This window comes from Camelus dromedarius, chromosome 16 (genome assembly GCF_036321535.1).
Source record: "Camelus dromedarius isolate mCamDro1 chromosome 16, mCamDro1.pat, whole genome shotgun sequence".
NCBI classification, from domain to species: Eukaryota; Metazoa; Chordata; class Mammalia; order Artiodactyla; family Camelidae; genus Camelus; species Camelus dromedarius.
This window is the reverse complement of record NC_087451.1, coordinates 54,566,967-54,850,315: the sequence shown is the minus strand read 5'-3', so window position 1 is coordinate 54,850,315 and position 283,349 is coordinate 54,566,967. Positions and strand designations below refer to the sequence as shown.

The window sequence follows — 283,349 nt, the reverse complement described above, 5'->3', positions numbered from 1 at the left end:
GGTACATTCACATACTTGTTAAGGTAGTGCTGATGGTTGGCAGGAAGCATATATTCCTTGCCATGTGGACATCACAGAGCTGCTTGAGTGTCCTCATAACATGGTAGCTGGCTTACCTAGAATGAATGACCTAAGAGAGAGCAGAGAGCAAGCTGCAATGCCTTTTCTGATCTTGTCTTGAAAGTCCCACACTGTTACTTCTGCCATGTTCTATTCATTAGAAATGAGTCACTAAGTCCAGTCTGCGTTCAAGGGGAGAATTAAGTTCCATCTCTTGATGGGAGGCATAGCAAAGAATTAGCGGGCATGTTTTTAAAACCACTACCTTAATATATCTTGATTTATCTCTTTCCCTTCAGCCCTATTGCCAACATCCCAGTCCCAGTCACCCTCATCGTGCACCTCTGCTATGGCAGTGGCCTCCTTATCGACTTTCTTGCTTCTATGCGCGTCCCTTTGCAATCCATTCTCCACAAAGCAGCCAAGATGGTCGTGAGACAATATCAATCATATGTGGAGGCTTTTAGTTAATGATGATGAACTACATCTCCTTTCCCTTTTAAGATCCCACTAAAATGTTACTAAAGAAAGAAGGAAGGCATAAATCTACAAGGACAGAGAAAATGATATCTCAGCAGATAAAGGATTTGAGCAATATTTTGGATGACTTGATGTGGATTGAGGAAGACTCACAGACTTAGTGACCAGGGCAGAGGAAGACAGATGATAGTAAGGGGGAAAGGGATTTGAAAGCATCAGACTGGGCAGAGGTTCGGGGGTGAGTCATGGGGTGGATGAACAGTTGACCTTTTCCACCACTGCCCTGCACAGAAAGGCAGAAAATCACAAGCTTCTTATTGAAGAAACTGAAACTCTCTGAAGAAAAATTCCATATACTAATAATTGGAGGGTTTACAGTGAAATAGCTGGCTCTTTGCCCAATCACTAAAAACAAAAATACACCAGTAAAAAAGCCTCACTTGTGCCTATGGAACTTACAGTCTGCTTTTTTAAAAAAAAAAATTATTATTATTTTTTAAAACTTTTTTTTACATAGAGGTACTGGAGATTGAACTCAGGAATTCATGCATGCTGAGCCTGCACCCTGCCACTGAGCTATACCCTCCCTGCTTCCAGTCTGCTTTTTAATGCCTTTCTTTAAATACAAATGGCTGTGCAAGGATCACCTGGCAAATGAAGAAAACTCCCTTGTCAGTTCAGGTCCTGGGAAACAGACATCAAATGGAGTTAGAAGCGCAAGAGCTTGATTGTGGGTAATGCTTGTGGAGAGTAAAGGGGAAAGGGAACAGGAGGAGGCGGGGAAAGTCTTCAGACTGCGGGGCTGCGCATGATGCAGGACTGACGTGTGAGAAAGAAGAGGGGGAAGGAAGGAGGACTGGGGAGGAGGAGTTTCAGACTGTGGTGCGGCTCAGAGTCTCAGAGTCTTCAGAGCCAAGATTGCCCACTAGAAAGGAGACCCTGCTGGGCTGAAATGTCCAGGTGGTAAGACCCCCGACTGTGCTCAGTAATTGGCTGGAGTTGCCTGGGTAAAGTGTGTCCTCAGTTCAAACGCTGCAATTGATTCGGAAAGTGTGGAAGCTGAAGTTTGTCAGCTGACAACACTCCTCATGGCAAATGCTCTCTTGAAGTGAGATCTGGGTGGTGCATTACCATGGCTGCTATAATCCTAGCATGAAACAGAAAGACAAAATTAAAAAGGAAGAAGAAGAAGAAGAAAAAACGTAAACACACCCTTCCCTCATAGTTATTTTAAGAAGAATAGAATGCAGTGAAAAATGAGCTCTAAAGAGTAAGAAAGAGTTCTTTATTAAATATACAATAGAATGGTTGCAAGAGTAAAACATCCCCCTAAAATCACTTGGAGGGTAGCAGCACAAAATGGTAAAGATATAAAATTTGTTGATCACTCGTTATATGCTAGGTGTTGTTCCAGCCTCTGATGGTAAACTGCAGACAAAATTCACAAAGCCCTTGCTGTTGAGAGGCTCCCAGGAAGAGAAAAATGCAGTGATGGGAGTGGTAAGGATAGAATACTTAGTCCAGTAGGTACAATATTTGACTAATAGGAGTTTCAGAAAAAGAAGATGGAAATGAAGAGGGCAGGACATTGACAAAAAGTTAATACAAGAAAATTTCACAGAATTGAGGGACACGAATGTTTAAAATGAATGATCTGAACCTCTGCTTTAGTCCAGGATGGAGTAATAGGGAATGGGTTTACTTTCTCATCTGAAACAACTAAAAGCCAGACAAAATATATGAAGCAATGGGGTTCAGACATTAGAAATCAGGCAGCACAGGACAAGGATCCCTAAGAAAAGAGAAACAAAGCTTTAAGCTCTACAGCTGTCCCAGCCTACTGCTTGGAGTGAGTGTCCAGAACACAGCACAGGGAGGGGTAACTCGGGCAGAGCCTGGTGGTCTGCCTGACTTTTAGTAAATGTACACAGTTGTGCAACCAAGATGGTAGATTTAAACTCAACCATATCAATAATCGCAATCAATAAATGGTCTAGACAACTTAATTAAAAGGCAGATTAAAAAAAGAAAGACCCAACTATATGCTGTCTACAGGAAGCCCACAAGTCGGGGCATGGTATGGCTCAGTGGTAGAGCACATGCTTAGCATGCATGAGGTTCTGGGTTCAATCCCCAGTACCTCCAATAAAATAAATAAATTAATGAATAAACCTAACTATCTCCCCCCACCACCAACAAAATAAAGACATAAGTAGTAAAAAGTAAAAAGATATACCTTGCTAACACTAATCAAAAGAATGCTGGTGTGGCTATACTGCTATAGGATATGTTATACTAACACTAAAGGGCTATATTAATATCAGACAAAATAGATTTCAGAGCAAAGATTATTACACGGATAAAGAGGGCCATTTCATAATAATAATAGGGCCATTTCAACAAAAGGACATGATTGATTCTAAAGGTTTTTTTCCCTAATAACAAAGCTTCTAAATACATAAAACAAATCCTGATAGAACTGCAAAGAGAAATAGACATATTCACTAATACAGAGATTCCAATGTTCATCTTTCAATAAGTGATAAAATAAGTAAACAGAAAATCAGTAAGATTATAGCAGGTTTGACCAATATTAACTAATTATGTATATACATAATACATATTTACACTATATATTTTCTATGTACACTATTATATTATCTATGAATAATGATGGTTATTCTTCCTTTTTAATCTGTGTACCTTTGTATAATTTTCTTGCTTTATTACAGTGACTAGAATTTCTAGTACAATGTTAAGTAATGGTGATAGGGACATCCTTGTCTTGTTTTCTATCTCAGAGGAAGGCTTTCAGTAGTTTGTCATTTATCAGATTACGGAAATTTTCTTCTCTTCCTACTTTGCTAAGAGTTTTTTTTTTTTTTTAAATCATGAATGGGTGTCAAACTTTTTCAAATTCTTCTGCACCTTTTGAGATAATCATATGGGTTTTGTACTTTATTCTGGTAAAGAGATAAGTAACTTTGATTTTCTAAGATTAAATAAATCTTGCATTCCTGGAATAAACCCAGTTTGAAGTTATGTATTATTCTTTTTATGTATTATTTTATTGGACATGCTAATATTTGGTTTAGATTTTTTTTCCATTTCTGTTCAAGAGAGAAATTTACTTATAATTTTTTTCTTCATAATATCCTTAACATGTTTCAATTTCAAGGTTATAATGGCCCCATACAATAAATTGGGAAGTGCTTCTTTTCTTTCTTATTTTGGAAGAGTTTGTTGTATAAGTTTTATCTCCCCCTTAAATATTTGGAAGAATTTACTGGTGAAGCCATCTGGGTCCTGAGTTTTCTTTGTGACTAGGCTTTCAATTACTGATTCAGTTTCCTTAATGGATATGCAACTAGTGAGATTTTAAAATTTATTCTTGTATCGGTTTAGGTAAACTGCGCTTTGTTTTTTTCAATGGAGATTGAACCCAGGACCTCGTGTGCATGCTAAGCATGAACTCCCCACTAGTTAAGTTATGCCTTTTAAAGAATTTTCCCACTTCTAAATTTTCAAATTTATTAGCATATAGCAATCATGCTAATAGTAGGTGATTAATATTAACAACATCATTATCTTTTAAAAACTTTTTAACAGAGGTATAACATGCATACAGTAAAGTGCACACATCTTACAGCTTGATGGATTTTTCTGTAGGTATATGGTATATACCTATATATATATATCTCTTCCAGATCAAGATATAGAACAATTTCCAGTCCCCAGAAGCTCCCCCCACCCCAGACACCTCTATCCCTCCCCACAGGTAACCATGTTTCTGACTTCTATCGTCATGGACTTGTTTTGTCTGTTCTTTTTTCCCCTATTATTGGACTTTATGTTAATAGAATTACGTGATCCATATTCTTTTGAACCTAATTTCTTTTACTCAACATGCCGTCTGAGAGACTCATCAATAATATTGTATGCAGCAGTTTCATTTTCATTATGAAAATTCTTGTATGACTGTCACACAATTTATCCGTTCTACTGTTGATGGACATTTTTTTCCCCAGTTTTTGGCTGTACATTTTTTTTTTACTGGAAATATGCATTCATATTTCTTGTGTATCTAGGAGTGGAGTTGCTAGATCATAGGACAGGCTATGTTTATCTTTCATAGAAGCTGTCAAGCAGTTTTCCAGAGTGATTATATCAATTTACATTCCCATCACAGATTTTCAGTTTAAAAAAGTTTAGTCATACTTGTAGATGTGCATTGGTATTTCATGGAGGTTGTAATTTGCATTTTCCTGATGCCTAGTGCTTTGAGCACTTCTTCATATGTATTTGTTGGATATTTGGACATCCTTTTTTGTGAAGTGTATTCAAGTGGTTTGCCTATTTTTAGAAAATTGAATTGCTGTTTTTTTTATTAACTAGTAGGAGTTGTTTATAGACTCTGTGGTTGCTTTTTAAACTTTATGATGTCTTTTGATGAACAGAGGTTTTTAATTTTAATAAAGTCAAACATATCAATCTTTTACTTTATCTTTAATGATTATTATGTCTTGATTAAGAAATATTTTCCTTCCCCAAAGCCGTAAAAATATCCTTCTATGATTTTTTTCAGGAGCTTTATTGTTTTTTATCTTCCACACTTTTACCTATGATCCATCTCAAATGAGTTTTGGGGTATGTTTGAGATAGAAGCCAACTTTCAATTTTTTTTCTACCTGGATATTCTATTACTGTAGCCTCATTTATTGAAAAAGCACCATCATTTCCCCACTGAATTGCAGTTGCAACTTTGTTGTATATTAGGTGATGATATATGTGCAGGTCTGTTCCTGGACTATAGTCTGTACCAATGGTCTATTTGCCTATCTATCTATTTATCCATCTATATCTTTAATAATAAGTCTTGCTATCTGGTAAGGCTTTCAACTTTGCACTTCAAGATTGCCTTGGCAAGGGAAGGGTATAGCTCAGTGGTAGAGTGTGTGCTTAGCATACAGGAGGTCCTGGTTTCAATCCCCAGTACCTTCATAAAAAATAAATAAAATAAAATAAATAAGCCTAATTACCTCCCCCCCACCAAAAAAAAAGATTGCCTTGGCTAATCTAGTTCCTTTGCATTTCTAGATAAATTTTAGAATCAGCTTGTCAATTTCTACAAAAAAAAAAAAACCCTTGCAGGATTTTGACTGATATTTCATTCAATTATTAAAAATTAATAAACTAATTGTTATCCTAGCAATATTTAGTCTCCCAAGTCGTTAACGTGGTATTGCTCTCTGTTTAGATCTTTCATTTCTCTCAGACTGGTTTCTAGTTTTCAGTATAACAGTTTTGTACATCTTTTGTTATATTTATTCCTAGGTATTTGATTTTTTTAATGTTCTTGTATATTGTGCTTTCTGTTAAACTTTAGTTTCTAATTGTTTATTGCTAGTATATAGAAAAATAATTGATTTGGAATATCTTGTATCTAGGAACCTTGCTAATTTTACTTATTAACTCTAATAGTTTATCTGCCGATTCTATTAGATTTTCTGCATACAAAATTGTCATCTTCAAATAATTATAGTCTTGCGTTCCAATCTTCATAGTCTTTTTCTGCCTAATTACACTGGCTAAAACCAGACTTTCTTGTCTTATTCTCAAACTAAGAGACGAACATTCAATATTTTATCATTAAGTATAATGCTAACTGTAATTTTTTAACCAAACAATTATTTTAAATTCCTTGAAACATCCAGTTTATACATAATTGATAGGCTACTCATATCTGATTAAAGTTTTTATTGAGGTCCAATTTACAATAAAATGTACAGATTTTCAGGTATTCAGTTTTGACAAAAGTATGTTCCCATATAACCACTATCCCCAATTAAAATATAGAACACTTCCATCACCCCAGTAAGTGCCCTCATGCCCCTTTCCAGTTAATCTCCAGAGGCAACCACTGTTCTTATTTCTCTCCCCGTAGATTAAAATTTGTTCTAGAACTTCATATAAATGGAATCATTCAGTATGTACTCTTGTGTCTGGCTATTATACTAATCATAATATTTTGAGATTTATCATACTCTTGCATGCATCAATAATTAGTTCCTTTTCATTGGTGAATAGTTTTCCATCATATTCCGTATTTCCATCTATTTGATCACAATTTCTTTATTCACTTATCTGTCAGTGAACCTTTGGGTTGTTTCCAGTTTGGGGCTATGAATACAGGCGCTATGGACATTCTTGTGTAAGTCTTTGTATGGACATGTTTTCTTTCCTCTTAGATAAGACCTAGGAGTGCTGGAATATAGAGCAGATGTATGTTTATTTGCCAAACCGTTTTCCAAAATGGTTGTACTATTTTACATGATTGTATCTTCTCAATATGTAGTATTTTGAGACTTTAATTTTAGCTACTTTGATGTACATCCTATTGTGCTTTTAGTTTGAATTTCACTGGTGACTAAGGATGTTGAACATCTTTTCAACTTATTAGCCATTCCAATGTCTTTTGTGAAGTGTCTCTTCAAGTCTTTTGATTATTTAAAGCTTTGGATTGCTTGGGTTTCTATTACTGAGTTATGGAACTTATTTACTTATTCTATATATAAATCCTATATCATATATATATATATATATATATATAAAATGATTATTTTCTCTTACTCAGTGGCTTACTTTTTCATTTTATAAGGATATAATTTGATGAGCAGAATTTTAAAATTTTAATGAAGTCCATTTTATCATTTTTTTTCTTTTATGGTTAGAACCTTTTTGTCTTCAGAAAATTTTGCCTACCCGAAGGCTGCAGAGATGTTCTCCCATGTTTTCTTCTGGAAGCTTTATTGTTTTAGCTTTTTACATGTAGGTCTATGACATATTATTTTCAAGTTTTGACTATTTTAGGCCCTTTGCATTTCCATATAAATGATAGAATTATCTTGTCAATTTCTACTTTTTAAAAACCTGCCAGGATTTTGATTGAGATGGCATTGAATCTGTAGATCAATGTAAGAATCATGACATCTTAACAATGTTGCATTTTCCAACCTATGAACATGAGGTGTCTTTCTATTTAAGTTGTTTTTTATTTCTTTAAGCAATGTTTTGTATTTTTGATGTAGAGTTCTCCCACAGTTTCCATGAAATTTATTCATTGATATTTTATGTTTTTTGATATTGTCAATAGTATTTTTAAATTTTAATTTTCCATTTGTTTGTGGTCAATCATGTAGAAAGACAGTTGATCTTTGTATGTTGACAGTGTTGTTAAGTTCATTCATCAGCTCTAATAGTTTTTGTAGATTCCTTATGATTTTATACGTACACAACCAGGTTGTATACAAGTCCAGATTTTCTTCTTCCTTTCTAATCATTATTCCTTCAAGCTGTTTTCTTTCTTTATTGAGGTAGCTAGGATAATGTTGAAATAGAAGAAATGAGAGTAGATAACCTTATTTGTTCCCAACAGTAGAAAAAAGTATTCAAAACTGCACCATTAAATATGATGCCAACTGTAGAGTTTTTTTCTGAAACAGCAGTTATCAAATTGAGGAAATTTCCCCTTTTTTAAAAAATTGAAGTATAATCTGTTATGTTGTGTCAATTTCTGGTGTATGGAAATTCCCTTTTGTTTTAGTTATATGAGAGTCTTAAAAATTGTGAATGGGTATTAAATTTTGTCAAATGCTTTTTCTGCATCTATTAAAATGGTCAGGTAGTTTTTCTACTTTATTTTGTTATATGATTAGTTGTATAGGTTGATTTTGGAATATTAAACCAAACTTCATTGCTGGACAAAATTGCATTTGGTCATTATTGTAAATTACCTTAAAAATATATATGAATTTGATTTGGGGTTTTTTTTGTGTAGGATTTTTCTGTCTCTGTTTATGAGAGATATTGACCATAAGTTGCTTGTCTTATAATATCCTTGTCAGGTTTTGGTGTCAAAGTTATTTAAATGTCATAAAATAAGATGGAAAATGTTCCTTTTTTCTCTATTTTCTGAGTTTGTGTAACATGGTATTATTTCTTCCTTAAATGTTTGGAAGAATTCTCCAGGGAAGCCATCTGGGCCTGAAGTTTTCTCTGTGGGAAGATTTTAAATTAAGAATTCAGTTTCTTTAACAAATATAAGCCTATTGTGACCTCAAAATTCAGAATATCTTGTGCTATTTTTGGAGATTCCTGTGATATTTTTGGTAAGTTGTGGTTTTTTAGAGGAATTTTCCCATGTTACCAAAATTTTCAAATGCTGACAGGAAGTTGTTTGTAGTATTCTTATTTTTTTTTAACACCTGTAGGGTCTGTAGTAATGTTTTCATTTCTACTCCTAATATTAGTTATTTGTGCCCCCCATTATTTTTCTTGCTATGTTTTTATCAATTTTATTGGTCTTTCCAAATAACGAATTTTTGACTTTGTTGACTTTATTTATTGCATTTTTTTCTACGTTGTTGATTTCTATTCTTGTCTTTAATGTTTTTTCCTTCTACTTTTTTTGGTAGGGTTAATGTTGTTCTTTTTAAAGATTCTTTAAATGGGTACTTAAGTAACTGATTTTTGTCTTTTTTTTCTAATATATAAATTTGTACATTTCTTTTTAAAAGTTGTTTTATTTTTTATTTAATTTTATTTTTTGGTGGGGGAGGTAATTAGGTTTATTAATTTTTGGAAAAGGTACTGGGGATTGAACCTAGGACCTTTTGTATGCTAAGCATGTGTTCTACCACTTGAGCTATACCCTCCCCCCTGTATATTTCTCTTTAAGTATGGTTTTATTTGTATCTCATTATCATTCAGTTCAAAATATTTTGTAATTTCCACTGTGGTTTCTTCTTTGGCTCCACTGGTTATTTAGAGGCTTATTAGTTTCTGAACTTTGGAGGAGGGGGATTTCTAGCTATCTTTTAGTTACTGATTTCAATTTCACTGAGTCCAAATAATACACTATGCATGATTTTAATAACGAAATTTGTTAAGACTTGCTTTATGGCCCAGCATATGGTCACTTTTGTTAAGTGTGAAAATTGATATTTGAGAATAATGTGCCTTCTGTAGTTGTTAGTTTCCCCCTGGTTTTTTATAGTATTCTGTAAATGTCATTTAGGGAAATTTGTTAATTATGTTGTTCAAATCATCCATTTCTCTACTGATATTCAAAGTCCACTTATTCTGTCAGTTACTGAGAGAGATATGTTAAAAATGTAAATTATGATTGAAGGTTTGTCTATTTCTCCTTTAATTCTGTCAGTTTTTGCTTTATATATTTTAACGTTACATTGTTAGGTGCATATAAATTTAGGACTATTATGTCTTACTGTTGGATTGACCATTTTATCTTCATGAAGTGCTCTTCTTTGTTTTACATAGTACTTCTTTCCATAAAGTTTACTTTGTCTGATAGTAATTTAGCTACACCAACTTTGTTTTGGCTAGTGCTTGCATTGTATCTTTTTTCCTCCTTTAATTTTAACCTTTCTGTTTCCTTATATTTAAGATATGTCTCTTGTAAATAGCATATAATTGGATTATTTATTATAGTTTGACATCTATCTCTTTTAATTGGAGCATTTGGCCCACTTAACATTTTACATAAATAGTAATGTAATTGGGTTTAAGTCTACCATATTCTATTTATTTCTTATTTGTTCCTATATTCCCACTGGCAAAAGTCTCTGATTACAGTGTGAGGATTTGATTGGAGGAACACTTGAACAAAAATAGCGACATCAGTTAAGAAATTGTAGCAGTTGTCTAGGTGAATAAAAAAGGCAGCTTGGATTAAGTTCATGGTAATGAGGGTAAAGAAACATGGACAAATTATTTTTTGGTGGTAGGAAAACCGCACTTCATGATTGGATCTAGAGTGTGGGGTGAAAGAGAATAAAGAATCAAAGAAGATTCAGATTTCTGGTATAAACAACTTGGTGGATGAAACTACCATTTACTTTAAAAATTCAGGAGGAGAAACAGGATTAAGGGAAAAGACAATGAGATCAGTTTTGGAACAGTTGACAGCCTAGTGGAGAGAGGCCTGCATGTGCCACTGAATATATAGGACAGGAGCTTATATCTGAGCTGGAGATATTAAATTGGGAATTGCTAGAATATGAGTGGTAATTAAAGCCATAGGAATGTTGGAGAGTGAGGATAGAAGCAGGCCTAGAACGAAAACCTGAGGAACATTTAATAGTTGGGTTGAGGGCAGGGAGGGATAAATTAGGAGTTTAGGATTAATGCATACATACTACTGTATATAAAATAGATAAACAACAAGACCCTACTATATAGCACAGGGACCTATATTCAATATCTTGTAATAACCTATAAAGGAAAAGAATCTGGAAAAGTACACCTGAAACTAACACAACATTGTAAATTAACTATATGTCAGTATTTTTAAATGGTTAAAAAAAAATAGTTTGGTTGAGCCAAGGAGACTGAAAAACGTGGTCAAAGAGATAAGAGGAAAATTGAGAAGGTACAGTGTTCCAGAGGCTGGGAGGAGAGTATGTTTTAAGAAGCGGGAAATGGGTAAGTGCTGTATGCTGCTGAGAGGTCAAATCAGATAAGAACTAAAACAGGTAAGCCACCACTCTTAAAAGAGCAATTTGATTAGAGTTGAGGGGGATGGGAATTGTAGAACTAGTTCAGAGTAGGTTGTAAAGTGGGAGGTGAGGATAGAATATACCTTTAGATCAATATACAGTCAGATGAGGCTAGGTTTTGCTATGGCAATAAACCATCCTCAGACTGAAGTGGGTTAAAGCAGGAATTGGTAAATTTTTCCTGCAAAGGGTCAGCTAATAAATACTTTAGGATTTGCAAGCTGAATCTACTATTACAGGCTGCAAAGACTACAGTTTCTGTCACAACTACTCAACTCAGCCATTGTCGTACAAAAGTAGCCATAGATAACATGTAAAAAAAAAAAAAAGGTGTGGCTATGTTCCAACAAACCTATATTTATAAAAATAGGTAGCAAGTTGGAACCAGTCTTTGGGCTGTAGTTGCTGACCCCTGGGTTAAAGAGCTCTGGGGGTCATTGAAATGTGCTGCTCAGATTTCCTTCAAGGAAAACTGCCACGTGGAGCATAGTTGACAGACAGCCCCAGCTGCTGCCCTTACGAATCCTTCACTGCATTTGTTTTAAGGACATGTTTCCCCTCTGCTACTCAGCCATTGGGGTGCTAGTGCTGGCCCATTGCTGTGGGACTTGGGACTCTTCAAATGGGTAAATTTAGCTCGGGACTAGTTCCATCAGCACTTCTGAAAGCTTCTTAGAACTGCTCTACAGTCTGTGAATTTCCCTGCCCAGTCTTTGTCATTCCTTCTCTCTTCTCAAGGTGTCAGACTGCATTGTGCTCTGATGGCCCTCCATGCCTACTCTGGCCCCTTTATCCTTCGCAGGCATTTGCTCCAATAAATCTCTTGCACATCTAACCCTATCTAGAACTGCTTTTTAGAGAAACCGAACTACCACAGTATTGTGGCTTGTGTCTAGCTTGGGCTACATGGCCATGATGGGTTGACATGAGGCTCTGTTTCACATCATCCTCACATCAACCCAGGTTGGATGGAGCCTACACCAGCTAGCTTATTGATGGTTGCTCTGGCAGGGGGGCTGGAACATGGCAAATTGTCCACCAATTCTTAAAAGCATTCACCTAGAAGTAACACACATGACTTCCATCCACCTTTCATTGGCCAAAGCAAGTCACATGGCCATGTCTAACATCAAAGGGCAGGAAAGTAGAATCTTACCATGTGCCAGGAAGGAAGAGACACAGAATACTGATGAACTGTCCTAATCACAACTGCAATCACTCTTTTAAGAGTTTAAGGAAGAGGAATGGGAGATTTTGAACTTTTTTTAGAGATCAGGAGAGGCAGTTAACCACCAAAAAGTAGGAAGATTTTAAGCTGTGTTCAGGCTCCATATAACATCGAGAGCCACCATTTTCTTTGGCCCTTGTCTTTTCAGCTGTGTGTTTTTCTCTAGTGATACTCATCTGCTCGCATACAGGCATAGTGAAAGCAGAGAATTGGATTCATTCATTTAATAGACTTTCTTTAAAAAAAAAAATGATGCCTCCATCATTAAAGCATTAAAGCAGGGACTTCGTTTGTTTTGTTTAATGCTATGCCCCCAGCCTAGAACAATGATTGGTCAGAATACGTGCTTAAGGGTTAAAAATGGATTCCCTCTGCTCTCATTGCCACTTTCTTGGGAATTACAAATCATGTGCATGTGTGTGTGTGTCCTTCCAGACTTTTTTATATGCACAAACATATTTTAAAATTAAAAATATTGTAACATTTATGCATAGTTTTCTGAAACTTTTCCTTCTTCAATAACAGTTGAGTATCTTTCTCTTCCGGTCCCAGGTGATTCAGGATCTCCCAGCTCCACCAGGGTGGCAGCGGTAGGCCCAGCACGGCGAGCCCCCAGCCCTGATCTATGGTCTTGTCCTCCAGGTGCAGGTATGGCCAAGTTGAAGAACCACACCACACACAACCAGTCCCGAAAATGGCACAGAAACGCCGTCAAAAAACTGATCACAACAGTATGAATCTCTTAAGGGGGTGGACCCCAAGTTCCTGAGGAACATGCGCTTTGCCAAGAAGCACAACAAAAAGGGCCTGAAGGAGATGCAGGCCAACAACGCCAAGGCCATGAGTGCACGTGCTGAGGCTATCAAGGCTCTCGTAAAGCCCAAGGAGGTCAAGCCCAAGATTCCAAAGGGCAGCAGCCGCAAGTCTCAGTCAACTTGCCTATATTGCTCACCCCAAGCTCGGGAAACGTGCTCGTGCCTGCATTGCCAAGGGTCTCAGGCTCTGTCGGCCAAAGGCCAAGGACAAGGCTCAGACCAAGGCCGCAGCTTCAGCTGCAGCTGCAGCTCCAGCTCAGGCTCACGCTCAGGCTCAGGCTCCCAAAGGCGCCCAGGCCCCTACAAAGGCTCCAGAGAAGAGGCTTTCATCTATTGATGTGAGGATATAAGGACTAGTGTGACCCCTGGGCTGCTGTCTGCATGGGGCTCATGTCTACGTGTGCTGTTTGTACAAATAAACCTGAGGCAGGAAAAAAAAAATAACAGTTGAGTAAATATTTTTAAGAGTAGATTCAATATTAGAATTGTTTTGGTTTGCAAGAGACAGAAATGTAATTCAAATTGGCTTCAGTGAAAAAAGATGGGTGGGAGGGCTTACTGACTCACATAACTAAATTCCTAGGGACAGCTGACTTCAGGCACAATTGGGTCCAGGTGCCTAAACTTTGTCTTCGTGAATCTTTCACCAGTACATGGCTTTGATTTCCTCTGTTTGGCTTCTCAGGTCAGCTCTTCCATGTGAAGTCAAGATGGCCATAGATATTCCAGACACACTCCACCACCTCTTCTTTCTGTGAGACTGGGAAAAAAAATCACAGGGTGATCTCCAATTTGACCTTCATTCAGATCACATATTCTGCCTTAAACCAATCAGCTTGCCTGAGGGAGGGTTACTACACTGATCGGTCAAGCCAAAGTCATGTGCATCACCCTGGAACTGGGAGGTGGGGCCAGCCCCACCAAATCACGTGCCAGAGAGTAGGAGAGGAGTGGTTCTCCAGAAAGTATGAGATGTGGGGAGGGCTGTGGCTAGAAGAAAGGGTAATGGATGCGGGTAAGCTGAAACAACAGATTTCCATTAAAAGTGGAGTCGTTTTCTCAAAGAGTTTATTTAACATTTTGTTGATTACTAATAAATTGCATCCAAAACTGTTGTACCAGTTTGTCTTACCAACATTGTATAAGTGTTTTTTATCTTTACTTATGAACACTGAACATTATCAATTGTATTTTTTTTTGCCAATTTAGTGGACAAAAATGACATCTCATTATTGTTTTAATTTGCATTTCCCTGACCCTAGTGAGTGTGAGCAACTTTTCATATGTTTATTAGCCTTTTGCATTTATTCTATAAATTATCTCATTACTTTGCCCTTTTTTGATTGGATTTTGTAACTTTCTTACTGATTTATAGGAGCTTCTTGTATATTAAGGGTAGTAATTAACCTTATCTATGTCGTAAATGTTGCAAATATTCCCAAATTAGCATTCAATTTTTAACTTTGTGGTGCCTCACACTGTAATCAAATCTGTTGCTATTTTTCTTTATGGTTTATGAATTTCATGTCTCATAGAAGTCCTTTCCATCCCCAAATTATAAAAAACATCCTTCTATATTCTTTCTTTTATAGTTTAACTCTTTATACTTAGATATTTAATCCATCTGGAATTCATGTTTATATATGGATTTCACTGAAGTATTTCTTTCCCATAGATAGATAGCCACTTGTTCCAGCATGGTCTCCTTTCCTTTGAAATGCTGTTTTTATCATGTGCTAAATTCCCATGCAGTGGGAGGTGGAGACTGAGACATATCTCAGAAAGTAAAACTGAATGAGAGAGTGAGGGGGAGAAAGGTACCCAGGGTGACCACTTTTCCTGTCTGGGTAATTGCCTGGAACTGTGAAGTCAGAAGAGGAGTATGAATAGGGAAGGGGAAATTGGAGCAGGGAGTAAGGTGCTTAGGCCAGTTTGGGGCATGTTACTTTGAGGTGCTCATGGACATGGACATCAGGATATATTTAATGGAAATACATGATAAACCTTTATATTACAATATTCACTGTACACAGACTGCTTCTGGTCTATTCTGTTGATCTGTTTGCCTATTTATTTACTTGATCACTCTACAGATATTTGTCAAGTACCTACTTTGTGTGAAGTCAAATCCTATTCAGACTGTAATATCAACTGTTTATGGTACATTTGGATTAGTGGTGATGCGAGCAGTTTGCACCCAACCCATTATCCTCATATTTTTTAAACGGTTTTTTTTACTCTTGGTACTCCTGTACTCTTCCAGATGAATTTTAGAGTTATCTTTTCTAGTTTTAGTCGAAGGATTCCACTAGAATTTTAAACTGAAGTTGCACTGGATTTATAGAGTGCTTTGGAGAGAATTGACAGCTTCGCTAAAGTCTTCATTGTGAGAAAGCGGCTTCCGTCTCTCCACTTATTCGGGTCTTCTTGTATGTTGTCGATAAAATTTATTCCTCTGTATTTCACAGCTTTAATTGTTGTTATGAATAAAATCATTTTTTCTAACATTTGAAAATTGGTTTTTGTTGGTAAAAATGAAAGCTATTGATTTTTCTACATTTTTCTTTTAACCGGTCATTTTACTGAACTTGCTGATAAGATCTATAAGGCTTCAGTTGAGTCATTGACTTTTCTACGTAGATAATAATATAATCTGCTTGTACTGTTGATTTTACTCTTTTCCAATATCTATATCTCCTTGCTCTTTTTTTCAGATTAACTCTTTTGTTTTATTTGATTATTGCTTCTTTTAATTGACCTTTTAATAGTTTATTGATGAATAATTGATAATACAATAAACTACACATATTTAAGCTGTACTATTTGGTAAGTTTTCACATGAGTACACCTGTGAAATTATCACTATGTCAAGATAACGAACATCTCCACTGCTCCTAAAAGATTCCTCGTGTCCTTTTTAAATTTCTTGCTCCCACTCTTTCTCCACCTTCTCCCCTCATCTCTAGGCAACCATTGCTGTGTCATCTGTCACTATAGATTAGTTTGCATTTTTTAGATATCACATATACATATATAGGGAATCATATCATGTATATTCTTTGCGGTCTACCTTCTTTCACTTAGTATAATCATTTTGAGATTCATCTGTGTTGTTGTGTGAATCAATAGTTCATTGCTTTTTATTGCTTAGTTGTATTCCATTGTATGGGTGTTATAATTTGTTTATTCATTCATTTGTTAATGGACATTTGGGTTTCCAGTTCTTGGCTATTACAAATAAGGCAGCTATGAATGTTTACATACAAGCTTTTGTTTGGCTATATGCTTTCATTTCTCTTGGGTAAGTAACTTGTGAGTTAAATTGCTGGTCATAAGGTAGGTGTCTGTTTAACATTTTAAAACACTGGCAAACTGATTTCCAAAGTGGTTGTACCATTTTACATTTCCATGTATGAAAGTTCCATTTGCTCAACACTCTCACCAACACCTAGTATAGTCATAAAAATATTTCAAGCTGTTCTCATATTGATATCTCACTGTGGTTTTATTTGCATATCCTTAATGATGGATAATGAGCATCCTGCCACATACTTATTTGCCATCTGTATATCTTCTTTGTTGAAGTGTCTGTTCAAATCTTTTGCCCTTTAAAAAACCTGAGCTGTTTATTTTCTTATTAAGTTTTGAGCATTCTTTATATATTCTGGATAAAAGTCCTTTATCATATATATGCTTCGCAAATACTCTCTCCCAGTCTGGGGCTTATTTTGTTTTTATTCCTTTAAAAATATCTTTTAAATAGCAGAAATCCTTAACTTTGATAAAGTCCAATTTTTCACTTTTTAATTTTATGACGTTTTATCTAAGAAATCTTTGCCTAACCCGAGGTCGCAAAGATTTTCTCATATGTTTTCTTCAAGAAATTTTATACTTTTAGGCTTATGTTTAGGTCTAGGATCCACTTTGAGTTAATTTTTATGTATGATGTAGGGTCTATCATTTTGTATATGGATATCAATTTGTTTCAGGACCATTGTTGAAAAGACTGTATTTTTCTCCCCTAGATTGTCTTTGCATCTTTGTTAAAAATCAATTGACCATATATGTATGGGTCTAATTATAGACTTTCTTTTCTCTTCCTTTGGTCTATTTGTCTATCTTGATGCCTACATGCACTCTCTTGATTGTTGTAGCTTTCTAATAATCTTGAAGTTAGGTAGTGTATGTCCTCCAAATTGTTTTTTTTTTTTCTAAAGAGTGAAGCAATTTATTAACCCAGCTTTTGTTCTAACGTTTCTTGGTGGCAGCTGCCACCTGTCTGGAGCTTCTGTCCAGCTCTCTCTGTCCCTGAAATATCAGCTTGTGACCCCGATCTTGGTTCTCGTCCACCATTTTCAGCCCTTCCAGGGCTTGGAGAACATGGCAGGCTATGTTCTTGGGTCCCTGCTGAAGTGGCTGGGCATGATGTGGTTTCTGGGATGTCCCCATAGACTTTGGTCATGGAGGCAACCTAGCACAGCCGCAGAGATAGAGGTGCAGCAATGTGGAAGCCGCTCTGTGTAAGAACCAGCTCTCATTGTAGTGAGCAAGCACTTTATGCTTGGCCAGCTTGATGGTGTCCACACATTCAGGGAGTTTTAGTTTCCTGGACTCTCTTAGGGAGGCTGCCAGACCTCTGAGGATCTCCTGCTTGTTCACATCTTTTATAGTAACTCCAGGCGTGTGTGGTCTCCTTACTGCCAGTCAGGTAAGGGCTCACAAACGTTCCCCCCCCCCCCCAATTCCTTTTCGAAGTTGTTTTGGCTATTCTAAGTCCCTTGCATTTCTATAAGAATTTTAGAATCAGCTTTTCAATTTCTACAAAAAAGTCTGATGGGAATTTGGGCTTGTGTTGAATTTATAGATCAATTGGGGGAGAATTGATATCCTAACAGTATCGAGTTTTCTGATCCATGAGCATGGTATGTCTCAGCATTACTGAGTCTTCCTTAATTTCTCTAAGCAGTGTTTTGTAGTTTTCAGTTTACAGGTCTTGTATATTTTCAGTGTACAGGTCTTTGCCAGACTTATCCCTATGTAGTTCACTTTTTTTGATCCTATTGTACATGATATTATTCTTTAAAATTTCAATTTCCAGTTGTTCATTGCTAGTCTATAGAAATAGAATTGACTTTGTATATTAATCTTATAACTTACAGTCTTGATAAACTCATCTTTTAGATCTAACAACTATGTTTTAGAGCCCATCAGATTTTCTACATGGAAATTCACACCATCTTCACATAAAGACAGTTGTACTTCTTCCTTTCAATTCTAGATGCCTTTTCCCCCTTGCCTTAGCACACTGACTAGACTCTCCAGTACGATATTAAATTGTGATGACGAGAGTGACATCCTTGCTTTGTTCTTGATGTTAGCAGGAAATCTAGGGTTCTTTCAGGAAAATTTACACTTTGAGTGGCTCCCTGTAGGGTCTTGGATTCCTTTCTCTGTTGGGTTTTACTGTTAGTACAATCTAATCTGCTTTAAAATTCTAGTACATTTTTCTTTGTCATTTCAAAGGAATTTTTGAGGATGGAGTGGTAAACATATACAGCCTTCTTGAATCAGAAACCCAGTGTTAGGGTTTCGCCAGGCAAATGTAACCACAAAAGACTGAGGGTAAAGAGTTAAGATGATCTGATAAAGCAGAGACTTTAGGCTGTAAAGGGAAGAGACTGAAGGAAGGGAGCTGATGGATGTGGGAAAACATCTCCAGGTCAAATGACACAGGAGTGAAGAACAGTTGTCTGAGGAGCAATTGAACAAAAGGAGCAGAAGATGAGGTCAGAGAGGGAAATGTGAGCACTTACCGGTGACGACAATGTACAGGATTTGAACAAGCTTGTGGGCAGAGGAGAAAGTGATTAGTCATGTGAAGGGTATAGAATGGAGAGGCTGGGACTTTAGTTACCCAGGGGGCACTAATGGGTGGGATGCCAAAAGTTTTCAACAAATGAGAGGCAGTGCTGGGAGGTCAGTGGACAACACCAGGGAGGGGGTTAGAGGGTGGCACAGGTGGATAGAGCAGGGCTTTGGCAAGAAAGTGACAGAGTGATGGAAGCAGCAATGGGGAGCTCGGAAGGATCTGACCCCACCTCCCAAATCTGGCCCCACTTCCTGATCCTGAGGTTGGGGATGAAGCTGAGTGAGTGGCCAGAGAAGGAGTGACAGGACCAATGATGACCCAGGGGAGGTGCAAGACTTTCTTCCCACTTCTCGGGTTCCAACTCCTCTACCTCTGGTTACATCTGGGGATTAGGGTCCAGCCCTGGCCCAGAGCCCAGGGACAACAAGGCTGAGCGTGGCCAGCAGCCCAGAGGTAGAGAAGAGCAAGGGCTTTGGATTCCTTGGATGACTCACTTCACTTTTCTGAGCCTCAGTTTTATCAGCTCTAAAATGCGATTTTAAACACATAGTGGGTAAATTAAATAAATTAATATCCTAAGTCTTTAAGAATTGCCTCAACTATGATTATCTTATATTCCTTGGGTTAGATTCCGATTTTCCTGTTTCCCTATGAGGAGCTCCCTGATTTTGACCAGAAGCCCACCCACCCCCGACCCAAGCTGAATCTGCCCCACCCCTTAGACATGAAGAGCTGGGGACCCACTCCTCAGGGCTGCCTCAGAGCTTTGAAGGTGGTCCCGAACCACAGGCTCTTACAACCTCTGGGATACTTGCCTCAGATTTAGGGCTGGTCCTAGACAGGAGGCTGGGCAGCCATTAGTCTGCAACAGGACAAGGAGCAGAGGCCGCGCAGTTCCTGGAAAGAGAGGGAGCCAGAAACAACCAGTTTCTGGGCCAGGCATGGTAGGGGAGGAAGGGGATTTGCTGGTCTCCCGGAGCTGGAGCAGGGCTGCTCACCTAGGAGGCTGGTAGTGATGGAATACACAGCTGGCTACTCAGAGCGAAGCATCTGCCCTCTGCACTCTTCCCGTTTTCTAGACCCAGAAGCAGAGAACCCCAGAGTGACTTGCTCAAGCTCCCACAGCTTGAGGTGGGAATTAGTGTGAGCAATTATGGGGTGCTGTCTCTACTTGTGGCTCAGTCCTTGTCTTAGTATCCACCCAGAGACAGCAGGGGCTGGTTTCTGTTTCCTCTTGCCTCCCAAAGTCTAGAAGATAGTCCTACTCCCCAAGTCAGTAAGTATTTGTTGACCATTGAAGGACTGTTGGGCACTGTGTTAAGTGGCTTATATCTGCACATGCTCCCTCTAATCCTCCTAGGCCCATTTTACAGATGAGGAAACTGGAGAACAAAGAAGTTATGTGCTTAGGAAGGAAGATGGCAGAGTTATCAGGTGTCAGAAGGGATCTGAGTCTGAATCTTGCCTCTGCCACTAATTAGCTTTGTGTCCTTGGGCAGTCACTTAACTTCCCTGAACCTCGGTTTGCTTATCTGAGAGTGGCTTATCTCATGGGATCCGTGTGGGGCCCTAGAGGCCTGGTCCAGGGTGGAGACAGTGAGAGAGGGCTGAAGACTGAGGCCTGAGTCATTTCTTGGGTAGAAGGAGCCTTGCCTCTTTCCTGGGAGGTGATGAGAGGTGAAGGGGATGGGGCTTTGGGGACCAACAGATGTGACTTCTTAGCCCACTTACTCACTGTGTGACCTCCGGGAAGGGACTTACATTTCCCTTTACTTCTTTACTACTGAAATTTAAGCTTCAGTTTGTACATCAGTGAAGAAGGGGAAAGCCTATCTACCTCTTGGGCTTGTTGTCAGGAAGAAATGAAGCCCTGGTGCAAAGTGCCCCTAGTAGGTGCTTAATAAACACAGTGTCCGGGTGCCCCCTCTACCATCCTTTCCAGGAGACTCTCTCGAAATGCAACCCCCACCCCAATTTTGGCCCCTTTAAACTAGTTAGTCTCTAACATCTGTGCAAAGAGTTCACTTTGATCTTCCCTCCCCAATCAGGAGAGGTGTCCCTTTGAACAGACTGGAGGACGTGGTCAGGGTGGCTGGCAGCTTGAAGAGAATGCTCACTCAGCCCCTGTACCCCTGCCCCTCTCCAGGTGACTCCTCCCTTCCCATAGCTACATGTTCTTTCCAAATCATGGCACTTAAAATCCTTGCAGGCATCTGCAGGACGTACCCCGAGCTTCTTAGCTGGGCATTCACCATTAATCGGCCTTCTTCAGTGTTAGCCCACCTGTGCCCACTCTCTCTTGCTGCCATTCCTGGTCAGCCTTCTATGCCCTCGCCCCCCACCCCAGCACACCCCAAGCTCACCCCTCGGCCAGGAACACCCTCCCCCATCTTCTCCAACCAGCAAAGTCCTGCTCTCTTTTCAAGGCCCACTTCAAATATTAATCACCTCTCCAAGAATCACATTTCCCAGACCCACTCCCCTGCAGGAAACTGCTCAACCCCCAGGCTAGCTGGGCACACTGCTCATGGGGGGGGGGCAGTGGGATGGTGTCTGCAGGTGACAGCTCTTGGCTGAACACTTGCCCAGTGGCCTCCAGGGTCTCCTGTGCTTGTTCCCAGCCCCCATCTGGGCTCTGAGCCCCAGAGGTAGCAAGTGTACCCCTCATCCAGCAGGAAGGCTCTGACTCCACCCCACTTGGCGATGTGCAAGGCTGTATAGTACAGATGGGGATGTTGAAAATATCCGTGACATATTCCAAACTGGCCTACTTTCCTATCACGAGAGAGTCTGAGACTGAGACGGGCGAGGACAAGTGAGATGGGAGTTTGGGACCCGTTCCCACCTTTTTCTTCCTCAGCTCGGTTGTTAGACAGGACAGGGATTTGCAGCTTCTCCCTACAGTCTCCGCCCTGTTCTGGGGTTGTGTGGCTGTTGGTGGAGGAGTAGGGGTGAAGAGGGCCTGGGTCCTATCTTGGGAATCTCCCAGTAGTGGAGACCATCTCATTGGACTTGAGGGCTGAAGGCTTGGGTTCAAGTCCTGGTTCACCTGTGAAGCCTCGGGCAAATTTCTTAACTTCTCTGGGCTTTGGTTTTCTCATCAGCAGAATGGGCTACTCATGGGCTAGTCATAATCCTTGCTAGCCCTCCTCGGAGGCTTGATTATGGGATTGCTTTGAAGACTGTAAAGGGCCCTGCCAGTCCCCAGCCTTTTCACCTTGCCTAGGCTGTGCCCTCACACGGTGGCTTAAGCGGTCACCTGCTCCCGCCTTCTGCATCCCAGCAGGCCTGGTGAGGCCTCCACCCTTAATCCTGGCTTAAGGATCCCTAAGTAGGGAGTCACCCACTGTCCTTGCGTGGTGCCAGGCCATTATCATCCCTGCTGCATTGGCTGGAAGTTCACACTGGGAGCTAACTTCAGCCTCTCTCGCGCTCTCATTTTTTTTTTTGGTTGGGGGAAGGTAATTAGGTTTATTTATTTATTTTTAGAGGAGGTACTGGGCATTGAACTCAGGACCTCATGCATGCTAAGCATGGGCTCTACCACTTGAGCTATACCTTCCCCCCTAACTTCAGTCTCTCCTGCTGACATGGAACCCCCAGGCATCCTCTGGTTTGTCTCTTCCTTTACACACGAGGTGATCATTATTTTAGTTTTTCCATTTTCAGGCTAGATGTTCCTCCACTCCCTCTGTTTCTTGAGATGGGCAGGATCCTTGGGGCATTTTTCTGACTCTGATGAAGCTGGGCTTCTTCCTGCTGTCAGGTCCCTCCCTCAATTTTGGATTCTTCCTAATGGAGGGATGAGATGGAGGTGGGCAGTCTCTGCTTCAGTTTCCCTAGCTGGCACACCATGAGAGAAACAAGTGGCCGAATTGGGAAAAAAATTGGTTGCTATGGTGCCATTAATCAGGGCAAAACCAGAAATAATGATTCATACGCAAAAATCTTATTATGCCTGTACCCCTTATCCAGCCATGCTAATTTTTGGAATCTATTGCACAGATAAATTTATATTGTGTAAAACAAAGTAACTACCAGGAAAGCTCTTGCACCACAGCCTAAATATCCATCAACAGGGCACCTTTATATGTGTTGACGCAGAACAATCTCTAGTTTATGTTGTTGAGTGTGTGGAGTATGCTGCCACTTGGGTAATAGGACACAAAGGAAGTGCTTGTGAACACACGGACAAGCCCTGGAAGACCAAAGAAACTGGGAGTGGTCTTTGCTTGCAAGGCTGGGCCTGGGCGATCAGGAATAGAGGCAGTGGTGGGGAAATCGACTTCTCTCTTTGGCACTTCTTGAATTTTACATCACATGCAAAGGGAATTTCCTATTTAAAAAAAGTCAAATAAATTTTTTTTCCAGTCCTTAAAAATCTTGTCTGTACTCATTTTTGGCCCCAGTCATATCCCAGTGGTCATGACTGAGAAGGTCTGACCCTGGGTGAGGAAGGTGAAGCCAGGAATGGATGAGTCAGGGAGTGTTATAGAGGCCTGGGTCCTGTCTTGGGAAGATGCTCCAAGTTCCCCTAGCATGGAAGAGATGCACATGGAGGAGCAGCCATCGGAGGGCCTGGGGGAACTGGGACAGCAGAATGCCCAGAACAGATGCCCCGAGGGTGGAGGAGACAGAGGGGACCAAGGGGACGAAAACTCTGCCCGTGTGGAGCAGACAGATGGTCACAAATAAAACTAAGTTGGTGTTAAAAAAAGCCCAGGGGAGAGGGAATTTCAGCAAGAATGTGTTTGTGTTTGTATTTCTGTTTGAGGAGGGCTGGGGTGGAGTTGGGTAAGGCTTGGTTGAGGAAGTGGAATTTGATCTGAGCCTGGAAGTGGATGTCATGTGTCGACAGGTGCAGAGGAAGGAAAGGACAATCCCGAGGTGGGGAATAGTATGGGCGATGGTGTGGAGTGTGAAGGGAAGACAGGGCATGCATGTGTGTGTGCGTGTGTGTGTATTTTGTTGGAGGTGACCAGAGATAAGGACGGAAAGATTGGGGAGAGAACAATGAAGAGCATGGAATGCCAGCTTAAGAAATTTACTGAGTGGGTCAGGCATCCTCCTCTGACGTGAACAGGTCCTTAAGGCAATGCTTCTCCAACTCTCTGTGGTGAAGGATCTTTATTTTTTTTTTCATTTCCAGTTGATTGTGAACCCACGTTATTTTTATAAAACAGAGCACAAATGACCATGCACTTGGCTGTGTGGCAATGTCAAATTGCTCTGAAGGTTTCTCAAATACTACTCTTCATTTCTGTACTCATCTTGTGGACCACACTTTGAGTAGCCTTGCCTGAGGGGTCCTTGGAGGGGCTACAGAGGTCAGAGAGGCCCACAGATTTTCTGTGGCTGGGCATGAATGTTCATTTGTCTAAGGAGAGGGTGCAAAGTGGCTGTCAGGACTCCAAAAGGTTCAGGGTCCCCATAGGCCACAATCCTCTGCTCTAGGGAGTGGTCACTGAAGGTCTTTGAGAGGAAGGATCTAGAGAGGCTTTAGAGCCAGGGGTGGGGGAGCAGCAGATGTGTCTGATTCATCCTGAGACCCTTCCCTTCCCCACCTGCACCCAGAGGAGCCAGCCCAGGGCTTAGCACAGGGAGAAAGGATTGAGGGGAGTGAGAGATTCAGAGAGCCGGGGCCCCACTTAGGGGGTGATTAAAATAATCTGTGGGAAAGAAGAGGCCTTTTGAAAGCTATGCTTGAAGTAAGAATGATCGGGGTGGGGGGCCTGCCATTGGGGCAGATGGCACGATGTGAGCTGGAGATGGGAAGCTTGATCAGGCGTCTGCTGCCTGCTCGGGAAGCAGGAATCTGAAAGGGAGGCTCCCTTGGGATATGAGCCAGGCAGAGCAGGAGGCTGCTGGGATGCAGTCTGAGTTCAGAAAACAGCATCCTGGGATTCAGTAAGCATCTTCCAAATCTTCAGAATGGATGCCTGTTGCCCCAGAGCATCGGGAAATGCTGTGACTTACTTGGGTTCAAGCTCCTGTTTCCAAGAAAGGCAGACTCCAAATCTGCAGATGTGTCTACTTAATGAACTCCCTGAAAAACTCCTACTTCATTATTCCTTTTTTTTTTTTTTTGAGGTGAAATTCACATAACATGAAATTAACCATTATAAATTGAACAACTCAGTGGCATTTAGTGCATTCACCATGTTGTGGAACCACCTCCTCTATCTACTTCCAAAACATTTTCATCATCCCAAGAGGAAACCCCATGTCCATTAAGTGATTGCTCCCCATTTCTGCCCCCAACCCCTCCCATCCAGGCAAATCTCAACAAATTCACCTATTCTGAATATTTCATATAAATGGAATCATACAATATATGACCTGTATTTGCTGGTTTCTTTCACTGAACATGATGTGGAGTTTCATCCATGTTGAAGTGTGTATTAGGACTTCATTCCTTTTCATGAATAAATAGTATTCCATTGTATGGATAGATCACAAATGAGTTCATTTATTCATCCACTGAAGGACATTTAGGCTACTGGGTCATACAGTAACTCTATGTTTAACTTTTGAAGGAATTGACAAACTGTTTCTCATAGCTACTGATCCATTTTAACTCCCTACCAGCAGTGTATGAGGGTTCCATCCACTTTCACTATTAAACAGGTGATTGCTGTGAAACTGGAAGGCAAAGAGATGGTTACCGGGTGCTAGCATGGGTGAAATAGGTGAGGATGATACTTGCTCCATTCCCCTACTGCCCAACCATAGGCTTGTAAGGCTGGTTGGCTGGCCTGGGAAGGATGCTGGCTGGAGTCCGGAGAGGGAGTGTCTTTGCTTTTCTTTTCCAAAGCAAATGGATGGTGAAATCTCGAGCCTCAAAGCTAAGCAGGGTGTGGTCCTACAGGAGCTGGGCTTGTGGTCTAGGCATCCAGGAACTTCACTGCTTTGCACAAAGCCTTATTTAAGTTGTCATTAATCAAACAATAATATAGAGAACAACAATAACAACAAAAAACCCCAGTGGCTCACAATCTGTCCTCTTAATGATGGATACAGACTGCCTGCCTTCTTCTCCCTGCTCTAGTCCCTTCTCATCTTTCTCCTCTCTTTCTTTTCTTTCTATGTCTGGATGACTGAATAGAAAGGAAGTGAGGAGCTGTATGCATGTTCGTGGACTATATCCACAAGCCCTTTTCCCCACCCACTTAGGCTCCAGGAGGTCATCCCAAAGTGAAGCGGGATGCTGGGAATCCTCTCCCATGCCTTTATTCCCTCCTCCTCCCAGGAGAGGAAACCCATTGGCATCTGCAGCACCGAGCATGGTGGCATGCAGCTGAGGGGCAGGAGATCCAGTTCTGGTCATCTCCATCCATCAGTATCAAAGGTCAAGGTTGGGAGAGGGAGGAGTCACCAGAGGCACTTACGGTGGCAGGAATTGGCTTTGGTAGTGATTTAAGGAAAGGAGAGGAGAGGTACATTCATCTGTGTCACAAAGTTCTCCTCCACACTCCCTATGTGACTTGCCGGTTGAGCCATACTAGCAGGCAAAGCCCTAAGCTGGGAAAGCAAGAAGGTAGTCTCTACCCTACTGGTTCTCAAAGTGTGGTTCCTACCCCCACAGCGCTTGGCAACTTGGTAGAAATGCAAATTCTCAGGCTCCTCCTCAAACTGACAGACTCAGAAGCTTTGGGGGTGGGATCCAGCAACCCATGGTTTAGCAAGGCCTCCAGGTGATTCTAATTCTTGCTTTAGTTTACAAACCACTATCCTAAGAAAGTAAAAATTTAAATTAAAAAAAAAAAGTGAAGCCCAGAGAAGGAGGGTAACAGCTTAGCAGTAGAGTGCATGCTTAGCATATTTGAGGTCCTGGGTTCAATCCCCAGTACCTCCATTAAAATAAAAAATAAAAATAAAAAACTTAAAAAAAAAAAAAAGGAACCACCGTCCTGCCCTGAGGGGGAGCCCCAGTTAATGAAGGGCACTCAGTGCTCCCAGTCTGATGGGGGAGACAGGACCCTTGCTTGCCATCTGACAGGGAAGACAGAGCCTTGTGGTCAGAAAATTCTCAGTCAGAGGGGGACAGCTAAGTTTCTCCATGCAAGTCCCTCTCGTAGGGTCCCTCCCTACTGCAGCACCAGAGTTTCTTTGGAGGGGGCTGGCTACAGTTAGGACCCCAGAGAATCTCCCCCTTCCACTTTTTCTCTCCATTCTTCAGAAAGCAGGTTTGAAGTGCTAATGAGGACATCAATTATTGAGCTTCATTAGCATTCATTACAATAACAAGAAAGGGAGGGGGGACCAAAAGGAATGGAGGAGGAGCTTCTGAAATTTACTGCTACTTACTCCTCTCCTATAGGGTGAGGGGCGGAATGGGAGAGTGAGGAATGCAACAGGAGAGGTTTAAGGGTTCTAGAAGGCTAGGCTGTGGTCCAAAGTCTGCCAGTCTAGGGTGGAGGGAAGCAGCCTCCACTTCCTCAACTCCCCAACCCAAACCAGCCCCAGGAGTCAGATCGCTTGTCACTTTCTTTCCAGAACGGGGCTCTCCACAGCCCCCTCAATGCCTTTGGGCCACCCTTGGTGGAGTTTCGATGGTCCAAATGGGACTCAAGAAATGCCCTAGCCAGACAGTAACCCTGCTGGCAGAGTGCTTTCTCGAGGATCTGGGGTGGTGGACTCCAAGGTGGCAGAGTGAGCGATTTGGGGTGTCCCAGCCATCATTTTCATATCACCCTTTTCCCTGTGCCTTTCCCTAGAGGCCCATGTGCCCCTCTCTGCCCACCTCCCTCTTCCTGCCCAGACATTTGTCCAGGTGCAACCCCTGTTCAGAACGCACCTTGGGAAAGAAGTGAGGCTGAGAATTCTCACCTCTAGGGTGCTCCCTCACCATCCAGCTCCCACTCCCACAGGCTCCCAGGAACAGGCGAGTAAGCTGGGCAGAGTGAGAAGGGCAAGGTGGGTGGTTCCAGTCCCTCAAACAAGCTAGCAGCCCTCTCCCAACCAAGCACAATAAAAGGAGGCAGGAGAGAAAGGCGAGAGGGAAGTTACCTGTTGAGGAATGAGAGTGGGGGTGGGGTGGCACCTGAGGCATCTCAGGTGGAGGCAGCTGGCACATTGCTTGTGCCTGGGCACCATGCCAGCTTCCAGAAGCAATTCTGGTCTCTTGGCTGGAGAAATAATACCTGGATTGCTCTCGCCCTGATCAGAGGAGTTAGCTTCCTCAGCCTTCTCCCTTCACCAGGAGCCTTGGCTTTAGAGATCTGATAGGAGGGCAAGGAGACACCTATCTTCCTGGGGTTGGAGGGGATTGGGTGGGATCAGCAAGGGTCACCGGTGTCAGGCTATCCATTCTCTGGCTCACTTTGGGCGCAGGGGTCTTTGTTCCTGTTCAGGAGCTGTATCCCTTCTCACCCTTCCATGGGCCCATGGAGTCCCCTATCCTGGATTGGGCAGCTATGGATGAAGTCATTGAGGGGAGGAGGGAGTCAAATGAGCTCACAGCTATGATGATAATCAGAAATGTTAAGGACCCGTCTTTATTTTTTATTTATTTTTAAAGTGAAAGCAAGTTTATTTAGAGAGATACACACTCCATAGACAAAGTGCAGTCTGTCTCACTCAGAGGGAAAACAGCTTAGGAGATGCATACTCCATAGGCAGAATGTGGGCCATCTCAGAAAGGTGAGAGGGAGAGACCGAGAGGTGTGGAGTGTTTAGTTTAAAGTAAAAGCAGATACACACTCCATAGACAGAGTGTGGGCCGCCTCAGACAGCAAGAGAGAGAGCGACCACAAGGTGCAGAGTTGTTAGGTTTTATGGGCTCGGTAATTTCATATGCTAATGAGTAGGAGGATTATTCCAACTACTTTGGGGAAGGGGCAGGGATTTCCAGGAATCAGGCCCCCCGCCCACTTTTTGACCTTTTATGGTCAGTCCAGGAACTGTCATGGCGCCTGTGGGTGTGCCTTGAGGCTCAAGGTCTACTGGAAGTCGAATCTTTTGCTGTCTTGGTTCTAACCAGTTTGTCCTGTCTTCAGTTGCTCTGTCTTTCAAAAGCGAGCTACACAAATCAACTGATTTTAAAGTCCCAACTCTGATTTTAGCTCCTCACTATCGAAGAGGCCCTCTTGATGCCTGGGGTCGCCTTAGGGTGGAGACCGATGGATTTATTGTCTTGCTGACACCTTTAGAATTATTCCCCATCTCTTGGGGCTAGTTCACAGAGTCCTTCTCCCCAAGTCCCCAAACCAGTAGCTTCTTGGCATTTAGTGTAAAGACCAGAAAAACTTCCATGTGAGGGGACAAGCATCTTTCCAATTGTCATCCAGGGGTTAACGCCCAGTTCCTTAACCCTGAAATAAATAACTGTCTTAACTTTCAGCCACATTCCTGAGCCCAGCTCTCTTCTTGTCCTTTATGGTCATGAGACGGGTGTCAGATGGTAGTCCCTGCTTCTGGCAGCCCACAGGGTTAGATGATGATGGTGGTGATTTAAAAAAAAAAAAAAAGAGAGAGAGAGGCTGGGAGCTTTGGAGCCAGGCAAGTCTGGGTTTGAATTTCACCCTTGCTACTCTTGGACTGGGCAAGGGGCTATGCCTCTCTGAGCCTCGACTCCTATATTTCTGAAATGGGGCTGAAAATGGCCACTTCTGCAGGATGGCTGAGAGGCTTAAATTAGAGAATAAAGGTAAAGTACCTGCTGATTCCCTTCCTCTTAGGCGGGTACAATGTGGGGAAAGGAAGAGACCTCATCTCATGGGGAGAACCTGAGGGGGAGGTGAAGGGCAGGGTCCTATGTAGGTGAGTGGGGGGCCTGGATGGAGGAGCAGCAGTGTGGGCCCCAGCCTCTGGGCTCTGAGAGGCTTAGGAGGTGGTGTCCATGCAGCTGAAGGGAAGACACCTCTTCCCATGCTGACCCCTCCCCTACACAGGGCCTGCTTCCTTCTGTGCCCATCCTGGGCAGGCGGCCAGGCAGGGAGCTGGACAGGTGCCCACAGCACACTCAAAGGCCAAAAGATGGGCACCGTCCAGTTGGCAGAGGGAGAGGCAACTGGCCCAGGAGGGGAGCAGTCAGGGTGCCGACTGCGGGGGTCGTGCGCCCAGACGGTACGTCCGGACACAGCTCTTGGCTGCCCTCCTGAGCTGTCCCACTGGAGCTGGGAAGGGCCCCTCCTCTTCCTATCCTGGCCGGGCCACCTAAGTTATTGCAACTGGAGAATAATCTCTAAGGGGCATCTGGGACTTGCCCCCAGCCAGGCATGTGGCTGGCTCAGGGCAGGCCTGGCAGGGGTAAGGAAAGTGGGAGAACCTAGATTAAGGCTGCAACTGGGTAGACCAGGAAGTAGGGAAACCGGTTTGTCATTCGGGCTACTTGGGGTGGGGTCTCCTCTCCTGCCTCTGCCTGCCTGCCACTCTGCGTGGTGGCCTATAGCGCAGCCATGTGCTGTTCCCCTTTCTTGCTCATCTAAGCTGGCTTTGGTAATGTCTGGAGTAAATACAAGGGGCAGCGGACTCGGCCCACCTTCCCTTCCTAGAGAGAAGCTTGGGAGAGAAGGGACAGGACAGAGAATTTGAGAGAGAGAGGGAGCAAGCAACCAGGACAACAGGAGGGGTCAGAGTCACCTGGAGAAGTCTGTGGAGCCAACAGGTAGGCCAAGGTGGGACGGGGTTGGGGTAAGGCAGGGATGGGGCAGAGGGGCTCTCTGCAGGCTTCGGTGGAGGTGGCAACGGTGTGAGAAGGGGCAAGAGCTGAAGCGCCCTCCTTTGGGGTCCTGCTTGGGCCAACTCCCCTCACTCACAGCACCGACCGCTGCAGTTCTAGCAGACTCCTGCAGGAGGGGCCGCAACCCGAGCTGGGGGCAAGGAGATAGCCCAGCAGGGGGCGCCGGGGTCCTGGGTCCCCTCGGCTGAGGCGCGTCTAAGGAGAGGGTGAGGAGGTCCTCCCGTCAGAGGCAGAGGAGGGTCCAGATTTTCTCTGCATAGGGCGACTGTGGCTTTCGGAGGTCACCTTGGCTAAAGAGTGGTCCCCCGGTCTCTCCCTGCCCCGTCCCTCTCTAAATGCTTCTCCATCCCGAGGGCTTGGAGACTGAGAAGTTCCCCACCCTCGAGGTGCAGCCCCCTCCTCTGAGCAGCTCTGGGTCCTAGGCATTTGTCTTTACCATAGAGTGAGGATTGCTTGGGGTGGGAGAAGCAGGTGCAACGGGGAGGGGAGCGTGAGTGAGCCCAGCACCCCCCGCACGGCCGCGCTCTGCGAGATCCCGCCATGCAGCTGGGGGGCGCGAGGCGCCGGCCCGCTCCCCTACCGGCTCCCCGCCACCCCAGCGGCCCTTTGTGCGTTCTGGCCACACGCGCGTACCCGCTCCGCGCGCGTGCCCGCCCGCAGTGACACACCCGCGCCGGCGCGCGCGCGCACACACACACACACATAGACACACACACACACACACACACACACACTCTCTCTCTCGCTCTCGCACACTCGGTGACACGCCCGCGCGCGCGCGTACCCACACGCCCGGCCGCCGGCGCCCTCCCAGCTGGTCCACCCCGGCGGGGCCCGCGCCCCGGCCCGCCCGCCTGGCACCGCGCCCCGGGGCTGGGGCCCAGCGAGGAGCCCGCGAGGCAGCGAGAGGGCGAGAGCCAGGCAGGCCGGCCCGGGGCCCCCGCCCCCCGCGCCCCCGCCCGATGGGGAACGCTCCGTCCCAAGGCATGTCCCTGTCTCTCTCCTCCCTAATGTGCCTCCATGCTTAAGTGGAAGGTATTTCTGTTTTCTTTGTGTGTTTTCCCCTCGGCCGGGGGCGGGGGCGGCGGCCGGGCCGGGGAGGCGGCGGCCGGCTGGGCTAGGGATGCTCGGGACGCAGGTGTGTGGGGGGCAGGGGACCGCGGCGCGCGGGGCTTGGGAGAAAGACCCGGGCGAGAGGAGTGTTGGGACCAGAGAATGGGTCAGGCACTGGCGCGGCTGGAGAGCGGGTGGGGAGGGCCTCGTGAGGCTTGGGGGAGGGGGCCCGAGGGGCTAAAATTTCAAGGGGCTTGTGTGGAGGAGGGAGGAGCAGAGAGAAGAGGAAGGGAGATGGATAGTGAGGAGAGTGGGGGAGGGGAGTGGTCCATCCCAGGTGGACGAAGAGGACGCAAGGGGAGGCAAAGGGGATGGAGAAGTGGTGGGAACATCAAAGGCCTCTCTTAATCGCAGGTCCCAGAATGGGGTGCACGCCCTTGGATGGTGGTGGTAGGCGCTTTGCGCCAGCCCCCCGGGGAAGGAAGGGGATGAGTATATTATGGGGCTGGCTGTGTTGCCAGGATACAAGCCTGTATTTCCCCACCCCCCTCACCTCGAGGCCCTAGCCCTGGAGACCTCGGAGCCTAGGCAGCAGTTGCAGAAACTGGGGACCCGCTCCCCGCTCCGCTAGCGGATAGGGAGGGGCCACGAGGGGGAGGGGTTGGGGGAGGGCCCATTTGATCTTAAGCCCTCCCATTGTAAAGACCAGAGGGCAGGGGAGGGCGCCCCCAGCTGGGGAGAGCATTTAGGGTGACTGAGGAGGTAGGGACTGCCGGTGGCTGAGCGGCAGAGGGCGGGGCTGGGGAGGGGACGCGTGTTGGCCCACCCTCCCCTCCCACGCACCCCCTTGCTACGTCAGAAACTCCCGGGCCAGCTCCGAGTCCTGTCGGTGGGGGCAGCAGGATGCTGGTGGAAGCAGAGGGGGCCGGCCGGGTGCCTCCGCAGCTCGGCTGGCAGGGCCTGGCGGGGCGTGTGCGGCTGCTAGTGCAAGCCCCTCCGCCCCACCTCTCCCCATGCAGCCCTGGCAGTGCCTGCGGCGCTTTGCCCTGGCCTGGTGGGAGAGGACAGCGGAGGGCAGCGCCCGATCTCCCAGGGAGGAGGCTGGACCGAGGGACCCCGGGGGCCGAGGGGAGCCAGGTGAGCGGAAACAGGGATTGTGTGAGGAGGAGATCCCGGACTGTCAGCCCCTGTCCCCAAATTCTATGAAATCAGGCAGTCTTGCAGCCCCCAACTTTAAGAGAAGTGGGTTTCTCCAGCGGAGGATTCCTGGATAGAGTCTTTCAAGTGGAGATGTTGGAGCCACTGTTGTTTTGGGGAGGGGAAAACAGATGAGGGCTGGGAGTTGAGGGTAGATGACCAGACTTCCAGGCTTGTGGGTCTGAATATTCCTTGATATTGGGTTTGAGCACTTTGGTGGGGGGAGGGGTAGGATACCTTCTTTCCAACTCTGGATAGCTTGGTCTGGGTGACCTTGAGCCAACCGCTTTGCTAACTCCGTGCCTCAGTTTCTCTCATTCCCTTCCCTATCCCTCTTGCTGGTCTTAAAGAATTGACGATGCATCTGACAGAGACTGTCACTGTGAAAATGTGAGGCTCTGCCATCATTGCTGGCAGCTGTGATGGTGGTGGTTTCTGGCATGGTTGTGCGTGTGTTTGTATGTGGGGAACAGTTATGGTTTATGTGTGAGGGCTCTTGCGGGTTCTAGTTGGTATTGGGGCCACTGTGGGCAAGTGTCAGTGCCCAGCATTCGTACAGGAAGGAAGGTTCCAGGCAAGCTGAGAGTTGTTGGGGCAGAAACTTAGCTGGTGGCCTACTGCAGAAGCAAGGGTTGGGGGTAAAGGCTCTGGGCATAAGGGGAAGGGGTTCCAAGAATAAGATTCTCCCCTCCACCCAGACTGCCTGGCACCCAGGCACCATTGGCAGCAAGTGCAAAGGCTTTGCCCTGGCTTCCTGCCACCCCTCCTTGGGGACAAGAGGGTCTTTGTCCAGCGCACCACCCCCCCAGCCCTGCTCCTTCCGCCCTTACCGTGATGGCCAGTTCTCTGTGATGACCCTCAGGGCTGGGCTGAAGATGTAGGTCCCCCATGTGCTCTGGAGATCTGGAAGAAGCAACTGTGGTCCTCAGGCAGTACTGTGTGGAGAAGGGGAGCTCTTCTAGGGGAAGGGTCCCTGAGAATGAGCCATTGGGAGCCTTGCTCCCACCCCATACCTTCTGCTTGCCTAATGCTGGGGAGTCTGGGGTCTTCATGGCCCGATTCCTGCTGGCTTCCAAGTTTCTTAAATATGTGCAGGGTACCAGGTTGGTGCTGGGATGCAGAACCTCTGATGATCTCTTTCTCTCTCTCTGGCCAGGGACCCACCCTGGAAAAAAGGTTTAATTAGAGCCATTGATTCCTTCTTGGGCTGTGGGCATTGATCTCACCGGTGTGGTCAGAGCTGGGGGTGGTGGTGGCAGGGCTGCTGTCTGCCCAGTGCCAACCTTGGCTTTCTCTAACAAAATGCAAACTGAGGAAGGAGGGGCCTGGGCTCTGAAGTACCAGGTCTGTTTTAGCCTGTCTCCATCCCAGGTTAGGCCTCAGGGAAAAAAGGGAGATGGGGTGGAGGATATGAACTGAGGGAGCTGTGTTTGGGGTTTGAGGTTCATCCTGAACAGTGGGCCTGGGGCTCAGAAACGGCAGGGCAACTGTGGTTGGGAGGGAGTCAGGAGGCAACTGAAGGGGCCCCATGGATGTGGGGCAGGCAGAGAGTTCAGGGGAGGGATCTAGGGCTTGCCATAAAAGCTTCTCTTTCGAGGAATCCCAAGCACTTATCTTCTCCAAGCCCTGGCAAGGAGATCCGATTTCTTCCTTCGTTTGTGCCTTCAAGGCCCAGAGAGGGGCAGAGACTGCCTCAGAGGTCCAGCTGGCCTAAGTCTGGCCTTTGAGCTTGGCTGCCTGACTGAGTGGCCTCTGCCTAGGCACAGGGAACTGAGGGTGAGGCTCTTGGCAGCCCCCAGTCTGGTCTCTGGGTTTGGTGGGAGGTGGGGGACAGGTTGTGCCCCCCAAGCCCTGGCTGCCTGTCACGGGTAGGCCAGTGCAGGTGCAGGCTTCAATGAGCCACTCAGATGCTCTTTGAAGAATCCCTTGTTGGCTTCCTAGGGCCCATTCGAGCAAAGATAATAAAAATCTGGCCGTCAGCGGGTTTGAGGGCTGCACTCGCTTCCCCTTCTTTCATTCCCGACTCTGAAAAGCGGAGATGAAGGCTTTGGATTTGGCTGGGAAGCAGCGCTTGCCTGCCCCGAGGGAGGGAGGGGAGAAGAGCGGGAGGGAGGCAGAGGAGGGAGGACTGATTTCCTGGCAGCCGCTGGAGGATTTGCTGGGGAGGTGGGCAGAGGGGCAGGGACATGGTACCCCACTCCTGCTAGACAGCCTGGGGCCTCGATGGGGCTCCTATGCCTCACGGCCTGGGCTCCAGCCTTGTCCTTCAGTTCTGGAGACCAGACCGGGAGCCCCTCTTCTGCTCCATTGCTCCCCAAGTCCTTGTCTACCCCTCAGACTCCCCCATTCCCCCCATGTGTCCCCTCTCCCTGCCCCTCCATTTCTCCTGCTCTGCCCTTCCTGCTCTCTCTCCTCTTCGCCTCCCCTTCTCTGCTCCTTAGTCTCCCCTTTCCTCTCTGCCCCCTCCCATCTGTCTGTCTTCTTTCCCCAGCATCTGTCCTGCTTTCTAGGACTGTCTGGAAGGTTGAGAAGCCAGGTTGGGGGGTGGGGTAGAGAGCAGCCACAGCCACAGCCACAGAAGGGATGGAAGGGACGGGCCCCAGTTGACTATTATGGTCTGTCAGGTGCCATAGTTATCAGAGTCCAGGCGGAAGGGGGCTGCCGAGCACTTAGGGATGTGTGTGTAGTGAAGGCGCCATCCCCCTCCCCGCACGCAGCGGGCACCTTGCCCTGACATTGGGCTTCAGACACGAGTTCTCCTGCCGCCTTCTACTGCTTGGCAGCTGGAAACCAAAGCCTCTGGCCTCTGGCCCCTCCATGCCTCTGGTCACCCACAGCCCAGGAATCATTTGCACCCTTGTCCACTGTTCCCCTCACACCCACTACACTGTCTGCAGGCTCAGAGGGGGAAGGGAGGGGCCCAAGGGAAACCCAGACAGGCCCTGTGACCCCTTCACCATCTTGTAAGCCCCTCATATGAAAGGCAAGACTGTCGTGCAAAGCGCGTGGGACTGAGCAGAGAGACTTCCTTAAGATTTTTCCTCAGTGCCCAAATGTCCGAGTGACCTTGAGCAAGTCCCTTCCTGGCAAGGGCCTCTTTCCTCACCTGTGAAATGAGGGGGCGTGGGTTGGATCATCTCCAAGGTCTCTTCTGACATTCCACCGATGTTGTGTCTCTCTTCTGGGTGATTTGCATGTGCTTTGCATATATTAATGGTGCCTGCTTGAAGGGGAGGGTGCCACCCACAGAGACCGGAGTCCCACCCACCATTCCGACTGCCCTTGCCCATTGGCCCAGGCTGTCATTGCTGGAATCTCCCAGAGGGGTGGAAGCTGAGTTCTGAGCATTCCCTGGGGAGGTGGGTCTGGTTCCTGGGTTCCAGCTCTGCTGGAGGCAGGATGGGGTGATAGCCCTAGTGGAGGGGACCCTGCCCTCATCACTCTGCTCCAAAAGTCCAAACAGGAAAACCAAGTGGATGTGAGTTCATTAAAGGTTGCCTGTGTCTACCACAGGGTATGTGAAACCCCACTGAGCCTGGCAGAGGGGTTTAGGGGTCTGCCTCCTTCATTCTCAGAGCCTGAGCACCCTCTAGATGCCAGGAGCTTAGGTAGGTGTAAGAGTCCCTCCTCGGGCTTCAGCTGCCTCCCACAGCCCAGGGCAAGTCCTGCCCTCTTGTGCGCCTGCCCACTTTGCTCAGGCCCTGGGCTCTGGGTATGTGTGTGTTGGAACTGAGAGTTGGTCACTGAGAGAGAACCAAATCATTACATCTCTGGGCCCTGCCTGGTCACCACACCATAGGTGAGGCCTCATGCTCCCGTAAGGACCCCTGCCCTCAGTTTGGCCCCCAGCTCCATCAGCCCAACCTGATCTCACAGGGATGACCCCCAGGGCCTCCTTCCCTGCCACCTGGGCTACGCTTTGAGTCTGGCACAGGCCAGTGCCCTGGATCTCATGCCCCAACCTGCCTCGATTCCTTTCACCACCATGATGCCCATCCCACGGGGCAAGCCTTGGGTAGAGGTTGGCAGCCTGGTGAAGATAAGGTGGGGCCACTGAGTAGGGTGAGGATTTCTGAAGACAGGAACAAAAATGCCCTCTACCACCCAGGGAGACTGGGCCAGAGGAAATGCAGCAAGAGGAATTAAGGTTAGATTTAGTCTTACGGAGGAACTGACCCAGGGGACAGATTAGTTTCTGACCATGCAATTGTGAAGCTTAGATGAAATAATAGATGAAAATGTCCAGCACAGTACCTGGCACATAATAAACACTCAATAAAGGTTATCAGGGAGACAGTGGCTGTCTCTGAACTCAGAGAAGACCCTCCCCTAATCCTGAGATGTCGGATTTTGCAGGGGATGAGGAGTCAGAAGGACAGTTCCCAGAAGAGCTGTTTCTCCCACACTCAGGCTGCTGCTTCACCGCAACCCTCACACCCCACGCAGGCAATGAGCTCGGGGCCCACCCACCCTGGGACACCCTGTCCCCACCCTCTGCTGCAGGTGGGCAAACAGAAGGGTTTGGAGGCCGGGAAACCTGTTCTTCTCCCCCTTCCCCTGACTTTGCACAGGACAGCTGGAGGGGAAACAGGCCCCCACTGCAGCAGGAGGAGTGGAGGTTAGATGGGAAGGAAACCTCCCAGTCCCTAAAGGGTGGTCACGCCAAGGTGGTGTTTGTGCATGTTTTACCTCCATGATAGGTGCATATGAACGTGAGTAGGTTAGTATTGTACCCAGGAGCAGGGGACTGGTTGGCATGACCTTTGGGCCATCCTAAAGAGCTTGGTAGAGTCTAATCTCTTGTGGCTGTGGTGCTTGGCAGAGTGTAGGGGCCCGTGATGATGAGGGGTTCAGGGCTGCTGAGGAAAAGAAGAGGGCAGGGAAGTCACTCTTTGATTCCTGGGGCAGAGAGGTAAAGTGCAGTGTAAATAGCAAGCATTGGACTGTTGTCAGGTTGCCTGCCTCCCCTACTGCTGTGTGACCTTGGGCAAGTTAGGTGCCTCCTCTGGTCTTTGGTGTCCTTGGTGTGAGAAGAGAGTGGAACTAGAGAATCTCTAAGGTCCTTTCCACTGTCACAGATTCTCCACACCTCCTCTCCCCTGAGATAATACATGCCTCGCCACACAGCGAGTGGGAAGGATACTTCCTAGCTCCAGCTAAACTAGAAAAAAATGGAGATTTGGCCCGAAAGAATATTGGTGTGCGCACGCGCACGCACACACACGCGTGCGCGCCTTACAAACAGTCCCTCCTGCTCCGAAGGCACACCTTGCCTAAATCTGTCCTCTCAGCCCAGAGGATGGATAAGGAAGGGGCTATCGAATTCAGCTACTTGCAGTTTTCCTCCCACTCCAGAAAAAAAAGGCTTTGCCGCACTCCGTTCCAGCCGGGGACTAGAATCCAGTCCATATTTTCTTCTGCGGAGGCGCTACCAGCTGGTGGCTCATCTCCCCCACACCTCTTCCTGGTTCCTGGTAGCCTCGGCCACCTGGCCCAGTTGCCTGCATATCCTGGTATGGAGTAGCGTTAAGATTGGGAAGGAGTTGGGTTTTCACACGCTGGCCTTACCCTCGGCAAACCTTCCCATCCTAGCACACTGGTTTCTGTTCCACCCCAGCCACAGAGCAGGCTGGAGACCCCAGACCCAGCATCCCACAGGGGCATTCCCAGAACTAGAGACCCCTATGGATCAGACCTAGCTGGAGATGTCTGTGGACCGGATAGGAGGTGGAGGGTGTGTGTGTAGACCCCCGGGCATCTGATAATTGCAGACACAGCAGGCATCTGTGGCAACACCCCAGACACCAGCATCTGCCTCATTGGGGAAGAATTAACGATCCCAGGTCATTGGAAAGGCATTCCACAGCTCACTGAAGGCCTTGAAGACACATCCGGGCCTCTCTGCCTCCTCTCCTGGGCTGTCCTCTGCCTACTCTGCCCCCATCCAGTGGCCAGGCTGGCCTGATGAGTCCCCATTCTTGTCCCAACCTCCTTCTAAGTTGAAACTGGGATTCTGAGGAAAAGCTGGGGCCCTTAGGACTGACAATGACTCTGGATTTGGGCCCTCTGACTTTTTAGGCTCCTCCTATCCTGGGTGCTTAGAGGATTTCCAGATATTAAAACAAGAATAGGCCTTTGAGGGGCTTCCTGGAGCCTCTTCCATGATGGAGGTGGGAGAGTAGGAAAGGTGCTCCCAGAGAGCCAGAAGTCACTTGAAGATAAAGCTCAGGAGATCCTGAACTCACTTCTCCTGAACCCAATGGCTCATCCCCCTCTCCTGATCCCTGGTCCATCTGCAGCCTACGGTTAGAATGACCTGCTTCCCACTCCTAGGATGAGGCAGAAAGAGACTGAAGCGAAGCCTTCTCCTCCACTTATTGTCCTTAAAAACTAGTTAATGCTGGAGCTAGCAAGAGGTTAGACTTTAGGCAGAACTTCCCAGAGGGCACTGAATGGGAGACTGCCAAAGACTAGGGAAAATGGATGGGAAGCAGTTTTGCTCAGGGGTCGAGAGCTCATGCTCTGGAGTCAGACAGGTTTGGGCTCACATCCTAGGCCTGACACTCGCTTGCTGTGTGGTTTTGGGCAAGTCATTTCACCTCTCTGTTGCTCAGTTTCCTCATCTGTAAGTTGGGGCCGATAACAGTGGTTTCCTCATAAGGTGGGTACCAGGATTAATGAGATAATTTAGGCAGAGTTTCTGGCACATTGTGAACCTTCAGTAAATAGTAATGTCTTTGTCTTCATCCTCCTCCTCACTGTCCAATTGCATGAGTGAATGGGGTACCATTCTCTTGGATGTACATGAAAACACCTCTTGGGTCTTATCTAAAAACCAGATTCTCACCTCAGCCTATCCGAGGCTGAGCCCCTGGAGCTGCCACTTAAGGCTGGTGGTGAGAAGCAAGCTGGGTTTCCTGAGTCTTCCTATCCTCACTCTGTGCCCCTCTGGCCATCAGCCCCTTCCATGCCCCACCCCCAACCCCTACTGCCTTGTCCAGGAAGCCCTGTGGGGCTAGAGAAGTTAGTGAACATTCTTGATTGCTTCCCCCAGTCATGGTCCCAACATCTGGGCACAGCAGCTGCTTCTCCCCAGGATGCCTGGAGTCTTGGGTAATCGGTGGGAAAATTGGAACCATGAGATTGGCAGGGGGCTCTGAGAATGCATGCAGCCAGACATGATGTGGGTGTGGATGGGTCTGAGCCAGCCAAGTGAGGGCTGTGCCTGAGAGGGTGCCTGGGCCACAGCTTTCTCGGCAGGGAGGGTCTTAATGCTGCGTTCCCTGGGATGGAAGGCAGTAGATGGGCATGGCTGCACCACGGAGGAGCACAGTTAGGAGGACTTCCTGCAGAGTGGGAGGGAGGCAGCATGATGGACAGCTGAGGGGGGCCTACCCTGGCAGTCTTAGGATGGGGTGGGTGTGGGGTGGGTCTAGGTATCGGGCTGCGGGCAGTTTGGGCAGGGGCACCGTTTTCCTTCACAACCCCCGTCACAGTGAGAGTGTGTGCATGTGGGTTGGGTGTGAAGTACCTCTGTTTCCTCTGTTGCAAGCGGAGGAGGAACCCTTCCTCAGGGCTAGGGGGTGAGTGGAGCCAAAGGGGGTTTCCTAGGTTGGGAGGGATTTGTCAGCAGAGCGATGACGGCAGGGTCTGAACCCTCCAGCCTTCCAGAATGTGGTGACCTTGGCTGGGGGAGGCAGATGGGCCCCCAAGGTGCTGTCGTTGGGGATCTTGTGTGGGCCCCCAGTAAAGAGGCTGCCCCTGTTTCTGGGAGGAGAACCAGGTCTGAATTATTGGCTGTCTGTCCTGGGGACCCCACTATGGAGACCCCATGTTTTCTGTGTTGTCGTGCTGTCTGTCCTTGTGTCTGTCTCCCACCCGTGTCTCTGCCCCTTCAGCCCCTGCTGTTCCTGCAACGCCCAGTCTCTATCCTGCCTGTCACCCAGCTCTCAGTGACCCCCAAAGGGACAGCTTCTGAGGCTCTGCCTTGCTCTGTCCTTGTTCCCTCTGCCCCTTTGGCCCAAGGCCCCCGCCCAGGCCCATCCCCCTAGGGAGCCCTGCCCCGGCCCCTTCCTCTCTCCAGCTCCTCTCCTCCGGCTCTCCTCTGGGCATTCATTCACGACTTTCCTCCTTTCCTGTCCCTCACCCAGGGCTCCAGCGTGCAGCGGGAGGGAAGCCTCCAGGACTCTGTTCCCTCTGTTTAAAGTCTCCAGGTTGGTAAGCCAGGAGGGGGGCCTTTCCCCACCATCCTGCCTCCCACTGCTCCGTAGCCAGATGCCTGTCCCCAGCCTAGAAGGCCAGAAATGGGGGAGGGGGCTATCCCTGGTGGGCCCAGGCCTTTGCCAGGGGAGGGGGCAGCAGACACCTGACTCTGGGGAGGGCACCCTGCCTGGCAGAGAATGTGTCTGTGTGTGCACGTGTGTGCATGTGAGTTAGTGTGCGTGTGCATGTACATGTGTGTTCTGGCTGCAAAGCTCCGTGTATGGGGGGCTGGGGAGGAGGGAGGAGGCAGGAGCCCTCTGTTGAGGGGACTGGCGGCCTGGGCAGAGGGCAGGAGCAAGGGACCCTTCTTATGGGGGAAGCCTATCTTCCAGCATCGGCTAGAGGGTGGGGGATGGGAGAAGATGAGACCACATCAACCTCAGTACAGCTTTGTTTAGTTTACAGACACTTATAAACCTGTGATCTCATTTCATTTATTCAATCGTTTATTCATTCATCCATCCATTCATTGAATAAAGATTTAAAGGTTTATTGAACACCTTCTCAGTGCCAGGCACTGGGTTAGGCTCAGAGTCCAACAGTGATCAAGACAGATAAGGTTCTTTCGTTGCTTAAGTGGTGAGCAGATGGAAGTTAAGGAATTGGCTGAATTCACCAGCTGTGGGGCCTCGGGCTGTGGCCTGGCGAGCTGGCTGGAGAGGGCTGTGACCCTCTGTCCGCTGATGCCCTGTCCGCCCCTGCTCCCCCTGCTGGCAGCTGCTCTGCATGTCATGTCCCTGTAGAGTGTCCCTGCCCGATGGCTCTCCTCTCATAATGTGTCCCCACCAAGAAAGCAGAGACTAAGGCCCCAAGCCCCTGGGGACTGTGGGCAGCATTTTTGGGCCAGAGCTGGGACCACTTCATAGGGCCTCTGGGAGCCCACCTCCCGGTTCTGTGCCCAGCCCGGAGCACTGGACTTGAGAGTCAGCCTGACCTGGGTTCAATTGCTCACTTAAGCCATTTCCCAGCTGTGTGGCCTTGGAAAAACCATTTTCTATCTCTGAGCTTCAGTGTCCTTGTCTGTAAAACAGCGGCTTGTTGAGAAGAGTACAGGAAGAGCAGCAGCCGGACCGGAGCCTGGCCCACGGCAGGGGCTGCCCGATAGCTGGGTCCCTTACTGCAGCCCCTCCCTGGGGCTGGGCAGGCTGGGCCCTGGGTGCTGGCTGAATGCTGCTCAGACCGCCCCCTCGGGTGAGGGGCTGCGGAATCCTTATCTTGGCTGTTTGCAGGCTCCGCATCCTCCAGCTCTTCTCCAGCTCTCTTAAGGATGCTCCAGCCCCAATCCGGGTGGGCAGATGGGGGAGGCAGCCCTCCTTGCCACTGTGGCTGCCGCCGCCTTGATGGCTTTTTAATAACTTTGCTCGGAGACAATCTGCAGAGCGCTCGTTTGTCTGCCTCTTAATTAAAATTACCGTTTTCCTAAAAGAGCAACGATACTGCTCCCCTTCCTCCCCCATCCGTGGCTGCTGGCAGGAGAAGGCTGGAGCGACTTGAAGCTGCAGCCCTTCCCTGCCACCCCATCCTGGTCATGCCAGCCACCCTCCCCTTCCCCGCACAAACAGCAGAGGGGCCGAGGCTCAGGGGCAGGGAATCGAGGAGGGGGCCTGAACGCCCTCCTCCTTCACCTACCCTCTTCTGGAATATTCCGTGAGGCAGAGAGCTCAATCCCTTCCAAGATTTACTATCGACATCTGTAAAGAGCAGGAGCAACCTCTGTCCTGCTTTACCACCCAGAGTGGAATTGATGTGGGGGGTTTTGAGGGTTAGTAGAATTTCTGAGTTCAGTGGGAGAGGCATCCTCTGTCTGGGGCCAGAAGCCTCCATGGAGGTGGAGCCAGTGGGGTCAGCCCCTCCCTGTTGACTCTGGTTTCAGTTAGAAGAGACCTCCACCTCCCTCTGTGACTCTTTCAAGAGAGCGGGGGGGGGGGGGGGGCTGGCAAGGTATGGGGGGCTCATTTAGTCATTAGTGAGTTTCAGAAAAAAAATCATGCCTGGTAATAATGAAAATACTAATGACCAATATTTATTGAATGTTTACTCAAAAATATACAAGCCATAGGCTGGGTTAAGCGCCATACGTGTGTTCATTCATTTCATCCTCACAGCTGTCCTATGAGCTCAATGCTGTAGTGTCTCTTTCACCAAGGAGGTGACAGACCAGGGGGGTTAACTAACATGCCCAAGGTCACACAGACAATCCATCGTGGCAGCTGCAGCCCTACTCCCCCTCCTTCCATGTTGCCTTCCACCTGAAGCTGTTCTCAAGTCTAGCCTCAATCCCTCATGCTGTGTGTAGAGTGCTATGACTTTGCCTCACTTTCTGTGCTCCCGAAAGCAGGGCTCCTCTATGATTCATGCCTCTGAGAATCGACTCTGTGGTTTATCCTCACTTCCCTCCTCCTACCTCATTCCTGGTTCCACCCCTGGGGGAGTCTCAGAGACTCCCAGACCCTGGACTGGAGGGTTAGGAGGGGGACTGGAGGTTAGAGAGTTCCCATTTGCAGACCTCCTTTTGGTTCCAGCCAGAGTTCCTCTCCACCTCGGGGTGGGGGATAAAGACTACGGGGGCCAGGGAAGTGACTAAATGACTTGGTTGTGACAGCAGATGCTGCCTGTGAGGCAAGGGAACATGGTCTTATATCATAGGTCCACCAACAAGACCAGCCTGGGGAATGTTCTGGAGGAGTGGGAGGTGCTGCAGCCCAGGATCTGGAGATCCAACACTAGGAAGGACCCCCAAGATGTCTCTGTCTCATCAGATGATGACGATGTCATCAGCTCCCAGTAGGCCTGCCCTTTCCCTCTGTGAGCCTTTGCTTCTGCATCGCTCCTTCCAGGAACACCCTCCCTTTGTCACCTCCCACTTCTGCTCCTCCTTCAGCACCTCTAGGCTCGCCCCTCTGGACTCCCATTGTGCTGTCAAATCTCTCCTGGCTTTGGTTCTAGACATGACTGAGCCAACTAGTTCACTTTTGCTCTTGGAGCAACAAACTCAGTGCTTTCAGGGGCCAGAAATAAGTGAAGCAGTGGATGAGACAGTAGGGAACGGTGAGGTCTGTGGTATGTGTGACTCTGTTCCCTAAAGGCACTGAAATTCAAAGAAATGAAACAAAACACCACCAGCCAAACAAAATGCCCACACCCCAATGTGTCCCCAGTGTGATCTTTGCTAAACTGCAATTCGTTTATCTTTGCATCCCCTGTATTGCCCAGTGCAGAGTAAGTGTGTACTAATTGTTTGTTGAATGAATACATGATCACACATGTGTCTGGTGCTGTGCTAGATACTGTATGTATTTATTTCTTCCCCCTTCCCAAGGGAAGCACTATTTTCCTCATTTTGCCATTAGGGAAGCTGACCTCCAGAGAAGTAAAAAAGACTTGTTCAAGGTCACACTTATGGGAAAGTCACACTTGAGCCTTGGCTTGCTGTATCCTTCCTGCTGTTTGGGCATGAGCGTGCGTACATGTGACACAGGACACATGCTTTTGGGACCTGGCCTGGGTAACAGGGAGCACTTGTGTGGCTAGTGGCCACTTGGTTGCCATGCATTGCACACCTATACAGAGGTAAGGGTGAAGGAGGTGAGGGCGGCAGAGGTGGGGAGAGAGCAGAAGCCCCTCACCCCAGCACACCCCTCCTCCCTCAGCTTCCGGTCCCATCCCAGCAGCCTGGGGAGGGTGGCATGGTGACAGGTGCCGAGCTGCAGAGATGACAGCACTGCTGATTCCCCCATAATTACTGTCTGATGAGATGCCAGAATTAGCCACTGAGCAAGCATGGGATGCAGATATGGGGCAGGGTGCTGGGAAGCAGCTGGGGGTGAATGAGCCTCTCCTCTCAATCCTGGGGCCCTCTGGCAGTGGGCAGAGTCTGGGGAGGAGGAAGTAGGTTAACAAGGAGGAAGCACTGTGTGGTTAATATGCATCAGATGTTAGTGTGTGGGCTGTGGTTTTCCAGTCCTAAGTGGCTGGTCATACCCCTGAGATGGCTGGCTGCCGGACAGGGCACCAAGAGCCTCAGGCCATTAACCAGAGACTTACAGGCAGAGCAGGCGCCCCCCGCACCCCCAGGCTCCTGGGCCTACACTTTGGTGCCCAGAGCTGGGATATGCCTTGCCGGGACTGTGAGGGGCCTAGTTGCTAGCAAGGGGCTAAGAGGCAGAGCAGACTCCTCGAATCACACTAGCAAGGCCAGGCAGTAGAGGGCAGATGGAAGTGCCTAGAAGGAACAAGCGGGTTGAGCTGACCTGGCCAGGAGAGTCATTTATCCCAGGCAGGAGTCGTCAAGTTGGCCCCCAAGACCCAAGGTCAGAGGAGGCCTGAGAATTAGGAGCAAGAGGCAAGAAAGATAACGTTCTGGTCCCAGAACAAGGCTGGGTGCGCCCTGGGCTTTTGTTTCCCCCGGCATACATACTGGGGGCGGGAGGAGGGCTGGTGGGAGCAGAAGCAGAGAGAGGTCACCTGGGCTGCTCAGCCCTCATCCGGACCTCCCTGGAGCAGTTTTGAGGGCCATCAACTAAAAGGGGTGGTGATGACATGGGGCTGAGCCAACAGAGGGCAGTGCAAGATGGCCCGGGGCTGAAGCCAGGCCACAGAAAGAAGGACTTGAGGCACTGGGCTCAGGAGAGAAGATTCAGGTTCAGGAGTCTCCATCCTCCATCCTAGCCTGAAGGGAGAGGTCATGACCTGCCCCCTAGGCCGCTTTGAGGGCCATAGGCATGGACTCTGGCTCATTATAAGGAAGAAACCCACAAGATGATTGGTGTTTTAGATGTAATAAGCTCTATTTCTGGAGGTATCCAAGCCCTGGCTGGATGGCATTCCTGTAATAGGGAGGACTTGAAGTTCTGTCTCGGCACAGCCTGTGGCAGGGGCTGGGAGGGCTCTGTGCCAAGCTAAGGTGTGAGAGGAGGGCAGTGGAAAGGTGGGACCCCCTTCCTAGCCTGGGCTTCTGTGGCCCTGGGGCAGCTCTGCTCCCTGCCCCTCCTTCACCTCTCTCAGCCCTGCCCTGGGGAAGAGTCCCTACTCTTGTGGTGTCAGTTCTCCCCAAAGAAGATGGGGTTGAGGATCTCTGTGCTTCACCAGGGAGGGGGACTGTTTGAGTGTCCCCTTCTCAGGGAGTCGAACAGACTGAGGGGACGTGAGGGGTTCTGGCCCAGTGGCTTAGATGAGGACTCAGGGATGCCTTGGTGGCAGAATCAGTGTCTTCCTCAGGGACAACAGGGTGTAGAGGAGAAGAGGGGGATCTGGGCTGAGAACACCCGCTGTTGAGACCAGGCTTCTCCGCTTACCAACTGTGACCTTGGACAAGTCACCCCTTCCTGAACCTCTGCTTTCTCTCCTGTGAAATGGGAGAGAGCAACCTCACAAAATGACTCTAAGAACTGAATGAACAGTGGCTGTCAGAGCCGCCTGTAGACTGTCCTGAGTCGGGGCATTAGCAGGAGTGCTGTCATTCGTGGCTGGTCCATACTTTCCACGGCACCCAGCAAGCCTGGTGCTGAGTTTAAATCTTATCACTCCAGATGGATGGGTGGATTTAACTAAGACCAGAAGATTGGAGTCTTTGAGTCTTTTGCAGATGAAAGGGGAAACTTTATTTCTCTCCTGCCTTCCAGCCTGTGCTCCACCTTCCCAGATCCTGCTCTGGTAGGACGGTTCAGGTTAGACCACAGGGAGAACTTCCAAAAGATGCCCCTGGAGTCTGATCAGCCTTCTCAGGTCAGTCTGGACCCAGAGGTCAGGCAGGAAACTCGCTGAGTCTCCTTCTGCCTTCTTGGGACTCCACCCCCTCTTCCCTCCTCCAGAGTCTCTCCTGGTACTCATCTCGGCATCCCTAGGGAGAGAACATAATGGGATGCCGATTCGGCTGTTTGGATCTGGCTGTTTGTTCTCGGTTGGCTTGCAGGGCAGTAGAGTAATTAACCTGGGAGGTTAGGGCTGAACCTTGGAGCCCAGCAGCCCTATCCGTCAATCTCAAGCAACAGGTGGAAGTGGGTCCAAGGCCCACCGGCCCCTCACCCTGGTGTAGGAGGCTGAGCACCTGTAGAGGGAGACAAGACCTGGGGTGCCAGGTCCAGGAGGAGTATCTCAGTCCTTAGCATTGCCTGATTGGATGAACATTGGTCAGAGTGGAGTGGCCTTTATTTCAAGACAGAAGGTCAACACTTCAAGAAGGAGACTGAACTTGGCAAAGTAGGACAGGGGCTGAAGAAGTTGCCTCTCTGAGAAGGCGGTTAGCTAGACTCAAGTTGGGCAAATGGGGTCCCTACTGTCGTTCACCCCCAAGCTGGAGATGCATCGAGCTGGCATTTGAGGGAGCCCCTAAATGCATGCAATCTGTTGTGGGGTCCTAAATGTTCATGATGTGTGCGCATGGGCACAGTGCCCTGTCTGCCCACGTGGCATCTAAGATGGTAGAGTGGTGAGTGAGGGTGGCGTCTCTAAGGCAAACCAGTCCCAGCGGGGCACAGGTGTGTCCCTCTGGGTGTAGATGCCTGTAGTGGGTGCAGGGGAGGCCGGTTGTGAGTGGGCACACGTCTGTGAGCCTGTGCTGGGCATGTGGGCATGTGCCATGCTGCACAGGCATGACCATAGAGGTGTGATCAGCAGAAATGTGTGCCTGGGCTTGGAGTCTGGAGGCACCAGGACCCTGATTGTTCTGGTGGCCAAGGGAGCTGTCTGGGTGTCAGGGTTGTGGGCTGGGAAAGGCCTCCTTAAGAGAACCTGACCCCATGAAGGGTGGGCGGTGTCTTGGAGGAGGATGTGGAGGGGTCCAGCAGCGCTGAGGCTCCTGTCCAATGTTGATGAGGCCCTTGATGAATACTGGGGGTTCACAACACTTCCCTGTGGGGAGATGGGTGATGGATGGGGTTTCTACCACTCACTTCCAACAGATTGGGGTCCCTCCCCCTGGGAACAGGATGCCTCCCTCTGGGATGCTTTCAACACGAGGTAGCTTTAGGGGTGTGGTAAAGGCCCTTTTGCCCACACCCGCCACCCTGGCCATAGCACCCTGAGGCTCGAGTGCTCCCCGAGAGAGAAGGAGCTCTGGTAGCCTCCCCAGAGCAGTGGCAGAGCTTGGAGGACAGGCGTCTGCCTCCCTCCCTTCCCAGCCTCCCGGCCTGTGTTCCTCTCCACTGCCTCTCCAAGGAGATGTGGAGCTGACAGGACACCTTCCCTGGGCGCGTGATGGTGGAGATGCCATGCAGGAGCTAGCTTGTTAGCGCGGTGCCGTGTGGGCACACGCCAGGGCTGTTCCCAGCTTTTCCAGCGATGGCTTCAGACTAGGGGTGACATGCTCCCCCCCCGCATCTCCGCCCCCACCCTTCCTGGGGAAGCCAATTAGCCAGATCTTCATTAGTAGCTAAAAATCCAAACCCTACCATCCTGGGTTTCATAAAACTCTGACAATGGAGTGAAAGGAAATCAGGCAACGGGGCAGATCAGGAAGGAACTGTCCCCCCACTTGCTCCCTGGGCCAGTGCCTTCATGCAGTGCACAATCTGCACGCCTGTCTGAGTGTTAATAGCTTTTTTTTTTTTTAAACAAATGAAAGGACTGAGGCTCAGAGAGGCCACTGACCTGCTCAAGGTCTCACAGCTAGTTAGTGGCACAGCTGGGTTTGAACAGCGCTTACTTGCCCCCAAAGTGAGCGATTTTTGGTAATGCCATGGCTTTGCTTTCTGCGGGGGAGAGGTGCAGGGAGAAGAGGGAGGATTGTATCTCCGAAATTCTGGGCAAGGGACTGACTTGTTGGCCCTTTTGCAAGGAGTGGGGCTCTTAGCTGAGGCGTATGGTCCAGACGCCATGTGGGGAGCCTGATTCCTGTTGGTGAGCATCCCACTGGGCTGAGGTGGGCACCTGGGGGTGCAGCTGGGGTATGACCCACGGCTCTTCTCTCTTTGGGGTTCTGCATGGCACGTTCCACCTTGCTGCTGATTCCTCCTAAGGAGGTTGTTAGTCTACGGCCCCCTGGGGCCTGGGGCCTGGAGAAGGGCTCCCCTGGCATTGTCTTTCCAGGAAGTGGCATTGAATGGTGGATAAGTCCTTGTCCCCAGGGGGCCAAGATGCCTAGGTTCCATTTCTGGCTGTTTCCAGCTCCTGTGGGACTGGGTCAGGTTTGCTCTCTGAGCCTTGATTTCCTTCCTGGGAAAGGCATTTGGCTGGAGGGAAAGCGGATGTAGGCAGGGGTGAGCAGAATGGTCTGGAGACATCACTTCTGTCTTCCCGGGAGACATGAGCTGGGAGCAGGGGCTCACCTCGCCAGGGTCAGAGGGCAGCTGGGCTGCATGGCCTGTGGACATGGGGAGTTGGGGAGAGAGGGCAGCAGGTAGAATGTCGCAAGCTCTCCGTGGCCACGCAGACCAGGGCAGCCGGCAGAGGTGGCAGTGAGGCCAAGCCTGGCATCTTTCACTGTCCCCTGCTCCCCACCCCACTCCCAAGGTGGCTACTGGGTCTCTTCACCCCACCTAATTCAGTCCTGCAAGACCACCAGGTCTGGGGGCAGTGGTATCCCTGCCATCAAGGAGGACCCCGTCTGAGGGAGGAGACAAGGGCCTTGCCCTGAGGGAGCTTCCGATCTAATGAGGTAAACAGAGGCCCAACCCTCAGGGAGGAGGCACAGGGGAGACAAGGCTCTGTGTTAGGTGAACCCCTAGTCTGATGGGGGGGAAACAGGAGCCCTGCTGTGGGGTGTCCCCAGTCTAAGTGGGGGACAAAGGCTCCGCCCTGGAAGTATACCCAATCTGACAGAGGGGATGTTGGCCCTGCCCTGGGATGTGCCTAGTTTGAGGGAAGAGGCCCTGCCCTGGGGGTGCTCCCAGTCTGAGCAGCTCAGAGGCAGCCTGCAGACCAGTGAGAAGGCTGAGCTGGCAGGGGCAGTGCCCACCTTATCCCAGGGAGCCCAACACCCCCCCTCAGATTCCCTCTCCCTGGGGAAAGCCCGAGAAGCTCTGCTGGGAGCAGCTGAGACCCAGGCAGGCGAGCTCTCCCTCTCCAGCCCTGCTGAGGTCCTTTAATTACATTCCGACTCGTTTACCAACTAAGTGGCCTTGGGTGGGTTTTAAATCTGCGCAAATAGGTTTGTGTTTTCCTGCCGGCATGAGGCTGTGACTGGCAGTGCCCCGCACCCACCTTGCCTCCTGGCTCCCTCCTGGGCTCTGTCCTCCTCACCTGAGTCTACAGGCCCAGCTTCTCCGGGGGCTAGAGGGTAGCAGGGACCCTGGGCATGGGAGTAGAAGAGTCCAGGGGGTCCCAGGCCACAGTCCCACTCCCCCTCCCCCCCAGCCCAGGAAGGGAGTCCACATGGTGATCTGTTAATTCCTTATCCTCCCTGGGCCTTGATTTCCCTGCTGTCCTGGGAGAAGAATCGACCCAGGCCCTTCTCCACAGTGGCTCTGTAGATCCGTGCCAGGGGTTGGGTTGCGAGCATCAGTGTCACCAGCCAAGGACCATCCAGCCTCTGATACCCTCTTGCCTTGCCCACCTTCCCCGCACCACTGCACTGCCTGGGTAGGGGTCCACCCGACTCGCGATGGGCTCCACCTGGCCTCTCCCCACTTCTGGGTCCTCCCTCTCACATCTCAGGGGACAGGTGAGCTGCCTTCCCTGGAGACCCAACAATGACAGCTTGCCCGGCCTTGCCCCTGTGCTCCCAGGCACCAGGAAGTCACCTTTATTGTCTAACAGTTGCCGCATGCTTTCAAGTAGGCTCCCTTTCCCCCCAGGCCTCCCTTCTGTGGGTTCCCCTCCCTCTTCTTCTCTGCCATCCCTCTCAGTCCAGACAGGCTCTCCTGAGGAAGCCTGACCTTCAGGGGAGTGGCGCTGAGTTGGTGGACGTGGGGAAACCTGAGGGCGCAGGGGTGGGGGTTCCATGCGAGGAGCTGGACAGAAGCCCTGTCTTTAACCCTCAGGGCAGCTGCCTCCCCACTTCGATCGCCCTTCCTCCCACCACCCACCCCCACCTCTGAGGCTCTGGTTGGAGTGACAGGGAGACTTGACAGGGTGCTGGGCCTTAGCAATTTGGGGGGATATTACACAGGAATGTTTACAGAAAGGCAATTGCCCGGAAAATGACTTTGGTTGCTGTGGTATGGGGCGGAAAAGATGGTTTTAGAAAACAGACCCAGATGGGTCTCTGCTCCAAGGACCCAGAGACAGACAGCAGACTGAGGGCCACGGGCACACCGGGAGTCCAGAGCCAGGGGCGCCCAAAGACAGAGAAGTGGTTCCTTCACAGGGTGTGGGGATGGGGGTGAAGGGATCATCCCTTCACCCTCATCCCGGTTCCTGGAGCTTCTGCCAAGCTTGACCTTTGTCCTCTGGCCTCTGACCTCTGACCTCCCAGCAGAGTGTGCTTCCTGATGGCAGCAGCTGCTCAGCAGGATGGAGTTGTCAGGCACAATCGATGGTGGCAGTCGCCTCGGGGCTCCTCCTGGGTGACTTGGGCTCCTCTTGCTTTGGCTGCAGATGGAGGGGCTGGCAGATCCTTGAGCTGCTTGTGTTCCACTGTGTGTGCATGTGCGTATGTGTGAGGCACTTTGGGGTCTAAGCCAGACCCTCCACCTTTCCAGCAATCTCTAGACACCCCTCCCCTTGCCCTGCTTGAGGGCCTTACTGGGATCTAGGAACCCTGTGGGTTCCCTGAGCTGGTGCCCAGCCACCACCTCTGCTCAGGCAGTAGATGGGAACACAACTGTGAGGTTTCTCAGGTCCCCAAGGGAGGGGCCTTGTCCAGCCTCCCAATCTCTGGGGAGAGGGAGACAGGGACCTGAACTCCAGGTCCTCACCATGCGAGCCCCAGTGAGAGCCATCTCTTTTCTGTAGCTCATAGCTTTGTTCTTCTCTCTACTTCCTCCCCTTCCCCTCTCTTCTTCCCTCTCCCTCCCCCTCTCCTCTTCTCACACTCTCTTCCTCTGAAGATGATGTCATGTGTGGATGTCACCCAGTGGCAGCCAGAGGACAGAGTAGATGGTGACATCTGGGGTAAAGACGCCAGGTAGGGGGGAGCTCGATGGCTTATGAGACAGTGTCACTAAAACCTTGAGCTCTTAATTCTCATCATGAGTTACAGTGATCTAATGTGAAAGAATGCAGTGGAGGATAAAAATAAATCGGGCTCATAAATAAATGTGGAATTTGGAATTGGTGGAACAAATAACAGTGTCGCTCTCTTCCCAAGCACCTGCGCCTTCATCCGCAGCCAGCCACTGGGGGGCGCCCACTGCCCCCGGTCATCCCAGCCTCTGGCCAGTTCAATTCCCCATTGCGCAGGCTGGGAAGGCTGAGCTGAGGGTGACTGGAGCCCCCCATTCCCCACTTCCCCTTTCCCCTCATTTCACCAGTCCTGGGCATCCTGAATCTCTGACTCAAAAATTACCTTTAGCCTTGCGGATTGAGGATTCTTGGAGAACCTCAAGCCTTCCAGCCCCAACTTATCTTTCAGGTTCCCCCAACCCCCACCTCTCAGGAGCCTTCAGTCCTAACGCCCCTTCCAGCAGTGTACCCCAATTCTAGGGCCCCCTGCAGGGCCTCCCCCACTTTCCCCCTGCTTTCAGAGCTCCCTGAATCTGCCTCTCCATCTAGAGTCCTCCAATTCCATGTCCCTGCCCCAGTAGAACGTAGTCCTGCTTAACCCTCAAGCCTTCCCTATCCCATCTGCCTGTCTCTCTGTTCCCTCCCTACCCCCAAGACCCCTGCCCAGATAGATCCCTCCCTAGCCCCCTGCTGGTGAACAGCAAGCACTGATCTGCTCAGGGCCACTGGTGCCCAGAGCCCACTGCTCGCTAGCTCGGGCTTTTCACTGGGCTGCTCAGTCTAGGGAGGGTCAGGGCCACTAGAGGACTTGACGGTGGCTGGACCAGGCAGGGGTAATGGGAAGATTGCTGTCCCAACAGCCCCTGTGCCAGGAATGTCTTTAATTCAGAACAATGTACTTTCTTCTTGTCTTGCCGGCTTCTCACCCAGTGCCCAGGAGTAGGGTTTAGAGGTTCCATGACCCCATTTTACAGATTAGTGCCCTCAGGCTCTGTGAGGGAAGAGGCTTGTTGACTGAATGGATAACTAAAGGAATGGCTAACCCAGGGTCCCTCGGGGAAGGAGCTGACTCTAAACTCAGAGTGTCTCTGGCCTGGGTGCTTTTTCTCCCAATATTCTGATGTCAAGTGCCTGGGCTGCCTCAGACATAAATTCATTCCTGAGCACTCTGAGCCCCCAGTGGCCTTTTTCCCCCAAGGGTAACAGGATGGTCCCCCAATCCAGAATCCCAGGCCAGTCGCCCCAGTCTACTGGGGCCCTGCAGAGAGGGGAGAAATCTTAGAGCAGGGAGCTAGGACTGCGGGTTACGCAGGAACCTCACCTCTTTCCCTGAGCATAGTTTATTTGTTAAATAAAGCCAAGGGTCTCAAAGGTTCTTAAACAGATTCTAAAGCTTTTCTTTTTCTTTTTTTAAATTTTTTTCCTTTATTATTTATTTATTTATTTAACTTTTATTGCGTTATAGTCCTTTTACAATGCTGTGTCAAATTCCAGTGTAGAGCACAATTTTTCAGCCATACATGAACATATATATATTCATTGTCACTGTCCCCTTCGCCGTGAGCTACCACAAGATCCTATATATATTTCCCTGTGCTATACAGTATAATCTTGTTTATCTAGTCTACATATGCTTGTCAGTACCTACAAATTTTGAAATCCCATTCTGTCCCTTCCCACGCCCCACCTCCCTGGCAACCACAAGCCTGTATTCTATGTCCATGAGTCTGTTTCTGCCTTGTATTTATGTTTTTTTCTTCAAGATTTCACATATGAGCAATCTCATATAGTATTTTTCTTTCTCTTTTTGGCTTACTTGACTTAGAAGGCATTTTCCAGGAACATCTATGTTGCTGCAAATCGCATTATGTTGTCGGTTTTTATGGCTGAATAGTATTCCATTGTATAAATATACCACATCTTCTTTATCCAGTCATCTGTTGATGGACATTTAGGCTGCTTCCATGTCTTGGCTATTGTATCTAAAGCTTTTCAAAATCAAAACCCCTCTTTTCCACCTTCCCTCAGAGACAGCAGATTGTCTCTCCTACCCACTCCTCTCTCTCTGCCACCCTCCAGAATCCAGCTCCTGCCTCACCCCCTGACCCCACCCTCTGCCAGTGCCTGGGCACCTGAGGGGTGAGCCCTGCCTTGGAGGAGCCGGGGAGAAGATGGTCCTTGCTCCACTCTCTGTTCAGACCTGCTCAGCAGCCCCCTCCTCACCGCCTCCCTCCCCCGCACTGTGTGAGATTTATGGGGCTGGGGACGCACGTCCACTGTCCAGAGCCTCCTCCTCCCCACTCTAGTAGCCTGGACCCCTCCCTGCCAGCTCCACCTGGGCCCCTTTAATCGACCTGGGAGGGACTGGGTGACCCCTGACGTCCCAACAGTCTCTGCTTCTTGAAGGCTGCTGGCATACCATCTGCCTCACCCCAGATGCACTGAGACCCCCCACCCCCGACCTGAGGAACCAGGGAAGGAAGGGCTGGCGTGGAGGGTGTCAGTGGGCTCAGGGAAAGAGGTGAGGTTCCTACATAACCCATGAGCCTCTCTTCTGGGTCCAGGAGGGCAGAAGGGTAGGAGGGAAGCTGAGAACTGGAGACCTTTCCCTGTGCACCTGTGTGTGTCCAGAGCCTGAGGAGGCATGAGGAGCCTGGCTGTCTGGCACAGGGGTGGGCCCTCTGGCCCAGATAGGGCTCTGGCTGGGCTCTAGAGCCGGGCTTCCAGCGGTGAGGCCATGGGCAGAGTCCTACCCACCCTGGGCAAAGGGAAGACTATGGAATGTCCAGGGCACTTGGCCACGGAGGAGCTCCTCCTGCTCAGTTGTGCCCCATGAGTTTGCATGTCTCCAGCTGGTGGACAGGGTGAGTGGACGAGGGAGTTTAAGGGTCATGGGAGGCAGCTCCCAGACTCTGGTCCAGCTGCCAGAGCATCCCTATCCCGGCCCTCCTTCTTCTGGGTGGTAATCAGGTCACTCCCTTCCGGCCATGTTCACTGGCCACCCTAGATTGCCACCAGCTCCTCAAGGGCTAGGACTGGGTCCCCACCGAGATGGCCCAGGGGTTCCCAGCCTCAGTTAGGGGCCAGCTCCAGGAACTTCCTCCCTATCAGGGAACCTTTGTGCTGTATTAACTCAATATGTTCTTCATTAACTCACTTTGAACTTAATAAATTTACTTAAAAGGAAACCTTATCTCACTCCCATCCCAAGGAACAATATTTATGAAATCAGCGATTGTATCTTCTTGTCAGTTTTTTCAAACATCCTTATTTGACACGACATTGTAAAATGACTATAACTCAATAAAAAAAGTTAAAAAAAGGAAAAAGAAAAAAATCCTTATGAAAATAAAGGTGTAACTATTACACTATGAAACAGTTCCTCCCACAGTCATCTCTTGTGTATCTGGACCTCACTTTGGGGAGCACAGCCAAGCGTTGTGACTGTGGTAAGAGGGACAGATGCCTACAAGAGTGAGGCGGGAGGGACCCCAGCCCCAGTGCAGGGTAGGGAGATGACAGGTAAACAAGAAATGATGGTGGTGTCATTGTTCCATCAATAAACAATTGTCCTCTGGCCAGGAAGGTGTGGTGGGAATGAATGAGGTGAACCTAATAAATATTGAGGTCAAATCTGGCCTCTACCACTCACTGTGGCTTTGTGCTTGTGACTGGACTTCTCTGACCTCAGTAGCCCCATCTCTGAAATGGGGCCACAGTAATACCCCTCACCTCCACAGATGTGTTGGGAAGTTTGAAGGCCATGGTGATGGCGGTCAGTCAGCCACCTTGGAAGCTGCAGAGCTCTGTGTCCACGGGAGCCATCCTTCCCTTGGCTTTGGTGGGAGGTGCTGGGTCCTCTAGGGATCTGTCCCCGAGATCTGCATGCCTCGGCCGCAGCCCAAAGAGGTGTGTGTGTGTGTGCGTGTGCGTGTGTGTGTGCTGGGCGAGGGGTGGCTTTTCCGGGAATATGGCTGAATCGCCTCTTTCCTCCCGTGGTGGACAGGAGGGGACTGAGGCCTGGCGGGGGGCTTCCTGAACAGTGGATGTGTGGAGGGAGGGGACTGACAAGGGTTGGGCTGGATGGAATCTGGTGGAATCCCAGAATCCCCAGCTTCCTCCTCTTTTACTCCTGTCAACCCTGGGAGTCCACCCCTGCGTCAGGGTGCCTGTTTGCTATAGTGCTTGGTTCCCCAGACCTGGGCTACACTTAGGGGGTGTTGCATTGAGGCTAGTGGACTGTCAGGCTGTGGGTGCCCCAGGAAGACTGTGTTTGTCTCCCAATGAGGGTGATGTCTGGGGATGAGGGAGGGCAAACCTGTTTTAGGCCCAGGAATAAGGTTCAAGTAAGCCCAAGCAATTCCTCCCACCCCTGGCATGGGTGACACTCTGGAACCACTGTTCCCTGCTGGGCTGTGGGAGGGTCAGACAACACTGAGGCTGGATGGTGGGAGACAGCAGAGCTGGGCCTGGGGGAGGCCAGGAGCTCAGGGCTGGTGGGCATGTGGGGACGGGTTTAGAGTTCTGCATGGAGACCTCAACCCCCGGCCTTCTCTTTTTTTTCTGCTTCTGTACTGTCCTTTGTCCCCCATGCGTCCCTTATAGGTCTTGAACTTGTGTCTGTTTGTTGGGAAGGGAGCCTGAAGGGAGGGAGAGGGGAGGGGCAGGTCCCAGAGGGAAAGCTTGAGCTGTTCTGTCTGCTTTCTTTGAGTTTGTCCCCAGTCCATCTCTCACTGTCCTCTCTGTGCCCAGCCTCTCCTGTCTGTCTGTCTGTCTGTCTGTCTCTGGGGAGGGAGGGGAAAGGGGGTCCCCTGCCCCAGACTCTGGGCCGCCATCCCTTTGGGAATCCCAAATGTGATCTTTGCCCCCATTCCCCCTGTGTTTCCTAGTGCTGGGCCCTTTCCAAGCCAACCTCCAGCCTTTAGGACAAATGTGTCCTAAAGTCTAGTCTGAGGGAGGAGGCTAGACCCACCCCCATCCCATCCTGCCTCTCCTTAGAGGATGCTCTTGAAAGAAAGACGGTGCAGGCTCTTTCCCACAGTTTCCAGGAAGCATCTAAAAGGGAACTCCCCTTCCCTCCCCTGCTCACACCAGTGTCAGGAAGGAAAAAAAGGGGGTGTCCTCAGCACCTTCCTGCTTCCAACCTCTCCTTGGCCTCAAAGGGCAACACCTCATCTGCAGTCACTATCCCTCCAAACCCACTGGCAGAAGAGCAGGAAGCTGGACACTGCCCTTGCTCTCCACCCTCCTTGGAGCTCAGGGCTCACTTTCCACCCCATCCTCGCTTCTGCCTCTTCTGTTCCTGAAGGAGGTTGGGCAGCCCCTGCCTCACGCTAGGTGCCTCAAGAGGCACCTCCCACCTTAGGCCTGCCCCTCCTCGCAGTGACCCCGAAGGGTCATGGGCAGCCCCAGGCTGGGCGCACCATGACCCCGCCGTCCCCCCTCTCCCGTCTCGCAGATCCGGAGCGGAGCAGCCCCCCCATGCTGTCTGCAGACGATGCCGAGTACCCGCGGGAGTACCGGACCCTGGGGGGCGGGGGCGGCGGGGGCAGCGGGGGCCGGCGCTTCTCCAACGTGGGGCTGGTGCACACGTCGGAGCGGCGGCACACGGTGATCGCTGCCCAGAGCCTGGAGGCGCTCAGCGGGCTCCAGAAGGCCGATGCCGATCGCAAGCGCGATGCCTTCATGGACCATCTGAAGAGCAAGTACCCCCAGCACGCCCTAGCCCTGCGGGGTCAGCAAGACAGGATGCGGGAGCAGGTGAGTGGGGCCCCCCAACTGTGGGCTGGGGAGGGGGGGTCTATGCTCCCCTGCTCCCTGGCTCATCCTGATTCTGAGAGGTGTCTGGGGCAGAGAGGGGAGAGCATAAGTCCTGGAGTTGCCCTGGTTGGCCTTTTCGGGAGCCTGGGGAGGAAGGGGTGCGGGCTCAGCCCCCAGACCTCTGGCTGCAGTCCTGGAATTTGGAGCTTGGGACTGAGCAGAGAGAGCCCAGTCTCTCACTCAGGCTGTTGGACTGAGCAGAGGAAGGCTGTCTTGGAGGCCAAGGTGGGGAGGAAGAGGGGACAGCCTTGTGGACTGACTGTTCTGAGTCTGAGGGTCCATCAGGTGGTGGAGTTGAGACCTTGGGGGCAGCACCTCTGTGATATGGCCCCTAAGGAAAGATCAGGCTTTGGGAGCTTCAGAAGGCTGGGTCTGATGTGCCCCAGCCCTGCAAGAACAGAGTCCAGAATTCCTGGGGCCTTTTACCTCCTCTTCCCTCCCCTACCCCGTTTGTTTCTTCCCCCAAGACTCGCTGTGTGACTTTGAGCTAGAGGACTCCTCTCTCTGTGCCTTGTTTTTCTCCTGCCATCAGTAAGGCTTAGACAGGAGTCAGGGTTCCTGCCTCTGGTCCAGAACCTATCTCCTTCTACATGGAATGCAATGCTTTCTTTGTAAATCTCTCCCAGATACTTGGGTTCCTGGATGCATCTCTGCATCCAAGTTTGACCTTCTTGTCTGCAGGAGAGTTCTTTCTGGGACTGGCCTTCTGCTCCCAGTCCCACATTGGTGAGGGGCCTTGACCGCTGCTACACGTTGGCTGTTGAGATTCAAGCATTGTCCTACCTGAGAGAAAGGACCCAGGGGAGGGTGATATCCAATCAGCATCTTTTTAATCAAGCCTTGGGATATCAGTCCTTGCTCCCACACCTGTCTTGCTTGGTCCCTCTTTCCAAGTACTGCTGGTGTGGCTGGGAAGAGGGAAGAGTTTGCCACCCTTGTCACAATGTGTCCTTGTTCCCTAGCCTCACTGCAGGGAACAAGGGCACATTGGTGCATTTCTGGTACCTTATCTGCCCCTGATGTTACTTCCAGTTCTGTCCAGCTTTTATCAGCTCCAGAGTCCTCCCGGGAGCAGAGTTCCAACTGGGGTAAGGTTGATGATCTGGTCCTCATCTTCAGGGATCCCTTTCAGTGGATTCCCTCTGTGTGCTCTGGCTTAGGAGGAGGAGGCAGGGGCATTTGTGATTAGATGGGGTGAAAGGATGGTTATACTTAAGTATAAAGGGCATAATCAGTTGGAAGACAGTTTGGAAGAAAGGAGATCAGGTGGATGGGCCTGATCAGGGTAGGCTTCCTGGAGGAGGAGGTACATAAATTAGGCTTAGAAGGATGAAAAAGGTCTGAATAGTTATGGAGGAAGAGAATGTTGTTTTAAGAAGTGGGGGATGGGAGGTGAGCATAGGCCTGAGTTGGTTTGGGGACTGGCACCTTAAGGTCCAACTGGCTGATGCAGAAGGCTGGGGGTGGGAGGCAGTGGGAGGTGTGGGGGCCAGATGGTGGTGACTAGGAAGGCCGTGGTTGTTTTTAGATGGTGACTAGGAAGAGATGAGAGGGAGGGGCTGGAGGCAGGAGAAGGAGAGGAGGAAGAGAGTGTGTCAGGAAGGAGGAAGGGAGAGGGATGTGGTGGGAGTGGGGTTGGAGGGAAGATGAGTGAGGTTTGTTTGCAGCCTGGATCCAGGAGGCAAAGACAGAAAAACCTGGGTGACAGGGAGACGTCTGTGCCTTGGGTGGAAACCAGAGGGATAGCAGGTGGGGGACAGAACAGTGGGAGATGAGCTGGAGGAGGGGTAGGGGTTTCACAGGGATGTTTGTTAGGCACCAAATGTGCACCTCAAGACTCTGAAGGGACCACAGCTTCAGGAGGGGGACTGAGCATGACCCGGGCAGAAATGGAGGTGGGACCTGACAGTAAGCGTGGTCACCAAAGGCAGAATGGAGTCTGAGAGGGAACAGGGCCCATGACAGATGGGGAGTGGGGAACCAGGAATGTCCTGCATTCCTGAGGTAGAGGAGAAAGGCCCAGCAGGAGGGCCCCCTGCATTTCTGAAGTCAGGAGGGGTGGGGAGAGAGAAACAGTGGTTGGGACTGGCCAGGATCTCCTTTCTCCAGAGTGCCTTTCTCGTTCTGTGGTGAGGTAATGTCTAGTGTCAGGGGTGGAAGAGACTGGAGGTGGTGAGGGACCAGGAGCGCTGGGCTGCAGGCCTGTCTGGGAAGGTTTGGCCAGAAAAGAGATGAAAGCAGCCAGGATGGCGGCTTCAAGGGGCAACAGGCCTGCAAGAGAAGACGTGGGCGTGCTTGAGGGCCTCCAGTGTGTCTCACACGTTCACTGGCACAGAGTACCTGCTCAGTAAATACTTAGTAAATGAATCAAAGCATGGCCGCTCACTCACAAGTTCATTCCTTTATTCATTCATTCACTTATCCATTCCCTTCCTGAGGGTTTAAGTGGGTAGGATCTACCGCTGTTTCACTTACATTGACTGCTCAGTGCCTATGCCTGGATAGCGCTGCCTCGGTAACTGTTTGAGGTGTGACCGGATGAGATATGGAGGAATTTGAGGATGCTGAGGGGGAAAAGGGCCTGGAGAAGTCAGAAGGGGACGGGTTTCGAGCCTTAGGTGTGGCGTGGGAGAAGAAAGCCTCTTCCCTTTCGGGGCAGAGGCACATTTGGGTAAGGCCCCCGTGGAATGGTTCTCATGTTTGTGAGGTAGGAGATGACATCTTCAGTGAGGAGGGGATGAAGAGCTGGAGGAGGGAAGAGGGGAGGGACAGCTCCCTGGCAGAGTGTCCCAAGAGGCAGTCAAGAAGTGAAGATAAGGACTTCAAGAGTATCTGTTGGGGAAGGCCTTGCCCTGGGCTCAAAGAGCCCCCAGCCTGACAGGAGAGAAATACCCTGGAAATAGGCCCAGGGCTCTAGTTAGAGACCCAGCCTTGGTAGGGAACCAGCTGTGGGGACCCTCTGTGGTGTGAGCTCTGTGCCACTCTCACCCAGGAACGCCCCTCCCTGCCCCGTCACAGGCCCCCAGCGGCTCCTGCCCGCTCCCCCTAATGGGGTGTCCCCCGCTTCGCACACACAGGTTGGCGGCTGGACCGTGGACCCCGTGTGCCTCCTCAGCTCCCTCTGCTCCCACCTCCATGGCGACTCCGCCCCCTCCGGGGCTGGCCAGCCGGCCCAGGTGAGTCACCCACCTCCACCCCACCCCCCAAACCCATGGCCGACTTGGGCTTTGAGGAGGATTTTTTTGGAAGGGGGATATCCAGGATTTTCATTTTGCATCCCTTTCTCTTCTGTAAGACCCCCCTCCCATTTTCAGGGGATTCCTATGCCCTGTTTCCTCCCCCTGATTGTCTAATTCCTACCACCACCTCCCCAAACTCATGGCAAAATTTGGCTTTGGGGAAGGAATTTTTTTTTTTTGAGGGAGAATAGTCAGGTTAAAAATTTTTTTAAATCATTTTTTCCTTTAAACAGGAGTACCTCCCCCCTCCCCCCACTGGTTTTCAAGAGTCTCTGTCCCCTGTACCCAATTCCCACCCCCACTACGGGTCATCTCATTCCTCTCTCCCCACCCTACCCTCCATCTCTGAGCAGACTCAATCATCCCCCGCTGTCTTCCCAGCAGGAAGTTCATGGTGGCTCTCTCCCATCCCTCTTGCTGTATCCAAGGCTTAGTTTCAAAAGGAAGAGGACCTTGGCACCTAGCCATTTGTTCTGAACCCATTTCCTGATTCCTTATCATGCCTCAGTTTCCCTGATGGGCAGATGGACAGGAACACACTGAGACAGGATTTTAAGGGCTTGGGCCCCCAGCTCAGGCCTGGACATTACTGTGGGGAGGTGGGGGAAAACAGGCATTGAAGCCCCAGAGGGGAGGAGGGGCCAGGGAGTCAGAGTTGCAACTCTGGTCCCCTGAGGGGACCATGACTTGAGGGTAGCAGAGGAAGAGTAGAGGCAGAGAACCCAGTGAGTCGCCTGGGTGCCATCCTCTCTTACCCTCATACCCCATGCCTCCTGGGGAGGGGCAGCAAAGCTTGACTTTTTCGAGGAGAATTAGGAGAAAGAAAAATGTGACAGCTTAGGAAAGGACAAAGCTCCAGAGAACGGACTTTCAGCTGAGTGTAACTCAAGTCTAGTAACAGACTGGCAAGCTTGGCATCACTCACAGGGCACCCAGCCCATTTTCTTTCCCCAGCTCTCGGCTCCGTCTTGACTGAACTTAGGGAGCAGAGATGAGTCTGCCCCTAAGGCTGCATGGCAAGTGAGATGGACTTGTCCTGAGTGGCCAGGTGTGCAGTGGAGGTCAAAGTGGGGCCGAGACAGGGATGGTGATGAGGCAGAGGACAGGTGTGCTCCCCAGGTGGAGGAGATGGAGGGTCTTGGGTTGGGGTGATGGAGGGGAGTGAGGCTGGACTTGGTCATCTCCATTGTCCCAGGTTATGAGATTCCAGGCCTGTCCATATCTGAAATCTGCTCTGATGGAGGAAGGTGGAGAGCTTGAAGGGACCCTCACCCCAGGGCTTCATAGGTCCAGAGGAAAGTGGCTGTGCATATGATCTTGTCTTCACTTTTTACTTACTGCTCATTGCACTTCCCATTCCCATGGCTGGATCTGAGGCTCCTTTGTGTAAAGTGCAGGACCAGAGACGTTCAGCAAATGTCAGAGTCACACAGCAGAGCAGGATCAGAGGCCACCAAGGAAATTTCTAGGTCTCCCAGGCTTGGCTGGGAATTGAGTCACAGGAGAGCCAGAAGGGCAACGGTGCACAGCTGAGACCCTGGTGGTGAGAGGCTGTAAGCTCAGAGGGTGGCGAGTCGGGAGGCAGGCCACGCTCCTCCCCTCACACCCTAGGCCAGACCGTTGGGAGAGGGGTCCTGAAGAGAATCCTGGGAGGGGACCAGAGGCTAGACTCCAAGCCGCAGCCCCTCCCCCGCTTCCATTAGGCTGTCTAACCTCCCTCCCTCCTGCTGCAACCCGAGTCCCGGGCGGCGGGCCGGCGTATCGGGTGACCGCGGCGACGCAGCCACCAGCCTCCGCCGTTCCTCGGCGGGGCTGCGCCGGCGGGGCCGCGCCGGGGAGGGGGCCGGAGAGAGGATGTGCACGGCGGCGCGCCGTGCAGCGCCAGGTGGAGTCGCGGTTACCGGGGCGACCGGGGCCCGGGCCGGCTCGGCGGCGGCGGCGGCGGCTCTCGCATTGCAGCAGAGGGCACCCGCGGCGGCGGCTGCGGAGGCGGCCCGGAGAGGGAAGAGCCCGGGTGGGTGGGTGTAGGGGGCCGCCCTCCCTCCGCCACCCGACGCGGGACCTGGGGCTGGGGGCCCGGCGCATACACCTGTGGCCGCAGGTAAGGGGGAGCGGCCGCGGGGGCGCGGGCTGCAGCCTCGGGTTCCGCGGGGTCTAGGGCGCGGAGATGGGGAGCCCGCCCCATGGATTGGAGGGGCGGTCCGGGGGTGGGGGGCGCGCAGGCCGTTGCGGTTCCGGATCTCTGAGAAACGCCCCCTCCCCTCCTCCATCGCGTTGGCAGCCTTCCGCAGGAGCCCCGCCCCCACCCCGAAATGCGGCTGGCGTCCCCTCCCCCAACCTCGGAAAGTCATGACCTTTCCGGGGTGCGCCCTCGCCCCCGACTTAACGGAGGTCCCGCAGCACACACCCCCACCTCACGCACTCTGCATCGGGAAGGGATCGGTGACCGTGTGGATGGGCACGCCAGGGGAGGGGGTGGTCGTGCACGTGCGTCGAGGTGGGAGACCGGCGTCGTCGGGGGGGGAGGAGTTGAGGAGCCCGAGCCTTGGCGGGGGGTGTGGGGCGAGTGTTTACGTGGACGCATGTTCACAGGAGTTGAGAGGTGGGTGTGTGAGCTGGGGCACGCGGAGCTAGGGGACTAAAGAGCGGGGATGCGACCTATAGGTTTTCCTCCCTCTCGAGAGGATGCGTCGTCGTCGTCGTCGTCGTCGTCGTCGTCGGGGCTCGAGGTCAGGGAGGGGTCACGCACTCACCTAGCCTACAGGGCACGTCTGCCCAGGACTGAGGAGAGACCTCAGCTGGCTGCGCTAGGGCTCCCGAGGGACACGGCCCCACCCCTCCCAGGGCAGGAGAAAGGGCCAGCTGCTGGCGGAGGGAAGGACACCCCCCCCAACTGGGTGCTCAGGGTGGAGAAGGGAGGGAGTTAACTCCTTATCCCCCAGAAGGAAGAAGCTCTTTCCTCTACTCACCAGGCAGCTTGATGACCCTTGGCCCTGGGTCTCCAAGAAGCTCCTCTTTGCAAATTTCTGAAAGCCTTGTCCCTGCAGAGTAGATGGCTGGTTTCCATCTCATCCTCTTAGAACACCTCTCATTGCCCCAGTTGCTGTAAGATTCTTCTCTGCAAGTGATTACCCTGGCAGGGGTTCTCCTACTCAACCCTTTCTTGCTTTCACCCTCTCACTGCCCCCCACCCCAGCCTGTCTCTGAGTGGAGACAGCTTCACCCTAGTTACTAGAGGTTTTTGCTTGGGCTGGGGAGCCAGACCTCTCTTGGACCCTTCCTGCCCTCTGTCCTCCTTCCAGGGGTTCTCTGGTACTGGGGAATTCCCAGAGAAAAGACCTAGAAGGCTGAGCAGTGCTGGGTGCCAGGAGACAGAGAGATGCCAGACAAGCGTTTCAGAACTATCCCCCTCTGCCAGTGGCCTGTCCTGTTTTTCTGGCATTCATTCATGATCAAATATTTGTTGAAAGCCTACTATATACCAGGCACAGTGTGGGGCAGGGCAGGAAGACCAGACAACCAGGAACAGGGTGAGGAGTAAAGGGCGCTGGAGGCTGGAAGAGGAGAACCCTTCTTTAGCAAACAGGCAGAGCCCTCTGCTCTCAGTCACCCAAGGCTGTCCCACGGGCTTAACACCCTGGAAAGAGGCAGAGACAGAGGATGGACGGCATCCCTGAGGACCTCTTCCCATAATGGTTTCTCCCCTCCAAGGACACTGAGTTGCCGGGAGACTCTGTCTCACTCCTGGTGGCTCCAACAGGAGAGAGGATCATCCCTCTCACTTTCCAGAGGTGACGCAGGGGTGGGGTTCACTCAGCGTGCTTTCCAGGCCAGAACCCAAAGTCCTAGGACTCTGATCTCAGCCGCCGTCTCAGTTCGCCAAGCACAAAGACAGCAACTCTTCCATCTTTACCTTCTAGTGGGACTTTGCTGGCCTGTCCCGTGGCAATGATGTCACCCAGTCCTCTCCCCGGGCCCCAGTGAGTGATCCCTCCTTTCCAGGTCTGACTGCCCTGTGGATGTGCCCAGTCTTAGAGTGTGAGGCAGGCCCATGTTGAGGGCATAGCTAGTGTAGCTGTAGCCAGGCCCCATCCCTGTCTTCCTTCCAGAGATATGAAGTGGGCCTCAGCCATCTTCACGTACTGAGTCCCAAGTGTTGACTTCTGGGGGCTGGGGTGGGGAAGATCTCTGCTTCTTTTGAATCAGAAGTTGACCTACCCGACACGTGATACCTGGGACATCATGGACATCGCACAGTGGCTAAGGTGGCCAGAGGCACCATGACCTGGCTAGCTAGGGGGTGGCAGGATGAGACTTTCTCTTTGTATGTGTACATACAGTGAGTGTTTCGCTTTTGTGTTTCTGCAGCTGGGTGTGTGTGTGTGTGTACATATGTGTGAATGGGAATCCATGTCTCTGTGTGTTTCTGTGATTCGTAGGGGCTAGGGGTGTGTGAACGGTGCCAGCGCCTCTGTGATTCTGACTGGAGTGGTGCTTGTGGGAGTGTGTGTGAGCAAGTCAGTGTCCTGTGTGTGGGGGTGCATGTTTTATATGAGTGGGGGTGATCCTCATATGAGTATCTCTGTCTCTGAGTTTCTGTTTGTTTCTGGGGTTGTTTATAACCGTGGAGGGCTTTTCTCCAGGGGCGTGTGTCCTTCTGTAGGTGTGTCTTTGTTGCTCTGGGTGTGTTTATAGCGATGTCCTTATCGGACACTGCCTGCGAGTCTGCACGCAGCGCTGTGTGGGGCCTGGTGTTGCAGGCCATTCTGGGTGGCCTGTGCATACACGGTGTGATGGTGGTGGTAGGTGAGGGATGGCCACCTTCTCTGCAGAGCTGTCCATCGCCGCCGGGGCTGCAGACATGACTCTCATCATAAACCTTCCCATGCCCTCTGCCTGGGTCTGCCACGCCCCCCTCCACCTCCACGTGTCCACTCCCCCGGCTACCCCTCCCCTTGCCAAGGCCACAGGCAGCTGTGACTAGAGCCTGTTACTCCAGCCCCTCCCCTCCCCTCCCCTCCCCTCAGCACCTGTGGTTATCCTCTGGCACCCATGGAGGTGGCATGTATCCACAGATTGTTCCAGGCACTGGTTAGGGCACAGACTTTGCTGTCCCCTTCCTCTGCCTGGCATGTGACTGTTATTTTGCATCTCTTGGAGTCCTGCTGGGGGGAGAGGTGGGGACTGTGGCCCAAATGGGACTGTCCTGGTGAGTAAACCTCTTCATCCCAGCCCCAGCTTGGCATCCCCTCCACCCTAGAGATCTGAAGCCTCCACCTCAACAGTGCCCCTCCCCAGCTCCTTCCTGCCATTCATGAAAGTATTCAGGTGACTCAGGACATCCTGCCATGGTGTCCTCCCCCCATCAGGGACCCGCAGTGTCCCTCTGCCAGTGGCTCTGAAGCCTAGGGAATCTTGTCCGCTGGTGCCAGGCACCCCAGGGCCAGGCCATCTGCTGCCTCTGTTTTCCTGCTGAGGCTGGCACCGGTCAGCAGGGTGCCCTCAGCTTTGCCAAGAACCAACTCAGCCTCCAGGCCACTCCTCCCTTGTCCTAGGCCATCTGGAGGGGCCTTCTGGTCTCTAGGGAAGTCAGGGTGACCCTAGGTCATTGTGAGTGAGGGGGAACCTGAGGCCCCTCATTCTAGGGGAGCAGGGAGCCCTCCTCACTCATCTGTCCTGCCACAGGACACTGCCACGCTGCCTTGATGGCCACGGCTCCCCATCCATTGCCTGGTGCTGTGGGGTAATTGGCATGGTCCACTTTTCCCTGTAATCCAAGGCCATCATGTTATACAGGCCTCCTTGCCCTGGCCTTTACCCCCAGCCTCCTTCTTCCACTCCCTGCCCCATCAGCCCTCCTGGGTCCAGTTCCCATCCCACTCTGTTTCACTCAAATGCTTTCTGTTTGTCCACCCAGTCAAGTCTAAATACTTTAGCTTGACATTCAAGGGCACCCTCTGGCCCCAGCCCCCTCTTTGCAGCCGAAGCTAGGCTATTCCCTCAACACACTCTCCATGTGCCCACCCCAGGCCCTTGCCCATGCTGTCCCTCTGCTCAGCCAGCCTTTCCTCCCAATCTCCAGCTGCTCATTTTTCAAGGCCCAGCTCAAATGCCACCTCTTCCTGGAAGTTTTCCCTGGCCCGCCACAACCAGATGCCATTACTCTGACCCCGCAGCTCTGCTTCATCTCTGCCAGTATCTTGTGTGTTCCTTCCGTCACGGTCATCTGCGTCTTTTCTTGCCTGTAATTCTCCAAGGACAGTTACTGTGACTAGATTGCGTGGCTTATAAACATCTGGGACGGTTCTCCCCTGTCCCAACCAGCAGGCCTGGAGCCTGCTCAGGGCCATCCTGAATCTCAGTAGAGCATGGGATGTACCAGGCATTGCCACCTTCCTGTTCACGGGAGGGTGGAGGGCCCACGTCCCAGGGCTGAGTGCTGAGCACCAAGGGTCTCTAACCTATCCCTCGTCCTCCTCTCTCCTCCCAGCCCCTGCGTAACCATCTCTTCTCTTATTTCCATCAGCAGCCAAACTACTGGAGTTTCAAGGTCAGTGCATGGTGCTTCTGCTTCTGTGACAACTGCATGTGCTGTCCCGCCCCTGCCCCTCCCTGCCCACGCTTTGCACAAGGGTGTGCATCTGCAAGGTGTGGGCGGTGGGCCTTGGGGCTGCAGGCTGTGGCTGCTGCTTTGAGAGAGTCTGGGTTCGCCTGCCAGGGGCTTGTGGATCCAGCATGGGAGTTTGTGCCACTCCTGCTAGAGATCTGGGCTGGGGATACTCAGGCGTTTCCCTGAATAAGACAGGCATGTCCGCCCCCCAGCCTGGAGAGACTGCTGGCTCTGAGGGAGGGCCCTGTTCTTTGAACTCAGATTTCATCTTCCAGGGAGGCCCTGTGACTATGATGGGTCCCTCATCCCTTTCCTACTTTCCACTTTGGGGAGCTGGTCAGTGCCCGGCAAGAGACTCAGAGCCCTGCACTCCCAAACCTGTTGCCCAAGTGGAGGGCTGAGCTCAGGGATGGTGCCTTCCTGCCTCCTCTGGAGAGTTTGGACTATCCACAGCCTGAGAGGCATCCTACTGACCCCTGGGGGGAGCACACCCCGGCACCCAGGCTCAGAACCGAACAGAGTTAGACTGCTGCCTGTGCCCTGGAGTCTCCGGCCCCTCAAGTCCTGGGCATCATGACAGGGGTGGGAGGCAGGTGTCATCTTGCTCCAAGCATCTTGTCTGCATGCATCATCCCAGAGAGAAGTCCTTGAATCAGAGAATCACAGAATCATGGCATCGAACATATAGCCTTTTTAGAGGAAGCAGTAGAGTGTAGTGGTTCAAAGCATGGGCCCAGGCCCAGTCTGCCTGGTGGGAATTCCAGTCTACTACTAACTAGCTGGGTGACCTGGGGCAAGTTACATAATTTCCTGGCTTTGGTTTCTCCTCCATAAAATGGAGCAATATCTGCATCAGAGAGTTTTTATAAAGATAGAAGAAATGTAAGATCGAATGTCCTAAGCACAGTGCCTGGCTCATAGTGAGCCTTACCTCATTAGCTGTTAGAATCATGGATACCGACTAGACTCCCAAATCAGAACCACCTTGGGAACCTGTCAAAAACCTTGAACCTCAGACTCCAACCCCCAGAGATTCAGATTCTATGAATGTGGGGCCCTGAAAAGAGTGGTTTTAAAAGCACTCAACTGATTCTGCTCCAGTCTGTGTACAGCTTTTGGGAACCTCAGCTTCTAGTCTGACTGCCCCTACTCAAGGTTCCATCTGTCTGATCTCTGACCAAGAGTCATCGGCTTCTCCCTGGAGCATCTACAGGGACCGGTGCTCACTGTTTCCCTCTTTGGGAAGCCCCTTCCTATCTTTGGAGAGCTCTGCTTGAATTACTGTTTTGTTCTCTTGCCATCTCCCTTGTAGTGAGGAAGTCCTTCTGGATGTCTCGGTTTTTTCTGCCCTGTTGTCCCAACCTAGGGCTGGAGAGAAGCGCTAATGGGCTTTCTCTCTTCTCAAAAGGGTTTTCTACAAAAACTGAGAATGGAAAGGTGCCTAGAAGACCAGGATGGAGGCAGGAACTGGCGGGGCAGGGAATGTGGGCATCTCTTCTCCCAGGATTCCTTGGGCAGGGGGCTGCCTTCTCAGGCCCTAGGATCCCTACCCCACTTCATTCTGGCCCCTGTTCCATCTTCTTATTGGCCACTCACTTGTGTCCCCGCCAGGCACTCTGGCTACCCCTACGCTTCATCCCTGTTAGCTGCCTTATTCTGCCTGAATTCTATAGCCCCTCATCCACACCAGCCTGGCAACCACTGACCTTCCAGTTGCCTGGCAACCCCATGACCATCAGACCAGGCCTGTTTCCCCACACAGCGGTGAGACAGAGGGCCATGGCTGGCACTGGTGATCAGCCTAGAACTCAGCTGCAGGGTCCAAAGTCTGGGCACAGACATCCCCCAAGTGGGCCCAGTTCCTATGCTGCCTCCCTCCTCCCCAGACCCATGCCCACCCACTGGTCAAGGAATTGTGTTTGAGGCTGGATGCCCATTAAGGTCCTCGAATCTGACCTGCTACATCCCTAAGCCCTTGAGGCCACTTTGGGGACAGCTGGGCATATTGCCCATCAGAGGAAGATGCTCTCTCTTTCTGAGAGTACTAATCTGATTGGAACATTAAATTGAGTTAATCTGAAAATGGAGATTAATTAGGGGTTAATCAGGATTTGGGAAAGGAGGGAGCTTAGGAGGAGAAGAAATGACTCCTTTTAAGAGAGACTTTTACTGTCTTTTTAAGTTATAAATGTGATATATTCTGACTGTGCAAAAGTCATCCAGCAGAAAAATGTGTAATGTAAAAAGAGAAAGCTCTGTCTCAACCCCAAAATAACCAATGTTAATGGTTTTGAGTGATTTGTTGTTTAAAACGGGCAGTTTATCTCATAGAAAAATAAATTAGGCAACATGATTTTTTCTTGATAATATATATATATATTATACATATAACACAGGTATATAATGTTACATAACATAGAATGATGTAGATCTGATTCCTTATCTTTCTCCCTATTTAAATAAATGAGTTTCCAACAGCAACCAGGTTTGAGGGAAGGGGCTAGGGCATACTGTCAGGAGTGCCCCAGTGACAGCTCTGCTTCAGCCAAAAGTAGGCTCCTGAAGTGCAATTGAAATCCTGGTCACCCCTCCCTCCCTCAAAGAGAGTAATTGAGCTGTCCCTGGGGCAGGGAATGGTCCCTGGGTGACACCTTTCCTAGCCTCAGTTGTAGCTTCAGGGCAAGGAGCTGCCCTGCTGGGTACTGGAGGAGACCTTTCCAGGAGGCCAGCCAGGCAAGGTGGCTGTGTGGCAGCATGTGCCATGCAGGGAGGGGCTGAGGTCTGGCACTGATGCCATGTGCTTGTGTGGACCGCACTGGGCTGAGCATGCGCATTGCATGTACTAGGCAAGTAGTCTGTTTGAAACTGAGGTCCAGCTAGCTTTGGGAGGTTTAGGGTGGTTTTCTCAGTCGCCCTAGATCCAGGACATTGTGCCCACCTCTGTAATTGCTCATGCCTCCCAGAGCTGGGATCCTGTGGGCCGTAGCTCTCTATTTCCTCCCTGGGCCCTGCTTCCCGCTCCCACCCCAACCCTCTGAACTCCACGAAGTATAAATTCACCGCTCACAAAACCGCTGCTTAATTAATGTCTGGAACTAATGCCCCAATTTGCTCAACGATTCTGCTGCTCACCTCGGTGACAAATTTGTGTTGTTGTTCTTTGGGAGCTCAAAATAGCAGGTGTGCCCATGGCTCCGGCTCAGATGGTTTCTGATCTGGCTTCCCAGGGTGCCTGAGTCCTTTGCCCACTCCTTACCTGCTGAGTGTCCCAGGGAGGCTAAGGCCCCAAGAGGCTGGGGAACTCTCCTGCAGCCACACAGCGAGTCTGGAATCCAGGAGACCCCTGTGGGTGTGTGTGTGGGGGGGGGGGGGGTGGGTGTGTGTCTTGCTGGCTGGCTGGGGCTCCCCTGGTTGGGAGCAGTGGACAGAGAGAAGGGGCTCATGCCTGGTTCCCCTCACCCGGCCCTGCCCCTGCAGACCCGCAGCTCACGCCACACTCAGGGAGCCCAGCCTGGACTGGCAGACCAGGCAGCTAAGCTGTCCTACGCCTCGGCTGAGTCACTGGAGACCATGTCGGAGGCAGAGCTGCCCCTGGGCTTCAGTAGGATGAACCGCTTCCGACAGAGCCTGCCCCTCTCCCGCTCAGCCAGCCAGACCAAGCTGCGCTCACCAGGTACTGCCCAGCTGCCCTGTCCATCTTCCCTCCCAGCCACTGGCTCCTCCCTCTGCTCTGCTCCGCCTTGGAAACCTCGTGTCCTCTTCACTACCCAGCCTTTCCTTAACCATCTTTCTATGAAGCCTCTGGCTCCCTTCCTCCCAACTCATGCCCCTGGCAATCTTCTCTCAGAGCCTCTCCTTCCTCAGCTTCTCTCTTCCCAGCCTTCCTCCACCTCCCTCTTCCCTCACTTCTCCTTCCCTCAGCATCCCCTGCATCTGCTGCCCTCTCTTTCTCCAAGCTTCTCTCTCTGTCCCTCTTCAGCAGCCCCTCTTTCCTTCATCCCCTCCCTTCTCACCTCTCTCCCCATCAGCAACGACTTACTCTGTTTCTGCCCCACCTGCTCCTGCCTCCAATTCCACTTCCTTGTCCAGACTCCAATCTGCCTAGGGTCGGGGAGGTGCCTTGAGAGGCCGACAGCATGAGGAGTGCCTGGGTGCACCTGCACTCTGGGGCAGCGTCTGGCCTCAGACCCTGCCTCTGCGGGACCAGCGAGGCTCCCGAAGGCTCCCTGGGCCGGCGACGTGGTGATGGTAGTGGTGGTGGCACTGACAGAGAGCCTGGCGTCTCCTTCGTAGGGGTGCTGTTCCTGCAGTTCGGGGAGGAGACTCGGCGCGTGCACATCACGCACGAGGTCAGCAGCCTGGACACGCTGCACGCACTCATCGCGCACATGTTCCCGCAGAAGCTCACCATGGGCATGCTTAAGTCGCCCAACACAGCCATCCTCATCAAAGACGAGGCTCGGAACGTCTTCTATGAGCTGGAGGATGTCCGGTGGGCGTGGCCCCCGGGGGGATGGAGTGGGCTTCCCCCATTCTCCTCCTGGGGCAGGGGTGGGGGTCTCGACTCCGCAGGCCATTCCCCAACCCGCTCCTGACCCAAACTTAGCCCCTCCCATCTCCTCCCGGAGCCCTACTGCCCCTCCCCTTTCTTCGGTCGCTGGCCCTACCCTCCCCTTTGTATCTTCCACCCCTGCTGGTTGGCTTTGGTTTGAGCTACCTTGAAAATGGCGCGTGAGGCCGAGGAGGTGGGCGGGTGGAAGCTGCTGGGTGTGGGTGTTGGCAGGCAGCCTGAGGCACGAGAACCATTGAGCAAGTATTTAGGAAGGGGTTGGGGCTCCTGGCCCCTCTTGCCACTCTTCTTTCTTCTGCCTCGAGTAGCTGCCCCTCCTTATCGTAGGGCTGGGGGATGGTGACCTTCTGCACCCCTCCCTCCCCCAGGGACATCCAGGACCGCAGTATTATCAAGATCTATAGGAAGGAGCCACTCTACGCCGCTTTCCCTGGCTCACACCTCACCAACGGGGACCTCCGGGTATGGCTGGGGATGCCCAGGGCATTGGGGAGGCTGTACAGAGCCTAGTCACATGTCACCGGGGACCAGGGCCAGCTTTGGAGAAGGGAACGTGGAGGCTGAAGCAGAGGGTGGCCTCCATTAATTGTGGGGTCATGGAGGAGTCCCTCCCTTCATCTGCCATTTTCCCCTCTTGTCCGATCAAGATCGAACAGCCTCTAAATAGTGTTTGAGGCCTCTCTCAGGAACCACCCTTCCGTTTTTGCTTCTCCATCCCTCACCATAGGGTGGCTGGGGGTTGCTCCTCTTGTGCCTCTCCACCTGCCACTTCTTCCCCTGTGCTGGGAGCCCTGATGGGAAAGGGGCCCAAGGGGCAGCAGGAGGGAGGGAAGGCAGAGAACAGAAGGGACTTCCTAAGCGTCAGAGGGGAGCCGCTGGCTCCTCAAGCAAGGGGCAAGAGATCCCTTTTGTGACCAGTCCTGTGGGGTTCCGGGACTGTCTCCTGCACAGAGAGAGATGGTGTATGCGTCGCGGGAGTCATCACCCACGCGGCGCCTCAACAACCTGTCACCGGCGCCGCACCTGGCGTCCGGTTCGCCGCCGCCAGGGTTACCGTCCGGGCTGCCGTCGGGGCTGCCGTCGGGCTCGCCTTCGCGCTCACGCCTCTCTTACGCCGGGGGGCGCCCGCCCTCCTACGCCGGCAGCCCGGTGCACCACGCGGCGGAGCGGCTGGGAGGTGCCCCCGCCGCCCCGGGAGTCAGCCCGAGCCCCAGCGCCATCCTGGAGCGGCGCGACGTGAAGCCGGATGAGGACCTGGCGGGCAAAGCGGGCGGCATGGTGCTGGTGAAGGGTGAGGGCCTTTACGCCGACCCCTACGGGCTGCTCCACGAAGGCCGCCTGAGCTTGGCCGCGGCCGCTGGCGACCCGTTCGCCTATCCCGGCGCGGGCGGCCTGTACAAACGCGGCTCGGTGCGCTCGCTCAGCACCTACTCGGCCGCCGCGCTGCAGTCCGACCTGGAGGACTCGCTGTACAAGGCGGCGGGCGGCGGCCCGCTGTACGGCGACGCCTACGGCTTCCGCCTGCCGCCCTCGTCGCCGCAGAAGCTGTCCGACGTGGCGGCGCCCCCTGGAGGCCCCCCGCCGCCGCACAGCCCCTACTCGGGGCCGCCCAGCCGCGGCTCACCGGTGCGCCAGTCCTTCCGCAAAGACTCGGGCTCCTCGTCGGTCTTCGCCGAGAGCCCCGGAGGCAAGACCCGCAGCACCGGGGGCTCATCGACGGCCGGGGCCCCGCCTCCCGAGCTCTTCCCCGGGCCCGGAGAGCGGCCGCTCGTTGGGTTTGGGTCGCCTGTGCCAGCCAAGGATACGGAGACCAGGTGAGGGACGCTCGCGAGGCTCCGGGCTGCACGGGTGACGTGGGGAGAAGGGCACAGCCGTCTGTGGCTGATTGTGTCCTGAACTCTGAAACCCGGAGTCCTTTGTAGATCCGAAGTAGTCTTGAGGGGTCGCCAGAGTATCTTGGATGTGACAGGGAAGGCACTGGAGAGACGGACGTGCCATTTCCTGTCTGCCTGCAAGGCCTGAGAACTGGACAAGAGGGCCCCAGAGAAGGATTCTAGAGACCTGGGTTTGCATCCAGGCCATAAGACTCAGTTTCTGCAACTAAAATTGAGGCTGAAGCAGCACTCTAGTGCCTTTCCTGCTAGACACAGAATGTGAGCCATGAGAGCTGTCCAGCACAGGGCCGGCTGAAGTCCACCGGGGTGGGGGTGCTGGTAACACATTTCTTTGAGTAGCCTCTCAGCTAGGGAACTCTTGTCCATCGTTCAGCTCCCTCCTAAGGGTATAGGGCTGGAGGAGGTAACCAGGGCACTGACCTGCCCTACTCTGCCCTCACGTAGCAGTGCTGAGAGATGAGGAGAAGCCATTTATTCACACAGTTCTCTTGTGGCCTGTGTGCCAGGCACTGCACTGAGCACTATCTATGCCAAGTTGGGCAAACCAGGTTCCTGCCCTGTCTAGTGAGGGAGACACAGTAGAAAATATTTGTTCTTCCCTTGGGAGGGTGTACACAGACTCCTCAAGGCTACTGGGGACTCTGAGATGGCTTCAGAGAGGAGGCAGGGAGGAGGGCATGCCTGGCAAGGGGAAAACATGTGCAGATGCCTACAGAGGCTGCGGTGGGGCCCAAAAGGGAGCCAGTGATGAGAGATGAGGCTGGAGAGGGTCGGGGGTGACTGTCATATGGTGAAGGGCCTTACCAATGTTAGGTGAGGGGCTGTGGGCTTGATCCTTAGGCATTGGGACCCTTTGAATTGTCTGTGTGCTGGCGGCTGGGGAGGGAATGTTATTTCCTGTAATTATCAATTATCAATTCCAAGAATGGGGGGCTCAGCAAGAGGGACCCTATGTCCAGAGAAGGGGTTGCCAAAGCCACCATCTTCTCCAGGGAGCGCATGGAGGCCATGGAGAAACAGATTGCCAGCCTCACAGGCCTGGTGCAGAGTGCCCTACTGCGAGGCTCGGAGCCTGAGACCCCCAGGTGAGGCTCTTACCCCAACATCACTGCCAGGGCCTGTGGTTGGGGCAAGAGGAAGGGAAAGTGAGCAGCAGGAGCCCTGGACTAGGTCTGCTAATGTCTCGTGTTGCCCTGAGTGAATTCCTTTCCTTCCCTGGGACTCTATCCTGAGATCAGGGGAGTGGAGGAGATTATGTTAAGGTCTCACCCAGCTTCGATGGTTTGGGGCCAGCCTGGATCCCCAGATGGCAATCTTTTCCTTGTGCCACAGTGAGAAGATTGAAGGCTCCAATGGAGCAGCCACTCCCTCAGCACGTGAGTGACCCTTCCCCCATCCCCCACAGGTCCTTGCCCTTGCCTCAGATTCTTAATCTGTAAAGTGGCTACATCAATAGGCTTCAGTGGATAAATGAGTAGTCACCTTAGCCCAAGATGTCTTTGCTCTGGTGCTTTGCTCCCCACAGAAGGGCTGACCACTTCTTGCCGCAGGGAGCCAGAGCCACGTCTCTCTCTGGCTGCTGTGTGGGGCCAGGAGTGGGGAGAACCTTGCCCTGGCCCCTCCCAGGCTCACAATTTATTCCCTTTCTCCCATCTTCATGGCTCCTCTCTGCAGCCTGCGGGTCAGGCAGCCGGAGCAGTGGGGCCACCCCAGTGTCCGGCCCTCCCCCACCCTCGGCCAGCAGCACCCCTGCGGGACAGCCCACTGCCATCAACCGTTTGCAGATGCAGCTGCACCTGCGTGGCCTGCAGAACAGCACCAATGACCTGCGTAGCCAGCTTCAGCAATTGCGGAAGCTCCAGGTACCACCCACTCCGGGGCCTGGCCCCGTGCCCTGCCCCTTCAAACCCCGCCCCGCCAGAACCCACTCACTTGCGCCAAAACTCCTTCCCCAAAGTCTGTCCCAGCCCGAGTCCCTCGCCGCTCACTGTGCTGCTCTCCGAAACCTTCCTGGAACTCCCGACACCTCGCTGAATCTCTACTCCATCACCTAGCCCATCCCTCGCCCGTGTTCCTCTCACTGAGCCCCCTTTTCCCCTTCCCTGAATCCTCACCGCACTCCTGGAGTCCACGCCAGTAAGTCCCTTCCTCCTGTCAGGATCCCGCAGAGCTGTCCTGGTCCCTTTCTACCCCGCATTCCTTCCCCCTTCTCCTCCCTTGGCCTGAAGCCCTTCCCCCAGGTCCCCTCAGCTCTCCCTTCCTGAGCCCGCACAGTCTTCCGGAGCCTGCCCCGCCTGGCAGATGGTCCCACCAGTCAGGAGCCTGGCATCACTGTGCCCGCTCCTCGAGAGGGCCCCAGGGCCCATCAGGTGAGAATAATGAGCAGAGACAGGCTGGAGAATGGGCAGAGAGATGCCATCTGGGCAATGGGTAAGATCTCACCCACCCCCACCATTGCCCCAACTCGGACTTAGAAGTGGGTTCGAACGTTTAGTTTCCTGTCCCAGCCACGGAAACTCTTATCAAACCTCAATGCTTGAGTCCTTCATCGAAGCCACAGCCATGCGGCCGCAAGGTGGGCAAGGCCCTACGTAGGGCCACCCCTTGCCCCCCAGATACTTTTCTCCCGTTCTCCTGCCTCTGGCTTTACCCAGAACATAACCTTGTCCTCCGCTCTTCACCATCTTACCCCTTCGCCGCAGTTATCGGCTACAGCCATGCAGCCGCACCCTCAGCATGGCCCACCTTGGCACTCCTCCCTCCACTATCCCCAGGCTGTTCCCCTCCTGCCTCTATTCTTCCCCAGAACTTAGCTCTCGGCCTGTGCCCTCCACCAACCCACCCTTTCACTGCTGCTCAGGCCACAGCCGAGTAGCCGTATCTTCTGTGGAGCCCGCCCGGCGTCGGGCTGTCCTCTGCTCGCCTCCTCTCGGCCCGCTCCCTGCTGCGCGCCTCCTTTCCCTCCCACCCCCGTCCATCCGTCCATCTGCGTCCCGCAGCTACAGAACCTGGAGTCGTTGCGCGCGCTGCTGAAGGGCACGGAGGCGGAGCTGAGCATGCGCGTGTCGGAGGCGGCGCGGCGGCAGGAGGACCCGCTGCAGCGGCAGCGCACCCTGGTGGAGGAGGAGCGGCTGCGCTACCTCAACGACGAGGAGCTCATCACACAGCAGCTCAAGTGAGGCGGGGCCCAGCTGCGGGGGGAGGGCTTGGGGTGCAGCTTGGGTGGCCCGAAGCCTGGTTCCCGGGGAGGCGCAGCTCCCTTCCTTCTGAATCACAGGTGACGATGGTCTGTTCTGAAGCCTGATTTCCTTCTCCTCTGTGGCCTGATTTTTCTGTGACCCACAAACCTTTGACTATCTGGCACAATTCCTGTTTTCTTTTTTTCTGGCTTGATGCCTGCTTTTGCTATGGTCATGCTTCCTAATGGTCCACAGTCTGGCTCCCCTGTGGCCTGCAGCCTTACTCTCATGTGGTCAGCTACCTGGTTTCACTCTGCCCTCTGTCTGCTTTCATTCTGGCTTGCGACCCCAGAGTAGAGTATTCAGGTAGAGTGTTCAGGTGTTGCCAGCTTGTTCAGCTTGGTAGTGACTGGCCACAGTTGCCACCACTCCAGTTCTCTGATCTCTGAGACCAGAAATAGCCAAGGAAAACCCTCCTCCTATCCTAGTGCAGCTGAAACAGGGCTCTAGCTTTTTCAGAGGAATGAAAAATAGAGAACCACCCACCCCCAAATGCTTAGACACAGAAGGGTTAACAGAAGATGGTCCTCTGATCCAAATTTAGCAATTGGATGTCTGGCCAAGATTCGATTGTCTGGCACCATTAAAGGGAGGAGCTGCCTTAAGCTGTCCATCCACTGAGTGAGTGGCCCCAGCCCACTGCAGCCTTCCCTTGTCAGTCCCTGGGGTCTGAGACAGAGGCCCTGCTCCTCCCTCTGGTTTCCCTCTTGGTGGCCCAGGATACAAGAGACCTGAGGTCCCGCTCCAGCACTGTGAGGCTATACAATCAGGGCAGCGCCTGCCCTTCTCCACGCTTTAGCATCCTCTGTGCCCAGTATTAAGAATTTTTGCAGTTCTTTCCAGAGAGTGTTTGAGTTCTGCTGGTCAACAATGTGAATCCAGGAGAGGCTGCTTAGAGGAGCCCAGCTTCCTCACTAAGTCGTATTTGTCTGTACCTCTTGCAAGGGGCTCCTTGAGAAGGCCCCTGCTCCTTAGCCTTGGGCCCACAGCTTGGAGGTGCATGGGTATTTCAGTGAAGTACGGGACAAAGATTCCCATAATGAAATAAGGGGCCATTGCACTTAGAAATCAGCTGGTGGCAGCCACTACATCACTCCAGGTGTGAAAACTGAGAGACAACTCCAGTTAGATCTCCAAGTAGACTGGCAGCTACCAGACCCCCTCACCCAGGGAATTCCATTAACCCAACTTTCCTGTCCTCTCTTTGCCCCTTTTTACTCAGCACAGAGGAGCTGGGTTGGAATTTTCAAAAGGAACTTTACTGAGACATAAAAGGAAAAGGAAAGGAAATATAAAAGTACAGAGGCAGAAAAGATGAAAGGCCATATTTATGCTGCTGTCATATGAGTGTCTGGTCCTCAGCTTCCTAGGGGTATCTGTTCTCCAGGAATACACAGACTTCCCACCTGCTGCCCTGTTCTCAAACCCATTGCTCAGTTGGCTTCCTTGAGAGAGCTTGAGGGCAAATATGTTGCTTCTGGCAGGATCCTCAATCTACTTTGAAGGGGATTCCTGCCTTTTTTGGGTGGGTCCTGGGCTGCACACCAGCCCTGAAGTGGTTTTGCCTTAGCCAGGATGGGCTCCCTACCTCAGCTCCCACAGCCTCCCCCGGCATTGGGTCGACCAGCAGGCCCATCCTTACCCCTGTTCTGGCTATAGCCCCTGTATACTTGCTCTTGTTGTGCTACACTTTGCGTCTTCCTTTTGCCCTGTCATCTTGCTGGAAGTTAAAGCTGATTCTGTGCTTCATTCAGCTTGTCTCACTCACCTGTCCTTCTAGCCAAGCACTTGAGCTCTGTCCAGACATCACCCTTAGGGGCAGCCTCTGCTGACTGAGACCTTTTGACCTCTAGAGCCTAACTTGGCCTAACCAGGGCCAGCTTCATAGGCATGTGAGCTGTGTAATCACCCAGGGCTCCACATGTAAGGACCTATGCTTAGTTTAATGCTCTGCTGTTGCTGTCTTGAAATTCTCAATTTTTAAACTAGAGGCAAAATCTTCATTTTGCATTAGGCTCCCCTAAATTGTATAGCTGGTTCTGTCCTCACAACTCCTTCAGGACTAAACCTGAGTCTGGAGAGCCCACCACCTTCTGATCCCAATGTCTAGACTTGCGCTGATCTGAGCCTGCTCAGGTTAGGAGCCCCAGAGCTTTGGTAGATTGCATGATCAGAAAATTGAGGTGTTAACTGAGCCTAAGGGGGGCCTAATCCCTTCTGCCTGAGAGTTGCAGTGTTATCTTCTCCTAGAGGCTTACCTGAGTCTTCTTTTAAATGAGGGTGATGTTTGGGAGTGACCATTTTACAAAACTGGCCCACCCGGAGTCAGTCAGGTATTACCCACAGCAAAGGAGAGTTGTTCTTATTCGTGTGGCCGAGCAAGGGCTGGGCAGAGGAGTGGTGGGGGGACAGTGGATGGGTGTGAGGTGATGTTAGACCAGTGTGGGAGTGAGATGCAGCAGAAACCAATGGCTGAAGTCAGATATGAGTAGATCCTGTTTTGCCACAAAACAGTTGTATAATGTTGGACAAGTTACTTAATTTCCTTGAGCCTCCTGTTTTGTTTGTTATGTCAAAGCCTATTGTCTTTGTTAGGGTAGCTAATTAATTAGTTAGGATAGTTGTTATAACAAATTGGATAGTGGTTTAAAAGTAATTGACATACCTTTGAAACAACATTGGTGGCTTAGCAGAATGGCCTTCCTCTGTGTAGTCATTCAGGGACCCAGGCTAACAGAGGTTTTGCCATCTTCAGTATGTGCCTTCCAAGATCATCCACAGGGTCATTGCTTTTCAACCAACAAGAAGGGGAAAAGAACTTGGAGGAGCTTACACGGGAGGATTTTAGGGACCAGGATTGGAAGCAGCGTGTACTCCTTCCACTCAAATTCCATTGGCTAGATGTCAGATGTTAGAAGGACCACTTCTAACTGCAAGGGAAGCTGGGAAATGTAGTCTAGAGTCTGAACTACTGTTTGTCTGTGTGTAAACTGGAAAATAATGGTTCCCACTCACAGGATTTGTTGTGAGGATTAAATAAGGTCAAGAAAGTGAAGAGCTGACTGTGCACCTGGCATGCCGTAAGCACTTAGTCCAAGATAACTTTAACCAGTAGAGCTGACTCACAGGATTTTGTCCTTGGCTCCAATGTAGTCTATCTTTTCACCCGCCAGTTGGATGAAGATGTATAAAGCGTGCTGATAAGATTTGCTGATGACACAGAGCTTTGAGGGGGAGCAAATCTGTTGGATGGTAGAACTGAGATTCAAAAGTTGTTCCTACCTGGATGGCTGAGCTGAAATCCAACAGATGGGATTTGACAGGAATGTATGTAAAGTCCTGCATGTGGGTCAGGGATGTCACTGACACAAGTACAGAACTGAGATGACCTGCCTGGGCAGCAGTTTCTTCTTACACTTATTCATTCACTCCATAATTATTTCCCAGACATCTATTCTGCTCCAGGCACCATGCCAGGTGCTGGGAATCAGAGATGAGTCAGGAACATATGATCTCTGCCTGCCTGGAGCTACGTAGCCCAGCGAACAGGGGCTCCAGGGGTTTGGGGGGCAGGAAGCAGACCCCCAACCCCAAGTGTAGGGAATGGGAGACAGGGTCCTATTGAGAACTGAGGATGAATGGGAATTAGTCACGTGTGGAGGGGGTTGGTAAATGGAGTGTTCTAGGCAGAGGAAATGGTGTTATAAAGACCCAGGGAGAGCAGCGCATTCAAGGAAACTTCTGAGAAATTCTGGATGATTCTAAACAGAAGCAAGCTTGAGGAGGAGGACAGGGGATGTGGCTAGAGGGACAATAAGAGCAGCCCCCAGGCACTGGTCCCTTGCATTAGCTCATTTAATCCTCACAATGGCCCCAGGAAGGAGGAACTCTTACCATCCTCATTTTTTGGATGAAGAGTTTGACGTCTGGGGAGGGTTGGTAACCTGTCCAAGATCTCTGCTGGGTTGAGCAGAGCTGGGATTGAAATTTGGATCTGACTCTGGGGTCAAATTTTCAACTACAACCTTCCTGGCCTTTCTTGGCTGCATTGAAGGGTTTGGATTTTTAGCCTCAGACTGTCAGGATCCATTTTGGGTTCAACACAGCGGGTGGTGACTTGGTCTGATCTACATTTTGGAAAGATGTGGGGTTTTAAAATGATACAAGCTTAGCATAAACCATCTGAAAAATCTAAAGTAGCTTTTTCTTCAAGGAAAGAGGCTGAATGTCTGGATCATTTGAGAAAAGGTAGATGGATGTGGCAGTGCCACCTCCAAGGGGCATATGCAGCCATCTCCAGTTCTCTGAAAAGCTACCAGGTTCTCTGCTGCCTCCTTGGCGTAATGAGAATTGGAAGATGCAAGTTATAGGAAAGGAGATTTGGGCTGATATTGCTAAAGAACAGAACTTCAAAGAGGGGACCCAGGGCATGTCAGGGAGTGCTTCTGAAGTGTCATCTCTGAGGTTTGACTTTCTGGTTTCACTCAGGCATGTGGCCTGGTGGATGGCTTAATTTTGACCTGACCAGTGGCCTGATTTCTTTCTAGCTGCCCAATTTCAGGGGGCTGGGCTGGGGCCAGAGGATCTGAAAGGGTCTTTCTGTGGCTGCAGTGACCTGGAGAAGTCAGTGGAGAAGATCCAGAGGGATGTGTCCCACAACCACCGACTGGTACCTGGGCCCGAACTGGAGGAGAAGGCGCTGGTGCTCAAGCAGCTCGGGGAGACGCTGACTGAGCTCAAGGGTGAGCCTGGGGGCCAGAGAGCGTGGCTCCCCTACTCCCACCCCAGGCACTGCACCCCCTCCTGCTGCTCATCCTCCCCAGCTCACTCCTTCCCCTCCCCTCAGCTCACTTCCCAGGCCTGCAGAGCAAGATGCGGGTAGTGCTGCGTGTGGAGGTGGAGGCAGTGAAGTTCCTGAAGGAGGAGCCACAGCGCCTGGATGGGCTACTCAAGCGCTGCCGTGGGGTCACAGACACGCTGGCCCAGATCCGAAGGTCATTCTATCTCTGACCTCTTATCTCTGACCTCCCAGGGGGGTCACACACTGGGCCCAGATCCATAGATCAGCCTGACTTTTTATCCCAACTTCCCCGAAGGTCTCTAGTGTGCCGCCTGTATCTGCACCTTGCCTCTGACCTGTGACCCCTCGCATGTTGTAGGCTTGGCTCTCCCATAGGCTGGGTGCAGTCACTCCTCCCCAGGCCCTTCCATTTGTCCTGCAAGACCCCAGTGCCCTCCTCACACCCCACCTCCCTCAGGCCAGGCTCCCCTCCCGTGGGGCCACCACCCTGCTGGCCTCACAGCTGCTCCCAACTCTCCCAACCCCAGGCAAGTGGACGAGGGTGTGTGGCCACCCCCCAGCAACCTCCTGAATCAGTCCCCCAAGAAGGTGACAGCTGAGACTGACTTCAACAAGAGCTTGGATTTCGAAATGCCACCCCCCAGCCCACCATTGAACCTCCACGAGCTGAGCGGGCCAGCCGAGGGAGCCCCTCCAACCCCCAAGGCGGGCAACCCCACAAAAGGCCTGGATGCTCCTGGCAAGAGAAGCGTGGACAAGGCTGTGTCTGTTGAGGTGCTGGGCCCGGGACGGGGAGGGGCCTGAGCTAGGCTCACATGTTCTTGCTGCTGTCTTAGGTTGGGAAGTGCTGATGTGCGGGTACTTTTTCCTGGGGAACAAGAAGCATATTGAGGGTGACATTAGTCTGGCTGGACAGAAAAGCAAATTATAAACCTGTGATAACTGAGGCCATGTGGTGTTAGCAGAAGAATAGATTATGTGCTCAATGAAACAGAATAGAATGTCTGAAGGAGGTCTAAGTTTTTCCAGGGAGTAGTTTATAATGACGATGGCATTCCCAACTCCCAACTTCTCCTTGCAATACTCAAGGAGAAGCTAGAGTGTCCTCCAGGGACCAGACCAAATGGGAGGCTTCCTTTCCGTTCCTTGCATGTGTGGCTGAGGCAACAAAGGTCCAAGAGTCCTTTCAGTCCTGACTGTTACCCCCTCCTCTCAAGGCTGCCGAGCGGGACTGGGAGGAGAAGCGGGCAGCCCTGACCCAGTACAGTGCCAAGGACATCAACCGGCTCCTAGAGGAGACACAGGCGGAGCTGCTGAAGGCCATCCCTGACCTGGACTGTGCGAGCAAGGCCCACCCGGGCCCAGCCCACAGCCCTGACCACAAGCCCCCCAAGGTCCCCCACGGCCAGAAGGCGGCCCCCCGAACAGAGCCCAGTGGGAGAAGAGGCTCAGGTATGGGGGCAGGTAGGGGGCTGACGAAGAGCCCAGAGGGAGGGGACTCCCATCTGTGGGAGTTCTCTGGGTGATGGGGAAGGCACTTGGGAGTGAGCCTCTTTGTGGTCGGGTTGCCAGAGGAGGGAGGTGCTGGCCTGACCTTCAGCCATTAGGGGGAGACCCAGCAGGGTTGGATAGCAATGGATTCCATCCAGGGATTTCTCCACTGCCCTGGCTGCTGCTGAGAGGACCACCCAGGGAGGAGGGGCAAGTCCAGGCAGAAGGTCATCCACCTGCACGTTCTGACTGAGGATGTGCTGGGAGTGAGGCCGTGCCGAGATAGGCTGCAGCGCTGAGTAATACCAACGTGCTTCCAGTGCTCCTGAGCCTGAGAGCTCACAAGGGAGGCACAAATTCCGGAACCAGAAATGGCAATTGTCATTCATTCATTTATTTATTCCTGCCACGTGTATTTGTTAAGCACTTACTATGTGCTGGGTGCTGGGGATAAGGAGGTAAGACTGCTTGTTTTCAAGGAGCTTGTGGATGAATAATACTAACATTTATGCTTGTCAAGCACTTACAGTGTGGCCAGAGCTGCTCCAAATGCTTTCTATTTGTTAATCCTTATAATTTTGCAAGAAGCCCAGGAGGCAGAGACAGTGATTTTTCCCATTTTGCAGATGAGCACACTCAGGCACAACATGGTTAAGTAATCTATCCCAGGCCATACCAGGTGTGTAAGCCAGAAATAGGATGTGAGTAGTAGATGCAGCCACGGAGGTGCTGTGCTGTCCGAGAGGAGGCCCTGGGAGGGCAGGAAGGGCCTCCCTTGGGAGGAGACTTTCCATTGGAGTCTTGCATTTCCCTGGCCAGTGAGGGCATTCCAGGGTGAGGGAGCAGCATGTACGAATGCCTGGAGGTGTGTGTTTGGTGTTACCCAGTGGGTGCAGGCCAGGGAGTAGCAAGTGGAAATGAAGCTGAAAGGTTGGCAGGCACAGAGGGTGCTGGGCCAAGGCCAAGGAACTTGGACGTGGTTTGGGTTAATGGGTAACTACTGGGGATCAAAAGTGGAGGAATGTCAGGTTTGAGTGACTTTTCTACAGGTTGTCCAGGAAACAGTGCCTCCCTCCCCAGAAGAAATGGGGAGAGGGAGAGCCTGGTGGGCCGGGTCAGACTCTTACAATAGTACTAAAAGTGCTCTCTCTTGATGGAGAAAGGATGCAGATCTGAAGATCTGTGCCAGGGCAGGGCTGAGGGGTGGGCAGGCATGAGATGGATTAGAGCAGCAATTCTCAGAGTTGAATGTGCATGTGAAATCACCCAGTGATCAGCTAGAATGTGGATTCTGATTCAGCAGCTCTGGGTGGGGACTGAGCTTCTGCATTTCTAACAAGCTCCCAGGGGCTGCCAATGTTGTTGGTCCACGGACCACTCTTTGAGTAGCAAGGGATGAGAGTTCTATAAGAGGTGTGACAGGGCCTGGGGCTAGATTGCGTTGGGAAGTAGGAGAGAAGGAGGAGGGGGCCCATGTCTTTTCCCCTGAGCTTTCCTCTCCCTTTCTCCCTGGAGGAGGAAGCAAATGTATCCCCTTGAAGTCAGATGTGGTACACAGACTCCAGGGTTACAGTACCCTGACCCCCAACCCCTTGGCTGCCCGCAGATGAGCTGACAGTGCCCCGCTACCGCACGGAGAAGCCCTCCAAGTCGCCCCCGCCACCCCCTCCCCGCCGGAGCTTCCCCTCCTCCCACGGCCTGACCACCACGCGCACTGGAGAGGTTGTGGTCACCAGCAAGAAGGACTCTGCCTTCATCAAGGTACCACTCCCACCGTGGGTAGGGGATGAGGGGGTTGAGTCGGGGGGATGCCTGAGATGGCCTCTGGATACCCTCTAGTGTGGTCCCCTCTCTCAGAGGAAGTAGAAGAAAAGAAAGGAGGCTGGCCAGGGGTGACTCTACTTCTGGCTCAGGCTTCCTCCTCCTTCCATCCTCCTTCCTCCTCCTTCCATCCTCCTTCCAGGCTTCCTCCTCCTTCCATCCTCCTCCTTCCATCAGGCTTCCTCCTCCTTCCATCCTCTTGTCCCCATCCTGGCAGGGGACAGAGGAAGCAGCAGATGAGTTGCTGGGGCAGGTGGGAGATAGTCCGGAAATGGTAGGGCCTAGAAGGTGAGCTGGTGCTGGAGGAGGGCAGAGCCTGGTCCTGATGGGGGCCGGGGACTTGCAGAAGGCTGAGTCTGAGGAGCTGGAGGTACAGAAGCCCCAAGTGAAGCTGCGCCGGACCGTGTCAGAGGTCGCCCGCCCAGCCTCCACACCCCCCATCATGGCCTCTGCCATCAAGGATGAGGACGATGAAGACCGCATCATCGCAGAGCTGGAGGTGAGTCAGGGGCACACCCAGACCCCGAGTCACCAGCCAGGCCCCACCCTCTTCCCTGCCAAGCGGGCCCCAGGGCGAGGTGCCCAGACTAGGACAAGGGGACAGACTCTCGGTTCTCCGCTGAGGCGGGTTCGGAATCCCATCCTTCTTGCCTCAGTTTCTTCTCCACTGGAAAGTGGGGGAGGGGATCTAAAGTCCTTCCTTGCATGTGTGAGTTTTTTTATTGTAGTCTCTGAGACTCCCCAACTGCCCCCACACCCCCTGTGCTCTGAGACCCCCATCCCCAAGTGTTCTGAGAACCGAAGCTCTAACACCCTCATATCCGTGTGCCTTGAGCCCCTCCCAGTACTGTAAGTCACCCAGACTCCAGTGTTCTCAGCACCCCTCCCCGAGAGGCTGGGGACCTGGACCACCAGGGCTTCTGGGAGGAGACAAAATGCAGGGCAGAGTGGCCGGTGGCCATGGTGAGGGGCAAAGGAATAAGACTGGGGTCCCAGTGCCAGCCCAGGCCACCCCTTCCCATGGGTGCCTGGGCCAGAGCCCAGCACCCCCTTTCTCCCTGCGTCTCCTGCTCCAAACCTGCCCCCACCTTCTGCTCCCCAGGTGTTTGAGAGAAGCTCAATGTCTCCCCTCCCCCCCACGCCCCGCCGCCAGCCGATCCCCACCTTGCTGTCCCCCCAGGACCCAGGGCCCCCTGGGGGCTCTGCCCTGGGCCTCACATGGAAGGTAACGGGCTGCCCCCCACCTCTCACGGCGCTGTCTCTGCCTGTGCCTCCACAGCTTCCTCTCCTCACTTCTCACGCTAACCCAACCCGCTAGAAGGCCAGTCACATCCCTGAGTCCCACCCCTGCCACAGCCTCACCCACGGGGACTCGCCCCCTCCCCCGCTCCCAGGACAGGTGCTTAACCCGTCCTTCCCTCTCAGAGACTCCAGCAGCCTGGTATCTGGTGGCCCCTTGGGTCTGCATTTCCTTACCAGCTTGATTCTGAGTCTGGCCCATGGTGGCCTGGGTATTTTGTTCAGATCTGCAGCCAGAGTTTAGGTCTGGCCTGAAGCCCAGGTATTGTCTTGGTCCAAGATTGGCGTTTGGATCTTACTCACTGCATGACTTTAGGCCCAACTCAAAATCTGACTTTGTCCTGAGTCCTCGCCTGGTCCCTGCCCCCACACTCCCTTACCCTGCTGCCTGTGCCAGGTGGGGGCTGTTTTTCCCGCTAGAATCTATGCCTTCACTGGAGGCCAGGACATCCAGGAAGGAGGAAGGCTCATTTATAGCCTCCCTCGGCCCCATGGCCCCATCAAAGAGCTTGGGATGGAAGAGACCCATGCCCTTCCTTGGCTGCTGGTTCTGTCTTTCAGTATTGGGAAGTTCTTCCTTCTCTCTAACTTCAGTCCTTGCTGCTGTCTTGCTGCACTTATTTCCTTTTTATTCTTTCCTGGGAATTTGGGGGTGACCTGCTGTCTGCACCCCAGGGGACTGTGCTTGGGGAGGGGGAATTGAGGGGTGGTGGTCTGGGAATCTCTCCCTCTGCTCAGTCAGGTTAGAGCAGGAGGGCCTCTGCTCTGGGGAGGGGAGCCTCCCCTGCATGTACACGCTCACCTGCCTCGTCTGGTTCTCTTGGCCCACAGTGGGTTCCATGCTTGTCGCCATCTGATTTCTAGCCTGGCTTGAGGCTTAGTGGTGCTTTGGCTCCCTGGCGGGGGGAGCAGACAAGCACCAAATGAGTGGACAGTGCTGTCTGCTGGGCAGAGGATGGGCAAAGAGCAGTCCTAGGAGCTGTCTGGGGATGAACATATGGAAGGGCTGCCCCGGGGCTGCTGTGCCCTCAGCACTTTGGCCCGCTGCACCCATCCCCTTCCCCTTTCTGGCCCTGGGAGCCAATCCTGAAGGGGTCCAGTGAACAAAGCCCCTCCGCTGGCCCTTTGGGCTGGTTGACCCTCTGCATCCTGAGGCACCATCGGGCAGTGGAGCCGGGCAGGCATGGGTCGCCCTCTCTGCCTTCCTAGTCTGCACCTCCCACCTCCAGGTAAGCAGGTGGCAAGGCTGGGTGGGTTGCCTTGGGAGGGGGGTTCTGGGGGTCCTTGCTGCCCCCCATGCATCTCCCCATGGCTCTGTTTAGTGGAAAGAGCACTGGACTTGGAGTCAGACTGCCTGGGTTCAAATCCTGGCTCTGCCACTAGCTAGCTTTGGGTAAGTGACCTTGGGTAAATTACATGACCCCCCCCACCTCAGTTTCCTCATCTGTAAAGTGATGAGTAGTAACCATTTCTCAGGGTTCAGTAAGGGTTAAAGATGAAGACGTATATGGCAGTTCCTGGTATAAAACTCTTCTCAGAATTAGATCAGAATTCACTCAAGTTGGTGGTGGCTGATTGGGAGCCTCTCTGTGCCCCTACCCGAGCCAGCCCCAGGGACACTCACACAGACGCAGGTGCTCCAGCTTTGCCTGAGCCTGTGTGCAGCAGACGGACTTGGCCGAGCCCCTCCTGTCGTAGCTGTGAAGCCCTTGGAGAAAGCTCCTAAAGTAGGGGGTGGGGGCCAGGAGTCTCTGACCTAAGAATAGGCTGACATTCCCACCCTCAGAGGCCAACACCTGGTTTCCACCCACACAGGGCTGCCGGTCTTGGACATTCAGTTCAATTCAACAAATAGTGAATATCTGTCAAGCACTTATGATGTGTCAGGCACTGTTCCAAGCACATGCCCGCATGAGCTCACTTCAGTCTCCACCAGCCTCACGTTACTGCCCCATTGCACAGATGGGCAAACTCATGGCAGTAACCATGAGACCTGCTCCCAGAGTTTAAAGGGTGATGAGAAGTAAACATATATCTGTGCTTCCAGGTAAACTGGCGTCTTTGCCAGAAAGTGAGGTGTTGTGGAAAGAGGCCTGAGTTCTAGTCCCTGCTTTGCCTCTAACTTGCTGGGTAAACGCAGTCAGGACCCTCCCTGTCTCAGTTTCCCTATCTATGAAAGGAAAGGGCTGGGCTCACCCACGCCTAGCCCCCATCCCAGCTCGGGTGTTTTGGTTGCAGGGATCACACCTTCCCTCATCTCTCTTCTCTCCCCAGGTTCCCCCGGGCCCCCGGCCCTTCTGCATCCCCCGGATCATCTTGACAGAGTGTTCCCCCAACCCTTCCTCCCCACCAGAGGCCAGGCTTGAGGAACCTGGTCCCAGGACGACCCCCATCCCACGACCCCGGACCATGGGTGGCAGCAGGAAGGGCTGGGATAATCCACGGGCCCAGCCAGGGGTAGTGGCTGAGGCTTCCCAGCCCAGGAACAGCTTGAGGATGGAGAAGGAAGGGGTGGCTCTGAAGAGACTAGGGACAGGGGGCTGCAGCCCAGAGGAGGGAGAAGCTGTGGTCCCCTGTCCTCGGGGGCCAGCCCTGAAGAGGACCCAGGAGCCCTCCCCTGCTGAGAGCCATCCAGAGGAGACCCTCAAGGACTCTGGACACAATCAGCCCCGCAGTGGGGAGCGGAAGGGTCTGCGTGCTGTTGGCCTGGGCTGCACAGTGCATGGTGCCACCGCTCAGCGGATGGACAGCCTGGAGGAGACGCTCCAGGAGCTGGAAGCCACCCTCAGCCAGATGGGCATGGCCCCTGCCGTGGGGCCCCCTGGCAGCCCCCCAACCCCACCCCCTGGTCCTCAGGTGTTTGCCTCCTGCCCTGTCCTATCCTCTTGTCTTCATGCTCCAGTCTCTTGGTCTTCAGAGCCAGGGGGAGTGGGGGGCTGCAGGAGCACTGCGCCAGCCCCCTCCTCCTCCCACTGGCCTTCTTTCAGTTCCCACCACCCTTCCAGGAGACCGGTGCCAGGTGGGGTTTGCAGGCAGAGCCCTGGGGAGGCTGGGAAGCTGGCCTGCCCAAGGATCAGTCTAACCAGCCCTGATGGGGACCGGGGCCCCTCCCCTCTGCTCTGTATCTGTAAACCAACAAATAAAATTCTTTCCCCCATTTCTGCCCCTGCACTCCCCTCATCCTCTCCTGTCTGCCTCTGTCTCTGTTGTTTCTCTGCCTGCGCCTCTGGATCCCCAGAGCCCTCTGGGAAGGCCTGGTCCCTGGGGTGGTTCAAGGGGGCTGGACTTGTCTATCTCTAGGGAGACTTGGCCCCCATCCTCCAATTAGGAGGAAGATGCGGGCCTGGGGCTGCCATTCCTACTTTGCCATTATAAAGACCCCTCCCCCAAATCTCAGGCATGTTCTGTCCGGCCCAGGATGGTGCCCCTGGCCAGGAGTGGGAGTGGTGCCAGGGACCCTCACTTTTAAAGTGATTCCCGTAAAAGGGCACCAGCTGCCCCTAGGCTACTCCAGGAAACCACCAAAGAGTGCTCACTCAGGAGCTGTTGGGAACTTGGCTGGGGGCCCCCAGCCCCTCTCCTGCAGGGAGGCCCTAAATGTGGGCTCAGAGAATGGGCCTGAGTCCTGGGCCGGGACGTGGACCAGGGAGGGCTCTCCAGGTCTCAGAGGGCCCACTGTCCTAGGGTGCCCGTCTGATCCCACCTCCAACCCCAACCCTGTTCCTCTTCCTGCAGAGTGGCGGTGGTAGTGTGCCACCCATGAAGGTGGTGACTCCAGGGGCCTCTCGGCTGAAGGCGGCCCAGGGCCAGGCTGGCAGCCCCGACAAAGGCAAGCATGGCAAGCAGAGGGCAGAGTACATGAGGATCCAGGCCCAGCAGCAGGTAAGCCTGGGTGCCACGGGGGCGGGGCCTTAGCAGACCCACACCCCTCCCCACTGGCATTGCTGTGTGCAGGGCATCTCCTGCCAGTATGTATGCCTGTGACGACCTTCCTGCTGGCTGCCCAGAGGTCCTTCCTGCCAGGACTGCCCCACCAGTCCCTTGAACCATCTCCTCTCCCCAACTCATGTAGAACCTAGTTCTAGACCAGATCGCTCCCCTCTCCAAAGGTCCCTCACTCAGGGCCTGAGAGGACCGTCTCCCCAGCCACTCCTGGAGGAGGCGGAGTGAGCAGACTCCTGTCTCACCAGCCCCAGTGCCTGGGCCCTTCTAAGGCCACCTGCCCCCAGGGTGTGGGAAGGACCTCTATGCCTTATCTTCCTGCCACTCCCTTCCCCTCCTCTGCTTCCTGCGCTCTGCTCCCAGGTCTGCCTGCTCTTTGGGCCCCCTCTCTCATCTCAGCTCTTAGGCCATCTCCCTGCTGAGGGAGAAACTAATTTTGCATCTGCTTTTCAGTCTTGCATTTGGGTTGCAATGGGGTCCCTGCTGACATGAATGGGGAGGGGGAGAAGGGGGAGAAGTACTTTGGGCCCAGGAGTGGTGGGGGTGCTGCGCCTTCTTTCAGATTTAATGAGGGAGCTGGGCCTCACCCATGGGTGTTTGTGCCCTATGGCCCACCTGTGGCCCCGTCAGAAGATGCAGGGTGCCTGCTGTCTCATTTCAAGGAAGATTCCAGTCACCTTCCCAGGCAGGCATGAGCAGCAGTAGAAGGTGAAAGGTCTTTTTAAATTTGTCTGTGAACTGCTTCCACTGAGCCCTCCTGCAGACTCATGAATACCTTGTTCATCCCCTGGCGAAGACACAAACTTTTCATGCTTTTAATAGCACTGTAAAGGCTCTCAATCTGGGCAAACTAGGGTTGGAATTCTGCCTCCAACACTGAGTAGCTCTTGAATTTTGGTTAATTAACTTTCTTAAGCCAGTGTTTCTCAAACTGCAGCCTACGACCTGTTGGTTGTCGTAAAATCAATTTAATGTTCACAACAACATGTGAAATAGAATAGAAAATGTTGGAGTTGAACATATGTTTTAAGAATTAAACTTTTGTTTTACTTCTAAATTAAAAAAAAAAAAAAAGATACAGGGTGGTCCTTGGGCCTAGATGTTGAGAGAAAGCTTTAGTGCACTCATCTGGTTCAGTAAATATTTCCAAGCAGCACCTGTATGCCAGGCCCATTCTGAGTACTGCATGGGAGTAGGGGCCATGAAATACCCAGAATATGTGACTTGAAGAAGGTTTTAGGCTCAGAGGCAGGCAGGTGGTTAGAGATGGGCAAGTCCAGCCACCTCCTGTACAGATGAGGAGACAACTAGGAGAAGAAAAGGGACTTCCCAAGGGCCCACAGCAAGGTGGCATCAGAGCCAGGACTGGGACCCAGGAATCCCAAAGCCTCCCACCACATGGCCCTGTCACAGCCTGGGCCTTGCCTGTTGCTTCTCTGGAGAGTCCAGTGGAGGCACGCCAGCCAGGCTGCTCACCAGCTCCCCACTGGCCCACCGTCTTCCTCATGGGTCCCCAGACACTCCCTGCCTATACCACCGCCAGTTCTTTTTCCTGCCACCACTGAGGGTGAGTTTCCCTCATCCTGTCGAGGCTGATCCCTCCTTCGTGTCCAGGATGGTAGCTGACCTCCGTGGGGTGTTCACTGGTGCTAGACACACACATCATCTGATTGCATGCTCATCACTCTGAGGAAGGTTTTTATTATCCCCATTTGACAGGTGGGGAAACTGAGGCTTTACCTAGGGTCATGCGGCTGGCAGGTGGTGGAGCAGGATTCAAGTCTGGACTATCTGACATCCCTCCCCAAATTTGCTTCGGCCTCTTTGGCGGCCCCTCCCTCCTCTGTAATTGTGCTGTACCATCTCTCCCGGTGACTCTCCACTCCCCCAGAGCCCGGCTCCTCTGCCTGTTGCTCTCTCTCCTGTCCCTCCAGTCACCTTCATTACCTGCCTGCAGGCCTTCTGCATTCGTTCCTCCTCGGCTCCCTGCCGCCTCCCACTTCCCTCTGGCTCACCGCTGGGCTTGGCTATGTCTCCAGTGGCCTCCAAATGGCCTCTTCCCACAGCGCTCTGGCCACCTCTCTGCAGTGTGTTGGGCATATACCCCACCCCTCTGCACACACTGGGGAGCCTGTAACCCTCCGCTCCTTGGCATCTTCTCCTCCTTGGTCGGTCCTCACCGACCCTCCTGACTTCTTTCTGGCCGACTCTCTCCTGCCTGCCTCTTCCCTCTGTGCCCAGCTTCCCCTCTTTGCTCCTCATGCCACACGCTCCTCTCCTTGGGCACCAGGCACCATCTGTCCCTGCCCAAGTCTCTGCTCTGAGCTCAAGCCTGCTCCAGCTGCTTTCCCCTCAGGAAGGTCACCCACCAGGGGAATCCACCCACATCTCCTGAGCTCCCCTCCCTCACCGCCCCCAGGTACCTGGTGGTTCTCTCTTCCCACACGACCACTGCTGGTCTGGCTGTATCGCTCTCACTTTCATTCCTGATAACCTTTCTTTAAAAAAGCGTCCTCTCACTAATGAAGCATTACATGTTCCTTGTGGAACTGTTTTAAAGTAAAGGAACGTGATAAAGGGGCAGGGGCAGAAAAAATCATCTTCTGCCTCACTTCCCCAGTGTGTGCCCTTCTAAGGCCTCCCTGTGACTTCTGTGACCTCTAACCTATCTTCCGAGACCTGCGGGGTGGGGAGGCCTGTTTGTAAAATGCAGATTTGACTGTATCACTCCTCTAGCTTAGAACCCATGCCCTCCAGCTCCTGCCAGGTAAGAAAATCAACACTCTTCCCCAGGCTGTTAGCACTTCGTGACCAGCCTTGCCTCTCTCTGCCCAGTTCTCCCTGCCCCTTCCCCAGCCCCTCCATTTGCTCCAAATGCCCCGAATCACCTGGTCCTCAGGCCGGGACACTGCTCCATCCCAGCTCAGTCTGTGACCTTGGTCAAAGACCTCTTTCTCCTGCAGGCTCTTCCCTCATCTGTACAATGGGGCTTCTGAGCCCACATAATACCAGGTGTGGAAAAGTGCTCTCCAAAGGGAAGGAGTCACCCCTGTGCTTGGTTGCACCGCACCTTGTCAGGGCAGGGGCTGAGTGGAGGCCTCCCCCTCATCCTGAGGTTCTAACCCCGGGGGCTGGAATCTGCCTTGTCAGTGATGAGGGGGAAGGGAGTAGAAGTGCCAGGACCAAAGACACAGAAATTGGGGTGGGGAGTGGAGAAAGCTCTGAGATGGGATGCAGCAGTGCTCAATACTACGGAGAAATCAGAGGAAATGATTGAGGAAAAGCCCTTTGATGGGAGCCAGATTCCCAGGGTGCAAGGACCAAAGGGATTGATGCAGGCATGAAACTGGATACCCCCTCTTCCACTCAGACTAAGAAATCTGCGGAACACTTAGTGTATCTCCTCAGTGAAGAGACTGTAGTGAAGGGAACAAACAGGAGGGTTGAGGCACCCAGTGAAGGACCGGTGAGAGCAGGAAGCTGGGCCTCCCTGGAGGGGCGTGTGGACATAGAGTTTGGGGAGCCCCGTGAGAAGTGGACCACAGGAGCTGTAGTCATGGAGGGCACAGCCCCTGCCTGCCACATGTCACCAAGTGGGGAGAGAGTAGGGAAGAAACTTTAGCCTCTCTCTTTCCACCCTGCCATAATCTCATTGGCCAAACCCAACCAGAAGCCAGAGCATGGTGGGGGCAACCAACCAGGGTGCAGAGCAGGGCAGAAATTGAATCTGGGAGGACGCTTTTCTGTACCAGTCATGCATATCTTATTCAATCCTCATAACAACTCTATTGTTTTTTTTTTTTTTTGGACGTACTGGGGATTAAACCCAGGACCTCATGCATGCTAAGCATGCGCTCTACTGCTGAGCTATACCCGCCCCCCACAGCTTTATATGTGTAAAAAGTTGTTACGAGAATTAAATCTGATATGTGCATAATCCACTTTGTCACTTCTCCACCCCTACAGCACCTAGAACAGTGCTTGGCACACATAGGCACTCAGGAAATAGTTGTTGGGCAGGTGAGTGAATGAATGAGTTTGCCACTGATCAGGCCCAATCCAGATGGAAATAGACAATACAGACTTGAAATGTTAATACAATAATGATAATGATAATAATAGTAGTAGTAGTAGTAGCTACCATGTATTGCCTGCATCCTGAGTGCAGACACAGTGACGCATGCTCTGTGTGCATCATCTCATGTGATTCTGATGCTGCAGGGGCTGTTATCCGTGCTTTGCAGGTGAGGACATGAAGACCCAGAGAGATACCTGCCTAAGGTCACACGGTTAGGAAGTGGCAGAGCTGGGACTTAAACCCAGGTCTGCCGGATACAAATTCTGCTGTCCTAATGCTGGATTCTACTGCTTGGCCAGGAGGCATAATCCTGTGGGGGCCACCAAGCCTTGGGGAGATAGCCCGAGTGATGGGAATACTGTTAACTGGAGCATTAGGGGAGCAATGTTGGGCCTTACCTGTAGCAGTTGAATGCTTTCAGCTGCAAATAACAGAAACTCCAATTCAAAATGGCTTAACCACTGTACTTCAATTAAAAAACAAAAGCAAAAACAAAACCTATATTTCAACTAAAAAATAAAAATTTAAAAATTGTTTAAATGGCTTAAACAACAAGGAAAGTTATTATCTAACAAAACAGAAAGCAGGGAGGATCCAGGGTTGGGGAAATTCAACAGCTCAAGGACATCAGGACCTGGGTTCCTTCCAGATTGTGGTTCTGTTGGCCTATCGTCCCCCCCAGGACGGCTGCGTTCATTCCAGGGGTCCTAGGCACACAGATCTTTTTAGAAGCAGAAGAACCTTTCCCAAAAGCCCCCAACTGATCTCCCTTCTCTCCTCATTGCCTGTCCTTAAATCAGTCACTGGCAAGGAGAAGGGAACTGCTCAAATTGCCATGGATTTTATCAGGACCCATCCCCTTCCGGCTGGGGCAAGACCCACCTCTTCTGACAGCCTGGTGCCTGACTGAGGCAAATAACAAGGAGAAAGGCATGTGGGCAGGGGGAGGCGGCACTGGGAATAGCTCTGGAGGAGGCACCAGTTTCCCTTAACTGAATATCCGTGAGGTCTCCGCCTTGCCACAAAGGTGACAAAGCTCTGTTTCTCTGGATGTAATTGGGAGCAGCAGGAGAGAACTGGCTGGTGACATGAATGACAGGAACCTTCAGAGACAGCAGCTGGGCCAGCTGAGAACTCTGAGCAGCACAGGATAGGGTCAGGGGGCATAGCTGGACATGCTCCCTTGGCTTCAGGACAGTGGGTTTTGGATGTTGCCACGGCCAGTCTCCTAGGAGGGAAGACGGCCCGAGAGGACTTTACAAGACAAATGCTCACAGAACAAGCATAAGAGGTCTCCACGGAGAAGGGGTGGGGGGCGTCCATGTAAGCCAGTGAACGCTGCTGCTCACTGATGTTTAAAGGTCCTGCATGGGCTGGGAGAAGGGGGACATCACCTGGGTGAGGATACATCACCTGAGTGGATATGGGAGTCAGGTGGCAGCACAAGCCAGAGCCGGTGTTCCAATGACCAAACTCAGAATAGGCCAGGCTCGTGACAAGGCTAAAGGAAAGGAACAGAAAAAGCTTTTAACTAGAAAGGCAAACGGAGAACAAAGAGGACAGCCGGAGGGGAAGCAATGGCTGGCTTGGGACCTGAAGATGGGATGTGCTCCCTCCCACCTGGCTTTGGGGGAAAGAACTTTAAATGAGAAATGATGGGAGGGGAGGGGCGGGACTGGAGCCCAGAGTAAGTGACAAGGGCATAAGAGAGCTCTTGGTTGTCTTTAAATGAGTCTGTCTCCAGGTCCAGATACTGGGACCTGGCGAACACGGGCCATGCCTGGCACATGTCACTCGGCAAAGGGCTGAGTGGTTAGAGGGATCTGAGGCTGCGGGCCCGGAACCCCCCCGAGTAAGGAGGGTCGGCCACAATCAAGATGAGAGGAGTCAGAGGACCAAACAGGGCACTCTTGCCTGGATTTTCATAAAGGGGAAAAATGCAGACCGCAGACATCAGTGTGGCCAGCAAACCCCACATGGATCTCTGTGCACATGTGGAAGGGGGAATGTGGTCAGCAACCTCGGCGGGTTCGCTGTCAGCCAGTCAGGTGCCTGCGGTTCCTCCATTCCCTTCCAGGCTGCGGGAGGCTCCGGCTGGCTTTCCTCCTGCCAGGAGGCTGCCCAGCAGCTGGGCGAAGATGTAGGTTGGCGGGAAATGCAGTGACCCCACCCAGACCTAACCTGCGGGAGGTCTCTGGCGGTGCGCCACACCCTCTGCTTCCCATCCTCGTGCCTTCTGTCTTTTTTTTAAATCAGGGTGATTAGATTATCACACTAGTAGCTAAGCAAGGTCAGGAGGGACAGTGGATACAGCTACAGGGAGGAAACTCTGTCTGTGTTGCCCTGACCCAGTGCATGGCGAAGTTGACTCGGCAGCAGGATCACCTGCAGCGCCTGCCTAAAATGCAGATTCTGGAGCCCACACCAGAGGTGGATTCTGGGGTGGGGCCCCGGGAATCTGCATTTATGACCAGTCATCCCCTTGAAGTGATGCAGATGGCTCTGGAACCATACCACACCTCCAGGACCAGTGTAGATGAAGGGGGTCTGCTAAAGGTGGGGAGGGGCACGACTGATTACAACTGTCAGAGGTGACCACTGAGCACAGGACGCATCATGAAGGAGTGACCTCCCATTCCCCACAGGGCACAGCTCAAAGCTGGAGGAATACCTGTGGGCTGCTGAGCCCACCTCCTCCCAGCCTGGGCTGCTCCCCTTCCGCTTCCCCATTGGCCGCTAATATGGCACTTCTTCCTTCCCTCCCCTGTCCTCCCCGACATGCCATCCCCACCTGGTCCTGGTTCCCGTCCTGGTCCTGGGCTGCCCTCCCTTGTGCTTCTCTGGTCTCTCTTCTGCCTTCTGTCCTTCCTATAGTAACCATGGACCTACCCTCCCATCCTGGTTCCCAGGCCCTTTGGGCCAACCCTGTGCCTCCCTTTCCACCCCTACTGTGGCCCCTGCCTTCCCTGTCTCAGGGGACCACTCTCTCAAGATGCTCCTCTGGTTTCTACCCTTTGCAGTTAATTCTTTCTTGGATTCATAGAGGGTTTTCATTTTTAAACCTTTAACTGGGGGCCAGCACGAAGGCTCCCCTTCCTCTCTCTGACCCCTGATCCTTGTTTTTGTTCCAGGCCACTAAACCATCTAAAGAGATGAGCGGGTCGAATGAGACCTCAAGCCCAGTCTCAGAAAAGCCCTCGGCTTCCAGAACCTCCATCCCTGTATTGACTTCCTTTGGGGCGAGGAATTCTTCCATCTCCTTCTAGAAGCCCCCTTATACCTCCACACCAGCCTGCCCTTGTCCCTTATCCCCGCCATTTATCTCTCTCCTTTCTTCATTTCCACTCTACACCCACGCCACTCTCCAGACTCTCCAAAGGGTTTGCCACAGATGTGGCCCTTCCCAGCACTCTCTTCCCATCTCCTGTTGGTGTTTTTGGGTTTTTTTTAATGATTTACTTTTAATTATCTTTTTTTTTTTTTAAGCAAACCAGTAAAACTAGAAACCAAAACACACCACTTTCCTTTGACTTCCTGTTCCAAAATGGCGTACTTCCTGTCATTGTCCCTCCTTTTTCTCTTTCCCCACTCTCCCTCCCAAGTCCATCCTGAAGTTCCTGCACCCTGCCCTCCCTTCCCGCCTTTCCCTCAAACTTTCCAAGAATACTCCAAACAAACTCTGAGCCACGGAGACTTGGAGCAGCAAGACACCCCCTCTCCCCTTCCTCGGAAACCTTCCTGGAGGAAAACCTGGACATGGGACCAACCCCAATATCAGGCTGGAAAATGGGATGTAGGGAGACTTTGGTCCTGGAGACACCCCACCTGTCCAACCTCAGGATGTGACTGAACGCTGCTGTTTCTCTGCTCCCATCCACGCATCACGCATGCCCTAGTGGGCCTGGAGTCCAGATGGACGGGCTGGAGAGGGAGGTCAGGGTTGAAGGGGCCTTGGGTGGTGTGAGGCTGTGTGTCCTTAGAGAGGAGCTGGCTTCCTGGGACCTCTTTCCTGTGGTGAGGAGCTGCCTGCCCTGTGCCGATCTAAGAAAGGGGCACCTTTGGACTGCTGGCTGTGGACGGTGGGTTGAGCAGACAGCCTGACACCGGGGACACTGCCTTGGGAGAGGGCAGCCCCGAGGAGGGGTATTTGATACTTTTAGTTTCCTAATTGAGCACTTTAAATGACATTAACTTATTTAATGGGGTTGGGGTGGGCAAGGATAAAAGGCCTAGCAAATTAGATTTTGAGGCCTGGAGGGTGGGAAGGGTCTGGTTGTAAGGGATATGGGGGGAATAGAGAGGGGTTTGATGGCGGGCAATGAAGACAGCTCTGACCCTACAAGTGGGATGACTTTCAAACATCCCCCTTGAGATTTGAGGGTTTTCAGGGAAGAGATGAGATGTGGTTTTTAAATGGGGAGCTGGTGACCCCTGGTGAGATCCTTGAGGGTCCCTGAGGCCTGACCAGCCAGCCAATGACCCCAGCCCCTGGATACCCACCTTGCAGAGGCTGTGGGCAGTGACGCTTTTGGTGGGGTCCTGAGAAGGGGAGGGAAAGACAAACTTTGTCTCTCAGCACCCCCTCCCCTCACACAGTGAGGGGCCAACAGGGAGATTATGTGGGTGGAGGAGGAGGAAGAGGATGGAGTGGGGTCCCCAGGGAGCAGGAGTCCTATTTGGAGCACAAAATTGGGTAAGCACAGGGGAAGGTGGCTGGGATTAGTCTCCCCAGGTAAGCACAGAAAGAAGGAGCCATTGAAGGGGCAGAACCTCCTAGGTCCTGGGGCCTGGCGCTTGGGGAGAGCCAGCGGGAGCTGTTGAGGGTTGGGGAGGGAGGGGAAACTGGGTTGTGTTTCTTCATTTCTTTCTTTTTTTGTTGTTGTTTTTGTTGGTTCATCCTTGTTTTCTAGCTTTGGATCATTTTTGTACAAAGGCAAGCAAGCCTTTTTGAAAAATAACAAAAGAAGAGGAAAAAAAAATCCCTCCTGAAAAAAAAAACCCTGGAAAATAGAAAAAAAAAAAAAAAGGACCTCATAAATGATGCAATTACTTTTAATTGCAGGCAACTCTTTACATTTAAGTGAAGTGTCTTAACATTTTATATTGTTTTAAAAATATATTTACATATTATATATATATAATATACGTAATATAAATATATATAAATATTTAAAAAAGAAAAAAAAAAAAGAACAACGACAGCACTCTCTCCCTGGCCGCTGTTTTGGCGGGGGAGGGGGCTGGAGGGTGGGCACATCAGCCTGGCTTCTGTGGTCCAGTGAAACGGTTTGGTTTGATTCGGCTGTACAGAGACCCCCTGACTTGGGACGGGAGGTGGGAGTGGTGCCCCCTCCTCCCTCCACTCCATTACTCTTTGCTTGCTACTTTTCCTTTGCCCCTACCTCCCATCCTCAGCCCTGTGCCCTGAACATGTGCCCCACCCGTCATTGTCCTGAGTTAAATGTCCCTTTGTGGGGGAGGGGGAGGGGCGTGTCCATCCACGAGGGGGCAGAGGGAGGGAGCCCTGTGCCCCAGCCCATCCGCTCACTGGAGCCCAGTGGAATTTGCATCTTTCTTTCACTTTGGTGCCTGCACATTTACTTACGGGCTAAGAGAAGTTGTGCGCAGCCTGTGTGTGAGTGTGTGTGTGTCCATTGGCACGAGTCCACTTGCCCATGTGTGGAGGGAAGGGAGCGTGGCGTGCATAGGCATGACGTGTGTGCAGGGAGGCGTGCCCACGGCGGTGCATGTAACCGGCCTGGGCATCAGCACGTGCCCACCTGCACATCAGTGTGGAGAAGCTTGGCGTGTGAGAACACACGTGATGTGCGTGTGCAGACGTGGCAGCTGCCAGACTTGTATGTGTGTGGACAGAGGGGTGTACGTGGAGGTGCGTGTGAGCCGCGTGTGTGGGTGTGTGTGCGTGCACGTGTTTGTAGACCCCGCATGTGGAGTGCCTGTGTGTGTGTTCCATTGTCCCTGCACCGCTGGCTCCAGCTCCCCTCCCAAGCCCCCAGGCCCTGGCCCTCTCAAAGCCCACAGCACGTCAAGGCCCCCCCAGCTGCATGCGCCTCGCTGCTCTGTCCATCAGTGTGTGCTTGACCAAGAGAAAAGCAAGACGTCTGGGGGGACCCCTGTACCTGGTCCCCCCAGCTCCCACCCACTGTGCTGTGTTACTCGCATGGGGGGTTTCTCTCCTGCCCCTTCCACGATATGTTGTTTCCCTAGGAGCCTCAGGCCTGAGGCTCTGAGAGGGGTCCCAGATGGGGCCCCCCAGGGCAAGCCCCGGCTCCACACCCTGCCCTGTCCACCCCGTAGGGCCTGTGTTGGTGTAGCAGTGATGGCTTCTGTGGATATTCTGTGACCTCTGTCAGTGTAACTTGACAATTTCTAAATGGAAAAGGGTTGCTGTGTTTTCTCTGTCTCTCTTTTTTAATGTCCCTTTTCTTCTCCCACTTTCCTGCTCTCTTTCCTTTTTGGTTTTTCTAACTGAGTGTTTGGGGCTTAAATAAAACTTGTTTCTTTTTCCTCTCCTGGATCTCCTTCCTATAGGCTGCTGTCTCATTATTTCTCATCTGCACCCACGAGGGTGCTGGGGTGGGCGGGGTGGAGGATAGAGAATCCCAGGCAGCCAAGAGCATAGCCAGCAAAGCATGGGGCAGAAACGGGCCCTGGGTCTGCACTCAAGAGGCAGGGAGAACCAACATCATCCGGATGCTGGAGAGGACCACCACTAACTCTGGGGTGCCAGGCCTCTGCTGGGCCCTTCTCCACCATCAGTGAGGATGCTACTGGCATTACTGGCATCTGCGAGTGACAGTCAGAGGTGTTCGGAGTCTTGGCCAGAGTCATACAACTAGCTGGACACAGAGTCATGATTTGAGTCCAGCTCTGCCTGACCCCAAACCCAAATGCTTTCCCCCACCTAAAGCAAGTAGGGTCTGATTACCGCCATCCGTCCCCTGGGTTGGGTCTCCACCTACAATGTGAGTGGGTGACCCTTTAATGGTGTCCACCCATCCTTTCAAGAACATCAGCTTTCAGATTGTTTTTAAAGCTATAACCTGCAACTCACAGTAAGAAATACATTTTACATCTCAGTGAATTGGACATGGACACACATATTTAGTGAAAGAGCACCTGCTATGGAATATGCACTTTGCTATTTTCTGTTAAATTCTAAACATTCGGTCACAGCCCACTGAATTGATTTCATGACCCCTGAATGGGTCAAACCCCACAGTCTGAAAAATACTTGTTTGGATATTTAGCCCCAATCATGTTGCATTTCTCCTTTCTCCTCCTCAAAACCTATTGGCTCCACTTACCCCATGGTCGCCTCTGAAATTGGAAGACCCTTGAGAGGAGATTTACTCTCAGTTCTAGTTGGGTGGGAGCCCTGGAACCTGACCCTGTGGCCAGCAAGCTGCCTGAGCCCTTCCGGGCTACCACATCAGAGTTGAGCCTGCCCCACCATTAAGAGAGCTGGATGTCCTGACTGGGTTTTTCAGGTTTTCCTAGAATTCTGAAGGCCGTGTCGCTGTCCCAGCATGTTCTAAGGGCCCTTGAGGCTGCCCTTCTAGACATTTTCCTGCTTGGCTGAGACCTGGAGTATTATTGGGTCTCCTCTACCTCCCCCCTAGACACCATCCCTTCCATCCCATGAGGTCATGACAGTGTCCTGCAGCCACCCTCTTCCAGGCCTCACTGAATCCCCAGTCACACTTTCTTCTCCTAAAGGCCAACAGCTTCTCTGCAGACAGAAGGTGAGGATCTGCTCACTGTCTGCAGGGAATGCCCACCCCATGGGTCACCCACCTGCCAAGCAGCCCTTCAGACTCTCAGCCAGACCGCCTCCCTTATGTCCTCTTTTAAATGTCAGCAGATCTTGCCTTATCTCTCCCATCCTATTCCCAGAAAGCTGGATGAGCAGCCCAAACGCCTTCATCTTCCAGAACCACCCATTCACTGACAGTTCAAGATCAAGGAATAAATGGGCCCATCAACACATGGCGGGAATTATGCCAGGCACTTCTTTGATCCTTCAAATGCCAACCGGCTACTCCTTGCCGGGCACTGCTCGTTAACTCACTGGGCCTATGGCTCAGTGCCTGGGAGGGGAGCCAGTCAGAACACAAGGACACTAATACCCGAGCAAAATCATGGCAGACAGTCAGTAGTGCCCCAGGGAGGCAGGCCTGCAACTGTTTGGTCATGAGTAACGGGTGCCACCTCAGAGAGTGTAACCAGGTCCTGACGTCACACCCGAGGGGAGACTTTAAGAATGGACAGGGTGGCTGTGTGGGAGCTGGTGGCTGAGGGTCCCACAAAGAAGCCCTGGAGGTGGGAAGTCATTTCTGTGTTCCAGAAAACGCAGGAAACCCAAGTAGAGTGAGGAGGGGAAAGGAGGCCTGCCCTGACCTGGGAGTGGTGAGCAGAGCCCCGTTGTAGGTCTTGTGGGAATGGGGTGAGGAAGGTAGATTTCTTCCCGGAGCCGTTGAACCAACTGGAGGGTTATAAGTCAAAAAGTGATGGCATCTGACATTGTTTCAGAAGTCACCTCTTGCTGCGAAGGGATGAGATGGGGTGGGGCGGGGCAGGGCAGGAGTCAGCACAGAGCCATCATGTAGGGGCAGGTGCAGATGACGCCACCTGGACTCACTCAAAGCCAACAATCTGATGGCTTAGGGAGGGAAACTGTGTCTCAGAGACTTTTTAGCTACAAAGTGATGGCTCTTAGATGCAAATCCACAACTTAGCTCTCTTAGTGTTTCATAATGTTCATCACTACATTTATTAAGTGTTCCTTTAATCCTCACCGCATGGGCTATTGATATTATTACTTCCATTCTACTGATGGGGAGAGCTGACTGAGCAAAGCAAAGATTTGACAACATGAGATTGGCCTCAGAGTCGGATCCTCATTCATAGGAGAAAAGGGACCACTTTACAGATAGAAATGTGGGAAGCCCTTATTTCTCCCTCACTTTCTGCACAGCTCTGAGTCTCCTGGGCATGTACTTCCTCCTTCACAAAACGTAAGTGATCCCAGAGCTCACAAGGTGGCTGAGCACCATCCACAGGGCCAGGGCCTTGGGCCGGTGGCCACCATGCCTATCAGCTGATACAGGCTCCCTTGAAGATCCCTGATGCTGACTGAGTGACAGTACTCATAACACCTGCAAGAAACTCCATCCCATCCCCCTGGTCACTATGCCAGAAATTTCACTCAAAATCCACAGACTCTGCCTCAGCTCAGGTCCTTCTACATCCCCACTTCAGATGGCAAGCAAAAATCCCTGTTCCTCTGAGTTCAACCCAAATAGATTTGGAATTTCCCCAAAGAAATGTTTCCTATGAAATATACATCTATCCTTATGCCAGCCCCACACTTTTTTTTTTTTTAATTGAAGTACCATCAGTTACAATGTGTCGATTTCTGGTATGCAGCATAATGTCCTAGTCATGCATACACAATTCATGCATATATTCACACACTGCCTTGATTGGTAGTAAGTTTTAAAATTGGGAACTTTCAACTTTGTTTTCTTTTTCAAGATTTGTTTTGGCTGCTCTGAGTCCCTTGCATTTCCATTGGAATTTTAGGACCAGCTCATCAATTTCCGCCAAAAAGATCAGAAGATGGGATTTTAATAGGGATTGTGTTGAATCTGTAGATCAATTTAAGGAGTATTGCCATCGTAGCAACATTAAGTCTTCTGAAACATGGAATATCTTTCCATTTGTTTGGATCTTTTAAAATTTCTTTCAACAAAGTTTTATAGTTTTCTCAGGACAAGTTTTGCACTTCTTTTGTTAAATTTATTCTTAGGTTATTTGATTATTTTTTGATGCTATAATAAATAGAATTGTTTTCTTTTTTAAATTTTTTATTCCTTTTAATTTTTATGTATTTTAGGTGGGGGGAGTAATTAGTTTTATTTATTTATGTTTAGAGGAGGTACAGGGAATTGAACCCAGTACCTTGTGCATACTAAGCATGCACTCTACCACTTGAGCTATACCCTCTCCCCTAGAATTGTTTTCTTAATCTCATTTTCAGACTGTTCATTTCTTATAGAAATAAAGTGGGAGGGGTGATAAATTTTTTTTTTCAGTTGAGGTACAATTGACATACAACATTCTTAGTTTCAGGTGTACAACACAATAATTGAATATTTGTATATATTGTGAAATGATCACCACAATAAGTCTAGTTAACATCTGTCACCAGCCATAGTTACAGAAAAATTTTTCTTGTGATGGGAACTTTTAAGATTTACTCTCTTAGCAGCTGTTTTTTAATTTTTATTTTTATTGAATGAAAGATTCTTTATATTCTATAGTGCTTTACAATTTTCAAAAATTTCATATAATCCCACAACAACCCTTTTTCCCCCTCATCCCTATATTGCCTGTCCCCCTTTCCCTCTCCCTCACCCCACTGCTAGTTTGTTCTCTAGATCTGTGAGTCTACTTCTTTTTTGTTTTATTCACTAGTTTGTTGTATTTTTTTTATTCCACATAATGAGATCATACAGCATTTGTCATTCTGTCTGACTTATTTCACTTAGCATAATGCCCTCGAAGTCCATCCATCTTGCTGCAAATGGCAAAATTTCATTCTCTTTTATGGCTGAGTAGCAACTTTCAAATATGCAATACAGTGTTATTAACTCTAGTTTCCATGCTGCACATTACATCCCCAGAACTGACTTATTTTATAACTGAAAGTTTGTAGCTTTTGACTCCATCCATTTCACCCCATTCCCACTGCCTGCCTCTTTCTGACAACTACCAACCTGTTCTCTGTATCTATGAGGTTTGGTTTTTTTTTTTTTTGGTTTCCATATATAAATGTGAGCTCATACGATATTTGTCTTCTCTGTCTGACTTATTTCATGTAGCATAATGCCCTCAAAGTCTATCCATGTTGTCCAAATGGTAAGGTTTCCTTCTTTTTTATGGCTGAATAATATCTCATTGTATGTATGTACAATGATTTGTTTATCCATTTATAGGCATGTAGGCTATTTCCACCTTTTGGCTATTATGGATAATGCTGCTATAAACATTCACATACAAGTTTCTGTGAGGACATATGTTTTCATTTCTCTTGGGTATAAACCTGGGAGTAGACTTGCTGAGTCATATGGTAATTTTATGTTTAACTTTTTGAGGACACACCATACGGCTTTGCATAATGGCTGTACTATATTTTACATTCCCATCAGCAATGTATCAGTATTCCTATTTTTCCATATCCTCACCAACACTTCTATTTTCTTGATTTAAGCCATCCCAGCAGGCGTGAAGTGGTATCTCATTGTGGTTGTGATTTGTGTTTCCTTCATGGCCAATGAAAACAGGAAAAAATGAGAAAATTAATCAATAAAAATTAATAAAACTAAAAGTTCTTGGAAAAGATCAACAAAACTGACAAATACTTAGCTAGGCTAAACAAGAAAAAAAGCTAAATGTTTGTCAATTTTGTTGATCTTTTCCAAGAACCAACTTTTAGTTTTATTCATTTTCTCTGTTTTTTCTTTTTTTTTCATTTATTTCCACTCTCATCTTTATTATTTCCTTCCTTTGGCTCACTTTGGGTTCAGTTTGCTCTTCTTTTTCAGTTTCTTAAGGTAAATTGGTGAACTTCTCAAAATTTCTTTTGTTCTTAATTTCTAATTTAATTACACTGTGTTTGGAGAACAAACTTTGTATGATTTCAATCCTTTTAAATGTATTGAAGCATATTTAATGACTTAGCATTTGGTCTATCCTGGAGAATGTGCCATGTGTCCTTGAGAAAAATGTGTATCCTGCCGTTGTTGGGTGGAGCCTTCTTTAGATAATCTGCTAGGTCTAGTTTGGTTTAGAGCATTGTTCAAGTTTTCTATTTCCTTGTTGATCTTCTGCCCAATTGTTCTACCCATTATTTTTTTTAACTCCCCCCAATCCAATATTGAAAGTGGCAATTTCCAACTATTATTTTGAATTACCTACTTTCCTTTCAATTCTGTTAGTTTTTACGTCAGATTTTGTTGTCAGAAGCATATATATTTATAATCTTTTCATCTTGATAGATTGGTCCTTTTATCATTATAAGATGTCCTTCTTGTCTCTAGGAATGATTTTTCCTCTAAAGTCTATTTTCTCTCACACCTGTATAACCACTCTAGCTCTCTTTGGTAACCCTTTGCATCATATCTTTTCTCATCCTTTTACTTTAAACTTTTTGTGTCTTTTAATCTACAGTAAATTTTTTGTGAACATGTAGTTGGATCATGTTTTTTAATCTCTTCTGCCAATCTCTGCCTTTTGATTAGGATGTTTCCTCCACTTACATTCAATATAATTGCTGATAAGATAGGATTTTACGTCTGTCATTTTGCTATTTTTTTCAGATGTCTTATTTTGTTGTTCTTCTTCTAGTCCTTGATTCCTGCCTTCTTTTGTGTAAAATAGATATTTTCTAGTGTATCTTTTTAATTTCCTGCTTGTTTCATTTATATTTTCTCAGTGTGTACCTTGGGGATTACAATTAGCATCTTAACTTAAAAACAATAGTGTTCAATGAATACTAACTTAATTTTCATAAATGTACAAAAACTTTGTTTCATTATAGCTCCATTTCCTCCTTCATGCTATGATTGTCATACAAATTTCACCATTATATGTTACAAGCCTGTCAGTCCAGTTTCATAATTATTGCTTTACACAACTGTCTTTTAAAGACAAAGAGTTAAAGACAAAAAAGAAAAGAATAACAAAAATATTTACAGTCTTTCATAATGTCTTTACTGCTGTTTTTTATTTCTTTGTGTGGATTCAAGTTACCATTTAGTGTTTTCATTCCAGCTTGTAAGACTCCCTTCAGTATTTCTCATAGGGCAGATCTCCTAATGACAAATTGTCCGTTTTTCTTTACTGAAGATACCTTCATTTCCATTTGTTTTTAAAGAAGAGCACAGGGTTTTGATCCATTTTCATCCAAAGCCTACTACAACTTGAACGTGCCCAGTGGGCAGTAACCCTTATGTTCTTTCTCTGGGCTTAGATTTATCCTGGCTCCACCACTTCCTCTAGCTGTGTGACCTTGGACAAGTATGTCAACTCTCTGTGCCTTAGTTTCCGCATATATAAAATGGAGACAGCAATGGTGCGGATAGATCTCAAAAGTGTTGGAGGATTGATTAAGGACATATAAAGCCCTTGGGGCTAGTGTGAGCCCACAATAACACTAGCTTTTAGCTTATTTGCCAAAACTGTTTTTCCTACAGATGGCTACTAGGCTCCTCAGAGGCAGACTTGAAGCTGGCAGGGGCAACTACAGAGCCATGACGTGGAAGGAAGTCCATCCCAGGTGTTAGCTTACACAAGTGAATAAGACAATGGGCAAAGCCCATACCACCCTCTTGGGATATGACTGGATCTGGAGGGCTTATGATGACAGCTGGCCAGGATGGACCTGCCAGTGGCCTGGGCTTTGCCCAAGCCTCCTCTCTGCTGGCCAGCACCTATGGACAATTCTGAAGGTCCAGGCAGGCCTGAGAAGGCAGGTGCCTGTGCACCTTCCTGCCTCTGCAGGAAAAGAGAGAACGGGGACATGAAACTCCTGCAGCATCAAGGGTCAGTGCCCTTCCATCCTGTATTCTGTGCCCAAGTTATTGCTCAGACCAGTCTCCCAGGACACCAGGACACCTAGAGCTTCCAGGAAGCAGAGGTTTGCCTCCGTTCTGCCACCACCTGGTCCAGCCCCCACTGCCCCCCTTCTGTGGGCCAGGTGCCTCACTCTTCCCCACCTTATCCCAGCCCGGCTCTGGCCCTCTCCTCCCTCCAAAACAAGCGAGACAGCTGACTCGTGCCTCGAGGAAGGCCATTTATTTCCAAGATATAGACTATACTTTCCAGACAGGACTTTTCAGAAGCAGGAATTCTTAGTTGTCGCCTAGAGAGGTGTGTCAAGGACACGGTGAAACAAGACATGCGGACATGGGGCCGGAGGCTTATCCAACACTGTTACAACACTTTTTTAAATGAGCAAAACAGCTTTAAAAATCCTTATAAATTCTTTATAATATGTTACACATTTAGAGACAATATTTACAATAGAGGATGGGGCAGGGAGGAGAGAGAAATCTACTTACAGCAAATCTTTGCATAAAACAAGAGGACCGATAGACGTGGCAGTGGGCTCACCTGGGCTTCCCTGGAATGAGTGAGGGCGTGTGTGGGGGAGACCTGTGATCTGAGGACTATTTACAACGTGTGGGGAGAAGAGGGGGCTGGGTCCCGCCCTTCCTGAAGGAAAAGCCCAGCTCAGATCCCCTAAATCAGTGTGTGTGTGTGTGTGTGTGTGTGTGTGTGTATGTGTGTCTGTGAGAGAGGGGTGAGGGGGGACACCAGGGATGTCTTACTACATCCCCTCTTAAAGGGAAGAAGGTGGGGGCCTGTGTGTCTGAGCTATGGAAAGAACAGGCACAGCTTTAAGAACAAAAGAGTGGGACACGGGAGGTCTAGCAGGGGTGGACCTTGGACCCTCCCCAAACTGTCTGGGGGAATAGGAAGCACTTGGGGGCTGGTGATTTAGAGGTTGGGAAAAGGTTGGTGGGGAGAGTAACCCTCGTGAGAGTCTCAGTCCTGCCTCTGTGGAAGGGCCCCAACCTCCTCCTCTGGCTCTGACAAGGGGTGGGGGGAATCCCCGTGTGCACCAAAGGCAGGGAGCTCTGGTGGGGGCCGGGGGACGAAGGGGGCAGGAGTGGCAGAAGTTGCTACTAGAAACACCTTTGGACAGTGACTACACACACTCACACACAGCAACCCCGCCCCCCGTTGACACCACCTCCCTTCATCTCCTCCCCCGAGACATACAAACACAACCCTCCTCCCTTAGATGGCAGCTAGGAGCTAATGGGGAGGGGGGGAGCCGAGGAAAGAAGTGAAGAGCCAGCATCATCCAGTGTCTTTTCTTTAGTTTGAGACATGGAGGTTCCCTAGCCACGCCCCATGGCCAACAAAGGTCCCTAAGTGCAGACACAGAAAGACCCAGAAGGGCGCACTCTGTCACTTATCCAGGTGACAGAGACTCCCAGTAGCCCTGCACAGAGCCCCAGCAACATTAGCCCTCTCCTCACCCCTGAAGCCCCCTCCCTCCCACCGACACTCTTTGTCTAGCCCAGGCCTTCTCCTCTGCCCACCTCCTACCAATTCCTGCGCACAAACTAGACACACGGCCTCAGCGTCTCCGACCTGCACCCCGATGCTCCCAGGGGCAACCCAAGACGGGGTGCAAGCAGAGGCGACTTCTGGGAAACCAAGGGGCAGGGGGGAGGGGCAGTCAATGGCCTGGAGGCGGGGGAGGGGTGGCGATCACAGACACTGATGGAGGCGCGAGGCGGCGGAGCGGCGCGGGGGCTGGCTCTGCAGGGTCCCTGGGTCCCCGGGAGCGGGCGGCAGCGAGGCGGCGGACGACGGGGCCCGTGCCTTGGTGGACTCCAGGCTGCTGAGGCCCGAGTCCTTGTTGTCACTGTGAGCCCGCTGGCCCGCCGGCTCCGGGGGACCCCCTCCGCCCAGCTCTTTCCACTCGTTGAAGTTGAGGTCGGTCAGCGGACTCTGCACCACCACCGTGTGCCGGCGCCAGCTGCTCCGGCGCCGCCGCGTCTCGGGCGACAGCGGCCGCCGCAGCCGCACGGCCAGCATGTCGTCGGCGGTGCCGCGGAGGCGCAGCCGCAGCGCCTCGAGGCGTGACGGCCGCGAGCCCAGCGCAGCCGCCGCCGCCGCCACGGCCGCCGGAGGGCGCAGCGACTCCTGGCTGCTGGACGACGCCGAGCCCGGAAGCCCGGGGGCCGCGCCCACGCCCACGCCCTCGCCGTCCGCGCGGCTCCGGGCCAGGCGGCGCCGCGCCAGGGTGTCGCCGGGCATCAGGTGGTGCGAGGAGAACGAGGGCCGGCGCGCCGGGCGCCCCCCCGGCCCCGCGCCGCCCTCCGTGTCCGTCTCCACGTGGCTCAGCTCGCTGCGCTCGTCGTCCGCCTCGTCCCCGGCGCCCGCCCGCCGGCCTCCGGCGCCCGAGCACACGCTGCGGTCCATGGTGGACAGGGTGGAGTAGCCCGAGACGATGGAGCGCGTGTCCGCGGCCGGCCGCTCCTCCGGTGCCGCTGGGGGGCTGAGGCGTCCGGGGGCCTCGGGGGCGGCGGCGCCGGGCAGCCGCCCCTCCGGCCGGTCCTGGCCCCCTGGCGCCGGCGCCCCCGCCTCGGGCTTGTGAGCCTCCTGCTCCGAGTCGTCGTCCGTGCTGCTGCCCAGCCCCCGCGCCTCCCGCCGCTTCTTCCGCTTGCGGTTGACTGCCGAGATGAAGGAGATCGCCAGCATCTCCCGGGCGTACGGCTCCTTCTTGGGGGCCCACGAGCCCTGTGCGGGAGACAGGTCAGTGTGCCGGAGGCGCCCTTTCTCCCAGCACCCGTTCGGAGAGCCTCGGCGCCCCCAAGCTCCCACCCATATACCCCCGCACCACAGCACTCAATCTCAGCAGGTCCGAGCCAAGCCCAGCACCCCCTCCACCGTTCCTCCTGGACCGCTGTCCCAGCCCGTGTCACCATCCACTCTAGAGACTACCCCTTCCAGCTCCCTCAATCCTAAAGCCTCCTCAGCACCTCCTCTGGTCTTAATCCAGACTCTCAGCTCTTTCCTGTGAGCTGGGGGCTGGGTTCCCATCTCGCCCCAACTTCCATTCCATTCTCCACATCCAGTGCTCGATAAATCCTTTTAGACTCAGCTCTGGTAACAGCAGATTCTCAACAGCGAATGACACTTGACAGTTTGAGCCCATTTCACATATACTATCCTGGGTTATAACATCAGAGCCTACAGGGACCTTTCTCTGACCACAGCTTTTCTCTCCCACCCTCTGCACTCACTCTCTCCTGGGAAACCTGCCTTTCCACCTACTCAGTAGGTACAGGCCTCTCCAGGGAAACCTGCCCAAGTTCACTTCCCTTGCCACCACACCCCATGCATCTCTGCCATCCCATCACCTCCCTACCTGGACAATTCTCAACCCCAGATCAATCCAACCACTGGCTTTGCTGCCAAAAGTGGCTAAAAATTCTGCACAATCCAATGGTTTGGATTGAAGCCACTCTCAAATTGTGACTTGCAACCTCAACGTGGGCAACTTTCTGCCACTGTTCTCACTGCCAAGCCCTATGGGTGTTTTTTGGTCTTGGCCTTCCATGATCCCCCAGCAGAGCCCAAGCTGCCCATCACTGCCTCCTCCAATCTGGTTTTTAATCCTCCCTCTCTGGCCTCTCCTCTCTTTCGGGAGGCTCTAGTTCCCTCTCTTATCCCTTAGGAAACTGTGTTCCCAGGGCTCTGTTCTCAGCCCCTCTCCCTGAAAACATCCCTCCATCTAACACCAAACTTGCTATTTCTTGAGCTCCAGAACTCTTTTTCCAACTGAGAATCTGTCTCTACCAAGGTATCTGCAGGCACCTGAAACTCACCTATCTGGAACCACTTTATGTTCCCAACCCCTGCCCCAAACCAGCTCCATGCGTGTCCCCCACCTTAAGGTGATTCTCCACCTCCTCCCTCTCCCCTCCTCCCTCTCGATTCTCCTCAAATGACTCCCAAAGCCAGTTCATCCTCATCATCCTCTGTTCAGACAGACCGACACTCTGCCTTTCCTAGGCATTTCTGTCCTCTCCTGATAGGACTCTGCCTCCTCCCTTGCCTCCCCCTCCCCCTCACCGCCTCTTCCGGAGCAATTAGTCTTTCTAAGGCAGGGCAGGAATCTGATCGCCTCCAGTCTCTGCTGGACCCCACCCCCACCAGGATAGAGCATAGACACAGGGCCCTTCACAACTTGCCTAGTGCCCCTCCTGCCTTGACTGCAACCCCAACACAGCTTTCCCTTGGCGATGCCGACCTACTGCCCCTTCCCTGGATAGGATACGGAATGGGTTCTTACTCCCCCTCCTAGGCCCAGCTCAAACATGGCATCCTCTGTGCAGCAACTTCCCGGCCCGCCTTTGGATGAGCTCGGAAATCCATTCTCTGTTCTCATAGGCCTTTGAAAATACACATGCACCGGCTCTTCTCACATCAGAATAGCTCTGTTTCCGTATCATCTGTATCAAACCCTGAGTTCCTTGAGAGGAAGGTTGGTGGCTTGTTTGTGTTTGCATCCATGCCTCCTAGCACAGTGCCTGGCACTTAACAAGCGCTCAAGAAATGTTAAGTGAATGAACAAATGGGTGAATGGAGTCCCCTGAACATAGGAAGCCCTGTAGAAGCAGATGCTGGGACTGGTCCCCTGCTGGGCTGGAACAACCTGCCCTTCCATCCCTTCTCACAGGCTACCTCCTGTTTCTCAGCCGCAGTGTAATTAATACAGGCCTGCCACGGAGATACTGCAGGCTGGGTTCCAGACTACAGCAATAAAGCAAGTACTGCAATAAAGCAAGTCACGTGAATTTTCTGGTTTCCCGGCGCATATAAAAGTTAAGTTTACACTGTAGTCTATTTATCGTGCACTAGCATTGTGTCTTAAAAAAAATGTACATACCTTAATTTAAAAATACTTTATTGCTAAAAAATGCTAACCATCAACTTCAGCGAGTCATAATCTTTTTACAAGAGTAACATCAAAGATCGCTGATCACAGATTACCATAACAAATATAATTATAATGAAAAAGTTTGAAATATTGCATGAATTATCATGCGATATTCACAGAGACATGAGGTGCGCAAGTGCTGTTGGAAAAATGGTGCTGACAGACTTGCTCAAGATAGGGTTGCCACAAACCTTCACTTTGTTTTTTAAAAAAAACCCCACCCAATATGTAAAGGAAAGCACAAGAAAATGAGGTCTGCCTGTAAGGGATGGAGACAGATGCCTCCCTTGGCCACCGCATCCTACACAATCTCTCACATCACTTAGTTCTGAGAAAGCCAGAGTGTGTCAGGGATTCAGGATTCACAGGCATATGGGCTCCTGGGCCACAGCTGCCCACGCTGCACGACTCCAGAAGGCACCACCCAGAGCTGTGTGACACACAGCACTGCTACGATCAACCTGGCATGTGGTGGCCAGTGCTGCTTTCTTTTCTGCCCTGTGCTTTTTCTGAGAGATTTGTGAGGCCGCTGGGATCATCTGATCAAATTACTCTCTCATCCTGGCTAGTTACAGAAGCAATGAGGTCAGCAGAATGGTCACTTCCAGGGAATGCAGAGGTCAGCAGGTTCACATAAAGGTCAAGGGGTCATCCAGGAGAGTCTACCGGAAACCAGGGGACAAGCAGGAGTAATGGGTGGAGGTGACAGGGAACTAGATTCAGGTCCCCATAATGAATGTGCTCCCCGCCATAGCAGTCTTGTGTTGGAGTGAGGTCCCCATCACTAGAGTTGCAAGGCAGAGGCTCCATGGAGAGGTCACAAGGGACCCCTGCACCAGACTAGAGCAGCCTTTTTCTTTCTGTCCAGGCTTTCATCTGACACATAAGGAGCATCTACTTGATGTCAGGCACGCTGGTCTTGCTGGGACCTGGCCAGTGCCTAGAGACCCAGACAGAAAGGAGCCCAGTTGGACGAGCCAACATTCAGCTGATTTTACCCACTACTATGGACAGAACTGTTCTTCCCGCTCAAATACATATGTTGAAGCCCTAACCCCTCAATGTGATAGTATTTGGAGCCTTTGGGAGGTAATTAGGGTTAAATGGGGTCATGAGGGTGTGGCCCTTACGCTGGCACTACTGCTCTTATAACAAGAGGCACCAGAGAGCCTGCTCTTTCCCTCTCATGCACGCTCTGGCTCTGTCGGCTCTGTCTCTGTCTCTCTCTCTGGCACATGAGGACACAGTGAGAAGGCAGCCATCTATAAGTCAGGAAGAGAGCCCTCACCAGAAACTGACCATGCTAACATCTTAATCTTGGACTTCTAGCCTCCAAAACTCTGAGAAAGTTAATTTTTGTTGTTAAGCCACCCAGTCTATGATATTTTGTTATGGCAGCCATAACTAAGACAGGCCCTGGCCTTCAGGCTCTAATCTAACAGTTGGGCAGGGCGCACCTGGGAAGGCACCCTGGCCCTACGTCTTCTGTCTCAGAGGGCTGGCTCTGAAGCGGGCAACTAGCTGCGGGTGAGACCTGGTTCAAAGAGCCAGCTTGGGTTTCACTGATCCTCTCGATTGTTTTCAATTTCACTGATTTCTGTTCTTATATTTATTATTTCCTTCCTTCTGTTTGCTTTGGGCTCTGCAAAGACCTTAAAAATTACTTAGTATATCAGACATGCTTGTTGTTAACCCCATTTATGAGGATAAATACTATCCCATAAATAATACTGAGAAAGCTGAGGATCAGAAAGAGGTTAAGGGGGGAGGGTATAGCTCAACGGAAGAACACATGCTTAGCATGCACAAGGTAACGAGGTCCTGGGTTCAATCCCCAGTGCCTCCCATAAAATAAATAAATGAATAAACCCAATTAACCCCCCCCCCAAAAAAAAAACAGAAGGAAGGAAGGAAAGAAGGATGGAAGGAAGGATGGAAGGAAGGAAGGAAGGAAGGAAGGAAGGAAGGAAGGAAGGAAGGAAGAAAGAAAGAAAGAAAGAAAGAAAGAAAGAAAGAAAGAAAGAAAGAAAGAAAGAAAGAAAGAAAGAGAGAGAGAGAAAGAAAGAGAAAGAAAGAAAGAAAAGAAGGAAAGAAAGAAGGAAAGAAAGAAAAAGGAAGGAAGGAAGAAAGGAAGAAAGAAAGAAAGAGAAAGAGAAAGAAAAAGAAAGAAAGGAAAGAAAGAAAAAAAGAAAGAAAGAAAAAAAAGAAAGAAAAGAAAGAAAGAAAGAAGGAAGGAAAAGAAGGAAAGAAAGAAAAAGGAAGGAAGGAAGGAAGAAAGAGGTTAAGTAACTTGCTCAATGTCCCCAAGCCACTAAGTGGTGGAGCCAAGACTCAGGCCCAGGGCTGTCTGTGCTTCTAACCACTGGGTGACACTGTCTCCAGGCCACCTAACTCCTCTACTGCACCAGGTACCTTCTCAAGTACTGTTAAGGTGAGAGACTTCTCAGCTTACCTTGGACACTTGGTATGTCCCACCTTCCTTCCCAGTGACTACCCATCTTCCTCAGGGTCCAACCACAATCCTCTCAATTCCCTTGACCAAAAAGCAAAGTGGGCCTTCTTGTACAGGAATAAAACTCTCAGAATTGCCTCGGCACTTACCTTGGACTTGGCTGAACTACAGGTGGTGGAATCTGTTGGTGAGAAATGAAAGACAAATGAAAGTTGGACTGGCTAAGAGAAGGCTGAGTCTTGTGAACACAATTCCCTCTCCTCAGAGGCTTCAGAAACCAGGGAGTTCAGAACCCTGAGATCCCCCAGGCCCAGAGAGCGTGATGAGCCTCTGATGTCATTTCCTATGGAACAGGGATGGAGCAGAGGAGGATGTCAATCATCGCTTCCTTTGGGGTCAGGAAGTGACATCAGGCTGTCAACCCCTGGACGCTCATTTGCCCAGGGTTAAGGGCAGCGGAGGCTTTTCTTTGGTCTAGTTCCTCTCCCCTCCCCTCCTGTCCCTGTTACTCTGAAGCACTGGAGAGAAAATGTCAAATATCAGATGCATCCACGGAAACCACAACAATGAAACACAGCAAATCACAGATGCTCTGGAGAAATGGAAACCACACAGTGCAGAGAGGTGGGTGCCCTGTATCCACTCTCACCCCACACCCCCCACCTCCAGGACATGAGAAAGAAAAGGGACCCCAGGAATGGCGGAGTACAGGGGCAGACAGGAAGTGGATGGGGCGGGAGGTAGGGAGGGCTGGTGATTACAGCCGTGAGAGGTCCGACCTCCAGACCTGGGGTCAGTCCGTTCTCACACAAGGCCCCTGTTAATAACCAGAGTTATGAAGGCACTCGGGTCCCACTCCCTTAATAACACTGGGGTAGAGAAGGAACCAGAAACAAGTTCCAGCAGTGCTGTCTCCAGGACTGGGAGGGAGCTGATCCAAGGATCTCCTAAGGTATGAAGGGGCCACGGGCAGGTGCGGTTAATCCACACTCGCTGGCAAGCAAGTTAGATGCCTCCCCCCAGCCCTCCCCGCACACAGTGAGAAGAGCAGATGGGCTGATCACACAGCAACACACATGGAGCCAGAGAGCGGCAGCAGGTGATTAGAAGAGACAGGGGGCTCCTCTCTGCCATCCCCCCACCCGATGTCCTCTGGCCCCCTCCCCAGCCTGCCTCTTATAACTAGAGGTGCTCGGGGTATGCCTGTGTCAGAGACAGAAGTGGTCCAAATACCAAGGACAGGTCATCCACAGGGTAGGAGGAGTTAGTGGCTCGAGCCAAGAAGGGACTGGTCATTCCTTTGTCCCTGGGCTACTCTGATAAGGCCAGAGGCTTGGAAGCAGGACTTAGGGGCTGAGTGACCAGGGTCTCTGGATTTTGGAGCAGGAAGAGCCAGCCCTTGGAGTAGCCAAGACAGGAGCTATAGATACACAGAGGCTTCTGGGTGGCTTCACTGGTGTCTGGAGAGGCTGGGTCCTGCTACCAGCCACCCGGATAACCAGAAGTGGCCGGGCTCAGCACAGAGAGAAAGCCACAGAGTCTGGGGGACTGCAGCAGGGCAGCCATGCAGTGCCCAGACTTCCTGGCAAGGGGGACCGGACTCTGAGCCAGCAAGTGCCTCCTTCCTCCTGAGAAGGGGCTTTCAGATGGGAGAGGTGGTGGTAAGTTGTTAACAAGCATGGATAGCTGATGTGTCAAGGTGAAGTCCTCACAGCCCCAGAAGGTTCTGCCTGCCCCTCCTGCCTACCCAGCCTTCTTATAATCACCCGCCACTGTTAGTGACCGAGGCCGCGATGCCACACTGTACCCTTTAAATCTCCAACAGGTCCGCTGGAGGAGGGAAGGGGAGGAGAGGAGTAGAGGGGCAGGATCCAGGGAATGGAAGGAGAGCACAGGGAGAAGAGGGGGTGCAAGGAGAAAAGGAAGAAAAATTAAAAAGAGAAACGTGCCCAGGACGCGACCCACGAGAAATAAAAAGCTCAGGAAAGAAACCAGTGAAGGAGGGCAAACAAAGCGCCTACCCAGCCCGGGGTGGGGGCAGCTGAGCAGACGAGGCCACACACCGGCGGGCTGACCCTCCCCAGAGAGGCAGGAGGCCCCGCCACAGCCCAGTCCCTGCCACAGCCCAGTCCCTGGCAGGGGACAGGGAGGGCCCCATGGGGACAGGAGCAGGGAAGCTGGGCATCTGGCCAGGCATCTGGGGCCCTCAGAAATGCAGATCCCACCCCCCTCCACCCCTTCCCAGCCCCGACCCTCCACACTCACCTGAACCTGGGTCACCAGGGGGCACTGTCCTGCCGATGTTAGGCAGGAGGTACTCGATGTTTGGCACTGACTGAGGCTCCTTGTCATCCACAGGAGTCTGCAAACAGGAGGAGGGTCACCCAGCACACCCTTAATGGGGAACTCTGAAGACAGTGCACATGTCTCCTCCATCAGATGGGGGCTCACCGGGGCAGGGGATGTCTCCCTCATTAGTCACGCACTCTTGAAGGCAGGTCCTACGTGTCCCCCTTACACTGTTTTGTGCCTTCCCCAACATCTTGGTTGAACCCCAAAGGCCCAAGCTGCTCCCTCGGCTGAGGGCAGGAGCTGTGTCTCCCCATCAGACTGGGCCTTCCTAAGATCTCTATCCTCCACATAAGACTGGAGGGCGGGGTCTGCCTTTGCTACTGGACTCAATTTCCTTAGGGCAAGGCCTCTGTCGCCCCCTTAGACTGGGGGCTCATGAAGGCGAGAACTGTTTCCCATCAGATTGGAGGCTCCTGAGGAGAGGGATTCTGTTGCCACCATCAGACTGGGGATGCCCCAAGGGCAGGGACCTTGCTCTGCTTGAGGCTTGCCACCCACCCCGCCCACCTGGGACGAGGGCCCACATCAGACCAGACCCCACCCCACGGGCCCTCTGCATCACTCACTCTCTCTCCCTTGTCCTCGCTGTCGCTGAAGAACCAGTCTGACTGCAGAGGAGACAAAAGGAAGTGATGGAATCAGCGTGGGAAGGGGCTGAGGGAAGACAGGGAGACACGGACTCCCAACCAGCTCAGTTCAGAGGACCCACTCAGACGCCTGATGGAGCAGAGTAGGGGCGGCGGGGGGGGGGGGGAGCCAAAGGGTGAGGGTGTCCCCTCCTCAACAAACCGCAGGCTCGCCTGGTTACTAGAAAGGTCTCAGAGCGGGGTTGATGGATCCTGGAACCCGACTCCACAGACTATGAAAAACCCTTGCGGAGAGAAAAGTCTGGATCTCAGTGTGGGAAGGAAACGCAGCCCAGAGTGGGGGCAGGCCGAGTACAGACAGATGACCCACCCAGGGAGAGTTTCTCTTTGCCTGTTTTTCACTAAACAGTCCCCTGCACATCACTGGCTTGCTCCTAACTGCAAACCAGAAGCAGGGGCAGCAGCGCCATCTAGTGCCGGCCTGGTCCACTGCAGGCAGAAGGCCACCCCTGTGGCCGTGGCTGTAGCTGTGGGTACTCCCACCCCAGCCTGGGCGCCACACTGACAACAGGGGTGGCACCCCACTCCCAGAAAAGGGAAGTGCCTAGAGGGAGGTGTTGGGGGTTCCCTGAGGGACTGGCAGGCAAGGGTTTTCTCATAAATGCCAAAGAGAATAGAAAATAAAGATCCCACTCAAATGTATTTTGTGAAATTTGAGAATCTTGAAGATAAAACTCTGAAAGTGTTCTGAAAAACAAAACCAGATTGCTTAGAAGTGAACAAGGATCAGCTTTAACAGAACTTTTAGCAGCAACAGACACAAGAAGACATGGAAGTAACATTTGCGATGTGTTTCTGGACTACAAATGCAGGGATTTTGAACCTAGAATGTTATACTCTGCTAAACTCTGAGTTAAATTTGAGTGTGAAATAAAACTATTTCAAGACATCAGAAAGTCTGCTACATAAAGACTCTCTTAACTGAGTCCATGAACACGTACAGAAATGAATCCGGGGTGGGGGGAAGGGTTAGTGGTAGAGCACGTGTTTACCGTGCACAAGGTCCTGGGTTCAATCCCCAGTACCTCCATTTAAAAATAAATAAATAAAAATAAACTTAATTACTCCCAAAAAAAATCTGAAAAAGAAAATGAATCCCAGACAGAACAACAAGCCCTAAGAAGTAAGGATGGAAAAGTCCACTGTTATCAAACTAAGCAGTGATACACACACACACACACACACACACACGTATAGAAACACAAAGTATATCCATGACAATCTGGAATTCAAATTCAGAGGAAATACCAGTGACAGGTGAAAGTACATTAAGGTACATGGCTTTTAGATGTGGCAGAAGGAAGATGAGGACACTGAGAAGGTTTAGAAATTGATTGTAAAAATTAAACATAAATACAAGCTTTTATAATTGTATAATTAAACATAAGTATGAGTTTGATCAGTTTTTCAAGTTTTACACCAAGAAAATAAAATCGATCCATCCAAAGCAAGGTAGGAAAGACCAAAAAAGGGAAATAAAATGAAAATGTGGTAAACAGTCTTAATGGTACAGAAATTACATAAAAGTAAATGAGCTAAGCTCACTAATTGAAAGTTTAAAAACGCAGAATATTACACATATTTAAGGCTATCCTTATACTTAAAATTAGCCTATAAAAGGTGGATTGAAAAGACACATGTGTCATTTTGGGAAGCAGGCAGAGTGGGGTCAGGGATGAAGGGGAAAACAAGGAGATTTGCAAGGTTGATTATGACCATGTGCCATGAACCTCAGTTATTATTCATCGTAATCAGGCATACGATTAACTCAAATAAGCAGCACCGAAGAGAAACAACGAGACAGAAGAGAAAAGGGTGAGAGAGGATAAGAAAGAAACTTAAGATATGGAGTTAGTCATCTCAAGTTCAAGTTCAAGCTCAAGTTCACCTCAGGTAAATTACCTGAGTCTATTTATTTATCTTTCAAATGGGCATAATATATGAGAATCTACCTCTAGAACTGTGATGAGGATTAAACTAAAATACTGTATGGCTGTTATCTAAAAGGCAAGAAATAACAAGTGTTGATGAAGATGCGGAGAAAGGGACCCCTTGTGCACTGTTGATAGGAAGCCACTGTGGAAAACAGTATGGAGGCTCCTCAAAAAATTAAAAATAGAACTTCCATATAACCCAGCAAATCCACTTTTGGGTATTTATCTCAAGGAAACAAAAAAAAAATAACTTGAAAATATATATGCGCTCCCATGTTCACTGTAGAAATATTTATAATCACCAAGACATAGAAGCAATCTAAGTGTCCATCAATAGATGAATGGATAAAGTGTGATATATATATGTAAATATATATACACACACACAGTAGAATATTAATCAAAAATAAAAAAGCAGGGAATTTTGCCATTAGCAACAACATGGATGGACCTTACGAGCATTATGCTAAGTGAAATGTCACACAAAGAAAGACAAATACATATGGTCTCACATGTGGAATTTAAAAAAACAAATAATCCAAGTTCATAGATACAGACAATAGACTAGTGGTTGCCAGAGATAAGGGGGTGGAGGGTAGTTGAAAAGGGTGAAGGGAGTCAAACTTCCAATTATAAAAGAAGTAAGTCATGGAGATGTAATGTACAGCATGGTGACTATAGCTAGTAATACTGTATTGTATATATAAAAGTTGCTAAGAGAGTATATTTTAAAAGTTCTCATCACAAGAAAAAATTTGCAATTATGTATGGTGATAGATGTTAACTAGACTTATTGTGCTGATCACTTCACAATCCATTCAAATATTGAATCATTATGTTGTACACCTGAAACTAATGTAATGTGTCAATTACATCCCAATTTTAAAAAACAAACAAAAAAAGAAATAACCGTATGTATGTAAAACATTTAGTACAACACATTAGTGTGCAATAACTGTTAGCTATTATTATTAAAAGGTGCAGTCCCTGGAAACAGGCTGACCAGAGGGAGCCCTAGGAAGCCAGCCTCTAAGGGTATCTAAAAGTGCTCTGGGAACCCAGAAGTCTACAGGAAACTTCCAGGTGGTCATGCTAACTCATGCCACCCTGCTTTTGCACATGCTGTTGCCTCTGCCTGGAATGCTATCTCTCTTCTCTGCCTGGCTAAAATCCTTGTGTCTTTCAAGAACCCCCTGATTACGATCCCAGCCCCACACCCAGGGCTGGGCACCTGCATTTGTATCTGGCGTGGAATAATGATGCTAACTCATAACAATTACTACCCACCAGGCACCATTTTTTTTAATGGCTTATATTTAAAAAAATTTTTTTAATTTTTGAGGTGGGGAGGTAATTAGGTTTATTTATTTATTTATGTTAACGGACGTCCTGGGGATTGAACCCAGGACCTTGTTCATGCTAAGCATGCGCTCTACCACTGAGCTATACCCTCCCCCACTGGCAGGCACAATTTTCAGTGCTTTACAGATAACTCATGTAACTCTCACAATGACATTGTGCAATAAGTATTATTATTATCTTCACTTTACAGGTGAGGAAACGGAGGCACAAAGAGGGTAAGTAACTTGTCCAAGGCCACACAGCATAGAAGGAGCAGAACCAGGGTTTAACCTCAGGCAGGTGGGCTCCAGAGGCAGTACCCTCAACCTCTACACCAGTGGTTCTCAACTGGCCCTATTTTGCCCCCCAAGGGGGCATCTGGCAATGTCTGGAGACATTTTCAATTGTCACAAGTGGAGGGATGCTCCTGGCATCTGGCCAAGAGATGCCACTAACTGAACACACTACCATATGTAGGACAGCTCCCCCAACAAAGAAGAACGATCTGGCCCCAAAGTTCACTAGTGCCTGGCTGAGAAATCCCAGTGTACACATAGTAGGAATCACCACATTTGTTGAGTGAATAAATGAACAAATGTTTTGACAAGGTCTTTGTTTGATTTCCAACTGACTCAGTAAACGGGGAAATGCTGGTTGGCGGCTTGCTGCTAGGGGCTGAACACCTGGGTTTACTCATCCCCACTCTGTCATGATCTCACTGTGTGACCCTCGGCAAGTCACCATTCGTCTTCAAGCCTCAGTTCCCACCCTCTGTACGATGCAAAGTCAAGTCTGATGTCTTAAGACCCCTTCCAGCTCTGCTGTCCAAGAGTTCCACAGAAGATAGGAGCCTCAGGTAGGGAAGCCAGGTGATGGTTGCAGCTGAAACTCCCAGCAGGAGGTCATGTCACCCATGAACTCCAACCAAGGGCTCAGAGCCAGAGCCAGAGCAGCCTCTGTCGCAAGTCCCATCCTGCCTGGGCTCCTGACTTCACCAACCCCTGGCTGTAGAGCCTCTGGGCTAGACAGATGCTGGCCAACTCAGGTGGGCGGGTTCACGGGGGCCTGCAGAGGGGGCAGCTCATTCCCTCAACACTCATTCAGGGCTGATTACATTCTAATGCCAAGGAGGCAGAGGACAGGATGCAGAGTCGCCAGCTCAGCTAGTTCCCAGGAGTGAATCCCTCAGTGGGAAAGCCCAGACTGGCATAACCTCAATAGCCATCATTGACTCATTCAACAAACACTGAGTGTTTGCTCGGTGCTGAGGATACACCTCTGAAGGAGACAGATGTGCTCCACCTCCCCCACCTAGCCCAGAGAAGGGGCTGTTGCTGGCTGGGGACACCCCCAGGGCCCTAGGGGAGGGTAAGTGGACACCCTTTGGGCCTCCCTTCTCCCTGAAGGCTACTGTTCCTGACACCCCAGCTGACCACAGGCCTCGAGCTTCCTGGGGTTTCCCTAAGAGCTGGGGGAGGTCTCCATCTCTTCCCCACTGCCCACCCCAAACATACACTCATGGGGGCTCCAGGGGCTCCCTGTTTGGGGAACTGAACTTTCCCAAGGAAGATAAGCTTCCCCAGACCAGGATCCCTGACACTGCCCAGCAGCCCTGGCCTCCCTGACAGCTCTGGAGTGAGCCTCCGGGACGGTGGTCCCAATGTTAGAATGAGAACAGGCCCTGACGTACCCACCTATGGCTCACAGCCCTGACCATGCGGTGAAGGAAGGAAACAAGCCAGCAAGGCCAGTCAGAGTGACCAAAGTCTACCCATGGCCTTGCCTGGCTAACTCTGACCAACCTCCCTCACTCTGGCTCTAGGATGGACCCCGGAGCTGGCCCTCCCAGTTGGTTGGGGAGTAAAGCTTTGGTCAGACAGACCTGGCTTAAAATCCTGGGGTTGCTACTTATTAGCTGTGTGACCTTGAGCAAATCATTTTGGCTCTCTGAGCCATTTCCTGATCTGTTTAATGGGAGTAACATGACCTGGTTTCCCTTCCCTAAAGTGTCTGTGAGGTGGGGAAGGTTAAGGTTTCCCTTCCATTGACCAGCTGCCAATCTGATTTCTCCTGGCAGGAGGGTTCTGGTTTCATTCTTTGTGGGCTGGACCACTGGCCACACCAAGACTTGGAAATGGAAAATCTATGATTCATAAAAACATCCCTGAGAGCCCCAGAAGGGGGAGGTGCTTCCCCGGCTTTGGCTCTGGAAAAAAAACAAAGCCTCCTGCGCCCTCTGCTGGCTGCTCTTGGTTCTCACCACATGATGGACAATAATACGAATCCTTAGAAATACATGAGAAGGAAAGTGACCAAGACACATTGAGCATGAGTGCAGGATCCTGACCCACCCACCTCTCCCTACCCCGGGCATCATCGTTTTCTCCCTGATGTCTCAGTGGGCCTGCAGGGCAGAGCTCTGCTCCCACCTCTGCCCGTTTCTGCCAGGACACTCTCCTGGGGGCTACTTTCTGAAGGTGCCCCTGTATTCGCCACTTCTGCTGTCCAACTCAGCAGCATCTGTCCCTGACCTTCCTCCTCCCTCTGACTCTCACGCATCTTGGAAGCTCAGGGCCCTCCTGATTCTCCTGCTGGGGATACAACATCCCAGAAAGACACAGATTCAGGATCCATTCCTAGCTTACTGCTTCTGAAGGGCATCCACCATCCCAGTAGCCTCATCCTTCCCTGAGCACATCACCCAGGCAAGCAGGAGCCAGGTACCCAGGGGCACATGGCCCAGGCCAGGGTGGCTGCTTACGTGCTGGATCAGCGTCTCCACAATCTTGTAGCGGTCAGGCATGTGGGTCACCATGTCTGCCATGTTGTCCTCGGATGTCCTCACTAGCGTTGGCCCGAAGACCAGGGCCAGGTTCCGGGGCTCCATCTGGGCAGGGGAGGGAGGTGAGTCAACATTGACACTCGGTGGGCTCTGGCCTCCACTCCTCAGGCCCCCCGGGCTTCCCTCACTCTGGGCCCCTCAGGCCCCCAGCCCCACCACATCCTGAGCTGTCCCTAGCTGAGGGGCCAGATGTTTCCTTGCAGGGCATAGAGGTGCCTGGTAAGTAGAGAACAGGCCAGATTTCAACCCCACTCACCCCCAGGACCGGCAGTCATGGGCAGTTCCCAATCTGCGCACCCATCCTGTGCTAACAGTGGGAGATCCTAGATGAGGACCCATTGGAAGTTCCAAGGGTGTTTTAGGACTGGGAGAAATTCTATAGCTCCCCTCCTTCCCTCCGCTGCAGTATTAGAAGATATAAGAGGTTTGCTTAGGAAAATGCAACACAAGGGGTCCAAGTTAGATCAGAGGATGGATTTCCATCAGACACAGGCTCTCTGCCTCTGGAAGACCCTCAGAAATTCAGGAGATGGCTCTCCAGAGAAAAGCACTGGTCAGGATGTAGGGAGGTGGTAGGGACAGAATGATCTTTAAGGAGGAGGGTATGGCCAGATTATCTGACCTGGAGGAGCTTAGAATATGCTGAGAAGACCCCAGTACGCTTCCCTTCCCCATACTTCACACCGGCGCTCCCACCCACCTTGTTTTTCTCTGAGTGGTCGGCAATAGTCTTCAGATGGCCCACAAGGAACTTCAGTGTTTCATAGTAGTGTCCTGGGAGATCCCGGATCTGGTGGGAGAAAGAAGGGGCATGGGACCAGACTGTGATGGCCTCCACCTCCCCATCACACCCCAAAGGGGCCCCACTGCCATATTTTGGAGTCTGGAATCCACCTTCTGACTGCCCCTTTTGTATAGATGGAGAAATTGAGGCCCTGGGTAGAGAAGGGCTTTCCAAGGTCACAGGGGGAACTGGTGGCACCTGACCAGGGCTCCTGGGGCAATGGTGCTCGCCTGGTCCAGTCTACCTAACAGTGTCTCTGCCCTTACCAGTTTCCGCAGTGTCTTCATCCGCTCCCTCGCGTCTTCAATGCGATTGGCCTCGATGAAGTCGTTGTATTTGTCTAGAACACAGTGAGGACTCTTTAGAGAGGCAGGCAGCTTCCTGGTTGAAGGCCCTGCTGGCTGAAGAGGCCCTGCCAGGAGGTCAGTGTTTTGCACGCATGCCGCTCTGGTTTTGTGGGGCTCCCTGGCCTTGTGTTCATGTGACCAAACCCACCATAGCTGTCCTCGGGTGTACATCTGACCTGGGGTAGCCCAGGTGTGTCCATTTGGGAAGAAATAAGACCTGAGCCACATGTTGATCCTGGAAAGGGGTCCCTGCCTCAGCCTCCAGGGCAAGGGCATCCCCAGGTCAGAAGTGAAGGTCACCTAGAAAGAAGGAGGGGCCGTTCAGCCTCCAGATACCCCTCCCCACCTGTGTCTGGATTCCCCCAATTCCTTTCAGGCGAAGTCATGGAGATTTTATTTTGGGTGGGGAGGTAATTAGGTTTACTTGTTTCTTTATTTATGGAGGTAATTAGGTTTGTTTGTTTATTTATTTTGTAAATGGAAGGACTGGGGATTGAACCCAGGACCTTGTGCATGCTAGGCATTGCACTTTACCACAGAGCTATACCCTCCCCCTATGGGGATTTTTTAAAAAATGGGACGTGTGACGAGCGAATGCTCAGGGATAGCCAAGAATATTTTTTAAAGGAAGAGTGACGAGGGAGGATTTGCCCGCTTAGATACTGCAGTGTACTAAAAAGATAGTACAGCTGAGGCAGCGTGGAAGTGACAGGAAAGCTGGTGAAGGACAAGGACAGAAAGGAGGGAAACAGGCCATGTGATTGTGACTATGTGATAAAGGCAGCACTTCCGATCACAGGGAAAGAGGGAGGCGTCGATAATGTCCCTGGGACAATTAGCTATCTTGTTGGGAAACTAAATCCATTTCTAGCTCACATAATACACAAATTTAATCACATTACAGAGCCAAAAACAAAAGTTGTTAAAACATCAAGCAAAAGAAGCAAATACTTTTTAAGGCATTCCTAAACATGAGCTCCAGAATCCCTTAAAGGCGAACAGCTTGACTACATGTAAAATGATTTTCAACTTCTACCCTGAAAAGTTAAACGGCAAATGGCAGACCAAGGGCAGATATTGGCAAAAACTAATAAAGGGTTAATATCCATAATATACAAAGAGTTTGTCTCCTACAAATCAATACGAGAAAAGACCAAGAACTCAACAGCCAGATGGGCACAAAGGCTGAACGGGCAGTTACAGGGGAAACAGTAAAGGCCAATAAACTAATGAAAAGACAGTTCATCTCCCTAGTAATGACAGAAATGAAAATGAAAAAATAACGAGATGCCATTTCCCCAATCCAATCAGCAAAATTTAAAATATTAATAACATCCAGTGCAGATGGGGATGCGGGGAAGCAAAGTCTCTTACACTGCTCATGGCAGCGTGAACTAGGGCCACTTCCCCAGGGTATAATTTGACTTTAGATTTCAAAACTATTTTCCAGCAATTCCACGTCTGGGAATCTACCTTGAGGACCCTGGTCCAGGTGTGTAGGGACATACTCAAGAAGAGTCTTTGTAACATATTGCAAAAGAGCAAAAATTTGAAGACAACCTAAATATCCATCAGTACGGGAGTGATTAGACAAATGATAGTCTATTCAGACTAGGAAATACTATGCAGTTGATTTAAAAGAAGAATGAGGTAGAGCTCATTGTACTGACATGAATGAATGTCAAAATTACAAGCCTCCTTCGGTTAAGAACAACTCGGCTGGCGGTGTGCTGGAGAGGGCTCACACGGGCTCCTGACAACCGGTTGTGATCGTCTCTTCCCAACTCGTGTTGGTGACAGCAAACCAGGGGCTTGAAATAAGTCTGTGGTGGGAGCATTTATACCAGGGAAACTGGAAAATGCTACACATCACAGCCTTTTTTCCCTTGAGAGCCAGATGTGAACCATTTACCAGCACACCACTGAACTCACCCAGCTTCAAGTCCTATGAATACGTGTGTGTCTGTCATGTGTGTAAGAAAGAGGGTCTGGAAGGAAACAACACACTGTTAATAAGCAGCTCGGCAAACGGTCAAGATCTGGGCTCAGGAGCCAGATGCCTGGGGCCGAACCCTGGCTCTGACACAATCTCTGTGGCCTTGGACAAGTTATTTAATCTCTCTGTGCCTCAGTGTCCTCGTCTGTAGAGGGGAGATAACAGTACCCACCTCATGGAGTTGTAGGGAGTAGTGCTTGGCACTTAGTAAATGCTCAGAAAGCGTTAGGATAACCTCTGGGGACGGGGGATGGAAGAATGACAGGGACCTTTGTTTATGTATATCTATCTGGACCACCTAAGTTTTTTACAAGCACACATTTCTTTCATATTAAAACAAAAACTCAAAAAGAAAAACCAACACACCCAATTTAAAAAGTGGGCAGGATGCCACATGCACAGGTATTCCCTCCTCCTCCCATCCTCCACTTACACTCCCTACTCACCATCGGTGAAAAGAGGCTCAGGTAGCTTTCGGAAGAAGGACTTGAGCAGGCTGCTGATCACATTGAGGTCCTGCCAGCGCTGGGGAGGGGCAAAGACGTCAGGCCACAGGAAGGCCCTGCCCATGTGCCAAACCTACCATGCCCCAGGTTCAGAGCCAGCCAGGCCCCGCCCAGGTGCCCACGCTGCCATGCTGGTCCACACATAGAGACCAATCCAGTGCAGCCTGGCCCTCCCTGGGACCCGCTCATCCCAAGCTCTGCCCTGATCAGGGATCTCTGGACTCAGAACACACATCAGGGGACAGTAGAAGAGTCCCCAGCTAGATCCTAGCTCCTCAACCACCTGGCCCCAGCCCCTCCTTGCTCCAGCCAGCCCAGTGAGCTCCAACATTTGCCCATCTGCAGAAAGGAGCAGGTACCTCCCCTGGTGCAGGCACTGTGGGGGACAGAAGTGGGCAAAACCCACCCGACACAAGCCTGCCCACTGGCCTTCCACTGGGCCTCCCCTTTAGGGGAGTCATCTTCCAACCCCTCTCCTGATCCATGAACAGAATGAGCCCATGCCTGGTGCCTCTCTGTGTCAGGCCCTTTGCACTTGCCAGTTTCCTCCACTAAAATTCGCCTCCTCCTGACCGTCACATGACTAGCTCCTCACCCCATCTAAACATCTTCAGAGAGGCCTTCCCTGATGGTCCCAGTGAACGCAGCCACCATCACCATAGCCTGTCATTTGTATCATAGCCTTGAATCAATTTATCATTACTGTAGGCATCATTTTCCCTATTCCTACTTATTTCCTTGAAGGAATTGTAAGCCAGCCACATGAGAGGCAGGGATCCTGTCTTACTTCCCACTGTGATCCTATGACCTAGCCAGCCGTATTATTAGCCTGGCACTTAAATGGTCTAAATCAGTAGTTCTCAACCAGGGCGACTCTGCCCCTCAGGGACGTCTGGCTATGTCTGGAACCATATTGATTTTCCCAACTTGGGGGTGCCACTGGCCTCTAGTGGGTAGAGTCCAGGAATGTTGCTAAACTTCCTCCAGTGCACAGGACAACCTTCTGCAACAAAGAATTATTCTGCCCAAGGTGTCAAGGTTGAGAAACCCTCGTCTAAATAAACAGTTGTTGAAGACAAGGATGAATAAGGAACGGCTGGGTCATTGTCCCTTCTGTCCACCAGAGGGCGCTATCATCCTGCACAGAGTCAAGGATAACTCCCTTGATAGAAACTGCTCAGAATAACTCATGTCCAAAAAGCAACATGATACCCTCAACAAAGACACACAACTCAACAGTAAATACACTCATTGCAATGGGTCCACAGCTTAATGCTCAGGCTCAGCAGGAGTTAAATTCACCCAGCAAGCAATGCTTAATTTCCAGGACTCCCCATGACAAATAACACAACTGATGTCTAAGACAAAATCACACACCCAACACACACGACATGCCCCACCCTGGTCGGTCTTCTCCCTGGCTGAGGCCCAGCTAATGTGCACACCCACCCCCACCCCAGCGCAGCTCCTGCCCACCTCCCTCCATTCCCTCCTGGCCCCGATGGGTGGGCTCTTCTCTCTCAAATGCCAAACCCAAGGCCTTGCCCTGGCCTTGACCCCTGCTACCTACAAGCATCTGCCCCTCATCCCCAGTCTACTCTCAGTCTAGTGCCTGATTAAGCCATCACCCTGACATGGGTGATTTACCATCACCCCAAATCCAATGGGGCCACTACCTGATGCCTTCTCCCTCTCCTGCCCTACCCGCCAGCTTCTGCCTTGGACAGATACCACTAGCCCCCACCTCAAACGTTCGGCTCTTCCCGGCTCCTCCTTCCTCCCTCTCCTGCAGCCAACTCCTCCCATCCTCCTTATCCTGCTGGGACCACTGAGTCCTCCTGACCCCTCCCATACCCAACATATCAGAAATTTCTTCCCTAGACACACTGCTCTGGGCCTCCCTCGTTCATATCCATTAGGCATAAACTAAAGCATTATTTTCTCAAACTCCCCACTCATGTAGCTGAAGAACCATCAAAGACTCCCTACTGTCCACTGGCTCAAGGTCCAAGGCTTTAGTAAAGCCATCAAAAGCCCTCTGTCCCCTGCCCTGGGCCTCACCACCACCACCCCCTCAACTGCCAAGCCCAAAAGGTGGGTCCATTCTCTATCCTGACACTCAGACACTTCTCTGGGATTCTGGAAAATACCATCACCTCCTGCCTGGGCTGCCTTCTTGTTCACCTGACCCTTCTTATTCATCCTTCAAAGATTCAAACACCCAAGCCCACCGCCTGCTCCAGCCCCCAGCATCCTCTCCCTCAGCACACAATCTGAGCCTTGATGAGAACCAGCCTTTTCTCGTGTCCACTGTTTCACACACACTTGTCTTGTCTCCCTATTTCCTTCCTGAGGGCAGGAAGACTGTCTTACAGAATCACACACAGCTTCAGAGTATGTGACTTATGGGACTTTACTGCCCAGATTTGTAGTTCTCCAAAACCTCTTTTCCAGCAGAGCCCCTTTTGTCAAGTAAAATCATACATGAAACCCAACAGACATGAAAAAACAGAGCAAAGCAGGTTATTCCAGTTCAAGCAAGGATTAGGAGGGGGCCTGACCTGCCCCTGGCCTCCCAGAGCACCCCTGGGGAACCTTAGGATTCTGGGGAACACAGTTTGAGAACCACTGGCCCTGCTGTAAACTTTTTTTTAACTGAAATATTTATTTGGATATTTTCCCCAGCTTTTTTTTAGCTATAATTTGATATATAACCTGTTGCAAAACCCTTTTACCATCTTTTTTTTTTTTTTTTTTTTTTTGGCTTAAAGAACAAATTTGTTTTCTCACAACTCTGGAGGCCGGGAAATCTTAGATCCAGGTGCTGGCCCATTCAGTTTTGGGGGAGGGCTCTCTTCCCAGTTTGCAGGTAGTTATCTTCTGACTGTGTCCTCTTGAGGTACAGAGAGGGAGGGAGCTCTCTGGTGTCTCAAAGGTCACTAATCCTGTCATATCAGGGCCCTGACCCTCGGACTTCATTACTTCCTTAAGGACCTTATCTCCAAAAATAGTCATCTTGGGAGTTAGGGCTTCAATATATGAATTTGAGGAGGACACAATTCAGTTCACAACACAAGAGAAAGGGGAGATGACTGATGGAGCAGAATTCTAGAGGAAATACCAAAAAAAGGATTGGGAACATTGGTTAGAGACATTAACACTTATCTCTACAGCAGAAAAGGGTGTGTTGTAATGAAAGCACAGAAACATTTTTAGACAGGACAGACATTCTGGGAGTTTGCATCAGATGGCCTCGATCTTCTTGGGAACGCTGCATTCTCTACGTCTTGGGTCTGCTGTTATCCACCTTTCAGTTATTTGATGGTTATTTTATATCTTCTGTCCAGGGTTTTTAGTTGTAATCAGTAGGAAAGATTGGAGGGAGTGTGCCTGCGCTTAAATGGAACCAGAGCTCCTCTATGTGATTTATTTTCCTGCTTTAAACATTTCCTTTTTGCAGCCACCCACGTTGCTGGCCGCTCCAGCAGACACCGTACACTCTCCTTCTAATCAGGGGTCTGCAAATCGTGACCCGCAGGTCAAATCCAGCCAATGAGCTGTTTTTGTGTGACCCTTGAGCTAAGAATGGTCTTTACATTTTTTAAAGGGTTGTGAAGAAAAGAAGGGAGAGGACAAGGAGGAGGAGGGTTTGCAACAAACACGCAGTAACCAAAGCATAGAATACTTGCTACCTGGCCCTTTACGGAGAAGGCGTGGTGACTGCTGGCAAACCTTTGGGACCCAAGCCTTTATTACCCAGGCCATTCGCTCTGCCTTGAGTGCCCTTTCCTGGCTTCCACTGGCTTTTAGTGAACCCTACTCATCCGCAAGGCCCAAAACACTACTGCCCGCCAGCCTCTGCCTCTTGGCTCTCAGGCCATGACTGTATCCATCTGTTAGGCAGCTGGGGGATGCCCATTCCCAGGGCTGGCCTGCAAAGGCAGGTCCCATCTTGTCCATCCTGGTGCCCTGGCCCAGTGCCGGGCACATCACAGGGTACAATGCATACAATAGACACACACAACACACTGGCCCCCCTTCCACAGACCGAACCCCTAGCTGCACTCACCTCATCCTGCAGGTTGATGTCCCCAGGGCCACGGTTGAGCTGCTCCTGCAGGCTGGACACGACTGCATTGTTGCCTGGCACTCGATAAATGCCTGTGGACTCCAGCCCCCGAGCCTCCACAATGCGACAGCATGCAGCCACGATCAGGGGCACGCGCTGGGGACACAGGCAGGGCAGGGGTGTTATGGTAGGAGCAGCATTCTCTGGGAGAAACTATTTGCAAATGATATGACCAAAAAGGGAGTCATACCCAGCATATATAACAGCTCATACAAGTCAACATCAAAAATGCAAACAACCCCATTGAAAAATCGGCAGAAGAACTGAATAGACATTTTTCCCAACAGGAGATGCAGATGGCCAAGAGGCAGATGAAAAGATGCTCAGCATCGCTAATCATCAGGGAAATGCACATCAAAACCATAATGAGAGATCACTTCACACCTGTCAGGATGGCTATCATCAAACAGACCACAAATAACTAACGTTGGCGAGGATGTAGAGCAAAGGGAACCCTCGTACACTGTTGGTGGGAATGTAAATTGGTGCAGCCACTGTGGAAAACAGAATGAAGGTTTCTCAAAAAACTAAAAATAGATCCAGCAATTCTGCTTGTGGGTATATATCCCAAAAAAACATAAACTCTAATTCGAAAAGATACATGTACCCCAATGTTTATAACAGAATTATTTACAATTGCCAAGATATGGAAGCAACCTAAGTGTCCATCAACAGAGGAATGGGTAAAATTGTACATATATATACATATAAGCTACAAGGACATATGGTACAACATGGGGAATATGCAGAATATTTTATAATAATTATAAATGGAGTACAACTTTTAAAAATTATAAATCGTATTATATACTGTAATTTATATAATACTATACAGCAACTATACTTCAATAAAAGAAAAAAAAAAAGAACAACATTCTCCAGCAGTGGGTTGGAGGATGGAGGCAGTGCAAGGCCAGAACCACATCAGGGGAGGGTCTAAAGGCTCTAGATGCCTCCCGTCTGGTGGCCAGAAATAACACCAAAGCCTCGCCGGGTCTGAGCCGGAGTACAGGCTGGGGGTCAGGATTCTGGGCTCTGTCTTGGCTCTACTGCTCCCTCCCTGGGCTGTTTCCCCAGCTATGTCCATAAGATGAGGTGGAGAGCTAGCTCCAAAGTCCCTTGCAGCTCTGACCCTCTATGCCTCAGTCTCCCCACTTCCCTGCTGGCTCTGGAGTATGGCGGGAACCCACCTGGTTCTCTGTGGCTGGCTGGCACTCCTCCAGCCGGACCCCAAACGCCCGGGGGGCCGCCTTCTTGTTCTTCTTGATGATGTTGATGCCCCAGGGGGTTTTGGGGGTGGTGGTACTGTCATCTGGAGTTGGGGGAGGCAGAGAGAGCCAGGGTGAGCTGGAGGCCCGGGGAGGGACAGTAACCACACTTGGTCACACACACTTACACACCACATTCACACATTGGATATGTGGGGACTCCAGAGAAGCAACTGGGATGCTGAGGGAGGATGGGAAATTATATCCCAAGAGAGAAGGCCCAAGGGATGAGGGTGTTTACCTGGAGGAGAGAGGCCTCAGAGTAATGTAAAGGCTTCCGTATGGCCTCAAGGGCTAAAATAACAAGGTGGGCGCCAAAGATTCTGGTATAACCAAAGGAAGAACTTTCTAATAGCCAAAAGTGTGTGAAAATGGAAAAGGCTGCCTGCAGAGAGGATAAACCTCCTGCTTCTGAAGGGACACAAGCAGGGACTGGAGGATCACCCAGCTGGGATGTCATAGAGAGAAATTAGGGTCCAGGTCCCTTCAGCCCTGAGACCCTGAGATCCCCCAGACCCTCAAAAGCATGCACACATGAGCAGACACACAAGGATAACCCTGGCACACACCCACAGGCACACTCACTGCTCAACACACACACACACACAGAGGCCCTCTGCTCCCACACAGACCCACAGGGCTGACCACCCACCCTCCCACACGCATGCGCACACCCCACCCCTTTCGCAGCCACCTTCCTACCCTTGCTTCCTACAGGCTGGTCCTGAGGCCTGAGGCCACGTGCCGTACTCTGTTTGAGGAACTCAGACTTGAGGCCCCCCAGGCCACGAGAGCCTTTTGGGGAGGAATCAGCTTTGGGCCCAGAACTATGGCTGTGTAGGAAAAGAGGAGAGGAGAGGTCTTCATCCGGGGTGAACTGGCATGCCACCTGTCCTGGCCTCCCACCAGTTCGGACCTCCCCTCCACCTCTGGGGGCCATCTCTCCATGCCCTTCTGAGGACTGGAGGCCTCAATGCCCCTGCTGCCCTCCCTGCTCCCAGCAGAGGGCAATTCGGGGGCTGCCCTCAGGCCTGGAAGTGGGCCAGTGTCCCTCACCCCACGGCCAGGACTGCTCCATGAGGGCTGGGCCTCACCTCACTTTGCGGTAATCATTAAGCTTCTTGCTGATCAGAGCTTGGTTGGCACAGCCGGGGTCCTGGAGGAGAGGGAAGAGAAAGCAGACCCCATCAGTACCCACGGCCAGCCCACACAGGGCTTATCTCTAGCCCCTGACTCAGCCTTGCCTCCCCTCTCCTCCATCTGCCAGCTGGAGGGTACAGACCCTGGAGCGAGAAAGACCAGGGCTGGACTCCCGAGCACCCCCTCACCAGCTGGGTGACTTGGGTAATCCACTTAGCCTCTTTGAGCCTCAGTCTCCTCAGCAGTAACGTAGGGAGATAATATGGTAACCTCAGGGTTGGGGTGCAGAATTATGCACGTAGCACTCATCAGAGACCTGACAAGGCACAGGAGAGGTGCCCCATGAAAGGCAGCTACTGCAATAACAAAGGTGACTGGGGACCCCCTGACTGTGCCCTGTTGGGGGCAATCCAGCCAGTCCCATCAGAAAAGGGCCCAAATTCCAGGTATTATCCTCCCTGTAGTGAGAAAAAACAATGTCTTGGGGAGAGCAGAGCCTGGTTCGGCAAGATGGTGTCCCCAGAGGCTGTGCCCTAGCACCCCTCTCCCCGTGGCCAGAGCAGGTGCACATCTGGACCTAGCACCCCTCTCCCCGTGGCCAGAGCAGGTGCACATCTGGACCAGCCCCCATACCCAGGACCCTCGCATAACTGTGCAGGTGTGCTGAGTGCCTTGGCGCAGGCACCTGGCAGAGGGGGTGAGTGGAGGTAGAAATCCCAGCCCAGGCCCTCAGTGTGCAGCTGAATCTTCCCAGGAGGGGGCGCCATTTAAAAATTCTCCTGAAGTCCCTGCCAAAGACCTTGGCTCAGCCGTCGCTGCCTGCTGCCAAAGACCAATCCTTTTGGCCCCTTCCCAAGGTCAATGTGTTTGTGCCCCTGCAAACAGGCCAGCCCGGTCAGAAGGGCCAGCCACAGTTCTGGCCCAGGGGCACCTCGCTCTGTAATACATTCCATAAGAGACCCCCGCCTCCCAAACCTCCAGCAAGAGGCTGAGGCTGGCCTAGAGCTGACCTCTCTGTGCCAGAGCCTGCCCAAGGCAGTCATAACAACCACAATAATAATTACTATCATTCCTACAGCTGTTACTGTTACTGCCAGGCATGGGACACTAAGGACGCCAGGCCCTCTGTGAGCCATTGTCCCTGCATCTTCTTTTCGCACCAAACCCTACGTGGGCACAGCTGCAAGGTGTACACTTGTCAGCCCACTTTATGCAATCGGGGACTGAGGCTCAGAGCGGTGAAGGGAGGAGCCCGGCAGGTGAGAGGCGCCCGGGGCCTGCCCCGCCCTCCCTGGCCCGGCTGGGCCTGGGCCGGGCCCTCACCTCGCCCTCGGCCCTGCTGTTCTCTCGGATCGCTCTGATCCAGCCCAGCATGTCATCCCGGTCCTCAGCCTGAAAGAGATATTCACAGAAGTCAGCGGTGGTCAGCCGGAACACGTGCCTCCTCTTGGTCTCGCTGTAGGAGATGTCCACCAGGCAGGAGCCGATGCAGACGGGCGCCGCCTCGTCCTCACCTGCGACGGCCGCCGCCGCCCCCGCCGCCGCCGGCCCGGGCTCCCGCCGCTCCTTGCTCAGCGAGAGGGAGCGCGCCCGCAGCGCGGCGTACACCCGCTTCCACTGGCGCAGGCCGCCGCCCGCTTTCTGCAGGGAGACACGGGGAGGGGGAGAGAGGGGAGAGGGAGGGGGTGAGAGGCCAGGCCTGCCCTCCCCGCCCCACAAGGGGGCCCTCGAAGCTGCAGACAGTGGACAGCAGTGGGGACTCCACCCTGCCGCTGACCAGGAGCCCCTGCTCCGCACCCTCTGGCACGTGGGGCAGCCTCCTCCCCACAGTCCCCCAACTCTCCCAGCCTAACCGGCCTGGACACCCCTCCCCATCGTTCTCAGTGCCCCGAGAGGGTCCCCAGCCTTCTCTTTATTTTGTTTTTTTGTTTGTTTGTTTTTGTTTGGGGGAAGGTAATTAAGTTTATTTATTTATTTATTTTAATGGAGGGACTGGGAACTGAACTCAGGACCCCGTGCATGCTATGTGCTCTACCACTGAGCTATACCTGCCCCTCTTCCCAGGCTTCTCTTTAAATACTAGCATCATCACTCCTCTGGCCTTGGTAATGCCCTAGAGAATCAGTCCGGAGATGGGCACTGGGAGGCCAGTTGGGCTGCCCTCCAAGCACCACCCACCTTACAGAAATAAAATCCTCCTAAGCCATTCCTGGTCCACAGTACTGTTCCCCTTCATGGCAAAACTGGTCAAAAGCTGCCTCTCACTCAAGACTCTCCTCAGTATCCCCTTCCCCGGAAGTGGCTCACCAGGTCACCCAGCCCCCATTTTGTCAAAGCCAATGGCGGCTTCCGGACCCTCCTCCGCCCTTTGTTTAGCCTCTTGGCATCTGAGCCAGCCGGTGGTCATTCCTTCCCTCTCCAAAACTCTCTTTTAGCATCCAGGACCTTCTGGTCCTGGTTTTCCTCCTAATTCCACTGGCTCCTCCTCTGGTCCCGCCTCCCCCAACATCCTCTCCACCAGTAGTTCTCAACCAGGGCAAAGCATAGCCAGGGGACATTTGTCTGGAGACATTTTCAGTCATCACACCTGGGGAAGTGCTATGACAGCTAGTAGGTGAAAGCTGAGGATGCTGCTAAACGTGCCTGATACCCAGGACAGTCCCATAGCTGAGAATCACCTGGCCCAAAATGTCAACAGAGCTGAGGCCAAGAGTCCCTGCCCTAAAGGAGACAGAGCTCCAGAATTTTGTCCTGGGCCCCTGTCTCCCTGCATGCCTCCCCCATGACGCCATCCACACTCGTGCCTTTAAATCCTTCTGTTTGCTGATGGTGACCCAAATGTACCCCTGGCCCAGAATCTTCCCCGAGCTACACTCCAGTACCTCCCATTGTCTCCTCAGTGTCTCCACTTGTAGGTCCCATGGGCACATCAGATGCTACTTGCTCACTACGGGGCACTTGATTTTCACCATCAAACCTGTGCTCCACCCCCACCCTCATCTTTGCCAGCTCAGTAAATCCACCCAGTTGCCCAGGAACCTGGGAGTTGCCCTTAACTCCTCCCTGTTCCTCACCCTCGACATCCAACCCATCAGGAAATCACAGCTGTTCTGCTTCCAAAGTATCACTTGTCTCCATCTTTCCTGCTACCACCTTGCCCACACCATCCACACCTCTTGCATGGACAACTGCACATACCTTCCCAGTCTCCGCTCTCCCTCCCACAATCCATTCTCCACGCAGCAGCTGCAGCGACCATTTAAAAAATGTAAACGAGGTTCCGTCTCTCCCCTGCTTGGAATCTCTCATGGCTTCCCACTGCCCCTGGAGTCAAATCTACGGCCTTTTGTGATCAGGTCCCTCCCTCCTCCACCTTCTCTCCCTCTTTCTTTCTCACTACATCAAGCCACAGGGGCCTTTTCCGGCGAACAAGTCAAGCCTTTCCTTTCCCCGGGCCTTTGCACTTGCTGTTCCTTCTGCCTAGAGCCCCTTTTCCCACTGCTTCATGTGGTTGCCTCCTTCTTGCCCTTAAGGTCTGAGCTCAAGTGTCACCAACATCACTTCCTCAGCAAGGCCTTCTCTAAGCATTTTTCCCCCAGTGGCAGCTCCCCACTTTCTCCCAACTTAAAGGCAATTACATCACTCTGTTCATCTTCCCTGAGTGCTCACTGCAACCTCAAGTTCCTGGTTGTGGGTGGATTTCTCCAGTATCTAGGAAGCTCCTGGGGCAGGGAGCTTGTCTGGCCTCACCCTTCCATATTCCAGAGCCTAGGGCCCCGCTGGCACAGGTAAGTGCTCATCAATATTTACTGAATAAATGAATCAATCATCCTCAGAACACCCTGCAGGCAAGGGCTCCATCTCCCCCATCAGATCGAGGCTCCTCTCCTCTGGCTGATGGTCCCCCTACTACTCCACACCCAGCATGAGCCTCTGTCGTCAGAGCAAACCGGATGAGGAAACTTCATGACTGGCAGGTGAGCACCGCCACCACAGACCTGCTGGACCCTGGCAGGGGCGTTCAGAGCAGGAGACAGCAGAGCCCTCCAGGAGAGGTTTAGTGTCACAGTGAGGTGGTGACAAGGATACCCATTTGAGACTGAACCAGCCAGATGACCTTGGACAAGTTAGTCCCCGACCCCAGCATCAGTGTTCCCTGTTGGTAAAATGAGAGGTGAGCTAGCTGATCTCTGAGGTTGCATTCAGCTCAAATGCTGGGTCTGTGGCTGCAGGGACATGTCACACCCACACACCCCCTCCTCTGCCATACAGTCAGTGGCCTCTGAAAGAGGCCAGGCGCTTGAGGGTGGGAGGAGGCTGGCCTTGCGGGAACAGACATCTAGCTGGCGATCAGGACCCTGGATAGACTCAGGGCCTGAGGGTGACTTGAGGCTCCCCCACTAACTCCCAGGCCCCGACACCGAGGGACCAAGATGGGACAGGAAGGCCCTCTACTCCAGAACTGGTGAGTGAGCAGGAAGGGAAAGGGCCAGCTCCTCCCCCTGCCCAGGAGACACTGCGGCTGGGCTGCCCGAGGCCCCCCAATGCTGGAAGACAGGCTATGTGGCAGGCAGGAGTCAGCAGTTCTCACAGGCCCCCTGAGGGGCTCAAACCTTGGGTATAAGGGTTTGTCCTCACCTGGCCCCCCCTCCTCCACTCACACAGCTGGCCCCGCCACCCTTCCTGCCTCCTCCGTCCTGATTGGCTGCCATCTTGCCAGCTCTCCTCCTTGGGCTCCATCCCCCCACTTCCTCCCTGTCTCCTGCCGCCCACCCATGGCTGCGGGTGCTCGGGTCCACTCTGATGGACAAATACCCTTCCCAGGTGGGCCTCCCTCCCAGTGCCACACCCCTGGAGCCTCTGTCACCAGGACACCTCCACCAGGGTACGTCCCAGTGCCCTTGGACTCCACAAGGCCTCAGAGGAACCACTTGGCTTCCTCTCCCCAAACCTGCCCCTCCAGTGCTCTGTGGCTTAGGGGAGGGTCCCACCACTCACTGGCCCAACAGCCCAAGCTGGGACCCCAGGAACCAACGCTGCCTCCATCCTCCCTCACCTCCCAGCCATTGGCCGGCCCAGGCTTTGCTTCCCCCTTGAATCTCTCTAATCATCCCCTCCCCTTGGCCCCACACCACAACCCAGGACAGGCCCCACCCGCCTCGCTCACCTGGACAACGGCAATGGCATTGTCTCCTCCTGTCACAGATGCAACACTTGCCTCCTGGGCTCACACACCTCCCACCACCCACCCTCCTATAAACCCCCGCAAAGGCTGACCCTGAGTGACGAGGCCTGCATGCAGGCGCCAAGCTCCCCACCTCGGCTTCCATCTCTTGCCCTGGCTCCCAGCTGCCCAGCACCCTTTCCCACCTTTCTCCTAGACTGTCCAGGAGGGCATCTCCCCATCAGCCCACCCAGCTCCCTCCCATACATGCCTCATGTCTCAACCTTCCAAACACCCTCTCCCACCCCGCTGAGGTCAGGGTCATGTGCTGCTACGCTAGGCTGCTCCCCTGACCTCCCCGTCAGCACGGTTGAGCACGGTTGAGACTGTTACACAACATGGGCTTTCTCTGCTCAGCACAAGCCCCAGCAGGGCAGAGCTGGCCTGGCTCCCTTGTCACTAAATCCCTGGAACCTCCACCGAGAACTGGAGCCGGGCAGGCCGTTAGTCACCATCCGTGGGCTGGACCAGGGCACAGATGAGTGACAGCCTAGCCTGGGCTACACATCTCATGTCACCCTCACACTGGCACCATCTTACAGATCAAAAGAGTGAGGCTCAGAAGTTAAAGGGTTTCCCAAAGCCTTATGCTTGATAAGTGGCTGGACAGGAAGTCCAAGTCTGTGTGACTTCAAAGCTTATGTTCTGTTCATGTACAAGGCCCCTTAGAAGGCGGGGTAGAAAATTCAAATAATAGCAGTAAACAGAATAGCAGCTCCTCAGTGCCAGGCTCTGGGAAAATTCTTTTGTTTAGATTGTCTGATTTCATCCTCAGCAAAGTTGTGCGAGCTGGGGATTATTATTAGCTCCATTTACAGACAAGGAAACTGAGTCACAGGTAAGTGAGCCACCCAGGCTCCCCCAGTAATTTGTGCCACAGTCAAGAGCCACGCCCAGGTTTATGCTAACCGCTCTGCTCAGCATTGCCTGGCTGCCTCCTCCACCCTCTTCCTCGGCCCATGGTGCTGCCTGGAACCAGGGATTCATACTCCATGGACACAGGGGCCCTGCCTTCTCCCCCTGGGATCCTGCTTGTCTCCCTGCCCCAGGCCCAGCCCCCTTCATCTCTCACCTGGAGCTCTGTGGCGGCCCTTAACTTGTCTTTCTACCTCATTTTGGCCCTCTCTGATTCACTCCCCAGGAAGCCAACTGGAAAAGGCCCCAGGGGCTTTTAGTTGCCCTTAGGATAATGCCTAAAACCTCTGCTGGCCTTAAAAAGGCTGACCTTATAACTGAATCACTATGCTGTACACCAGAAACTGACACAGCATTGTAAATCAACTATACTTCAATTAGAAAAAAAGGAAAAAAGAAAAGCTGACTTCTGCTCTCCTCTGGGGCCTCAGCTCCCCTAAGAGAATCACACCAGCCTTGCTCTCTCATTTTCCAGGAGCCCCAGTGGCCTTTTTGAGGGTGATCTGCCAACCAAGGATCACTGTGGGATGGTTTTGTCAGAATGCGAAGCACAACTTGATCAGATTCATCCCACAGCAAAGGCCATCTCTCTGGTTAACCTCTTTTTCATGAATTCTTTAGGTCCCCCAGGAATTTCTTCCTAGCATCTAATCTCTGCCCAACAGGCTTCAGCCTCAGCTGGTTCTCCTTAGCTCCAGAGGCTGTGGGGTGGGTGTAGGAAAACTGGAGAATTCTGCTGGAGCCAGCTTCCATCCACCTCCACCTCATTCCTCCAGCCATCTTACCTTCCCCTTCTTGGTGAGGACCTGCTTATAATACAACCAGCCTTCTCTCCTGATATCGCTGAAGGTCGCGTCCGAGAGGTCAGAGGTTGAATGTCGCTTGGAAGGAGCGTCAGCATCTTCAGAAGTGCCCCAGCTATCCAAGGACTGCAGAGAGACAACAGAGGGAAATTTAGGGTGGCTCCCACAGTACCAGCATCTCAGAAGCCCCATGGAACACTTGCAGCCATATGGGCCTGGCGTATGCCTGCGCTACACTCTGCTGTGCTGTGTGGCCTCATGGGCCTTGCTTGCCCTCTCTGAACCACTTGTGTTGAGGTCATGAGACAGACAGATGTAATGGGAAGCCAGAAAGGAGGAAAAGCTATGACCCGCAGACCACATGCCTCACCACGCTTAACTTTATAGACTTGAAGGAATTAAGGAAACAGAGGAAGTGACTGTGTCCACATGAAGTTACATAAACAGGGGAAGTGGGACCATCAGCAAAGACTGAGTTAGTGGAGCCGGTTGTCATGTCCACAAGGAGTTAAACAGAGGAAGTGAGTGTCAGCAGGACTCCAACAATAGAGATGAAGGTCAAGGAGAGTTGAGTAAGCAGAGGAAGTGATAAGGAATAACCCAGGTGACAGTATCCAGGTGTTAAATGAACCAAAGATATCAAGAGCTTGAAATCAAGATGACTTTTCCAGCCCATCCATAATCAAAAATACTTCAGGCCATTTCAGAACTGATCCTGTGTCTCCCCAGGTCCTGAGGCTGGACACTAATGGAGAGGCCATCACTCTCAACCCTATGTTCCTCCTTTTCCAGTGTGTCCCCTGTCCCCTGATGACACAACACAAATACTGACCCAGGGCCTCCCCATTGCAGGCACTGTTTTAGGTACCCAGAGGGATCAAGCCGCGAATAAACAAATGAAGTCCCTGCTGTCATGGAGCTGACATTCTAGCTGGGGAGACAGGCAAGAAAGGAGATGGATGCATAAACAGTATAACATGAGACGTGCTAGGAGGAAAAGAAAGTAGTGAAGTGAGGCGGGAAATTTCAGGGGTGAAGTCTGAAATTATAGGGAAGGCTAAAAAAATCTGAAGAGGCAGGCAGGTGGTATAGCTCAGTGGTAGAGCACGTGCTTAGCATGTACAGGGTCCTGGCGTCAATCCCCAGTACCTCCGCTAAAATAAAAATAAACCCAATTATTAAAAACAAATCTGAAGAAAGTGAAAAAGTGAGTCATGTGGCTACTGGGGTGGGGCACAAAAATGGGTCTTCTAGACAGGAGATGGGAGAGGAAAAGACAGTGCACAGGCCTTGGGAGGGAGGGCTCATGGTGTATTTAGGTGCTGACAGAGGCCACGGAAGAGGGTGGGTCACGTGGCTGAAACGAGCTGAGTGTAGGGTGACACAACAGAGGAAGGGGACGGGAGCCGCCGTGGCCCATTTCGGGTCACGGAAGTCCCAGGCCATGTCCCTACGCCAAGGCTGGGCTCCACGGCTGAAGTCCCCATCCCTCCCCATCCCTCCCACACCCGCATCCACGCACACATGCCACTCACCCCATCAGTGAAGAAGCTTCGAAGCATCCGCAGGCTGGGTACGCGGTTCGGCAGGCGCCTGCAGAGTGAGGACAGAGGATGAGGGGTGTGGGCAGCACAGCTAGGACCTCCCACAAGCCCCCAGGCTCAATGGCCCTCCGGGGAGGGAGCGCGCTGCTGCCGGGGTCCTCACCGCAGAGCCCTGCCCTCATCTCGGAAGGTGTTGAGCCCGTCATCGCAGGACTTGGAGCGTTCCGTGGTGATGGCCAGCAGGTAGGAGGAGCGGCGGCCGGCCTTGATGCTGCCTGTAAAGCCGCCCACATCGGGCCCCACGGTCAGCGGGGAAGCAGGCGCAGGCTTTCCCAAAGCCCTCCCATCTGGGCAGGGCAAGGAGGTGACTCTCCCCGTGGGCCCCCAGGAGGAGCAGAAGCCAGTCGGAAGAGGCTAGACAGCAGGCAGCAGGCCCAACAGAGACCCCTGGGACCAGGCAGCAAGGGAGCGGGTGGGGCTGGGGTTGCGGGAAGCACTCACTGCAGTCCTGGGAGTAATGGCGGCCGAGGGCAAAGGTGAAGGTTGGGGAAGACGGGCTGGTGCCCAGGACAGGGGCTGAGTTCATGGCACTGGAGACCACAGCAGAAGCAGGGACGTGCTTGGCTTGGAGGTCAATGCTGGGGCTGGTGGGCTCGTCTGCGAGAGCAGAGGGAGGGATGGGTGAAGGTGCCAGAAGGCTGAACCTGCATTCCCCCCACCCCCAGACCACATCCCCAAGGCTCCAAAAGCCCTCCAGAGCCCTGCTGGCAACATGCTCACTGCCAAGGGAACCGACTCACCAAACTGATCACGGAGGCTCAGCCCCTGCCTCCCCCATCACACTGAGGGCACCCAGGAATAGAGCTGAACCACCCCACTGAGACCGGGCTTCTGAGGGCACGGACTGTGTCTCCCCCACCAGACTGGGAGCTTCTTGAGGATAAGGACCATCTCCCTCATCAGCTGGGGGGCTCCTTGAGGGTGGGTACCATGTTTTCCTCTCAGACTGGAAGTATCTCGCAACAAAAGATTTTGTCTCCTGCCCTCAGACAAGGTGCTTACTAAGACAGAGGCTGTGTCTGCCCTCTTAGACCGAAGGCTGACTGATGGAGTCCAGGCTGTGCCTCCTTTCCTTGGCCCTGGCCTCTCACTGCCACTCCCCTGGCTGCCCTAGGGTGAGCTCACCACTCTCAGCAGCAGTTACCATGTCCCGGTTCCTGGTTCCCAGTCCCATGATCTTGCATCCCAGTTTTTCTCCAAGTCCCTAGACCCAGCCCAGCTCATCTTGCTCCCTCATGGGTGCCTCTTATTCAGCAAACCTGAAACCTTCTCATGCCTCACTCCCTCTCTTTCCCAATACAGAGATGAGGCACCACCCTCCAGCTAAGCCAGAAACCTGGGAATCACAACCTCTCCACTCTTGTCTGTCCCTTACCCAACACCTATTCTAAAGGCAGCAGATTTTCAGTATCCCCTCTGCTCTCGGGATGAAGGCCAAATTCCCCAGCGACTGACAAGTCCCCTCCAGACCTGTTCCAATGACCTGGAAGGGCATCCTACCTCTTTCACATCAGGGCCTTTGCATATTCTACTCTCTTCCTGAGCATTCTCCCGCTGACTAACTCCTTCAAGTCTTAGCTGAAATCTCCTTTCTCTGAGATTCTCTCTCCTTGGCCACCAAGCCCCAGTCTAGGCATAGCCCTTGTCTGTCTCCTGGAGTTTCCCCTACTGCTATCCCGCCCTCCTCTGAGTGAACAGTTCTTGACTCACTGTCTCCCTATGGTGGGACCATCCACTCCAGGACAGCATGCAGCCTAGCACAGTGCCAGACATAAAAATTTGTTGGATGGATGAAGGGATGGGGGGTGGATAGAAAGAACAAAGAGTGAAAGAAACAAAGGAAGGACAGAAAAAGAAAGAATGGAAGGGTGGAAGGAAAGAATAATGGAAGAGTGGAAGGAAGGAAGGAGAAGGAGGAGGGAGGGAAGGTGAGAAGGAAGGAGAGAGGGAGGGAGAGGGAAGTGAAGGTGGATAGAAAGATGGCTGGAAGGTAAATGAATGGGAGGAAGGATGACAGGAGGATGGGAGGGAGACAGAAGGATGGATGGATGGATGGATGGACAGAGAAATGGGTTAATCTCGTCAGCAGCCAACCCAGAGTTTTGCCCATGGTGACAGGTGGGTGGCGTGCAAAAGGGCACAGAAATCCAAGTTTCCCAAGACAGCCACCTGCACCATCACTCACCAATGAAGGGAATGGAAGCCAGAGAGTCTTCGGTAGTGGCCAAAGGGGCCACTTTCCTGCCTAGGCGTTCCCCACGTCCACTGGCCTCTGGCTCTGGGGACTCGTCACCAAACCCAAGGTTCATCTGTCTTGCAGGGGGCAGCTGGACCTTGCGGCCCGTTGGAGGTTTCTGCCTCAGGACCACCTCATCACGGCGATCCTCAGTGGGAGGCTCCAGGGCCCGGGGGCCGGGTTCTGGCCGGACAACTCTTGGTGGTTCAGAGGCCTCCGGTGGGAACAGTGCAGGGGACTGGGCCAAGTTGAAAGTGGGTAGCCCCCCAAAGGGTGAGTCCCGGAAGGAGAGTGCTTGCAGGAGGCCAGTCCGGCGCTGGAATGACGGGCTATAGCTCCGATACCCGATATACCCAATGTCGTCCAGGCCCTGCAGGCCAGGCGGGGGTGGGGCCTGGGGCCCGGGCATGTCCCTGGGTGGGCAGGCAGAGGTGCGGGCAGATGGACGCTGAGAAGCCCAGCCACAGCGCTCAAAGCGGGGCGACACCAGTGCCCCTGGCCCCAGCGCCTCGGCTGAGCGGGTGGCCCGGCTCAAGTAGTCGTCCGAGCGAGCACGGTGCCAGCCCTCCTGGCCCAGCTGGCTCAAGGCACCCTGGGAGGTGGAGCAGGGCCACGGGCGGTGGGCAGTCACATCCTCCAGCCGGTCCTGGGAGGCACTGCGGGCCCGAGGGGGCATGGCGGGGCACCGTCTCTCCCCCGCCCTGCGGGGTACTTGGTTCGACAGCCAGTGTGACAAGGCCTGCTGGCACTCCAGTCTGCTGGGGGGCACCCGGCTGCCAGGCTCTGGGAAGGCACGAGGCGTCCGGGGCTCCGAGGGGAGGTGGGGGAAGGCACCAGGGCTGGGGCGGGGCTGGCTCATCCCCAAGGAAGGGTTGTCCGGATGGTTGCGGGCCGCAGACGGGATGCGGGGTCCCGGGTCACTCCAGGCAGCTGGACTCCGGGGGTCACTGGGCAGTGCTGAGAGGGGCTCAGGCACCATAGTGGCCCAGGTGGAGACCCGGGCTGGCGGGGCGTAGGTCTTTCGAGGGTAGCAGATTGGGGGTGGCTCTGGGATGCTCCGGGCCTCTCCAGAATATGGCTCGTTCCCCTTCAGGTACGCGTCCTGGGAGTAGGCCTGGCCAAGGACACAGAGGCAGGTGAGCAGGGCTGAATGGGCCCCACAGGGCAGGGCTGCAGCAGCCCTGGGAGGTCAAGGCCTCCAGAGAAGGAGACTGAAGGGAGAGGACCAAACAGGGGGGTCCTGAGTGGGTGGGAGTGAGAGGGCACGTGCCAAAGAGAGTAGGTGGGGAGGACAAAGAAATGAGGCCTTTAAGAGTCTCTCTCACTCACACACACACTCGCTGAAGAAAGAGCCAGGATTTTTCTAAGATGTATGACAAGGACTGCCTTTAGCCACAAACATTCCAACATCTGTTTTCTGGGGTCCTCCCCCTATGCTGGCTTCGGCTGCCTCCCTGCCTTCTTCCATCCAGTGGTGACTAGAGACCCTCGGGTGGAGCTGGGAAACCCCACCAGAGACCAGTCAAGGTGGCAGACGACAGGGAAGGAAGCCGCCTCAGGGGTGTGTCCAGGGTGGGGTGGGCTGGGGGTGGGTGAGGGGCTGGGAGAGCCCAGCTGTCCCTCTGTCCTCTGGACGGGAAGCTGAGGGCCTGGCTCCTGGGCCACTGGGGTGAGGAGAAACTTGCCCACCCTCTGTTCCTCTGAGCCAGGCTTGCGGGAGGGGCCAGACTGGCTGAGGGGCCTTGGGACACTTTCTGCCACCCCAGGCCTGGAATTTGGCTCCGGGAGCTGAGGCTGACGCTGCATTGCTGAGGAGTGACAGGGCCGGCACCCAGGCCAGGCCAAAAAAGGAGGCGGCCCCCAGGGACAACGGCCTTGTGGCCCTGGCCTAGCCTGGCCCTCGATGGGTTGCCCGGGGCGGGGTTTGTATTTCAGAGTGAAGTATCAAAGAGGGAGGGTAAAATCAAACACACACACATGCCACAAGGAGGCACAGGAAAATACACACCCAGACACACACACACACACACAGAGAAACACAATGAGATATACATACACACACACACAAATAACTACACCTCTAGTCCTCGGCACACACATCATGTGACAGAGATAAGCTAAACCACACCCCCATACTCAGCCCTCTTCGGACCCACATGCCCCACCAGGGACACTCACGTACCTCTCCCTCCTGCCATCCTGCCGGCTCCCCGGACTCCCTGCATCATGCTGGTGGCGGCAGCATCCCGTCCCACCTCCACCCTCCCCCCGCCCCCCGCTGGCCCCTGCTGACCACCGTGCGGGCCCTGGCCTCAGTCCCCCCAGTCTGCCCTCCCTGCCGCTGCCCTCGGCCCCCTCCGGCTCTCTCGCTGGCTGGCGGGAGGAGGAAGGAGGGGAGGCTGGGTGTGGAGGGGCCTCGCTCGACGCGTCGGCGGTGGCGTCAGCAGCTGCCTCGGCCCCATTGGCCTCCAGCCTTGGCTCCCAACCACAGGAATGCCTGGGCCCCACCCTCTGGCCAGCCAGGGATAAGGGGGCCAGCAGAGGCCCCCAGATGCTGACATCTGAGGCTGCCTGCCCACCCCTGGCCTGGGCCGCAGAGCCCAAGGCCACTGCCCCACCCTGCCCCCCTCCGGCAGGAGAGCGAGCAACGCCCTAGGTTCCACCCTGTTACCCCCTCCCACAGCGTGCCTCCCTCAGCCTCCAGGAGGTGTACAGGCAGGGCCTTTGAGACTTGGGGGGAGCTGTCCATCTCTCTGGGCCCCCATCCTTGCCTCCCCCTCCCCAGGAAGGGCAAGGGGACAATCGAGGTCATGGGGTGGATGTTCCCAGAGGGGCATGATGCCAAGCATGGCACTGTGATTACAGTGATTATGAGAGCACAGCCGGGGCAGAAGCCAGCACAGCGGCTCCCAGGGCCTCCCAGGCTTGGCCCTCAGCCCTCTCATGGGGGGCAGTGACCTTGGGGGCCAGCAAGCTGGCATCTGGCTGGCACCCATGAGACCAGGGTACTGGGCAGAGAGGGCTGCCCTGGGCTCTGGGTCAGAGATGGGGGAAAACAGAGAGAAAGGCAGCATGTGTGCGTGTGTGCGCATGTGTGCCCCTTTGTGCACGCACACAGAGTGTGCAGGGTAAACAGGGACACGTGCAAGCACAGGGAATGCTGCGTGCAACGTCTGTGGTACCTGCTCTGTGAGTGGTGGGCTGAATGCCAAGTTCTAGGTGTGGAGGAAGGGGCGTCAGCACAGAGCATTGTGACTGTGTAAGTCGGGGTTGTCGGGACATTGGTGAGCGCGGCTGTGATGTTTGTGGGCATTCGTGCTCTGACAACAGCAAGCATTTGTGAGGTCATAAGTGTTCGTGTCGTGGTGGTGAGACATCCGGGTGTAAGTGTGTGGCGTTGCGGGAATTTGAGAAGCTGAGGAGTGTGTTGTGCAGTTTTGATGTTTGTGGTGCTCTGTGATGTGTGTGGGGTAGTGTGTGTGCCTGTGTGCAGCACTGAGGGGTGCTATGGATGGTGGCATATGCCTGGTGTGGTGTGTCCGGTGTGCTGTGTGCATTATCACATCCTGCGGTGTGTTTCATGCTAGACGAAGGGTGGGGCTTCAAGTTGTGTTGTGCAGCTGTGTATCTAGTGTGCTCTGCTTGTGCATCAGGTGGTCTGTGGTATGTAGTGTGAGTGGGAGCACATGATAGTAGGGTGGGGAGTGTCGTGTGTGTGTGTGTGTGCGCGTGTGCTTGTGTATGGGGACACATCTACAGGAGACACGCTCACTCTTGGCCAGGCAGGGAGGGGAGCAGGGAACAGGCATCTCTTGGGAGCCACAGGAACGTGCCAGTCTGGCAGGGCCCACTGGGCCACCCTCCTTCCCGATACCCTGGCAGGAATCCTGCAGGCCAAGGCCAGCGCCTCCCCCTCCCTCAGGACAGCACAGCCCTGAATGAAGCAACAAGCAGCCCCAGCCCAGGAATGGGCCTGGCATTCCCTGTTGGGCAATGCTGGGCGGGTGCTGCCCCCTACACTCTCTTCTCTGCCTCCCAGAGGGGCTGACACAGGAGGGAGGCCCAAGGAGAAGGGCTGTATCCTGCCCACAGCACCCAGGGTCCTTCACCTCAGACAGCAGGGCAGGACTCACCAGCTGGAGGATGTCCTCGTCCTTGGGCATGATGGAGAGTTCCAGCGTATCATCGCTACAGAGACAGGGCAGGGGGTCAGGCCAGGCTGAGGCAACAGGGTCTGGGAGAACAGGGATCCTGGTCGCCAGGGCACCACCAGGGGCAAGGGGGTGGGGTGTGCAGGCACTCAGGAGTGGGCTGGGGGCTCCCGAGGGAGAGAGGAGGCAGGGGCGCTCACCTATTCTGGATCAGAGCTATGACCTGGGAGTAGGTCTTCCCGATGACACTCTCCCCATTCACCTTCACCAGCCGATCTCCTGGGGACAAGGGACAGGGCCACAGGTGAGCCGGCCAAATGGTGTCAATGGCCCCACCTGAGAACCCCTGCACCACATATGGATGACAATGAGGGACGGGAGCTTCCCCGACACCCGGATCCCAGAATTCCCTCCTAACCAAAGGGTACAGAGAAGAGATCCAGAGGGGTCCGAGGAGCCAGGTAACTGGCACAGCTCACCTGTGCGAAGCCCTGCCCTATGGGCAGGGCCATCATCCTTCACATTCTTGACAAAGATGGTATCCATGGGCTCCAGGCGGTGCCGAGGGGAGGGTCCTGGTGAGCATCAGCCAGGTTAGCTGGGGGTGGCTGCTGAAGGTCACACCCATGCACAGCTACACACACAGGGGACACGCGCTCAGAAAACAATCGCACTCACACGGACACAAACACAGACATGGATGCACAGGATCAGACAAAAGCACATAGCTGGGAGAATGAATATCTACAGGGACACACAGAGTCGCTCCTTCAATGGCTTCTGCATCCCGGCACTGTGCTAAAAAGTAGTCAGACGTGGCCCTTGCCCGTCCCAAGCTCACTGTCTAGTGAGACAGACAGACAGATGCACACACACAAGTCACAAGACAAGGAAGGATGTCCTAAAAGTCCTGAAGATACACAGCAGGGAGAGACAGCTGCACCACCCACCCCACTCCCTTCCCCAGGGTCAAGGGGCTCCACCTAGAGGCCTGAGGATACTGGGACAGGCACTTGTCCCTTTGTGATATCACATGCCACCCCAGCTCTGCTGCTGTCCCCATCTGAGAAATGGGCCTGTCCTAGGTCTGCTGGCTCTTCCTACACCACGGGCCTCTGCTATGGGGATTCAGGAAGACAGTGTCCCCATGGTTGTCAGCAGATGCCCCAGTGGCAGAGGAGGATGTCTGCCTGTGTAAGAAGGTCTGCCTTGAATACCCAGGGGAGCCTGGGTTCCAGGAGGGGGCCCTCTGGGAGAGTAAGAGTGACAGCCAGGGGAGTTAGACTCACATCTGAGAGTCCCCCCTTATGCCTGAGAACCCCAGTGTCTCTAACCCCAAGGACAGCCCTTGATCAGCGGTGCACGACCACCAGCCCCCAGGCTCTGCAGACCCTGCTTGTGCCTCCATCGAGGCTGGGAGGGCCTTAGAAACTAACCCATCCACTCCCAGAATGCCATCCCTAGCTCAGAATGAACAGACCCAGGGGAAAACAAATGTGAGAAAAGGACAGAGTGAGCAGATGTCCAGAGTGGACACGCAGGGAAAAGCAAAGACAAGAGCAGCCATCAAGGGTCGGGGTGCAGCAGAATCCAGGCTGATGTGGTGGACAGAGAGAGACATAGAAGCCGTAGGGCAAGTCCCAGATAGGCCCAAGCCCCTGGTGTCCAGCCACCCCACCCCACCCCCACCCCACCACTCCTTACCTCCTCCTCGGCCTCCATTCTCTTCCTCCTGCGGGAAAGAGAGGGATGTGGGCCCTCAGCAGCACAGTGGGAGGCCCAGCTCCTCCTGGGTGGGCCCCTCAATTTCCCCCACCCAGCAGCCTCCCCTCTTATCGTCCTTCGCTAGCCCTGCAGCCAGAGGGGGTGGGAGGGGTGTTGACGAGAGGGGGTCAAGTCCCAAGCAAGGTTCCCCAAGAACTGCAGCCCTCTCTCATGCCTGTCAGCATCTCAGCCACCTGAAAACCCCCAATCCAATGGGGGACTCCCGACCCCTTTTCTTGGGGAGCTCGAAGCCCAGATGGGGAGAGACCAAACACACTAGCACAGACAGAACCCAGGCAGACACAGATAAGCAGGCAAGACAAGTGCAAACAGTGGCTATCAGCCCCGAGAGAATGGGGAGGGAAGGCCTGATTAGCGTCCCTCTGGGGGAGGGGATTTTAAGGCAAGTTTGAGGATGGCTGGAAGAAGGTGTCCTGGGTGAGGCGAGTGGAGTGTGGAGGCCCTGGGTGGCAGAAATACACAAGCTCACGGAGGACTGGGTCAGCTGAGCTGAAGGAGAAAGGAGTCAACACCAACAAGGGACAAAAGTCAAACTAAAGCTTTCAGGTTTGAAAGGAGAAAAAGAAGGAGCCAGTGAAGGTTCTTGAGTGGGAGAGAGTGGACGTGAAAATACCAGTTAGCAAAGAGGATTCTGGCATCGAGGTGCAGGGCTAAGAATGGAGTCGAGGAGACCCACTAGGGAGGCCTTTGGGATCATCCTGGTGGGGAGGGGATGGGGCAGCGGGCTGCGGCATTTTAGAGCCGGATAAGACCTTTGGGGTTATCTTGTCTAATGGTCTCCAAAGATCACCCATTTAACAGATGACAGGGTGTGACTTGTCCGGGGCCACTCAGAGACAGTAGCAGAGCCAGTGCTTGGAACCCAGGACTCTTGGGCACCACAGCCAGGACCGGAAGGCTGCTGGGCTCTGCTGGAGAGCGGTCCCTCTGCGCCTGCCCTCCCATGAGGGGTGCTGCCCGCTGATGTGAGCTGACAGCACAGTGAGCGGGTGGCAGAGGCAGACAGATGCATCTAGACGGCTGAGCTCCCCGCAGGCTCCCAGCCCTGGGCAGGTTCTGGAAAGGGATGGAGCTCATCCCTGGCTTGCCCTGCCCCTGGGTCTTCCAATGCCCCATGTGAGCGATGTCTCTCTGAGCCAGGTTCCCCACCCAGCCTAGACAACTCAGGCTGCTTCTGCCCTGGTCACCCTCCCCTGAGAGAAGGTGGAAGGGTCAGGAAGGAGGGGCATTCTGGAGAAGGAGGGAAGGAAGGACTGGGAGGGTCCAGGGAACAGGGGGCTGCTGTCCTTGGGCATAAGGAGTGAGGCACTGCTCCCCAACATCTTCAGCCCCCACTTACACCCTTAGGCAAAGCTGCAGCCAAGGAGAAGAGTTTATGCAGGGGCCCCCAGATTCAGACATGGGTGGAAGAGCTGCACAGCGACATGTACACATGAAGTGTATATACTGACACCCCTATGCACATGTCTAGATAGACACGCGTGCTTGGACATGACTAGCATACCATGCACGCACGTGTGCATACAAAGAGACACGTGCAAGCACACAGACACGGGCAGAGATTCTTGATTCTCTGGCAGGTGGGACTAAGCTCCTAAGGGAGAGTCCCCCAACAGCTGTGCAGCCTGGTCCCAGCCCTGGGGGAGGGGAGAAACAGGTTCATAGACTCCAAAATAAATCTTTCTCCCTCTCCTGCTGGGAGAGAGGTGGGGGAAGGGAGCTGGGCCCTCTTGGGGAGCCCTGGTGCCTGCCCTCCTCATGTCTTCCTGCACACCTACTTCACTGTCAGGGACCCCCTCCTCCAGCCCACTCTATGGCTTGGGCTGAATAGCCCTGGTTCCTGGACTCAAAGAACTTAACATTTACATTAGGGCTGGAAGGACTCTTAAGGGTCAAATAGATAAATGCCCTCAGGTGACAGCAGGAGCAGTGGAGCCCAGGGAGAGTGAGGCCACCCCAAGACCCACAGTGAGTTAGGAGTTGTACCAGGACTAGAACCCAGGGCTCCAGCCCAGCCCAGGGCTCTTTCCAGGGCACAGAGCAAGGCCAGCCTGGGCCTGGGGTGCTCCAGGAGCGATCCCACGGGTGTGTGAGGACAGACTTCCTGAGAACTCAGGCCTCCTTCCTGACACTTCCACCTTCTCCCAGGGGAGAGTGACCAAGAAATCCAGCTCAGAAGTGGCCAGTAGACAGGTGGCCTCCAGAACTCCATCTCTCCAAGAAGTTGTTCACCTTCCAGAGTCCAGGGTGGGGGTCAGCACCCTGGCTCCCCCACCTCTAGCTCCTTGCCCCAGCCAGCCACGTGCCCCTGCTCCTGAGAAGGCTAAGCCCAGAGCAGGGAGGGGGCTTGTCCATGATCACACCATGCAAATGGCCCAGCCAGGGCTGTCCCGCCTTCCAGTGACCCTCTTCCCAGACCACAGTAGCACCCTGGAGGGGACAGTACAAAGGAATCCCCCCACCCCCAAAAGCTCGCTGAGGCCAGGCCGGCAGGGCACAGGGCGTACCTTCAGGCTGCAGTGCACAGCCGACTCGGGCGGGTACACGATGAAGTGGCGCAGGGTGAAGCCAAAGCCATCCCGGAGGCTTTTGTGTAGCAAGAGCGTCCGAGGGCCCTGCCAAGGGAGGGGCCGCCCAGGCGAGCACCCATCTCTCGGGCCCAGTGGCAGCTGTGGGAGCACAGGGAGCAAGGGTGAGAGGCTGGTCTGCACACGGTCTCCTACAGACCTGAGGGGGACTGCCAGGGTCCACAGACCCTCCTCTGCCCTGACCCCCTCCTCTCACCTTCCTTCCTCTCCCACCCTCACCAGCCCAACAGCTTCTCCCTTCTTTCTTTCCTCAGTCCCCTCATGACAGCTTGTGTCCAGGGAAATTACAGTGCAGCGAGCCAGGTTTTCATTCGGTTCAGTTCAGTCAACTTTGACGGAGCACCTCCTATGTGCCGGGCACTGGACACACAGCCTTCCTGTCCAGGAAGTGCGGGCTGCTGTCTGAGCTCATCCCTGCCGGCTGCACAATCTCACACACGCACACACAGATATGCAGACACAGACACGTGCACACACACTCACACAGACAGAACACACCACAAACACCCAGAGAAGCACACTCATGTGCCCACACACAGGTGAGCAGACATACGCACACTTATGTAGACATGAGACACGTGCACACAGACACATACATGCACAGACAGAGCGGCACACACGTGCATCCTGCAGAAGCAGCAGCAGGCACAGGTGGGGAACTAAGAGCTACAAGGGAGCCAACCAGACCTCAGACGACTGAGGGGACTCAGGTTCGAAGCCCAGCTCCGAGGCCTGGCTGGTTCACCAGAACTGAGCAGGGAACCAACTGGGTGAGGGTAGAGGGGCACTCAGCTGCCCTCTGGCCGACCCACTGGAATACTTGGGATTCCCCAAGATGACAGGGCAGAGGGTCTGAAGACAAGGGTTTAGGGGCACACAGCTCTGTTTTGGGGCAAGAGGGAGAAGAGGAAGTCAGTGCCTGAGACGGGGACGGGTGCCCTTCAGATGCCCTGCTCAGACAGAGAGGGAAAGTAGGGGACAGGAGGATCTCAGAGAGATGGGTGCACAGAGAGGCAGAGGCAGATCAGAGGAGATGAGAGTCAAGGGCAGGCTGCCTAGTGAGAAGTCAGGAGGGTGCCCTTGGGGGTTCTTTAACCCCTGACCTTGGGCAGCCTCATCTGCCTGGTGTCCCTAATCCAAACCCCTCAGAGGGCAAGAACCCCCTCCAACCCTCAACAATCCTCACCCCTCTCACTCCTCCTTGGCACCAGGCAGGAGCCTTCAGTGGTGGGAAGAAAGGCATGGCTGGGCACAGAGCGAAGAAGCCCACCAGTTCTGGGGTGAAGAGCTCTGACTTCACTACGAAGTTCCCCTTCCTTCACCATCTCGAGTCTACCACTCAGATGTCCTGCCGCATCCACCCACCCTCCCATTTACACATCTGGTGGAAGGAGCCAGCCCCATGTCCAGGCCTATGCTAGGGATTTCTGCATGGAGTAGGAGGTTTGGAAAGGGGACAAATCTCAGAAGATTTAAGAAGAATGTGACAGAGGCAACAGGCTTGCTTCGTATAGTCCCAGAGGACACAGTCAGGTGGAAGAGGCTGAGTGCATCTCTGGGCCAGGGAGACCATTCTAGTCATACATGTCTGGAACGCTACCCGGATGAGGTCATGAACTCTCTGCCCTTGCAAGGGTCCAAGCAAAAGCTGGATGACCCTCAGTCCAAGAGGCTTTAGCTGGGATTCTGGCATCAGGCCAGAGGTCCAGTGATGGCCCCTCAGCTCCTCCCACTTGTGGCTATAGTCTGGACTCACCCACTGAGCCCCACACCCCATGGGGGTCCGAGGAGGCCAGAGGAGAAAATTCTCTGGGAATTCTGCTGAGGTCTGAAATCCCCTGGCTTTCCTATCTCTGCTGACCGGGCAAGGAACTGATCAGAGAGAGAAGAGGGCCTCGGGGGACCCTCCACTGCCCCCTCCTACCAGAAGCCCTATTCCTCCCCAGTGTGGGCTGCCTCCCCAACATGCCCTCCACCCAGGCTGAGCTGAGGCTGTTTGCAGGGCCTATTGTTTGGCTGGTGTCCTGGATTAAGGTTTAAGCCACCAGCTGCCCCAGTGATGAGAAGTGGCTGGGACAGGTCCCCACACGCCCCCCACCCCTCCCCCAGTACACATCCTGCCTGGAGCTGCCAGCTGCCTGGGGGTGCCACTCCTGGGGGATGGGGGTGGGGGGGCTGTAATCCAGTGCAGTGGGCAGGCCTTTCTCTCTCAGGTCCTCTCCTCACCCAGGCACCCCTGGCGCCTCCTCCCTTATCTCTGCCTCTCCCTTTCCTCTTTGCCTTCCTTCCAGTCTCCCTTCCCCCATCCCTGCCAACGAGGCTCTTGAGAATGTCAGTGCGGTAATCCCCCTGCCACAGCTACCACACCCCTGCTTGAAGAGGAGACACCGCAGCCCCCATCAACAGCCAGATTTGGTGGCTCCACTGTGGGAATTTCTACCTTAGATTTAACCTCAGTCCTTCATGCTGTTATACATGCATGTTTCTCTTCCTCTCCTCCCCTCTGATCTGGGACCACACTGGATCTTGCTCTCATCTTGAGAGGGAGGGAAGTGCAGAAGCAGAGGGGAAGATGCAGAAATGGAGAAGGAGCCAGCAATGGAAGGTAATTAGATTGGGAAAGGGTACAAACATCCCTAACCCTGCTCTCTGAGATAGGCACAGAGACAAGAGGATGGAGAGAGGCTTGGGGGACACGGGGACATCACTGATGAATGCTCTCTGGTCCAGATCTATTTCCAAATGCTCCCACCATCATGTCAGGAAAGAAAGATATCCAGAAATACCAATGGTGGGAGAAGGGCAGATGGCCCCAGGGTCATAAATTGGACAAGAACTGGCACGTGGTGGGTTGGCAAGACCAGGAACTAGAACCCAGGAGTCCTGCTCCTCTCCCCTCCCCAGGAGTATAAAGAGGTCATTGCAGGGAGCACAGCATTCACGCTGGGCATGGTGCCCACTGTGACTCACACCCTACCAGCCTGGTCGATCCCGGACATCAGAAACATTGTCCCCACCCCCTCTCCAGCCCTGTCAGTCCTTACCCTGAGATCACTCACTACCTGCTGGGGCCCATTCTGCCACCTCAGCTTCCCTGGCGCACTTGAAAACCCTTGTGCCCCTGTGCCCAGGTTCCCTACCAGGGAGAGGGCAGAGTGATGCCCCCTACTCCATTAGTGGTACCTCTGCCTGGCTCTGACTCAGGGTCACTCTCAGCCCAAACTCTCCAGGATTCCATGCCCAGGCATCTCTTCAAACAACCCTGGTCCCTTCCAGCCTTCCACGACTTGTAAACCAAGAGGCTTGAGCCCACTGGAGGCCACCACTCAGACTAGGGATTGTCATCCAGCATCCCTGGAAAAGCTCTAGGCCACAGCCCTGTCACCCTCACCCGCAGCTTTCCGGCTCCTCAGTCACTCTGGACTCTGGAGCATCGGTCCCGGAATGCAGAGCCAACACAGCTCAAAGATCTCAGAGAGTTGGTGGCCCTGTCCCACCCACCCGGGCAAGGCCTGGCCCGGGCCCTGCCCCCGACCCCGACCCCGACCCCGACCCCGACCCCGTCAGCCCCGCAGCGCTCACCCTGGCCAGGCGCGGCCCCGGCGCGCGGCGGTCGCTGTGGCTGAGGCAGGGCAGCCAGAGGCAGCGCGGCTCTGGGGCGCTGCAGTCCACGCCGACGGCGCGCTCCCAGCGCCAGCCCCCGGCCCCCGCGCGCTCCACTCGCCACAGGGCGCTACCTACGAGCGCCGCGGCCGGCGGGGGGCCCCGGGCCCGGCCGCCACCCCGGCCCCAGCGCGACGCGGGCCCGGCTTCCGGAGCGGGGCGCGCCGCGAGGGGGCTGGCGGCCGTTCCTCGGCGCCCGGCGGGCGGCGTCCTCGGCCCCCCAGAGGGCGGCGGGCTGGCCCCGGGGGTCCTCGCCCGCCCCCCGGAGCCGCGGGCCCGGGGCCCTGGGGCTCCGAGGGGACGGACGGCCCGCGCGGACGGCGGCAGGACGGCTGGAGCGGCTCCGCGCCTCCCGCGCCTCCCGCGCCTCCCGGCCGAAGGCGCCCGAACCCGGACACATCGGCGAGTCGCGCAGGGCAGACACCTCCCCCTTCGGGGCGGCCCCTGTCCGCGGCCGCCCCATCCCACACTCACACACCCACACACGAGAGGCCCTCCCTACATAGCGCCCCCGCAGTCACACTGCACATCCCATATGGGCGCGCACACACCCCTCACCCCCTACTCAGACAAAAACTCACTGTACCCTCCCGCATGCTATACTCCTCCCAGCCAAAGCTCATCCAGCTTCCTGCGTCCCAGAGAAATACGCATTCCCACGCTACACGTGTAAACACACCTTACCCACCCTTACAGACCCACACCACACACATCTAGACACCCCCCCCACACCCTACCCACCCCACACCCATACACCAACGTACACACACACACTCTCCCTCTGTCCACATGCCACACAGAAACACACACACACTATTCCCCTCACATACATATTCATTGCAGGTGGACACTCTTCTGTGTGTGCACACACTTTGGACACTCTCCCGTGTATACAATGGCTCAAAATCCCCACAGAGACATATTTGCAAGCATACCCACTGTGCCCCTAAAAGCACACCAAGCCCCCCACATATGCACCCGTACAATACACACACACCCCACAGAGAAATCCACAAACCCCATGAAATTAGATGCAGGACGTGCACACACTGCCCATCACACCTGCTCCATGTCCGTGGCCACCATGCCCCCTCAGCTCTCATACTCACGGACGTGCACACGTGCACACGCGCACACATGCTGCCCTGCACAGAGAGCAGAGCCCTCATATCACCCCACATCAGAGTCATGCCCTACCCTTCCAACCACCCACCGTGGGAACATGTGACTGACCCTCTTCCCCAGGACCCACTGCCCATTAGCTCTACCCAGAGGGGCCATCACCAAGCTGACAATGGGCTCCAAGCTGGCCCCCGCCTCACCCTCAGCATGTGAGTCAGACAGGAAGCCCAAGTGGATGGCAGTCCTTGCCCTCCTCCCCTTCCTGGCTCTCTCTCTTCCCAGGCCCCTTCCCGGGTGGGGCCCGCAGAGGCCTTGGCTAGTAGGTGTGTCATCGCCACCAACATTTCTATCCCACTTGACTGTTCACAAACAGTGTGCTTCCCCCTACAGCTGCTCACTGGGGTCTGGAGCCACTGCTCTGACCCAATTTTCAGAGAAGGAAGCAGTGGAAGTCAAAGAGCACCCCACTTATCACAGCCACACTGGGACTCCAAGCCCAGAGCCCCTCATTCCATCTTTGGATCTTATACCTAAATTCTAACCAGCATCGGGGAAGGGAGGAGCAGATCCAGCTCAACTCTGCTCCCAAATCTAGGAGTCGGGGGAGGTAGAGTCATAGGGTTGGGCCCTTGTGGGTGCAGTTACTAGAAGGGAGAGCCAAGCAGAAGAGTGAGCGCCCCTTTCCCTCCCTTGTCCCATCACCTGCTGTCCTCAGCCAGGATGGAGGTACATGTGGGAGGTAGAGGAGAAAGATGGAGGGGCATGGAGAGGAGGGGAAACCAAGGGGCAGAAGGAGGAGAAACAGAGGACGGTGGGGGTGGGCAGGAGTGAGGGAGGGAGGAGGAAGGGTGAGGGTGAGGCCTGTGGGGACTAGGGAGCGGTTTTGTTCTCCTGTTTCCTGTTTGCCGCTTGCTGGGCCCCCTGTGCTGGAGCTGGACCCCCACCCCCACCCTGGCGGAAGCCAGACGGGAAGAGCGAGGCTGCCACCAGGGCTGAGTCAGGAGAGCTTGGGGCTGAGCGGGAAAGGACTGCAGTTAGGGGGAGCAGGACTCGGAGCATCCCCATCAGCACCTCCCTAGACCTCCAGTCACTAGAAGACCAAGGCTTCTGGGTCAGGACCACTCCTGCCCTAGCCTGCCCTGCACCTCCCTGTCATCCCCTCCAAAGGCCAGACCCTCAGACCAGCTGGAAGCACCGCCAAGATGTCCTCAGCCATGTCAGACTCTGCTGCCCCAAACAGAGGGCAATGACCACAGGGATGTCCTGCACAGAGTCTGACCTGCTCTCCCAGCAAGCAGCCAGTTAGTCCCTCCTGCTGCCTAACTTCCTTTCTTCTTGCTGCAAATCCAGTCCCTGGTTCCGAGGAAATGGACTGACCCTCCCCACTCATGGCCAACAGGTGCTTCTGTGTGTCTGGATCAAGGATCCACCTCCCTCCCTTGAAACTGCTGACAGCCCTGAGGGTCGCAGGGAGAGGCTGGGTGGAGAAGCAGCCTGGGGTTTCTGTGTCCAGGGCCGCAGAGACCTGGGAAACGATAAGCCACATATGCCGCCCATCTCCTGCCCTCTAACCTGGGAGGAGCAACAAGGCCCTAAAAAGGAGGTAACAGCCTCCTCTAACACAAATGCACACCTCCCCGCCCCACTCCACACCTCTATCCCAGCTGCCTCTACAGGATGTCAGGACCAGGGGATACACAGTAGGGCCTAGAAGCTTATACATAGTTTGAATAAATGATCTTCCAGGCCTGGGGAGCCTCTCAGCCCCCTCCCCCATTTCCTCTGGGAAAGGAATGTGGGGTGGGCCCCAGATTGCAGTGGGGGGAGGGAGCCAAGGGCTGGGAAATACCAGGCGTAGCTGAGATTCTATTCCAAGCCTTCCTGCCTGGTGTGAGTCCTCCTCCCCTACACCCTCCCCAGCTTCCTCCCCCCAAATCAGGAATTACCCCGCTGAGCAGTCCCTCCCATCATCCTCTAGTTTGACCAGCTTGCAAAATCCATTCAACCTTATCTTCCCCAAGGTCCCTGGGGGAGGGCTTGAGGGTTGCACCCCCAAAGGGAGGGCATCCAGTCTTCCTCTCTCCAAATGAGATCATCATCCTTTACTGTTTGAAAGCACTTTCACTTTATCTCATTTGATCCTTACCCTAAGAATTGGCTATTTGAGATTGTTTTATACCCATTTTTCAGATGCAGAAGTCGAGGCTTAATAAGGACAGGTGACTGGTTCAAGGCCTTCCTAACTCCAATAGATCTCTTTCCATTATCCTCTCATTCATCTAGTCAACAATCGAGTCTTGAATGTCTGCTCCAAAGGAGACCCTGCGTCAGGGGTTCGGGGCCTCTTCCCTCTGGAAGGGGACACTTTATTTGAGGATGCGGTTAGGGCCCTCCCAGGTTAGCCTTTGAACAAGAGGGTGGCCTGGGGTGGAGGAGCGGAAGACAGCAGGGGGCCAGCCTGACAACCAGGAATCCAGGAAGAAGAGAGCATCCCAGATCCCAAGGGTCACATGGTATGAGAAGGAGGGAAACTGATACCGCTGAAGGGCGTGTGGTTCAGGAAGTGAGAGACAGAGGGACTCAGGGCAATTCGCCTGCCTTTCCTTCCTCTGACTTGCTTAGTGCCTCCTCCCAGAATGTAGACTCCAAACCACAGGACGAACAATGCCCCCACCCCAAGAAAACCATCCGGCATTTCTAAAGCTCCAACTGGTTCCATACACTCGTGCAGCACCAAACTGGGACCCATAACCACCCCGCAACCTGACACACAGACAGAGCAAATCCTCTGCCAGCCTGTCCATCCCAGGCATGCAGGCAATGCGATACCCGAGGCATGCCCGCCCGCCCCGCCCACGCCCAGGCCTCTGACCCCTGCCCCAGTCTCCTCGCTCAAGGGCGGCCGCCCCCTCCGTCCTCCTCCACCCTTTTGCTCCACTCAGATGCCTGCTTCCCAGCACTACTTGTGTGCAGTCCAGACATGCCCCAACAGGCCAAGCTGACGAGCCGGCCAAGCAGGCATGAGTCTCCCCAGCACCCTCTATGTGCAAATAACCCTGTGTCACTGGGAACCTGGGGACCCCACACTCGGTCTGGCCCATGGCAGGGGCAGGGTGGTCCAGAGGGTCCCTCCAGTCCCTGTGTTCCCCCCATTTAGGGCCAGTCTTGCTCTGAGTTGGGGTGCTGTGACACTCCCCTCCCACTCTGAAACTGGACCAGAGCCAAGAAAGGCTGGAGGAGGGGAGGGTGAGAGAATACAGAGGAGGAAGCACTAGTGAGGCCAGGAATCCCACTGCCATCTCAAGGAGGGACCAACACAACCCCACGCGGCACAGAGTCCCCTAGATCCTCCAGTGGCAGTATGGCTCAGGGGTTAGCACATGGGCTCTGGGGTCCTCTAGAAGTCCAGGACTCCTGGGTCCGAGCTCTGCCTCTACCTCTTTCTGGCTGTGAGACCTCGGGTGAGCTACTTAACCTCTTTGAGCCTCGGTTCCTCACCAATAAAACGAGAAAAACACCAAGTTCCACCTCATGGGTTGTTGGGAGAGTTAAGTAAATTAAAGACAATCCTGAGCACATAGTCGGGGTTCAATCAATGCAAGCTTTTGTTTTTTCTTTCTTTTTCTTTTACAAAAATTTTTATTGCAGTAACACTGGCATACAACGTATTAGTTTCGGGTGTACAGCACAATGATTAGGTATTTATATATATTTGGAAATGATCATCACAATAAGTCTATATACCTGTCACCATACATAGTTTACGGAATTTTTTTCCTTGTGATGAGAACTTTTAAGATCTACCCTCTTAGCAACTTTCAAATATGCAATACTCTATTACTAACTGTTGTTGCCATGCTGTTCATTACATCCCCAGAACTTATTTATTTTATAACTGAAGTTTGTACCTTTTGACTCCCTTCACCCATTTCACCCACCCACACCCACTTCTGGGAACCACCAATGTGTTCTCTTGGGGTTTGGGGGTTTCTGTTTGTTTGTTTTCGATTCCACATACAAGCGAGATACGTACAGTGTTTGTCTTTCTCTGTCTGACTTATTTCACTTAGCAAAATGCCCTCAAGGTTACTGCAAAATGTTTTCCTTGTCTTTTGGATATTCATACTCTCACACACCAAACCACTTACAGTCAGATGTGCAGACAATTCAGCCATGTGTACACAGAGACACTGTGACACATGCAGACACTCACAGAGGTCTATACAGATCCAGGCGGACCTAATCTCGTGGGCAACACCACCACCTCCCATTGCTGGCCCCCCAGGGGCTCCCACATGCCCACCTCCCCCCAAGCAGGGAGGAGTCATCAGGAGCCCCCACTTACACAGCAGAACTTCCACAGGCCCAGAGCCTTGTCCGTAGGCCCTTTGGGAGTGGGGAAGGGGTGGGCAACATGAGACCCCAGGATGGAGCCTGCTCCCAGCTAACAAGGAACAAGGCAAAGGTGCCAGGCTGGCAGGGCCCTCTCCCAGCAGGAGAGCCAAGTCCCTCCTTGGGGACACCAGAGGGAGGGGAAACTACAGATGAATATCTTTCCTCATGGTGGGAAATAAGCACTTGCAGAAAAGGGTGAGTCTGGAACCAGCCACAAAGTAAACAGCGGGGCCACTGCCCAGGCAATAGCGCGCCAGTGTGGGCCAGGGCCCACCACAAGCCCTCTCCACCCCCAGATTTACTCCACTCTGCAGCCCCTCAACTGTCTCAATACCACCCTCCGTGTATCCACTCTGGGCTCTGGGTCTGTCTGTTCCCCAAAAGGAAGAAGCTATGCTTCCTCTATCAGATTGGGCTCCCTGAGAGCAGGGGTTTGCTTTTTTGGCTGTGGTTGTTGTTTGCCTGTATTAGTCCAGAGTCTCCCAGACATCCTGGCCTGTGTCTTTACCCTCAGATTGGAGATTGCTCAAGGGCCTGACCCGAGTCTCCTTGGTAGACTGAGAGCTTCCTAAGGACAACACCTACTGAATTTTCAGAAATGTATCTGTACCGCTAGAGTGCTTTGTACATAGTATGCTCTCAAAAATTACTTGCTGATGGCAAGAATGTGGAGAAATTGGAACTCTTGTGCCTTGCTGGTGGGACTGCAGAATGGTGGAAAACGATATGATGGTTACTCAAAAAATTAAACATAGAATTATAATATGGTCCAGCAATTTCCCTTCTGGCCATGTACCCAAAAGAAGTGAAAGCAGAGACTCAAATAGATATTTCTACAATGATGTTCATAGCAGCATTATTCATAATAGCCAAAAGGTGGAAACAACCCAAATGTCCATTGACAGATGAATGGATAAACAAAATGTGGTATACACATATAATGGAATTTTATTCGGTTTTAAAAAGCAAGGAAATTCTAAAAAAAAAAAAAAAAAAAAAAAAGCAAGGAAATTCTAACACACACTACAACATGGATGAAACTTGAAGACATGCTAAGTGAAATAAGCCAGACACAAAAGTACAAATATTGTATGTTTCTACTGATATGAGATACCTAGATTCGCAGAGACAAGAAACAGAATGGTGGCTGCCAAAGGCTGGGGGAAAGGGGAATGTAAGTTATTGTTTAGTGGGTATAGAGTTTCAGTTTGGGAAGATGAAAAAGTTCTGGAGGTGTGCGGTGGTGATGGTCACACAGCAATGTGAATGTACTTAATGCCACTGAACTGCACACTTAAAAATGATAAATTTTATTTTTTATTGAATATTAACCAGAGAGCATTTTTTAAAGTGTATTTATTCTTTCCCTTTTTTATTTTTTGATGGAGGTACCAGGGATTGAACAGAGGACCTTGTGCATGCTAAGTACACACTCTACCACTGAGTTATTCCTCTCTCAAAAAATGATAAATTTTAAGTTGTGTATATTTTACTACGTACTAAAAAAAATGGCAGAGTCAGAATTCAAATGAGAAAATATAAATATTGTTGAAAGAAGATGGAACAAATGTACAGGTCTTCCCTTGGGGCCCAGGAGCAGGCCCTGCCCACAGAGGTTGCCCAGGACAGCTGGGTACCTCCTGCCAGGAAGCCCTTTCCCTCCCACCCTTCTCCATTGTGCCTTCTCAGAGCCCCTGTTGTCATCTTTGGGACCCTAGTAGTCCCCACACAGGGGGAGCTCTAGGCTGCCAGGGATGTCTAAATCTCGCACACAGTAGGTCCTCGGCATGAGGACCTACCATCTATCAGTGGCTGGACTATGAATGCACGGTTTCTTGAGATGCCACATCCCAAGGTGTCAGGACCTTGGAAGAGTTTTCCTAGCCAAAGCTAGGCTACGTGGGAGGGGTTCCTGACTCCTGAGGCCCGACCCCCCTCAGCACACATCTTTTCCATGCCTATATATGCTTACACACCACCCATAACATATACACACACACACAAGGGTGTGCACATGGAGGTAAGCCCCTGTTTTTGCATGCTCTCTCGTGCACATACTCCAAGGAAATCATGCCTGCACCCTGAAGGATGCACAGTCTTGTCAGAGACGCAGGCAGCTCCCACGTGCGGCAGAGCCCCCTGCTGGCCCAGGTTTGGCACATTTATCTCCCTCACAGCCCCAGAGGGGGCAGGGTGCCCTCATTTCCTCCACCTAGCCTCCCTCACTGCATTCTCCATGCCCCCAACCAGGCCCCAGGATCACCCTTCTCATCTCCTATAGAAAAGCAGGCTCTTCTGCAGGACAGAGCAACTGTGGGACCTTAGGAAGAGTCTCGCTTTGGTTGTTCAAGGAGTTCTAGACCGAGGCCAGAGCCCTTTTTCAGACTAGATTGTGTTAGAGGCAGTCATTCTTAAAGGCAAGAGAATGCTTACAATGACTTCTCTCCAAAATCATCATATCCATCCTCTGACTCTGCACTCCTCATTTCAGAGGAGACAGGGGGAGCACTTTGGGAATGGCTCTCTGAAAGTCCTTCCTGTTGTCTGACCACCTGAGCAGAGACAACAGGTGCACTCATTTGTTTCTTTCAGGGGAGTGCACAGTCCCAGTCAAGCTGAGACCATGTCCCCTCCCAGGGCAGGTCTTGGCAGATTCCGAAAGTCTCCCCAAGGGCACATGGGGCTCCCTGCAGGGAGAGGTTCTCAGCTCCACCCCTGAAACCACCCACCCCCTCACCCCAGGCCCTGTTCAACCTACCCAGGTCATCCCTTCACCCTGCCTAAGAGATGAACCTCTCCCTAATCCAGCCCATGATGCCCCAGAGGCAGCTAGAAGGGTGGAGGGGATGGTGGCTCTGTGGGGACAAACCACCTCCCCTGGCTTCTGTCCATGGTGGAGCTGAGATGGTTTCTGGGCTGGGCTTCTGTGGTCAGAAGAGGACAGATGCCATTGCCTTTGGCCCCAGATCCTCCCCCACCATGGGTCTGGCCTTGCACTGGGGGACGTAGTAACAGTCACAGCAGTAATTAGTATTTGTTCAGCCCTTACTATAGGCCAGGCACGCTTAACATGCATTACTTCATTTAACAGCAGAGCAGCCTCTTGGGATAAGTGTGACACACACCCACACACCACCTTGGCCTCTTGGATGCCCCCTACCCAGTCCGGTGCTAGGTGGGGAAAGCTGAACTAACCCACAGGGCACTAGGGTGAGGAATAGAAGGCTTGTGAGCCAGAGACCAATGGCCCAGCATCGAGAAGGCTGATCTGGAGAAAGGGTTACACTTGCCAGTGGGTTTTCTTATTTCTTCAGCTACAAAATGAAGCTCGGGACAGCAGCCTGACAAAGTTTCTGGGAAAGCATTCTGGGAACTGATAAGCAGGAGGCATAATGGCCCCAGCCCTACATCCCACCCATCCAACAACGGACTCTGCTTCCCAAATGTCTCCTGAGTCCACCCACTTCACCATGCCCACCACTCTGCTCCAAGTCTCCATCACTCCTCTCGCCCCTGATGTCCAGACTAATTGTTTTAATATTATGACCACTAGGCATTGTGGGACGTGAGTCTGAGTTCCACGCCCACCACACCCCCTTTCTCTATGCTCTGGTTACCCTGGCTTCCTTCCAGTTCCTTTGAGGACCAGGCACCTTTCCAGCCTTAGGTTCTTTGCACGTGCTGTTTCTGGAATGCTGTTCTCTCTTCCCTAGCTCCCTCCCTGCCTCACCAACCCACACCCTAATTAACTCCTACCCACCCTGTAGTTCTCAGCAAAAGGTCACTCCCCAGAGATACCTCCTCTGGCTCCCAGACCAGGTCAGGTCCCTCTCACAGCACTCTTGAATTGGTGTCTATATACTTATGAGGTTATTTTGACCAACATCTCCCCCTTCGGGCTGTGAGTTCTGTAAAGCTGGGACCATCTCTGCTTTGTTGGCAGTCAAGTCCCCAGCTCCTGGCATGGGACCTGGCGCAGAGGTTGGGCTCAGCACGCTGCTTCTGAATGCACGAGAATGAATGAGCTTCTCAGAGAGAGCAGATGGTTGGCAGACTCCCATTCCCAGGAGAGGTCTACCTGGGGAAGAGGCTCCTTCACATCTTTGTCCATCTTTTTGTACCCCAACTCCTTCCTCAGTGGGAACCAGATCCAGAAAGTAGGGGTGCTGGAATAAGGGAGTAAGGGTGGGGAGAAAAGGGAAGCCGCTTCCATCCCCTTTGCAGTATCCTCTGTCCTTTCATCCTAGTTGGCCAAGCCCTTAGTCACTCAGGGCTGGCCCACCACATCCACAGTTTTCTCTCCCTGGAATATAACATTTGTCTCCCTCCCTCCCCTATCTTCCCTTAACTGATCCCTTATCCTCCAGGTCTCAGCTTGACTGTTTCTGAAAAGCTTCCCGTTCTGCAAGCTAAGGAACTTGTCAGGGTGCCACAGCTAGCGGCAGCTCAGATTCAAGCTCAAGTCTGTAGGCCGGCAGAGCCCAGGCTCTCAGCCACCTCATTACACGCCTCATTACCACCAGTTTCTCCCTGGAGGCCCGGCCGAAAAACACGCCCCCTCTCCAGGCCTCAGTTTCCTCCTGCGGGTTTGGCCACCTAGATATCAGGAAAATTGGCAGAGATCGAAGGTGGGGGAGGAGACAGAGGGAGGAGGGAGGAGGGAGGACGAAGGACGGAGGAAGGGAGGAGAGAGTAGAGGGAGGGAGGATTGCGGAGGGGCGGCAGCCTTGGGCCAGCCAGACTTGAGTAACGCCAAGTATGCGAACTACGCCAGCCCCTGAGCTATGAATAGGGCGGCCAGGGTAGCAGACCAGGTCGGCCCTTCACGCCCCACAGCCCCACAAGCCAGCCCTCCACGCCAGCCCTGCACAGGGTCCAGAAATGTGGCGGCGGCAAAGGAGACACGCTTGGGGATGGAGGCTGCGTGGCAAGAGCGAAGACGTGTGGTCATGCAAATAGCATGCAAATAGAGAGCAGCTGGCGAATCTGATTGGTGAGTCCCTGCCCTTCTGGGAAGGTGCACAGAATGGGCACTAGCACCTCGCAGTGCGCCTGCCCACATCCGCTTCCATCCCGCTGCCTGGTTCTCAAGCTTGCGGGTCTTCGGATCACCCCCATGGCTGAAGTCGCACTGATACTGTGCAGCCTCTGGAGGCTTCTCACCGTCTTCTGTCAAGGCCCTGGTAAGGCTCTGCTGCTGGGACACCATACCTGCCCACCCAGCCCCAGGTCAGCCTGTCCCATCCCTATCCCAGACCACTTTGCCTCATTAGTAACCCACATGGGGAGCACATGGGCTAAGGGCAGGAGACCCAGGCCCTGCCCCAGTCCTGTCCCTTGTGTGCCCCTAAACAAGTCAGTCAACCTCAGAGTCCAGCTCCTCTTTCATTCTGGCACTATTGACTAGGTGTCACTGAGTACTAGGGGTCAAAGAGACCTAAGATCAGATCCCAGCTGTGTGACCCCAGTCAAGTGTCTTCCCTCTCCAAGCCTCAGTCTCCTCAGCTGTAACTGGGGTCCTTGAGAGGACTCAGTGTGGAGTGCCTGGCACATAGGAGTTGTTCAACAAATATTAGTTCAGTCGTCCACAAAGGATTTTTTTTAATTAATCAAAGAATTCCTGATCATATGACGAGACAGACATGAGACAAGATAAAGAGGCTGCAGAGCACAGTGTTTAAATACTGCTAAACAGGATTTAAAGGAATCTAGCTTGGAATCCCAACTTGGTCCCACTTCCCAGCTATGTGTCCTTGGACTAGTTACTAACCTCTCTGGGCTTCTGTTTCTGCATTTATAAAATAGAGATAATCTATTCCCCATGAGGGTGTTGTCAAGATTAAAGAGACAGTGTGTATAATGGAAGCAACCTAAATGTCCATTGACAGATGATTGAATAAAGAAGTTGTAGTGTATATATATATACAATGGAATACTACTAAGCCATAAGAAAGAATGAAATAATGCCATTTGTAGCAACATGGATGGACCTAGAGATTATCATACTAAGTGAAGTAAGTCAGAGAAAGACAAATATCATATATCACTTACATGCAGAATATAAAAAAATGACACAAGTGAACTTATTTATAAAACAGAAACAGACTCATAGACATAGAAAACAAGCTTATGGTTACCAAAGAGGAAAGCAGGGAGGGATAAATTAGGAGTTTGGGATTAGCAGATACAAACTATTATATATAAAATAGATAAATAATAAGGTCCTACTGTATAGCACAGGGAACTATATTCACTAGCTTTTAATAACCTATAATGAAAAAGAATATATATGTGTATAATTAAATCACAATGCTGTACACCAGAAACTAACATTGTAAATCAACTATACTTCAATTAAAAAAAAAAAAAAAAGGAAGTGTGTATAAAGTGGTCAGTCTAGCAGTGCCTGGCACTGAGATGTTCAATAAATGTTAGTTGCAACCAATTCTCCTTTTGTTATTATTATATGTATTTCTCACAATGCAGTGCAAAATGCTATGGGAACTTTTGGTTCACCAGTCAACAATATTCATTCAGCTTGGCCTGGTCTAGAAGCTAGAGATAGAGAAGTGGACAAATCAAAGCCCCTACCCTCATGGGGCTTAAAGTCTAGTGCCCAGAGGAGGAAATCCCTATATTTGAGGAATTGGTGGCTGGGGGGTGTGGGGGAGAGAGGCAAAGGAGATTTACAGAGACGAATATTTGAACTGGGCATTGATGGATAAATAGGAGTTTGTGAAACGGAGAAGGCAGAGAAGGCTCTATCAAGACAAGGGGAAGAGATGGTATGGCAATTTTCCTGGAAGGGAAAGAAGGTGATCATCCCACTGCTATCCTGTCCTCTCCATCTCCAGTTCCACATTTAGCCCTCATCATCTCTCCCCTGGTCTGCTGCCTCCACTTCGTGCCACCTTTCCTTGGCTCCACAGTATCTATGGGAGCAAGTCAAGTTCCTTAATATGACATGAAGGGTCTGCCATGATGTTAGAGGAGAGGGACAGATCTGGCCCTCAGTGGTCTTGACAATTTCATCTCTCTTTACTCAATCTTGCACTCATTGATTCCGTAAGAGGCCAGGCTGTTTCACATCCCCTTGCCATTGCTCATGCTAGATCCTTCTGTCTGAAATGCCCTTCTCTCCCTTTTCTACCACCCCTCTTGTCCCAGCAAGCATCTTTCAAGCTTTGGCAAGCCTCACCTCCTTGGTGAAGCCTTCCTCTGCTCAGAGCTAGAGCATCTCTAGGGGAGGCAGGGTCTCAGCTCATATTTATTGATGGAGCCCTGGGGTCCTCCATACCACTCTTGAGCAAACCCAGACCCCAGGAAGGCACAGGGAGAACCCCCATGCACAGCAGAGTCACGGAGAAACAGAACATAATCATACTGTCGGCATCTCCCACCTTTCCCTCATTATGCCAACACCTACTTTGATGTCAAGGCCCAGCTGAGGGCAGTGGGAAGGGTCCACCTTCCCAGGGTGGGGGCTGTGCTCCCAGGCTCTTCCTTGTCAGGGAATGTAGCAGTGACGCAGGATAGCCTGGGATTCAGAAAGACCCAGATTTCAACTCAGATGCTGAGTGACCTTTGGTGGAGTAATTTACCCTCTCAGGGTCTTGGTTCTTGTATCAGTCAATGTACAGCCACTTCATGATGGTCCTTGAAAGTTGGTCAAAGAAGTTTTACTTGCAGGGGAGGGTATAGCTCAGGGGTAGTAAAGAAACCTAATTACCTCCTCCTCCAAAAAAAAAATTTAAAAAAAAAAAAGAAATTTCACTAAAGAATTCATGAATTAACAATAGATTTGGAAACAGGAGATGAGAGGAGATCAAGCATATCACCAATTGGTTTTTAACAAATCCCTATAGCAATTCCATCCAGTGACACTGTTCTAATCTCTAAACCTGTTATCACTTTTGTGACCACAGTCACACTCAAATGATGTCACAGTGGAGACACTCATTTGTATCTGCTGTGGGTCTGTCTCCCCAGTTAGATTAGGCCAATTTTTATGGAAATATTTTGGGGGGAGTGGCAATGGGTGTGCTAGACTGTCAGAGAGTATAGATGCACATCTCAGAACCCCTTATAAAATCTTAGTGGAGTTTTGGGTGGGTTGTGGGAAAAGCAGACAAGGAACCCCTTGAGGACAGGGCTGTGTCACATTCATCCAGGTCCCAAGACCCACAGAGAGAGCCTGGAACACAGAAGGCACACAGGAAACGATCACCAAATGAACAAAGTTTTATTTGCATTAAGGTCTAGCCGCTGCCTGATTTTCCCAGGCACTGAGCCTCCAGTTTCTGGAGTCAAGTCCTTCTCCTGCCCCAGCCTGAAATTAGAGAAAAGGACACTCTCATGGAAGTCAGGCGTGGGAATATGTGCACCCTGGGCCACACCCAGTCGCAGATAATGCTTTCCCTAGCACTATGGGGACTGAAGCATCTGGGAGCCACTGGAGGAGGAAAAGGTCCCAGTGGGAAAAGAAGAGGGGGCCTGTCTCATCCTACCAGTAGTCCCAGCCTTGCTGTGTGACCCCCATTTCCTGACTCCCGCTCTCCTCTCTTGCAGATATCCCACCCCCTCCTGGGCTCTGAGTCCAACCTCAGCTGCCCCCTCACCCACTCACCCCCACCAGGTGCTACAGGGCTGGTAGAGGGCAGGGGGCGGCACAGCGCCAAGGCTTCATTAGAGCTAATGAGGGCTCAGCTCTGCAGATGCCAGGGTAAGATATAGGAAAGTACCAGAAACGCCCGCAGGCCCCTATCATGGCCTGGGGTGCTCAGCTCTATCCTCCCCTTCTCTTGGGGGGGAACCAAGGGCTATACCCTTGGAGAAGGAAAGAGAGATTTAGAAGAACCTTCTCAGATACAGATAGTGCCATGATGCCAGTGAGGGATGGGGAGGCGAGGCATGAACAGAAAACAGCGTCTCACATTCTCTGAGGAAATTAAAAAGGAAGAAGCTACAGATTTAGGAGCCCAGAGTCAGACAGAAATCAAGCGAGGGACTGTTAGAAACCAGGCAAGGGGCCAAAATGAACTCTGTCCTTCCCTATATTGACCCCAACTTGGGGGCCAAGCCCCCTGGAGTGGTGGTCCTCCCACATGCCCCCCAGCCTGGCCACATTCCTCCTGCCCACAGAGCTCCTGCCCGCCCGCTCACCCGCCCAAAGGGGCTGGCCCTGGGTCTGTTTCCATCCTTGGCTTTCGGGTCTCAGTCATCTACATGCCCCGCCCCAAGTTCTCTCCTCCCAGGGATTCAGGCTGAGCTTTGAAAGGGTCACTTCAAAGAGGACCTGCCTGCAGAGGGCCCAGCCAGACCCAGGGCTGGCTGCTCGGCCAGATTCCCGGTGGCTGGGGACAAAGGCCTCACTGTTCCCCCGACCCCCGGACGCCCCCAAATGCACTGGGCATAAGAAGTCTTTCTTTCCCCAGTTCCGTTCCTTACAGGCCCAGGCTCTTTGCCACAGGGAGTGGCCCTGTCCCCCTCTTCCAGGAGAGCCTTGGGGGTGGGGTGTCAGGGAGCTACCAGCTCCCCACCCCCACCATCCACCCATCCCCTTCGGGCAGCCAGACTGTGGAGGCAGCCTTGGGCCTACTTCCAAACCATTGGTCCAGGCGCCTCACTGTCCCTCAGCCACTAAACCCATCCAGAGAGTGCAATGGCCTCCCCACTTCTCCCACCCATCAGAACCATACCCATCCTTCCAGGCCTCCTCCAGGCAGCATCTCAGGACTCCCTCTCCTCAGAAGAGCCTCACAACCCAAACCACAGCAACCAATCTCTCATTCCTCTCCCTAGGCCCCACCAGAAGGAAACAGGTCTCACCTGCTTCGATCCCAAAGCAAGGTCCTTAAGGTTTTCCCTGTCAGCCCATCACCCAATGCTTGAATTCTCTCCAGTTTGGCCTGTGCTTGCTCACCTCCACTGATGGGGGCCTCATTACCTCCAGGGGCAGCTCATTTCCTCTTCCGATTACTCCGACCATAAAAGGTTCCCTTTATTGAGCCCAGAGGGTGTTTTTCACATTTCCATCCATTGATTATTGTTTGTTTAATAATAGTTGCTGCTAACAGTGGAGATTACCAAATGTCAGCCAGTTTACCTGAATTACCTCTCATTTAATCCTCTCAACAATTTCGAGGGATTATTTCAGGGTTAAGAAAACTGACGCTAAAAACAACTAAGTGACTTGGCCAGAGTAACATAAAGCTGAAATTTCAACCTCCTCAGGCTGAAGGCAGGGCCCAGACCCCCAGCGTGCCTCCCAACATATCAGGGGCCACGCCAGGCCTGGGCCTCCCAGCTCCGGGGGTTGCCTGTCAGTATCAGAAGGTAGAACACACCCCCACACTGAGTCTTCTTTTTCCTAGTTAACTCCTACCACTCTTTGTCAGCAGATGAAATGTGCCCTGGGGGATAATGACTGACTGATGTTAATTCAAATCAGCCAGTGGGGAGCAAGGGGAGTCAGAGGAGAAGAAGTCACCCACCTAGGGACATACAGGTTTGAGGAAATTGGAGGTGACCCTGGGCCTCGTGTTTAGGGCTGGAGGAGGCTGGAAACCCAATACCCCTTCCAGTGACAGCTGGCAAATTGTAGCTATGACATGCCCTGTCTCAAAGCTGACACTCCGTCCACCCTTCAACTTGAAAGGTACAGAATCTTCCACCAAGGTGATGCATCATCTCAGGGCCAGAGATGAAAAAGGAACAGACTTCTTTGATCCAACCTGTAGTCTTTTCCCATGTGCCCATTGCTCAGCACTGTGCCCTTGGAACTCTGGGGGAGGAAGGGAAAGAGTGAGAGCAAGAGAGGAGCCAGAAAGCTGGGGGGCCCTGGTGGCCCCTGTTAAGCTTTGGAAGGCAGTTCTGTCAAGGTGTGGGTGAGCTTTCCTTTCCTCGCTAGGTTTGGCTTGGGCACTTGTGGTACAGATAACACAGCGATGTACCTCTAGGCTACCCTCCCAAGATCCCAACCCAGCTACTTCCAAAGGATTAGACTACAGGATTATGTGTTTTTTTTCATACACTGTCAGTCAGTCAGTCAACAAACATTTTCTGAGTCCTGGTCGCATGCCAGGCTCTGTGGATACCAAGATAAACACGATACCTCTGGGGCTGCTTGGAATAAGCATGGTCCACTCCTTAGCTCTGCCACTTCCTAGCTGTGTGACCTTAGGAAGCCACATAATTGTGCCAGTTTCTTCATCTGTCAAATGGGATGGTGATAATGTACCTAATGGTAAGTGCTATGGAAGTAGCTGCTATGATTATTTTTCTTGTCCTCAAATAACTCCAGTTTGGCGAGGGAGAATGACGTGTAAACCAAGCATTACAAGGCTGGGGCAGAGCTGGGCACAGGGCACCCTGGGAGGCCAGGGGAGGGGCTGCGCCCCGGCCAGCACTTAACAAACATTTATGGAGGACCACTCTGTGCCAGGCGCTGTGCTGGTCACTGGGGACACAGAGATGAACAGGACACATTGTGCACTCCTCCCTGCTCCTCCCTGCCCTCCCCTTTTGTTCCCAGGGCCCAGTCTCAGAAGGCTGCACTGGAGGGCAGCACCCAGGACAGAACTGTGTGGGGAAAGGCATGGTCTGGGAGCCTGGGAGTCATGTCCTAGGTTCATGTCCATCACTCCCAGGCTATCCAAACTTGGGCACTCTCTGGCCTCCATTTCCCCACTACTGGACAAGATGACCCTTCTGGTCCTAACCCACTCTGACAGGTGATCCACATACTCTACCCGACAGAGCTTTAACTTCTCCCCAGAATCCAGTCCCCAGGCCAGCCCTGCCTGCTGTCCCACTGAGGCAATGAGGAGGAGATGCATGCCTGGTACTGACTGGCACTGCCCTGCTGACAAGCTGGCACAATTTCACATGAAACAGGGGGGTCTGGATCTAAAGGCGGGTTGTTTGAAGAGGGTGGAGGGTGCTAGGGGAAAGGCAGAGCCAGCTCCCACAGGCCCTATTCATGGCTCTCTCTGGGGAGGGAGAGAGAGCAGGATAATTAAAACCAGGCTTTGTCCAAATCCCTGACCAAGCCAATATCTCACCTTTGAACCCCTGCAGCCAACAGAGCAGGGCTGATGCCCCTTTAGAAGGAAAAACATCAATGAACCAAGACACTGCCCAAGTGTGATGGGCTGGCACGGGGTGGGATGGGGGTTTTGGAAGAGTATGAGCTGATTCCCCACCCACCAACCACAGATGGACACCTGAAGCTTTGCCACCCTAGGTCTCTTTTCCCCATCCCTGTCTCAGCTGAAAGACAAGCAATCTGCCTCCAATCCAGCAAGAGGTTGACCTTGATCTTGGGTTGTGTTCAAAACGGACCCAGATTCAGAGTAGGAGAGACAGTAGACAAGGCAAGTCAAGGGAAGCAGCGTAGTGAGGTGAGACCATGAACTTGAGCCAGACTGCCAGGTTCCTACCCTGGGCTCTGCCACTTGTTAATGATGTGATTTTGGCCAAGCTATTAGGTCTGTGTACCTCAGGGTCCTCGATTGTAAAATGGGAATAATAATGGTACCTATGTCATGGTGATTTTGTGAGGATTAAATGTGGTAACTTACATAAATCCTAGCCCAGAGTAACTGCTATTGATATCTTAGCTATCAGCTATATTATTAAAGCAACTCCCCATCCTTAAAAACACAATTTTCCCCCCAGGCACTAATGTATATGCTCATTTGAATATATTTGCATCCCCTGTGAATCTCTCCAGATTTCTACACTGGAATCCAATATCACAGGAATCTACCTAACCCACTCTACTGGAGGATCTTCCCTGTGTGATGCTCCAGGCTAGCCTGGGATGCTGCAGCTTACAAGTCTCTCCCTAGAAGTTCTCCCAAATAGCTAACTGCAGTCTCTCATACTGTAACTCATTCCATTCTCCTTTGTAGACTCTCTTTTAACCTAATACATCATGAAGTCCTCAGTATCCCCTCAATAAAGGATGAAGCAATAAATGCCTGTGCCCACTACTGCACTGCCCTGTTCTGTAACCAGCACCCTCCCTCATTCCCTACTCCATGCCAGAAATGCTGCACCCCTCAGGGGCTAGGAGGGCCTCCTGCTTCCCTTGCCCGCAAGCTCAGGGTTGGCCTGATGCAGGGGCACAGAGGTCCCCATCCAGGCTGTCCAAACTCAAGGCCTATTCCCAGGGTCCACTCCCTCTCTGCTTGAGCTGGGATCCTCAAAAACCTGCCCCATTCCCACGGTGTCCCAACGCCACCTTCCTAATAATGCTCCCCTCCCCAAAGCTTCATCTTGTGCTGTGCCTCCCATCCAAAGACCCAGGTTTTAAGACTTGGCACTATTACTATGTCCTATCAGACCCTAATACTCACTCTGCCTGCTCCCAGGGCTTCTGAGGCCCTCAAATCCAGCATCAAAGGATTTACTGCTCTCACCATTCCCAGGGGAGGGAGGGACCTCAGATGTGAGAACTTGGAGCTCCCAGTAACCTAGGGTGGACCCACCACCTTATGAGCAAGTGGAAGAAGAGGCTGGGGCTGGGGGCCTTTGGATTATTTGGAGGTGAAGTGACTGGTTATGTAACTGGGATTCAAATTGCATGCCAATGAGCACCTCTCAGTGAGAGCCGCAGCTTTTGGAAATGGGGCTGTTGCTCTGGTAGAGGGGGAGAACTCCATGGGATCAAACGCCATCCACCCCCAGATGGGCCACAGGGTGGGGTTGGGGGTGGAGATAGTGGGGGGGGGGATGAAGTATGTGTTGATGTGGGGTGGGGGGGAGAATCCAAGGGACTCAAGGATAATGACCTCTACTTCTACCCCTTGTCCATCCTGAAATTCAAGTTTGTAATTAGGAAATACTTTGGCTGAAATGTGGAGGGGGAGTCAAGGATAGAGATGCAGATTGAGGGAGAACTGTGGGTACATCCAGCTCCTGAGAGACACACCAGTCTCAACTTGCATAGCACCAGACCCCAGTTCCAGCACTGGGGAAAGGGTTGAGGAGGAGTGTCCCTAAATCCTCCAGCCCTGTCAAAAGAGGAAGAGGCCTCAGTCCAGGCCTTGATCCCAACCTGGACCCCTAGGGAACTTCTCTTCCAAGCTCAGAAAATGTGAGTGGCTTGACAGTGTTCAACTCTTCAACTCTAAAGGGGGTTGGGGAGAGTGTGTGTTGTTGGGATGCTCCAGCGGGACTCAGAGGTAGGGGGCTGGCCCCAATGGGGCCCCGAGGCCCCTGCTGGCCCCTCCCCAGCCTCAGCAGCTGGCAGATGAAAGAACCCAAGCAAAGCAGCCCAGCGCTGAGTAATATCCCTGGCACCCCGCGCCTAGACCCACCCACAGCCAGCCCGAGGGGGCAGAGGGGAGGACAACCGCGCCTGCAGAACCGGGGTCCCGGGCCTGTTTCTCTTCCCCAGGAGTCATGGGGGTGGCGAACCCGCTCCAGGCAGCTTGTCGCGCGGTCCGGCTTGGCAAGAGGGGAGTGTGCCGCAGGCAGGGGGTGTCCGGCCACAGTGGCCAAGGACATCCCGCTCCGGGAACCCCCTCCCCCACTCCCTCTCCCTCCAGCTGTGCCGGGGCCTCGCCAACGGAAAACGAAAACTCGGTTAGAGGAAACGGCGGCAGGCGCCCCGCCTGAAAAACCCGGACAAAAGGCGCGGGCCTCCCGCCCCCGCTGCCCGGCAGCCGGGGGCCTGGCATCGCCGCTGGGGTCGGTGCCCCCTGGCCTGGCAGCCCCATGCGCGTCCCGGCCCCTGTCTACTTTTCTCCTTCCCGCCCCCCCTACCCAGAGCAGCTCTGGTTCTGCCCCCCTCCCCGGCCCGCCACCAGACTATGTTCCCTGCAGCCGTGCCCGCGGTGCCCGCGCCGTGCGCCCCAGGCTGTGCCCACCGAGCGGGGGCGCCGCGACCCCGGCCTTGCTGCCAGCTCCTTGGCAGCACCTGGATCCGCCCCCTCTCCTAGCTCAGCGCTCTCACCTGAGGGGGCCGGGGCTCCGGGCGGGGCGGGATCCCGACCAGGCAGAAGGCGACTCCATTCATCGGGCAGCAGCGGCGGCTCTGAGGCCAGGGCACTGCTGGGGGCGCAGGCAGGGACCCGGGAGGGGCGGGGCCGGAGGGCGGGGCCGAAGGCGGGGGTGGGGCTCTCTTCGCTCCTCCCACTGGGTTCCCGACGGGGCGCAACCTCTGCCTGTCGCTAGAGTAGCAGACTGGTACAGGGGGGCTGAGAGAGACAGTCACTCTGGCAGCAGAGCTAGAGGGCAGAACACAGCTTGCGGAAGAGAGATGGTCTCAGGGAGACAGTCTGGGCCAGCCTCCAGGGTACTGGCCCAGATAGGCGGGCCAAGGAAAGAGGACCAGGGCACTGAAACCAGAACTAGTACCAGGAAAGGGAGGGAGGGAAGGAGAAAGAAAAGAAAAGGCAAGCAGATAGAAACACAGCTAAACGGAGATAGTCAGAGACAGAGATGGAGAGACACAGAAAGCATGACAGAGGCAGAGACAAAACAGAGACAGTAGAGAGAGGCAGAGAAAATCAGAGAAAAAGATGAAGAGACCCATCTGGAAAAGAAGGGAAGACAGAAAAAGGATTAAGGGGTCTTCCATCTGGAGACTCACAGAAACTTGAGACAAGGGCAGAGATGGTTATATCCAAAGGGGCAGAGGGTGGGGGTGAGTGGGGAATCTTCAGGGGCTCCATGCCTCCATGCCCCTCAGTTTGGGACATGAGTCTCAACCCAGGATCCCAAGTAGGCAGGAGAATGGAGGCTGTAAGAGAGAGGCTGGCAGGTGCCCCAGCCCTCCAGACCCCCACCCAGCCAGCCTGTGGCTCAGGCTTCTAGACAGCCCACAAACCAGGTCTGCAGTGGGTGGCAGTAAGAGCAGAGACCCTCCAGGCCTCCCAGTCACAAGCTCCCCACAGCCTCCCTTCCCAGCTTCACTCTGAGCAGGGGCCCAAATTATCACCAGGGTCCTGAATCAGTTTCTCATTTCCCTGCTCCCAAGCAGAACCCCTGCAACCCACTCCCTGATGATCCAGAAAAGGATAGTCACTCAGTCTTTCATTTCTGCTAGAAAGTTCTTTCTGATATCTAACATCCTACCTCCTATCTCCTACATCCTGTAGTTACCTCTTTCCCATGCCTTCTTGTAGTTTTAAAGGGCTCTTGTAGTCCTTCACCCAGAGTATGAAGAAAGGAAGGCAGAGGCCATAGGTAAACAGGAATATGAATTGGGTAAGGTGGGCAATGAAAATAGGAAGGCTGACTCTACCTCCTGGAATGGCCCACCCACTCCATGGCAATGAGCTTCATAAAACCTATTTGCTTCACCACCAACACCCCTACTCCTGAGGGTGGATCGGCCCCAAGCTCTCCACACCTTCACTTCTGATTAGGATCAAGGACTCAGGCCCTGGAGGGGGCGGTGTGGCCTGGACGCCAAGGACACCATCCCTACTCCTGTGAGCCTGAGGAAGGAGATACTGACTTGTTTTTAAATCTTATGTTTTATTTAACTTATTTTAGTTTAAATCCCCTGGAAGTCAATGGAAAGGGATGCTTTTGTAATCACGGAGGGGCAGCTAATGACTCCTCTTCCTTCCCCACTTCTCTTCGTCAAGGTCATGTGCAATCAGAATTATCCCCCACTTCTGAGAAGTCCTTCCTGCTGTCTAACTGTAATCCTTCATACTGCCTGTATTTTCTTGCCTAATCTTTAACCAGTTCCCTCTGACTTTTTCAGCCCTGTAGCTCCAATGGTCCAAAGCTTGCTGCCACCCTGGCTCCAGGGTCCTTCCCTCTCAGAATAAATGGGTTGTCTGTGTAAGGGGGGGTGTGGTAGCATCTGAGATCCAGACTGGACTGAGGCTGGGGGGGAGGGGAGGAGGGTGGTGGCCTCTGGGGTGCTCCTGGCTCACTTTTTCCAGAGCCTGATGCCCTCAGACACCACAGGAGGCAGTGAGAGGAAATGAGCTCACACTGGCCGGCAGGCAATTCCTCCCTCCACAATGCACTGCACTCACCTCCCCCATCCTCTCCCACTTCCCAGAAAGTACGCTCTTCCCCCACCCTGCTGCCCTTCCCACCTCTTCCTGCACCTTGACCTGCACCCCCATCCTGTCCCGGCCCTCCCCCATCCATCTTCTCCAGCACCTCTTTCATCCTTCCTTTCCTCCTGGTTCCTCATCCCCTCTGGCCTCCGGTGTCTCACTCCCCACATTTCACCGTCCACCCCCAAATCCACTCAATTCCTGGCACACTCTCTGAGGTTTAGTGCAGTAAAGCCCAACGGGGGGTGGAGGGTGCCCCTCACTGAAGACCCTCTCTTTATAACCCCCTTCTTTCTCATTTCTCCCAGCCCAATCACCCTCCTTCATTCACAAATGTTTATCAGGAGCCCTAATATACCACTGGGAGGGAGAGCGGAGGTTGCCCCTGGGGATACGGAAATAAGGTCTAGCTCCTTCCCTTGAGGGACCCTGGTCTTACCAATCCTGACGCTAGCTGAGATCCCAGGAAAGGAGCCATGGAAGGCTGGAGAAGCAGAGGAAGGCTTCCAGAAGCAGGTGGCCATGAGCTTTTGAGGGTTTCGTGGATGGGGTGGGATGGGCAATGGGGGTAAAACACTCCAGGGAGAAACACTGTCATGGACAAAGGCAGGGAGGCAGGAGAGAGCAGACTCCAGCAGTGTGGCCGGAGCCCAGCGGAAGGTTCGTGGGCAGGAAGCACGGAGGGATGAGGAAGGAAATGCCGGTGGGAATGTCACCGTGGAGTGAAGTGACTGGGCCTGAGGCGCTTAGATTCTAGCCTGGCTTGGGGCAGGGATGTAAGCGGAGATGTGTCGTGGCCACTGTGGTAGGATGTGGAAAAGAACGGGGTGTGTTGGGGGGGCAAGGAGACAGGGGTGGGGGGCATGGCACCCGGGCAGGGGGCATCAAACATCAGAAGCCCCCAGATCCTGGTGACCAACTGGGTGTTGGAGGAAGGAGATGGAAGAGTCTAGAATAACTCCAAGGTTTCTGGCTCAGAATATTAGGCAGAGTGTTCTTGGGGAGAGGAGACATACCAGACACTGGTCTAAGTAATCTTTTCATATTTTATTCCAATTTAGCCTTACAAAGGGGTTTTGAAATAAATACTATAATCCTCTTTTTATGGATAAGGAAACTGAGGCCCAGAGAGCCTCAGTATTTCACTCAAGTCCGTGTAGAAAGTGAACCCAAGCATTTGGGCTCAGAGTCCACACATTTAACCCCCATGCTGTGTTGCTAGAGGAGTAGTGATTGGCAACTTAAACCCAGGGTCCATCTCCCTGAAGAGACAGGACTTTGAAGTCATCGGTGGAACAGGAGTGTAGTTCAGGCTCTCCAGGGACCGTGCAGAGAGGAGACCAGATGTGAGCCGAGACCCGAGGAGCACCCACCTTTCGGGGCAGGTGAGGAAGGAAGAGGCAGCAAGGAGGATTGGGGAGACTGAGAGCCGGAGGACGTGGCCCTGAATTGGGCAGAGGATGGGTGTGGCAGAGGCCAGACTGCAGTGAGGAAGAGCATCAAGGGTGAAGAAATGGAATTGAGTCACTGAGAGACTTAGCAGGAAGGGACAGCCAGCAGCACAGGTGAGTCAGGGCGAGGGCACGGTTCCATTGGGGTGGGGGATACTTAAGCAGACTTTTTGGTTGGGGAGCGGAAGCCAAGGGAGAGAGAGCCTGAGGGGGTGATGAGTGGAGTAGAGGGAAAAGAACCCAGAGTTGAGTGCCAGAGGAAGAACACATCTTCCCCAGAGGTAGGGCTGGAGGGGAGGAATGGAGGGATGTCAAGGAGTCCCCAGACCAGAGTAGTCCAGGGTCAGGATCAGGCCTAGCCCAGGAGCTGGCAAGGAGTTGTATGATGTCACCAAGGAGCACTGAACCAAAAGTCCAAGGACCTGGGTTCAAGTTCCCATCCCGCCCACCTGGGAGCAAATGTCTTTGAGGAAAAGTACATTCCCTGAACCTCAGATTCACCCTCTGTAAGATGAAAACAATCATCTATGCCTGCCTCCAACTGCGGGCTCACATTTGACAATGGATTCAAAGCAATGGATGAAAGGTGGGTTATAAGGCTGGTGGCCATGTAAGTGGCTATAAAGCTGGCCACAGATTCCCATCCTTCCACAGAAGGGAAAAGAGCACCCCCTGGTGGAGAAGGGCAGGAGGGGAGGACTGGAGAGAAGGGTGGAGGAGAGAGACCTGACCCATTCTCGGCCTCTGGCTTTCCATCCCCAGATCCTCTGCTTGTACCCTCAAAGCAACCCCTGCCCAACTAAGTTTTCATCTCCAAAGCAGGTGGGGGGCCCAGTTCAGTCAAGTCAAAAGATGTTTATTGAGTGCTGGCTACTCCCAAACTGCTATGTGGGGGAGTCGGGAGTGAACCAGGCAGTGTGCTTGTCCTCAAGGAGCCCAGGGAGGGTAAGAAGCACAGCAAAGGCTGGCTGGGATGGCTGCAGTGGGGCCACAAGCAGAGCACTAAGCAAGCCAGGAGGGAGACTTCCACAACGAGGGGAGAAGGCAGGGGCCTTGGTGGGTAGTGTTCGGCCTAGATTTTGAAGGCCTTCAACAGGCAGGAGGCAGAGAGCTGAGGAGGGGCTGGGGCCCAGCTCTGGCAAAGCCCCAAGCATCCCATTGAGGGGACCTCGTCAAGCTTCTTTACCGGTGAAGGGTGGGGCAACGGTCCACTCAAGACCATGCCTGTCCCTACCCTCAGCCCTGCTGCCACGTCCCTGAGGAATCCCACCTGAACACTCCTCGAAGAGGAAGGCTACAGACCCCTGGCCAGGCTGGGGCTGAGGGGCATCAGCCACCTGCCAAACAGCTAGGGCCCCAGCCCGGCAACCTTGGGACTGGAGCGAGAGGCTGCAGCTTCTCTGGGCTGGCAGCAGGGCAAGCAAGCCACACCCAGCAAAACCCTGGTGTCAAAACAGGGGGTGGATGAGAGATGCCCCACCCCTGCCGCTCTCAACTGGCAGCCCCTCAGGGGACCATGTGTGGGAAACCTATGTCACAGTTTGGGAAGAGGAAGAGGCTCTGGGCCGGGGTCTCAGCCCCGCAGGCTCTCCACTGTGTGACACCCCAGCAACTGAAAACTCGGTGGCACGGACTGTGTGTGAGCATGTGTGCAAGGCTAACAGGTGACTTCTAAGGACTGTGACATCACCTAGCAGGGGCTTGAAAACACCAAGATGGAGAGGAAATGAATTAAAATATGTTGAGCACCTCCTATGTGCCAAGCTCTTTACAAGCATTATTTCTTTTACTCATGACGACATTTACTCAAGTTAGATATTATTAGCCTCCCTATATAAATGAGGAAACAGGCCCAGAGAGGTTAGGTAACTTGCTGAAGACTGACACTAAGCCCTTACTCTTCTATGAAGCATGATCCCTCTAGAAGGAGCTAAGTCAGGTAGTCCTTTCCAGCTCCAAGACGCTAAATTCGATGGTTCTATGTAAGGGCTTTTAAATTCTGCCAGCACCTGACCTGCAGCCCTGCTCTGCAACAGTCCCACAGACCCTGCCCGCCTCCCCTCCAACTTCCCACACATCCCTGCACAGAGGAGGGGTTGTTCTACTCTCCAGGCCTCCCTGCCCTTCCAGGAGGGTGGGGAGAGGAGGGTAAAGGAGAGGAGGAGAGAGGAGGGGAACATAGAAGAGGGGAAGAGAAGGAGGCAGGAGGGGATCAGAGAGGAGGGGTGAAAGGAGGAAGGGAGGGGTGGCTTCCATCTCCCCCATGGAAGCTCTGGAAATCCCCGGCAGCTGCTCCCCTCTCCTGTCTGGCCCTGAGCCAGCCCTGGGAGGGGGTGAGGGGAGTGAAATGGAGAGAAAAGAGGGGCAGGGCACTGACCACAGTGGGGCAAGCCCCTCAGTCCTGGCACCAACCCCGCCCTGCCATTCCAGCCCCTGTGAGAGATTCCAGGCATGCTCCCCTTTAAGGAAACCCTACATGCCAAAATCCACACATACCAAACAGACACAACAGGGCGGTCTTTGCACTATAAAAGGATTCTTTGCTTTTACAAGAGGGCTCGGCACATGGGAAACTTAAAATAGGAGCTTCCCCCATTGTGGTGAAAGAAGCTCTGATTTCAGAAGCACCCCATACACACCATGCATCCAGCATATCCAGAAAGCTGGCAACACCCACAGGGCGGGTAGGGCTGTGGATGCCTTAAGGCGCTGACATCAGCCCAGGCAACTCCGTGGTTGTGCTGATCATCAGAGTCCCCTTGTGGGGTGAGGGGGGTTGTCTCACTGTCTCACAGTCCAGGGGACAGGCTGGCTGCTGTGCTTCTCAGCAGAGGTGTCTTAGGACATCTAGAAAGGACCTGGAAAGCCACCACTCAGCACAGCTGACTGGGATTTCACAGCAGCCTGGAAAGAAGACAGATGTCCAAGACCTCCCAGCGTCCCTTTGATGTGGCCAGGGCAGGAGCCTGATGTCCTGACTCTCCTCCGTGGTCTGTTCTCCCTTGCAGGATGCCAGGGCACAGGGGAGCCAGGCTGTGCTCCTGGGAAAGGGGAAACACCTGACCTCCAGAAGAAGTACCCAAATCTGATGGAGGAGCAACTCAGCCGGAGCAGCAGGCCCAGTGAGATGTGTTTAGGGCCCGCTAGGCAGAAAGTAGTGGTGTCCCCAAGCCCTGTCCGTCCCTTTTTTTTAGTGGAGGTGAAACTCACATAATATAAATTTAATTATTTTAATGTGAGTAATTCAGTGGCATTTAGTACTGTCCTCCGAACCTCCCCTTTTTGTGCTCAGAGTAGAGTTAAGGGTAGAGTCAGCAATGACAACAACAGTAGAGAAAGGTGAATGGAGTCCCCTTCCCCCAGTCAGGCCTGGTGCTCCAGGGAACTGCCACTGGCCATTTAAATTAACAGCCAAGATGCCCAGCAGGCCTGGAGACTAGATCAGCCCACAGCCCTCCCCAAACAACACGCCCAGCCCAGGGAAGAAGCCCAGAGCACTTCATGCTTCCTCAGAGCTCCTCTCCAACCCTCAGAACTTAGGATCACCCATCCCCCAACTCCACCCCTCCCCAGGCTTCTCCTCACCAACCATCACCAGCAACATAAGAACCTGTCTGCCACAGAGCAGGGGTGGGAGGTTGTCTTGGAACCGAGGGGTCTCAGAGCCCAGGGCCCCAGGCTGCTGCTTTAGGCAGAGCCTGGGAATGCAGACAAGCTCAGCACTTAAAGGAACACCCAGGGACAGAAAACCCCCCAAGACCTCTCACCAAGTGGGCATTAGGAAGGGAGCAAAGCAGCCCCCCTCTCTCCAGCCCACATGAGGTTGTTGCCCCTCTTAGAGCAGGGGGCTGCAAGTCAGGATAGAGAGCCCCCCCACTCACTTAGGGGGACTGGTTCCTCTTGTCCAGAATTTGCTAAGCTCTGTGGAGGGAGTGAGGAGCTTTGACCAGAGGGGGCCATCACTCCTACCCCCTCTCATGGAGCCTGGGTGAAAGAAAGACAGCCCCTGGGGCCTCGCTGGGGCTGCAGGTCTGTATTTGGGGAGCATGTGGAGAAGCTGCCCAGCCCACCCCATCTTTTCACTGCCATGAAATGGTGGCAGCAGCTGCTGCAGCTGCTGTAACTGGGAAAGGAGGGGGAGCCTAGCGGGGAGAAGCCCCTTGATATGGGGGGGGAGGGGCAGCTGTATCCCGAGGTCCCACCAGGGGCGTGTCTGGAGGGTCAGCGGTAGTTACATGGCCTCGGAGAGCCACCCCCACCTCCTGTCACTCCTTCATAATGCAGAGCCTGCTAGGATCCTGGAAGGGGCTGAAACCTTATCGAGTGGGGAGGGGGGTTTCTAAACGCTCCCCTTCTGGAGCTGGGGTGGGGAGGGAGTGTGTGAGCACTCGGTGAGCGCCTCCCTCTATATCAGTCGTGGGGGAGTACTCATGTTTGTGTGTGTGTGTGTGTGTGTGTGTGTGTGTGTGTGTGTGTGTGTGTGTGTGTGTGTATACACACCAGCTCTGTGTCACAGCAGCCCTACCCCTTCCCCAGAGCTCCGGCCCCGCCTGGAGCTCCAGAGCCCCAACCCCTCCCACGGTGGCCGGCACCCTCCTCTAGGCGCGCCCACCCTCATCCGTCCTCACGCCCCCCGCCCTTCCCTCCCAGACTCGTCCCACGCCCCCGCCGGCTGACCTGCTCCATGCTGCCGCCCGCTATGCGGTCCTCGCCTCGCCAGCCCCGGGGGGCGCCGGGGGCGGCGGCCTCTCCATGCGCCTGGCCGGGTCGGTGTTAGCACCCGGGCACCGCCGCGGGCGAGGAGCGCCTGGTGTCAGCCGCCCAGACCCCCGCCCCGCTCCGCCCCGCCCCGCAGGCCCCGCCCCCGCCCCGCCCCTTACTCCCCTCCCCACTCCACCCGCGGTTAGAGACACCGCGCTCACACACACTCTCAACCACACACACACATCGAACCTCACACTCACACATTCCTCACACATCCATACATTGCCAGCACCCCCTGTTCTGCCTGTCCTGGGAGCACCGTTAGTCCAGAGAAGATCCCCTGCAAGGGCAGCCCCTCTCCTGATTTCTGAGGTTATCTGACCTGAAGCACCACCCTGCCTCCCAACCCCAACCCACCCCCCCCCCGCTTATTTTACAGAGGCCACAAAGGGACTTGCCCACGGTCACACAGCAGCTTGGTGACAGAGCTGACCTCATGACCCAGACCACTGCGATTGCCTGAAAGCGGAACAAATGTACCGATAGAGCCTTGACCACAGGGAGACTCCACCCTTCTGAGTAGGGTTCTGAGCCCTGTGACCCCAAGGACACCCCGAGCTGGTGGGGAGGGGCCACTCTTTGTTGCCAGGATCCAGCCTCTCTTCAAATGTGTTCTGAGGCCCTTCAGTGGGTGTGGGGAGCAGGAATGGAGATTCCTGTCGCCCACGGTGTGCTATGCCCCAGGCATGTGCCAAGCAGGAGGAGGGGCTGAACTGTTTGTTCATTGCCAGAAAAGGGTCACCTGAAGCTCCAGATACCAGCTGGGAACCTGACTTGTGGGCGGTAGAGCCAACTCTGGTGATGATCAAGGAGGTGACAAAAAGACTGCCTCCTCCACTGACAACCCCTCCTCCACTGCGGGTGGCACCTGTCTGTCCTGCCCCTGTCAGGGCAGGGCCAAACTGAGGGGACTATCACATGAGCGGCAAGTGAGAGGCAGGCATGCTGCCCAGGGAAGGCGTGTAGAGTCCTGGAGTGGACAGAGGTGAGAATTAACCTGTCCTGAGGCAGGCAGTGGGGTAGGGACATCGGTAAGCAGGGCTGGCTGCCCAAACCCCCTGGGGCCATTGCCCAGGCGGCATGAAGGGATTTCACACTTCTCACTGCACGCTGGCCTCTTTGTCAGGCACCAGAGGGTAAGGGGGCAGGGGGCTGGAAGCTGACATGGGAAGAGTTAAGATCCTCAGTGGGCCCAGACAAAGGGGGCTTTATAGGCTGGGTGTAGGGGGGCATGCTAGAGGGAGAAAGGCAGGAATGCAGGCTGGGGAGGCCCTGAGCTCCCGGGCAGCCCAATTTGGGGCTGAGGTTGGACTTCCCCAGCCATCCCATGCTTTGGCCCCTCAGGGTACTTGCTGCTTTGCTCCTGAGACTGCCACCAGGAGTCCCGGCAGCCCCTCATCCTTGGCCACCACTCCTCTCAGGGATCTGGAGGGCACTACCCAAACGCTCCCAGTCTTCCCCGCCTAGCTGGCTGCCGCCTCTCTTGGCTTCCCTGCCATGCCCTCTCAGCGGCCTCATGGCCCCTGTCTGCTACCCGAGTGAATGCCCTGCTGGCTGCCCAGGGAGGGGAGGGGCAGACTTGGGTGGGGTCACAAGGCTGTGGGGTCAATGGAGCTCTTTGTCCCTTCAGACGGAGTCTGTCCTGGGCTAAATAGACAGGAGACAGAGAAGAGTGTTAGCAAGCAAAAATGTCCCCCAGAGCCTGACCCGCCCTCTCCCAGGCTGTGGTGGAGCTGGGCCTTGGGCTCCATTCTTCCCAGTTGGTTTCCCTCTGGCTCCCTTTCAGGGCTGAAACAGCCACTGGGAAGTGAAAACAAGGAGGAGGAAGTGGCCCAGGGGTAGTGGCACCCATGCTGGCCTCTGAAACCGCTGCTGCTTGGCCAGGCCTAAGGTCTAGGCTTGGGCTTTGCAAGGTTGAGAACTGTCTGTCCCCAGAGATGCTGATCTGGCCCTGAGGAGTTGACTCCTACTAGCCCAAGTTATGGTTGCCAGATTTCTACACCCCAAAGCAATTTTATCAACACACCCTGCACACTACAGGAAGCTTCACAAACAGAAAATCCCAGTGAATGGAAGGAATGGTCCTGCCCACCATCTCTGCAGCCTGGGGGGGGGGGTCCCCCTCTTCCCTGACAGTCTACCTCTATGACCAGCTCCTACCCTGCCTCCAGTTTCTACACCTGACATGGGTCAGAACCTTCAGCAACAGCAGTACCTCAGAGGGGCAGCAGTGGGGTTGGGGGCAGGGCCCAGCTCAGGTCATTCAGCAGGTGTCTTATTTTACCTTCTTCATAAGATTAAAAGAGGACAGTCTTACCTCTTGAAGAGTGTCTTGGGCAAAAGTCTCCTTTTGGGGGGTAAAAAAATGTTGAAGTCTGGTCAGCATTATATTTTCCATCTCATTGAGATGCTTGGAGTCATGCTGGAGGGAGACAGACCAAGATTTAAATCCCAGAGCTGCCATTCAGCTCTGTGGACCTGGGCAGGTATTCTCACCTCTCTGAGCTTCAGCATCTGCATCAGTAAACCAGGAATGATAATAGGACCATGTCACAGAGCTGATGAAAGATTAATTGAAATGTGAGTATAAAATGTTTGGTTCACTGACAGGTCTATAAATGATCAATAAAAGTTAAGTACTTTCAACACAGAATTGAATGAATTCATCTTCTGTCAATTATTATTAGCTTTAGTTCAATAGGTGACAATTTCTGACCTTGTTTCCAAATTCTGGGAGGTCATACCCCGGCTCCAACCAGGTGCTCCTTTCCAGGGTGGTACCTGCCTTCAGCTGTACCAGGAGCAGAAATGAAGAGCAATTTTCAGCCTAGTGCTGATCCCTGCTCCACCCCCCAGCCTCCTTCTCTTTGCCTCTGTAGCCTCCGGGGCTCCCTGGGGAGCAGGAGAAGGTGGAAAGGGAGCTGAGAGCCACTGGGTAAGGCAGACAACTCCCTGGGTGCCTGCTGTGAGCCTGAGAAGAGAGGAAGGAGGAGGATTACTCAGGAGGGAGTACAAGGAGATGAGAGGGAAGGGGGGTGGTGGGCAGCGGGCCCCACTCCTCCACCTGCTGCTCTGTGAACAAAGCCAAGAATGATGCAATCCTGGCCTGGTGCAGCTGAGGCTGCAAGGCCCTGGGAAGGAAAAGTGGGTGTTGGGGGTGGGGAAGGCAGGGGCATCAGGGCAGATGCGAGGGGCCTGTGGATACTGGACCTTGGATTCCCAGCCCAACATGTGACTCCTTCCTGTGGCTCCTGGCCACCTCCTGAAGCCCCTCACCCAGGGTCAGACCCCTCCCCAAATAGTCACAGCTGCCTTCAAAATAGGAGGCAAAAATGATGCAACTGGGACATCATTCCAGGCAGCCTCCTCAGAGGGGAGGGCACTGCCTCACAGAGGGAGGGAGATGATGAGAGATCCAGACACCAAGGTGACTCCGATGCCCCCACTGGGCCCTTCACCAGCAGGCCTCTGTGCCCTCTTCCTCTCATCCTGGGAACCAAAGGCAAAATCCTCTGGAGAAGGTGGGATTGGAAGGCTCGAGGGAACCGTCACCCAGGACCTGCACAAAGTAGTACATATTTATAGAATTAAATAAAAACCCAAGGCAGTCACTGAGACAGGTCTGGGCCCCCAGTGCCAGGGGGCCCCAGCATCCCCCTGGGGCAAGTGTACCACTAGCAGCCATCAAGCCAGTGGAGGTGGGGTTGGTGCCTGAGAATGGCCCCCCCAGGGTGTCTGCCTCAGCTCCCCCATTCTGCCTTCGAGCCAAGAAAACAAAAGCTTCCCCAAATTCCACCTGGAGAAAGGGGGCTTGTCCCACACACGAAGGCCATGCGGAGGATGTATCCCGAGTCAGGGTCCCCGAGGGGGCAGGGCATTAATTGGGGGCAGCAGAAGAGGACTAGAGATACTGTGTTCAGGAATATTTAAGCCCAGCCTCGCCCCACTGCCACCCAGACCCGAAGGGACAGCTGGGTGGCCTAGCCCAGAGGAGCCACTAGGTGGCAGGAAAAGCCCAGCAACTCACTCAGCTCCACCTGCTCCCATCACCCGCCCCATCACCCGCCCAGGAGCCCTGCCCTCCCCCAACCCCCCTCCCTCCTCCCACATCCCTCCTCCCTCCAGCCCAGCCCTCTCTGCGCCTCCAGTGACAGGGCCCCTGTAGTCTTTTCATTCTGCCTTTGGGAAGACAAAAAGCTCTCAGTCATCCTCAAAATGCCACTAATAATGATGATAATAATTAGTGCCCATGGCTGTTTATTGAGTGCTGAAGAGGTCCCAGGCATTTTCCATGCATTATCTCATCTATTCCTACATGAGGTAAATTAAAAAAAAAAAAAAAATCCTCTCCCTCTTTTGAAGGAGACATAAAGCATAAATAGATTATACTCAAACCCAGGGTCCTTGCTTGGGAGCGGTATTGAGTGGGTATAGGCCTGAGGAGGAGGGCAAGGACCCATCAGATGCATCTCAGTTTTGTCCACCATCTTTACCACCCCCTCTCCCCTACCCAACCCCTCGAGATTTTAGGAGGATATCTTAGTCTTGAGCTGAGTGTGAGATTTAAAAAGTTTGCCCAAGTGATTCAGGCTCACAAAACTCCGGCTCTGGCTGAGAACCACTGCATCTTACACTGCGGCCTCTCCTCCAGCCTCCACAAGGCATTCTGGGTTCTCCCCTCACCAGTACTCCTCCCCATGTGAATTCTTATTCCAGTATGGTTGCCTCCCATTCAGGCCCAAAGGTGATTCCAGCCCAGAGGACCTTCCTCCACGGCCACTTCCACTTCTGGCTTGGCTGTCATTGACCTTCTGCATGGTTTTCAGCAAACATGCGTGGGCCCATGTCTTGGTGTGCCGGCATAGCACTAGGGTGCGGGTGGGGGACAGAGCAGAAGATGAATAAGACACAGAACCCGCTTCCAACAAGAGTTTCACATGACTGAAGCTAGGCTTGCAGTCACTGCTGCATATGGTGTCCCATTCAAAGAAATAGCCCCATATCCAGAAGAAAAGGATGTCTGTCTTTATTGCTGTGTTCTTCACAATATCAGGGTATTGGAGAAGGTGGCAGCTGCAGGGAAGGGGAACCAGAAGATGATACCCAGTGGACAGTGAAACATCCTGGTATCTTCTTTAACTTTACCCATCTCTCACATAAGACAACTGCTGCCAGACTCCCATCCCATTCCAAACCTTCCAAACTCCCCCTAGGCTCAGCTGTTACCTTCCCATACTTATTTTTCTCCCCCAGGATAAACTTAGCTGGCCTCTCCTATTCTCCCACCCATCCCATCACCATCCAATCTGCAGAATAAAGGCCCAGAATCAAAGTGAACTTCCTCAGAAAGGGGAACAGGGAGAGCCAGGAATGAGATGATAAGCCCAGGATGTGAAGAAGGGCCCCTGAGCTGAGCTCTTAAAATGCAGGGCTTCTGTTAAGTGAGAAATGCAGGGGGAGTCAGTAGTTCAGTGTCACCTCTGGTCACTGGACACAGCGGCTAACCCTACATTGGCAGCATCTTCCATCCAAAGGGCAGCAACAGCTCTGTTATTCTCTCTCTGTCATTCTCTCTGATGCCATTGGCACCAGGAGGAAATGGTCCATGTCCCCTACTTTGGAATATCTTGAGTTACAGCTATGTCACGTAGTTCATGCTGTTACTCCAACCATCAGTTCAACTCCTCAAGAAAATTCTGAAGACTGACACTTAGTGACAAAACAAACAAACAAACAAACCAACCATACTTCCAAACGATCAAGTTGTCTTGGGCAAAAGCCAGGTTCAAGGCTGCCTGACTAGAAAAACAAGCAGCACTCCTGAGAAGGGGCCTGATCTCACATTTCCTCAGCCGCCACCAAGATGGCACATCTACTCAACTGTGCCAGGCCTGAGGGCAGGGAGAGAGCTCAACAGGACACAGGTTCTGTCCCACACAGACCAGAGGTTATAGTCAAGTAACTGGCAGACAAATGACCAAACATTTTAACAGAGGAAGGAGCATTTGGCCAAGAGTGGCTGGTGAAAATTCCAGAGGTGATCCTGGAGGAAAATCTTGAAGGATGAGCAGTTCTGCAGGTGAAGGGGGTGAGAAGTATGTGTCCTCCAGGCAGAGGGGACAGCACGAAGGAAGGTAGAATGGCAGAAGGGATGCCATGATCTGGGGACTTTGAATCATGCATTGTGACCAGAGGGCAACCTGTGTGGCAGGGGAAGGAGAAACCGCCTTGAACATCAAGTTAAGATTTTCTTTTCACAGTTAAAGGTGATAGATGATTTTGAATTAAGAAAGTGACTTGAGCACATCTTTATTTTGAAAGGACAATTGGAAGGACTGGAGAGGGAAAACAGGAAGCAGGATGACCCGCTGGGAATTTGTCCAGGTAAAAGGGGGGACGCCTATACTAAGACATGGCTACTGAGGAGAGGGCATGTCACAGCTTAAATAGCGACCCAGATTTAGGATAAAACCACAGTCAGAATTCCTCTTGAGAATCTCTTGGGAAAGGGTTCCATTAGAGATCAATAACCCAGCTAGCACTTCTTCCAAGCTGGATTCAACTTATGTGCCTTTGGCTGAGCACCAGAGGAAAACGGCTGGTCTTCAGAACCCACATGGTGCAAACAGGTGCTAGAATCCTTACGGACAAAATGCTCACACTCTAAGAGGCTGGAGGGAACTAGGATAGAAGATTCACTTTTCCCATCTCATCCTTAATCAGGGGAACACGAGTGAATGGAGGAGGGAATCTCCTGCACTATTACTATATGTTATACGCTTATGATTGAATTCAAGTAAGTTAGGTGCATGCATGAGACACCACTGAGAGGTGAGATGGAATGAAAGTGGTCGCTGAAAATGGACAGGAAACACAAGAGATGAAGGAGATGGTTCCAGGCTTGGAGGCAAACAGGGTGGGAGGGGGTTGTTTTATTTATTTTGGACTCAGCTATTTCCAAAAGAATGCCTTTTCTTCTATGGCATTTGTAACCCAAGCCAGAGACGACTATAACCAGGCAAAGATTCCTTATGACTGACAAGTGTGCCCAAATGGTGGCCATTTGAATTGCTGATTCCGAGTTAAGCATTTTCCTTTGTAACGTTCACACATCATAGCTTGGAACACTTTTTCTTTCAAAAGGGAAGAAAACTTTAATAAGGAGTTCACACCTTCATAGAACAGCTATCAGAATTGGTAAGACACTGATTCATCCTAACACAGACCTGTGACTTGTGAATGAACTGGATGGTGTAAGGGGGATTCCAAGACTCCCTCCTGGAGCACTTGAAATCAGTCCTATGAAAATACAGCTGCTGAGAAATAGGGCTTCATCTCACCCAACATGCTTCCCTCTCTGAGGATGCAAAGAAACTATAGAAAATTCTCCAAAATGTGCCAAGGGGATACACTGGCCCTCTCAGTGGGGAACTTGGAGAGGGTTTGGGTTGGAAAATGAAGAGAGATTTGCGTGGTTTGAAGTATACACAGCTGTCAATCAGAGAAACATTTCTGGTCCTTTCCTCTCCAAAGAGGACAGCTGGAGAGGAAATGGGCTAGAAAGGCAGGAGGGACACAGGTTAAACTTACGAGAAAAGCTGCCAGCCTAGGTAAATACTAGGAATGACAGACACTATGGTAAAATAGGAACTCTCCCTAAATAGAGCAAAAAAGCCAGACACTCCACCCCAGAAAGCTCTCTGGAATTCTCCCGCATTTCCTGGGGAAGAACAGCAGCTTCGAGCTTTGATGGCCATCAGCCTCAGGAATTTTCCAACATCTCTTACTCTGACAAGACCAGTTCTGGACGCTCTGCTTGGCTGACATCACAGGGATTCCCTAATTGCCAGGGGTGGACCCTAAGAGGGCAGTGATGGTGTGAGGAGTCATATGAGACAGGAGAGGGATTGAAAACCCAAATAACATGAAATAATTTCTAAACATTTTTATTTCAAATCTCTTTTCACCCCTTCCGCAAAAAGACATGGGTCAGTACAGCAATCATAAAAAGGAGATACAAACACAAGAGTCAAATGTCTCCCGCACTGACACTTACAAAAAACTGGGAATTGTACATGGGGTTTACAAACAGAACCTGCAGCAGCTACTAATGTCCCTTTACAAGAGTCAAACATGCCTATTAATACAGTATGTACAGACACCCCACTCTGGAACTAATCTACAGGGACATCCCAACACCCACCCATCTATTCCCAGAAAAATACCAAAACACACCCAAAGTGCATTTGTTTTGTTTATATCAAAACATCTTTTCCTTTCCCCACCCCACCCTCAGACCCTCCCACCCCATTTAAGATTGGCCTGCAAGTCTATTTTAACCATTTAGTAATTTTTATAGTTTATGAAAATAAATTATACAGCAACTATTTTAATAAATTAAGCACAAAAAGGTAGAGGAAAGGAGAAAAACTAAATGGGAAGACAAAAGCCAGGCCACGCTTTGGCTTGGAGGAGGGTGGGGTGGCTGAAGAGGACGGAAGTGGTTGCGGAGGGGGTGTGGCTCCCCTTCTGGTGAAGAATTGGCAACCACCCCGAGCCCAGAACGACACCCCTCTTCATTAAATTTCTTAAAAACAACCAAAAAAAAAATGTCTAGCAGTGGCTGTGCCACGGGCAGCACCAGTTTGGGCATTCCAACAACCGGCCTGTCCAGAGCAGTGCCTGGATTATGTTTGTCTCTTGGAGAAGGTTCTGGGCCTAACGGTGAGGGGCAGGTCCCTGTTCAAGGAAGCACCAGGGATGGAGTGGTCAGACCAGCCTTCCTGCTCCACCTGAGCTGGGTAGGGAGCTTGGGACACAGCTCTGAGTGGGGCTGTGTGGTTTGTGATGTCCTGGGTTCTGATCAAGAGTGTCCTAAGTTCACCTTACACTCCATCTCCAGGAGCAATTACGATCGCAGTCCAGCTGCGACCAGACATTCAGGTCTTCCGCCCTAACTGGCTGCTTTTTGCCTGCCCCTCGATGTGGCATTTCAGAGAAGGGGCTGGGGAGGAGGGAGCAGTTCCAGGTACCCTCTAAATGAGATGAAATGGGCGTGAAGGCATGTCACAGACTCAGCATGCAAGACTGGCTTCCTGGGAGGCAGCTGGGAGTGGGAAGGATTGGGAGAAGGGGTAGGGGACAGGATGGGAAACAGGAAGAAAGTGGGTGGCACCTACCAGGAAGGTCAAAAGCATGAAAAGGACAAAGACAATATGGAATCTGCATGTAAAGAAAGGTCTTTCCCTGGCAGATTAGAGAATCAATATTTTAAATACAGTTCATGACTCTATTTTTCTAACTGCAGCATCTGAGTCCCCAGTCTCTACGGTCCGACCCCCATCTCACTCTTCCCAAGGCTTTGCTTTCTATCTTCTCAAGACCTCCTGTCATTTTGTGCTGAGCATGAGGCTCCAATGTCAAAACAGGACAGATCACGGGGACTGGTGGACTTGACTTTGCCTTCTTGAGCTTTGGGGACCAATAATCCTATAACTATAATGGAGGGAAGGGGGTCATGCTTTTTTTTCTTTTTTTTTTTTAATAAAAAAGGTTTTACTCCCCAGGAGCAAATAAATCATTTTGAACTACTGATAAACACTGCTGCAGTGAAAAGAAAGATGGCTACATGTATGCAATAGCACAAATTCAGTGTAAGAACAGCTGTGTTGACAATCAGAGATAAAAATCATTTATCCATTCCCCCTTTCCCACAAACCAAACCAAGAGGATTCCCATAGGGAAAATGTCTAACTCAAAAGCTCCTCCCTTAGGGACAGGGGGCATGTCATTCTCTAAAAACAAATGGCAGGTCTCTCACCAGTGGAGATGCTCTCAACACCCCAACTGGTACCAAGACTTCTGCAAATGAACACACACACACACACACACACACACACACACACACACATACAGTGACTATCAGACCTCCTTCCAGCAGCCAGAGCGCTATATATCCCAGGGCTAGTCCTCCAACTTCAGGGCTCAAAGCCAAGGTAGAGGATGCAGGGCAGGAAAGGATCCAACCTAAGGGATAAGTTCCTCTTATTTCCATTTCCCACTAGGGCCCGAGGGCTTCCAGCCGGCCATGCTCTTCCAGGGGCCCAGGTGGAGGCTAAAAAGGCTGGCATCCAGAGCATTGGGCTCTACACAGGCCTCTCACACCCAGATCTGGGAACACTAACCACCCTCCCTCTTCCCAGTACTTCCTGGATGTGCATTGGAGGGGTGTTTGCAGCTATCTCTGTGTCATTCCCAACCTTAGCAGGGGCCTGCATAATCAGCCCCAGTGACAAGCAGGAGAGGAGGAGGAGAAACCACAGCGGTGAGCTCCCCACCATCCCTCTCCCCTCAGGAGGCTGAGTGCTGCCGCCCAGGGCTGGCCTTCCAGGGTGTCACACTCACTGTAGCCAGGCACAGGGAGGCAACCAGGCCAAGGCCATCACCAACTGTCGTAAACTCCAAGCTGTCACCCACTTGGCTAGGCCCTGAACCAAAGCCCCCACCCTCCTCCTCCTGTGCAACTATAGCACATGAATTTCAAGTAATTGCAAGTTGTAGCAGTAGCTGCCCCAGCGCACAGTGAGTCACACCTGTCCTGAGGAGGTTACAGCAGATCAATCCTAACCAAGTGAGGGTTCCACAGCCTGGGCCTGAGGGTAATGATATCACCCATCACATCTTAGAATCAACAACAGGTCCCTAGAAGTGAGAACCTTTTCCAGTTTGTGACCTGAAAAATACAACAACCAAAAGACTGAGTTCCCTCTGCAGACTGCATTTCAATTAGCACTACACAGAACTGGTGGGAGAGCGGGGGCGCAGCTGGGAGAGATGCAGCCAGCTGCTCCTGCTCCCTCTGTTTACTCGGACCTGGCTGGTACCTCAGCCAACAGCCCTTCCTCCTCACCTCCCAATGGAGGTGGTCTCCTCTTATGCAACTGTCCTGAAGCCCCCTCTACTGAGGAAGGACCAGGCGTCAGCCTGGGCTGTGACTAACGCACAGACAGATCATGGACACAGGTAAACGCTGCCCCTCCTGGGAGAAGAAAGAAGGATGGTGGTGAGGTTGCGTCTCGCCTCCTCAGCTGGTTTGGTTTTGTACCTGAGAGTATAGATTCTCTGATGGAAACCCCTGGTACCACAAGGGGCCCGGGGGCTCTGCCTTCCTCACCCAGGCTGGCCTGAGAACGGTGAGGTCCCTGGCCACAGGCAGGAACCTGGCTGACTTCTGGCTCTGGGCTCCACCTCACCATCATAGCCACACAATTCAGACCTAACGATGACTGGAAAGTTTCAGTCTAGACCACTGCACGGGAAAAGGACTCTTCAATGCCATCAGTCTAACTTGAATAACTTGAGGCTTGTTCAGGACTCACCATGTACATTTCTGCTTCTAAGCTCCTGTTCTGATCTCATCTCATGTTTATGCGTTTCTCATCTCACTGTCCTGCCCTCATCTACAACCCAAAGCCTCACAGCCCCAGAGCTGTCCTTGACCATCTAGTCTACCCCTACTCTGCTCTTACCCACTCTGAATTTTCCTAAAGACAGCCCTTGATTCTGTCTGCAAGCTGAGTTATTCTCTAATTGCTTTTTGTGTGGCAGTCACCTAAAAGCTCCTTTAGGCCAGATATCACATCTTTCGCCCCTTGTGTTTTCCACAGTAGCTAGCCCAGAGCCAGGCAAACACACACTAAAAAGTAATTTAAAAAATAAAGATTCCATGAAGCTGCACAACAGCCACTTGAGCATCTCAATGGATTTCAGATGGCGGGCCCTACAGTTGGGTGACACTTTCTACAAGATGGCAAGACGCACAGGTTAAGCCAATTTCTTGGATCACAATCTTAACTGGTTCTTAACACTGCCATGGAAGCCAAAGAGAGAAGAGGTATCTCACAACAAATCAGAGATGGGCTATGCTTATGCTATGAAACTCATTTTGTGGGCCACCTCTTTACAGCCAGGTAGCAATGCAAGTTTCCTCCCTTTTCGGCTATAAGGAGGAAGAATGGTCATTCCATGCAGGATGTAAGGCAGAAGGCCAACACTTCCAGATGAGTCAGTCCTATAAATTACCAAGACACTGGGCCTCACCCCAAACCACCAGGAAACCACAAACCTGACATTATTTATCTCATGAGATGAGGCAGATATAAGCACAGGGGAACCAAAAGAGGCAGTCTGTTGGAACACTTACTGCAAAAGACTAAAAAAAAAAATCAAACGGTTCAATCTTCACATCTTAATAGCAAACCTCTCCCCAGAGTAACTCTATAGAAATCCAAGCTCATAAGGTTATATGATTTGACAATGGCCCAGTTCAGAAAAAAATTAAAGGCTACTGAAAAGCACTGGAGTTTTTCTCCCTCCTCTTCCACTTCCATCTGGAAAGCATGCAACTCTCAAATCGGCATCTGACAGACTTAACCAAAGGAAGGCGAACAGCTCTAACTCAGGAAAATGGATTGCCAGGAGGAACACAGGAAAATAAAGCCCTTGCTACCTCCTGTACCAGGGAAGTCTAAAAACATGAGCTGTAATGCTCTTCCTTTCTGATCTAAGACATTCCAGTAAGGCTGAGAAACCAGGGAGCTTTCTTGAAGACGAGCACAAGCGCTTCCTTTCTCACCTTCCTCCACGTTCCCTCTCACTGGCTGACAGACACACGGAGGTAAGTAACACTGACTCCTAAGCCATGGGTTCGATTTGCCATTAAGAATCTGGAAGCACGCTCCATTAACTTCAGCAGCCTGGGACTGGGGCTCTGAACTGCTCAGGTGATGAGGAAAACTATTACCTTGACAGCTGGCGGAAGCAATAGGAATGATGTTACCATGACCAGAGTGAAATGCACACTTATCTCGAGGGGATGGGTTGAGGGTAGAGGACAAATGGGGCTAACTTGAGGTCACAGAATTTAGGAATTCAGAAAAACAAAATGAACACAGCTTCAACGGGAGGTGATTCTGAAATCAGGCTCTTAAACCTTCAAATGAAAGGATATGAGGAATCACTACTTGCCCCAGCAGAGGCCATTTGCCAGCTTTTGTCCAGTAATTTTCCATTCCAGATGACCCACCCTCCTTTCTTTCTTGCTCCTACTGAAGCTACCCATGCTGAAAGAGAAGCAGATTCTCATCCCTCAGAAACTCCCGACTTGATCCGCACTTCTGACTCCTCCTTTCTTCAAGGTCAATGGTGAAGACTCGAATTCTGCCTTTGGCCCCAGCGGAATGGTCATCACTGGCAACCCCCTCCCCTCGCTCCCCTCCCCTCCCCTCCTTCGGAGCTGCTCACCCTTGGCACCACTTCCAGTCCAATGGGCAGCCAGTCCAATGGGCATAAACCCCAGCTGCCTTTAGGGTGAGTTTTCCAATCCGGGAAATGCAAATATCCAAAACAGAACTTCTGAAAAAGGAACAGTGTTGAGACTTCTTCCAGTTTTCCAAGGAGCTCATCCAGTTCCAGGACAGCACGGGGCTGGATTGTGACAAGGTGGAGCCCCACTCGGAGAGTATGGTGTGTGCTTCTTCCAAGCCCCAGGGCTGAGAGGGGAACCAAAGTCTTTGCACAGAGGATCCCAACCCTTCCTACTCCCTGTTTTTCCTCATTCCCCTTTTCACGGTAGCTTCATTTGGTTCTTCAAAACCGGAGCTTGGCAACCAAATGCCTAGGTGAAAAAGGGCGAAAATTAGAGTGGCTCAACGGAGCGGAATCAAAATGGAGTAAAAGAGCGGCTTAGCCTCTGGAGGGTAGAGAAGTACAGCTCAAAAGGAGAATGGAGCCTGGAGAGCCAGGTGCTTCCACAAACACTGCCGCTGGCTGGGGATGTAGCAACAGCCTTGCCAGGGGGCCAGAGCAGCCTACAACCTGGACGCCAAAAAAAGGTCATGCTGCCTCTCTTCTCTCTTTCCCCTTCATTTTCCACCCCCGCCCCCCCACTTCTTCTCTAAGGCCCACCTGCTGCTCTAGGAACTGAAAAAGGAACTGAGCCCCTGGGGTAACCACTGCGAGCCAGACTAGACATAGCTGTAGGCCCTGCAGCTTCTGGCTCCTGGAGAGGGCTGACACATAATCACAAAGCCTAGTGCAGCTTCTACTTTCTGGTTTAAGATGCGCACTGCTCCAGGTGTTACCCTGTCCCCTAACTCCAAGCAGCCTGGCATGAAATTCCCCAGGTAACAGCATGCACGGACCAAGTGGCCCACTCAGAACTCCGAAAATAAAACCAGCCTCACCAACAAGACATCATAATGACCAAATTTCACAACTTAAAAGCCTTTCTCTTTTTTCAAAGGGTCCCTAGGAAACAGTACAGCCTAATGCTTATTCTTTGCCACAGGCAATAATCCCAGTGTCACAGCAAAAAGAGACCCTAGGAGGTCAGTTCAATCCTTTGCCAATACATGATTGTCTCTCCCCAAGACAAATGACTCCCGCCAACCTATACCTGATCATATTGTGCCCCTTCCTGTCTCATGGCCATAGCTATACTTAGAGGACCCTTTGCCTAGAATGCCCACTCCCAGATCCTCTCGGTTAACTCCTTGACATTCAAATCTGAGCTGAAATGTCACTGCCTCAACAAGAGCCTTCTCTGATCTTTAAACTCGAGTAGTATCCAACTACTAAATTTCATAGTTTTATTTTCCTTGTAACATGTACAGTCAACTGAAATTAGCCTATTCCCTAATTTACAGGTTGCTGTCTGTCTCTCCTTAGGAGAACTGCAGCTCACTGAGAACAGGGCCTTTAACTATCTTTCTCAGTACTCTCTTCCCAAATCACACTGGCTACTTAATATACAGATATCTGCTGAATGAATAAACAAATGGGGGAACTCATTATTAACTCTTGTGGAAAACCATTCCATGCTTGGATCTGTTAAAAATGTTCTTCTAAAGTTGGACTGAAATCCAACTGCTTGTAACTTTCACCCACTGTAGTCCTTGTTCTGCTCCCCACAAAGAATAAATTTAATCACTCTTCCTTAGGAAAACCTATTAAATACACTTTGTCTTTTGTCTACCAATCCCCTCACCCTAAAACTTCTCTGCTCCATGACATTTATTTGCCACATGATGAAGTGTGGAGCCCTCCACCACCCTGAGCCTTTCTCTGAATGTGCTTGTGTGCACGGGGGCTCCTTCTAGGGCACAGCACCCACAGAAGCGGTGCTCTCACTGAAGGGTCCCAATGACTCAACAGTAGTCGGGGAGGGGGGCCTCCCTAGTTCCCCACCACAAACACTGTGAAGCCACTGAGCAGAGAAACCCCCCGAGGCATTAGAGCACTCAGATGTCTCAGCACCCACTTCAGAGGGCACACAACCTGCAGACACGGGCGTGCCTCATTCAACTCACTTCTCTGCACTGCGCTTCGCACAGACTGTGTTTTTACAGACTGAAGGCTTGTGGCAACGAAGCACTGTCAGATGATGATTAGCATTTTTTAGCAATAAAATATTTTAAAATTAAGGTATGTAGATTGTTTTTATAGACATAATGCTACAGCTCACTTAATAAGACTACAGTACAGTGTAAATATAACTTTAATGCTCTGGGAAAACGAAAAAGTCATGTGACTTGCTTTATGGCGACACTTGCTTTTACGTGGTGGTCTGAAACTGAACCCAAGTATCACCAAGGTATGCTTGAAATTGAAGACGTGATAAAGACACTGTAAGGATCCTTTACAGTAAAACTTCAGAGCTTCCCAGTTACCATTTCTTGGCTTGTGTTGTTTGTTTTTTATGAGGGGGAGGTAGTCAGGTTTCTTCATTGATTTCCACTCAGAGGAGATACTGGGGATTGAACCCAGGACCTCTTAGGTGCCGAGCACATGCTCTGCCACTTGAGCTATACCCTCCCCCACCAGGGTTACTATTTCTTGATTTCTCTTCTTCATGCCTTCTCCCCTGGGTAATCCTTATTAATCTAGCTCACATGTTTCCCTCCAATGGCAAAGGGATCAGAGACTTCCACAGCCAAGAGGAGACACACAGCTGGGTTTTCATCAAGAAAACCCCAGGGAACATAAACCCTAGCTGCCACTCTCTCCCCTTATGAAGAGAGCTGAGAATGTGGGGAGACTAAAGCTCCCTTTTCACTTCCAAGGCTGTCCCTCCTGGGGGTTTTTCCCCTTGGTTTGTTTTGAATGGGGCCACCCCTATGCAGAACAGAGCAGGTTAGAAGAGGAGTAGAAGTATTCAGTGCTTAAGAAGGACACTCCATACTAAGAGGAAAGATGGGGATGGGGGTGATCTTTGCCTCCCAAAGTAGATCACTAGAATGTGAGATCTTGCATGTAATCACACTACCAAAATCACCACTCTGCCAATTTTGTTCCTTACTCACCTCTACCTTTCAATGTTCATATTAATGCAGTTTAAGATGACTAATTAGAATTCATCTGCACAAACCAGTATTCCAAGATATTTTATGGGAAAATAAATGAGAACTCAGTGAAGCAATGGGAGAATAGCCTCTTAGATAAATGAATTCGTTAGTTAATTCATTTCTTCTTTTCAACAATTCACTTTTCAGTGGCCCAGATGGAATTCCAAACAAGAGTGAGTTGTTTTTCCTCATCCTCATAGTCCAAGCCGTGGGACACAGTGCAGTTCTTACTGAAGTGCACACCTACTGCAATCAAAGGCATTTCATGTTCCCTTTGATGAAGTTTCCTTTCTCCCTGGTTTCCTGCTTTATATGTTATTTGTGCAATATTGGGGTGATCAGCCAGAGGAGAGAAGGGTGCACATTTAGCTGCTCTTGTGTGTCTCTATATTCAGTGATTAGCTTGCATGTTGCTTGGCAAGTACTCTTTAAGCCTCTCGTGTCTATCCGCCCTTCTCCCTGTTGGGGTATGTGTCCCCTTGGGACTCCATGATCAGATCTGGCAACTCTCTGGACAGATGCCTGGATAAGGGGCATACACATGGGGTGGGAGGCAGGGGGACGAGGCCCAGTGCATGATGATAACTGCCCAGGAAGAGACTACGCTGGATGGTGAGGCAGAGAGCACATACCCTCAGTGGTGACCAGCAGGGGGCCCCTCGCTACGTGGAGGGTTCCAACCCCTGTTGCTTCTGTTTGGAAATGAGCTGAGCTTCCTTTAGAGACAGGTATACCTCTTCCTGAGGATCATAGTAGTAGAACTTTCGGATATAAGAAATCAGAGGCCTATGAAAAATACAAGAGGGATACACACAAGATGTTATTTACATAGATTATAGAAGAAAGCCCACCTTTGTTCAACCCTCCCTTCTTTTCAAACCCTCTATGGTTGGGAAGACACCAAAGACTCTCTGCTGCCCTGACTTTCCTGCTTTCTCACTTATTACAGTTCTGTCTCCCTCCCCTTTTACCACCTCCACTCTACCCTTCACAGAGTCTGCAGAAGGGAAGCCGACACACACACCTTCCTCATTCCTGGCTGCGATCTGACATTTCTAAGTCAGGTGCTAAGACACAGGACACGTAATGGGAGGACACCTGTGAGTACTGTCAGGCTCTGCCTGTGCACTCGGCTTGCAGGCCTCACTAACAGCTCTAACTAACCCTCCACTCCTGTCCCAACCCTAAAGACCCCATTGTACTTAGGCAGTGGGAGATCCGGGATGTGATCTATCCGGACGAGCTGTCGGATTCGGAATCGGCAAAGGTGCTGGAGGGATTTGACATTGCTGAATCGGGACACTGGGTACAGCAGCTGCACTGGAGTTGGTGGCAGTCCTTCAAGAATGAAATGGAGAGAAATATTCAAAGGAAACAATGCAGCTAACTATTATTTCCTTTACAAAGAGAGTCGAGGGAAGGGAAATGGGACTTCTTTATAGTTCATATATGTGTTCCGTGCAAAAGCTCCCTCCACAAAGGACTGCTGATTTCCATCTGCAGAAGCACCAATACCATATTTCTTACTCAAGGGAATCTATCCTCCCCTGCCGAGGACCTCCCCGGCATCACTCTTAACAGCTGACAGTCCTGCTCTTCAGAACGGTTCAATGAAAAATGCCAAGCTAGAGACTGCCTGCAGCCAAGTAGCCAATCCCAGGCCCAAGGCCCTCAGTGAAGGGCAGGAATCAAAGGCATCCCTACTGGGGATGGGACATACTTGTTTAGCACATCTAGAGTATCCTGAAGGTGAAGACTGTTCAGAAAGGTCCCCAAAGGCTGCTCAGAAGGGTCCCCACCAAGGAGAGGCTGAAGGCAACAGCTGGGATCAAAGTTTATAAGCCACTCACTCCTGCCATTTACTTCAAGCTGGGACAGTCAAGTTGAGCTACCTCTTAGCCTTCCCCAACCCTCCATTCCCACCAACCACCCTTCTTGCATGTTGAAATTTTAGACTGAGTGAAAGGGGAAAAAGAAAAAGGAAAAAAAAAGAGGATACTTTTAAAAAGAAAAACAACTACAGGAGGTTGGGCAAGCTGGAATTAGCACTACTCAGTGCACAATGCCTGCTGACGATGCCAGCCAGGCCCGGTGGGAGCCCTACAATCTTATGTTTCATCATGGTATCAGCAGGCTCTGTGCTGGAAATTCCAACCCCCACAAGGGTCAACGCTACAAAAGGAGACACCCAGAATGGCAAGGACACTGAAACAGGTTCAAAGAATATTCTAGTTTCAATAAACAAAGGGCCCATGGAAGGTAAACTAGCAAACTGCTCTCAGAAAGAATATGAGTTGCAAGACCTTTGAAAGAATTCTTTTCTCAGCCATTGTTCTATCAAAAGAAATTCTGTAGACACAACTTGTTGGAAAATAAAATATCTACTATTTTTGGAATTTAATTTCAAATGGTTTTCAAATTTTGTTTGAAAGTGTGAGATGAAAAAAATTAAGGCTTGCAGATTGCCTCCCAAAGCCTTTTCACGGTTGTTAACAACTGACTTTCTAAAAAAAAGATGAAATACATATTATGCTGTTACTAAACAAGCCAGCTTATCTTAAAATCATTTAACTCATTTAGTCTTCAAACTGTACTCTGAGACAGATACCACTATTATCCCCATTTCACATATGAAGAAACTGAGGCCTGTTGGGCTTAGAGAATTTGCTTATGGCACACAACAAAGCCGGCCTGCCTTGAAGACCTGCTCTGTCTGAGGAAGAGTTTAACCCAGGGAACCTCAAAGAAGGGCTCTCCAGGAGTCCTCCCAGAGCTTCTGTCCCTCTCGCTGGCTGACAGGGACACTGTCCAGGACAGCCACAGCATCTTGACTTAGGATCAGCCTCTCAGTCCCCACCTCTCACTCCCATCCTTTCAAGCCTAAGGCCTGTATTTTGAAGCACTGTAGCGCTCCTCCACTCACACACACCACTGGTTGGTCCTCTCCTCACACATCGTTTAAAAGAAAAAAAAGAATTCACACCTGGATTTCTCTCTTGAATATATTTAAACTCAAGTGGTCTTACAATGATTTGGGGTTCAAAGGACTCTTTGAATTTACCCTTTCTCTCATATGTTTTAAAAATAGTCTTTAGTCAATTAAATGTAACAAACAATAAGCTTTGGGGGTTGGCTGTAATACTGCTACTCAACATGACGTTTCAGAAATAAAAGTAATTTACGTATCTAATGATTTGTTCCCAAAGACAGTATTACAGGACTTGTGCTTAAAGAGGTCAGGATAATAAGTAGCATACAATTATCTGATTGTTTGCCTACTTGAATTTTAATGACCATATAAACTTGCCTATTTAATTGTGCTACTTTTAGCCTTAAGTTCACAAATAGCTATTTGAAACCTGTTAACTCTCTGATATTCGCTATGTCAACATGATCATTTACTGTTTGCTCTCAAACACATAAAAAGACTGGAGTTGTCATATCCAGTGTTAAAAGCAGAGTTCAGAAATGGAAATAAATCCAACACAGGACACCAATGTAGCTAAAAGGGAAAGACAAGGTGGAACAGTGATCAACAAGAACTTTCCCCTGGTCCTCATGCCGGGGTCCTGGACACAAATCCAGCTTCCAGCCACTTCACTATTTTCTCTTCCCTTAAAAAGGGCCAGGTTAAAGATGACACATCTCTTCCAGGTCTGAGCACCCAAACACCCAGGTCCTTCTCCCACACTAAACTGTTCCCTGAAGACCAGAATTATCCAGTCCAAAATATCTGTCAATAGGGCTGAATTGAAAAACCCTACAATATAAGAAGACATATTATTGAACAAGTAATTATAGTGTTAATGATGGTTACAAAAGAGAAAGATACCAAATTCCTTAGAGTTGTCCAATTCAAAATGTGATTAAAAAAACAAAAAGTGTTTTTTCTTCATGCACTTCACAAATGGTGGCGATTCTCCTCGCTAAGGAGGACACATTCACTTTGAGTTCTAGCTCTCAGAGCATCAGAGATTTTGTGCTAATCCAATCACACTCTCCTTTTGAGACTGCTGCTTGGTCTTAGGGGTTTAGTTTACAAATGTGAAATGGACCAGACTAAGATGTAATCAAACAATCTCAGATTTGTCATGACCATGATCCAACATTGCCATAAGAAAAGAAGCAAACCAAGCTCAGGCACCATCACTTTTACTAAGGATTCCTCCCCTAGATGCTAATTATTCCATTTGCTCTAATTAATTCCTTTCTGCTCCTTATTTGCCACCATCCAGAACTTTCCCATTAGTCCTAGCTTTACAATTCCTATGATCCCTGGCATCCTTTTACACCAGTCTGGACGTGCCTGCTAGTGCATCCAGCTCTAGATTTGAGCCAGAAAAACCTGACTTTGCATCCTGACTCTGCAACTCACTATACATCAGTTTCTTCATCTGTATTAAAAAAAAGAAAAGGTGGGGGGATGGGCTTTAACATCCCTTCAAAGGATTTCATAAGGGCTAAATGAAATAATACTGGGCCCCTGGTAGGCATTCATCCCAAAGTCTAAACCAAAAGGCTCCTTTTAGAATTTACTGAATTAAAATCCTTGATGTAGGCTTACAGAGCTGAACCTAAATGCCAATGACTACTACTTCCTCACGAGAATCCTCTCCCCCAATAAAGTCAGCCTCACAGAATGCCTAGACCTCTGTGATAAGGAAGGAAGCCAGCAATGGTAAAGGAGAACACTTGGCCTTGCCTTCTTTGTCCCAAGCCTTCAAAGAGAGGTCACTTACGGTCTAGGGGCAAATACTAATTCACTTTGCCTCCTCAACTTGATTATGATTTTAAGTGCAAATAGGTATTCTACCTGTAGCATTCCCCACAGGTCCTACAAAGACACTCTCCACTAATAAACACAATTCTGTCTTCTTTATGTTTCCACAAATCCCAGCAAACTGAATCTTCTATTTGCATACCGCTACTTTTCCCTGTAACAGGCTGGGAAATAAAGTACAAGATTCGGGAGTTAGCTGGGCCTGGTTTGAATCCTGGCTTCAGCACTGATCAGCTGAGTGACCTTTAAAGCCAAAAGTGGCTTTACTTTTGAGCCTCGGCCTCAGTTTCCTCACTGGCAAAATAAAAATAGTCTTGTCTTTTTTTGTTGTTTGTTTGTTTAAATAGACCAATCTATTAGCTAACTATGGGGTTGTTGCAAGAAATAAGACATATTTAAAATAAAGAACCTGACAAAGTACCTGGCACATGATAAGCACATGATACGCAGCAATCACTACAAGCTCTAACCCTTAACAATGTTAAGAATCTTAGTTAAAATTTCTAAAGACAGAGCATATTTGTGGAATGAAATGAGCTATACCTAAGGAGTCCAAGAGTCCACAAGTCTATCAATACTCAACAAGTAGATACATGCTCCAGAGTCCTCTGAGAGGACTTCCCTGGTTCACCCTCAGAGCTGATTGCCCACCCCGTCCTTGTCAATCACTGCCATGCTTTGTACTGAATTTAACATGTGCTCTTGCCTTTATCTTCCTACCTGTCCCCTTTTTGAAGCTATGAGCTCTCTGAGGGTAGAGATGTGACTTATTTTTGATTCTGAGTTTCAAAAAAAGTGAGTGTTTCTTTGTTAAATAAATACTCCTCAAAAGCCACAAACTTTAAAAATTGCTAAGCAGAGTCAATTCCTATAAGAAAGGATTCTAACTTTTTCCTTTAACCAAGTCAACTGCATGAGACCCAACTGTGTTGACAGCACTGAGGCAAATACTAAATAAGTGAGAATTAATACAGTTCACACACTGTCATGCCTTATTTAAAACACTAAGATTATAAAACACATTCCTATATCCCAGCTCAATCCTGTTACTGATGTTCTTCTGGGGGCTCCCCAGTAACTTCTTTTTAGAGCAATTTCTTGGCATCCAGTTTGTTTAAGAATCTTAATTTGATTCAATGGAAAAGCATGAAGTTCTCATTTTAATTGTTTGTTTATTTATTTATTTAGTAGGGGGAGGTAATTAGGTTTATTTTTTAATGGAAGTACTGGGGATTGAACTCAGGACCTCATGCATGCTAAGCAGACACTCTACCACTGAGCTATACCCTCCCCCATTTTAATTCTGTTTTGATCTTACAAATTCTTCAGTTTTCCCAACACCATAAAAGCAGATTTCTCCAAACCATCCCCATTCCCCACCCTTCAACAGAGATTGCACAGATATCTTCCTACTTAGTGGGCAGGAAGACTATATAACCACACCAGCAAGGATGAGAACTGCCCAGTGCTCCCAAGTGGAGAGTAGTCTCTGTATTCAACACTGGCAGGGATACAGGACAACAAAAATATCTACTCTTCAATAGTAAGTTTAGTACAAATAGATAGAATCCAGAGCAGACTGCTTCTAAACTCAGCCTCCCTGACACTCACCACTGCCTTTCTAGTGAACACTCTTTTACTTTCCCTATTCCCATGGAAATGACCCGAGAGCTCCCTGTTTCATATGTAAGTGTGAGATGCCCAAATCAGGGACAAGGAGATACCTCTGAATGTTAAACATTCACATGATGCCTGAACATCAGAGGCGGAATCAGTTTTTTCATTCATGTGGTCAGAGAAGCAAAGATTCCTTCTCAACATATTGAGGGATTAACGTACAAGGGCAGGAGATTAAGCACTAGGCTCCAGGAAGAGTGGTTGCTATAGGAGCCAGGAAAAAAAGCTTCAAGTGTGGGGTTTTTGTAGGGTCGGGGTGGAGATCCTATACTGGCTCGTACCCAAGTACGTTAAATAATTAATGTAACTATAGCCTTACCTGGAACCCTGGATCTCAAGAAATAGAGAAACTTCCCATTCTTGGAGTGCATGATGGCTCTCTTAATGAACTCCACCACTGACTGACAGCGATCCTCAAATTTGGGATGACACCACAGGCTGAAGGTTCCTGCCATGGAAAGTAAGGAGAGATAAAAATGCAAAACTTCCTTCAAAAAGATCTGAGAAGCTGGCTTGAACATTTTAATGATTCTCACTTCTGGGAGGGTAGTTTGTGGTCAAGCTGAGTCAGACAAAGGTGGGGGTTCCTGCTTGTTCCACAACTAATGGAAAGAAAGATGTTGTCTTTAAGTAAGACATTAGGTCTTACAAGGTTTTTGTTAAACAAGTAAATAATAAATTAATGTCAGAAAAAAAGATACAAAAAGATTTTGTTGACTATGAACACTAATCTTTAGACCACAAACCATAAAGAAAAGACTACTATAGCAAAAGCGAATTTAAATGACATCCCCTCAAGAAGATCTAAGTCTTCAAGGATGCCTGGGCTAGCCAAGGAAAGATAGGAGAAGCAGTTTTGTGGGCCCCACTCATTCATGTGCGTTAGGCACAAAAAATTAAATTCTAAGTCTTTTCTTCTTTAATTGCTAAAATCCCATGCCTCAACATGTTACAAAGATCCCACCCCAAACTTTAGAATCCCACAGGCAAAAGGGAATCTGAACTCCCATGGCTTAAAAAAACAACAAAAAACTCCAACAACTAAAGCGCTGAATCCAAGAGAGTCACAAAAGGGATACTCATCACTCAAGAGAACTGCAGATTTGAGTCTCCCTAGCTCCTCTTACAGGATCACTTAAAAAGATGAAGACAAATGTTCCACTGCAAACTAGCAACTGAAAGGCCCAGAGGCTTCTATTAAAAATTCCATTTATTCAAGGAAGAAAGTTCCCTTTGAACAAAAAGTAACTGGAGAACCATCTGAAAGAGCTCCCTCATTCCTGTCATCTCACCTCAGGAACCTAGAGGTCAAGCATTTATTCATCATTCCCCTGGCCTCGTCATTTATCATTTTAGTAGATTTATAAAAGCACTTCACTCTGAAATGCTTTGTTTTGCATTTTGGGTTTTTCGTTTGTTCGATTTTTTTTTTGTCTTTTTTTTAACTTGCTTTTCATTTTTAATTTATTAATATTTTTTCTTTTTCTTTTTTAATGGAGGTACTGGGGATTGAACCAAGGACCTTGTACATGCTAAGCATGTGCTCTACCCCTGAGCCATATCCCTCCCCACTTTGTTTGATTTTTGCTTTTAGGAACAGCAGGAAAATAGGTAGCTAAGTAATTCTCAGGTCTTTGGACTGAAGTTCCTTTCTTTTCATGCATCTCTAAGGGAGAGGTGGGGGCAGAGGAAACTTTAGACAAAGCTATGTTGACCTAAACAGCTACTTCCTGCCTCATAAGAGAAGCAAACCAAATAAATCCAGCAGAACATGACTGAGAGCAGGAAAGACATGGTGGTTCCTGAGAAGAGCATGAAACACTCTTACTTGAAATGCAGTAACTATTACAGCCCATTCAAGGTGGATCACCTGTGGGAAGAGTATGAGGGATGGAAAGGGCAAGTCCCTGAAACTCCAGAGTTCTTCACAATTTTTAAATTTGTAGATATCGCAGGTATTTTGACACAGGATGAATTACCCAGCCCTACACCAATGACCATCACAAGTCACAGAATGCCCCGATGCAAAGTCAATCCAGAGAGCAGTGCTGAACAAGTCAGCTTCCAGACGTGACTAGAACATTAAGCACTACCTGACCACAGAGCGGGAAGTACTGCCAGGGAGGAAGGCAGACAGTCTAAAGCACGTCGATCCTGAGAACTCTCAGAGCTCTGATGACTATTTCCTACGAGACTACAGGGCTGACAAGAAGTTGTCATCACCACGCTGCCTGACAGGAAAAGCTGATGTGACTATCAGGCAAAGACATCCAGAACAGACGAGTCACAGGATCAACACAAAATTGTCTTCTTTGTATATATGATTTAGCAGTAAATCTCTCTAGATGGTAAGGTTTAATTATGAACCAAAGCTTGGGAGAATTTGTCTAATGGTCCTAGGTTACTTCCTCCTTCTACCAAGGGAGTTTTACTGGCTTTGTTCAACAGTCTTGTTCAGACTCTCCTATTTAGGAGACAAGATGCTAAGAATACTTTTAAATAGAGCCCTTACTCTCCTCCCCACTCTGCCAATATTTCTTCTGGTGATCGAAACCAGTGCCATATCAACATTCAACTGAGTCTATGAGATTCCACCCCCTATTCATAGTTCCATTTCTATGAATCCTTCCAATGAAACAGTCAGATAGCAAAGGTAGAGAAAGGCAAAGCGGGAAGAAGGCTTCCTTCAGATGCCAGCACCTCTCACCTCTGTAGTGCTCCATTCTAGTGTGGTGGGTGATACCCTGTGATCGGAAACTGAGGCTCAGGATATAACGAGGATCAGAGCTGTCTCGTACCAGGAAAGAACCATCGGGCTTGCCCTTCAGCTTCATCTCTGCATCTTCCCAATTCATCGGCCCCCAATACCAACCACACTATGAAAGAAGAAGCGGTCAAGCAGTTAACAGAGAAATGTCAAAGTTTGCAGCACAATTTATCTTACCACAAAAACTCCTCATTTCTGAAACATTTCAGAATGTAAAAGCCACTAAGGGTGTCTCAACCATTAGCAATGAACATCAGGCTCATCATACTCTCAGCCCTGTAAAACAACAGCAGAATAACTCTACAATTCCATTACCAAGGCCCTGCAAAGAAAAGGAGGGGTACCTGGGTCACTTAATGTATCACCATCAGCTTAGACTATGTAAACACTTCTCCATAAACTTTCTTCATCACATTCAGATTTTTTTTCAGACTCAATTTTATGACATCTCTTATAGAACTAATAATAGCAGCATACATATTGCTTTCTCACTGTAAATACAGAGGCAAGGAAACCACTCTTCCTCTAAAAATAATAAAAGGGGAGCCTGGTACAGAATTAGGAGAGTGGGAGAGGAGGCAAACCACCAGTCCTTGGGTACCACCTACCTTCTCCAACTCTCGAAGGCTGGCTGCAAAGCTGCTCGAGTCGGGCCGGTAGAGGGGACACTGGAGGTGTTGTGGGGGCTGGCTGTGCAGGGATTCAGCTGCTCGGATGGGAGCAATCCGGGGAAATGCATCTGCAGGGCAAGAGAGTGGTGGTTATTGTTCCCAACCTCAAGCAGACCCTCCCTCCAAAACAGAGATGCTAACTGAAGACGGGCAAGGCATTAGAAGCTAAGCTGCAAAGGGGGGAAGCCAAAGCAGTGGAAAGAGCTGGATGGGCTGGGACAAAAAGCTGTGTGGGCTTGTGTAAGCTGTGAAGGATGGGTGGGGGCGTTTAACCCCAGGAAAGGGGTCGGGAGCTGCTCACTAACCTGACTAAGGTGACTACTTCGGGGCCTTCACCAGCCTAGATCGATTCCAACTTCTCCCACCACGAGGTGAAGTGCCGGTAAAGCAGCCTTGGAAATAGTGACTTGTTTACTTGCCCAGGAAGAGTACTGGCAAGTAGATTTTGCCAGGCAAGTAGAAAAGAATGTCGATTTCATTCGTTTTATTCCTTGGGTACTGGAGGCTGGCAAAGCAGGTATGGGCTAAATGCTTGGTACTTATTTACAAGGCTGCAATAAATACTAAAAGCTTAGAAAAACCACAGGACTCTGAAAACCAGCAACACATTAAACCTCACTCTGCTGAAACTAAGGCAGTTTCCTAAGTGATATCTACTCAAGGACTGCAAAACAGTCTCAGCAGTAAAGAGACAAGAATTCCAATGGTCTGTTATCTCTAACAAAAATCAGATTCACCTCCATAAAAAAAAAAAGGGTTAAAAAAACCAGTTCTTGGCCTCATTTCCAAGAGTTCTGGTCCTGCCAAAGGGATAAAATTTAAGCTTTCTCATAAGTACTGTTATTTCCATAAATAGATTTCTCCCATCCTTCAAAAGTTTCTCACTTTGTACTCCCAATGCTTCAAGTCTTGCTGCTAAACTAAGCTAACCTGGGGCATGGGGTGGAGGAGGCGGAGGTAGGGGGAAAGACTGCAGGGAAGACCCCATCGGAGCCACAAGGACAGATGTAGGCAGCGTCCCACTGATATCATCTAGAAGAGAGAACAAAAGCAAGAGGTTCAGAAATATGAGCGCAGAACGAGCAGGGTGAAGGTAGTGGAGATGAGAAGGATCAGGCTGCCTGCTGAGGCAAGATGGCCTGACTTTCACCCGGTCTTTTTGCACAGAGGGCAACAATCATCTTAATCTGGTTTCCTCTGCTCGAAAGTAGGCAAGTAAGCATATTCCTAAAGCTGCCCACCAGCAGTAGATTCAGGGCAAGATAAATACAGATCTGGTCAACATATGGACAGGAAATGTTATGTATGCAGGTAAGTTTCAGGAGATGACAGGGGTGCTCAGAAAGGGACAGGAAATAAGTGGGTCAGCATTAGAAACCCAGGAGCTTGTTTGGCTCCTGGCAAAGAACAGCAAGTCCAGAGAGTTCACCCTCCCACCAGGGTAAGAAGGCAGAGAGGGGAGGAGACTGTACCTAGGAGGCTGAGGCTTCTTCGTGGAGGAGGAGGGGGAGTTGGAGGGTGTGGAGAGGTCATGCCCCGCTGAGAGATGTCCACATCCACAAGTGACACTGTTTCACCTGAGAGATTCATGGAGCGAGCATGTTACAGAAGCACCTTGCCCAAAGCCAAGGCGGGGAAGCAGAGGGCAAGCAAGGGAAGCTAGAGGTCCACAGCTCTCAGAAAGCTCAAATCTAATGCTCCCACGGCTGGAGTACCCCCCAGCCCCCCAGCCCAGGCACCAGTCCGAACACCTGGGAAGTCAATTTGAAATTCTGAGGTCAATTTTAAACTCTATTGCTCCTTTACCTTGCTAAAGATCAAGGATCTTTAGAACAAAAACATGGGATTGACTGGAAAAGCCAACTAATGTTGGCTCTGCCACTGAGGATATAACCTTGAACAAGAAGTCTTCTTTATTCAAATGGAACCCACATTTATTTTTACAGACTTGTATACCAATTTCTGCCTCGGGGAGCAGGGCAAGCAGTTTGTTACAAGCCCAAACGGACATGGAAAGCAAGTGCCAGAAAAATGTAAGAACTGCTTAGCTGAATGCTTAAAGGTGCCAACGTTAGCCCCAATTTCTTTCTAAATGGCTTTCCACATCTAGATTTTCCAGAATATTCACGCATAAGAGAACTATTTCATATATCAACTAATTCCTAATAACTGAGGCTACAAAGGCTGAAAAGCCTATTTACAACCCTAATAATGAACTACTTCCACAGTCAGCCAAAAGTCAGGTAAGCCTAGTCACAACAGGAACTCAGTGGGGGGTGGCATGTGGTTTCTCTTCCCAGCATGTCATGCAGTTCTATCCTCTGACATATACAGTTCTTCTTGCCACCCAACCCCATCTACCCTTTCTCAAATTTGAATCACCAGAGTGAAGGGTATTTTATCAACAAAAGGTTCATATTCAAAAATTGGTTTGTTTTGGTAGGTCTGATCCACAAGTCAGAACCTGGGATTTCTCTAATTTAGCCCTTAGGATGTTATTTCCAACACCCTTTTCTTGTTTAGGAAGCTGAATTAGCCCCTCAGCTAGAATTTTAAGATTTCTCAGTTAAGAAAACAAGGTAACAAATATCTCTAAAAGGCCAGGAGCTCGGCTTTCAGAATCTAATACATTTTTAGCAAAGGCCTTGAATATTAATTAAGATAAGCAGAAAAGCTCTTCCAAAAGTCATCAGGGGGAGTTCTAGGAACTCATTACACAGCTTAATAACTGAGGGCCTAACTGCCCAGAGCAATGCAATGAGCCCAGGCAACTGTGTGTCCCAGAGGGTCAGAGAGGTCTAGATTGCAGGTAGCACAGCACTTAAAGGATATAATTTAAGAGAGCTAAGGCTCTTTGAAACAAGAATACCGAACCTGAAACTACAAATGTGGTTTTCATTACTTTAAAAAGGAAACAACTACTAACTAGAAAGACATTCTGCTACAGGATAAGATCCTTTAATTCTTTGCTTGGGGTAAGAACAGAGGACCTCTTTCTCCATTTGTGCCTATTTGTTCTGACAGCTCACAGCAGTCTACCCAGTAATGGGGGGTTCCCACTAGCCTGCTTAACATTTTCCTGGAAACATCCATTCCCAGATCATAATTCTTGCAGTCATCTTTTTGAGGGACACAATATCCAAAAGAGTTTAAAATTGGGATTTGGTTTAAAGGCTTCTCAGCCATGACCAGCAAGGAGCACTGTTTCTGGGACTTGAGGCTGTGCACTCCAAACCTCCTTCTCCACAGCTCATTCCAGCAGGAGCTTCACACCTGACTCACATAACAAAAGGTCTCCTCTCAGAAATAGCTCCCCTTTAAAGGAGAAGGCAAAAAAATGTCTGAGGCTTTCCTACTTTAGCAACTGGGTTCCCTGCTGCAAGAGGCGTCTTAAATTAGATACAATGAAGAACTCTAACAGCTGCAAGAACTGCCTGCCCCTAAAATGGGTAGGACAAGAGTTCATGTGATCCCCCTTGCTCAAAGTCTTTAAAAATAGACCAGATCATCATGGATCGTATTTATTAGATAATCCATGAACTCCCACTCCCTGGGAAGCTGGGACAGAAATTGCATGACTTCTAGAGAGTCCTTTATGCATTATGAGCCTATAAATTTGTAATTCCTACTTTTAATTTATACGTGATGGCCCTGAACTAAAGCACTGCATAACTGCCAGGGTCACTAATTATCAGCAAGCAGTCTCTACCTCAAACTATAAAGCATCCAAAGTCAGGAACACATTCCACACCACGAAAATAGCCTCACCCCAAACCCAGCGGGCACGGAATGAAGAAAACTGCAGACATGCCTGAAGCTCCCTCTGTGATGCATCTGCAGGTGTTTACTGACAGGTCTTAGAACACTCCTGCTTTCAGATGTCAGAAGAAAAAGAAAGAGATCACCCTTACCTGTGAACAGGGGGCTGAAGGAGACTGGAGAAAAGGCACTTTGAGTTCTTGTCAACCTGGGTTTCCTGGGGGGGAGGGGTGAGAAAGCACACAGAGAGAATGAGGCGGGGAATGAATACACATGCATTTAAATCACCGCAACACTCAATTCCAGATGCACCGAAAAACAAAGCAAACCCTAGTCATTGTCAGCCACACTTTTGTAATAAAGCCTAAAATTTAAAGGGGGAGAATGAAATCATTAAGGCAATCCCTTAAATAGATTTGGCTACAGAATTCACCAGCCTACCAAGCAATAAGAAAGCCCTTTAGATCTTCCCATACCCAGCACATTGAAAAAATTAAACACCTTGAGTGGTAATTAGCATGTCCATTTCTAGAGGGAGGAAGTCAGATGCAGAGTTGATTTTCATATGGGAGCCAAGAAAAAGGTTCTTGACCTGAACAGGTGCCATCTCAGGGCAACAGCTTTCCCTCTGCGCCCACCCTTAGGAGCAGGAGGCCGTGAACCAGGCACAATTCTGGGACTTGAGAGCAGCACTACAGGATGCACCTGCAATTTGCAACTAGTAAGACCTCGGATTTCTGCACAAATGTCCCCAAGCCATGGGTCAAAGCCATCAGCTAACAAGGGGGCCCCTTCCAGTTAGGGGCACTGTCTCGCACCCAAAGAAGGTGGCACCTTCCCCTCTCTGAGCTGCCAGTCATAGTGCTCGCCCCGTGACCTCTCCTTGATGCTGCTCCCCTAAACCAGCTGGGAAACCCAGACATCCTGTGAAAAGATACACCAGAAGTAACTTCACTTTGCATCAATTTCAACTGGCTTTTCAGTGCGAAATGAAAGAAATCCAAAAGACTCTGACGAAGACCTTCTGGTTAGAAACGTGCTAAGCCCAAAAAACTCACCTCAGGATGACTGAATTGACTACAAGGGAAAGAACTTGTGGAGGTGATGAAAATATGCTATACCTTGACTGCACTAGAGGTTATGATGACTAAATACATTTGTCAAAATTAATAGAACTGAACAACTGAAAAAGGTGTATTTTAGGTGGTATATAAATTATATCTCAATGAATCAAACAAAAAAAATTCCACCACCAAATTAAGTGCCTGACTCTACACCTTGTAGCCGGTTCACTTTCCAAAAGTACTTTCACCCAAAGGACTAAATAAAACTTCAGCTGCACCAGTAGACGGGGGCAGAAGCAAAGAAAATCCAAAATGAAATCCTATTTAAAATTATTTAATTTTGGAAGATCTTTATGTGTTTATGTTTTAAAAAAGAAGTCTGTGCTTCTCAGAACTCACTTCAAACAGAATTTCACAACCATACTGTGAAGACCTTCCTCAGAAATAGCCGAGATGCTGGATTCCCTCTCCTGACCTATCACACTTCCTCTGCAGCCGCCTCCATGCTGCGACTTGAGAAGTCTAATGATGGTGCCCACCGTGAACGCCCCACCCACAGCACACACAGGAGAGGGGCTGCATCAGAACAAGACACAAGCACACACAGTCTATTTATAAAAGTCACTCATGGCCGTCTGCAGCTTAGTCCCAACACTCCAGAGGGCTGGAATGGAAAGTTAATTTCACTGGACATGAGCTTTAAGACTGAAGAGATTCCAAGCTGATTTTTATTCGATAACTTGTGGGTACAACATTAAACTCAGCAAGCAGAAACCTAAAGCACTGGCCTTTCAAAGGGTTCACACCTCAGCCATTTGGCCGTTTGCCTCTTTTCAAAGGAAGCTGCATTACTCTGCCATCTGCCCATGCTGAGGACGAGCCTCCTCAGTGCCAAGCACTGAAGAACAGCAGTACCCAAATGCACACATCCTGCGGAGGCCTTCTCGCTCCAGCTCATCTTCTCCCCATCCCCAGCATTCTGAAGGAGAAAATCATAGCTTCCAGAATCTAGAAAAAGAAATACATCTGACTCTAAACCCAGGCAGAGCCATTTAAGAGCCCTGGAATGGCTTCTTCTGGCAAATAAGGGGGTCTCAGAGCTGGAAGCTTAGAGAGATAGAAGGTCTAAGAGGCTGAAAGGCTAACAATAAATATGAGTGCTTCCCTCACTCTTTGGGGAGACATTGTATAACTAAAAATCCAAAGCAGTTTCTGTCTCAAGGATCCTGAGAGCATTCTAATGGCAGTCATTCATAAAAAGACCAATCTAGACAACTATAAAAAAACAAAGCAAGGGAATGATTAACAAAAAATTGAGGATAGTGGTTACATGGGGGAGGGGAGATGTAATCAGGAGGTAACACACAGGGGTCTTCAAAGGTACCATTCTATTTGTTAAGTTTAGAGATGGATACCTACGTATACATTTCATTATTAGAGTACATACACTTTATATATCTCCATATATAAATATATGAAACATTTTAAATGATAATCATTCTAAGCTGGATGTGCTGTTTTTTGGAGAGCAACACGAAAGATACAGCTCTGGATAACATTTTTAACTAACCCTTCTATACTACATTCCCATGTCATTTTATTCCTCCCCAGATCACCCTGACAAGCATTAGAGTACAAAGTTAAGTCACTGTAACTCTGCCAGTAGGCCACTTGCATCAGCAGCAGAAGGGCCTGAGGGGTGGGGTGGGGTAGGACTTTGTGGGCTATGCCTCAGGTAGCAGAACAGGACAGAGGCAGCAGAAGACCTTATGCAAAGGCCATCTTTAAGGCTAACAGTCCTTTGTGTCAGCTATGCATTGCTTGCGCTGCAAGTAACAAAGAGAGAGGAGGCCTCTATCCACTTCCACTCTGCAAATTAATTGTTCAGCAACAGATCTGCGGGATAAAAGGAGTTAAAAGCATTAGACTAGACAGGCTGACAACACATTGATATATCCATTGGCCACTTTTCAAATACCTTGAAACCTAAAATATAAACAATGAAATAGTAATGCTCTCTCTCTCGTCCATTAATCTCCTTTACGGTGTCCTAAGATTTACACATGTCCTTTTCTAACTTCTAAAGTAGGAGGTCCAAATATCAGGTTTTGCAGCCACAATTTACCTCTGCCCTGCTAAAGCACACATTGCCAAGTCAGCCAGCCTGTGCCATTTCCAACATATCATAAGCCAGTGTCTGTTCATGTGCTACAGGCACAAAAACCATGTGTTCATTTTTAGTTCCAATACACAGACATCTGTGCAACAAGGTCAGATCCAAAACTCCATCGTAAACCAACTAAAGAACCTATGGAGCGAACTTCCAGGGAAAAGCCCAGAGGCACAGCCCAAGGTCTAACCTTAGAAATTATGTTAGTGGGCAAAATGTTACAGAGTAAAAGACACAAGACTCAAACAGACAGAGATTTCTGAAGCCAGGCTGCTCATCCCAAAAGAAAGCTGCCAACCACAACCACTTTATGGAAAAATAGTCAAAAAGATCAACGAAGCATGGACCCAAAATACAAACATAAAGTCATAAAGTCCTCCCCATACCATAAAATCATTTCGCTCTCAGCATGTCCTGCTCTTTCTCAAAAAGACCCCCTTAGACGTGAAGACCCAAGAAAAAAAGGGTTTCTCGTATCTGCCAGGTCTGTCCACGACAGCAGGGCCCCAAACTGATGCCAAGGCAGCCTGCCTCTCTTTCCAGAATTGGATCTTCTTCCCCAAACAAACAGATAGGAAACCACTACAGAACTGTTCTCCATTTTTCCACCTCACAACTATGAAGACTGCCAGTAATAGCCTCAACTGTTAAGTAGGAAAAAAGCAAACCTTGAGAAACAAACAAGGTACCCATTTCCAACCAAGTACGTATTATGTGATGATTCCAAAAAGTCAGATCAAATGTGATTTCTCACCAAATACAAAGGAAGACAATCAGCTCAGCATATGTGAAACAGACAAGGGAACTTCACTGGTTTTCCTGAAATAGCAGTTCTATATAACACTGAAGCCCATAGGCATCAAGCCCAGCTCTTTGAATTCCAACATATGTGTGTTACATGGTCTCGCCCAGTTCTCCAGAACAGAAACCTGATTAGCTGGTGGGCCTATTTCTTCCTTCACTTCAAAAGAGTTCTCTGAGACTCAGTATAACCAGGAAGGTCAACTTAGCAGACTCTAACGCATCTGAAATAAACTAGTTTTGCTTAATGTTAAAATATGGAAACTGTTAAGCCTTATAAAAATGACTGAAGGAGGGATTTTCTAGTGATAGCTGTGGGAAAGGCAGATGCTGAGAAGAGCAAAGAGAATCATGCCCAGAGGTTATTGTAAAAGCCCAAAATTATACAGCAAAGACTGCAGAGACTGGTAATTAACTCCAACCAACAATAAGAAGGCAGGCATATACCTTCTGGCAAAAGACAGACATTTCTCATGGCTTCCAGGTCCTACCAATCAAAATAAGAGAACAAGCTAAAAACCCAAACTTAGCCTTCCTCCCAATAGGGCAGACTTAGTAAGGAGGTGCAGATTCATAGCAATCACAACTACCCCGGCCAGACTTCCCAAGATTCTCACAGCTGCGAGGCTGCCAGCAAGACTGGCACATAGTAAGGTGTGGGAAAGCTAACAAGCAAATCTAACAGCACCAAATCCTAAGCATTTAAAAAAAAAAATCACCAGTTCAATCTCATTACTTCTCCAAAAGCACAAAATATTCCATCTCAATTTCTCTTGTCTTCATTCTCTATTCGTAAGGACAGGAACAAGACCGGAAGCACTCCCATTTTACAGACTGAAAAAAAGGGGGGAAGCATGAAGAAGACAAAATTGGTCTGCACCCTACAGCTGGTGTTGGAGCCCAAAAGCAACCTAGATGTTCACATTCTCTGTACAACATGCTGCCTCTTAACAGCAGTCAAGCAAACGTTCATACATGAGTACCTAGCTCTTCTCCAAATCATCAGAAAAAGCTCTTGGACCAAAAAATGTAATTCTCCAGTGCCCTGAACTAAGCTTCTTTGCAGAGCTACAGCCCAATTTGCTCTGCAGCAGAAATCTGTATTGTGCTTAGTGTGAGGGTTGGTGACAGAGCAGCCAATGACCATTAAATTCTGCTTCCAAAGGCAAAAAACCATACAATGTTATTCGCCTCTTCCTCTTCCTAATCTATTAGATGTAGCAGCTAATTTCACGCCACACCTCTTATTTGGTGTCTCCGAAATCTTAGACCAAGTCCTGGTCAATACGCAACAAAGGTAGACAAACCACAAGAAAATTAGTCATCTATCCTATGTCATTACCCACAGCTTCAATCCTGCCCTCCCCCAACTGATGAAAATTTCATCTACACTGGTAAGTGGAGCATCGAAATGCAGAGCCTACCACAAATAAGCTGTTTCAGCAGCCACACACTTTTCCAGACCTGAGCTCCCAGCATGAGTTCATTGGGAGGCAAATGCAGAAACATGCACCTACCTGAAGGGGCAACATGCATCAACCTACTGATTTTTTTAGGGAATCTGGGTTTGGTGATCCCCAGGATGAGCCCCTGGCACAGCTGTTCAGAAAAGGCAACAAAGTCAATGGGACCCCACACTTTCCTCTTGGAGTATAAGTTCCCTTGAAAAGAAAAGTTCATGGATGAATGGTTCCCCATCCAGGCCACATCTCTGGATCAACAGGGGAGCTTTTCAAAAATTCATATTCTTGGGTCCTCTGGTCTTTTCCCAAAGCTCCCCATGTGATTCTGGTGCACAGTAAAGTTCTCAATTTATTTGTCTACCTGTTCTTCAGCCTTGGGTTGTGGCTATCCATCAGTGTGTCTCAAGAATCCATCACATGAACTACACCAAAACCAACTCCAATGGTTCTAAGAACCCATTCAACAGCACAAACCACGATGGTACCACAAGGGAGGTTTCATTTCACTGACACAAAACTTGACAGCTTTCTAAACTGATATACAGATCTAACACTGGATGTCAGAGAGCAGTCCACCCTTCAGAGATGCAGGGAAAAACTCAATGGCTAAGTTTGGTATTTTCATCATATGGCCTACAGCTCACATGTCCATACCTCGCAATTCTCATATGGGCTTGAGAGCAAAGCTTTTTTCTACTTTCACAGTGGTCAGTACACAGTCTTGAGATAACAAGTATATGTAAGAGACCAACTAAGAAAACATTAAAACTGAATAGAGATGCCCAATTGACTGCTGGCATACTGCACAAGTCTGTCACATCATTTGTATGCGTTAGTGTGAAGGGGGTGAGGTGTTGATACACAGAAAGAATAAGCAAAAATGCAGCATCAACTTTTTGCCTAAAGGCCACACATTTTCAGCAAGCTCCCTGCCAGGGGTAACAGGAGACAAACTACTTGGAAAAACTTTAAAACCTGAGCCAGGGTTGGGGTATGAAGGTATGGTTTCAAATCACCTCCCAACTAGAGAGATGCTAACCAGCTAAGAAGTATCACGGAGCAGGGGGCAAGGGGGACTGGATTTTTAGAGCAAAGGCTGCTCCCACAATTAGCTCTGGCCTAAAGGGCGAAGTCACCATCTTTAGTCCCAAGTCTCTGTTTCTCCTTATGAAGGCTATATCTTAAGAACTGTCAGGATCGTGTTAGCAGTAGGGGAAAAAAAAGGGAAATGAAACAAAAAAAGGAAGTTTGCCAGCCAGCCCCACCGCCCCACAGCCGGTCTCACCTCCCCGAGTCCAGCTCCCGGCCCGTAGAGCCTCCCATGTCTGTCAGGCTCGCAGCTGAAGCAGCCAGCTCTCCAGAAGGCCTCTTGCCGGCCCCATCACCGCCGCCGGAGCCACCGTTGCAGCTCTTCGTGCGAAAGAGGCGACTGAGGCGGATTTTGAGCGAGCCCTTCCGAGAAGGGCCCGCGAGCGGCTGGAGGGGCCCAGGAGGAGGAGGGGGCGGGGGAGGTTGCTGTTGCTGCTCCCCTCTACTCGAGCGCCCTGGAGGGACCAAGTCCTGCATCGGGAAGGGCACCGGGGGTAATTCAGGGCCTGGGGGCTGCAGCAGAAGCCGGCCGCCTCCTCCTCCCCCACGGCCCGGGCTGCTGAGCTCCTCTTCCGAGCAGCTGTTAGTCTCCAGGCTCTCGGCCTCCGACTCCAAGCCCTCCAGGACCAGCAGCGCGTCGCTCGTTTCTGTGGGGTCCTCCCCGGCCTGCGGGGTGGCAGCAGGCGGCACGGGCTGCGGAGGGGGAGGCTGCGGGGGGCACGGGCACGGGCAGCAACCCCCGCCGACCGTCTTGACCCCCGGCCCTGCCGGCTGCCCGAGCCCCAGAGCCGCCAACTGCGCCTCCAGTCCAGCCGCCGGGCCCCAGGTCCGCTCGAGCGCCAACCCCGGCGACAGGGCCTTGGGGTCCAGGGCACAGCGGTGCCGGGGACACAGCAGTTCCGAGGGTCCCGGCTCCGGGGCCGCCTCCGCGTCCTCCTCCTCTGGCGGCGGACCCACGTTGCGGAACACCATCAGCTGCGGCGGCCGGGAGCCCCGCGGGCCGGGCCGCGCGAGGAAGGGTGGCGGCGCCGGGCCATGGCCCGGGGGCGGCGGCGGCGGCGGCGGCGGCGGGCCTGGCTCGGGGGCCGCCTCTCCGTAACCGAGCAGGCGGCTCAGGACGCGGTACGAAGCGGCCGCCGCCGCCGCCTCGCCATCCCGGAGCTCGGCCCCCTGCATCGGGGAGAGGGAGGGAGGGCGGGCGGCTGGGAGCCGGGCTGGGGTGGGGACTAGGCCGGGCCCCGCCAGAGCCCCGCCCGCCGCGGCCCCCGGAGCAACAGCGCTAACGGCCGCCGCGGCCTCTGCCTCATAGAGGGGGCGGGGGACGCGCGGAGCCCAGCGCGAGCCCAGGCCGCGCGCCGCCGCTGCCGCCGCCGAGCACCGCCCCCGGATGGCGTCACTTCCTGGAGATGGTGGCCACGCCCCCTTCCCGGGGCGTGCTCGGGCCGGCCTCTACAGAGCGTGACGTTGCGCGCAGCCTGGGACGCTATTGGCGGTGAGCTGCTTCTTGCCTGGTGCTTGGTACCCTGCTGGGACCTTGATTTTTCACTTCCCGGGCGCTCAGGTCGAAGACAACCCCCTTCCCCCTCTGCCACGGTGAGGGGGAGTGGCCCTGCAAAGCCTGGTCTAGTCCTGGGAGACAGCTGCTGGCCTTAGGAGTACAGTACCTCTGGCTCTGGTCCCTCCTATGCTGCTTGTGATGTGTGATCTTGACCGAGTCGTTTCTTCATTGACTAACTGTACCCTATCTTGGCATCCAGGGAATATTTATGGAATGATACGTGGATAACATGTTCTAGACCCAGTGTTGTGCTGTTAAATGTTAAACAGACGACTGTTGGGTAGAAAGGGGACTGTACGCACATATATATATACGTATATATATACATAAGTTTATCATAAATTGTACTGATGTAAAGGATGTGTAGCACAGAATTTACAAATAATAATGTAAAATTGCAAATTCCTTATAACCAATTGATTTTCACAGAATGCTTTCACTGTTTTTTGCCAAACTCCTGTATGGGTAGCCAACCTGTAGTTTAAGTTAACTGGGAAATGTAATTGCAAGGTGAATATTGGTTGATGTCCTTCTGTGTCAATGTAAGAAGAAAGTGAAAACACAAAGACATCTTAACAGTCAGTTATGGGAGCAACTTCTTTGCTAAATCGGATAACAGTTTCCAAATACTGAGAGAATATTTCCTCAACATTTGTGCTATACACAATGTAATGGCTATAGACATAACACATTAATTTTAAATCTGAATTATTAACGTTTTCTCCATCACTTTCTTAAATCTAGGTAATCAACAGAGCAAAAAATCAAGCCCCAATTTATAGCATTTGCCAATTTCTGTGGTGTAAATACTCCCACCGAGGCTGATTTCAATCTGCCATCTTGACTTTACTGAACACAGAATGTACCATTATGTAGTAGTTTCATCATGCAGATACAATAACACAAGTAACCTCACAAGCATAGGTGAATAATAATAGTAAAATTATTAGGAAGTGATGAGTTTTGAGAATTTATTACCTTTGTTTTTAATACAATTTAATTACAAATTTGTATAATTTAATTTTTAATAGTTGGGTGTGTTTAACAACTGGTTTGCAAAATTCCTGAAATTTTAACAATTAACTTCCACGAGCCTGTATGAGCCAGCTCCACAGAACCATTAGACCTCAGTTTTCTCATCTGCAAAATAGGGATAAGGATTGTTGCTTTGCTTCCTTGCAGGCATGTGGTGAAGACCAAATAAGATCAAGCTTGTGTAGAGGAGGTATGATTGGAGGCAGGGAGACCTGTTAGGAAACCACTGCAATCATCTGATGAAGAGATGCTGAGGGATGCAAAGGATAACGGGAAAGGATCAGCCAGCAGAATTTAGCAACTTTAGTACCTGAGGGTGCAGTGAGGGGAAGATCGTCAAGGGTCTGCTATGAGGTCTACAGCCGGAAAGACCTTTTTAAAGTGCGTATTCGACGATAGCCTGTGATTATAACCCTTCATGGTTATAATTGTTCTTAGGCCAAAGACAAAATTCCTTAAGGAGGCCTTTGGGTTCCTATGTGATCTGACCCCTACCTCTCTGGCCTCATATCCCACCAAACTCCACTTTGTTCTCTCTGCCCTGCAGTTCCACTAGCCCTGTGTCAGGTTCATGCACAGATGGCCATTACATAAGCGATCCCCTTTTCTTAAAAGGCTTTGTCCCTACCTTTTTTTGCTTCGTAAACTCTTACGCATCCTTCAAATTAAACTCACTCCTCTACCTCGGAGACATCTCCCTGCTCAGGTACTTCCTCCTCACCCAGCCCCAAGCCCACTCCTTTGTTGCACTGAATTGCACGAGTGTGATTTGTCATTCTATCTATAGGGTTATTCGATTAGTCTGTCTTCCCTGCTAAGCTTTTAGCCCCATGAGGGCAGGGGCCACATTTGCTTTTTGTCCATCGTGGACCCCAGTGCCAAGGACTGCTTGGCAGAGAGGAAGCCCTTAATACACAAGTGTGGAACCGTTGTTCCATACTTGTAAGAGGCTCCTGATACAAATTCACCTCTAATTCTACACAACAGAATTAATAACCTTCCTTGCCTATGAAGAAACTGATGCTCAGATTTATTTACCTAACTGTTCAAAAAGGTGCAGTGGAATTCAAAACCAACTCTGACTCTGAAGATTATGTTTTCTACCCTCTCTCCCTCAGCTACCTCTTTGGTGTCACTTAGGTTTTTGGAGAAAAGAAAAGAATCTGCTGTAGGATCACAGAACACCAGAGGCCTAAGATCACCCAGGATCTCTGGCTGTCTCTGGAAAACCACTGGCTCCAGAACAGATTACCCTCCATGAATGCAAGGTCTGTAGCTCCACAGCGCCCTCTGCTGTTCAGCCATTTTCTTGGCCCCAGAGGGAGGCTGACCATGTCCACCACATGGGGTATCTCCACCTGCCCAGAGGACAGAGGCACAGGGGAACGCACACAGGCTCTTTCTAAGGCAGGGCGAGGAATGCTGCCTTTCTCCATTTCCTTAAGTGTCCAGGCCTGTAGCCCAGTTCCTGGAAAAAATATAGAAAATTAAGCTCCAAGTAAATGAAGTCTATCTTTGCATGAGTTGGATTTGTGTGTGTGTGTTGGGTGGGTTTTGTGTCTATACGTACCTCTTTCCTGAGGGCTATATAAGTGGTCCCTGCAGCAGTAGGCCCCTAGTTTTAAAAGTTTGCAAAGAACAGCTCATATTACCAAGAGTCAATAATTAAACAATTTTGAACCTGTGTTTCATTTGTAAAAATAGGTCAATAATAATCCGCCATTGATGGGTCTATTGTCGGGATTAAATAAAAATTTACATGCAAATGCTACAGCACTAGGCAAGCATTAGTGATTATTATGAAAGGCTTCTTGGGGGATAAACAACTTACTATTATGTCTTCACCTAAGGTGTTCTGTTGGCCCTCAACTAATGGTAATCAGTAATACCAAGAGCGTGGAGTGGGGCACTTGCCCCCTCCCTCCCTCTCTCTGTTGGCACACAGAATCAGAGGGCAAGGGAGGGAACTATGGTCGTGGGATGCAGGTCTGTCCCCAGGGACCACTCACTGGCTTTGTGGCCTTCAGGAAGTCACTTAGCTGACATTCAGCTTTAAGTGAGAAGGGAAGAAACCAACAAGTAGCATGCTCATGTGGGGCTAAATCGCTGGGTGAGTGGGGAGCACGTCAGTGATGCGAAAGTCGTGTAAGAAGGAGGGAGAGGAAAGCAGGGGCTTTGTTGTGTGGCTGACTTCAAGAATCCACCCACTTCTGGATCCAAGGAGGCTGCCTCACTCAGGGCTAACCCTGGGCTCCCTTGTTACTGTGTCCAACAGAGGGAAAGATGTGAGGGGTAGGAAGACCGGGAAGAGAGGAGAGGTTAGTCAAAGTGAAGGTGGAAGAAGCAGAGGCAAAGCTGTTTACTCTCTTCCCTGCACCCCTGCCCTGCCCCCACCATTCCTAACCCCTCCAGGCTCTGTGGTGCAGGAGAAGGAAGTCTCCCCTGGGTGGGGAGGTGGAGACCTGGCGGAGGCTCCTGCTTTGTCACGAACAACAGTGTGGTCCTAGGGAAGTCTCTTCACCTCTCTGGGCCTCCATTTACTCCTCTGTAATGAGGCTTTATTAAGGTCTCTAAGGTTGAATAACAGGGTGATTGTAGGGGTTTGACAGGGCAGTGCAGGGGAGTCAGAGTTCTGGGTTTGAGTCTCAAAGTCAGCAACTGTGTGATCTTGGGTGAGTCTCTGAGCCTCATTGTCTGCATCTGTGAAATGGGGATAAGAATATGTGGCATAGGTAGGGGTGGGGAAGATTCATTCAAATAACGCACATGAAAAACACTTTATAATCTGGCACAGTCTGTACAAATAGCGATTATGGTTCTCGGGCTCTCTTGCCCACGCTCGCTGTCCCCAATCTCAAATTCCAGTTCAGCAGCATGGTGTCAGGGGGCACAGGCAGCCAGAACAGATTGCCAGGAGCTGCAGCTTGGCCCTTTATCATGCCCGTCGAAATTGCTGCCAGGAGGCTGAATGGAGCAGAGGGGTGGAGAGAGGGGCACAGGCTCATCTGTGGTTGCTATGGCACCCCATCCTGGATTTGCCCATCTCTCCTAATGGAGCAAAGGGCAGAGGGAGGGAGGGAGGAAGAGAGAGAATGACTGGTCCCTTCCTCTCCCCTCCCATCTACCTCTCTTTGGAACAGATGTGGGATGGGGAGTGGGGGAGGGAAACTGGGTAAGAGCAGGAAGGAAGAGTGGTGTGCCAGGATTAAGAGGGTTTGTGATGGAGGGCCACACTGAGAGAGGAGGGAGCAGAGCCCTCGTGCTTATGACGTTAGAGAGGAGGAAAAACAGGCAAGACAGCGGAGGGCGGGCGTGAGAGAGAGAGGAAGAGAGAAAGAGAGGATAGGAGGCTTGGAAGCAGGTAGCCCCAGACTGCAGCCAGCCTCTGCCTGGGATCTCCTGAGCCACCAAATCCCCCAGGCAGCCTGGACCCCAGGGTCCCTGAGAGCTGCCCCGAGGATGGGCACTGGATTAGTGGTCATGCTTCCTCCTGTGTGGGGGCTGCTGGGCTGCTGTTTCCTTTTTGACTGGGCTCTAGGGGGTCCGAGGCCCCTCCGCTCTCTGCCTGCACTGTCCTCCCAAGTCAAGCCAGGATCTGAACCCATGTGGGTGCCCTCGGAGGGAGCTGAGGCAGCCCTGGCTTTTCTCTACTCTGGAGACGCCAAACAGCTGTCGGGGGCTAATTGCAGTGAGCGCTATGAAGCCCATGGGGCAGGAGCCAGACCAGGGCTCCCCCCAGTCCTGTGGAGGGCAGCGGGCACCGTTACCCAGGCCGCCAATTTCCTCAACATGCTGCTGCAAGCCAACGACATCCGGGAGTCCAGTGTGGAGGAGGATGTGGAGTGGTACCAGGCACTGGTCCGTAGCGTGGCGGAGGGGGACCTAAGGGCCTACCGGGCTTTGCTGACCTTTAATCCTTCACCAGGGGCCAGCCACCTGCAGCTGGCCCTGCAGGCCACCCGGATTGGGGAGGAGACCCTCCTTCAGGATTTGTCGGGGAACAGGGTGCAGGAGGAGAGCCCAACCGGGGTCCTGGACACCCCTGACCTGCAGAAGCGGGTGCTGACCAATGACCTAGGGAGCCTTGGCAGTCCCAAGTGGCCACAGGGTGATGGATACGTGGGGGACATGCAGCACGTGAGGCTGTCCCCTCCCTTCCTGGAGTGCCAGGAGGGCCGGCTCCGTCCCGGCTGGCTTATCACACTCTCAGCCACCTTCTATGGACTTAAGCCAGACCTCAGCCCGGAGGTCAGGTAAGTGGGTTTGTGCAGGATTTGATGCTCTTGTGAGTTTGTGGGGGCAGGGGCTCCAAGTCCAGCCAGCTGTGCTTAGGCCATTTGGCATGCACATGTGTGTCTGGGGGGCACAGATGTGTGCATCTGCATTCAGCTGTTTGTATTTGCATTCAGTTGTGTGTATTTGCAGTTGACTCTGGGAATCTGTAACTGCATGTTAAAACATACAGGTGTGTGTACACACTATATATGAATCAATCCATTTACATGTTGTTATATACACATGTGTGTTTGTACAGATGTGGGGATGTAGCTGAGCATAGGTCCTGGCCCCTAGATCTGGGTAGTGGGTACAAGGCAGGAGAGGGCTTGGTGTGGATGACAGTGACAATCCATGCACCGGCTTCTCAGAGGAGCCAGGTGGGCACCCCAGGAGTGAAATCCGCCGCTCTCGAGCAATCTAGAACTGAAAAAGGGAGATTCTCCAAGGGAAGGAAACACTTGAGGGGAAGTTTCGAACCATTGCCCTTTCTGTTGAAGAGCTGGCTGGGTCCCTGGGGTCCCTCCCAGTGGCTATATTCTCACATCAAGTCCTGACCCAGGAGATGATGATACTCCTCAAATAACGGACCTCCTCCCTCAGCCAGAGTAAAGAGGTGCTTGGGAGCCCTGACTGGAAGGAGGGAGCAAACGGGTACTGTGCATTCAGCAGTCAGTGTTGTTTTCCCAGCTATGTGTCTCCATTCATTGTCCCCAGCAGAGTTCCTCTCCTGGCTGCAGGCAGCCTGGCTCCTTGCCAGCTCTCTCCCACTCAGCCCAGAGCAAGGGTTATGAGCCCTTGGGCCAAGCACCTCTGATCCTGGACTCCTCCATTCCCTATCTTCTTTGCTGTGATCAATTCAGACCTGGTTTGGGCAGAGTGAGGAGGTGGTTAATAGCTGAGCTTTGTCTGCGTGTGTGCGAGTGTATATATATATGCAGTGGGGAAGTGTGAAAATCCATTTCAGACAAATCATCAGAGCCACAGCCTCCCGTATGTCTTGCCCCCTCCCTTCACCCATTGATAGAAACCAGGAAATGCTAAGATGTTGAAAAGCTGGAAGGATGGGGGTGGGGGTGGAGAAAAACCTAGGGGGAGGATTATCAGTGCAGAGACAGTGAGGGTTAATAGCACTGAAAAATGGAATGCAAGTGTGCCCTCTCTCCTGGCACTCTGTGGTCACTGTGCTGAAGTTTATAAAGCTTGCCTTGCCCCCTCGTCTGGGGTCCAAGGACACATGTTCCCCTTGGCATCCTTTACTTTTCCCCTAACTGCCAATTCACTGGCCTAGGGGGCAGGTGCAGATGGACGTAGATCTTCAGAGCGTGGACATCAATCAGTGTGCCAACAGCCCGGGCTGGTACTCTAACACACACCTGTGTGACCTCAACAGCACCCAGGTAAGGATAAGGAAGGTGGGAGGGAGCCCTGGGGTCTCGCCTCCCTCTCCCTTTCCCATCACTGCCATCACTCAGCTCTTAGGAGCGGCTGACAAAGGCACACCAACCTCTCAGGGCTTCAGGGGAGTCCTTAATGATGAGATAAGTAGAGATGAGATACCAGGCTTTTTAAAAGTGAGGACACTTACAGCCTACCCCCACCTCCACCTGAGATAGCCACCCTCACGCCTTTGAAATCTCAGTGTACCTCCCTGGCTGCTCTCCCTTCTGGTATTGGGTGCTCCAGGATTCCTTCCCAGGACCACCTCCTGAGCCGCTGTTAATCATCCCCTTTCCTTCTCCTGAACCACAGTTTCCATGTCAACAGAGATCTGGTTTCCTTCTGACCCACAGAAGATGCTCTGTTGGGTGTTTGTTGAAATAAGTGGAATTGCTGGTCAGGGTGTAGGAGAACTAGCCAAAGAAGGAGCTTGAAGGGTTCTGGGACTGGTGAAGGTGATGGAACCTAGTCCAGATGCTGGCAAAATCAAAGAAGCTGTGGATGCAGGAGAATCCAGATAATGGAAAGCAATGTCTGGTATTCCTGCAAGCCCAGTACTGGGAAACTGGGTGGCCAGTGAATTAATCCGCTCCACAGTTACACTGACTGCATGCTTGTTCCCGAGCTGAACCAAAGCCAAGGCAAGCCCTGCAGCCTGCTGGGAGGTGGGGTGGGTTTGGGCATCTGTTGCTCTTCAGGGCACATGTGTTTGGAGCTGTAAGTCCAGAGACGGACAAGGACTCCCATTGTCCAGTGCACTTTTAAACCCAGCCATATTCATGTCTCTGGGCATGCATTCATCTGATTGTGCAGACTGTGGCAGGAACAAAGCCCTTTCCAGTGGTCCGAGTGAAAGGAGAAGCTGGGCTGCGATTTCAGAAGCACCTTCTAGGTGAAGTCAGGGACTGGATATGGAATCTCCCTTCCTTTGTCCCACTGCTCTCTGTTCCTAGCCACTCCCCACAGTAGATCTGACCTCATCCGCATGTTCTTCTTCCCTGCCTGGCTCTGAGGTTTGCTCTATCCCCTGCTGGGCAAACATCAATGGGCGGAGGTGGAATTAAGAGCTGGCCTTGGCATCCCACCAGCCTGGCATTAGCCTGGCATTAGGGCTGGGGAGAGCAGTCCTGCACCAAAGCCAGATGGCCCCGATGCAGGAAGCTGCTCCTCTGGGGGGGCCTTTTCAACTTACCTGTGTGCCAAAGAAGGCAGCTGATAGGGACCCTTTGAAACAGGACATAGGCACACAGGTATGGTTGAGCTCAGAGTTCTCCCTGCTTCCACCTCCCCCAGCACCTTGCTCAAGCAAAAGCTGGGCACTGGGTAATGGGACCTGTGAGGCTCCTGTCACTGCCAGTCTGAATAAAAGGGTGAATCATCCCCATACTCTGCTTGGTGGTCTCATTGAGAAGATAGGAGATGGCAAGGGGGAGGCACAGAGTAGAGTTTCCCGAGAGGAAAACCTCCCCAAGGACTGGGCGAGGTTTCTGGTGGGGCTTCTAGTGCAGACCCAGGAGCTGTGGACAGGAAGGTAGATGGAGCCTCCGTCTCTTCCCAGGACGGAAAGCCCCGTATAAATACCTATTGTGTTTGTCGTCCCACAGTGTGTCCCCCTGGAGAGTCAGGGCTTTGTCCTTGGCCGCTACCTCTGCCGCTGCCGACCCGGCTTCTACGGGGCAAGCAGCTCTGGGGGTATGTAAGCATGGTGAGGGCCAGGCTGGTGTTTTACAGGCTGGGCTGATTGGAGGGGGGCATCTGGGGAAGAAAGGCAGGTTGCTGTGAGACACTGGGAGAAAACTTGTGGGGCAAGGGAAGAAGGTTGAGAGAAGCAGGAGAGGTAGGCACGGCCAATTTGGAGGTGTCTGTGCCTTCTGAGAATGAGCCTGTAACATGCCAATCTGACCTTGCAGTGTGTCCTAGCCTGGCACCACCTCTTCCTGTTACCCTGCCCTCCTCTGAAAGTACACACTCCCTCATTCCTACCCCTCTCAATCCTACCCCAGGGGCCACAGACCATAGGGACACAGGGAGATCACTGTGGTGACCACTGGGAGAGAAGGCTGGGGTCTCAGGATGCCCCAGCCATGCCACTCTCTCTGCACCCATCTTGTTCTTTACAGGCTCAGAGGAGAGTGCTGCCCAACCTACCGGGCAATTCGGGTTCTCTCAAGGCAGCTCCGGGAGGCTGCTGCGGTGCCAGCCATGTGCTGAGGGCTGCACCAGCTGCCTGGATGCCACACCGTGCCTGGTGGAGGAAGCCCTGGCACTGCGGGCGGCGGTGCTGGCCTGTCAGACCTGCTGCATGCTGGCCGTCTTCCTGAGCATGCTGGTCTCCTACCGCTGCCGCCAGAGCAAGGCAAGGAGGGCCCACAGTTCTCTTCTACACATGTGTCCTACCCATCTGGGGTCTCCAGCACCAACTGGAGACCAGAGACCACGTGAGACTAAAACTTGGGAGAAATGGGTTCTGGTCCTGATTCTTAATCTAACTCATGATGTGACATTAAGCAAATGGCCTCACCACCTTAGACCTGTTTCCTCACCTGTAAAATGAAAGCATTGGACTTGATTCAGAATACTGTGCAGGCACTAGAGGAAGTGATCTGGACCCTCATGGAGTTCCCAGCTGAATAGGGGAAGCAGACATGTAAATGAAAGGACAGAGCAGCAAGATAGGGGTAAGGATGGAGATGTCAGTTGCAGCGGTAGCTCAGAGAGGAAACCAGGTATCCTGCCTGAGATGGTGTGGTGAGACTTACTGGAGAATGTGACATTTGAGCCATGCTTAAATGTCAACTGACAGAGAAAGGAATATCTAGACAAGGAAGCAGTTGGACCCAAAGCTGGGAGGAAAGCATGAGATCTCTTCTGTTTCTAGCAACCTCTGATTCTAGCCCAGATCTGCAGCAAGGCCCAGGATTGGGAGGAGCATGGGGCTGGGGTGGTAGGGGCTGTGGGAAACCTTGGACTTAGCCAGGCCTAGTGCCAATGGAGCTAAGAGCCAGCCCATGGTCGGAGTGGCTGTGGATGGAGAGGGCAGAGTTACTGTTACAGGGTGAAGCTTTAGCCCAGGGCCACAGTGTGACCCCTCCAACAGGCCTGAGACCCTTCTGCACCATCATCCAGGCTCTGTCCTCTTGCTGCCCTGTTTACATGCCTCTCTCTTTCCTGGGTTCACAGAGGATTCGGGCATCTGGGGTTGTACTGCTGGAAGCCATCCTTTTTGGATCCCTGCTGCTCTACTTCCCTGTGAGTTTGTGGCCAGAGGCTGATCCCACCTCCCAGGATCCCCCACAGTCCCAACCTGGCACCCTCCAAACCCCAGAATCCTTCTTCTCTGCCCTGTTGGGTAGATTCAGAGACCTCAAAATCCCCCAACTCATATCCAGCCTAGTGAGCTCTGGAGCCAAACACTCCAGGCTTAAAAGAACTCTATGACTCGCTGTGTGACTTAGGACAAGTTACCTAACCTCTCTGATACTTAAGCTCCTCCTTTGCACAGTGGAGGCGATGATGCCTCTATGACAAAGCTGTTAGGAGGATCGGCAATGTGCTTAGCATAGGCCTGGCGCATAGTGGAAGTGCAGAAGACAGCAGCTGTTTTTGCCCCCTCCCCACCAGGTCTTCATCCTGTACTTCAAGCCCAGTGTATTCCGCTGCATCGCTCTCCGCTGGGTCCGGCTGCTGGGTTTTGCCATTGTCTACGGCACCATTATACTCAAGCTTTATAGGTAGGGTCTGGGGCAGACCTTGCTCTGACGCTGCTCACTCCAGGCCACCCCAGCTCATTTATGGAATGTAGTTCTTCACAGCCAGACCCCTGTGAGCCCTACTCCTCTGTGCCCCCAAGGCCCGCCCCCAGCCCTATGGCCTCCCCTCCATGTAACTGTTTTGGGGGTAAGAGGAGGCAGTGAACCAGGGGAGGGATGGGAGGACAGGTATGTGTGGAGGGGAGGGAAGCGATGGACAGGAAGTGATGGATGCACCCAGCACCCACACTCTAACCCCTGTAGAGTGCTCCAGCTGTTTCTGTCTCGGTCGGCCCAGCGGGGCCCCCACCTGAGCAGCGGGCGGCTGCTGCGGCGTCTGGGGCTGCTCCTGCTGCTTGTGCTGGGCTTCCTGGCTGTGTGGACGGCGGGGGTCCTGGAGCAGGGCATTCAGCACACACCTGTGGTGACCCAAGGCCACACTCCCACAGGCCGCCACTTCTACCTCTGCCACCATGACCGCTGGGACTACATCATGGTTGTGGGTGAGTTGCTTCAGCTGATCCCCGGCTCTGTACCTCCAGGGGTCCCCCTGCCCTGGACCCAGATCACTGGCCCTGGCTCCCCCTCCCCTCCCTGGCACAGCCTACAGAGAAAGCAGTGGCATGGCTGCTGAGGTGGTGCCCAGCTCTGACCCTCCTGATTCCCCCACAGCTGAGATGTTGCTCTTGTGCTGGGGCAGCTTCCTCTGCTATGCCACCCGGGCTGTCCCCTCAGCCTTCCACGAGCCGCGGTACCTGGGCATCGCCCTGCACAATGAGCTGCTGCTTTCTGCTGCCTTCCACGCAGCCAGGTGAGGACAGGCCCTCCTACCCACGACTCCTCCGGCCCTAATGCCACCCAGGTGAGGGCACGGCCATCCCACAGTCCTCCTTGCAGCACCTGCTGCACCTCAGCCAGGTGAGGAAGGCCCCCCGCAGCTCTCCCTGTACCCCACAGATCTTCTTGTACCCCATGTCCCACCCAACACCTGAGGAGAGGAAGCACGCCCCACTCCTAATTCCTCTCCCACTCCACACCCCACCACTCTCCTCCCCACACAGGCTCCATTCTCCCCGCCTTCTTCCTCCTCATACCTCAGCCCTCCCAGCAGCAGGCCTGCTATGAGAGTTCACAAGGACCTGGCCCTGTGGTGAAGGTAGACAACCAACAGGGTGGTCTGTAACAGTTATATGCTATACAAGCAGCCAGAGAAGGCGAGCTGGAGTAGTCTGGGAGGGCTTCTTGGAGGTGGGGAATTAACATGAGCCCTGAGGTGGGACCTACATCCTAGAGGGGGCAGGAAGAAGGAGGAGTGCCCTCCTCACTCCACTCCAGGCAATCAGGGCTAGGGCTGGGGCTGGGGAGGAGAGCCAGTGAGACAGGTGAGAGGGAAGAGGCCACTCCCACCCACAGCTAATGATCACCTCCCCAACCCTCAGGTTTGTGCTGGTTCCCTCTCTGCACCCAGACTGGACGCTCCTCCTCTTCTTCTTTCACACCCACAGCACGGTCACCACCACACTGGCTCTGATCTTCATCCCTAAGGTGAGGTCTTCTCCATCCTCGAGGTGAGGCAGACCCCACCCCTTTGCCAGGGGCACTGTGGATCTACTGTCACCGCAGTGCCCTCCCCAGGCCAGGGTGAGACTGACACCCTGGGGTGAGTGGGCCCTAAGCAAGGAGCCCACTTAGGAGTATAGGGGAAGGAAGCTACTGTTTCTCTCTCTCCCATCCTTGGGCAAGGGAAATAAGAGCTAGAGCCGGGAGTGGTCCTTGTAACAACACAGTTGGAAGGTTGGTGACTCTGAAAATCAGTTCGGAAGCAGTTACAGAAAGATAGGAGGGGGAGCTGAAAGACATGGCTAGGAATTGTGGGGACAGGGAGTTGAGAACTACCCCCCCCAACCAGGTCTCTGAACTAGAGAAAATCAGGACGAGAGGGAACAAAAGTCCTTGGACCCCTAGAATTCCAAATCAGGGCGGGGGGTGTGAAGATTTATGGAGTAAATATGTATGCCCGGGGCAAGGAGCCAAGGTGAGTCTTTTTCCCAATCATGCCCACCCTGGCCAGTTCCGGAAGCCGGGGGCTCCTCCCCGAGAGGAGATCTTGGATGAGGTGTATGAGGATGAGCTGGACCTGCAGCGCTCAGGCTCCTACCTCAACAGCAGCATCGCCTCAGCCTGGAGCGAGCGCAGCCTGGACCCTGGAGACATCCGGGTAGGTGCTGCCCTCCCTCCTCCTCTTGATGCTGGCTTAGGAACTGTGCAGGGGCAGTGCTGCCCTGCCCCTGGGCTGTGCCACTGCAGGCCCCCTCCCTTCCCCTAGCTTTTCCTCTTTCTCAGACCTGCCTCCCTCTCTTCTCCACCACTGCCCTAAGCTGCTTCCCCTGACTCTATTCAAAGGAGGCCACACAAGTGGAAAGACCCCCAAAGCCCCAGAACCAAGATTCCTGAGGCCCAGGCCACTGGGCAAGTTCAAGGCAGAACCATGAGTGGAGCACCAACGCTCTGTGTCCTCCATTCCCACCCACACAGGAGGGGCATCATGAGGCGTGGGCTAAGAAGGCTCTTGGTCCCCAGCACACCAGGACAGCTAGACCCCCCTAGGGCAGACGGGGCTGGCAGGGTCAGGCTATGAGAGATTTTCACACCTGGATCCCCTTTCGCTGACCCCAGCAGTCTTAGAGAAAGGAAGTTTTTCCTGAGTCTTACATCAGGAGAGCATCCTTACCTTATTTTTCTGCTTAAGGATACCATTATAGTCACAGGAACCCTAATGAGAACCTCAGTGGGTAGGAGACCTGGTGGTAGAGCCCATTGTTTTATAGCACCTATGGTGTGGGAACAATCCCTGGAAGTCATTTTGTCCATCCCTCCACCTCTGTTGGGGCCCCCTCCACACCTGACTTGTTTCCATCCCCTAATTCCTTCCTTGTCTCAAAGGCCTGTCTCTTCCCCTGTGTCCTCCTAAACCCCTGAGCTGTGCCTACCCTGCCTCCTGCCCCCTGGAGTTAGGCTGAACTGAGACCATGATCCAGCAGGCAGGCCAGAGATGGAGGCGTGTTGCCATGGTGATGCCATCTTGACCCTCCAGTTTGGGGAGCAGCAGCCAATGTACTCTCCCTATGCTGGCTGTGGGGAAAGATCAAAAGTACAAAAGACTTTCAAAGCCCCACTCCGTCACTTATACCTGAAAATGGCAGTCTTCGTGCCGTCTGGTCCCACCATATAATCCTCTTAAGAAAGTGAATGCTAGGCAGCCAGTTTTCCTTACTTTATAGAAGCAGAAGTTCAGAGAGAACAAGAAAATAGCCTCAAGGCACATGGTGGGTCAGCAGCCTCAAACCTAGGTTTCCTGTCTTCCCCTGTGTCCTCCTAAACCCCTAAGCTGTGCCTGCCCTGCCAAGCTGATGATTTCGCACCAGACCACAGTGCCCCAGAGAAGGCAGTGTATGCTGCATCCTCAGAGCTGAGTGGGTCTGTCTTGCAACTAGGTTGGTGCTGGGCCTACAGGAATGGAGAGGTGAATTCTGAGAGTTTTAAAAGCAGGGAAGGAGGCGGGAGGGTATAGCTCAAGTGATAGAGCATGTGTTTAGCATGCACAAGGTCCTAGCTTCAATCCCCAGCACCTCCACTAAAAATAAACAAACCTAATTACCTCCCCTCTCCCACCAAAATAAAATAAAAAATAAATAATTAAAAAAAAAAAAAAAGCAGGGGAGGGACACGGCTTGGTGGGTAAAGAGATCCCCCTGAGAAAATGGTCTAAACAAGGGTGGAGGGGAAGAACAGCACAGCCAGGGGATGGAGAGGCTTAGCTCTCACCATCAGCTCTGCTCTGCCCTCTCCTCCCTGCCCCAGGATGAGCTAAAGAAACTCTACGCCCAGCTCGAGGTCCACAAGACCAAGGAAATGGCCGCTAACAACCCCCACCTGCCCAAGAAGCGGGCCAGCTGGCGCCAGGGCCTGGGCCGCTCCTTCATGAAGTACCTGGCAGAGTTCCCCGAGGCCCTGGCCCGCCAGCACTCCCGGGACTCAGGCTCCCAGGGCCGCAGCAGCCTGCCCGGCTCCTCCCGCCGCCGGCTGCTCAGCACCAGCCTCCAGGAGGAGCCCACCGGGCCGCCGGGCCTGCGCAAGGCCCACAGCATCTGTGAGCAGGACCGCGATTCCCATGGGGAGCAGGACCCCCCCGTCTTCAACTCACTGCTGAGGAGGAAGCTGGCCAGGAAGGGCCCGCGATCAGACAGCCAGGAGTCGGCAGCAGCGGGGCCGCCGGCGCTGGGCTTCAGGTCGGCCAGCGCCCACAACCTGACGGTGGGAGAGCGGCTCCCCCGGGCCCGGCCCGCCTCCCTGCACAAGTCGCTCAGCGTCGTGGCTGGCTCCAGGGAAAAGGCCCTGCTCATGGCCAGCCAGGCCTACCTGGAGGAGACCTACCGGCAGGCGAGGGAGCGGGAGGAGAGAAGGAAGGCAGAGGCGGCCTTGGCGAGCCCGGCACGGAGACTGTCGGCCAGGAGGCCGGAGAGAGCGCGGGCGGCCCCCCTGTCAGCCCCACCTTCCCCAGCCAAGAGCAGCAGCCTGGACAGCTCCCAAGCCTCCGGAAAGCTGCATGAGGAGGCTGCTAGAAGGCTGCCCCACCCGCCCATCCGGCACCAGGTCTCCACACCCATCATGGGCCTATCTGGGGCTGGCCTGGGGGAGCCAGGGATGCTGTCTCCCACCTCCACCTTGGCTCCAGCTCTGATATCAGCTTTGGCCCCGCCTCCTGCCCTGGCACCTGTCCCAATACCCCCACAAAGCCCCAGCCTACTCACCTTCATCTGCCCTTGGGAGAATGCAGAACTGCCAGTGAAGAAAGAAAATGTGGCTCAAGAAAGCCCCTTGGGGCCCCAGGGAGGCAACCACTCCCCTGCCCCAGCTCGGGCCAGGCTCTGGAGGGCCCTCTCTGTGGCAGTAGAGAAAAGGGGGGCCGGGGAGAATGGGATGGACACAGAGGAAGGGCATCTCCAGGGGGAAGCTGATGACATGGATGACAACAGGCCCAAGATCTTATCTAAATCTCACAGCCTCAAGACCCCTGTTCAGCAGGGTTCCATGCGCAGTCTGGGACTGGCTATCAAAGCTCTGACCCGTTCTCGGAGCACATACAGAGAGAAAGAGAGTGGGGAAGGGAGTCCTGAGAAGGAGGAGAAGGGCCGAGCTTCAGGGGAGGGTGTGCGGGTGTGCCCCAGATCTCCCAGGCCAGGCCGGCCCAAGGCAGTGAGTAAGCAGGCCGCGCTTGCCCCCTGTGATGATGAGGAGTCCCTCCAGAACCAGCAGAATGCTCACACCAGCAGAATGCTCCAGGTCTGTCACCAGGAGGGCAGCAGGGAACAAGAAGACAGAGGCAGGAGGGCCTCCCGGAGTCTAGGGGACGGGAGGCTCAAGAGAGCAGGTAAAACAGAAACTGTCACACTGAGGCAAGTCAGGCAGAGCACAGTTGGGGACAAAAATGCTAAGCAAGCAAAAGAAGCCCCTGTGGGGTGGCAGGAACTGCCCAAGGCTGGCCTCCAGCCCCTGGGCAGTGCTGACCATAGGCTGACACAGGTATGCCCCTGGGAAGTCACCGAGTCAGAAACGTGTCAGCCTGACAGTAGCAACAAGGCCGAAATCTGCCCCTGGGAGGTGAGTGAAGGAGTTCCTGAGGAGGGGACATTGAGGCAAGATCTAAATGACTCCCAGAAAGAGAGCGGGAAAGCCTCAGAAAAACCAGAGTCCAAAGATGTGGTTGCCGTTGCTCGGAAAAAGCCAGAGAGGCTGGTCAGGGGGCAGGAGGCAGTGTGTCCCTGGGAGAGTGCTGATCCTGGGGGTCTGTCCCCTCACTCAGCCCCTCAGGACTCTGACAGAACCAAGGGCAGGTCTGAGGCAGTGGGAACTGGGGAGCCTCGAGAGATGGAGATGCCTCAGGGGGAAGCTGCTGGCCCGGGAGCTTGTACATTCGACATTGCCAGGACAGAGCTCTGTCCCTGGGAGGCAAGTGAAGGAGGAGAGAATGAAAAACCGTCCCAGGAGGGGGAAAAAAAGCTACCCCAGGAAAAGCAGAAAACTCCCAAGAAAGCAGCCTTCTGGAGAGAACAGAAACTGGGTGAAGGCTTGGAGTCTCTCTGTCAGTGGGAGAGGACAGATTTCCGTGGCCCCTCAGCAATCTCTACTCAGGCCCCAGGACCCCCTGGGAGTTTGGGCAACAGCGTCGCTGAGGTGTGTCCATGGGAGGCAGGAGCAGCTCCTGCTGTCGTCAGGAAAGCAGAGCTCTGTCCCTGGGAGTTGAGTGATGAGGTGATGGGGAGGGACATGCTGAGTCAGGGGACAGGTGGAGAATCTCTCCAGGAAAAGGGAAAAACCTCCAGAAAAGGGAGCTTTGGAGAGAGGAGGGAACAAACTGGGAAAGCAGTGCAGACATTTAGTCAACAGCAGGAGTCAGTGTGTCCCTGGGACAGCACATCCCCTGGGCACTCCAGCCCATGTCTAGACAATTCCTCATCCAAAGCCGGAGGCCAACTCCCCAGCAGCGGAGGAAGCAGAGCAGCGCAGGTATGTCCGCAGGAAGATCTCAGGTCAGAGGTAAATGAAACACCTGCCAAGGCAGAAATCTGTCCCTGGGAGGTGAGTGAAAGAACAACAGAGGACTGGACATTGGGACAGGCACCAAAAGGAAGAGAATCTCAAAAGGACAAGGAGGAGATGCCTGGAACATCAGGAATCAAAGATCCCACAACTTGGGAAAAGCCTGAGGGACAGCTCCAAAAGCAGGAAGCAGTCTGCCCCTGGGAGAGTGTGGACCCCGGCAGCTCCTCCTCACAGCCTGGTCCTCGAGACACAGATAGACCCAAAACCAGTTTGCAGACCTCAGGCAGTGCGGGAAGCAAAACTGCTGAGATCTGTCCGTGGGACGCAGAGGAAACCCTGCCTGCTGGGAAGGCAGAGATCTGTCCCTGGGAGGTGAGTGCTGGAGCAGGGGAGGAAAAGGCTTTGGGGGTTGCGGCCATTAGGCAACTTCCAAACGATACAGGAAAGGCTTCCGCAGATTCTGGACCTGGCAAGAGAGCAGTTACTGATTCAAAGAAGCCAGAGGGCCCTGCCCAGGAGCGGGAGGTGGCCTGTCCCTGGGAAAGCCTGGATCTAGGGGGCTCCTCTCGGCATTCAGACATTCTGAGCACTGACAGACCAAAAGCTGGGTTCCAGGAACTGGACCATGTCGGGTGCAGGTCAGATGAGGTGTGTCCCTGGGAAGCGGAGGAAGTGTCTACCAGTAAAAAAGCCAAAATCTGTCCCTGGGAGGTGAATGAAGGAGCCACTAGGAATGGATTGGAACAAGAGATGGGGATTGACTCAGCAGGGCAGAGGGAGAAAACTCCAGAAAAGGGGAGACTCACCTCCCTGGGAGAAGACATATCAAAATGGGAGACAAAACTGAGTCAAGAGCAGGAAGCTCTTTGTCCTTGGGAGAAGGACTTGAGGGCACCCTCTGCTCAGGCCCCTGAGGTCCCGGACTTGTCCAGCAGCAGGAGTAGCAGAGTGGCAGAGGGGCACTCCTTGGAAGTGAGTCATGAGGCAGCAGAGAAAGGGGACCTGGCACAAGACCTAAAGACGGTTTCCTTCCCAGAACACATAACCCCAGAAAAAACTCCACCTTCAAAAACAGGAGAGTTCACTGCTGAAGATGAGGAAAGAGCAAGCAGTGAGCTACAACAGATCTATCTACAGGAGACCATGGCCACGGCGGGCTCTGTCTCCCACCCAGACAGTCAGTGCCCTGACCAACCTAAAGCCAGCCCGCAGATGCTGCCCAGTGTTGAGGGCAGGCTGGCTGAGGTCTGCCCATGCGATGCTCCTGCCTCGGACGCTCTCAAGCCCGACAGCAATACCAAAGCTGAGACTTATTCCTGGGAGGTGACTGAAAGAATTCCTGAGGAAGGGGTGTCAAGACAGGATGGAGAAGGGGAGCCTGGAGAGAAGGGGAAAGCCCTAGGAAAACCAGAGCCCAGTGCTGCAGCGATTCAGAAAAAGCCAGAGAGGGCAGATGGGAAGCCGGAGGCTGTGTGTCTCCAGGAGAGTCAAGATGGTGGGAATCTGTCTCCACAACCAGCCCCACAAGCTTCTGATGGGAGCAAAGGCAGTTCTGAGGCAGCAGACAGTGTCGGGGCCGGGGGAGCAGAAGTGTGTCCATGGGAAACAGAAGAGACTCCATCTGATAAGAAAACAGAAATCTGCCCTGGGGAGGTAAGTCAAGGAGCAGCAGAGAAAGAGAGACTGGGACAAGAGGTAGACAGAGAATCCCAAGGGCAAGGAGAAATGTTCCTTCCACAGGCAGGATCTGGAGGGACTGAAGAACACTTTCCAAAAGAAGCAGCAAAAGTCAGCAGAGAGCAGGAAACGGCAGAGATCAGGCTCTCCCCACAGCCAGATGCTCCTGACACGGACCAAGCCGAAGTCAGCCCCCACGGAGCACGCAGTGTGGGGAGCAGGATGGCAGAGCTGTGTCAATGGGAAGTCACAGATCCAGAAGGAAATAAAATAAAGGGGACCATGGCAGAGATTGACATCTGTCTTTGGGAGGGAACTGCAGCCCCATCTGAGGAACCTGGCCTCCTGGCTTTAACAGCAACTCGGTCAGAAATACTTTTCCCTGCAGCCCCTGAGAACCCACCATGCCTTTTAGTCCACAGACCTCCAGGTGACCTCCTTCCACAAAGCAAAAGCCCCCGCCCTGAAGTCAGCAAACCAACTGGTACTTTCACTCTGGAAGGTGTCAAAGAACTCCAAGTACCTTCAGAACTTGGGCCAAGGACCAGCTTAGTCCCAGAGCCAAGTGTCCAAGAAGCTGAGACTCAGAAGTCTTCCTCCTTAATTAAAGACCAAGGAGAAGCAGCTTCTAAAGCTCAATACGAAGAACTCAGCTTTCCAACTGTCTATCCTTGGGACTGGGAGTAACAACTCCATCAGGGGAGGAGTGGCTAGCTTTAGAAGCCAAGGTCCTTTCCAAGTCTTGGTGTTCCCAAAATATTGAATCAAACACACTTGGCCACTTTCCCTCTCCAAGAAAGTCAGAAGTCAACTCATTCCAAAGACAAACTGTACAAGAAAAGAGCAGCTCTGACCCCCAACAGGAAGTCTCATGCTCTCTTTACTTCCACATGTTCTTCCTGCCCCAGAGAACAAGGGCCAGACCTTCTACTTCTAACAAATCCTCCCATCCAGCTAGAATACTCAACACAAGCCGTCTGTTACAAGACACTCACTTGTAAAGCCAATGTTAGTGACAAAAGGAAGTCAGCTGTGCCCAGCCCATATTTTCTCAAAGGAAGACCCATTCTTCTCTAGTCTACAAAGGACATTTTTTGAGAAGAAACTAAACCACACAAGGCATTGGCAACATAGGGACTGAGGATTATAGGTTATAAAGGTTGCCATGGGAACTTAGAAGCCACTTAATTCAAGTTCAAAGATAAATCAGGGGGAAAACTTAAATGACTCAAAAGAGGTGCCTGAAATGCTTGAAAGACCTTGTAGTTTTGCCTTTGGATCTCCAGTTTCTGCTTTCTTGATCCTCACACCTGCCCTGCGTGACTACTGAAGGAGAGCCAGTCAAGCACACTTATGTCCGTGTTAATGTCTGCTACATCAGAGACAGAGAGCAGAGAAGGCAGGCAGTCACTCTGGATCCTTCCCATGCTGGCCAAGGGAGAATTCTCCCTTCCAGACACCCTCTCATGATTTAAGAAGTCTTCCCCTTGCTAACTTTTTCAGATGGTCTTCCCTTCTTCCTGCCCCATCTTTTGCCAGTCCAGAGTTCATCCCACTGGCTCATTCTCTTCCTCCTCCTGACCTTTCAGTGCTGTCATCAAAGGGACCCTTCTCCATTGTCAAGTGCAACTGGAGTTGGGGAGTTTCTCGTTCTGATGCAAGAACAGCTCCAAATCACTTGCTCAGTAACAAGAGGCCCACATCTTGTGAAGCCTGAGGAAAAAAGGCGGTCCTGTTTAGAGCCAACACTTTAACAGCCCTCAGAAATAGTGCTGTAGGACAGGTTAGAGGCCTGAGGGTCAGGGAAAGGGCATCATGTAAATACAAAACCTCCTTTCTTAGGGAGCTCTCTCTCATTCTTAGCTTGGCTCTATTCTCTCAAGTCAGTTCAGGCTACCCTTGCTTAAGTGGTCCTAGATAAGAAAGAGCTGGAATTAGGTGAAACTACCAGAGGGAACTGAGGAAGGAGGAAAATATGGGTCATAGAAGTCCAAGGATTGGCAGGGGTGAGATGGGGGTGGAAATAGGCAGACTAAACATGGTAGAGCTGGGCAGGAGGCCCACCCTCTAACTTGACAGGTACTGATCCCATTCACGGGGAGAAAAAAGGCAAAAGAAGGGGACCAAATACCCAACGGGTGGAAAAATGATTCTGCATATACTCTGGGCAGCCGTAAGTTTTCACAGAAAAAGTAGCTAAGTGCTCCATTTCCAAAAAGGAGAAGGGATGGAGTAACCCACTTTCAGAGACCAGATGCTCATGTTCCCATATATAGGCCCTCCCTCTCATGGAGGTCCCCTGCCCTAGGCTTTCAGAGCAGTAGCTGAAGTGTGTGTGTTGCTCTGGGCTCTGGCTAGTTGGCCCCACAGCTTCTGAGCCAATGCAAATTCTGCACCCAGAACAATTCCATTGGGTCTGGACTGGCTGGGAACAGAGAAGTTGTCCCTCTATCCACTGCTGTAAAATAAACCAGGGAGGAGGTGGAATAAAGAATGCTTTTTCTTGACCACTGCAGTTGGTTCTAGCTTATTCATTATGGTAATTTTTGACATTTCTAAACATTCACAGTAGATAAAGCCCAGGTGGCCACACTGCTCTAAAGCCCAGGTGGCCACACTGCAGCCTTCAGGGCCGTGGGGACAGTCTGGTAATTCTCAGCCAAAGCCCCATTACGTGGCTGGCACTGCAGAAGGTCTCTGCCCGGCCTTTGGAGCCAATCCTTTAGATCTGGGCCATTTGCTCAGCTGGATTTGATTCCAAGGGGAAATGAAAACTGCACTTATCCTCTGGCTCCCTGGTGGCAGCTAGTGCTTAGCTGCTATTTAGGATTATCTAGAGACCCCTGAGACAGATCTAGGGGAGTGGGGTGAAACAGCTTATTTGAGACAGTGTTTTTTACATATTCAGAGGAATCAAGGTATCGTTTGGTCATGAAGTGTGCCTTTTTTTTGGTTTCTCTGCCTCCCATTGCTTCATACTCCCCAGCTGTGGATCCTACTCAGAGCACTTCCCTTCTCATTTTGCCTTAATCCAGGGCTCAGGCAAATAGGATATGACCAGACCTCACTTGGGCAGTGACGCTGCAAACTGATGTACATTTTTAAGTCAAAAGGGTTGAGACTAAGTAGCATGATGAGAGTGGCTGCTTGGATTAACCCACCAGTGCTGCTGCTTCCCTAAGCATACATATCTTGTTTCTATGGTCAGCACCCGGCAGCTGTTATTAAAACATCAGTTTTCCCGAGTGAGGCCTGGTCTGTCTGCTGCTTTGCTGAGATGGTAGCTTTACAGAGACTAAAGAGTCAGGTTATTGTCAACCTGATTCTAGTTTATTTGGACTCTATTCTCAAGACAAGGTCAAAACAGTACTTAATCCTTAACCCAAGTGATAAATTCCTTAAAAGAAAATGCTAGGCTTGAAAAACAAATATGAGAATTAAGGTCCTGATTTTTAAGGGGAACCTACATGGACTGATCAAAGTAATAGTACCATAAGCCAGGCTTGCTGCTGGGACAGAGCGATTTCCCCTGTATACCTCAGACGACACAGGACACACCTGCATGTGAAGTCCCACATCGTCCTCCCTCCAGTCCTCCCAAGTGGAGCTAAGGAATGAATAAGGAGGGGCTGGGCTGTTTTACTCTGCACAGGTCCATATTCTGGTACCTTTGCCTCCAATGTGGGCTGGAAAGAATGGTCACCATCTCCAAAAGGTGCTAGAGATCAGGGAACCAAGACTTACTTATAGATTTCCCAAATGTATCAATACTTCCATGGCCCTTACCTCCCTGACCTTTCCTGAGATCACACCAGGATGCAGCTGGTAATTAAGAACAAAATCCAAAGTATGAGGGTTAAATGATTTCTTTGGATTTACATTCTTCTCTGAAATACAGATGTTGATTCAGTGAGCCAGTGTATGAGAAAAGACACTCTTAAATGACATCATCTTTTATAAACATTCTTTTTCCCAAGTCTGGATTTCCTGGAAATCACATCACTCACAATTAAGACAACTTCCATTTCTGCCATTTGAAGGCTGGTCTACTTCCAGCCTGAACCAGGAGAAATGCACAGAATCCACCATAATTGGTCCAACACCCCACAGAGCTTTATTTCAAACTCTAATCCCTGCCCTGTAATTATAAAGAAAGTTCTACCAGTTTGCTCCCAACACTTCTTGCTGTGGGAAAAGCTATCAGATATTCTCTGAAACATGCTGTCTTTTATCTGGACTCAGAAACTAGATATAAGATTTAAAAAAGAAGTGGGTCCATGGCTGTGCATAGCAGCCACCCACCAGGGCCCAGCCACCAGCAGTGGTTATTGAGGACAAGACTGCTAAAAAGACCCAAGCAGGTCAAGAGAGAACAAAGGCAGTTCTTCCTAGAGCATGAGGAAGATGCATGATTTCACAGCTCCCAGACTCCCAGACTTCACAGCTTCCAGCCACCTGACCACCCACGCTTCACCCCCGGAGTCATTTTTGCCATCAGGCTAGCTGAGGCTTACAGGCCTCTCCCTGTGGATCTTCATACTCTTCCCAGGGTTTCAGCTGGGGGCCAGGGATCATCACCGTCTGAAAGAGCAGGAAACTGAGTTATCTACCATCCAAGTCCATGGCTTATCCAGGAGAGATCACCCTCCCCTCCAGGGCCACCCCTAAAAGGAGGATTCCCCTTCCCTGGTGCTGCATCACCCCCTCTCTCCACTAGGTGGAGCCCAACAGGAGTGGCTTAAGATGCCATGTCTTAAACCATACAAGCTGCTTCACCTGAAGGATGGGCTGCTTAGGCGGTGCCCATGGGGGAATGATCTTGCCATGCATTCTCCAGCTCCCATAGGGGTTCACCAGGTGCTTTTCAAAGACAACATACTCCAGGACATCCCTGGGCACATCTTCCTGTCCATACATCAACCGGCCAAACCGGTCATAGATGGCCAGAGTCTGCAAGGGTGAAAGCAAATCTGGTCTGTTAGTCCTCAGAGTTGTTTTTTCCTCCATTTTTTTTTTTTGTAACCACACAACCATTTTTGAAACATTTTTGAAACTAGAACAAAAAACCTTAATGGGGAGAAACAAAGTATCCAGAATTCTGAATGTAGACTGATGAACCACTAACAATTTACATTTAGAGGGTTCTGACTCGGGTGAGGGTGGGGCGGGGTGGGGCGGAGATGTAGTCCAGGAAGGGTGAGAAAGAATATTCTCACACCGGCAGTAGCAAAGCTAACATCCAGCAGTGGGAAGGGTGCAGTACCAGGGCAAGAAAGACCATGGAGAACCTTCTCTTAGAACTCACAGTCCTGGGCCGCTGTACCCAGGACTCAGAGGTAGGTGCCCAACCTGGGAGTGAATAAAAGCTGGGAGGAAAGCAGACTGGTGCCTCTACCTGCCGGGTGTGCATGCGGACAGTGATCTGGCCATACGCGTTGCCCTGGTTCAGCAGATTTGAACAGCGAACCTGTACCACCTGGGGTGGCTCTAAAGACTCTACGAAGCTCCAGCGGACAGTCTTATATTTGATGTCCCAGACCATGTCCTGAGGGCAGAGGAGAATAAGTTCAACTGTATTTTCCCATTCATGTAGGGCAGTTGGTACTTCTTTCCCCATCTGATCTCACTTCTTGTGATACTGTAGGCAACATGCAACATTTCCCACCAAATGCTTTTTGTCCTATCTTTCCTCTTACCTTTCCAAGTTTTGCTTAAGCTACTGCTCAAGCTCACTTTACAACTCTTTTCATTTTTAAATCACAACTTGAAACCCACCTACCTCCTTGAGGACCCTTCTCCAAATCAATGAAGGCTACACTTCAAACTGCCAGCTAACACACCATTATCCCTCCCTTTCATGACTGCATGCATTTCTGTTGACTGTGCTTTTTTTTCCTCTCACCTTTTGGCAGTGATGGGTGAGATCTTACAGGGCTACAAGGGCTAAACTGCTAAGACTAGGTTAGCTATGCTTGTCCCTGGGGAGATGAGGCAAAACTGACAGAAACTGAAGTTCTTGTTCTTGAACCCCTAACAGAACCACAAAGTCTTTATTCTTGGGGATCTCCAACAGTATCTAGTACCCCTGTTACCACACAATGTAAGCCTCATGAACACTTGTTAAATCCTTTATTATACTGCAGGCATGTGTAGGGCAGCCCTCATGTGGCCCATCCCCTGATTTTAGGATCTGTAGTCTCAGTACTGCTTGTTGAGGGACCCCCTCTTTTCTCATTTGAATGGCCATTGCCAGAGTCCATTTCAAATCACTGTCATTCAACCAAAACTAATGGAACTTCAGTTTTTTGCCTTAAACTTCCTATACTTTCAAAACCAGAGGTGCTATCTAGAATCTGTCTAGTCAGGCATCCCACAGTTCTGAGGAGGATGAGAACCTACCGGAAAACAGTTTTCAGTTACCAAAGTATGAAGTCGATCATGGTCTGAGCTAAAAAGGAAAGACATACATATCATTGACTCCTGCTTTTATGACACCCTGTATGAAAGCTGAAAATGGCCCTGAAAATGGAAAACAATTTCATTCATTTTTACCAACATATTCTGCACACCTACTATAAGCCAGGTAATATACTCAGTCCTAAGGACACAAAATGAACAATATGATTTACCAGAAAATCCTGAGAACTAATAGCAGTGTAAAGTTATTTTTGAATCGCAGCAGCAGCAGGAAATTCTCTGAAATTACTGTACATCCTTGAGATGGGCAAGTGATCCTTACTAGGACACGGGGACTGATTTTTGTTCTAAGCTGCTACGGGGACAAAATCCAACATAAATATCAACCAAAAGTTTACCTTATCTCCTCTTACTACAGACACACCATCAACACCAACTGTTTGGCCTTGTATCTTACACTCTTATCTTTGAACACAGCCAAAAGATAATCATCTGTCTTTTCTGGTCCTTTCCACACAACCCCCCACCCCATCTCTGTTGCTGCCAGAGTGACCTAGTCATGCTGACTCTATGCAGTAATAGTAAGAAAACAGACAGCAAACCTCAGCTCCTGTACATACAAGACCTTAGGAAGGTTCCTAACTGAAGGGCTTCAAATCAACCTAAGAACACAGATTAGTTTCTTTCAGATATACATTCATGACTTTTCCCCACAGTTTAATACTTTCTGGGCAGTTTAAGTCTTTGCCCTTTGAAAAATTGGGTCTCTAATCTCAGAGTAGGTAACGGATTACATCTGTCTATCTGCTTCCCTTTCACCTCTATTCCTAATACAAAAGATTCTTAGTCATTTCCCCAACTGTAGTGCTAGACTAGACTGAGTTGTATTGACAGCTACCATGACCACCAGGCCTGGCACCTCTGAATGAATTCTTCCTCGTCACTATCCTGGCCTAGAAATCTTCAGTAGAAATAAATCCCCCCTTCTGCAAGTTCATTTACTATTTTGCAAGAGAACTTACCCTGAAAAATAAAAGGAAGACATCTGCTTCTGGCAACATAATCAACTGAGCTTACGTGAAACCACTCCCACTATAAACATCTAGAAAGGATGGAGAGAATATAATACACACACACACACACACACACACACACACACACACACACACACTTAAAAATCTCTAGCCTCGTTTACAGGAAAGAAAGGTTAAGTCCCTAGATGCCAGAAAGGAAGAAGGAATTAAAACTAGAATGGAAAGAATACAACCTGATACCACAACAGCATAAGAGATGATTAGGGGATCCAGAAATAGGATCTGAAGGCTAGAGTTTGACTTTTCCCCAAACCTTGGACACTGGAAGGACAGGGAGTTGGAACTGAGATCCCTGCATAAAGCTATGACCCTCAAAAGAGTCCTGTACCTGCAGGAAAGGGAGACTAGAAAAAGAGTCCACCAATCTAGAGATAAAGCTTCCCTCTGTCTAGGCCTCTGAGTGGGTGGGGTGGCGGGGGGATCTTAAATACAAAAAAATCCCACAGAAACTGAAAAACTAAAGCCCTAAGCTTACATTATACTCAGATGTAGACATGGAATTTATGGTGTCTGGATGGTGCAAGAATTCCTAAGCTAAGAAATTAACACAGAAACTGACACCTGGCCAATGATATACCTACAGTATCTGGCAGAAACACACACAAAACCTCTCTGGGAGCATATTCACAACTTAGGTTGTTTAGAATTCCCTCAGAAGAACACTCGCCACTGAAGACGAGCTTACAATGAAACATTACAAAACATACCTGGAATCTATCTAACAAAATCAACAGACACAGATATCAAGCAGAATGATGGAGCAGGAGGCACTAGGAATGGGTCCCTCCACTGAAACAACTGATAAATTAGAAAAAGTGACCAGAACAACAATTTCAAAACTCTTGACATTGACTGCACACTTTTAACAACCAAGGGAGTGCTTGATGAAGGGCGAAGCCAGTGATCTTGGATTTAAGAACATATGCAAACCATCTACCACCCTCCCTCCCTCAGCCTTGCCATGACTGTGGGGATAGCGGCCTGTGTTCCTGGAGTGGACAGGTGGTGCAAGGCCAGGCAGTGGGGACCCTGCCCTCCAAAACTTTGGGGCCACACATTTTGGTCAGTCTGATGGATCGCAGAGAGAGCAGAGCAAACGATGCCACGGTTTTGGCCCTGCTGGCTGCAGCAGCTTCTCCCACTGACACCAATCAGAAGATTTAAAGGGATAAAGGGACAAGAACACCTGTTTTGTTTTTATTCAGCCAGACAATTTAGGAAATCTTTGCCAGGTCGCTGGCTGACTGCAGAGATAATGGAACAGAAACTTCAATGACTACACACAATAAAGAATACACCCTTACCAATACTAATTTGGAAAACTCACAAATGGATGGCAATGGCACTAATGAGCAAAGTCAGCAATTCCTGAGGAGTAGAGGAATCTGATTTCCAAAGTCACCACATTATAATATGTAGAATGTCCAGTTCTCAACAAGAAATTACAAAGTATACAAAAAACATGAATGTATGGCCCATTCACAGGAAAAAATTTGACAGAAACCATCCTTGAGGAAGCCTAGAAGTTGGAATTATTAGTCAAAGATGTTAAATCAACTGTCCTAATTATGCTCAATGAGATAAAGGAAACTATGGACAAAGAACTAAAGAAAATCAGGAAGCAATGCATGAACAAAATAAAAACATTGATAAAGAGAGAGAAATTATGCAAGGGAACCAAACAAATTCTGGAGCTAAAAAGTATAGTAAATGAAATAAAAAATTCACTGCAGGAGTTGAATGGCAGATCTGAGCAGGTAGAAAAGGATCAGCTAACGTGAGGATGCAGCAATTGAAATTATCCAGTCTGAGGAGCAAAAAGAAAAAAGAATGAAGGAAAATGAGTAGAGCCTGAGGGACACGTGGGACAACGTCAAGTACAGTAACATACATATTGTAGGAGTCACAGAAGAAGAAGAGAGAGGGGGCAGAAAAAACATTCAAAGAAATAACAGCTGGAAACATCCCAATCTGATAAAAGACATGAATATTCTCATCCAAGAAATTCAACAAACTCCAAGCAGAATAAACTCAAAGAAATCCACACTGAGACATACTACAGTGCAAGTGTCAAAACCAAAAGACAAAGAGAATCTTAAAAGCAGCGAAACAGAAGCGACTCGTCACATACAAAGGATCCTCAATAAGATTCTAGTTGATTTCTTATCAGAAACTATGAAGATGAAAAGGCAGTGGGAAGATGTATTTAAAGCCCTGAAGGAAAAACTGTCAACCAAGAATTCTATGATGGAAAAACTATCCTTCAGGAATGAAGAACTGTAGACATTTCCAGATAAACAAAAACTGAGAAAGTTCATTACCAGTAGATCTTTTTGTGATAAAAAGACTCAATGAACTAGGAATAGAAGGAAACTTCCTCAAAATGATAAAGGCCTTATAAGAAAAATCCATAGCTAGTATCATTCTCAATGGTGAAAGAGTGAAAGCCTTTCCTCTTACATCAGAAACAAGACAAGGATGCCTGCTTTTACTATTTCTATTTAAGAATACTGGAACTTCTAACCAATTTAATTAGGCAAGAAAAAGAAATAAAAGGCATTCAAATTGGAAAGGAAGAAGTAAAAAATTATCTGATTGCAGATGACATGATCTTATGTGCAGAATATCCTAGATTCCACAAAAAAGTAGGGCTAATAAAAAAATTCAGCACAGTTGCAGGATACAAAAATCAACATACAAAAATCAGTTTTATTTCTATATACTAGCAATGAATAACCAGAGAAGGAAATTAAGAAAACAATCCAATTACAGTGTGGTATTGATGTAAGGACAGACATACAGACCAATGGGATAGAATGGAGAGGCCAGAAACAAACTTTCACATAAATGATCAATTGATTTTCAACAAGGCTCTAAGACCACTCCAACAGGAAAGGACAGCCTCTTCAACAAATGGTGCTGGGAAAGCTGGATATCTATACACAAAAGAATTAAGTTGGACCCTTACTTTATATTATATACAAAAATTAACTCAGTGGATCAAAGATGTAATTGTGAGAGCCGAAACTATAAAACTCTTAGAAGAAAACACAGGGGGACATTGGATTTAGAAATGATTTGTAGGATTTGATACTAAAAGCGCAGGCAACAAAAGAAAAAACATATAAACTGGACTTCATCAAAATTAAAACTTTTGTGCATCTAAGTACACTATCAAGAGAGTGAAAAGACAACCTACAAAATGGGAGAAAATATTTGCAATGCATATATCTAATATGGGATTAATGTCCAGAACACATAAAGAACTCCTACAATTCAACAACAAAATACCAGCCCAACTGAAAAATGGACAAAGAACTGAATAGATCTTTCTTCAAAGAAGATTTACTAAATAGCCAACAAGCACATGAAAAGATGCTCAACATCATTAGCCACTAGGGAAACGCAAAGCAAAGCCACAGTGAGATACCACGTCAGATTCATCAGGATGGCTATTGTCCAAAAAATGGGAAATAACTAATGTTGGTGAGGATGTGAGGAACCCTTGGGCATTGCTGGTAAAACATTTCTGGGAATGTAAAATGGTGAAAACTATGGAAAACAGTTGGTGGTTTCTCAATAAATTAAACACAATTACAATACGATCCAGCAGTACCACTCCTAGGTGCATATTCTGGGTGAAAGTATTGAAAGCAGGAACTCAAACCTATACTCCAGTGTTCATAAAAGCATTATTCACAATAGCCAAAAGGTGGAAACAACCCAAATGTCCACCAACAGATGAACAGATACAAAATGTGGTATATATATACAGTGAAATACTATTTGGCCTTAAAAAGGAAGGAAATTCTGACACGTTATCACATGGGTGGACTCTGAAGACATTATACCAAGAGAAATAAGACAGTCACAAAAGGACAAATACTGTAAGATTCCACTTAAATGTGGTATTTAAAAGTCTCATAGAGACAAAAAGTAGAATATATATTACCATGTGCTGGGAGGAAAGAGCAATGGCAAATCACTGCTTAATGGGTACAGAGTTCCTGTTTGGGATGATGAACAAGTTTGGGAAATAGATAGTCCGTGATGACTGTGTAACATCCTGAATGTACTTAAATGCCACTGAACTATACTTTCAAATGGTTAAAGTGGTAAATTTTATGTGTATTTTACCACAATCAATAAAAGCCCTTATTAAACTGATGATTTTTAAATAAAGTTACATTTTTTATTTTTAAAAAAAATCTATTGTAAAAAAAATGCAGGCATGTAAAAAAGACAAGAACTAACCAAAGCAAGAAGCAAAAAAAATAAGACAGATGTACAGAAATACAGATTTTTATCAGACACAGACTTTAAAATAAGTGTAATTAGTATGTTCAAGAAATCAGATGACAGAATGGATAATTTTAGCAAAGAATGGGGGACACACACATACAAACAAAATCAAATGAAAATTCTCAAAGTGAAAAACAGAAAATAAGTATAGAAACAAGAACTCAGTGGATAAGTTCAATAGCAGATTCGATACAACTGAAAAGAGGACAGGAAGATAGATGGCAAAATATCCAGACTGAAGCTGGAGGGGAAAAAAAAAGACTGGAAAATATAGAAAAGAGACAAGAGACATTTGGCACACAGTGAAAAGATATAATGTTATGTGTATTCAGAGCTATACACGAAGACAGAAAAGTGGAGCAGAAGCAACATTTGAAGAGATGTTCTAAGAATTTTTTTCAACACTACTAAAAAAAGCAGGCAGACTAAAGAATAGGAACCCAGAGCAGGATAAAGACACACACACACACACACACACACACACACACACACATACACACACACACATCATAGTAAACTGTTGAACACTAAAGGTAGAGAAAAAAAATCTTAGAAGCAGCCGAAGAAAAAAAGAAATTCTAACTTCAAAGGAACAACAAGGAAAAAACAGCTAACTTCTCAACATAACCAAGAGAAACCAGAAAGATGACATCTTCAAAATGCTGACAGAATCTAACTACCAACCTAGAATTCTCCACCCAAAGAAAGCATCCTTTAAAAATGAAGTGGGGGCCGGTGGGGAACCACAGACAAAAAATGCAAGTGAAATAAAAACAAGGCAGAACTAAAAACACTAAGTAATAATAACATGGAAGACATATGAGGCAGTGATTGGAATTCAAGTGTTTGATGCTTCTCATGATATTGTCAACAATACATGTTAAACATTTTAACAATAACTACTACAAGAATAGAAGTAGAACATAATACTTCCAAACAAGTGGAAGAAGAAAAAAGGGAAGAAGGAAATTATATCAATCCCACAAATGAAAGGAGAAAAAGAAGCAAAGAAAAATCATGGTAAATAGAATGCATGAAATAACATGACAGGAAAAAATCAAACATACAAAAAATGACGTTGGACAATAAATAGGTGTCAAAAAAACATTATTTATGTAAATTTTCACAGTACATAAAACAATACTGTACACTGTTCGTAAATGTGTACACGTGGTGGAAGTATGAAGACATGCATGGGAATAACAGGGAGGAGTGGTTACCTCTGGGAAGGAAAAGAATAGTGAGGTGGGGCATTAGCTGTATCTATGATGCTTCATCACTATCTCTTCCCCCAATGGGCATCCAGAAGCAAATTTGGCAGAATGTAAACATCTATTACCTTGAATGGTACTTTTTAATATGTTTGAAATATTTAACAATTAAATTTTTTTTAAATTAATTTTATTTGTTTTATTTTATTTTATCTTATCTTATTTATTTGTAGGGCGGAGGTAATTAGGTTTACTTATTTATTTTTGATGGAGGTACTGAGGATTGAACACAGGACCTCGTGCATGCTAGGTACCACTGAGCTATACCCTCCCCCAAAAATCGTTTTTTTAGAGAAATAAAATTAATGGATTTTAGAGTTCAAGTCTGGGGTCCTACTTGAAGCTGAGCCATAGCAGCCACAGCTCAATGAATGTCAGCAACAACTCTGATACTTAAGATTATTCCAGGCCCCTCATGTTGATTTTTCATCTCCCTAGCAGCCCTGACTTTTCCCTTGGTTGGATCAAGAAAAAGCTGGAAAATTTTTAAAAGAAACTTACTCAAAATAATTAAGGAAAAGAAATGTACATACACAAGACAAACACATAAAAAGGGTCAGGGTGAATTAGGGATCAGGCAGGATGAAAGCAGCAGCCATTCAGCAGAGTCCCAACACTAGCTGGTGGAGCTGAGACAGACCAAATGGTAAAAACCCCCTGAATCACGGAGAGGAGTCAAGAACAGCTCCAGGCTCCAATTATTTCCCACACAGGAGTTCTCTCACTCTAGAACTCTTATCTGAAGAGAAAAAAAAAAAAACAATCTGTGCGTAGAATAACTGAGAGCTGTGAGAACATAATGAGTTTAAGACAAAGAAATCACTTACTTGTTTAAACACAAGTGAGCTTCAATGAAGATATCCTTGGCTTTTTCAGGGAAGTCCTTTATTTTAAAATTAGGATCACTTTCTTTTATCTTCCGGATTCTGTAAAATTAAGCATGAGAATCATTTCTAAAGAAGACTTTATACAATTTCCATAACTTACAGCTTATATTAACCTCCATTAATGTCTGTCCACTTATTCAATAATCATTTTTTGAATGTGCCAAGTCCTATAAATTCAACCTTCTAACTCGTACTTCAGTCATTCGAAAGAAGGACCAGGGTTTCTCATAGTGAAATTTCAGAATTTTGGCATTAAAGAAAACATCCTATAAGCATTACGAAAGAAAACACAGGTTTCATACACAGACTTGAGTCAGAAGGACACAGGGCTTCTAACTACCAACATTAGAAGTTAGACAAAATAGAGTAGTGCGTTTAATTGAGAAAAAAATGATTTCAAGCCCAGAATTCTATACCTGGGAAAATTATAAATGAGGAGGGAAAGTAAAAGACTTTTTCTTAGCCTTGCAAGATCTCATTTACCAACTATCCAACCTTTCTCAGGAAGTTGCTGGGGAATGTGCACCACCAAAATAACTGAATAAAAAGTTATTCATGAAAGAGAAAGACATAAAATCCAGGAAATGGGGATTACAACATGAGAGCAAGACAAAAGGAGTATGAGGATGATTATAAAAAGTAGATCCCAAGATATACAGTGAGCCTAAAGAGTAAGCAATCCAGATTGAAATAGGTATCAAGGCTCCAGAGGGCTTTCTTATTGAAGATGACATTGATAAAATACTTAAATGTTTTCCACCTACTGAGAGAAAATTAATACAACCAGGGGTTCTGTTAGCAAATGAGAAAAAAGACACAATGCCAGAAAAAAAATATTACACAGGAAAAGAAAAGTGATGATAATGTGCTGCATGACTCAGCTGTCAATAGCATTCTCATAGTTAAAATAATGTAAACAGGGATTTCCGATGTAATCAATGGTTAATGTAAATATATTAAGAAGATGAGGGACACCATGACCCAGTGCAATTTATCTCAGGAATGCAGAGTTGGTTTAATACTAAAAAATCAATTAATGTAATACACCATATCAATAGAATAAAACACAAATATCACATGATCAAAGAGAAAAGGCATTTGACAAAATCCAACACCTCCTTCACACTCTTTTCACCTCAGAGCCTTGCTTACACTGTTTCGTCTCCCTCGAATGCTATTACTCACTACACTCCTCTACTCAGCTAACTCTAAGCAACCCTTTAGTTCCCAGCTTTAAATGTCATTTCCTCAGGGAAACCTTCCTTGAACTCCCAGACCAAGTTATCTTTCCCTGTCATATGTTCCCACAGCACCTATACTCCATCATACCTATAATTATTTATGTACAATCAGGATTTAATGACTGTTTTCCTCCCCTAGATGTGAACTCCATGATAAAACCACATGTATTCTGTTCATCATCATGAACCCTTCCACTGAAGAGCTCACAGGCCAGGAGAGAAATACACAAGAGGAAATCATCACAGTATATAGTTATTAGAAGTAGTAATAATAAGTGCACAGTTACAATTATAACAAAGGCAGCTCCAAAAAGAGTCAGAGAAGGCTTAAAAGCAGATACAAGAGGGGAGGGCATAGCTCAAGTGGTAGAGTGCATACTTAGCATGCACGAGGTCCTAGGTTCAATCCCCAGTACTTCTCTAAAAATAAATAAATAAACCTAATTACCTCCCTTCTCCCTCCCCTAAAAAAAAAAACAAAAAAAAAAAACAGATACAGTCCTTGAGAGAAAGACACTTTCAGGCAAAGGAAAGGACGTGCAAAGACACAAAGACATAACACAACAATTGTCAAGGAACCAGCAATTAGTTTGGAAATGCTGAAGTTTAGGATGAGAAAAATGGAATAAGAAGATGATGGTGGAGAGTAAGGCAAAACCCAAATTATAAAAAGCCCCGAATACCACTGAAGAAATCTCGATTTTATCCTTCAGGACTAGGGAGCCACAAAGGAGTTTGAGGTAGAAGAACTGATGTGAGAAGATCTGTATTTAGATAAATATGTTATGGCCACATGAAGAATTAACACTGACTCAATATATTTGTGCATACAAATCAACATATGACCCTAAAGAACCTATAATTTACATACAGTCAGAGCTAGAGTGACAGACATTAAAAGTCTATGAAGGTTTTGGCTTCTGCTGCTTAACTAAGGCCCAGCCAGCTCCCTAGAACAGGTCTGTCTTCTTAAGCATTTTCTTACTCTCTTCGGTTTGAACTCTAAGATATTTCTCATGTAACTATGCTCTCTCTTATTATTACTTTAAATTTTAAAATATGTGATCAAAAAAGTGTCCTACGAACTTCAATGTCAACTCTCTAAACGATGTGACAAAAACTACCAATCAAGGCTAAGATGCTAAGATTCAGAATGTCCACATTATTACACATTAACTACAGACTCTATTACAGAGAAAGTAAATATTGTCAAGGGAGTTAGATCCAACTCAATTAGCCCAAGATGGCCTCTCTGGAATAAAGCAGCAACCAGAAATTTTTATTCTAATATTGACTCCCAGCTGTCTCAGACACCTACGACAATTGCGATGCCACATTCTTCTTTAACCGCTCAGTTCTCTGTGCCAGTCCTTCCTTAGAAAGAGATGATATTCGGGCATCACCCTCAGGAGGAACATAGGCGTCAAAGATACCAGCTGTAACGAGAGAAGGAGAAAACTAAGAAAGCACTGAAAGACTAAGAAAAAGAAGTCATCTTGAGGCCATAAAAAAATCAACAGGGCTCCTGGATACAAAATAGACTAATGAAATAGACTTTCATGTAGAGGGAACTTTATTGTGTTATAAAAAGTAGAATAAGATAATTTTAGTCTTCTTTCAGAGTCTCAGCTTCTTGTACAAAATGGAGAAATTTTACCTTTGCCTTCTAGCAAGTGTGAAAACAAGATCAAAGATGACCTCATGAAATACATAGTGTATATAAAGTAAATTACTGAGGCTGAACTGATTTTGTGGTTAATTAAATGCTATTAATCATAGTCCAAATCATTCCTCTTTCCAAGAAGATCTCTGTCAGAAGGATACTGGGTCAAGGTATCAGAAATACCATACCTCACCTGTACAGGCCAGATGTATAGGACGCTCCAAACGTTCGGGAGGAATCACCAGTCCTGCTTTCCGTGCATATTTTATAAACTCCTTTTCTGATTTGTATTTGGGTTTATAAGCAGGGGGTGTGAAACGTTTTTTGGTTCTCACTGGAACTACTGTTGTTGACTGAGTCACCAGGACTGGCTGGAAAACAGCAGGAAAAGGTTAGGTAACCTGGAGGGAAAAATCTATTCTGTACAAACTAAGCAAAGATAGAAAGTGCACCACCCAAAAAAATGACTTATAACAATTATAAAGCGATTTATCTTATCACAGCCACCCACTTATCACAAGGTGAAATGCACTATTTTAACAATTATGGAAGACTCTTACTAAGCCAGCAAGCAACTCTCACTAACATCACTCAATATTCACTAAAGGATCTCCTTTAGCACTTTCTCTAGTACGGGACTATGCCATCTCCTAGGGAGGCACAGTTGACGATAGCAAGGCTTCTGCTTTCAAAGAACGTTCAGTCTGATGAGGAACTTAAACACCAATCGAATACTGAAATGAACGAAAGAAAAGTCCTCTTCTTGGCATCTCCTCTACATTTACTCGGATTTCCTTCTGCTCATTCAATTGGAAGCCTCACTGTAAACTATTCTGTTGTTCTACTTCCCAAGTGATCAATAAGCTCTTCAAAGACCAGGTCTCTTTTCTCTCTTACCGTAAGGTTTGTTCAGGCAGGCACAGGACTCCCTTTTTTCCAACTACTGTTCAATTTAGGACATTTATAAAAATCAAACGGAGCAAGCCCATCATCCAAACCATTACTTCTTTCCCCTTAACACCTCCACGCCAGGCCGACTCAGACCAACCGAAAAAAACTTAATCCCTGAGAACCTGCTTGCCCTGATGGCCCTACCCAAGCTCTCGCACTCAGTCCCTTAGCTCAACAGCTGTGTCCCATCTACCTCAACTCTTTCCCGGCCTAGGCACGACTCGTTTCGTCCAAGTTCACCAAGCGAGTATTTCCCTCTACTCCGTCCTCCTCCTCCAGCCCCCAGAGTTCTTCTCACCCCGTCCCTACCCACCTGCCAAGACCACCATCCTAAAGCCCTGGATAAGCAAGACAAACCCCGCGGCAAGGGGGCTGCCATTTTGCTCACGCAAAGGCCGCCGGGATGGGACTAAGAGTGAAAGAGCCGGGGGCAGGAAAAAAGGCGCATTGGGCGGAGCTAGCTCGGGTGTGGAATTTTCCAGGGCGCGCGCCCTCCGCCGAAGAGTTGAGTGGCGAGAACGCGCACGTGCCCGTCGGGGAGGGGGTGGGTGGGTGGAGGGAGTGCAAACTGCGCACGCGCAGTTATACGGCATTGGGGGCAGGGTGGAAGCACGGTTGTCACGCGCCAGGCGAAGAACTTGGAGCCGGAACCGCGCCTGCGCAGTAGGGTTTTGGTGGCCAGGGTTATCTGGTGGCCAGGAGTTTCTGCATTCCTGTAAGGCTGGGACATTGCTGCACCCTGTTTCCATTCCATGAAGAATGGAAAGGTGTTTTCCTCTTGAGACAAGTGTTTTCTTCAGTGCCTACTTGGATCCTGGAAAGGGCAAAAATGACTAGTTTGGGGATCTGTATGCGACCTCACTTACAACTTAAGCCGGAGACCTGGTTTTCCCAGTCTATACCGGGTGAAAAATATTTTTTCTTACTCTCAAATTAAGGTAATTAATGACTAATATGTTTATTGAAACAGAAGACACGTGGACTGACAAAAAAATTTATTTGTTTGCCATTTTGGGAAAGTGGCACAAGTTTAATATTAATAAATAATAGCTTATACTTAGAAATTGTTTACCGAGTGCCAGGTAGTTTTCTAAGCATTTTACATATATTAACTCAATTCTCACCACAAACGAGAAATATTTTCCTTTTCCATATGAAGTTGGGCCGCATAGGAAATAAGTATATAATTTATTTAAGGTCTCACTGGCAGAACTGGAATTCATATTCCAAGCAGTCTAATTCCAGAACCCATGCAAACTGACTACTCTGCTGTATGGCTTCATATTCAGTTCTTAAAGGCTGGAATGGAATTGCTACAAAGGTCCAGGTAAAATGCTAGGGACTATCAAAGGAGAGAGAGAGATTACTTTTGGGTTTGGGGATTACACGAACTGTCTTGAATCTTGAGTTTTCAAGTATACTGTATATTCTTCAAGAATAAGAATTCCCCTACAAATCCCACCCACAGCATTGAACCTATTGCACGACACACTGATAGTGACATGAAATTAGGTGCTATATGTATAGTGCTAATTAAAGAACATTATTAAGCATTTAAATGGGATGTATTTAATTATTTCTTAATAATTGAGTCCTATCTACTCTATGCCCCCAAAAAATAAAACGTGAATTTTTTTAACTGGTCTTCCTGACAAAGTGAGGAATCCCCACTCCATGATGAGTGGTTATGAATACAGAACATTGATATAGTCTATCTGGGATTCTCTGCTTCACTGTTGAGTTTTGTATTTGCCTCACATGGCAGCCAGCTCATCACACATCATCTCTGCCTGCCCACTGATAAGTTTCTCAGGGAATGCAAACTTGTTGCATATCAACCTGGATGAAATAACAACGGAAGTAATCTCGTTTAATTCATTCTGAGATGAATTGGAAGTGGGCTTTATTAGCTGCTCTTTGGAAAATTCATATTACCTTCCTATCTCACTACTCCATGGAAAATTGGGAACTGTCTGCTGGGAAAGTAACACCAAAACGATATTTCTTAATTCTACAACCCTAGTAGTTCACATTTCAGAAAAAGCAAGATAAGAGCAAGAGAAGGAGTGGGGAGGGTATAGCTCAGTGGTGGTGGTGCACATGCTAAGCATGCACAAGGTCCTGGGTTCAATTCCCAGTACCTCCATTAAAATAAATAAATAAAAACCTAATTACCCTCCCTAAAAAAAAAGACCTATCAAAAATAAACAAATAAATAAACATAGAGCAAGAGAAGGGAGCTCACTGTGTAATTAGAGGAAGGAATAAGGTGAGGGGCTCAGACTTACCAAGAACAGTCTTGCACATACTAGACACTCAAATATTCATTCAATAAATGAATGAGTAGAATCCCAGGTTAAATATGATGAGGCAGAAAGCAAAGTTGATTTCCTATTTCTCCAAATACAGGGGGCTCCTGGAATCTCTCTTTGTCTTACTGAAATTTCTGAATGGATCCAAAGAGGATGGGATATCCCGTGAGCAGTGGGGTAAGTACTGTACTTGCTTTTTTTTTTTATCCCAGTGGCAGATGACATGAAAGATTGGAACTTCTGCCTAACTTACCTTCTAGGAGAAGCACAGTTGATCTGAACAAGGAAAATCCTTCTGGAGAATTGGAAGAATCTGTTAACAATATGTTAGTGATTCCAATAAACAATATGATAACTTGAATTGAAGCAAATAATAGGCTTGCCATGTATTTATTTTATACTTCCCTCCTTGAGTGAGAGCATGAAGAGGAAAGGAAGTGAATTGTCCAAGATAAGGTGACATAGAAAAAGCCAAGAATTCTGACTTTCTGAGAAATGTTCTGAACTGATTTTTAGCTAACAATGTTAGCAGAGCTTCTTTGTCACTTGGCAAATTGACTATCTATGGTTCCCACGTGGTGGTTAAGAATATCATAGTGCCTGAATTTACATCTTAGCTCCACCTCTTTTCCTTACTGTAGAAAAGGGATAATTAAGTAGCCAACTCATAGAATTGTTATTAGCTCATTAAGTGAGTTAATTACATTCTCCTACTCAGGTTAATTGTGGTAACTGCTTCTAAGCCCCATGATAGCCCTGGAAGGGATACATGGAGCCTAGCCGAGTCCCAGTATGTGTAACTGCTCTTTGTGCTAGGCACAGATAACATCCCTGGCCCCAGAGTCCACCCCAATGCAGTGCCCCTAAAGCAAAAGAACCCGTAACCTGAATATGAATTGGAAATCCTCAGGAAGCCCTGTGTGTTAGCTCTCTTCCCCTCGGGGGCAAGTCTCACTTCTGTTGAAGCTAAAACCATTGAAATATAGGTTGTTTTCCATGCTTAAAAGTGATTCCTTATTTCTGTGCTGCATGACTTTCTTCTCCTAGCTGCTCTTCTTTCTCATCCATCCTTCCAGTCATCCCTGCTGCTGAAGACAAAGGCCTTTTCCTTTATCTTTTGCTGCCTGCCTCAGATTCTTTTTCTAAAGGTATGTTTAGGAAGAGATATTGCTTACCCTGGCTCAGCCAGAAAAGAAGCCCATGCATCCCGCTGTTCAAGCTAGGTCTAGAATTAATCCCTCCCCTCTTCTTGCTCCACTTTCTCCCCAGCTGGCTAAATCAAGCGATAATCCTAAAAGGGAATTTCAGGCTATTTGTGACTTCCCCTCTCCCCCCGTGCCACGTTCAGGGAGGAGAGAGCAAAGCCCCTGGATCAGATTAATCTGTTTCTAACCCACTTCCATTCCCAGGGATTATGTCTGCAGGAGGAGGGAGACAGAAATAAATCTGACATCTTGGCACTAGGAACTTGGAGAAGAAGCTTTAGGAGTGCCTGCATGGCTGTGGGCAAGGGGTTTCGGGAGCCTGGGAGCTGGGTCTCATAGGCCGGGGTACCATGTAAAAGGGTCCCCAAACTTGAAAAGCAATGCCTAGAGTAGCATTTGGTAGTAGTAGGCACTCTATAAATGTGTTGAACAAAAGAAATGAGAAGTGTATAGACTGTGGGCAGATGAAGGCAAAAACAGTTCCCTGGATATACCTACAACCTCCTGTCCTTGTATGCACACAAATTTATGGCTAAAATCAATCAGCTAACAAATGGGAAGTGTGATATAGCAGAAAGAACTCTGGGTTGGGAGGCAGGAGACGTATGGGTTCTAGTTTCACCATTGCTCACATTGACTTCGCTGTGACCTTGGGAGTCACTTTGCATCTCTGATTACTTATTTTCCCCATGGAAAAAAGAAGTCACTCTCTAGAGCCCAAAAACCTACAGCCCATTTGATGTGTATTGAGCTCCTATTAATAATGCACAAAGGCCTGACAAGGACTTCCTTTGGGGACACTTGTGAACCAAATACTCAGCTCATCTCCCCTCTGGTCTGTATTCTTTCCTCTACCCCCAACCCCATGGACCCTGCCATACAAACATGTATCTTCCAGTTGACCATTCTTTGGGAGATGCTCTCCAGTGGCTGGATGAGGACTTCCCAGCTCTTGGGGGTTGAAGGCAGGAAATCTGTGTGAATACAGGAAACTTCCACTAGAGGGTACCAAGGTTGCACTGGGATCTCAGATTGCGGGGAGGCCTATGCAAACCCAATAATTCCAGGGTCTTTGAATCCCTACATTCAGAGATTTAGAGATCTCCATTCATTGTTCCTTATCTGGTATGCTCCTCAGTACTCCTGGAAGGCTTAAGAAGTCTCTACTGTTTTAACACTATTTTGATTTGATTTGACTTCAAATCAAAGGCAGTTTGGTATAGTGTAATCCACCTAGGCTCTGGCCAGGTCTACTACTTCCAAAATCTATGGGCAAATTACTTAAATTTTGTGAGTCCCAGTGTACCCACCTGTGAAATGGGGACAATAAAACTTACTTACCTTGTAGGGCTGTTGTGAGCACTAAGTGAAGTCATATATTGCAAACATGTGACTAGTACCGAGTAGATGCCTAAAACTGTTTTTGTGCCAGGGGAGAGTGTTCAGAATTGCCACAGATTGGAAACAGTGTTGAGGAAAGAGAGATGGATTTGGCAGAGCCGAGTGCCTCCATTCTGCCATTTTGCTTTTGAGTCTTACAGGTTTCCAGGCTAGTGCTTCTTGGTCCTGCTCAGCCTTAGCCCTTGGTCCTATTTTCTTCTCTGTCCCAGCCCAGCTATGGCACTCCTCTGCTCTTTTCTTGTCCTGGTTTCCTTGGAGGTGAGTTTAGTTTCTACTTCCTCCTCCCCTCCTTGACAAAAAGTCCCTTGTATTTTGTCCTGTGTTTTCTGAAGAGCCACCTCTCTGCCTGGTTCTGTTCCTTCCTTTTCCTCTCATCTCTCCTGTAGTCCCGTCTAGGGTGGAATGTGCCATCTGTTTCTGAGACTGAGCAGGAGTTTGGGAAAGGGGGAGGGCGAGCGTGTCAGGGCTTGCGTGTCAGCAGACACGTTACAGCTGCAGGGCAAACCAGGGTGAAACCACAAGCCAGAGGCCCCAGGGCAGGCGGCTGTGAGGCCCGCCCCTCGGCTCCTCTCTCATCTGTCTCACCCAGAGGTTTCCTGGCAGGAGTGGGAGAGGTTGGTATCGAGTCTTTGAGCCCTGACTCATTCCCTGACCTAGTTGGGTGTTACCCAGTTATCTCCCAAATCTCTCTCCAGAGGCCTCTGTTAGCAACACATCAGTGTCATCCCAGGAGACAGAAGAGGCAGGAAAGGAAAGCTGACCACCTATTTATTCCATCCCCACCCGAGGATCTCCACAACAAATAAGTTTACAGTCCTCCTGGCTTTATATACCACCCAGGAGGTTCCATTGGTTATAAAATGAATGATATTGTCTCCTAACGCTACACTAAGAGATCGGCTATTTTGCAGATTGGTTGATAGAAATAAGCATGCTTAAGTTTCTCAAGAAAGAATAAAATTGTTATTTGATTTTACTTGGGCAGGGGAAGGGGCTGGAGAGAGGATGGACGGGCCCTGGAACATTGAGCCAGGAAGTGACTGGCCATTATCACATAGTGAGTCAGGGGCCCATCTAGGGACAGAACTCAGGTTTCTTAACCCCACCCCAAATTCCATTCTCTTTGCCTCAGCCTAGTTACTTAGGGACTATAGTAATGTTCTGGGCTCTCTGGACCTCACAGAAATTCTTGAAATCTCCAAATTCCTGAGGACTCAATAGGAACTCAGTTGTACTATGTTCCTGGGCTTCATATATGTCCCTTTCACTGTTTGTCCTGTGGAAATATGAGATGTATGTCTGTTGCCTCCTTGACAGATTGTTGAAAACATTTTAGAGTTATTTAAGATTCAAAGAAGACTAGTGTAGTAGTCTGTGTGAGCTTCGATCTTAGAGACAGGAGATTCCATTTTTAAATCATTTGTTGGTGTTCGCATCCTGCTATCCTCGTAAGTCACTGTACCTACCAGTAGATGCTGAAAATTGTTTTCTTTTCTCCCCTTTACTCAAAGGTCCCAATCTGCCCCTAACTAAGGTCATGCTTCCTAAAGACATTAGCTGGTTTCCAAGAAAGCAGATTTTAGCTTTATCCCTTGGCAGAGAGAATGGAGTCATTGCACACAGGCCAGAACATTCTTTCTGCCAGAGCTCCCCATCTGGAAGAAAAGAGAAAAAGAGTTTCAGAGTTTCCATAAGGGCTGCCTAAAAAAGGGGGGAGGAAGGAAGAGTGAGCCATAGGGAGGGAAGAAGAAAGTTACAGGGTTGGAACCCCAAGCTCCTTTGTCTGGGAAGAGTATCAGATTCCGCAGGCCTAACAGCACCACACCTCTCCCTTCATCCTAACCCTTAGCCAGGACTTATTTTGCTCCCCAGTCCTTTATCTTTCACTTGTCTTTATCCATCCTGCCTATCCCACCCCAGAATTTTCCCTCTATTCTTTGTTCTTTATGTACCTTCCTTCCAGTTTGGTGCTCTCCCTTTGGACAACTCTGAGAGGTTCCTAGACATCTTTCTTAGTGTATCTCACAAAAATGGGATTGCAGAGTTAAGAAGAACTTTCTCATCACCTATGATGTACAGGACTTAAGTGGGTCCAGGGAGCCTCTGAAATTGAGTGTCAGTTTAGTGCATCTATGCATCTTTCTGGCAAGAAGGCCCATAGCTTCTATCAAGTTCTCACACCTTCCATTCAGATCTCTTGCTCTTGACCATGCAGTTCTGTGTGTTTCAGTGTAAGGCTGAGAACCCAAGTTAATTTTGGAAACTAGATCATGACTTCCATTTTAAAAAATTAATAAAATAGAATAGAAAATATCAATATGTATCACACATAGTAAGGATATTAGTTTTGATTAACATTTGATTCAAAATGCATATGTAGTGGGGGCGGGTATAGCTGAGTGGTAGAGTGTTGTGCTTAGCATGCTCAAGGTCCTGGGTTTAATCCCCAGTACCTCCATTAAAAAAAAAAAAACCCTAATTATCTCCCTCCCCCCAAAAAACCCAAAACCAAACCAAAACAAAAAACCAAAATGTGTATGAATAACAATTTTAATTAACCACATTCATTTAATGAATATTTCTTGAGTATCTACAGTTATTGCTCTAATTACTGGGAATATGGAAGATGAAAGAGACATATTTCTGGCCCATGAGCAGCTCACATTTAGTAGGAAATAGAGAAGTATGTCCCAAGCTGCAAAGGAATGTTAAATGCCACTGAAGAAGTAAGCACAAGGTCCAAGGTATAAAAAAACTATGACATACTATTAGGGAGTTCAGGTATGGCCACATTTGAGTTGCATCTGGGGAGATGAGTAGGAATTTGCAGGGTGCATGGGAAGGAGATGTGAAATTCTAGGCAAGGGGACTGACAAGCACAAAGACACAGCAGTGTGAGACAACACAGGTTGACCAAGATGCTCACAGAGGTCTAGTGCCAAGAGGTTGGATACTCAGGCCAGGTCATGGAGAGCCTCCCAGTGAATGCAGAAAATTCTAAATATCTCTAGCAGACTGTCACCCAGCTCTGCCTGGGCTCTTTTAATGAGAAAGAACCTAGAACTTTGTAAGGCAGCTTTATTCTGTTCTTGAGCATCTGACTGTGACAAATTCTTTCCTACACAGATGTAATATTTGCTTCTCTTTTTCAACCAGTGATTCTCATTTGCCCTCTGCAGCATTACAAAATGAGTCCATATCATTTTCTATTAGATTGAACCAAACAAAATTGCATTTTTATAGATCAAAATGATTGGATATTGGCAATTTCATGTTGTTAGCCTTGTACTTGGAAAAAACCAGCCACTTGAGGACAGCTATTATTTAAGTATCTTAGTCTTATTTTCCCAATATTTATCACATTCTTCCTCAAGCAGTAGAGTGCATGTTTAGCATGCATGAGGTCCTGGGTTCAATTCCCAGTACCTCCTCTAGAAATAAATAAATAAACCTAATCCCCCCCCCCCAAAAAAAACCTCACATAGTGAGGCTATTCTCTCTTTTGATCTGACATTGTGTCTTTTCATGAAACTGTGACTGCACCCTGTTTGGTGAGTCCTAGACCTTTTTCACATAAAATGCTGTCAAGCCAATCCTACTCCTTCCTCTACAATTGATTTTTTTTTTTTAACCTAAATGTGGGTCTGTGGGTCTTTATCCCTGTCAAACGTCACCTTGTTGATTCTGGCAGTTAGTTCTGTCAAGATGATTTTAAATCTTGCTTCTATCATCCATTCTATTATCCTTCCCAGCTAGATCATCATCTAAGCTATTGATATAAAAAATATTTAATAGGACAATGAGGCCCCTTTCTTTATTGATATCAATTTTAAAATCAATATCCATTGAGTTCAGTTGAAAAGCTAGTTAAAAATCTACATAACTGTGATTGTTCACCCACAACTCCCCAGGTTCATTTTCTTAGCCCCATCTTCCTGCTCCTTTACTGCCTTGCTCTGATCTGTTCCTGGCCCATTAAGCAAGTCAGACCCACTCAGGCACCACACAACTACAGATTTCTGTATAGGGCCTACAAACACCAGCTGTTTTTAAAGGAATCATCAAGCACCTTCCCTTTTGCTAGTTTCCACCTGCTGTCATGCTGGTCTCCGTGCAACTCTGTGGAGGCTTTGTGATTCCTAACTCTCATTACCCCCACCAGCCACTCCATACATGGTGTCTCTATATTCTTCTAGGATGTAGACTGCAGCCTGGACTTTGGTATCGCTCCTCCAGTTGGCTCCTGGTGCTCTCCCTCTGCCTACCATACAGCTCTCTTTTTTAAAGCTTGGCTATCATTCCATGAATAATATGTATAACTTTGCCTTAATCTTTTTAATGGCTACATAATATTCCACTGCATAGATATACTATGCTGATGGAAAGCTAGGTAGTTCTCAAATTTTTGGTACTACAAAGAGGCCATGAGTCTGTTTGCAAGTACCAAGGTAGGATAAATTCCTGGAAATAGAATTGAAGGTTCAAAAGATATGTACCTTTTTATTTTGATAGTGCTAAATTACTCTCCAAGGAGTTGTACCATGTGCCTTTAGTGGTAGTTTAGATCTCAGTGACATAAGCAATTTTGAATTAAATATACCTGTTCTTAAAGATATGTTGCTATTACGCTATTGTAAATTTGAAATTGTTTTTAATTTTTCCCTTATCTCTCATTTCTCCTCCTTACCCTCTCTGATTGCTCCCCCACCCTGAACTCCAAATTCTTCTCACTCATTGGTACAAAGTAATTCCACTACGATCTCCACACCCTAATAATTAACTCTGCCCCAGCCCTGCATTTGCACATACAAACCTCAGCATGTAAATCTGCTGCCATCCAAAGCCATCCTTAGTAATAACAATATTGAGCACTAATATGTATTAACCGATTTAATCCTTCAACAAAATTATGACACAGGTACCATTATTATCCCTACATCATAGGTAAGGAAATTGAGATATAGAGAGGTTAAGTAGCTTGTCCAAGGGCACACAGTTTAAAAATTGCACAAATACTATTTGAACCTAGATAGTAGGTCTCTAGAGATCACACTCTTCACCCCTACAGACAGATACCTCTCTTGAGAGACTAGTCTACTTAGGTCCCTATCCAATTCTAACTTAATTTTCTTAGTGATTCTTTGATACAATTCAGGCTCTGGTCTCCACCCTGATCCCTATCTAGCACACAGCATGTTTAATTAGCAGCTCTACCCTGCAAATGTATCTGGAAAAAACAAATTTCAGGACTGCCTTATTTAGCCTGCAATAGAGGGAAAAGTGTGGGGTGGGATCACAGGCAGAGGGGGCATCAGTCAAGCCCTCTCCCTCTGCAGAGGTGTGGCCTCCGGGTTCTGGTCTCTGGGTGGGTCTTGCCAGACAGGAAGGGAGCAGTTGGCTTAGTCAGTCCAATTTTCCCTGGAACTCAGCACACTGTGAAATTCAGGAGGTGCCTGAGGCCAATTTAGGCAAGTTCTATTCAACAAAACTTCACTGAGTCCCAACAATGGGCTAGGCACTTTGCTGGGTAAGGGTGCAACATACATAAGTCATGCGTTCTAGAAGTGAAGATAAGCAGTTCAATTACCAGATACCGACAGTGTGGTAAGTGTCTCAATAGCTAGAGCCTTCAGTGCATTGTTTGGAGAGAGGGCAAGAGGAGAAAGGGAAAAAGGAAAGCACTGATAAAGTGCAAATCCCTGGGGGCTTTGATTTTAAGGAAACAATCCCAGTTGGGGAAAGAAATCATAACTCAGTCTCAGTAGGGATGTCTGGCAGAAGGGAGGCACCTTCATGAGTTGTGCAGTCTTCAAATGCAGGTGAGGTCAAATACCTTGGCCTGTTTATCTGGATTTGAGAAGGAAGGTATGAGGGCAAAGAGCAGTCAGGAAAAATTTCCAAGATCCATACTGGGGCAGGGACAGGGTTTTGTGAAATGCTAATTCCTGCTTTTCCTTGGCAGCTTTTCTGGAAATTGTGATGACAGCTGGTGGTGGGAAAAAATCACTGAAATCACCACTGACCACAGCCATTTCCCTGCCTCTCAGTGGCTGGCTACTACCTGACCCATTCCAGATGGTGGCAGTCTGCTGTGAAGGAAGTCTTTCTATCTTCCTTTTTAAAAAAAAAATATTTTATTTATTTATTATTTTATTATTGTATTTTGGCCAGCGGGGGGAGATAATTTGGTTTCTTTATTTTTAGAGGAGGCAGTCGGGACTGAACCCAGGACCACCTCGTGCATGCTAAGCAGGCACTCTACCACGTGAGCTAGACCCTCCCCTTTTTTTCTTTCTTTCTTTCTTTCATTCTTTTTTTCTTTCTCTTTGTCTCTCTCTCCCTCCTTCCCACCCATCCTCCCTGTTTCTTTCTTTCTTTGTAGGAAGAAGGGAGGAAGGAAGAAAGAGGTCTATTTTCCAAGAGCAATGAATAAGCAAGCTCCTCTCCGTTAACTAGACAGCTTCTTGTGGGATAAAAAGGCCTGGCCAAGAGACTCAGCAGAGAGACCCAGTTTCTGGTTTCAGATCTGGTTTAATTTACTGTGAGCTTTTGGAATTCACAACCTATCTGTACTTTCATTTCTCGTTTGTGTTGTGAGAATAAGAAGTTCTTGTCTCTCAGTGATATTGTGGAAAAGGAAAGAAAGGAATAATAGGTAAACATTTTAAGCCCTCAGGAAATAGTACTCAATAGAGATCTATTTTATTGTTTTTAGTAATTTCTCAGATTGTTTCAGTAAAGTAAAAAGGCCATGTTGATAGGCTATTTTATTAAATGGATGCTGAGTGTTGCTAAGAGGCCTCTCTCGAGTAACCTCCTCTTCTTAATTGAGACAGAAATTCTGACCATTGACAGAAACATAGAAGCGTCAAAATGAACTCCACTGTTAAAACAACTTCTGGTTCTCAATAGATTCCACTTAAGCATTTTTGTTTTTGTTTTTGTTTTTCAGCGGAGGAGGTGATTAGGTTTATTTATGTAGAGGTACTGGGGATTGAACCCAGGACCTTGTACATGCTAGGCAGGCAGTCTTCACTGAGCTATCCCCTCCCTCCTTGGTTCTATCTTCAGAGTTAAGTAATTCAAACATAAGTCAGTTCTAATGAAGAGCATACTTATGAAGAAATATGGATAACATAGAGAGAGAAAAGGCAAGGACAAAAATCCACTGGTGGGCATAAAACCTGGAATCATGGGTGAATATAATAATAAAAGGTTTATGACTATTATAATACTAATATAATACTATTATAATAAAATACATGCTATATTCAATAACATTACTCAAAATGTTCCTCATTTGGGGATGCTTAGTTCAATGTGATGGGCCACTGCATGCAGTGCTAATGCAGTTTCTACCATTCCTTGCATTCCTTGCAAATGAGTCTGTGGGCCTTGTCTCATATAATTTATCTTTGATTTTCATTTTCACTGAATACACAAACATACTCCAGAAGAAGTAATCAAGGGGGTTCCATCTGTTAAAAAAAAAAAGCTGTTATGTATGTTTCCAGGCTTTATGGCTATCTTGTAGCTCCTACAGAGATGGACATAGAGAATAGATACAAAGAAAACAGTAAAGAGTCTAGAGAGAGAAGAGGGTAAAAAAGTAGAAACATACAGTGTGATCCTTCACACAAAACTGGTGGGAAATATCCAAATCCAGGGAACAGAGAGAGACAGAGAGACATAGGAGAGAGATCCTCTTGAAAATAGTGCAGTGTATCTAGGGGAGATGACAGTGAGAATAGTCAGGTCAGAAAGGAAAGAGCATTCTTTTTTTTTTTGCAGGGGGAAGTAGGTTTATTTATTTATTTGGCTTTTCGATGTAGGTACTGGAGTTGAACCTAGGACCTTGTGCATGCTAAGCATGCACTCTACCACTTGAGCTATACCCTCCCCCCGCCAGAAAAAAAATCATTGCATTCTTAAGGGGAATTTCCTAAACTTCATAGACTGTTGAATGCAGCCTTCGTTAGCCACAGCTGATGGATGTGAGCACACTTTTCCTAGAGAAAATTAGTGGAAAAATATAATTTAAGAGCTACAAAGAACTTCAAGGATTCTCTAGTCCAACACTTAATTTTACAAATGAAGAAATTAAGGTACTGAGAGATTCTAGAGACAGATAAACGATTTGGGTGGCACTGTTGGAAAGGCAGGAGATTCTGATGACCATCAAGAGAAAATCATGTCTTTTCACAGTTCTCAATATTTAAATGAAACAGGTGATGGAAACTCATCCACTCCTGAGTGGGCCAATTTGTGCACCATCTGTTAGGGAAGATTTAAACGGGAACTCAAACTCTAGGCTTGTCTTGTTCCAGCCATTCTTTGGGTTAAATAACATCAGCTCTGGAGTTTACAGAAAGAGATCATGGGAAGACCCAGTGATGAAGAGGAAAGAGTGCCTTTTCTGAGTCGAGTTGACCTGAGTTCTTGCACTCAGTTCTAGTTCTGAGTGGTTCTGCCAGTTATTAGCCACCGAGATCCCAGGCAAGTCAATTAGTTCATGCATTTCTCAGTCTTCCAAAATGAGAATAAACAACATTTGCTTCATATGGTACTTGGAGGAATAAATGAAAGTATACGTGGTATAAAGTGCATAGCAATTCACCAAAGCGATAAGAATGGCCAACTTAAAAAAAAAAAAAAAAAGTTGTTCCTAACCAGGAATCAAAGAAATTCAAATAAAGAACAATGGCATACCACTTTCACCTACCAAACTGGCAAAGATTAAAAGAAAGCAAAACTAATAACATAATGCTGGAGGCTGTGGAAGCAGATATTCTCAATTTTGCTCCAAAGAATGTAAATTGGAGGTCAGTTTGGGAACATGCATTAAAAGCCTTAAAAAAATTCATGCTCTTTGATCTGGGACTGTAGTTCTTGATATTTAGCCTAAGGAAACAGTCACATGTAGGGGAAAAAAAGATATATATTAATTTATATGTCTATAAGTTTGTTCATATAGGTTCTTTATATGATAGAAAACATAAGGTATGAATTTTCACAACCTTCCTTGCTCCCAGAAGGCAGAAAGAATCTTTTGCTGCTAGATTGGTAAAATGAGGGTATCAGGTCCCAAGGGAAATGAAATACAGCTTAAATTTAATTTACATTGAAAAGGGCAGATATTTACAAGAAATTGAAAAGAATTTTATCAGAATGTTTGGAGTAGGGAGACGAAGAGATGATGGGAAAAGGAAAGATGGGAAGGGAGGAACCAGGAAAAGAGGGACTAGTGGGGAGAGAAGTTTCAAATAACTGACCTCTGTGTGAAGTAGTAGGAGAAAGAGGGAAAAGAGAAGAGAGGATTTTGAAAAACTTTGCTATGTGTTATTAATGGAATCTCCCTTTGGTTTTATCTTGAGGGAGTAAAGTCTTACTTTTCTTTTTCTTTATTTTCATTCTCCTCCTCTTTTTCTTTGATTCTTCCTTTTATTTTTAAATGCTGAAATGATGCTTCTTTAAAATCTTAGGTTGGGCTACCCATCAGCTTGGTTTTATTTGAGTTGTATTTAAAACAGCAAAAATAATTAGAAATACTCTAAACAGCCAAGAATAGGAAATTAGATAAAGATGTTAACTAATTTATAAGTTAATTAAATAAGTTAATACCTATCTATAGCCATTAAGTTATACTGAAGAATATTTAATAACATGAATACTTGAGTAATATATTAAGTCAAGTAGGTTATGATTCTAACATGATAAGTGTGTGTGTATGTGTGTATATGTGTGCATGTGTTATGTATATATGCATAAAAAAGACAAGAAGTCAGTATACTAAATAATAACAGTGATATTTCTGAATTGCTTATGATTTTTCTTAATGCTTATGTAAATTTTCTGAATTCCCTATATTGATCAAATAATACTTTTATAATAAGAAACAATAAACTTTCTTTTTCTTTTTCTTTTTTCTTTTTCACAATTTCACATTAAAAAATATTTTGAGGGGAGGTAATTAGGTTTTTATTTATTTATTTTGATGGAGGTAATGGGATTGAACCCAGCACCTTGTGCATGCTGAGCACACACTCTACCATTGAGCTATACCCTACCCCTCAAACTCAGAATTTTTGAAGGTTCATCCCAGTTTCAGTGCTCTCTGTAGGGTCAGCGGAGGCCTCTGTGACTTCATTGTAGCTCAACTTCTTCCTCTGTCCAGTCATGCTTCTAACTCTTCCCTTCCACCAATGTTAAGCCCAAGGGCACTCCCTCAAAAACCTCCTGCCGACTAATCTCCTGATGAGTCTGCTTCCAAAAGAATCCAGCCTGTGACAATGCCCAACATCAGAAATCATCAGGAAAATGCAAATTAAAACCATAAGGAGATGCCACTTCACATCCACTAGAAGTGCTGAAAAAAGACTGACAACACCAAATGTTGGTGAAGATGTGAAAAAACTGGAACGCTCATACAGTGCTGGTGAGAGTGTAAAAATGTACCACTATGTTGGAGAATTGTTGGCAGTTTCTTGTAAGATTAAGTATACATTTAACCCATGACTCAGTAATTCCATTCTTAAGTATGTGACCAAGAGAAATGAAGACATATATGCATACAACTGTAAAAGAACGCTCATAGGTAGCCTTAGTTATAATAGCCCTAAACTGGAAAGAACCCAAATATGTCTATCAATAAGAGAATGAATAAATAAATTGCAGTATGGCCTACAATATTACTCAGTAATATATAGGAATGGAGCACTGATATACATAACATGTATAGATCAAAAACGTTATATTGTATAAAGACACTCATACCAAACACACCGCAAACACATCCTAAATGACTGCATTGATGTGAATGAAGTACAAGAACAAGTAAAACAAATACATGGTGATAAAAATCAGAAAGTAGGTGAGTTGCTTGAGGAAAGTCAGGTCAGGGGTAAGGACTGAATGAAAGGCCATGGGGAAACTTTCCACGGTGATGAAAATATTCTATATATTGTTTTGACTGGTAGTTATCAGTGGTTACAAATGTCAGTAGGCATTGACGTGAACATTTGAGATTTGTCCATTTTATTGTATGAAAATTATATTTCCATCAAAACTTATATACACACATGAGTAGCATACACTAGGCACTCAATAAATACTTAATAAACAAGTGAGGAGGAGATGATTTTCCTAAAGAACCAAATTATTAATATTATGGAAAAGATTTCCCTCTTCTGGGTTATGGTAAAATGTGATTCTCTTGGGATATTCCTTGATTAAAACCCTGTGAATATTTATTCTTCACAGTGTTTTTTTTTTTTCCTCCCACACATTAAAATGGTTAAGCTTTGATATTTACAGAAGTGGCAGAATCAGGTCTATAATGTCTGCCTGCATCATTTGCAGGTGAGTGGAAATGTTAAAAGGATATTAAGATAGTAATGGTGGTGAGAGAAGGAAATCAAAAACCATCATTGGTTTCCCAGTATGGTAGATCAGCATTTGGCTGCTTTTCCACATAATCTTGCCAACATCACTCTCAAGGCAATTTCTCTTATAAAATACGGCACAACCACCACTCTATTTTGAAAATGGGTATTTAATCTCAGAAAAAGTATTTACAGTATTTGAAATATTTGAAGAGACAAGTTGATTTTTACAGAGCCAGTTGATACCAACCTATGCTGTTTTCCACTAACGTTAATACTCTGGGGTATATAAAAATTAAAAGAGAGTCAGAGAATCCTTTTAGGGGTTTCATAGCCTAAAAAACTAAACACAACAGCATGCCAATGACTCTCAAGAGAAAGATTTTTGCAAACATGCAAAGCTATTTTAAAATTCCCTTTAATAAAATCAAACAGTTCAAAAGCCGTTGGCTGCCATCTTCAAAATCTGAAAGCAGACTCTGGTGGTGTTGCCAGATTTAGCAAATAAAAAATACAGAATGTTCAATTAAATTTGAATTTCAGATAAATAATGAAGAGTTTTTAGAATAAGTATTCCCCCCAAATATTGCATATTTTTAGTATGAGCATGTCCCATGAAATATTTGAAGCATTTATACTAAAAAACAATTTATTGTTTATCTGAAAATCACTTTTAACTAGGTGTTCTGTTCTTTATCTGGCAATCCTAGTACTGGGGAGAGTTACTTGGCCTACTCTGCAGAACAAGAGGCCCCACCTGGCTGATGCAAATGTGCTTTAGGATTACTATGAGGTTAGCGATGGTCACGGTCGAAGGAAAAGAATTAAGGAACCGGGCGTAGCTCAGTGGTAGAGCCCATGTGTAGTGTTCACGAGGTCCTGGATTCAATCCCCAGAACCTTCATTTAAAAAAAAAAAAAAAAAAGGAAAAGATTTGAACCTTTTTTCTGCTCTCTTTCACACTGAAAAATACTTGAAAAGCATTTAAAGGTATTTCCAATTATTTCTAGTGGCAATGGAATATTTAGTTATGCTAAATAAAGGGTATACTTCAATTGACTCTCTAGGGTTTGTTTATGTAGGGGCCAAGAGCCTAGGATTAACTGTATGGATTTATGAACCTAGAGAACTTGTTTCTCTTGCTAGGTTTGCTCTTCCTAGTGAGGAATGAACAAACCTGATTTTGTAAAGCAGTTTGAGGACTTCAAAACTGCTACATGAAAATGACTTTCTAGTGAAGTTATTCTTTTTACCTCTTTCACTAAAGGATTACACCCAATGTCCTGCTTTTAAAATTTACTTTTATTTTTTTTCAGGGGAGGTAATTAGGTTTATCTATTTATTTATTTTAATGGAGGTACGGGGGATTGAACCCAGGACCTCTTGCATGCTAAGCATGTGCTATACCCTCCCCCCATCCCATTTGCCCTTTTTAATAGGACCTGTACTGTGCAGATATCTATATTTGTCAGATCTCATCCTCTTTAAGGGAGGCTAGAATACTAGCACTCCAGAGGTGGGCTGAAAACAGCAATGTTGCTCTGAGTCTGTTGTGAACACTCATGGAGGAGAAGCATTCTTTTTAGCATCAGCTGATGCTCTGCAGCACGGGATTCTATTACGCTCATTTGAGCTGCCTGGTTATTCTAGCAATCAGATCTTTCTGTCTCCTTCCTGTTACCCGGCCTTTACACCAGCTATCATGTGCCCTCTTCCCCTTGAATCCCAGGCACACAATTCTTTCACTTTCTTTAAACTCAAGTGACAGAATATTGGAATTTCTAGGACATTTACATGGTTATGACAACAGTGGAGAATAAGTGAAATCAGGACTGTCTAATAAAATCTAGGGCATGTAGTTCCCTCTAATATTTCAACACTTGTCCTGTGACAGTTAACTTTGATGGCATGGATACTTGGAAAGGAGACAGGACTGGGAGTCAGAAATTCTCTTCATGGCTTTTGTCACTGCTTTATGGTTAATTTTGGGCTAATTACTGCATCTATCTCTGTCACTCTGTGATCCTTTTTAGTTGAAGTGTCATAAAAATAATAAAAAAGAACAAACCCAAAGGAACTTATTTTCAACTTACTTTACCTATCCTTAAGATTTAAGTTTGAATCCTAGTGTTGTAATATGGCATATTGAGCTTCTCCGTCCCTTTCCCATGAAGTTGGGGAAAGTTAGGGAGAACAAAAACCATAAAGATTTTACCATTTAAAATTTCTTGTTCAGGAGGATAAAACAAGTGTCTGCTTTCAGGTCTGCAATTTGTAAACTTCAAGTCTGAACCCAACCTGGATAGAACTATAGTGTTCTAATTCCCAGAGAAAAAATAAAAGAGGCTTTAAAGTAAAGTGATTTACCCTGTCAGACAGTAAGAATAGCACTATCTGTAAAATAGTGACTTCTTTTTCTCTCTTCCACCTTTTTGGTTCCTTTAATCCTGTCAGCCTTCCTTCCACATATGATACCCTCTTAAATTGAGATAAGACAGTAATGAATCACCTTAGCAAAGTACATAGGGTCAAAAGATGTCATATTTCAGCATCTCTTGGTATGGAGACACATCAGGACAGTGTAGGGAGGCTTCAGGGTTTCCTGATGCAGAGTTCCTAAAACTGTGGGTCCCACTTTGTAGCTAATCTAGGTTTGGGGCAAGAAAAATATAAATCTCTCTTGAATGTTTGAATTATACCTTTTTGCCTAAAGAGTTTTGTCTCTTTTTTTTTTTTTTTTTTTTTTGGCCTGCCCTAATTCCTGATGTCAGGTGCCTAGGGTATCTGTGTTCTGCCTCATTCTCAGTGAATGTATATTTTATACAGTGTGATCGCACTTTGAACTAAAATAGACCATATCTAGAAACTGCTGGTACGGCTTCCCAAGGACTAAAGAATATGAGTGGTTTGAATTGCTTTTTGTCTCTCTGGCTTCTTCTTGAGTCAATTCACAATACAGAGATGTTACCATCTAGATTTTATTTAGGAAAAAATAGGCACCAGAGCCCCAAGGCTAGTCTCCATACCGAGACTATTTGCCTAGAAAATGCAAACTATCTGAAAATGAAAGGGTCCTAGATGCTTACCTTCTGGTCTTTCTTCAGCTCTGGCATTATTTTTTGAGGACAAGATAACTTTCAGTTCAGTCCTGTGTGTAAGCAGGCCACAAGCTAATTTCTAGTTCTCTCTATACTTTTGAAGTGTTTATTAATCTTGACTCCTATGTAAATTCTGTAGGGAGGCTGGCAGCAGAAGATTGTCATCTTCAGTTATTTAAGATGTGGCTAAAACTTCAAAGGCAAATTGCTCTCATAAAATCACATCCACCAGGTTGGCAGGCCTTAATGTCTTGGGTCTCTTCTTCACCCCACCCTTAACCTAGGGTTGGACAGAGGTTGAGATTATACTCATTGCAAGGCAAGGAATCAGGTCTTAAGGGAGAACTAATTCTGATGTAAATTCTTCTTGTCAGGGATTTAAAAAGCAAACAGAAATAGAGGCACATGTGGAGAAACTGAGGCTATCTGACTATTGCCAAGCTGCTGAGACTAATCCTCCTGGACATTTCACCGGTCTGGTTCAACCAGAGCCCTCAGTTATTTTTTGAATTTGAAATCAAGGCAACATCATTGCTAAGTCAATTCCAGCATGCCGGCTCCAGAACACTGTAACCTTTAAAGACTTGGGATTCCATGGGAAATGTTGTAGCAGCATTCCAGAGACCCACGCATCAGACACAGACATATGCATTCTTCCCTACAGCAGAGAGTGTTGGCCTTACTCCCTGACTCATGTTCTGCAAGGCTCTGATGGCTAACCCTTCATAAGAAGACCGGGTCAAACAGAATCATCTCAACTTGAAGATCACCAACAAACAGCCTGGGTTTAGTCATGTAGTTGCCCAGTCACTTGGGATTGGTAAATAATCCTGGAGTAGTAGTAATGAAAAAGGGGAGGGGCTAGAAAGGAAGTAAGATAGGTAGAAATTATGACTTTTCTAACTTCCTGATGGAAAGATACCATGAGAAATGAAACTCTTTCCGACTCTGAGGACCTTTCTTTGGCCATATTTGGATGTATATAATGTCATATGGCCACCCTCAAACAAACAAACAAACACACAGAGATATACACACACATCACCGTTATATCTGATATAGTTATTAACCATCCATATAATATACATTTTAAATGAAGCATATGGAATTAATCTACCTCCCTTTCATGAAGAGCATAGGCTGGGTAGGCAACATTCCATCCCCTCCCCACATTTCCAACGGTCATTCCAACAGCCATTTTAAGTTACAGAAGAGTCCAGGCTGGAGTCTCATGGCATCAGCTGCCTATGGATTGCTCTCCGACTTATTGCTTCCCTGGTTTTTGGAACCCCTTTACCATCTTCTGGAGGTAAGACTCATATTAGTGGAATTAGAGTTACATGCCTGAAACTGAAACCGGAGGCTAAAATTTCTAAGTGCAGCTAAATAGTAACAGTAATGCTTTGTTTTCATCTAATATGTTGGGCCTCTCAGATTCTTCCATATCTTTCTCTTCCCCTTTCAATGGTTCATGGCCAGTGTGTCTTGCCCTTCTGCCTGAATATTTTGGCTCCCTAACCCAATTCCTTTATATTCCCTTTGCTTTGAAACATCTCTTTCAATGACTTACAATTTGCTCTACACAGTTGACCCTTGAACAACACGGAGGTTTAGGGATGCTAACCATTCCCTCCAGTCAAAAAAAATTCATGTAAAACCATACAGTCTGTCCTCTGCATCTGAGGATTCAATCAACCATGGATTGTGTAGTACTATGGTTTGTATTTATTGAAAAAAGTCCCATGTGTAAGTGGACTCATGCAGTTCAAACCTGTGTTATTCAAGGACCAACTGTGTATCTTTTACTCTAACTCTTTATCTACAACTTGTATTATTTTGATATTAAGAACAGGACAGACTTTTTAAAAAAGAAATTCCCAAACCACAAGTGAAATAATAATACTTTTCTTTCAGAAAACTATGCATTATGCACTTATCTGCTTTCCAATAGGGGAAACTGAAGCAGAGAAATTATAAGACTTGCTCTAGGTCAT

General features: G+C 50.2%; 5 protein-coding genes and 2 pseudogenes across 24 annotated transcripts; 3 read left to right on the top strand and 4 right to left on the bottom strand.

Moving 5' to 3' along the window:
- The first annotated feature begins 12,988 nt into the window (after positions 1-12,988).
- Positions 12,989-13,595, top strand: LOC105106966 (large ribosomal subunit protein eL29-like; annotated as a pseudogene).
- A 3,813-nt stretch (positions 13,596-17,408) lies between these two features.
- On the bottom strand, positions 17,409-21,419 carry LOC105106967 (small ribosomal subunit protein eS19-like; annotated as a pseudogene).
- A 10,253-nt stretch (positions 21,420-31,672) lies between these two features.
- SRCIN1 (SRC kinase signaling inhibitor 1) lies at positions 31,673-101,602 on the top strand. 18 transcript variants are annotated; one of them, XM_064496015.1, is made up of 22 exons: positions 32,692-32,902; positions 41,113-41,175; positions 57,723-58,024; positions 61,162-61,260; positions 67,814-67,873; positions 71,411-71,606; positions 72,227-72,425; positions 72,872-72,965; positions 73,455-74,317; positions 75,391-75,483; positions 75,731-75,774; positions 76,073-76,260; positions 77,398-77,573; positions 82,249-82,379; positions 82,484-82,631; positions 82,966-83,212; positions 83,656-83,890; positions 85,536-85,690; positions 86,097-86,249; positions 86,853-86,975; positions 90,785-90,931; positions 95,236-98,194. In XM_064496015.1, exons 1-22 carry the CDS (start codon positions 32,779-32,781, stop codon positions 95,245-95,247), a joined length of 3,852 nt encoding a protein of 1,283 aa, XP_064352085.1. In that variant the 5' UTR covers positions 32,692-32,778; the 3' UTR covers positions 95,248-98,194. The 18 variants fall into 18 exon arrangements, 17 of the variants coding, with proteins under 17 accessions (XP_064352088.1, XP_064352085.1, XP_064352079.1 ...); XM_064496009.1 differs by lacking the exon at positions 95,236-98,194 and adding an exon at positions 98,201-101,602 and having other exon boundaries at positions 32,693-32,902; XM_064496011.1 differs by lacking the exon at positions 95,236-98,194 and adding an exon at positions 98,201-101,602 and having other exon boundaries at positions 32,694-32,902; positions 67,853-67,873.
- A 7,333-nt stretch (positions 101,603-108,935) lies between these two features.
- On the bottom strand, positions 108,936-178,934 carry ARHGAP23 (Rho GTPase activating protein 23). 2 transcript variants are annotated; one of them, XM_064496008.1, is made up of 25 exons: positions 178,866-178,934; positions 154,643-154,804; positions 152,055-152,082; positions 150,830-150,925; positions 150,551-150,629; positions 150,333-150,387; positions 146,149-147,313; positions 144,405-144,560; positions 144,067-144,178; positions 143,895-143,952; positions 142,342-142,485; positions 136,741-137,058; positions 135,372-135,433; positions 134,980-135,110; positions 134,200-134,321; positions 132,950-133,105; positions 128,821-128,899; positions 126,298-126,371; positions 125,948-126,037; positions 125,167-125,292; positions 119,050-119,091; positions 118,397-118,493; positions 117,939-117,961; positions 116,281-116,312; positions 111,419-111,473 (listed from the first exon to the last, which is right to left on the bottom strand). In XM_064496008.1, exons 1-23 carry the CDS (start codon positions 178,926-178,928, stop codon positions 117,942-117,944), a joined length of 3,435 nt encoding a protein of 1,144 aa, XP_064352078.1. In that variant the 5' UTR covers positions 178,929-178,934; the 3' UTR covers positions 111,419-111,473; positions 116,281-116,312; positions 117,939-117,941. The 2 variants fall into 2 exon arrangements, with proteins under 2 accessions (XP_064352077.1, XP_064352078.1); XM_064496007.1 differs by lacking the exon at positions 117,939-117,961 and having other exon boundaries at positions 108,936-111,473.
- A 16,147-nt stretch (positions 178,935-195,081) lies between these two features.
- SOCS7 (suppressor of cytokine signaling 7) lies at positions 195,082-225,152 on the bottom strand. Of its 2 annotated transcripts, XM_064496006.1 has the most exons (10): positions 223,992-225,152; positions 217,361-217,425; positions 214,922-215,026; positions 214,380-214,481; positions 213,387-213,517; positions 212,719-212,887; positions 210,331-210,459; positions 204,757-204,892; positions 204,187-204,340; positions 195,082-200,826 (listed from the first exon to the last, which is right to left on the bottom strand). In XM_064496006.1, exons 1-9 carry the CDS (start codon positions 224,969-224,971, stop codon positions 204,217-204,219), a joined length of 1,941 nt encoding a protein of 646 aa, XP_064352076.1. In that variant the 5' UTR covers positions 224,972-225,152; the 3' UTR covers positions 195,082-200,826; positions 204,187-204,216. The 2 variants fall into 2 exon arrangements, with proteins under 2 accessions (XP_064352076.1, XP_031324089.2); XM_031468229.2 differs by lacking the exon at positions 214,380-214,481 and having other exon boundaries at positions 223,992-224,829.
- A 4,518-nt stretch (positions 225,153-229,670) lies between these two features.
- GPR179 (G protein-coupled receptor 179) lies at positions 229,671-245,720 on the top strand. Its single transcript, XM_031468230.2, has 11 exons — positions 229,671-230,641; positions 231,955-232,063; positions 233,708-233,795; positions 234,224-234,459; positions 235,284-235,352; positions 235,725-235,834; positions 236,117-236,355; positions 236,525-236,663; positions 237,292-237,397; positions 237,924-238,070; positions 239,714-245,720. Exons 1-11 carry the CDS (start codon positions 229,848-229,850, stop codon positions 244,817-244,819), a joined length of 7,143 nt encoding a protein of 2,380 aa, XP_031324090.2. The 5' UTR covers positions 229,671-229,847; the 3' UTR covers positions 244,820-245,720.
- Positions 245,721-248,222: 2,502 nt separating this feature from the next.
- MRPL45 (mitochondrial ribosomal protein L45) lies at positions 248,223-262,420 on the bottom strand. The gene is made up of 8 exons (XM_011000730.3): positions 262,272-262,420; positions 261,201-261,378; positions 260,663-260,780; positions 258,044-258,142; positions 250,532-250,580; positions 249,528-249,677; positions 248,909-249,082; positions 248,223-248,713 (listed from the first exon to the last, which is right to left on the bottom strand). The coding sequence occupies exons 1-8, from the start codon at positions 262,335-262,337 to the stop codon at positions 248,627-248,629; spliced, it is 921 nt and encodes a 306-aa protein (XP_010999032.2). The 5' UTR covers positions 262,338-262,420; the 3' UTR covers positions 248,223-248,626.
- Positions 262,421-283,349: the final 20,929 nt, after the last annotated feature.

Coding starts and splice junctions, on each gene's coding strand:
- SRCIN1 (XM_064496009.1), top strand. CDS start 32,779: ATGCAGCCCTGGCAGTGCCTGCGGCGCTTTGCCCTGGCCTGGTGGGAG. Junction 83,213..83,655: donor ACAAGGCTGTGTCTGTTGAG/GTGCTGGGCCCG, acceptor CCTCCTCTCAAG/GCTGCCGAGCGGGACTGGGA. Junction 86,976..90,784: donor CCCTGGGCCTCACATGGAAG/GTAACGGGCTGC, acceptor CTCTTCCTGCAG/AGTGGCGGTGGTAGTGTGCC.
- GPR179 (XM_031468230.2), top strand. CDS start 229,848: ATGGGCACTGGATTAGTGGTCATGCTTCCTCCTGTGTGGGGGCTGCTG. Junction 230,642..231,954: donor GACCTCAGCCCGGAGGTCAG/GTAAGTGGGTTT, acceptor TCACTGGCCTAG/GGGGCAGGTGCAGATGGACG. Junction 232,064..233,707: donor GTGACCTCAACAGCACCCAG/GTAAGGATAAGG, acceptor GTCGTCCCACAG/TGTGTCCCCCTGGAGAGTCA.
- ARHGAP23 (XM_064496007.1), bottom strand. CDS start 178,928: ATGAATGGAGTCGCCTTCTGCCTGGTCGGGATCCCGCCCCGCCCGGAG. Junction 142,486..143,894: donor GAAGCTTCTTCACTGATGGG/GTGAGTGGCATG, acceptor GTCTCTCTGCAG/TCCTTGGATAGCTGGGGCAC. Junction 125,293..125,947: donor ACCACTCAGAGAAAAACAAG/GTGGGTGGGAGC, acceptor TCCCCTGCCCAG/ATGGAGCCCCGGAACCTGGC.
- SOCS7 (XM_064496006.1), bottom strand. CDS start 224,971: ATGCAGGGGGCCGAGCTCCGGGATGGCGAGGCGGCGGCGGCGGCCGCT. Junction 210,460..212,718: donor TAGAATGGAGCACTACAGAG/GTGAGAGGTGCT, acceptor TTTCCATGGCAG/GAACCTTCAGCCTGTGGTGT. Junction 204,893..210,330: donor CTTGAGATCCAGGGTTCCAG/GTAAGGCTATAG, acceptor TCATTCTTGAAG/GACTGCCACCAACTCCAGTG.
- MRPL45 (XM_011000730.3), bottom strand. CDS start 262,337: ATGGCAGCCCCCTTGCCGCGGGGTTTGTCTTGCTTATCCAGGGCTTTA. Junction 250,581..258,043: donor GCTCACTTGTGTTTAAACAA/GTAAGTGATTTC, acceptor TTTCCTTTTTAG/CTCAGACCATGATCGACTTC. Junction 248,714..248,908: donor CTAAGCAGCCCATCCTTCAG/GTGAAGCAGCTT, acceptor CTGCTCTTTCAG/ACGGTGATGATCCCTGGCCC.